Raw genomic sequence first — 288,358 nt, forward strand, 5'->3', positions numbered from 1 at the left:
CTGGCAGATTCAAACTGCTGACCTTTTGGTTCACAGCCGTAGCACTTAACCACTACACCACTAGGGTTTCCGGTGCAGGTCATACCCCAGGGAAACTCCCTTTACATTGGATTGGGGATGTGACCTGGGTAAGGGTGGTGTTACAATCCCACCCTAATCTTCTTTAACATAAAATTACAATCACAAAATAGAAGACAACCACACAATATGGGAACTCATGGGAATACTCACATTTTGGGGGACATAATTCAGTCCATGACACTTGGGAATAGGCATAAATATGGATCGATTCCAGTCGGTTGACCAGGTAGCTGTCTTCCAGATTTCTCGGCGTGGACAAGAACTTTGAAAACACTAGTCCTCAGAGTCTCCTGGCACCATCGTGAAGCCTTGTCAACTGCATTAGGCCAATCCCCAGACGTGTGGGGTTTTCATCTGAGCTCTGACCCTGAGTTGCTGTGTGACCTTGACAAGTTGTTTCACCTCTCTGAGCCTCAATTTCCTCCTCTATATTAAAAAGAAAAAAAAAATTTTTTTTTTTTTCCTCTATAAGGGACTACTAAATGCACCTGCCCTGCTGAACGCCCAGGGTTACTGTGAACATCAAATGAAACACTGCAAGCGAAAGTATTTTGTAAACTGTGAAGGCCAGGACACAAACAGGATTCCAATCCTGGCGGGCTCATTTACAAAGCCCCAATCTGTGCCAGGCATTTCCTATCCATTACACTCCCAACAGCCCTGTAAGACATCTATCATTACTAGTGAGGAAACAAACTCAACAAAATTAATTTTCTCCTTCAAGTCACTTGTTAGTAAGTGGGAAACAGATTTGAACCCAAATCTTCAGCCATCTGAGCTGTCTTTCCTTGCCCCTCTGGGAGGATTTGAACCACCAACTTTTTGGCTAGTAGTCCAATGCGTAACCAATTGTGCCACACTCTGCTCTAAGGTCGTGGGAATGGCTCCCGTTCCCAGAATATGCCCTGGTATTTGTTTGCATGTCGGTGACTCCTTGCCACCAGAAGGCACTCCTACTCCTCCCAAGCCCCAGGGACAGTGCCAGTAAGTGTTTATTAGATGAATAAACAAATGTACAGATGTTCCAAATGAATGATTTTGGAAAACACGCGGCGTTGTTCCAGTTCAGTGAGAAGCCAACATTCGGCCTCAGCCGGAGGTTCACTGCACCGTGGTTCCCGGGTCACTTCGGTCCAGGGCTCTGTTGAGGAACAGCGGCTGAGCGCGCCTGAGCTGCCCGGTGAGGTAGGAGAGCAGTGGCCCAGCGTGGATGCCTTCAGCAGGGACCGGGGGGCCCCGGGAAGGCTTTCTCTCTAAGTCCCCAGGGCCCTGGGGCTCTGAGGGGTCCATGGCGCGGCTGAGGCTGCGGCCCCCTAGGCATGACCTTGATCGTGCCCTGGCCTGCGCGGACCCTCTGACCAGCGCTGAGCTCTGGCCTCAGACAGCGAATGCACAATGCTCCCAGCTTCACGGCACCAACCCTCGGCTGAGCCAGGCGGCGGGCGCTGGAGGCGGGTCCAGCCGGGGAAGCACTATGGGGACGCTTTGTTCAGGGGCTCGCGTGGGGGCGGTTGCTTAGCCACCCACACAAATACCCAGCCTGCCGAACCCCGGCTGTGGAAAAAACCCGCCCAGCAGCCCGGAACCGGAACCAGATCCACCGTTGCAAAGACAAAGAGGGGCAGGGCGAGGGGACAGACCCGGCTAGTCCTCTGCTGGGGAGGAGGGACCACGCACAAGTGAGGGGGTCAGGCAGTGACCAAGGATCCCGTTCCATAGTCCCAGAGCCCCTGGTCTAGGCCTTGAAACCCATCACTCAACTGGGGAAATCGAGGCTCAGAGAGGCCAGAGATCTTGGCCAAAGCCACACGGCGGTGGTGATTCTGAGGACAAAAAGAACCCGCAGCTGTCCAGTCAATCCAACTCATGGCGCCCCCATATGGTACAGAGTGGAACTGCTCCATGGGCTTTTCTCGGCAGTGATCTTTATGAAAGCGGATCGCCAGGCCTTTTTTCCTTGGGGTTGCTGGCTGGGTTTGAACTGCCAACCTCTAGGTTAGTACAGCTGTTGCTGTGGCGGCCACTCTGACTCATTGAGACCCTCCCTATAGGACAGAGTAGAACTGCCCTATGAGGTGTCCCAGGCTGTAACCTTTACGGAAGCAGACTGCTACATCTTGCTCCCAAGCAATGGCTGGTGGGCTCAAACCGCTGACCTTTTGGGTAGCAGCCACTTAACCGCTGTGCCCCAGGGTTCCTTGATAGTTTAGTTAGCAGTAGAACACTCTTTAGAAGCGAGGATGGTGAGACTTCATCTCTCCTACTTTGGACATGCTATCAAGAGGGACAGTCCCTGGAGAAGGATGTCATATTGGGTAAAGTAGAGGATCAGTGAAAAAGAGGAAGACCCTCTATGACATGGATTGACACACTGGCAACAACAGTGGGCTCAAGCATAGCAATGATTGTGAGGATGGCAGTGTTTTGTTTTGTTGTGCACAGGGTCGCCATGAGTCAGAAATGACTTGAGGCACATAACAGCAACAATGGTTGAGCCCAAAATCAACAGGAGCACAAGGCCTATGACCTTGAGAGGTGGTGTTAGAGATCAGGAAGGATAATTCTGTTTGTTATGGGTGTTTTTGTTGGGAACTCTGTGGGGGGTGGGGCTGTGGAATGGAAAGAATGTGGGCTTTAGATTCCTTCTGATAGTCCCCAGCTCAAAGCCTGACCCTGTTGCCTAGAGCTGTGTGACCTTGGGCAGGCCAGCTGACCTCTCCGTGCTTCGGTTTATAACAGTACCGACCTCACAAGCTTGTTGCAAGGATTAAATGAGATGATACTCACTCAGCGGGGACACAGAGCTAGGCCCTCGGGCATGACTCAGCCAATAGTAGTTTGTGTTGTTGCCCAGGCCACCCAGGGTCCCATTCAGAGACTCTCAGGACCATGCCACCTTGGGCCTCAATGGCACCCCGGAGTCTCCGCCTCTGGGCTTTAGTTTCCCATCTGTAAAGTGGGAGGAGGCAGAGGGTTTAGACTAGAGCAGGGGTGGAATAATTCTGTGCTGGGGGATGGGGGAGGGGGTGTCCAGCACTGCAGGGTGTTAAATAGCACCCCTGTCCTCTCCACTAGATTCCGTAGCACCACCTCCCCCTCCAGTTGTGACAACTGAGTATGCCTGCTGACATTGCTAGGTGTCCCTGGAGGACTGAAAAATTCAAAAATACCAGTTGCCATCGAGTTGATTCTGACTCATGATGACCCCATGTGTGTCCGAAATGTGCTCCATCTTGTTTTCTTTTTTAAAATTTTTATTTTGCTTTAAGTGAAAGATTACAAATCAAGTCAGTCTCTCATACACAAATTTATATACACCATGCTGTATACTCCTAGTTGCTCTCCCCCTAATGAGACAGCACACTCCTTCTCTCCACTCTGTATTCCCGAGTCCATTCAGCCAGCTCCTGTCCCCTCTGCCTTCTCATCTCCCCTCCAGACAGGAGCTGCCCACACAGTCTCATGTGTCTACTTGAGCTAAGAAGCTCACTCCTCACTCGTATCATTTTCTATCTTATAAAAACCCATTGCTGTCAAGTCAATTCTGACTCATGGTAACCCTATAGGACAGAGTAGAACTGCCCCACAGAGTTTCCAAGGAGTGCCTGGTAGATTCGAACTGCTGACCTTTTGGTTAGCAGGCATAGCACTTAACCACTATGCCACCAGGGGCACTAGATGGTACTATATTCTTTGCCTGTCAGAGCAGGGAAGGATAAAGGAGCACCTACTGTGTGAAAGAATAAGGAAGACTGAAGAACTGATGCCTTTGCGTTATGGTGTTAGCCGAGGATATTGAACATACCATGGACTGCCAGAAGAACGAACAAACCCGTGTTGGAAGAAGTAGAGCCAAAACGTTCCTTAGAAGCAAGGATGGCAAGACTTCATCTAAGGTACTTGGACATGTTATCAGGAGGGACCAGTCAAGGACATCATGCTTGGTAAAGTAGAACCAAAAACCAAATCCGTTGCCGTCAAGTTGCTTCCGACTCATAGCGACCCTAAAGGACAGAGTAGAACTGCCCATAGAGTGTCCAAGGAGCGCCTGGTGGATTTGAACTGCCGACCTTTGGGTTAGCAGCTGTAGCACTTAACCGCTATTCCATTGTGTGTATGTACTGCATTGTGTTTGTCCATTCATCCGCTGAGGGACATTTTGGTTGTTCCCACAGTTTGGCTGTTGTGAAAAGTGCTGCAATAAACATTATGCTTCCCTCTTTTCTTGATGACAGGCCGGCTTCAGACACCAGGTGCTTACTGCCTTGAAGAAGTCAGGTCATCGCTGTGATCTTGGGGAGGCTGGACTAGATAAGCTCCGAAGCCCTCCAGGTCCCAGGCCCCAGACACTTTCCTCCTCCCTCCTCCCACAGAAAAGGGAGCGTGGGCTTCCCAGCAAGAGAGAGGACCCCAGCTCTGCCACTCACCTGCCCCACGACTTGCCTGGTCTTTCTTCCCCATCCACCCTATGTAATTCTCAGAGGAGTAAGTGAAACGATGATGTCGAGACCCCGGCTGTTCCTGCCCTCCTCCTTCCCTCCCCCTGCCCTCCTCCTTCCCTCCCCCTGCCTTCCTCCTTCCCTCCTCCTGCCCTCTCCCACCCTCCTGCTGCCTTCCTCCTCTGTCTTCCATTCCCTCATGTTTGCCTCCAGTGACATCGATAATAAATAACTTTTTTTTCAGTGCCGATGGGTCTTTAGGCAGATTATTTTCAGGAGATAAGAATGATAAATATCACTTGCGAATTTCTCATCCTTTCTCTAGAAAGACAAAAGAACAACCACAAAAAAAAGCAGCACTCGCTAATGTTAGCGTCTCCCCCAGGGACTGAGAGCCACATTAGCTCAATGGAAAGCATGGCTATGGAGGAGCTGGACCCAGGCCCCACAGGGTCTGACCCGGAGAAGGTGCCCCATGGGTGCTTGCAGAGCTTTAGCATTCCTCGTGTGAAAGCCCCCAATCCAAAGACAAGACCCATGTGAGCAGGGGCCCTGCCACCCCTAGTACATGGCAGGGTGCCGGGCACACAGTAGGTGCTGCTTTCTCCTCCCCTGCTCTCACAGGCAAATAATGTAGGACCATCTAGTCTTATATCTGATGGAGCCCTAGTGGTGCTGTGGTTAAAGCGCTTGGCTGCTAACCAAAAGTTTGGTGGTTGAACTCACCAGCTGCTCCGAGGGAGAAAGATGTGGCAGTCTGCTTTCATAAAGATCCCCGCCTTGGAAACCGTGTGGGGAAGTTCTACTCTGTCCTATAGGATCTTCTATCTGGCAATGTTGAGAGACATTTTTGGTGGTCACAACTGGGGGTACTACTGGGATCTGGTGGGTGGAGGCCAGGGATACTGCTCAACATCCCACAATGCACAGGACAGACCCTACAACAAAGAATTATTCTGCTCCAAATGTCACAGTGCCGAGGGTGAGAACCTGCTCTAAAACAATAGACCTGGGAGATGGAAGGCGGCCCCATTCTGGAACCTGAGTCACGCTAAATCTGGAGCACTCTAGACTGCCTCGCTGCAGGACAGTTTGTGGAGAGAAGTTTATGTCTGCTGAGCCCAGGAAACCAGTTCTGAACAAGTGCAGCCCTCATCCCCCATTTGCCTTTGTGGGCACTGTGCCAGCTGATAAGCCAAAGGTTGGAGGTTCCAGACCACCTCGAGGTACCCTGGAAGAAAAGCCTGGAGATCTACTTCTGGAAAAGTAGCCACTGAAAACCCTATGGAGCACAGTACTACGCTGGCACACACGGGGTCTCCAGGAGTTGGAATGGACCCCACGGCAACTGGCACCCACGGAGGCAGGCTGCCCTCGACCCTGACCACCTGCCAATAGGTTGGGCACCATGAGCAGTGGCTCAAGGCCAGGAGTCACCAGCCAGGGGCCACAGGTTGTGTGTACTCCTCAGAGCGCCACCAAGAGGTCACTCTGAACCTGTTCCCCCTACCCCACCCCCCCCCACGCCACACACACACACACACACACACACACACACACACACATATACACGCACCGGGTAGAGCAAACATATTGCAGGCCCTTTCCTACAAACCCTGTGATAGTTCCTGGTAAATTCAGCACACGTGTTGCTCCAGGCGCTCAGGTGTTGTGGAAGGAACAATGGCTTTGGAGCTCTGGGTTCAAATCCCAGCTCAGCCACTCACTGGCCGAAGGGCCTCTTTGAATCCTCATCTGTGAAATGCAGATCGTAAGTAACTACCTTGTAGGGTTATTATGGGATTTACAGAAGAGCATACAGAGAGAACCTGGCCCTCGATAAAAAACAAAAACTGGTGTCAAGTTAATTCCGACTCATGGTGACCCCACGTGTCACAGAGTAGAACTGCTCCATGGGGTTTTCCTGGGTGTAGTCTTTAGGGGAGCAGATCACCAGGCCTTTCTTTCCACAGCACTGACGAGTGAGTTCGCACTGCCAACCTACAGGTTGGTAGTTGAGCACAAACCTTTTGCACCACCCAGTGACCTCAAAAAATAATAAGATTTTATTATTAATAAAATACGGATGACCATATCGAACACAGTCGACACCAAAACCAGAGCCGAATCAGCTTATTTAATCCACAGTGTGGAGAGTTGCCAGCTGGAAGTTTTCTTCAGAGTAATTCAAAGCTGAAGTAAAAGATATGATATGAGTTAGTATCTGTTTTGATTGGGACTGTTGCCTAAGAAACTAAGTGTGTGTATGTGTCTTTGGTTTTTTACCCTATGAGTTTCTAGAATTCCATTACCGGTGATGCGTTCTGTTTTCCAGCAGCTACAGATCACCACTCAACTTAGCTTCCTGTTCCAGCTGGTGGGGAATATCTGCTGGTTTCTGCTGTGTAATAATGATCAACCAGTAAAAGCCAGGTGCCATAGAGCTGACCCCAACTCACGGCAACCCCGTGTGTGTCAGGGTAGAACTGTGCTCCATAGGCTTTTCAGTGGTTGGGGGGGGGGCAGGGAGTAGATGGCCAGGCCTTTCTTCCAAGGTGCCTGTGGGTGGACTAGAACTTCCAACCTTTCAGTTATCAGCTGACTACGTTAACCATTTGTGCCACACAGGGACCCCTGTGATAATCATAATGGCTATTTTTCCCTTCCTCTTCCTGTGAGAATTGCCAACGAATGAGGCTGCCTGTTCTTTTCCCTGAAGTCGCCAGTGAGACCTGGGGGATCTTCATCAGTGATGTGCTAGTAAATTTTAATGACCGGCTCTCCAGGGAAAAAAATGGATGCGTACCTCCAGGTACATACATTTATTATAAATGCTGCTGGCGTAAGAGATGTGCAGTACACAATTTACAAACAATAAAATATATACTACTCTTTATTATAAATTCTGTACAGCCATTTTTTTTTTATATAGCTAATTAGGAGCCCTGGTGGCACAGTGTTAACTCTTCGTTTACCTCTTGGCTACTAGCTGAAAGGTCAGAGGTTCGAACCCATCAGCCACTTCACAGGAGAAAGATGTGGCAGTCTGCTTCTGTAAAGAGTAACCAAAAAAAACCAAACCCAGTGTCGTTGAGTCGATTCCGACTCATAGTGACCCTATAAGACAGAGTAGAACTGCCCCACAGAGTTTCCAAGGAGCGCCTGGCGGATTCAAACTGCCGACCCTTTGGTTAGCAGCCATAGCACTTAACCACTGCACCACCAGGGTTTCCTCTGTAAAGAGTACAGCCTTGGAAGCTCTATGGGGCAGTTCTATTCTGTCCTACAGCGTCATTGGAATGGGCCCGATGGCTGTGGGTTTTGTTTGGTTTTATACAGCTAATTGATTCTCATAGAATGCTTTCATTGATTTTTTTGCTGAACTCTTGAGTGTATAACTAACCTATGGTTACCATTCGGCCATGATTTGACAGACTCGGACTACTAATAAATACTTGATTACTGTCCAATTCAGCAAAGAAGTTGCTCACATTAAACATTAGGGATGAACAAATATACTTCTGACATGGACGTTGGTTGGGATTTTCATTTACTTTAACAAGTAAGACAAAAATGAAACAACAAAGACGTGTTAGAACGTTACTCATGCATCACTGATGTGAGAAACTTCTTTGCTGATTAGATAATAGTTTTCAAATCCTGGAAAAATATTTTCTCAGTTTTGGTGTTATTCAAACTGTAATGGCTATGTATGCGAGACGATTTTAAATTTAATTTTGTTGAGAAAAGTTGTGGAAGATTTTGAAATGGGAAAAAGAGATGACTAGATATTCTTTTAATGGAATTCAAGCCATGGTGTTTTCAATCACCTCATATGTGTGTGAAAGCTGGACGATGAATAAGGAAGACTGAAGAAGAATTGATGCCTTTGAATTATGGTGTTGGCGAAGAATATTGAATATACTATGAACTGCCAGAAGAACTGAACACATCTGTCTTGGAAGAAGCACAGCCAGAATGCTCCTTAGAAGCGAGGATGGCAAAACTTCGTTTCACATACTTTGGACATTTATCAGGAGGGACCAGTCCCCGGAGAAGGACATCATGCGTGGTAGAGGGTCACTGAAAAAGAGGAAGACCCTCAACGAGATGGATTGACATAGTAGCTGCAACAATGGGCTTAGGGATAACAACTTTTATAAGGCTGGTAAAGACTGGGCAGTGTTTCTTTCTGTCGCACGTGGGGTCGCTATGAATTGGAACCAATCTGACGGCACCATGAGGGTATGTGCCTTCATTTGTCTTTGACTGGGCTATTTTAGAAGTCTGCAGAGATAGAAGTTAAACATGTAAAAAACGGCCAGCATGCAAATGTTTTATGTGCCTAACTATGCAAACAACTTTTGTTCAGGGCTTTGCAAATGAATTTTGGCAGGTAGGATATATAAATCTCTGTAAGGCAAATCCTCCTTTTGTTGCTGTGATGCCGGAAGCTATGCCACCGGTATTTCGAGTACCCATGGTGGACAGGTTTCAGCAGAACTTCCCAACTAAGACAGACTAGGAATAAAGGCCTGGCCTCTACTTGCAAAAATTAGCCAATGAACACCCTATGCACCACAACAGCATATTGTCCCATATAATTCTGGAAGGCACTCAAGATACACAGGGGCTGCAACAATGGACTGGTGCGTGCCAACGGTTGTGAAAATGGTGCCAAAACAGGCAATGCTTTCTTTTGTCATATGTGGGGTCACCATGAGTCAGAGCCACCTCCACCACAACTAATAAAAACGACAATATCTTCCTGGTCCCCATTCATTAATGAGTTAAATAAAGTCTTTGACTTACATTAATTTTATATTTGTATGAGAGTCATGATTTTATTTTTTAAAAATGACACTTAAACAATTTTCATTATTAACATTTTTTTCACCACTTCCCTAAACTTAAACAATCGACAAAACAATAAATCAAGCCCTCATTTGTAGCGCTTGCCAATTTCCATGGTGTAAATACTCCCACAATGAGCAATGTCAAGCTACTAACGTGAAGGACATGACTGAACATGGAGCTGGGAAGAGATGCTCAATAACACACGATTATATAATATTATCGCCACATGTACAATAAACATAAATAAATATCCTTAAGAGCATTGGTAATGATCAAACGCAGTGAAATAATTAGGAATCGATGACTTTTGAGTATTTATTACCTATGTTTTTGATATAATTTATTTAATTTAAGCTTATTTAGTTAAATTTTTTTGTGTTTAACAATCACGAGCTTCCTGAAAATTTAACAATAGGCTCTGACAAGATCCTTTCATACCAAAAAAAAATCCTCAGAGAAACAAAGGAGTTCTTGTTATTTTGCAGATGTCTGGCATTCCAAGTGGTGACTTTAACTAAAGGAAATTGGCTATTATTCTTATTGTGTGCCGTCAAGTTGATTCCCACTCATGGAGACCCTATAAGATGAAGTAGAACTGGCCCATGGGGTTTCTTAGGCTGAAATCTTTACAGGAGTAGGTCGTCAGGTCTTTTCTCTCACAGATCTGCTGGTGGGTTAAAACCATGGACCTTTGGTTAGCAACTGAGTGCTTTAACCACTGTGCAACCAGGATCAGTGTAACCCATTGGTTCCCACTTCATCAAATCCTAAGGTAGTGTCATCCCAGGTCTTCACCTGCTGGGAAGGTTTCCCAAGGTGATCTGGCTAGGTGGACCATGTCTCACCTCTGTACCCCTGAGCGGGTGGGATTTACTCCCCCATAGCCTGGGGGGCTGTGGAGTGGAAGTCCCCTCCCAACTTGCAAGTTGGAAGACCTGGGTTCCAGCCCCAACCTTGCAGTGGACCCTCTCCTCTCGGAGACTCAGTGCCCTCACTGAGGAGTCTGCCCTGAGCAGAAGCAAGCAGCTAGCATCCATACGTTAAACTGCCAATCCAAAGATCATAGTGGGTAGTGGTCACTGGACAAAACTGGAGGGTGCATGCCCTACTTACAAGCATTCAAATTCAAACATTTAAAAAAATACCATGTTACAAAAGAGAGACTGGAAGAAGGGAGCGGGCTGTCTCATTGGGGGAAGAGTAATTGGGAGTATGTGGTAAGGTGTATGTAAGTGTTTATGTGAGATGCTGACTTGATTTGTAAACTTTCACTTAAAGCACAATAAAAATTATTTAAAAAAAAAAAAATGCCATGAGCTACTGGCCAGCCAGACTCGTCCAGCAGCTGCCAGTCTGAGATCCTCAACTAGAACATTTCCAGGGGTCAGTCTGGTGGACTCGTCCACCACCAGCGACCTCCCTGTCCCTCATATCCATGCCCAGCAGCAGGCCAGGGAAGAGCTCCGGAAATGTTTGCCACATGGAGTGGGGATACAGAGATGCAACCGAACACATTATCCTTGGGCTACTCTTAGACTTTGGGAGTTTGGGAGCTCAGACCATTTCCAAAGGGACAAGGAGTCTTAGTGTTAGATGATCAGTTCCTCTGGAGTCCAGAAGAAGGTGAGTGGCAGCTCTTTCTATTCAATGCATTTGTGGTGAGCCACAAATAAAGAAGCTGGCCTATAATTCACGGTCATGGGGTAGAGAAAGCATATGTCTTTAAGCCCTAGAGGACCCTAGGGTGGCCAATGCTCCCCTGGGAGAGGTGTCTGAGGCTGAGGCGGTGGGAGCAGCTTCAAGTCTCCCAACCGAAACTCACTCAGGTGCCTCTGTTGATAGGCGTGAAAACAGGAAATAGCACCCTGCCACTTACAGTGGTTACTTCTCTGTCTGCAAGCCCTGTAGGTGAATTTGCAAGTTAAATGCATTTGGTCACAACTGCACTGTGCAAGGCAAACGACCTTCCTTTTACTAAGGCTGGCCAACCACCTGTTAGAACTTTTGAGAACTATCATACTAACATTTTATATATATATATATATATATATATACGGAAACTCTGGTGGTGTAGTGGTTAAGTTCTACGGCTGCCAACCAAAAGGTCGGTAGTTCAAATCCACCAGCTGCTCCTTGGAAACTCTGTGGGGCAGTTCTACTCTCCTATAGGGTCACTATGAGTCGGAATCGACTCGACGGCAACGGGTTTGGATGACATATATATATACACCGTCTAGTCGGTCTCCAAATCAGAGTGGCCTTGTGCACTACAGAACGAGACACCGCCCTGTCCTGAACCATCCCACAATCAGTTGGGAATCAGACCAGCTGATCATAGTTGTGATCCAGAGGGTTTTCACTGGCTGATTTTTGGAAGTAGATTGCCACCCCTTTTACATATATATATTCCCTGGGTGCTACAAATAGTTAATGTGTTCGGCTGTCCTATGGAGCACAGATATACCCTGATGCACACAGGGTCCCCATGAGTCGGAGTAGACTTGATGGCAAGTAGATGTCTTACCAAAGACCCTCTCCTGTGATCTCAAATGTCAGGTGCCATTCTGAATTTCAGCACTAATGCAGAACACCCAGTTACATTTGAATTTCAGACAAACAATGAATAATGTTTAGTATAAGTATGTCCCATGCAATATTTGGGACAAACTTACACTAAGAAATGATTCATTTTTGGTCTCAGATCCTGTATTGCCATTCGCTAAACCTGGCCACACCTGTGTGCCTATGTACGCCTCCAAGCACAAAAGGAGGCAGACACACGTATACAACCATGTCCATGTGTACACACGTGACGGGTATGGCCAGTGAACATGGGCCCAGTGCATGCATCCCCGTCCACACAGACGTTTCACCCTTTTCCGTTGCTGAGCACAGTTTGTCCCCAAGGTGCCCTTGGGATTGAGTTTACAACCACAGGGCCTGCGGTTCCTTCCTAGGCTGGCTCCTTCCTCTTGCTTAAGAACCTGCAGTTGCTGGGCGGTCTTTACTCCTTCCTGGAGTTCCCCTGGATTTTACAACTCTGGGCCTGGCTTTGGAGCAGAAGCCTAGCCGGGTACGCAGGCTTTTCTCCCCATCAGCCAGGCCCTGCCTCCCACCCTCCCTTTCCCTAACGGCGTCTCTTTTTCTTTCTAGCTGTGGGCTGGTGGCTGGTGGGCTTTCTCAAGAGCAGGCCTCTTCCCTCCGGCTGGCTCCCCGGCCACTCATATCCTGGTTTACAGCCCGGGGTAGTGCCTACGGGGCCTGCAGGCTGGATGTTCTGAGATTTTTATTGGCATCTCCATAAAGATGAGGGCCATGGGGGTCCTTGAGGCCTTCCGGAGGTGGTTTATTGGAGCCGGCCTTCCAGACGTGGCAGGGAGCAGCGCTTTCAGGCAATCTGGTTTCTCTGCTGGCTCGCACCCCGTTTCCTGCACGTTTGGCTTGGCAGCACCTCGTCCAGGCCTGTTTTGATCTTCACCTTGTGTTGGGGCTGTATTGGCCTGTTGGTGGATGAGGTGGCACGGGGTAGCCATTTCCTGCAGCCGCAGGGACACAAACAGAGCTTTGTGTCAGGCGGGCAGCAGGTGGAGTGGAAAGAGTTCAGGCCCTTCTGGTGCTCAGGGGAAACACTCTGGAGTTTGAAGACGTTAAAACACAAATAAAAACCGCTGCAAGTCGGCTACGCCTTGGGAACCCAGCCTTCCTCATGAGAAGATGGAATGGCTGGGTCTCAATTATGGCCATCCCCTCTGGGGTCCCAGGTAGGAAAGAGGCTGGCGGGATTAATATTCTGCAAAGGGGTTTAAATTTTAAAATCCCACTGGGGGCTAAATTCCCACTCTGCTTGGGGCAACAGATGCCAAGAGTGTCCTTGGCATCTGAGGCGGCAAAGATAGCTGCTTGGGGAGCCACTGCAAGGTCTGGAGGGTCCCCTCCTGTCCAGAGTGTGGTCCTTCCCCCAAACTAAGTAACTCATGGTGACCCCATGTGTGCCGAGAAGAACTGCTCCATAGCGTTTTCAGAGCTGAACTTTTGGAAGCAGATAACCAGGGCTTTCTTCCGAGGTCCCTCTCGGTGGACTTAAACCTCCAACCTTGCCAGTTAGTAGTCAAGTGCTTAACCCTTTGTGCCACCCAGGGACTCCAAACCAGCCCAGTTTCAGTAACAGATCCAAGAAGGAAGTTATGAGGGAAAACTTTACTTGTATTTTTGTACTCGACATATTTGGGGGGGTGGCCTGGGAACAGAGCATGACAGTGGGGCACTGGTCCATCTAGGGCTTGGGGTTGTTGATTTTACCTCCATAAACAGTCCAGAACAGTTTTGCAGTTCATCCTAGCTATCCTTTGCTTTTGTGCTCATTGTCTTGGTTTAGGTTTGCCTGAGAATCGAACCCCGAGACTTGGTGTAAGTAGCTTATTTGGGGATGGCTCCCGGAAGCACGCGAGGGCGTGCGATGTAAGACGAGAAGGGAGAAAAGCCAAAAAAGAGAGAGTGAATGAGCGGGTCATTGTGGAAAGCTGGGCTCAATCCCACTGCAGACTCTCTGAGAGAGGGTCGGGGCCCCTTCAGAAATGCCCCACCAAGGGATAGGAAGCTAAAGTGTTTTTCTTTGCCTATTTTCAATGTTTGTTACTTCCTTTCAAATCTTTTCTATTTCTTTATTTTTTGCGTTTAAAATCTACCTGCTTTTCATCTTCTATTTCTCTTAACCCTTTTATGGATGAATTATTATTATTTTTATCATTTTTGGTGATGTCATTTTTTTCACTAATGGAATGAATGCTACATCATTGTTTATTGGTAGTTGTTTATTATTTGAAAAAATGGGGTGCCAATTGCAAGCAGGACGTATCAGTCCCGTTTCATGAAACATATCACACACGTGGAACATATCAGTCTCGTGGTGCCTCACACTTACTGGTTATACTCAAGCCATCAAGTATCTTAGCTTTCCAAAAATACACACAAAATAACTAAATAAGCTTTGCATTCGCTGCACATGATTGTTACCAGTTTGATCTAGGGTGGGCTGTATGGGTACCACGTTCCAGGAAAGAAGCACGGGACATATCAGCCCCATGGCCCAGGAAGTGCATCCCAAATTGTTTTCACCCAAAAAATAACTCACTTACTTGAATATTTCCAAATGCCGACAGCCATACATTCTCAATGACCCAACGGAAATAGGAAACATACTTGCAAGCCTTATCTCGCTGTACAGAAGCCAAAAGACACAGAAGTTTCACACAATCATTCCTTCGGGAAGCATCCCTCATACACATGGCCCTCGACACTCAAATGGGGTGCAAACCAACCTCCTTGTCTTTTAGGCAGTTGTACCAGTACCCACCACGACACCAGAACATACTAAAATGGCTCAAATGCCTGCCAATAAACCTTCCAGGCGGACAAGGTAACACAGGCGTGGTCCGTGAAAAGCTAAAGGCACTTTATGTTGTGTTATTTGCTATTGTTTCTTCCCGTTGTTTTTTTTGTTTTTTTTTTTTTTTTTGGTCTTCATCTTTATTTATTTTTTTATTGTGCTTTAGGTGAAACTTTACAGAGCAAATTAGTTTTATGTTCAACACTTTAGACACAAATTGTTTCGTGACATAGGTTGCAGTTCCCTGGACGTGTCAACACTCTCCCCTCCCACACCCCAATTCCCGGTTTCCATTGTCCGTCATTCCTGTCCCTTTCTGCCTTCTCGTCATTGCTTTTGGGCAGGGGCTGCTCTTTTGGTCTAGTATACATGGCTGAATTAAGAAGCAGGCTCCTCACGTGGGTTATTGTTTCTTTTATAGAGCTGTCTAATCTTTGGCTGAAAGGTGCCCCTTGATAGTAGTTTCAGTTCTGAGTTAAAAGGGTGTCCAGGGGCCATAGTCGTGGGGGTTCTTCCAGTCTCTGTCTGACCAATAAGTCTGGTCTTTTTTGTGTGTGAGAATTTGAATTTTCTTTTACGTTTTTCTCGCGCTTTGTCTGGGACCCTCTACTGTGATCCCTGCCAGAGTGGTTTTTGATGGTAGCTGGGTACCATCTAGTTCTTCTAGGATCAGACCGGTGGAGGCTGCGGTACTTGTGGTCCATTTGTCCTTTGGACTAATATTTCCCTTGTGTCTTTGGTTTTCCTCATCCTCCTTTGCTCCGGAGGGGATGGAAGCAGTAGCTGTGTCTTAGATGGCTGCTTGCAAGCTTTCAAGACCCCACTTTGTTTTCATTTTTAAAATGAATTTTTTCCCTATTTCTAATTCTTGAGTTCTGTTACCTCATTTTTTCTTTTCATTTTCAAATTCTAATTTATGTTTTTTCTTTTGTGTCTTGTATTACTTTCCTAATGACTTTTGTTGTTGTTGTTAGGTGCCATCGAGTTGGCTCTAATTCACAGCAACCCTGTGTACAACAGAGCAAAACACTGCCCAGTCCTGTGTCATCCTCACAATTGTTATGTTTGAGCCCATTGTTGCAACCACCGTGTTGATCCATCTCGTTGAGGGTCTTCCTCTTTTTTGCTGACTCTCCACTTTACCAAGCATGACGTCCTTCTCCAGGGACTGATCCCTCCTGATTATTAAGGTCGACGCAGCTCTTCTCCCGTCGTCTTTTGAGTGCCTCCCAACCTGAGGGGCTCATTTTCTGGCATAGCTTCTGGCATCACAGCAACACGCAAGCCTCCATGGTACGGCAAACTGACAGATGTGTGGGGGAATGACTTTTAGCATGTTTTTTTCAACAGTAGTTTTTGGTTCTGGTCTATTTTGTGAGCATGTATTTCTGGTACGCTTTCATTGTCTATAGGAATATTATTATGCTCCTCATTCTCTTTTTTCTTACAATAATTTGGCATAGGATTTTTCCCTGATAATTTTCCATTGCTCATTTTTATATGAATTTAGTTTTCCTGAACTTATATAGGAAGGCTTGGTTCAGACAATTTATCTCACTTCACAGAGCAACTTCTTCTGCTCTTTCCAGGCAGTATTAAAAAATACAGTGCCTGTCTGAGCTTTCCGACTCTGTTCCCCCACTTTTTTCTGGCTTTTCTGTCTTTACCACCTCAATTATTCTAATATTCCACAGCTTTGATTCTGCTTCTAGTAGTTTCTTTCTAGTATACAACCCTGGACCACTGGAGATGTGTAGGCTGCTAAGTTTGAAATCTTTCTAGGGATTTTTTAGAGTCATTTCTGCAGGCAAGATGCCTCCACCTGACTGACAAAGAATAAAGGGTGACAATTGCTTCATTGTGTGTGTGTGACATTTCTCAAGTGAGAAATGAGGAGAAGACAGCTAACCCATAGCAGGGAGACAAGTTCAGCCAAGACATGAGGCTGGCTAATGTTTGACTTGACCCTTTACAGGAAATCAGGTGTCTCCAGGCTTTCTTTTGTGTGAATGCCTATTCTGAAGCCTGGACACACTGAACGTAAACTATTTAGGATTTTTCACTGGCATGGGGTGAAAGTGCGTTCTGACTGATAGTGGTGGTTATTAACTATGTTTGAGATCGTAGCTTAATTTGTTTATGAGGCAAATATTGGGTGAGTACCTGCTACGACCCAGGCCTTTTACAAAGGGCTGGGGCTATGCCAGTGAACAAGACAGATAGTGTCTGCTCAGGGAAATTCCAGTCCTCTTCTTCTGTCCCTAAAGTTGAAGCTTTATGCACCTCAATCCAATATTGCCAAGCTTTTTTTTTTTTTTTTGTAAAGTCACAATATTTGCTGTTGAGATCAATGACTTGTTGACAGTAGAATGTGTTCCTCACACATACAATAAAAACGAACAAAACAAAACATGGTACCTGTGTCTCCAGTTTCTGGGCTTATTTTTCTCCTTGGGGCCCAAACCAGATCTGGGTTTCTGAAGTTTATCAGTGAGTGGAGTCAGGATTTTATATTGCCGGGAACTCTCCCATTTGAAGCTCTTATCCTGAATTAGTATTATCTTCTGCTCTCAAGCAAATGTCTCTATGATCTCCAGTCCTGACTTTATCATGAAATGTGATAAGTGAGGCCAAAGGGTCACCTTTATTGTTCAAGAGAATTTTAAAACTTCACAGGAAAAACGTGTCATTATCTGATAACTCGTTGGGAGGAATTTACAGCTGCTGGGGAAGATCAGAGGGTCATCAAAGTTCAGCATCTTGGTTTCCCAACAATTAGGGAAGCAGAAGGCTCCAGAATCTGATTAGTTTATCAATTTGTGTTCTCTGGGTGGTTTGCATCCCCTGAGTCAATTTGATTCATCAAACATTTGTTCAGCTCCATCTCTGTGCCAGGCACCAAGCTGCATTCTACTCAGCCGAGGCCTGCCCAGGTTTTAAAAGCAGGGAGGAGAAAGAGGGGCTTTATTTATTGGTCACTGTCTTAGTCACTGGGTTTAATTTTCTTTCTTTTTTTGGTCTTAATTACCTAGGGCTGCCATAATAAATATACCACAAGTGGGTGGTTTTAAGAAACAGACATTTGTTTTCTCATAGTTCTGGAGGCTACAAATTGGAATCAAGGTCCCGGCCTTGTCAATTCCTTCTGTGGGTCTTGCTCCTGGTTTCTGGCAATCCTTGGTGTTTCTTTGCTTGTAGATGATCTGCACATGGCATCTGTCTTCTCCCAGCATGCATGTGTGTGTCTATTCTGCTCTTTTTGTAAGACATCTCTCAGAAGTGATTAGGTTTAGGACCTAATCTACTCTGGTATGACCTCATTAACATAACCCAAGAAAACCCTATTCCCAAACAAGGTCGTGTTTACAGGTGTAGTGGTCAGGACACATCCTCTTTGAGGGCACAATTCAGTCTATGGACCTGGAATAGGCTAGACCCTGTCACACACAGAGCTTCATTCAGCCCTCACAGCAACCCCAGGGAGGACCACAGATGAGGGAAGGAGGTTCAGGGGAGTTGTCCAAGGTCATCTGTGAAGACAGGACTCAGAACCAGGCGTGTCGGAGTCCACAGTCTCTACCTAGAAGAAACGTGGGCAGGGGGAGCAGAAGTCTCGTCAGAAATGAAAATCTCATAGCCGATAATCTGTCTCTGGCTTTGAGGCATCTGGGCAATATTTTTCAAATAATTTTTCTTTGTTGTGGTGAAAATATACACACCAAAACATTTGCCAATACAACAAAGCCCCCATTTACAATTCAGTGACATTATTACATTTTTATATTGTGCCGCTATTATCGCTACCCTTTTCAAAATATTCCACCACCATTGATATAAATTCAGTGTCATAGTTTTATATATATTTATGTATATATTTTTGATACTGGCACGTACCAGTACATATTGGTACATATATATACTGATGGAGACCCCGGTACATATATATACTGATGGAGACCCCGGGTGGTGCCAATGGTTAATATGCTTTGCTGCTAACTGAAAGACTGGAGGTTCGAGTCCCCTAGAAGCACCTTAAAAGAAAGGCCTAGTGAGCTACTTGTAAAAAGTCAGCCATTGAGAGCCCTATGGAGAAGAGTTTTACTCTAACACATACAGGGTTGCCATGAGTCAAGTCAACTTGACAGCAACTGTTAAAAATAATACAATCACGCATCACTTAACGTTCTGTGAAAAAGGATCTTATATGATTTGGACGTTGTGTGAACACCATCTTATATATTGTAGAAGGGATACTATAGTGTACCTGTGCTGATTAAATAGCAAGACACTGTACACATACCAAAAAACCAAAACCAAACCTGTTGCCATAAGGTTGACCTCTACTCATAGTAACCCTACAGGACACAGTAGAACTGTCCGTAGAGCTTCCAAGGAGCACCTGGTGGATTTGAACCCCTGAGCATTTGGTTAGCAGCCGTAGCTCTTAGCCACTATGCCACCAGTGTTTCCTGTACACGTACAGTACTGTATTTCACCTAATATATCTGGCAAGGTAATATAGGTAATATATATACTGTACCATTATACTCCTGGCAGCGCCAGACACCTCCTCCTGCTCGGATGCCTGAGTCCCTGCCCCAGATGCCTCCTGCTGGCCCAACCTCAGATGACCATCTGTCCTTCTCAGGCCTTCGGTCCCTGCAGGAGTTCTCACCTCGCACTGGGTTACCCAACTGACAGCTCTTAGCATCTGGGCATTTGGACCCACCTGCTCACCCAGAACCTGGGTTCCAGCTGTGACCTCTGACCCTGCCGTGGCACTGGGAGCTTCCTTCCACCCAGTATCCTGTGTGCCCTTGCAGAAGCCTGCTGCCCACGGCCGGGCCTGCTACTCACCACTAGGGACTGCTGAGATGCTCCACTTCGGTGCGGGTGTTGGGAGGTGTGCCGGACCCTGAGGAGCCCCTATGGCTACTCAAGAAGTGGTGTGAGTCACCCTTCCTGGCACCCCTGGCACAGGCTCAGCCAAGAGACAGGAGATACATGTGTTGCATGCAGGAAGCTGTCGCATTCGCTACTTCTGGTTACATTCACTTTGTCACTCAGTTCTATAGGTAGAAACTGTTGTATTGGTGTATGTTTTGCTGTGTCTATTCTCAACAGCAACAAAAATAAATAAATTATTTTAAAAGAAAAAAGAATGGCCACCCTGCAGCAGAAGCTTCTGAAAGGTCCTGGGTAGGTGCAGGTGGAGCTGGGTGGAGCCGGTGGAGGGACAAGTTCTTTTCTATCTTATTGTTTGGTGAATTTCTTGTACATTGTCTGCCTTCATGGGAGGTGCCAGAGTATAAATATTTACAGAAACATAAAATCAGACATCACCGACTGGATCATCTCTTGGGGCCCACGCTGCCTCCCTCTAGGCTGGGCCAGGAACATGTGTTTCTCTCCCTCATTTTTCCAGCCCCCATTTTCATTTTTCTGAAGGTGGCTGCATTTCAGATTCCACTAATATTACCTCAGCAGCCAGTAGGTGCCCAGAGTTTGCCTCTATTATCTCCCCAAATCCATACAGCAACCCTTCAGTGTTGTTGTTGTTAGGTGCCATTGAGTCGGTTCTGACTCCTAGCCACCCTATGAACAACAGAACGAAACACTGCCTGGTTCTGTGCCATCCTCACAATTATTGCTGTGCTCGAGCCCATTGTTGCAGCCACTGTGTCAATCCATCTCATGGAGGGTCTTCATCTTTTTCGCCGACCCTCTACTTTACCAAGCATGACGTCCTTCTCCAAGGACTGATCCCTTCTGATAACATGTCCAAAGTATGTGACATGTAGTCTTGCCATCCTTGCTTCTAAGGAGCATTCTGGCTGTACTTCTTCCAAGACAGATTTGTTCATTCTTTACCTTCAGTGTAGGTATTATCTATCCTGGATTACAGCTGAGGAACTGGAGATGGAGAGAGATGAATACCCATTGTATTCATTTCCTAAGGCTGCAAACAAAGGCCAGCAAACTAGGTGGCTTGAAACAGAAGTTCATTTGCTCATAGTTCTGGAGGCTACAAGCCCATAATTAAGGTGTGGGCAAGGCTGGCTCCTTCTGGATGCTCCAAGGGAGAATCTGTTCCTTGCCTCTCTTCCAGCTTCTGGTGGGTTCCCACAATCCTTGGCTTGTAGATGCATCATGCCAGTGTCTGCCTCCATCATTACATGGCTGTCTTCCCTCTGTGTCTGTCTGTGGCTCTGCTCCTATTTTATAAGGACATCAGTTATATTGGATTAGGCCCCACACTACTCAAGTACGACCTCATGTGAACTTAACTAAGTACCTCTGCAAAGATGCAATTTCCAAATAAAGTCACATTCACAGGTATTGGGAATAAGAACTTCAATCTATCTTTTTAGAAGACATGGTTCAATTCACAACACCTGTTAAGCAGGGAAGCCCAAATAGACAGGACCAGCCTAGAAGGCCCATGGCCTCTCCTCCCACATTGTTGTTAGGGGCTATCAAGTCCATTTCAACTTACAGTGAGTCCATGTGACAGAGTGGAACTGCCCTCTAGGGTTTTCTAGGCTATAATCTTTATGTGCAAAGATCGCCAGGTCTGGGTGGGTTTGAACCACCAAACTTTGGATTAACAGCTAAGAGCTTAAACTTTGTGCCACTGGGGATCTTTCCCCATATTCTCAGCCAAACCCCACCCAAGCCCATAAACCAGGGAGCTGAGCTTCTCAGGCCCAGGAGAAGCCTGTTCATTCTCAGTTTCCAGAAGGCTGAGTGAGATCCATTCTAATCCACCCAAGGGAAAGGTTTCCAATGTGTTTATCCAGTTGCCATGGGTCTGCTTCCTGCATCAGCAGCTCACTCTGTCAGACATGACAATTGAATAATATTCTTTATTTTTAGACCTGGGTCATGGAGTCTTTTCATTCTGCTGCCAGATTCACCCCCGCACTGGAACTCCAGGGAATTGGGCCTCCGAACTGCCTGGGAAATGAATGGCTTCAGCAGGAAGCAGGTTGGATGGTTTTCTGTCTGTGCTGAACACTGAGTTCTGCCGGGAGAAGACCCCTTCCCAGATGGGGGTTATATTTGCTTTGTGGCAGAACACAGGGACTGCACTGGTCTTGGCCAAGACCTGGGCACATTCGTGCCAGTGTGGCAAGGCTGGCACTGCGGGAGGGCAGGTGGGTGGGGTGGACTCACTATAGGTGGTGAGCAGGTGTCCAGATGGTCAGAGAGTACATGACAAAGATGACAGGGAGCAGGGTGCCATCCAAGCAGGGAGTGAGGATTTCAACAGAGAGTGATAGGGCCCCCCAAGATTGGGTTGCAGATAGTAAGTGGCAGGAGGAATGAATTCTCAGAGGTCTAGTGGAAGCAGGACTTAGAAGTGGAACCTTTGTGTTAGGAGACAGACACAAGTCGGCCAAGAACAAAGCCAGGCCCTAGGCTTACAGCAGCGTTTCTCAATCTCAACACCACTGACATTTACTGCTAGGTAGTTCTTTGCTGTGGGGGCTGTCCCATGCATTGTAGGATGGTTAGCAGCATCCCTGGCCTCCATCCACTAGATGCCAGTAGTGCTCCCTCCCCAAGTTGGAATGACATTTGTCCCGGGGTCTGGAGGAAGGTTGTCTCCCATTGAGAATAACTGGCTTTGAAGGGTCTGGAGACTGAGCACATTTTAGGCTTGGGAGGCAGACTCAGGTGCTGGAGAATAAAACAGGGATCTAATTATTGGAAAAAATGAAGACTCTTCGGCTTGCCCCATACTGGTTAGGGCCTTTGGTGGCAAGCAACAGAAGTCAATTCTGGCCAACATTACCAAAAGGAAATGTATTGGGAGCATATGGTAGAGAGAAGGAAAAGCACATAAAAAAAAATAAAAAAAATAAAAAAAACAGGAGGTTGAAGGATCTGGCTTAGAAATGGGCAGGAACCAAGGCAGCCTCAGTTTCCCCTTCTGTATAATGGGAACAATAGCAGTGCCTGCCTCACAAAGTTATTGTGAATATTGTTGTTAGGTGTCATCGAGTCAGTTCTGACTCATAATGACCTCACGCAAAACAGAACGATACGTTGCCCGGTCCTGCGCCATTTTCAGTCATTGCTATGTTTGAACCCATTGTTGCAGCCACTGTGTCACTCTATCTCACGTTGAGAGCCCTCTTCTTTTGTGCTGACCCTCTACTTTACCAAGCCTGATGCCCTTCTCCAGGAATCGGTCCCTTCTGATAACATGTCCAAAGCATGTGAGACAAAGTCTCACCATCCTCTCTTCTAAGGAGAACTGAGGCTGTACGCCTTCCAAGACAGATTTATTCCTTGTTCTTGCAGTCTGTGGTATATTCAATATTCTTTGCCAATACCACAATTCGAATGCAATTGTAAGTATTTAATGACTTAATATAGGTATTGGCATATGGTAAGTGGACTATAAAATCAGCCGTTATTACTATTGTTGTTGTTGTTTTATTTTTGTGACTTCCCTCTTCACATTCTGGCTGTTGCCTCTCTTTCTGCCTTCATGTCTTGTCTGCTCTCCCTACCCCATACTGCAGCCGTCTCAGGAGACCCAACTAAAGACAATCCCATGGAATTCGTTTCATGGTTCTGTTGGTATTGTCTTTGAAGTATTTCGATGGAGAATGGGCTTGGCACTTTGAAGGTCAAAACCCCAGCCAAACTCTTTGCCGTGGAGTCAATTCCGACATGTAGAGACCTTATAGGACAGGGTAGAACCACCCCCCGAGGGTTTCCGAGGAGAGGCTGGTGGATCCAGGCAAGCTCTTAACCACTGAGCCACCAGGGCTCCAGAAGAAGAAAAAAATCTAGGCAAAAGAATGCAGGTAATGGAGAGAACAGTTCGAAGTATTCCCTGCAAAACTGGCTGTTTGGGGAGCCACAAGGAGCAGTCAGCAGCATGGAGAAACCTTACATCCTCACCCCTCACCTCAGACAGTGGGGGCCCATGCACTCCAAGGTCTTTTGAAGGCAAAGAGGTGAGATTTTTAACGTCAAAGCCATCAGAAGTGGCAGAAGACTGTGGACGGGTCCCTGGCACTTTTCATCTCCTTGGAAGCTCTGTGAGTGAGGGCAAAATGAAAGGCTTCTCTTTAGGGCAGGAACGTGGGAAGCCAGGCTTGGAATGAGGGAGCAATCTCAGCCGGCTTTGCTCAGGAAAGTATGGGACTTATAGCCAGGTGTGGTGTTTGCTTTAAGCTAGCTTCATATTGAATCTGGACTTGAAATTGTTATGCAAAGAGCAGTCACTGTAGGTGATTAAATATTTATGCTCTTCTTTAACAACAATTTCCATTTTAGCAGACTTCGTCCATCCCCTGACACATCTCACCTCTGCCTGCAGCAGGACCAGCCTCAGGTAAGCCCAGAACAACTTATCACTGGTCACCAGGGGAAGCTTCTAGAATGTCAGGCCAAGGGCAGAGCTGTGTGCAGCCAAGCCTTCCCACGGTGGCAGCGTTGGTGACTGGTTGAGAGCTTGGTATTTGACTATATCACAACACTTGGGTTCAGGTTCTGGCTCCACCTCAAACCAACAAACTTAATTTCTCTGAGCCTCATTTCCTCATCTGTAAAGTGGGCATGAGACTCTCTACCCTGTGGGGTTGCTGTGAAGCGGAAATGAAATAATAATAGTTCATGGTTCCCAAATGTTATCATGAACAGGAATCAAGGGAGAGATGGTTAAAATGCAGGTTCCCAGACTCCTCTTCAGATTTTTTCTGATTATGCGAAGCTAAGTTGGGGCTCTGGGACATTCCTACAAGCTTCTCGGTGATTCTTGTCCAGGTGTGTCAGTAAGAAACACCGATGTCTGTAAAGCATTAGTTCTGATCCTGGCGCATAGTACGTCCCCAGGACATGTCAGTGGTAGTTGCTGTAGTTGTTATTTCTGTCTCAGTTGTCCGTTACAACAATGATGGTGTGTGGCCAACTATCCCAAAATCTAGTGCCTGAACAAGTCTCTTCACCTCTCAGAGCCCTGGGTTCCTTGCCATTAACAATAGTTACAATAACTCCCATCTCTCTAAGGCTGTTGTACCGGGCGAGAAGGAATCAAGAGAACCTCTGCACGGCTTGGCATGTACTAGGTGTTCAAAGGCATGTGTTTCTCTGCTTCTCGCTTCCCTTCCTAGAAAGTAGAGCTTATGTCTTTGTACCTCTTGAGCCTGGCACCCAGAAAAATGCTTTGCATGAAGGGAAACTCAATAAACTGTCACTGAATGATTGGGAGGGAGGAGGCTATTTTCTAAAACTGAACATAATTTTCAGAGCCTATGACACTCTCCTCTGGCGAACTGTGAGGAATTATGTCTCATACCTCCTTATATAGCCCTGGGCCTGTTGCAGGGACTGAGCCATGGAAATGCCTTACTAAATGTTAATTGGATAAATGGAAGGCTGAAGGGGTGGGTGGATGGATGGATGGATGGATGGGAGGGAGGGAGGGAGGGAGGGAGGGAGGGAGGGAGGGAGGGAGGGAGGGAGGGAGGGAGGGAGGGAGGGAGGGAGGGAGGGAGGGAGGAAGGGAGGAAGGGAGGAAGGAAGGAAGGAAGGAAGGAAGGAAGGAAGGAAGGAAGGAAGGAAGGAAGGAAGGAAGGAAGGAAGGAAGGAAGGATGCGTGGATGCGTGGATGCGTGGATGCGTGGATGCGTGGATGGGTGAATGGGTGAATGGATGGGTGGATGCACCCAGAAAATCTTCTGTCCCCTCTAGATTCTTGTCTTCATGGCCAAGACAATAAAAAAACTCTTTCCCAACCCCATCCATCCCTAGAGCTGCCATTTTTTCCCTCCTCAATCAGCATGATGATGCTTCCCACCCAGTTTGGTGGGTGAGAGCTTATTCTCTTTCTGACTCTCCCTTGGAACCAGTTATGAGGAAATAAGTATGCCACTTAATCCCCAGCGATGTCAATCAAGGAACATTAAACAAAGAGATTAGTGCTGCTTTTATTTGTTGGTACGTGGAAAGCATGAAATCTTTAACGCACGGTAATGCACAACAGATGGGAAAGATACTGCCTTTCAGAGCCTCTCCATGTCTCCCACCTTCCACTGACAGCCGAAACCAGGCAGCCCTTTAGGACAATTTATGGGTTGGATGGCCACTATGGGACTGCTGACACAGAGGCCACAGGTACCTGGCCCAGTCCTAATAACGCCTGCAGGATTATTCACTGAAGAGGATCATGTTTCAGTCCTTAGGAACTCTGGAAATGCCATAGTGGAGCTAAATGCAACTTTGGGATCAAGTCTTCCCTGGCTTTATGCGTTTGTCATTATTGCGCAGTTGTCGTTGAGTTGACCCTGACTCATGGCGATCACGTGTGTGTCAGAGTAGGACTGTGTTCCATAGGGTTTCCAGTGGCTGATTTGGGGGACATAGATTGCCAGGCCTTTCTTTTGAGGCACCCCTGAGTGGACTTGGACCTCCAGCCTTTCACTTAGCAGCCAGACACGTAAACTGCTTGCGTCACCCAGGGACTCCAGCAGCCAGCAATTGTTGGAGCTCCTGGGCTTGTATATTCATCTGGCTCAGGGGTTGTCCTCAGATGGTGTCTGTATTCCCCCTGGGTCTATGTATGAGTCTCAGTGTCTACACACTGCTCTTTATACAACACAGAAGTGATTAAGTTTAGGATCCATTCTAGCTGGTATGACCTCAACTGACTGATGAGTTACAGTGCATTAGATCGCCTTATGAAAGGTGATTACATTGCATTAGATTAGATTATGTCTACCGGTAGCTCTCAACCACTTCTCCACCAGGGCTCCCCGCAAAGAGTACAGCCTTGGAAACACACTGGGGCAGTTCTACTCTGTCTCGTAGGGTCACTATGAGTTGGAATCGACTCGATGGCAATGGGTTCGGTTTGTTGTTTGGTTTACTGGTATAGGGGTTAGGATCCAAACGCATATTTTGGGGGGGCACAATTTAATCCATAATACTGAGTAACCCAAAGTATACATCCCCAATGGCAACAATTGGATGGTGCCCTCAACTTTCCTTCACAATATTTTTGTACTTGGTTTGCTCTATTTGTATTTTTTGTCTGGGTTCTGTAGGCATGTGAGTTCAGGGGCCCAGATTGAGAGCGAGCTCCTCACTTTTATAGATAAAGAAACTGAAGCTAAAGGAAAGTTGGCAAATATGCCCCTCCCCACTGCCACCATGGTAGACATCACCAAGATGTTGTGGAGCTCTTTCCTTGATCACAACCTCAGAGTCCTTCTTAACACCATGCTCTCAGCAGCCATTCAGGTCACCTATTAGGTACTTCTGGGCTAAGCAATTTAAAATTGCCCATATCTTCTTGCCTAAAGTCAGGAAAGGCATACATCAGGGTTGTATCTTTTTATCACACCCATTCAATCTGTATGCGGAGCAAATAATCCCAGAAGCTGTACTGTATGAAGAATGGGGCATCAAGATTGAAGGAAGACCCATTAACAACCTGTGTTATACAGATGACACAACCTTGCTAACTGAAAGTGAAGAGAACGTGAAGCACTTACTGCTGAAGATCAAAGACCACAGCCTTCAGGGTGGATTATACCTCAACATAAAGAAAACAAAAATCCTCACAAGTGGACCAATAAGCAACATCTTGATAAATGGAGAAAAGATTAAAGTTGTCAAGGATTTCACTTTACTTGGATCCACAACAAACACCCGTGGAAGCAGCAGTCAAGAAATCAAAGACACATTGCATTGGGAAAATCTGCTGCAAAAGACCTCTTTAAAGCATTGAAAAGCAAAGCTGTCACCTTGAAGACTAAGGTGCACCTGACCCAAGCCACGGTGTTTTCAATTGCCTCATATGCAGGCGAAAGCTGGACAATGAATAAGGAAGATCGAAGAAGAATTGACGCCTTTGAATTGTGGTGTTGGCGGAGAAAATTGAATATACCACGGACTGCCAAAAGAACAAATAAATCGTCTTGAGAGAAGTACAGCCAGGATGCTCCTTAGAAGCAAGGATGGAGAGACTACATCTCATATGCTTTGGACATGCTCTCAGGAGGGACCAGTCCCTGGAAAAAGATATCATGCCTGGTAAAGTAGAGGGTCAGTGAAAAAGAGGAAGACCCTCAACAAGATGGACTGACACAGTGGCTGCAACAACGGGCTCAAGCATAACAATGATTGTGAGGAGGGGGCAGGACCGGGCAGTGTTCTGTTGTACATAGAGTCACTGTGAGTTGGAACAACTCGATGGCACCTAACAACAACAACAACCCTGCTCTGTTAATCTAAAGGCCTTGCTCTGTTAATCTAAAGGCCTTGCTCTGTTTTCTGTGTCGTAGTCTTCGGATTGCAGGTTAAGGAGATACCAACAGGCTACTTGCTATGTTGTGCTCTTGCACGTTCTTGATCTCGCAGGAGGCAGTGTGGCAAAGGGGTAAGGCTGGAGGACTACTGGGCTGGCTGTGGCCTTGAGGATGTCTTTCTGCTGCTCTCAGCCTTGTTTTCCTCTTCAGTAGAATACCCCGTTGCCATCTAGTCGGTTCTAACTTATAGCGACCTTGTAGGGCAGAGTAGAAGTGCCCTGTGGTGTTTCCAAGGAATGCCCAGTGGACCTGAACTGCTGACCTCTTGGTTAGTAGCTATAGCTCTTAACCACCTCACCACCAGGGTTTCCTTCAGTAGAATAGACACAATAATACCTTTAATGTCTATTATAAGAATCGAATGAAATAATGTGGGAGGAATTACCTAGCAAGCTGTGAGTGTTGTGTTGTCATTTTATTAAGCCTGGTGTGAACTACCCGTTAAGCAAAGGGCTCACTCTCTGACGTCCCCGACATAAATTAGGGTTTTGATACCCATTAACCCATAGTTTGTGGGAGGTGCCTCAGCACCACAGACTATACATTTTTGTTTGGCTTTCCAGGCCTTTGGTGGGGGTCGAACATGTCTTTCAGCAAAAGCATGACTGTAAGAAGAGATTTCTTCAATGAAGTGCAATCTCTCTCTTTTTAGCCCCTTCCCCGGCCCTAAAAGGCTTGCTTCACCTTGGTTGTCCTAGCCCCCACCTTCTCCTCACTGCCCACAAAAACACCCATTAGCCCACACAACAATGCTTTTCTCTCTAAGCTCAGTAACCAAAGGAAGCTGAAAATGATACCTCCCTGTCGCCCTTGCTGTCAGGCTCTAGACGTGACCCAGGTTTTGCCCACCCAGACTGTCCTGGATCCTCGGCATGGAGGCAAAGGACGTGAGGAGACAGCCTGACTGGGGCATCTGTTTTGTCGCTGTGGGTGGCAGTGGAAGTGGCGTTATTATTCAGGAAGAGTGAGAAACTTGCCCCAGGTCAAATGCCCTATAGATGGGGCTATTGTCGTGTGCTGTCCCGTTGATTCCAACTCATAGTGACCCTACACGACAGAGTAGACCTGCCCCATAGGACTCTCAAGTCAGCAGCCAAAAGTAGACTATGGTTTCATGGGGATGTTTCAAAGCAGATGTCACCTTGGTGTAACATTTGCAAAACGCAGGGTAATTAGTATCATTTTGCCTATAGGACCATTTTCCGCATTCTCTGCCCATACCTTCAAAAGTTCAGGGGGCCCAAACTTTTCCTGCCCTCTCGTGAGACATTGGCAGAGGCCACAGTGAAGACCAAGTTGGATCTGGGAGCCGGGACCAGGCTGCATGCCAGAATGCAATTGCAACGTCCCACCAGCAGGGGGTGCCTGGGTTGGCAGCTCCTCTGTGTGGCGGCAGCAGCTTCCTCCATCAAGGCTGGGAGCTGTCCATGGAGTCTCAGAGTAGAGTCTACTCCTTCCAGCTCTCCCAACTATTACGTCAGAATAAATCCCTCTCACCATAAAGCAGCTGGAGTCCATAATTGAGCCCTGACCAGTTCTGGAATCTGCCCTCAACAAGTATCTGCAGGACATTGCAAGCCGTAGGGGACACCCCAGATCCCTAACAGTAGTTACAGAGCAGGGAGCAGCCAGTACTTTGGGATCAAACTAAGCATCCTAGAGAACGCCAAGCTCTGATGGCTAAAGGGAGACGTTTCTTCAGAGTCTGATGTGTGCGAGGCAGCTGGGATGGGGACTGAATACCCGGTTCCCAGTCATTGAGTGTTTACTACATGCCAAGCACTGTGCAAGCCCTCTACATGTATTAACTCATCTGGTTTTCAAAACCATGGTCCTTTGCTAAAGGCGTTATTACTCAGGAAGAGTGAGGAACTTGCCCAAGGTCAAATGCCTTATAGACGGGGTGGTTGTCAAGTTAATTCAAACTTACAGTGTTTTTTATATGACAGAGCGGAATGCCCCATAGGGTTTCCTAGGCTGTAGTATTTGTGGGAGCAGATCGCCAGGATGAGTTTAAACCACCAACTTTCCGGTTGGCAGCCAAGGGCTTAGCCACTGTGCCACCAGGGCTCCTTATAGACGGGGTTGCTGGGAGCTAGATGCCAATCAGACTGACTCCGAGTCTGTCCGATTCATTCCCATTTTTAAGGAAGCAAGTCAAGGGCAAAAGACAACTCTTACGTTTTTCCAAGACCATAAAAAAAACAACATATTTTTTAAAAATAAAATTTTCATTAGAAATAATTTCAGAAAAGTTACAAAAATAGCACAGATTTTCCATATACCTTCACGCAGTCTCCTCAAATGCTAATGTCTTGCATAACCATGAGACATTCGTCAAAGCCAAGAACTGCACCCCGGGACAATAGCACTAACCCCGCTACAGACTTTTTTCACTGGGTTTTCCACCCCTGTCCTTTCACCATTTCAGGATGCAATCCAAGACACCATGTTACATTTAGTACATGTATACATACATAATTTTTTTTTGTATCTTACTTTCTCTTTTTGACATCCCATCACCTCATTCCAAAGCAAAAGGGCTTCAATTATTTGCACATGGCTCAAGGACGGGAAACACATTTGCGACACGAGACAGGCTGTGTCGTGGGACAATTTGGAACAATTTCCCTTGATGTCCATTGGTGGAGGAGTCTCCCATGATATGTTGGCAGAAGGCCACGGTGAAGACCAGGTTTCATCTGGGAGCAGGGACCAGGATGCATGCCAGAGCGCAATTGCAAGGTGGCACCCCAGCAATGGAAACCCCCCAGCCTGGCGGGGTCACTCCCCTTGAACATAATCAAGGGAAGCAGGGTGGAGAAAGGGCATGGCGGGAGCCAGGGAAGCCAGCACAGGCGAGGCGGTGTCAGAGAAGGCCGACAAGGCCACGCAGCTGAATAACAAGCTCGCCCAGGGGTTTTCAGAAGATGATGAATCTCTCCAATTAAAAGTGTCACTGTTGGGTTTGGAAGCCAAGGATGAAAACAGAGCTATGATAATTACTTCCATAGGATTCCTGCTTGTGAAAAACTACACGGTCATAAAAGGGGATTAATCGCCCAGCCAAGGAAGAAGAGCGAGAGGGAGCTACGTAAAGGCCTAGAAACCAGTGTCTGCTTAATTTCACTTTCACAGTAAGCTGGTTCCCCAAAAGGTGCTAAATTAAAATGAGGGCGGCTGAGTCTGACTTTCCCACAGAAACAGCGTCTTAACGCTGAGGTTCCTGACCCAGAGTTTGATGCCTCTTTTGTAGAAATAAACATGCACACCATGTTTAGTTAATATAAACGAGACATGACAGACCTTTACATTACAGGGATTAAGGCCTTTTAGAATTGGTTAAGCCGGGAAACACCATAACCAATTCTGTGCACGCCCAAATGGTAGAATATCCCAGCGGGCAAAGCTCTGTCTTCATTTACAGGATTTGCTCTATTTGAGGGGGGACAACTAATGCAAAGGCGAGGGGACCCCTTATCCAGGGCCCAGAATTTGCAAGGGTTTTTTTTTTTTTTTTTTTAGGACATTTAACACTACTCTAAGACTTCAACCAGAGTCCCTGGCTGGTGCAAACGGTTACTGCACTAGGCTGCTAACCGTAAGGTTGGAGGTTCGAGTCCACCCAGAGGTGCCTCAGAAGAAAGGGTTGGCGATCTACTTCTGAAAGCAGCCACTGAAAACCCTATGGAGCACGGTTCTCCTCGGACACACGCGGCGTCGCCACGAGTCAGAGTCAACTTGACACCAACTGCTCTTAACACTTTAACCAGTGGATCCTATTCGGGGGTGTTCGTATTGTCCTGAGCTCAGCTCCGTGTAAATGGGACACTAATTCTGCCTGGAAGCCATATTTTAAAACAAGGCAGCCTGACCACACGTCATCTTTCTTCTCGCACCTCTTCAGACAAGCCCTGGATTGTGAGGATGGTGCAGGACCAGGCAGTGTTTCCTTCTGTCGTACATAGGGTCGCTACGAGTCGGAACCGACTCAAGGGCACCTAACAACCTAACAACAACAACATCCAGAAATGCCTGGTGCACTCACTCTCTTCCTTTGTGAATTCCTTGTAGCCGATGTAGGACTTGCCGCAGGCTGACAGCGCAAAGTCACTCTGCCATCCGAGGCCGGCAGCTGTACAAGCTGGAGCGCCAGCGGCTCCACCTTTCCGCCTGCGGTTAAACATGGAGAGCACGGGCCACTCCTGTTAGAACAGGCTCCTCGTCCTTCGCTATTCCTCTGCAATGCTGCTGCACCAAATCGGAAACCTGGAGACCGATTTGAACCTTGTTCAACTCCAGGGCTTGCGCTGCTGAACTGGTTTCCAGAATCTAGAAGGTTCTAAGTCATTTCTTGTTATTCACAGTTCTGGACACCGCTCGGTTTGTTTAACACAGCAACTAAAGCTTTTTCTTTTCCTTAAACCCGCCACTGAGGAGCGAGGCCTGGTAACTGCATTGCTTCTCCCCCAAGGGGCCCTTCTCTCTCCTCCCAGAAGGTGAGAAAGGCTTCTTCAGAGAACAGATAATGCGGAAAAAGCCTTGGGAAAGCATCACAGGCCTGATTAAGATAACGGCAGATTTAAAACAACTCTCATTTGGGGGAATAAATTATGTAAGAGGCAAAGCCTTTGCGTTTTGAATCTTTGTAATGGAAGTGCTCTAAACTGAAGCCTGTGCCCCCTACTTTCTTAAGCAGAAGATCATGGATGTAAACTACTCTTTTCTTGGCAAGCCAGGGCCCTCGGGAGGAAAATTCCTACAAGTGTGCTGAGTCCTGGGTTCTCTTCGTGGTTTCCTGGACCTCCGCACACACAGGAAAATAATAGCTTCCACTTCTCCTGCATCTAAGAACGGCCTCCCCTGATCGTTTGCAGCTTCCAGTCCACTGTGGGCTGGAAAACCAGATCCCCAAACCTAAGAACTGTTTGTTAAACAAACTGTCACTGTAGGGCTTGGATGGAGGAGCTGAGAGTTAAGCGGTTGGAAAGGTCTAGTTTTACTTCCTTGGTGCCTCTGTCTATCTGAGGATCCCATCCCTGGGTGATACAAATGGTTCAGGAGCTTAGCTGCGGATGGAAAGGTTGGAGGTTCGAGTCTACCCACAGGTGCTTCAGAAGAATGGTCTGGAGATCCAGTTTGGAAAAAGCAGCCATTGAAAACCCTATGGAGCATGGTGCAATTCCGACACACATGGGGTTGTGTGAGTGGGAATGGACATCACGGCAGCTCATCGCTTAGAGTGTGTTTCCAAATCCACCCTGCCTGCCCCACCCCTGAGAGTGTGGCTGGTGAGGTCAGGGAGACGCTGGGGGTGGTGACGAAGATGCTTCCCAGGGGATGCTGAAGTTCACCATGGACTGAGAAACCCTACTCAAGGGGGTGACTCTCACCCTGAGTTCAGCTCTGCATAAATGGGGCACTAATTCTGCCTGGAAGTCATATTTTAAAACAAGACAGCCTGGCCACATGTCATCTTTCTCCTCTGACTTCTTCAGACAAGCCTTTTACTTCATAAGAAGAAATTTTCAAAACACACCATGCTTCATAGACTAAAACATACATATTTTATTTCCAAACATAAAGGAAATAAGTTAAAAAAAAAAAAAAAACGACAACAAAAACGTCACACACCATCGTTTAGAACACTGCTCCTTCTAACGTGGACAGCAGGAAGAAGACGAAAACATCTGCGTAACTTTAAAATACAGCACTGAGAGGAAAGCGGAGGCACCCTGGGTTCCCAGCGACAGAGCAAGGGGGCAGCCAAGTCCCCCAGCCGGCTTTGGACTTGATATGAACCGAGATAACACTCAGAGAGTTGTCTGGCTCCCATACTGCTTTGCCTTCCCAGAAAGCTTAATTTATTGCAAATGCATGTTTTACCATCACAAACAATGCGACCAGAGTGGATATGGTCCCCTGTGCACACTGTTTACATAATAGAAGGTTTTCAATGATGAAGCTGATTTGCTCTCGATGCAAAAAACCACTTAAGCAGCATCTACACATGCGTGCGCGTGCACGTGTGTGCGTGCGCGTGCACGTGTGTGCGTGCGCGTGCACGTGTGTGCGTGCACACACACGATACCACAACCTGGTCACAGTGGTGAACCAGACCACTCCACCCAGGTAAGCAGCTGGCAGTACAGGTTAGCAGTCTGCGGGTAACCAGGCAAGCTTGCTCAGGTGAGCCTGGCCGTAGGGTGGCGCGTGTGCAGGAATGCGGCTGAGCCTCCAGGTGGACTCTGAGGAGGCTGGTCCTACAGCTGAAGGGTGATGAGAGGGGAAGGGAATCAAGAGCCCCACTCTTGGGGAAACACCAACAGTTTTCAACAAGCCGAGCAGTGCCATTCAGAAGCCGCTGCATTCACGGGTAACAGTCCACTTCCACGCTCTTCCAAGTGAGCAGAACTAACAGAGCCATCAGGGTGGGTGCTTTGCAATGAGAAGGTTGGGCTTTGGGACTTGAAATTCGGGAAAAGTACTTACTCCTCCCAACTTGCCATTTTTCCCACTTCTAACACAGACACCCACACAGACACACCTACACACTACACACATACACATACCACACCACACAGACACCCACACAGATACATCCACACACCACAGCCACCCATACCATACGACACACCACACACCACACAGATACACCTACACACTACACATATACACATACCACACCACACAGACACCCACACAGACACACCCACACGCTACACACATACACATACCACACCACAGATACCCACACAGACACACAGACACACTACACATACACATGCCACACACCGCAGACACCCATACAGACACACCCACACACTACACACATACCACACCCACACACACCACAAACACCCACACACTACACACACACACACCCCCTCCCCCCACACACAGAGAAACACACAAAGGCACACACACAGATACACATACTGCACACTCAGAGAGACACACACCGGCAACCCCCCCCCCCCACACACACAGTGAGAGAGAAACGAGCAAACTTAGGATGCAAAGAACTAAGTCCTCCTTCACAAGCAGGAATTAGCTGCCTCTGCTTGCTACCCTGAGAAAAAGAGAGGCACCATTTCTATTCCAGTCACAGAAATTTCCAGAAACTGGAGTCTAAGGGTTCAGTTGGCGAAGCTTCCTTCCTGGGTGGAGAACAGCAGAGGGTTCCCATAAGAGGCTACCTGCTGGGCCTCAGGGAAACACTCCTGGCTCCAGTGTGGTCTTCCCCAGGTCCACAGAGCCGGGGCCCCGTGTTGCTCTGAAGCCCAGGCTGGACACGAGGTCACCCGGCTGTGCTTCAGGATGGAGATGTGGGTGTAGGACACACACACACACACACACACACACACAGCATTCGCACGCACATACAACCTCCACTGTCCGCTTCCTCCTCCTCAATAAAACTTCGAGAACAAGCACAGCCGGGGCCTCTACAGAGAAAACGCTTCTTTCTTCTTGAGTAGGAGAACTGGACCTGCTTTACAGGCAGCAACCTCACAAAGCCAGACTCTGTCGTCTGTTCTTCCGGGGGGAAGTGGACAGACGGCCAGCGACTGCCTGTACCCCTGACACTTCGTCTTTGCTCTTGCCAGCTCCTGATGGTGGTGGGAGTTGAAGAAGCCCCCAGCAGGAGTAGACATGGGAAGAAAACCCTGCTGTCCCTGCCCTGGAAGGCCAACCCCTCTAACTAGCTAACCAGCTGCAAAGTAGCAGCAGCCCGGCCCCCAAAGGACAGAAAAGCAACTGAGGCTGGAGGACAGCTCCACGGAGCAGCAGGGAGGACACGGGCTGGAGCCAATCATGCCTGGATTCAGGTCTGAAAGGACCGCTCTCCGCCTGCTGGTTGCCTTCAGTCAAACTGCTAAGCTTCTCTGTGTACCAGCTTCTGGTTCTATAGCCCAGGCTTTTGGAAGGAGCGAGGGCTGTATTGCAGACCCCCATTTCTCATCCCGCTTGAGGGCTGCAGGCCTGTGTCCCCTCACCCCGACAGAGCAGCCGGGAGCGGGCTGGCCTGGTGTCCCTGTGAGCTGAGCACAGAAGTCAGCACTCCAGAGCGGAAGCCCGGGATCCTTTAGGGAGCTGATTCCACCCGTCGTAAGTGCTGTCCCATCTGACATGGTGCTTGGGTACCAACCTGTGAGCAGCTATGATATTACCATGACAACCGAAAGGCAGGCACTGGGGACGCAGAATCTGCTGGCTGTTCCTCAAAGCGCCGGGTGCCCCGCTGTAAGCTTTCTTTCAGACCATGACTTTTTGGGGTTTTGTTTGTTTCTTTCTTTCTTTTTAAAAATGAATTTCCCCTTCTCCGTCCCTTGGCAGACAGGAGTTTCTCCTGTACGTTGAAACCGAAGGAGAAAGGAGGGCTGGTTTGCAGTCCTCTGATTGTGGCCCTGTGCTGAGGAGCCCGTTGGTGTCACAGCCCAAGCAGCTCCTTTTGGGGCAGAGGTGGAACAAGCCCCTCCCAGATGCTCCCCCCGAGCTGCCCGTGCTCACAGGGGTGAAGTGGGGCGCAAGGGGCCATGTCAGGGCAGCAGGACTGCATGTCTGAGGACCAAGGGACACAGACCCCAGGGCTAAGTGATGTGCCCTCAGGACCTAGGCCTTCAGGGTGAGGCTGTCACCTGGATGTGGGCAAAGGACAGGCAAGCACCTTCTTCCACTTGGAGCGAGGCCTCTGCAGGGCAGAGAAGTGCTGTTTGTCACATGCCCCTGAGGGCCAGGCCCTGCGCTGGGGAGAGCCGCCATTTTGTCCTATCATCAAGCCCAGGCAGCAGGTGGGAACGCTGTGCCCAGCGTGATAGGACCTGGACTCAAATCCAGTGGGCTGGACTGGGCAAAGCCTGGGCTACTTCAGAGACCTGTGAAAGGTCCATTTGCCTGACAACCAAGGTCCGAGTCGGAATGACCTTACATTATGCTGGCACATCAGCAAGATTCTAACCTGTGACCAGTCTCATCCCCCAGCTGACAGGTGGGCAGAATTACAGGCCTGCCATGTCCTTGTTCCCAGGCTGCAAGGTGTCCCCAGCCTCCTTCCCCAGAGCTGCCCAGGGGCAAGCACCCTCAGATACCCTGGTCCCTGCTAGGACCTCTGCCCACCGCTCAGAGAAAACACATTCTCCAGGACCCACTCCCTCTGCATCCAGGAGGGGTGGTGGGTGTCGGGAAACACTCCCCTCTGGTTTTTTAATGCAACTCAAGAAAGCACAGCTGAAGCCCCCACCTTGTGCTGGGTGCTGGGGACAGTGACAGCACTCAGGCCCCTCACAGTAGGGTGGAATGGAGTTCCCCTCCCAAGTGGCAGGAAGTCTCACTTCCCTGAGTGGTGTGAAAATGACCATAGACAACGCTTGTGACTAGGCTACTGGCGGTGGCTCCTCTCAGAGCAGAGGCCTAGCTCCGTAGGGGGACTGACAGGGATGGTGCAGGCTTGGGCCCCATCCCAGCCGAGCACTGGCAGAGAGCTTCTTGCTCGTGGAAGCCTGTCCCCAGAGGCGACAGGCACTCAATCCTAAACAAGGGCTTTACCCATTGCCGGCGAGTTGATTCCAACTCATAGTGACCCTACAGGAGAGAGTAAAACTGCCCCATAAGGTTTCCAAGAAGCAGCTGGTAGATTCGAACTGCCGACCTACGGTTAGCAGCCGAGCTCTTAACCACTGCATCACCAGGACTTTGGGGGTCAGACAAGCCTGATTCAAATCCCACTTCTGCCACAGGCCAGTTTCTTACGATCTTTAAGCCTCGGTTTTCTCATCTCAAAAATGGGGGTAAAGTAATATCAAACTCTGAGGGTTGTAAGAATTAAATGAAATATGGCTTGTAAAGTGCTTGCCAAGGGGCCTGGCACTTGCAAACACCAAGTGAAAGGTGTTCTTTGCTCCTGCTCCCATGGTTCCCTCCTCCCCTCCTACCGGACACCTCTGGGTGTCTCCTGGCCTCCACCTACCTGTCCGTGCCACAGCCACTTTTCTTCAGATAAAGGGGTGACCTGTGGGATTGCTGTGTCTTTGTCTCTCTCTCCCTCCTCACTGCCCTGTCTTCCCCTCTGTCTGTCTGTATCTTTCTCTCTGCCCATCTCTCTCACACTGGTGCGCACATATGCACACACGCACGCGCACACACACACGCATGCACATGGACAGCTGGGCAGTGATGGCCACATTTCCTACCTCCAGCTATAAGACCCCTGTCCCTCTGGGACAGAGGAAAAATACATCTACACAGATTCCCCTCAATGCCTTCTTCAAACAGCACTTTAAAGCTTTTCGTGGTGGTTGTTAAAGAGGCTAGAAAATAAAGTCTAAGAATAATAGCTGTCTGCACCCACTTTAAGCAAAAGAAAAGATTACGTTTGAAAAGCACCAGTGAACAGACTGTTCTATCATATCACAACTGTATTTATATAAAAGTAATGAAAATATCAATTCTCTTTTATAAAAAAAAAAAAACAGCTACACAAACAAGCAGAATTTAGGGCATTGTTATCAAAGTTTAAAAAAATAGAGACGCTCCCTCCCCACCCCACATAGCTCAGTCCCTCCTCCCCAACACGAAGCACAGACGACAGGGCAGTGATGCTGGGCTGCTTTCTCTTTTGAAGTTACTGTTATGGGGTGGGTGGTGCTACCAGAGGCAGGGCACCCACGAGGTCAGGTGATCCAATTTCAGCTCTGGCCTTGCCAGTTCTCACCACATGGCCGTGAGGAAGTTATGTCCCCACCCTGGGCCTTCTGGGCCTCAGCTCTCCCATCTGTGAAATGTGAGGGTGGGAACGGGAACGGCCAAAGGTCCCTTCCATAGCTCAGACCTTCGAGGGAGGGACAAATCAGCCCGGCACACACCTGGCTTGGTGGCCTGGGCCTGCAGGGTTGGCTCCCTCCGCCCCTGGTTTCCAGTAATGCCAGCAGAGGGGCCTGGTGGCTTGGTTTCCAAATAGCTGGAGACAAGTATGTTTTCTGAGTCAGTGCCAAGTGCTCCCCTGCCCAGGTGACACCCAGATTCTGGGGGACAAGGTGTGCGAGACAGCAGTGGGGAGAGCGCATGGCCCTGGGACTCTCTTGGGTCCTCAGTTTCCTCTCTCTTTAAAGGACCCTCTGGGTTTATAACACTTTATGATTTCAAAGTCCAGTATAGTATAAGGACTGAGGAATTCCTTCTTGGTCTCCTATTTGTAGCTTAACAGAGAAAACCCATTTGTAAAAAGAGGCATTAAGGATTTTTTAAAAAGGGAAAACTTAGTGTTGGTTTACAGAAAGTGTGATCCAGTTTTAAAGTTTTCTGGAACCATCCCGGAATTCCCTGGGAGAAGAAAGAGACCTGTTTCTGCCCTCAGGCCCAGAGGGTGTCAGCCTGGCCCTTTCCCAGGTGGTACGCCGAGGACAACTTATATGGGTGGCCAGATGGAAAACCTAGTTTGGGGGTATGTGGGGGGCATTCTTGGCCCAGCGGACCCACCTCTCTGCAAAGCCCCTTCTGGGAGGGGAAGGGAGAGCCAAGCTCAATCTGCCTTGGTCCCTCGGTCCCCAGCTCCTGTGTGGCAGGTGCTTCCTTCCCTCTGTCCTTCAGCTCGACCACTCAGCCCAAGAGGGACAGCAGAGACCGTCCCTCCCTGGCACTGGCACATGGTATGCTGCACCAATTTGTTTCTCCATTCTGCAAGGGCATCTCACAGTGAGGCCGCTCTCCTTCCCTTCTCCCTAACAGAGCACGTGAGCAGAGCTCAGCCTTTCCCGAAGCCTGGGAGCCTGACCAAGGGCATTCATCAGTGGTCTGTGCCCGCAGGCTGCCGGGCAGAGGGCTGGGGCTTGGGCACTCAAGCCTCAACTGTGCCTGGCAGTTCTTGGTCTGCTCTGTGCAGCTCCTCCTTTCCTCCCCTGATACCAACCATCCTCCTACTTGTCACCTGTCACTGCTGCCACCATGCCTGCTCTGATCACCCCCACATCTACTTTGTATCCACAGCCTCGAATCCACTGCTATCTTAAAACCTAGACAAGCGTGTTTGTTCTGATGGTGCCTGAACTATGAGTCGCTGGGCTCTGAGTGAGGGCCGGTGGCACAATTCTTTCTGTGCTGACGGCTCAGGGGCCTTGTCGCCAACACTTGGGTTTGGGGGTTGGGTTCCAGATAAGAGGTTGCCATATAAGTGTCATGTTATTTTCCCTGATTTCTGGGGTGGGCTGAAGACCAAGGCAAAAATGCTGCAAAATCCCATCGCAGGAGCAAACTGCTAGGAATTTTCCCGACTACAAATAGATGGATTATACACGAAATTATACAGACTGAGCGTTTACATATACAGCATATAAAAAGTCTATACATTAGTCCCTAGCCGCACATACATAGACATTTAGTATAAATAGACCAAGACAATACTGTATAAAAAGTGATTTTGTCCTCGGAGCAGGGACACAGTGCTCATAGGGATGCGTCTCTGTGCTCTCTGGTCTGCCCTGTTTCCAGTTTCCCGGGCATCCTCCGGAGGGGCCGTGGGGCTGACGGGAGGCTGGAGAAGAAAGTCACCCGTGTGGCCCAGGGGCTAGGTGGGCGGGGGGCCGTCGTAGCGGAGCATGAACTTGAAGGAGCGGGCGAAGTTGTTGGCCAGCGTGCAGCTGCGGCCCTGGTCCCCGACAGGAAGCAGGAACAGAAGGAGCAGGAAGAGCAGCAGCAACAGCTGCACCGGGAGCGCCATGCAGCACACCTTCCGGAAGAGGGAGCCGAGTCCTGGCCACTGCTGCGTCTGCAAACCAAACGGCTGTGTGAGTGGGCTCAGGGCCTCTGAGGGGGTGGGGAGGCCCAGGGGGGTGCCAGAAGCAGCAGGGGCTCTGGGCTGACTCTTCGACACCACCACCTCAGTGTTCTCATCTGTGAAATGGGGCTAATGTAAGTCTTGCCAGCCTCAAGGTTTCAAACCATCCAAGGAGTGAAAAGAAGAAAAAGTAAGTAAAGTGACAGGTTCTGCCAGTTCTTGTGTCAATCTCTGCCTGGTGTATAAGAGTGCTGGGGTGTGAATCTTGAGAAGGTCACTCAATGTCTCTAATCTTCAGTGTCCTTGTCTATAAATGAGGTAATCGTGATAGCTACCCATCTTAGTCATCTAGTGCTCCTATAACAGAAATACCACAAGTGGATGGCTCTAACAAAGAGAAATTTATTCTCTCACAGGTTAGGAGGCTAGAAGTCCAAAGTCAGGGTGCTAGCTCTAGGGCAAGGCTTCCTCTCTCTGTTGGTTCTGGGGAAAGGTCCTTGTCATCAATCTTCCCCTGATCGAAGACCTTTTCGGTGCAGGAATCCCGGGTCCAAGGATAAGCACACTCCTGGTTCTTTTTGCTTGGTGGTAATGAGGTCCCCCTGCCTCTCTGCTCACTTTTCTCTTTTATATCTCAAAAGAGATTGACTCAAGATACCTAATCTTGTAGATTGAGTCCTGCCTCATTAACATAACTGCCTCTAATCCTGCCTCATTAACATCATACCAAAAAAACCCCAAACCCACTGCCATTGAGTCGATTCTGACTTGTAGCGACCCTATAGGACAGAGTAGAACTGCCCCATAGAGTTTCCAAGGAGCGCCTGGTGGATTTGATCTGCCGACCTTTTGGTTAGCAGCCGTAGCACTTAACCACTACGCCACCAGGGTTTCCATCAGAGGTAAGATTTACAACACATAGGAAAATCACATCAGATGACAAAATGGTGGACAATCACACAGTACTGGGAATCACGGACCAGCCAAATTGACTCGCGTTTTTGGGGGATGCAATTCAATCCATAACCCTACCTCATTGGGTTGTTGTGAGGATTAAAGGACACAGAGCCTAGCACACAGTAGGTGCTCAGGAGCTGCTGCTACTATTATTGAACATCGTTAACACCACCACTCCATCATCGTCATCATCATCACTTTCTTCTCCTTCCTCTCCTCCTTTTTCTGCACCATCTTCATCATCATCACCAGCACCATATTCATCTTTAGCATTTTCATCATTATCAACATCAGTGTCCCCCGAAGATCAGTCTCACAAGCCCAAATGCCTGGTGGACATACCTGCTGCAATGTCCACGGAAATGGTCAAAGGACCGTTTCCTAAATTCAAGACAGACTGGCTGGATCGTGGCTGTATGGGATGTATGCGACTGCCAAGGAATGTGGGGTCAAGAGCTGGCCACTCACTCAAGAAAGCAGAGGCCCTCACAGCTAAGATGTAGCATGGTGAAGGGCAGGTGCCCAGCTTTAGAAACCTGACAGACTGTGTTCCGATCCAGCCTCTGTCACATAATATCTACATGACCCTGGGCAAGTCAAAAGTATCTTTGAGCCTCTTTTTCCTTCTCTGTCAAAAGGCATACTCCCATATGACAGATTGTGGCAAATACTCAAAGCAAAGTATGTTTATACCTCAATATAAAGTCTTTAAGCTCTTATTCCATTGCCATCAAGTCGATTCTGACTCATAGCAACCCTCTAGGACACAGCAGAACTACCCCAGAGGGTTTCCAAGGAGCAGCTGGTGGTTTCAAACTGCTGACCTTTTGGTTAGTTGTAGCATTTAACCACTGCACCACCAGGGCTCCAGCTCTTATTAGTGGTACTATTATTGTAGGACCCATCTATCTGTTGGCTTTTTGAAGAACCAAAGATTCACCCACCAGGGCACCAAAAGCCACAGTCCAGTGATGATGATGACAGTAATGATGATGGGGATGATAATGGTGATGATGGTGATGATGATGATGGTGATGATGGGTGATGATGGATGATGACAGGTGATGATGGTGATGATGGGTGATGATGATGGTGATGATGGGTGATGATGGAGACAATGGTAGAGATGATGGTGATGATGATGATGGTGATGAAGAAGCATTGCTAACTGCAAATGTTCCTGGGAGGTCCTGACCTAGCACTTCTCTCAACACCTTATGTCTGAGCCATCTCATCCACTCTCCTGCCTCAACTATCTCCTCCAGATCAACACTCTACACTGTGCCTCCAGCCTCAAACTTTCTCACTCACCAAAGTCTTAGACACTGATCGTGTAAAAGCAGGCTTCCTATAGCCCACACGATGGATAAGCACTGCTGGCTGCAGACGTCACCAGTGACTTCAGGAGGGTGATCATTGTTCTAGCAGCCAAGTGAGCCCGAGTTCCCTGGGGGTGGGCTGTCTCATCCGACCACTGCTTGGGCTCAGTCAGATCCAGCTGCTGTGAGCCTCCTGCCTGCCCACTCTGCTCAAGTCTGTGGGGCCTCTAACTTGACTCCTGACATTTATTGTTGACTTTGCTGATTCCAAATCTCTGACCCAACCTGGGAGAGACAGGGAGAGACAACATGCCTACCCCCAGCCTGGGGTTTATACCACAACTAAAAACCTGTTATTAATGGTCTCCCAAGTCAGAGGTTTGTTTACGAGTATCCTATTTCTGTTTGCTCCTCCATTCCCAAAGCCAACACTTTGCTTATTTAAGTGAGGGGTTATGCCTTGGCCATGATCCTTTGGGAAGAACATCTCTGAAGGTTCAAAATGTGTTTCCGCTTACAAATCTTGCAAGGGATGGTCTTCTTTAAAGGACTCCTGCTGCCTCTCTAGTGACTGTTCGGTCAGAGCTTACTTCTTCTCGTCACTCTGAGGGACCTGAATTCTAAAACACTCTTTAAAATAAGACACATTTTAATATGACTCTCAAGTGCTTAAAACACACACACACAGCTACACACAAGAAGAGGCATGAGCTACCTTCTAAGAACCCCACAAGGAAGTTGACAATCTCAGCTCTTCCCAGATCCAGGAGCCTCTCTGTGCCTCAGTTTCCCCACCAAGTTAGAATATCCAAAGAGGCTCCCTCAGGAGGTGAGAAGCTCCCCATCCTTTGGGGTACGGAAGCTGAGGGTCGATGAATATAGGAGACGGTGGGGAGGAAGCAGGAGACATTGAGTAGGGGAAGTAAATGCTTGATAGAGGCTTAGACCAAGAGTCCTTCTAAGTCAAGCATGAATCTGAGACTCCAGGCTTCTGTGGAGTTCAGATGAGATGAGTATATCAAGACAGTACATGCGACCTAATCTGCCATTGATGAAATGGGATGTGGTTTAAAAAAAAAAAAAAAAAAAGGTTTGGAGCCCTGGGTTCTAATCCTGGCTCAACCACTTCCTAGCTGTGTGACCTAAGACAAGAGTGACTTAGCCTCTGTAAGCCTCAGTTCCTTCACCTGTTGAAAAACGGAGGAAAATTACATCTGCCTACCAAGGTCATAAGGATAAGTGAGGTAGTACATGTTGTTTAACGTGCATAGTAGGTGCTCAATAAATGTCCATTTCCTTCCTCTTCTGCCTGATGGAAGCTGGGACACAGGCAGCTCCTACAAACCCCACAGAGCTCCTTCCCCCCAACACCCAGAGAAAGGACGTCAGAGATCAGGCACCATACACCTTGCAGCCCCATTGGAGAGGAAAGCATGCCCTCCTCAAATGCTATCTCTGAGCTCCTTGAGGGACCTCACTTCCTCCTACCACAGGGCCTTTGCACAGGCTGTCCCTCTGCCCAGAATACTCATTTTCTCCTTTCCCTAATCTACCTGGTTGGCTCTTCCTGATCCTTCTAATCTCAACTCATGAGTTGATTCCTCAGGGAGAGCTTCCTTGGGCTTGAGACCCAAAAAAGTCCCAATTACACATTCTCATAGCAACTGATATCTTTCCTTCGGATGATTGGTTAGGGTATGTGTTCCCCTTGACTCCTGCGGCAGGGAGCATGTTGGTTTTGTTCATAGCTGTGTCCCCAGCAGCATTCGATAACTATTTGGCAAGTGAATAAAATAATGAATAAAAGGGACCAGGGCTCCTTCCTTTCCTGTGCACTTGGCCATCTGCTCCTCCCTTGGTCCCTATGAGGTGACCATGGAGACACTTGCTGACTGATGTCTGTGAACTGTTCTCACGGGTCCTGATGGTTCACCCATGACATCTGAGCTGTACTCATCATGGACACACCACATATGGCCACCAAGGCCCCGAGCTTGGCTCTCCACTCATGGGCTTCTGGAACCCCTTCAAGAGCTCGGTGAGGTAGGGTTCCTTATGCCCATTTGTTGTTTTGTTGTTGTGTGCTGTCAGGTTGATTTAGACTCATAGCGACCCCGTAGGACAGAGTAGAACTGCCCCATAGGGTTTCCAGGGCATCTTTATGGAAGCAGACTGCCACATCTTTCTCCCACAGAGCTGCTGGTGGGTTTGAACCGCCAATCTTTCGGTTAGCAGCTGAGTGCTTAAACACTGTGCCACCAGGGCTCCTGTAAGTAGACAAGCAGGATTCAAACCCCCATCATCGCTCCAAAGCCCAGGCTCTTCCCCACACAGCATTTCTCACAGGAAACGGCAACCAGAACAGCCCCAGAGACACCCTGGGCTCTGTTGTATGCCTGGGTCTGCCGTGGCCGGTCCCACTGTGGAAAACAGACCCCATTACCACTCATGGGTCCCTCCCGGGAGCTGGCCAGCTTGGACCTCATTCTTCTACCACAAAGATGCGTTCGGCGGCACCCAGAGCTCACGGGGGCGCTGTACAGCCTGGCAGGATGGGGTTTTGCTGGCAGTAATGATGGGCGGTCCTAATGTGCCTCAGGAAACTCCAACTCAGCCATTTGTTTGGTCCTCTGGAGGCACTTTGATTACCTGCTAAGCCACATGCCAGCTGGCTTCCTCCAAGTTTCTTCGAGTCCCCAGAAGGGTGTGGATCTGGGGCCACCACATTTCTGAGACAGCTTCAACAAGTCCTCGGGGTGACTGCGGTCCCCAGGCTGGGTCCTGCCCACTAAGACCGGGCTTGCTTGTTCTCTGAGTTCTGGTGCCAGGAGCCCTGAGTTCCAGCCCAGGGCTCATCTCCCACGAGGGCTGAGAGGTTCTGCATGGTTCCCAACCAGGGACAGGATGGCTATGGCTGGGTGGGGCTGAGTCCATTTTGTCTCTTCCCTGGGACAGCTGTGCATGGGATGGTCCCAGTACAGAGCTGTATTTTTCCAGAAGCCTGGGTGGGTTTGGAAGAGGGAGGCGAGACCCTTGGAGCTGGCCTTTGGAAGTAGTTTAGGTAGCTGGTGGGCTGTTCCTCTGGATGTAATGCTCGGAGTGAGGGAGATTGTGTCATGACTCAAGAAAAGATGGAGGCTCCTTCAGGAGCAGACATGTAGGCATAAGGCTCCCCTCCTCCTTCCCCCTCCACTCCCCTCCACTCCTCTCCTCTCCCCTGCCCCTTGCCTTTCCCTGCCTTCCTCATTCTTCCTCATCTGAGATCTCACCACGGCCAGCCTCTGAGCCCAGGGCTGGGACCAAAGTCAGCGAGCGTCTAGGATGACCCAGAGGCATCCAGACTGGGAAACCTGGTAGTCAGTGACATCTTCTGAGATGGGGACCCGGATTCGATTGGGAGTGGGGGATATGATGAGGTCAGCGGGCCGTCTACATGTACACACTAACGTGGGCTGTGAAGGAAAACAAAACAGGAAACCCTCAAGCAGAGACTTGCCTTTAAAGAGGGGTCAGGTTGGTTGTGACCTGGCTGATGAAGAGAAGCCTCCCAAATCCTCTGAAATAACTAGGCTTAAGTGCTTGGCTGCTCACCAAAAGGTTAGAGGTTCAAGTCCACCCAGAGGCACCTTGGAAGAAAGCCCTGATAATCTGCTTCTGAAAGGTCAAAGGCATGAAAACCCTGTGGGGCCGTTCCCTTCTGACACGTGGGGGTCTCCGTGGGTCAGAGCTAACTCGACAACCACTGGTTTTAATAAGACGCCCCAATCCCACAGATGTGAAATTGTGAAAAAACAAGGGTCTTAAAGTCTATGAAATCTGGTCAATTAAATAAAATGCCACCCTTAGGTCACCCCACATCTGGATCTGCCCCCAACCACCCCGGCAGGGCACGAGAGGTGTGTGTTCTCTGCTCCTGCAAACCAGCAGCTGGCCCTGCCGCCAGTCACCTAGACAAACAGAAGGATTTGCAAACCTCTTCTGAAATTAAAAGTTTGTCTCGGAGAACCACACCACCTCGAGGGGCCAGTGCAGGAATCGGGTCTACTCCCGGCTCAACTGCAACATTTCCCGTGTCTGTGCCTCGGGAAATCACATGGAGTGTCACCAAGCTGGCAAGTGCGTAGGCAGCTGCAAGTTTAATAAATCTTAATTATTCTGTTTGTATAAACAAGCTGGCTGAAGCCGTTGACGTAGCTGGAGCTTTCAATGACTTGGTGCACAAAGAGAGAGGGAAAAACCTGGGTAGAACCCACTGCTCATAAATAATTAGCTCTGGGGCAGAATTTTTTCTTCCCTTTGGACTAAAAATAACATATGGGAGGGTTTGAAGTTGGCAGGGCTACAGCCTTTAAAGACAGCACCTATTTTCTACCTGTCAGTCCTGTGGGTGTGTGTATATACGTGTACATGTGCGCACACCCACACACGCGCATGTGCACACCCAACCAGCAGAAACAACAGGAGACTCAGACCAAGGGGAGGACTTCCTTTGCTCTCAGACAGTGGAGCTGGGATAGTGTCTGCAGAACTCTACTGGGTCCTCACTGACCTGGCAACTGAGCCCTACTGTGTGCCCATCAGTACGGCAGGAACTTTGCCTGCCACCAGCTGACCCCCATGTTATTCCTTGGGAAACTGAGGTTAAGTGACTTGCCAAAAGGCACGCACACTAGTGATAGAGGCTGAATTCGAACCGACAGGCTGAAGCAGCGATTCTCAAAGTGTGGTCCCCGGACCAGCGGCATCAGCAGCACCTGGGCACTTACCAGAACTGCAAACCCTTGAGCCCCACCGAGACCTACTGGACCAGAAGCTCTGCAGACAAGGACAATCAATCTGCTTTAACAAGCCTTCCAGGTGATTCTGAGGCACACCCAAGTTGGAGACGCTCTGGCTTACAGCACAGCCTCCCAATTAGTAGAGGTTAGGGGTGTGCCGCTGTTGGTGCCATCAGGCTGCAGGACAGCCACGGGGCTGAGACAGCCAGGACAGGGACCGTGAGCAGCTTAAACCTTCTCCCCCGGGGCACTTGTGGAATGATCGTTTTCTACATGCGCCATGACGTGAAAAGGATGGAAAGCACTAAGTCCAAACTTCATGGCTTGGGTCCTCTGGTAGCCACATCTCGCGCTGTGTCTCACCCACGCTGTAATCTTTCAATGTCTTCAGTGGACCCCATGATGTTGCCCTGCCATGCCTTTGCACAAGCTTGTCCTCCTGCTCGGGAGGGCCTCTCCTCACTCCCACCCCAACTATTTACACCTGAAGCTCAGGAATCTTCTGGGAAGTCTTCCCTCAGTGTCCATCAAGGTGAGCTGAGCGCCGCTCCCACTCCTGCTGAGTCCTGCCTCACTTACCAGCTGCCAGTGCACTGTCTTCTTTCTGTGCCCTGCTCCATCTGCCAGACTGTGAGGTCCCCAAGAGCCCAGCAGGTATATTGTTTACCTCTTCTATCTGCAACCCGTTATCAGAAGGGATCAGTCCCTGGAGAAGGACATCATGCCTCGTAAAGTAGAGAGGGTCAGTGAGAAAGAGGAAGACCCTCAATGAGATGGATTGACAGAGTGGGCGCAACAATGGGGTCAAGCATAAAAACGATACGAACATGGTGCAGGACCGGGCAGTGTTTTGTTCTGTAGTACACAGGGTCGCTATGAGTCGGAACTGACTCGACGGCACCTAACATCTATAACCCACCCCTTCAAGCCCCCAAAGCCATTCCAGACTCGGCAAGGACTCAGTCAATGTCAGTGGGGCAAGTGCCCAGCTCCGAGGGTGTGAGTGCTGCTTGAGGGCTCAGCAGCTCCAAGGGGTGTGTCTACCACAGGCCAGAATGCACACCCGAGCTGGGTGCCTTCATCGAGCAAGTCAGCTCGCACTTTCCTGTTCCTGGTGTTCTCACGGAGATAATAATGCCTTCAGTGTGTTCACGGGAGGGTTAAACAACCTGCAGTCACCCCAATTTAGCATAGTTGCTGGCACGCAGTGGACGGTCAATAAGCAGCATTCATCTACCCCTTCCTCTTTTGTCCCCTATGGAGCCCTGCATGTCCGTCTGTCACTAGGGTGGCCACACGGTCCAGTTCTCCTGGGACAAATCTGGTTTATACCTGTTGTCATGCTGTAATTATTAATAGATCCTCGTTCTGTCCCCAAAGTGTCCTGGTTTTGGGTGATAAATACCAGGTTTCCCCCTCTACCACCGAGCATCCATCCGTGAGTTTGTTGCACTGTGGTGGCTTGTATGTTGTCATGATGCTGGAAGCTCTGTTGATGGTATTTCAAATATCGGTAGGGTCACCTATGATGGACAAGTTTCAGTGGCACTTCCAGAAAAAGGAAGACTAGGAAGAAAGGCCTGGCAATCTACTTAGCCAATGAAAACCTTATGGCTCATAACAGAACACTGTTCTACTTGCTTGCTTTGGACACAACATCGGGAAAGATCAATTGCCTGAGGAGGACATCATGTTTGGTGAAGCAGAGGGTCAATAAGGGCAAGGGAGACCCCCAGAGAGATGGACTGGCACAATAGTGACAACAGTGGACTTGAGCATGCTGGTGATTGTGAGGATGACACTGGACCAGGCAACATTTTGTTCCGTTGTATATAAGGTTGCCATGATCCGGCGTTGACCATAAATACTCCTCAGACTTGATGGAACCTTCCAGAAAGCCCCCGAGGCCTGCAGCCTCACAGGCCCACCACCCCTCCAGGCACCCTGCCCTCTAGCTGTGTGGAGCAGATGGCAGACAGCGTACCTTTCGGAATCCAGTCAGCTCCCCAGGAGAACTCTGTGTCTGTTATTTTAGGGAAGGAGAGGAAAAGGAAAAAAAAAAAAAAAAAATTAAGTGAGTGAAACTTAAATCCCAACGGAGGCTGTAATGGAATATTCATTTTGTCAGGGGAGTGTTTCTCTAAAACTTCTGGTCATCTGGACAGACTGAGCCAGCAGGTGATTCGATTTAATGAGCTTTGTAACACACTTTGGGCCCAAGGGGGATTCTGTCTGGGAAGGCCTCAGCCCAGGCGGCTGGGGGCCCCGCGGGCCTGGCTGGGTCTGCGCTGACACCTAGTGGCCAGCTCAGCTGTTATGGGGCCAGGAGAGCCAGGGCACAGAAGCTGGGCATCTGGGGCCTGAGGAGCTGAGAGTGCCCTGGGAGGCCACCTCACTTACCCCTTCCTTGGACTTACAAAACATAGTCCCTGTGCCTCAATTTCCTCATCTGTTAACAGGGAACGATAGTAGTGTCTCCTTTAAAGAGGGCTTTTATGAAGACTTAGAGCCCTGGTGGCGCAGTGGTTAAGACCTTGGCTGCTAGCCAGAAGATCAGTGGTTCAAATCTACCAGCCGCTCCTTGGAAACCCTATGGGGCAGTTCTACTCTGTCCTATAGGGTCGCTATGAGTCAGAATCAGCTCGACGGCCCTGGGTTTGGTTTTTTTTTAATGAAGACTTGGTACCTAATAAAAGGTCAATAAAATTTGTCTATTATTATTATTTTAGCTATTTTTATTTAGTGTGAAGAGACACTGAGGCCCAGAAGGAGAAGGGCTTGCTCAAACTCACAAAGCAAATTCATGGCAGAGTGCAGCTAGCCCAGTTCTCCTGATCCCCAGGCCAGTACACTTCTCCATCGTGCCTAGGACACAAGGGAGGTGTTTTAACGCCAGCTCTGCCACATACTAACTGTGTGACCGGGGTGAGTTACTTAACAGCTGGAAGTCTCACTTCCCCCTCTGGGGACTGGAAATACCCTGGCAGAGGGTGCTGTAAGGACTGAGCTAGAATAATGCACACCAAGCTCTCAGCCTAGTAGGCACTAAGCCCCTGAAACCTCCGTTTTGATGATTATGGTGGTCATTACTGGGGTTCCAATCTCATGGGGTGTCTAAAAGCAAACCAAACCTGCTGCTGTCGAGTCAATTCTGACTCATGGGGACTCCACGTGTTACCGAGTAGAACTGCCCCATAGAGTTTTCCTGGCTGTAATCTTTATGGAAGCAGGTCGCCAAGCTTTTCTTTTGCAGTGCCACTGGGTGGGTTCGAACCGCCAGCGTTTAGGTTTCTGGTCGAATACAAACTGTTTGCATCACCTGGGGCCCTTAGGCTAAGATGGCTAAATGATATTGTACAAGCCAGGGGCCTCAGGCCATAAAGGGTCACCTCAGCAGGAATAGGGAGAGTGGAGTGTTGGCAAACCCTGTCTCCCCAGGTGAGCTTGGATCCAGACATGGTACCTTCCCCAGGGAGCTGGGCTGTGGCCATCATTAGCACCTACCAGCAGCTGGCCGGAGTCCTTGAGCTTGGACTTGTATAGCATCCACTGGTAGCGCAGGTCCTCCAGCTCATCTGAGGTCCCCCTTGCCGGCCCGAGATGAAGGAGGTTCTCAAAGAGATGCTGTCCTTCTGGTACCCGAGCCTCCAGCTCCTGGGGAAAAGGCAGCACCATGGTACGCCTTCCAAATGGCCCTGATGGTCCCTCCTGGCTGATAAGAAGCGACCAATCAAACTTCACCAGAGATAAAGGCACACTGGAAGGGACAGGCAGAGCCTCACAGTGACAATCCCATCCATGCCAATGCAAGCCAAGGCTGGGCACCTCCTCTCCAGAATGTTCCAGGATGGACTCCTGCAAGAAGGGGGCACCCGGACTGCTGACTTCCATGGTCACTTCCGACTCTGACTTCCTAGGACCAAGTGTTCCAGGAGCTAACACAGAAGTCCTTTGCTTTCTTAGACCCTGCCTGTGCTGAGAGAACAAGCCTGGCTGTCCTGCTGGAGGACAGATCCGTGGGGCCCAGTCATTCTCATCACCGACAGCCAGCCAATCCCCAGAAACAGAGCCACCAGCTGACTGACAACTGACAGCAGACATGCAAGGGAGCCAAGAAGTCCCGCCCGGCTGAGTTCAACCTAGATGGCCAGCCTTCAGAATCACAACTTCAGTTAACAGTTGTTTTAAGCCACAAAGTGTTGGGGTGGTTTGTTACCCAGCAACAGCTAACTGACACAGGAGCCAAGTGATTAGAGGTGATATTTTCCAACCTGGGGGATACAGAAGTGGGTTGAATGAATGAATGAGTGCCAGGAAAAGTTCTCTTAAAATATTTGAACCCCAAACGCTGAAAACCATTATTTACATACATGTGAGAATAGCTCACAAGCTATGAGTGCGGTCTTATTTTGAAGATGTCCCTGGTGGCAAACACATTTAGAGTGCAAAGCCCATGGCCAAGGGGCCCTTCTTTGGGAACACACCTGCAGCTTCATGGCCCTGGCCCTCACGTCCTTGGCTGTGGCAATTCTCATGGCGATGATTCTAACCAACTTGGAATTTTCCACCTGCAGCCACTGCTCAAAGTCCTTCAGGAGCTGAGAGAAATCTTTGTGGCCGTCTTCTTCCCGGAGCTGGTTTCCCTGCAGGAATGATGGAAGTCCTGATGGAAGCAGCCTACTGGCCACGTGTGCTGGGGGGTGCACTGAGGCCGAGGAGCCGGGATAAGGATAGGATGGCCAAAAGGTAGTGGGAGAGGCCTGGTAGGGTGGGGAACGCAGCTCTATAGCACAAGCCCACTCAGAGCCAGGGCGTTCCTGACCTCACCTCCCTGGTCCTCTGGGGGAATCCACCATCGTCCCTCACCAGGACGGCTATACCAGTGGCCACCCTTCTGCCACTCTTGTCCCCCTCCAGGCTTCTGTGGCCAGAATGAGCTGTCTAAAATGCAAGTCCATTCAGCTAAGCCCTCCCTTTGCACTTGGTGGCTTCTTACACCTCCCCAACGGGGCCCGAGAGCCTTAGGTGCCATTTCTGCCGGCCTTAGCAGCTGAGCTGGTGGCCCCATTCCCTAAGCTCCAGCCCGACAGATGCCTCTGGGCTCCTCGCACTGGCACCTTCTCTGCCCCAGGGCCTTTGCACGCACTGTCTCCTCTGTACAGAAAACTCCTCCCTCTGCTCCTTGGCTCACTCTTTTAGCCTGGAGATTTGGCTGAGTGTCCTTTCTCTTGGTAGGGTTTCTCTGCCCTGTAACTGGGTCCCAGCCACCCTGCCGCAGACTCCCACAGCATCGGGCCTTTCTGCCGACACTCACACATGTTTGCAAACCTCTGTTCAATTGCCCGTGCTTCCCACTTCCCAGCTCTTCAAAGTGATTTAAGGCCCAGCAACACGAGTATCACCTGGAGCTGGGCAGGAATGCAGATTCTCAGGCCCTGTCCAGAACCACTGAGTCAGAATCTGCATGTTAACAAGACCCTGGCGTACAATGAAGTCTGAAAAGCTCAGTGCTGGGTCCTAAGTGCTAGCAGGGTCAGAAGTGTCTCTGTCTTATTCACAGCTGTGCCATAGCTCCAAGCCCAGTCCTCAAAATACAGTCCCAAAGCCAGTTACCGAGTCAACTCTGACTCTTGTTGACCCCACGTGTGTCAGAATAGAGCTGTGCTCCATAGGGTTTTCAATGGCTGATTTTTTTGGAAGTAGATTGCCAGGCCTTTCTTCTAAGGCACCTCTGGGTGGACTCGAACCTCCAAGCATGCAGCTGAGTGTGTTAACCTTCTGTACCACCCAGGGACTCTGGAACATGATAACACTCAATGAAAGTTTTTGGATGTGTGAATGGAAGAACGAATGTGAGAGTTAAGTATTGTGTGATCTTTGGGGAACAAGGAATGATTTTATTTTCGACAGGGCTCGTGACTGTAAAGGCAGTCGGCGTGGGATGGTGACGGAGGATGCACTATATTCAGGTTATTTCTTTTTACAAAACACAACTTACGGTACACATACACACATGTGCACACAGACAGACAGACAGACACACACACCATCTTGTGTGGTTTTGGTTTCTAACTTGGTGCCAGAGGAAGCTTTCAACCCTGGCAGGGGCGTCTCCAGTGCTCACTAAAGGCTGCCCAGGACCCTCCCAGCTGGGCCGGCTCTGCAGCACCTGGGACCCTCTGTGAGTGCCCCTCGGCCACAGCAGGGGCAGGCTCACCCGACATGGGGCCTGGGCCACATCCTGCGAGCTAAGCACATGGCCCTGGGCAGGAAGGGGGCTTGGCTGGAGACTCTTGCGTCACTGGATGTAGCACTGTCCTCCCCCTGAAGCCCCACTGGGTGGACTCACCTGGAGCCGACGCCTAGGAATGGGGTGCAGAGGGTTGATGAGAAACCCTGACTTTGGGATGTTGTTGGTAAACACCACTTTCTTGCCTGAGTCCACTTCTGTCCTCTGCAGCTTCCAGTTTCTGATGAGGCTGAGGAGGCAAACTCAACCCAGTCAACATGGTGACACGCTGAGGTTCGCCAGTCCCAGAAGTACAGAACGGGTGAATCACGGGGTGTCTAGCCTTCGGGAATTTCAGACTTTGTTCCCAGGGCAGGTTCTTGTCCAATGTCTGACTTAGGACCCATGTTACCCTGCCATGAAGGTGCATGTATCCAGTGATGGAGGTGGGGAAACTGAGGCTCAAGCCAGAATGGGCGAGGGGTTAACCCTCGACCCACGGACGTATCCCAGCTCCTATTGTTCCTGCTAGGATGGCTGACCAGGAGAAGTTGCAGATGTCCAGGGGCCTGGCACTGTGCCTGGCCCTCAGCAAAACCCAGCCCTTTGCTCTCTGAACCCCGACTCAGCTCTCCCCCTTGGAAAGGGGCATTGTTCAGACAAGACCCGGGAGCACAAGGCTGCTCACCTCAGCAGACGTTCCTCCAGCAGCTTCAGGGCCCGCCACGACTCGGCCAGCTCCCCCAGCTGCTCCTGGACCACAGCAGCCCCCTCGGGAGAAGACTTCTCCATCACCAGGCAGCCGTGGGCTTCTACCAGGGGCAGCTGGACCTCCTTCTCAGGGAGTTCTGCCACCAACCTCTGAAGGAGACACATGTACACACACACGTGCACACACGCACACACACACACACACACACACACACACAGAGAGTGAGGCTCCCAAGAGCCAGGGTTTTGGCTTCTCAAGACTGCTTTTTGGGGTGTGGGAGACAGAATTGGCATCTCTGTGGTGAAAGCCAGCTTACCTCAACCTCTGCCTCTCGGGCCTCAGCCTCCCACGGGCCTGTGTCGCCCAGGTGGGCCTCCAGCTTCTGGGTGAGCACGGAGACCCACTGCCGCAGCTCCAGTAGCTCATGGCTGAAGGCACAGTGCTCTTGCACGTTCCGCCGGCTCTGCTCCACGAGGTCCTGAAGCACAGGGAGGGCGGAAGCTGGCTGAAGCAGACCTTGGACACCACCCCAGACCCACTGGGGCCCCAGGATGAGGCAGCCGCCAGGGCTCCCCGCCCGACGGGAACACAGGCTGGTTCTCCCTTCTGCACCCACATAAGGCATTCACCCTAGAAAGATCAACCACGGTTTCCAATGCCTCGAAACTTGTCCCTAAGGAGCCCTGGTGGCTCAATGGTTAAGTGCTTGGCTATTAACTGAAAAGTTGACAGTTCGAACCTACCAGTGGCTTTGGGGGAGAAAGACCTGGTGATCTGCTTTCTGAAACATTACAGCCTAGGAAACCCTAAGGAGTAAGTAGTCCAGCTCTGTCACCCGGTGTCGCTATGAGTTGGCACTGACTCACACAACAAAAAGAAACCTGTCCCTGGGTGCTGTAAATGGTCATTGCACCTGACTGCTAACCCAGAGGTCTGGTAAGGGTTAAATGCATGCAAAGTGCAGGGCACATAGTAGGTGCTGATCATTTGGATGAGGGCATTAAAGCTGACTTATGCTGCTTCTGTGGGCTTCTGTCAGCCCCGAAGGGCAGACGCCATGTTTCCAATTTCTCTACTCCCCAAGGCTCAACCTAGTCACTATCAGTGGCTACTTTATTAAAAGGAACTGTGTGAATTCACCCAGACCATACGCGTCACTTAGACCAATGGGCAGCTGCAGGTGGTGCCGCATTTTCTGGAAGCTCGCAGAGGTGTTTTTGGTTGTCCTGATAACGACAGGGTGGGGTGAGTCCAGCAGATACAGAGAGAGTGTACGGTGTTTCCATCTTGCTGAACAGGGCCGTCTCACAGTGCAGAGCTACCCCACGCTCCACGAGACTCTCCTGTCCTATTGAATATTCCACAAAGGCGAAAACCTGCCTGTCATGACCCGAGCCTAGAACCTCGCTCCAGTTATCATGCCCTCACTGAGGTTTAATAAACACGCTGCCTTCTCCAGGAACGCATCTACCGTGTAAACCAAAAGGAGACTGTTATGGTCCGATTGGAACTTCCCATGGGTTGTCCACATTTCGGAAAATTGCATCACTAGACACGATGCCAGCTGTGTCACTTGATTCGGCATTTATGGCTGTCACGTAAAGGGACGTTCCGACCGCCTCATTATGTTCCGTAGTGGGAGCACCCTCCAGCACTCACATATTGAAGGACATTGTCTTAGAAGACATTACTTTTTTTTTACTTCCCCTTTCTATTACAGAAAGGGCATTCTATTAATTTTTAAATCAATTGGGTGGGTAATATATTACCTATGAATTTCAGGATTGTAAGGGGGGCGTGTTAGAAATATCTGTTATTAAAATAGGGCCCTGCAGGTCTGCTCAGGTGGGATCACTGCCTTAGGCTAAGAGTTCTCTCTCGCAGCGCATTTGTCCGGGAACCGGCTCTGAACTCCTCTGCAGCTCTTGCTACAAATGCAGACCAAGAACTCCATCTGAGTTAGTGTCTGGGGTGGGGCTGGAGTCTGCATTTCAATGTGTCCTCGGGCCAGTTAGGAAGCTAACTCAAGAGCCAGTTCCCACCCTCAAAGGGACGTCTATCCTGTGTGGAAACGAGAAAGACGCAGGGTTGCCACTAGAGGGCGCTGCAGGAGAGGCTCTGTGACTGGGGGCGCCTCCAGGACACCAGGCTCACTCCCAGGAAGGACCTTCAAGCTGGCATTAATACTGCACACATGAACAGGGCCTATTGTGTGCTGGGTCATTGCTAGGACCAGCGCAACCTGTTCTTTTGCCTCCTGGTGCTTGTTAAAATATGGGATTGCATACTTATATATTTGTTTCATACTTCATTGTTTATTGCACTGACTAGAGCAGGGACCTTGGAGGTGCTGCCTCCATTCTAGACCTAGAACATTGCCTGGCATACAGGAGGTGCTCAATAACTGTATGATGAATGACTAAGGACGGGACAGAAGGAAGGCAGAAAGAACAAAGGAATGGAAAGAATGAAGGAATGGGGGGCAGACCCCAGGAGTGTGAGACCCAGGGGTCTGGTGCCCCGCAGCCAGTGCTGGCCCTTCAGTTGGGCAGCTTACCTCCAGGGACCTCTGCAGAGCCTGGAAGTCAGAGGAGAGCTGGTCCATTTTGTGCTGGTGGTTGGGGCTCCCCTGGGTGAGAGGCCTTGCTGCCTCCATCTGCACCCCCAGGTCCAGCACCTCTTCCTGCAGCCCCTGTAGGAGGAGAGGACTGAGTGGGGGTGTCCTTATGTCTCTCCATCATGGGGGATGGCCCGGCGGGGGCATGGAGAGGGGAGGTTAGGGGGCTCCAGGAAGGTGGGGCTCCCCCGTCCTGCTGATGCACCATTATGGGCGGTCTGAGGGTCTGCTCTCAGGGCAGGTGTAGATTTTAACACTCAAAAGAAAATATTCCGGGACCTCATGGAAATGGGCTCTACTAAGGGCCAGGTGGCAGCTCAGGGGACAGAGTCACATCTGGACCCTTGATGACCACTTCTTGTTCTCAAGAATCCCGCCCCAATTTTCATCTTAAAGCCAAAACTGCAGCGTTTTTAGTGTCTTCCAGGGACCATCATCTTAATTTCTCTATGAGCCGCGCTTGGTCTTAAAAACAGCTGCATCTTAAAGCCAGCACTCTTTATCTAGCAATTAAGCATCAACTATCAGTCAATTTATTGTCCGCCTGCGTTTTTAAACATTTATTCTTAATCCCCAAATTTGTTTATTTTAACTGAGAGCCTCTGGACTCATTAGAAACACTTAGCAAAAACCAAACCCAGTGCCGTCGACTCATAGCGACCCTAAAGGACAGAGTAGAACTGCCCCATAGAGTTTCCAAGGAGCGCCTGGTGGATTTGAACTGCCAACCCTTTGATTAGCAGCCGTAACACTTAACCACTACACCACCAGGGTTTCCTACTTAGCAAAGCAACTTTAAAAATAAGTACAAATGTTGGACTTTGGAACCAGGGTGTAAACAAAAGGGTAACTTACCATTTCATTAAGCTGAAGAGTCAGCAGTTTTATGCTTAGTGGGGGAGGCATTTTTACTCTGGAATGATGGAAATGCTCTGGGACTAGAGAGAGGCATTGGGCACCCACCACCGTGCATGCACTAAACACTGCCACTGAACTGCACGATTTGACACAATTAATTGTTATGTAAATTTTCTCTGATAAATAGAATCAGCAGTTTTAAGGTGCTAAAGCCCTTGCTGAGGCCAGGACTCATCAGGTAAATAAGAAGTCTGTCAGGGATAAAGCTCAGATCTCAAGTAAGGATCTGCACCTCGGCTTTGAGCCAGCTGCCGCTTTGCTGGTGACTGGTTACTAGAAACGGAGGCGCGCTGGTGGTGCAGTGATTAAGCGCTTGGATGCTGGTTGTTAACCAAAAGGTCCGAGGTTTGAACCCACCAGCCGCTCTGCACGAAAAGGATGTGGCAGTCTGCTTCCATGAAGATTTACAGCCTTGGAAACCCTATGGGGCAGTTCTACTCTGTCCTACTATGAGTTAAAATTGACTCGATGGCAATGGGTTTGGGTTTTTATTTATTTACTAGAAGAGGGGGACAGCTGGGCACCTGAGTAGGGGTGACCCGAACCCTGCAGACCCCTTACCTGCAACCTTGAGAGCTGGGCCTGTTTTCCGGGAAGATCCCGCTGAAGCCCACGCTCGGCTTGCACCCTGACTTGGAGGGCCAGGAGCTTCTTCTGCAGGGGCTCGAAAGCAGCCCCGAAGTCTTTGTGCTGAGACAGCAGGCTCTGCAGACACAGGACAGGCAGCACAGATATCGAGAGCGTTCCTCAAAGGCCCCCTATTGTAAGACCTCACACTCGCAACGGGTGTTCTTTCCCAGCCCCCTCCTGCCAGCTGCGACTCACCCTTCAAGGCTCCACTCCAGGGCCCCCACTCCAGGAAGCCATCACTGCTCCCTGATGGGGCTGGGTGCCCCTCCTTAGAGCCTCCATGGTGTTCTCAAATAACACTCTGGCCACACCCTTCTAGGACAGGGGCTGGCAAACTACGTCTGCCTACCCACTCACCAAATCTGGAGATGGAAGCGTTTCTGTCAATAAAGTTTTATTGGAACACAGCCACGCCCATTCATTTACAGCTGCTTTCACGCTACAATGGCAGAGTTGAGTGGTTGTAACAGAGACTCTCTGGCCCACAAACCGTAAAATATTTGCTATCTGCCCTTTCCAGAAAAAGTTTGTCAACCCTTGCTCTAGAATAACACTTTGGAGGTTGCCTGGTAATTGTTTATTCATCTCTACCACTGAACTACCAGTTCTCCGAGGGCAAAGACTTGGGCTTCCTGTCTTTGTCCCCCCAGCTCCTAGAACCATGCCTGGCACTGCTGTGGAGGGCCCTGGAGTCAGACAGCTGTGGGCTGAGTCCTGGCTCTCCTACCTCTTAGCTGGGTATTATAGGGTCGGTATGAGTTGGAATTGACTTGTCAGCAGTGGGTTTGGTTGATTAAAGATATGTTGAAGCCCCAACCCCTTGGACCTGTGAATGTGAGCTTATTTGGAAATAAGGTCTTTGAAGATATTATCAGTTAATATGAGGTCATAATCCTATATGACTGGTGTCCTATAAAAATAAGGAAGAGAGACACAGAGGGAAGACGGCCATGTGCCAATGGAGGCAGAGACTGGAGAAATTTCCATAAACCAAGGAACATCAAGGATCAGCAGCTGTCACCAGAAGCTAGGAGAATGGGACAGACAGGAATGGGACGGACAGACTCTCCCTCAGAACTCTCAGAAGGAACCAACATGGCCAACACCTTGATTTGGACTTGTAGGCTCCAGAACTGTGAGACAACACATTTCTGATGTTTTAAGTCAAGAAGCTAATATACTGTGTGACCTCAGGCCACTTACTTTGCAATTCCTGCCTCAGTTTCCTCATCTGTAAAATGGGGGAAATAATAGTACTCCCTCCCAGGGCTGTTACTCAGATCAGATGAGCTCATGGATGGGAAGCTTAGCCCATAGTCAGTGCTCCATACACTGTAGCTACCACCATCGTCATTAATAGGAAGAATTTATTACATTAAAGAATAAACTTCCCATGTTACCCTTCTGATACAGGGTAATCACCCAGAACTGTGTCACTAACGTGGTGACTTAAAACTTACAAAGTGTTTTCACCTGCATTTTTTATTAATCCTCACCCTGGCTCTATACAGACAGTAGGTCAGATTGACTGTAGTGTAGATAGGGGATTTGGGGCAGGTGGACAGAGGACCAGCTGGAGAAGGCTGGCAGAATGATCCTGCCGCACTGACAGATGAGGAGACCGAGGTTGTGGGGAACCACAGGGCCCAGGGCCACACAAGAGTGAGCAGAGGAGCTGAGATTTAAACACAAGGCCATCTGCCTGCCCGGGAGTGTGGCCTGGTCCTCTGGCTCAGTGCCAGGCAGACGGGAGGTGATGCTCACCTGAAGCTTACTTTTTCTCTGCAGCAGGCTGGTATGTAACAGGTCACGGTCCCTCATGGAGCTCGCCACCTGCTCCAGAAGGGCTGTGGCTCGCTCCTGGCCCAAGATGCTGCTCAGCAGGTCTGTTTTCAGTTGTAGCATCGTCAGCTGCTCCTTCAGGCGGGAGCTTTCTGCCAGGGCAGCCTGTGGGAGACACCACTTCCGTCAGCCCCGTGGCCGGCGGGGCAGGACAGCTCAGGGATGGGCCAGGAGCACACCTGTTTAGGCAGCAGCTGCTGAGAGGGCTGTACCCTTGAGCTGGTTTCTGAGGACATGGCAGACACACAGCCCTTCTGGTGTCTCCCAGTGAGGTCCCAGGATGCTGGAGGCCAGGGTCTTGTCTTCACTGGCCACAGTCCTTCCAGACCAAACCCCTGGCTGGCAGGGACGTTTTGGGGAGGGCTGAATTTCAGGGTTAACTTTGAGTTCTCTCACGCCCACAATCCACATCCCTCTTATTACCAAACCCTGAGATTCCTACCTCCTAAATGTCTCAGAAGGAGCCCTGGTGGCGCAGCGGTTAAGCGTTTGGCTGCTAACTAAAAGGTCAGTAGTTCGAACCCACCAGCCACTCAGTGGGAGAAAAGATGGTGCAGTCTGCTTCCGTAAAGATTTATAGCCTTGGAAACCTATGGAGCAGTTCTACTCTGTCCTATAGGGCCACTACAAGTCAGAATCAACTAGACAGCAGTGGGTTTGGGTTAAGGGCCTCAGAAGGAGCCCTGGTGCTACAAATGGTTAAGTGCCCAACTGCTAACTGGAAGGTCGGTGGTTCGAACCCACCCAGCAGCTCCACAAGAGAAAAGACCTGGCGATCTGCTCCCGAAAAAATCACAGCCTAGAAAGCCCTAGGGGGCAGTTCTACTCTGTCACGGGGCTGCTACGAGCCAGCATCAACTGGACAGCACACAACAATGACAAATGTCTCAAGAACTGTCTCCTTTCCACCCCACCGCCCCTGACTTCGGCACACACCCTGTCTTACTTACATGGACTCCGCAGCTCCTCATTGTCTGAGGGCACCCAGCTGCCCTCCCCAGAGCCACTCTCACCCTGAAGTCAGACCCAATCCTGACCATGATGATCCCCCATCACTAATGACCCCCCAGCACTGGAGCCACCCCCCAGGCAGTGTTTTTGGAATTTTGAGGAAAGCACAATCAGATGCACTGAGCCTTGTTCAGGGAGGGGTAATTCAGGAGGGATTCCCAGAGGAGGTAACACCTGAGTGAAGTTCGGATGTGCAGGAGGTCCTCAGATGAAAAGGAGGAGTAAAGGGGATTCAAAAGCCTCAGGCAATGGGCAGCTGGCTCCACCCACAGCCTGCACTCTGTACAGGCCTAGCACTCCTCCTCCAGGAAGCTTGCCCTGACCACATGCCCATCCTGTACTCAGCTCTTTCGGCCCCCAACTCCTGTGCCAAGCCTCAGTATCTGCCGACCCTCCAGCTGTCTGGTGTAGGCATCTCTTATCTAATTGAGGTCCAGGGTCCTAGAAGCCAGGGGTTTTGTCTTAACTGGCCACAGTGCTTCCTTTTTTTAACTGATAATGTCACTGAGAACTCACTTGCGGAGTTAAGATGCTGAGCTAGGCATGGGGCTGGCAGGGGAAGAACAAAGACCCCAACCCAGAGAGGTAACCGTGATCATTTTCCTAAGTGAAGTCTGAACTACATGCTGTGGGTTCCACGCAGGGTGGACACCCCTAGCTGGGTGAAATCAGAGAAGGCTCCTTGGAGGAGGCAGCATGGATGGCTGCTCTTGAAGGGTAGAGGGCGTTCCTGCGAGAAGGGCAGCATAAACTCAGGGGGACACAGCTGTACCAGCATCACCTGAGGATGAGGGCATTTGATTTTCAACCAGCCACACAGAAGTCAAGCCTCTCACCGGGGCAGGAGTGCAGGCGGGGGCCCCACCTTCACCCCCGTTTTACCAAACCCAGACACAGTACATTGGGGTGAAGGATTTAGGCTGGGGAGTTGCAGTCATGAATTTGGATTATGTACTAGCCGGGAGGCCTTGAAGGAGCCCTGGTGGTACAGTGGTTAAAGCGCTCCCCTGCCAACCGAAAGGTTGGCAATTTGAACCCACTAGCCGCTCCTCGGGGGAAAGACGTGGCTGTCTGCTTCGGTAAAGATTACGGCTTTAGAAACCCTACGGGGCAGTTCTACCCTGTCCTATGGGATTGCTACGAATCAGAATCAACTTGACAGCACACCATAACAGGAGACCTTGAGCAGTTCACTAGCCCTTCTGAGCCTCAGTTTCCTTACTTGTAAAATAGCGCTAGTCATAGCCCAGCTCATGAGGTTTCAGCAGGAGACTGCCTGGAAAGCATTGAGCACAGAGCATGGCCCACGGTAAAAGGCAGCTCTTCTCAGCTTTATTACTTAACCAGCCCACGCACAACTCTGGGGGCTCATCTAAGTCCTAGGGAAACCGGACAGACCCACCAGCCTCTCTGAGGCTAATGCAGGCGCTGTGTCAAGAAAAGCCCAGGTGTGCAGCTGACGCCCTGGTCCGTGGAATCCATCCCACCTGGGGCAGGCCAGTGACACTGATGCAAGACACACTCCCCACTAGCAAGCGGTGTTCATAGAAAGTCTAACCCATCACTCAGTGAAATTCCTGCTCTGAGGGTCCTGGATCACACTCCAGAAAGAGTATTGCTTCCTCCTGCCTTGCAGAGGTCCAGGTTTGCTTCCTAGCGCAGTGGGAGAGACAGGTGGAAACGGCCATCATGACACAGTGAGGAAGCCGTCATGGCGTCAGACAGGCTGTGGTGAAGGCCAGGCCCTGTCTCTGAATGCCTGTGTGACCTTGGGCAAGGGGTTCCTTTCTCTGGGGCTTGGTTTAAACAACAGCCAAGTGAGAACAGTGGAAATCACTTCTGCCTGTAACCTTGAACAAGCACCCTCACTATTCCCTGACTCTGACCCCTTGTCAGGTCTGTGGGTGGCACAATGGTTTACACTAAACTGCTAACCTGTAGGTTGGTGGTTTGAACCCACCCAGTGGCACCATGGAAAAAAGGCCTGGTGATTGGCTTCTGTAAAAATTATCCTATAGCCAAGAAAACTCTATGGAGCAGCTCTACTCTGCAACACATAGGGTCGCCATAAATTGGAATCAATTCCATAGCAACGGGTTTGGCTTTTTGTTTTGGGTCCCTCGCCTGCAAAATGGGGGGAGTGGAGGGGAGGTGAGGCTAAATGGTAGAAATGGAGAAAATAATTAACTTTTATTAATTAAGATAAAAAAATTGGAATCAACCTAAATGTCTAATAGTGGACACATTAAATAAATTATGGAATATCCAAAGAATTGAATATTATGCAGCCATTAAATAGGAGGACTGGTTTTGAACACTGTTAAATGATGCTGAGGAAAACTTCACGTGTGTAGAGTGAGGATATTAGAATATACAACTAAATAATGGGATCCCAAATATACAAAACCCGTGGTTAATTAATCTGTCGGTTACCCCATCTCACGAAAACAACTGGACGGATTTTCATTACACATGAAGGGTAGATTTGGGATTGTCTGACCTAAAATTAAGATTTGTAGAACACGTGAAATTCACTTTGGGGAGTTCAGGGGAGTACCCCCCAAAAAATGAACCACTAATCTTTCCGCTGAAGCTGAGCACCAGAGGCCCACGTGAAAAGGTTGCGCAGAGCAGATAAAGGCCCATGGAGGGAAACAAACTCCAGTTCCAGCGTGAGCCCAGCTGCAAATTCCCAAGGGTAGACACTGTGGAACGCAGGGACTGAGGAGGGTGATCCGGGTGAGCACGGCTGACCCTGGCTGATGATTCTCCCAGTAATACTGAGTGGGACAGAAAACTTGAGGGAGAACGTGAACAGAAACGTTAATAGTGGCCCTATGGGTTGTGGAATTGCGGGTAGTTTTTTATTTTCTCTTCACAAATATTTACATTCTCCAAATAGCTATGACTTTTAATCAGAATGAAAATTAATACATAAAATGAGGAAGGGAGGGGTGGATTAACCAGTAAGCAAGGTACACAGGGGTTTACTTGTGTTTACTTGCTAATCTGTATGGCACAATTCACGTTGATGTGGTGAAAAACCGGAAATTGTGCCCTACAGTAAGTAAACTGGTGTGTACCTTGCTTATTGGGTCATCCGTTCCTGGTTAGGGTTACACCTGATACGCTCTTTGTGTTTCTTCCAACTCTACGACAGGTCTCAGAACCTCACATGTGAAAGTACTTCATGACCTTTAGAGCTCAATGATGCCTTAAGACAATGTTTACAGACAAATCAGAGCAACTGTGTTGAGGGGCATTTGTGGTAGACACTTGGGTGTTTGCCCAACAACCATTTGTCTTTCTTCCTCACCAAAGAACCCAGATCTTGTTTTGGTGACAAAGTATCCAGCCCCAGATTTATGAATACAACAGAGACAAGCCAGTCATGGCAACCCATCATCCTCACCCGGTGACTGGTCCAGGGATGGTTACAGGACTTGGTCTGGCCAATGGAATATAAGAGGAAGTAGTCTGCTGGGGGCTTCTGGGAAGGATTTGTCTCCTGTTGAAAGGCAGGGGTGGTGCTGGAGAGAGCCCTCTTGGCCAGCACCCCCTCCCCCTCAACTTCCCTGCATAGTATGTTGTTCAGGCAAGGATGTAGGCTTGGAGGGGTGGCACCATCTTGGGCCTTGAAGGGAGACATGGTTTACACACCCAGGATGGTGTGTAAGAGCAAGGAGCCTGAACAGCCTGGGTCTTGGATGACACTGTTGAGCTGTCATACTGGCCCTGGACTGCCTGAGAGTCTGTGTTCAAGCCTCTATTGGTCAGGTTTTCTGTTACGTGCAGCCACCAAACCAAAACAACCAAATCACATTGATTCTGCCTCATGGTGACTCCACGTGTGTCGGAGTAGGACTGAGCCCCAGAGGGTCTTCAATGACTGATTTTTCAGAAGTAGATTGCCAGGCCTTTCTTCTGAGGTGCCTCTGGGTGGGTTCAAACCATCAACCTTTGGGTTAGTAGCCAAGCTCAATAACCATTTGCATCACCCAGGGAGTCCTAATAAAGTGTTAGGAACTGAGAAAATGCCATTATAAGACAATTGTGCAGCCACGGGCATCCTAATTGGTGCAGAACAAAGGTAATGGCCTGAGAGGCTGCTCTCTCACGGAAATATTAATGCTTCTAGCCAGAGGACTGCCTGATGCCTGAGGTGGGGCCCTGAAGGGAAGGGGAGATAGTTCAGGGTGGGTGAGGGGCAGTGCGGAGTGCTCGGCCCACTGCAGCTCATAGGCAATTCCTTCTACCCAAGAACTGAGTGGTCTTTGTTGCTGATAACTATAGGTGTTGACATTTACTGTGAGTTCAGGACTCACCAGGCTTGGTGCACCAAGCTTTACCAGACACCTGCAGGGCAGAGGACATGCTTTCCCTGTGAGAGTGGTGGAAACGCCCCAGCTGCCCTGGCCAGCCCTGCTGGCAGTTCGGTTACCTCGATCTGGGGCAGGAAGGTGTGGATGGAGGGCAGGTCCGGCAGGCTGGCAGTGACATCCAGCAGCCTCTGAGCCAGGGCCCTCCACAGTTGCAGGTCCTGCAGGGGCCGCTGGAAACGCTGCCACAGCTCCACGCCTGCAGCGTTGCGCAGCCTGGTGCTCTTTCCCTTCATGCTGCAGGGGAGGGTTGTGAGGGGCGAGGGGGTGAGAGAGTAGAGACAGCGGGGTCAGTCCAGGAGTGAGCTCTGTCCAGAATCCCAGGGAACCCAGCTTGTGCTGCTCCCAGGGGGAGCTCTTCCTACCTCACAGGCTGTGGGGACAGTCTACAGCAATCAACACAAGACGTACAGGGAAGGTGCTATGTATAGTTAATAGTAATTTGGAAACGCGTTGGCCACCAGCCTCAGGCCTTGCCAAGTACAAATACTGGGGCTCCCAAGGACTCATATATAAATTGGACATATGAGTGTCTTGGGATTCTGGAATAGCTGAAAAGAGCTGGGAATGTGAAGTCAGACAGACCAGCTGTGTGACCTTAAGCTTTAAGTGGCTTAACACCTTCGAGCCTCAGTTTCCTCACCAGTAACATAGGGAACACGATGCCCATTCCATAGGGCCACCATAAATATCACATGAGATAATACATGGAGTTGCCTTCTTCTGGTAATGGAAGACTAGTTAATCAGAGGGAAACTAAAAAAATAAAAAAAACCTTTTAATTAAAGAGATAAACTAAAAACCAGAAACATGAATGTAATGCCCAAAGCTACTTTTTCCTTGAGGACATTTGCCAACCTAGAAGAAACAGCTGCAAAATTGAGCTATGATTCTGACAGCCTGTCAGAGTAAGGGGGCAAAAGTCAAAGTCCAGGGTCCATCGGAGATTCTGACTCTGATAACCACACCTCACTTTAAGCTGGACTCTCAGAGGTCTATGCCCTCAAGTTGGAAGTAAGCCAATCTTAAGACAGGCTTACAGCCCAGCTTCATGACCAGGGAACCTCAAGCCTCGAAGATGGGTTAAGGTAGCCCTGAACTGGGACTGCCCCAAGGCACCTAGCAGAAGCAAATGAAATCTTTCCTTGAGTAAAATAACACAATCCTAAAAAACCAAACCCATTGCCATCGAGTCGATTCCGACTCATAGCAACCCTATACGACAGAGTAGAACTGCCCCATGGGGTTTCTGAGGAGTGCCTCGTGGATTCCAACTGCTGACCTTTTCGTTAGCAGCTGAATTCTTAACCACTACACCATCAGGGTTTCGGCAAATAGTCTTTCAAACACAATGTCCAGCACACAGTCATGGATAACCAGGCACACAGGCAAACCAGGACCAGAAACAAACAATAAAAACAGGCTCACAAAGACTTGAGATATTAGAATGATTAGAAGCAGACTAGAAATAGCTATGTTCAAAGACAAAATTCAGACTTGAAAATTTCTGCAGAAAGCTGGAAACCACAAAAGCCAGCAAAGTTTAGGTTTTTAAAAAATGACCACATAGAAAATTGGGAACTGACGGTACATGCAAAGTATTGAATGTTGGGAACCCTCCCATGCCTTTGCTGAGGGCTGCTGTTTGAACTTGTGAATCACATATCCCTGAATGCCTACAGGAAGCTCTGCAGGAAATCTGACTGAATCCAACATTTACCGGAAACTTCCACGGTGCCAGGCACTGAGAGTACAGAGATGAATAAGAAACAACACTTGTCCTCAGGACACTCTCAGGCCATTGAGGAAACTGAAGCCATAACCCACAATTACAATACAATTTGGTGTAAGTGTTCAAATGGGCACATAAAGGTATTACAGGTTGCTGAGAAGGCAGTGAGGGGCAGGTGCAGGGAAGGCTTCTAGTAAGAGGAGATCTCGGCCAAGAGTTAATAAGGAAAGAGGTTTTGAGGGCTGGGGACATGGCTTGATCCAAAACACAGGTGTATAAGCAAACGGACCACCATGTGTCTGATGACACAACCTTGCTTGCTGAAGGTGAAGAGGACTTGAAGCAATTACTGATAAAGATCGAAGACCACAGCCTTCAGTATGGATTACGTCTCAACATAAAGAAAACAAAAATCCTCACAACTGGACCCATAAACAACATCTTGATAAATGCAGAAAAGATAGAAGTTGTCAAAGATTTCATTTTATTTGGATCCACAATCAACAGACACGGAAGCAGAAGTCAAGAAATCAAAAAACGCATTGCATGGGGCAAAACTGCTGCAAAGGACCTCTTCAAAGTGTTAAAAAGCAAAGATGTCACTTTAAGGACTAAGGTGCACCTGACCCAACCCAGGGTGCTTTTAATCACCTTATATGCACATGAAAGCTGGACAATGCGTGAGGAAGACCAAAGAAGAACTGATGCCTTTGAATTGTGGTGTTGGTAAAGGATATTGAATATACCATGGACTGCCAGAAGAACGAACAAATCTGTCTTGGAAGAAGTACAACCAAAATGCTCCTTAGATGGGAGGATGGCAAGACTTCGTCTCACGTACTTTGGACGTGTAGTCAGGAAGGACTAGTTCCTGGAGAAGGACATCAGCCTTGGTAAAATAGAGGGTCAGTGAAAGAGAAGAAAACCCTTAAAGAGATGGATTGACACAGTGGCCGCAACAATGGGTTCAAGTATAACAATGATTGTGAGGATGACACAGGACTGGGCAGTGTTTTGTTCTGTTGTACATAGGGTCACTACGAGTGGAAAGTGACTCGAGGGCAACTAACAACAACTTAAAAACAACATAAGCAAATGGTGTGCCCCAGATCTTCCAGCAGTGTGGCTGGGCTTTGTGGAGAGGGGGACGGAAAGGGTAGTTCGGGGGCAGATGGCGAGTGCTGAGCTAAGCAGGTCAGACTTCATTCTATAAGAAGAGGTCCCTGAGGGTCTCTAGTCAGAGGGTGACATCATCAACTCTTGGGTCAGAGAGAAGGTTCTAGCAGCAGTGTGAGGGGTGACGAACAGCAGGCAGGCCAGTTAGGAGGGGACCTGAGGAGGACCCTACCTCTGAGTAAGGGTGGAGGAGAAGCCCAGTGGAAGTGACTGGCAGAAGGCCTGCTCAGAGCCCTCTGTGGGTGGACCCCAGCAGGCCAAGGGCATGGAACAAGCAGCAGCCTCCTGGGAGAATAGCGGGACAAGCCCAGACATGTAGGAATCCTGTTAACCAGCAGCCCGCTTGGCTACTACTAAACAACATCAGGGACCTGCACTTTGCTGACTCTGGACAAAAAGAGCAAAACTAAGAGCTCGCTGGCCTCAGCGGTCTTAGCAGCTCTGCCCCAGCCATGAAGGACTCCCCCCACCTCACACCCAAGGGGGCCAGCACCCGACACCACAGCACGAGAAGCCTATTTGTGCACAGAAAACTAACCCCCTACCCCGACCACGGAGATCCAGGCCACTGCATGATTTCACAGATGGGGGGCCTGAGCACACCTGGGATGAGAGCCACACAGGCGGGCAGGCACTCAGTCCCTGGGGTCGGATCCCCTGGGGCAGTGGAGGAGCAGGATGCATTCCGGCCACGGGGACAGTTGTGCTCTATCCAGGGCACCTCTGAGACTCAACACCTAAGGTCAGGGCAGATCCCAAATCTGCATTTCGCTCAGTTCACATGGCGGGGATCCGTGATCGGCTGGTGCTGACTGAGCTAGGAAAGCAGAGGTTTAGCTGGGCCCCTGCAGGTGGGCTGCAGAGGGAGGTGGGCTCTGATGCTTGAGCCTCAGTGCCTTCAGAAGGCAGAGAATGCTTCTGGCATGGCGACTGGCAAAACACCCTCCCTTTAGATGTTGCGTCCCTGGGTGGTGCAAACAGTTAACACGCTCAGCTACTAACCAAAAGGTTGGAGGTTTGAGTCTACCTAGAGGTGCCGCAGAAAAAAGGCCTGGTGATCTGAAAAATCAGCCATTGAAAACCCCAGGGAGCACAGTTCTACTCTGACACACATGGAGTCGCCATGAGTCAGAGTTGACTTGGGGGGCTGCTATGTGGGGAGCCCCCCACATGCTAAGCTGCAAAGGTGGCTTGATGGAAAACAGATGAAGGAGCCATTCGGCTGGGTACAAGCAAAGTTCAGGCTCTTCCTGGGAGCAAAACGCAAAACAATCAAAAGAGGTCCAAGAATGATTGACGGGTTACCGGGCTGGAGGAGGAAGCAAGGCCACAATAGATAGGGTGCAGCCGGAAGCCCCTCGGCCACGCCCGCCACCCCCCAGGTACCTCTGGTACTCCTGCAGGGCGGCGACCACACTGTCGGAGAGAGGCTGCGTGTCCTGGGAGAAGACCAGGAGCTCCTTCAGCTGGGCCTGCAGCCGGTGCACGCGGGGCTCCTCCGCAGCCAGCACCTCCCGCGCCGCCTGCGAGAACACGGTGCATCGGGGGTGAGGGCCCCCACTGGAGGGGGAGCACGGATGAGGGGCAGCGCAGCCTGGGAGAAAGCTGTGACCCCGAGGCCAGGAACTGGGAGCCCAGCCGAGGGCTCGGCCCCTGCTCCCCGTGCCTCATGCTAGGTGACCTGGAAAAGGTATCTACTCTGTCTTTTTTCTTTTTTCTAAAATTGTGGTAAGTACACATACATACATATATATATACTGAGATAAACATTTGACTAACTGACCTTAGATACAACCCATACCTGACTGTTACAGTTTATGTACAAATTTGACTTAAAGGCAGACTTAGGAAGGGAACTCACTTGTAATCTGGGGACCGCCTCTGTAACCCAATGGGATCACGGGCGTATGTTCGGCCAGACGTTGCCCGAATGGACATTATGTGGTGCGTGACTGTATACATATATATATAGGAGTCTCTGTGTGGTGCAGTTAACACACACAGCTGCTAACCAAAAAGTTGGAGGTTCGACTCCACCCAGAGATGCCTTGAAAGAAAAGACCTGGTGAACTACTTATGCAAAATCAGCCATTGAAAACCCAGTGGAACACAGTTCTGCTCTGACACACATGGGGTCGTCATGAGTTGGAATTGACTCCGTGGCAAGTGGTTTCTGAAAAACGTTCTACTCGGCAGCATTAATTACATTCGTCACGTTCTGCGACCGTCACCACCGTCCTTTTCCACATTTTTCCATCACCCGTTAACAGAGGCTCAATGCCCCCCAAGCAATGACGCCCCCTGGCCCCCTCCCCCTGCCCGTGGTAACCTCTAATCTACTTTGGTCTCTATGCATTAGCCTATTCTAGATATTTCATTTAAGTGGGATCACACAGCATTTGTCCTTTTGCGACTGACTTATTTCACTCGGCAGAATGTTTTCAAGGTTTATCCACGTCGTGGCCCGTGTCAGGACTTCAGTGGCATCTACTCTTGCCCAGCTACAGGTTTTCTCTTTACTCACAGCATTGTGGCAAATCACTAGCACAGAGGAATGAAAATAACTGGTATTTGGGGACATTGATGCCATACTGAGTCTTCCGGGCGGCCCATCTCATTTACACTTCACAAGGAGCCGGAAGGTAAGGATCCGCGTCCCCGTTTTATACATCAGCAAACTTGGGCCTAAGAGTTTTGCACACCAAAGGCTGCAGAGCTCTTAAACACAAACCTGACTTTGGAACCCAGGTGGTCTGACCCTAAACCTGTCTCTTAAGCAGCAAAGGAAATGATGCGCTGAGGGGGTGCTTTTTTGAAGTTATTATTGTCGGCAGACCTAGAATATATTTCCACTACAGTTGTCATCGGGTTGGTTCTGACCGTTGGGGACCCCATGTGCTCCACAGGGTTTTCAGAGGCTGATTTTTTGGAAGCAAATCACCAGGCCTTTCTTCCGGGGCACCTCTGGGTTGTACCATCAACTTTATGGCAGCAGCTGAGTGCACTAACCATTCGCACCACCCAGAGACCCCGTATTCTGGCTGATTACCCCCAGTTGCTCCTCTCCCCTTCCCAGCCCCCGGGGACTGTCCGAGGCGTGAACTTATATTCAGACATGGCCTTTCCCTGCTGTCCTGGAAGTGCAGAGTTTGACCTTGACCTGCAGGCCCCCAGCCCCTGACTCAGCTCACACCCAGGAGGAGGCAGGGTGGGGTAGTGGAAAGTGCTCAAGCTTTGGCATGAAACAGCCCTGGCTTGGAGACCCGCCTAGCTGTGCAAGCTTTAGCTGTTCCCTCATTGGTAAAATGGGCTATTTCTAGCGGCCTCATGGGGTGGGTGGTATGGGTGATGACATGTGTGGTATGACAAGGCACTTGGAACAGAGCAGAACCCAGCCGGTGTCTGTCCCCTGCCTGCACACTCAAGGGGTAGCCTGTGCTTTCACTCTCCTTGGCAATCCCACCCTTTGCTCAGAGCCTTCTTTCACCACAAGCCAGAGGCCAGGGCAGCTCAAGCAGGCTCGGTCTAGGTGGACCACGTGTGAAAAGAAATTGAAGATTTAAGCTCCAGGGAGAAAGTTTGAGTATTGGGATTTAGGCAGCAGCTTGGGGCAGTGAGGGCCACTGAGTGGTCAGGAGGCCAGGGAAGCTGCCCAGCCAGCCCTGTCCGTGCTCAAAGATGCTCCTGTCAGTCCTACTAAGTGCAATGCAATGATACTATAAACGTTTTCCTAGGAGACTCAGACAAAACCGGTCTGTGCGAACTGGCAACTTCCAATCCACATGTGGGAAGCCCGCATACTGGTGCCCAGGAAAGCCGGTCAGTCTGCAGGGCAAGCCGGGGACTCAGCCCAGGCTGAGGGGGAGCAGGGTCATGGACTGCCTCGGGAGGGAGGCCTGTCCAGACCCCAGCAAGGCCAAGAGTTAGCCCAAAAGCTGTGCCAAGGGCCTGAGGAGCAGCGGGTGGCCAGGAGCTACAGCGAGGACTCAGTCCCACAGCTGGGTGGCCTGGCTAAGCACTGCCCCTCTCTAGCCTCAGTTTCCCCACTTGTGCGGGCCCTTCCAGCTCTGACACACCAGATTTGTCCCAACCACTTCTTAGTTTGCCGATGGACTGGGATGCCCAGGCCCTGAGGGGTGGCTTTGTTTGTGGACCAACTCTGGTTTAGCCAGAAAAACCACTCTGATTTCAGCCTGAGGTGCTGGGAGCTCCTGAAGTGGGCGAATGGCCCAGGCTTGTCAGCAGGGTGTCGAAGATCATTCCCGGCCCCTGGGAGGGGGGGCCTCGGGACCACCGGGGGGGTGAGACCAGCCTGAGGTCACCGCCTGGGCGAGAGCCTGATGTCCCAGTTGCTATTCCTACCAAAACCGGGAGCCTGAGAGGGCACAGTGGTTGGAAGCGTGTAACCTTGGGTCAGACTGCCTGGGTTCAGGTTCACACCCTTGCCTCCACCCATGCTGTGTATAACCGCGGGAAGGTCATTTAACCTCAGAGCACCTCAGTTTCCTCATCCAAAAAATGGGGATGATGACAGTACCCAGCGCATAGAGTTGTACAGCACTCAGAGCAGCACGTGTGGGTGAGAACCCCCACCATGTGGATTTTGAAGCTGACCTTGTCCTGAAGCAGAGTCTCCCTTTTAGATCTTTTAACCGAGGCCCTGACACAATTGTGCCTCCCGGCAATTTGCCTGTTTCCCAAAAAGCAGAAAACAGTCCAGATTTCTTTGCCTCAGGGACCTTGGAAAAGATCACCCAAGACAAGGGAGGGAAACAACAGTGAGCGTGTGTGAGGCTTAGCATGTCCCCCATCACACAGAGGGGCGCCACCTGTAAGGCCCCAAGACACAGGCAGCACCTGGACTGCTGTGGCCATGGTTTGGCCAAAGGCAGCTTACCGAGTAGAGTCTCCAGCGGGCCACCAGCTCGTCCTCAGTCCCCGCCTTCACCTCAGGCTGAAAGCCCTCCTCGGCCAGCCTCTGGAGGCTCTTCTGGAACTCTCCGAGCTCTGCCTCCAGCTGCCTGATCTGCCGTTCGCAGGCGCCCTTGGACTTGAGCACATTCTGCAGTTTCTCCTCTTCCTCCTCACAGAGGACTTGCAGCTTCTCCAGAACTTTCCGCAGCTCCTCCAGCTCTTTGGTGATCTTCTCGGCACCCAAAGGAGAGGTGTTCTGGATGACGGCCACGGACTGCTCCTCCAGCCTCTTCAAGGACCCCTCGCCCCTGGGAAACTCTTTGGCGATGTCCTGAAGGAGGCGGAGGATCAGTCGGAGAAGACACGGGGGAAATATAAAACGTTTGCTCTATTTTCCAAAACCCCCCGGGAATGTCATGCTGAACACTAATTCCTAGATTCCTGGGTTACAGCATGGGGGACCTTTCTGAGGGGTGGACGTCTGTATTAAATAGCGCTGCCTCAGGACATGAGAACACCATTCCCTCCTTGAGTCTTTTCCAAGTCACTTGATTAAGGCAAGGAGAAAGTCTCTGCTGGGTGCTTGCCTGTCTTTAACACCTCTAGGACATGCATTCCTCTTTCTTTCTAACAAAGACAAAGGCACCCTCAGGCTCAGACCCTCAGCTGGCGACAGTATGGAGCTAAACAGAACCGAGTGTCCAGATTTGGTTTCATTGTATTGATTTGTATGGTTCTGGCACAGTGGTTAAGATCTCAGCTGCTAGCTGAAAGGTCGGCAGTTTGAATCCATCAGCCGCTCCTTGGAAACCCTGTGGGGCACTTTTATTCTGTCCTATAGGGTCGCTATGAGTCAGAATCGACTTGACGGGAATGGGCTTGGCGAGCTACTGACTATGACCATGGATACTCGTGTTTCATTTATGCCAGTGATGTAAATTTTCTTTCTAAATAAGTGTTCATCCATTTTTTAAAAAGTGAGTTAATTTAAACATAACTCTTGACTCAACAGTCCAGGTGCTCTGCACCTACGGCAAGCATTATAAAGTGGTTCTTGAGTTATTGGAGGTAATCCACCCGCTCACCTTACAGAGGGAGTCAGGCCACACAGCAAGTCAGAGGCTGGAGTGACTCCAGCTTCTCCCGACTGAGGACTGAAGCCCCTTTGTCTACAGCCGGGTTCCCCAGCTTTGGGGCTACTGACATTGGGGCTAGATCATTCTCCGCTGGGGGCGGACATCCTGGGCACTGTAGGATGTTGAGCACCATCCCTGGCCTCCACCCACCGGTTGCCAATTGCACTCCTACCCCAGTTGTAACTACCAAAAACACCTCCAGACATTGTCCCCTGGGGGCAAAATCGCCCGGTGTGAGACCCCCTGGTCTCGACAGTGGTGCTATGGCCTTGAGTTTCCAAATGCCTTGCTGGGGTAGAGATTTCCATAAAGCAGCTGTGGCCGGAAGGGTTTTCAGGAGATTCCATGCTTTTCCTGTGTTGAGGATGTTTGTGTCCCCCTGGCATCCAGCACTGTCCTATTAAACAGACTATAAAGTAGAACCTGCCACCCGTGATGCCCCCTGGAGCAGACCCTGGGACCCCGTGGTGGAGACCCAGCCTGGGGTTACCTGCAAGGTGGACAGACGGTGCTGGGTGGTCAGCTTGCAGGCCCGCCCCAAGCAGCTGTTCACCTTCTCTACCACTGCCTGCAGCCATAGCTGGAACTCGTCCATGTCCGCCTGGTACTGCGCGTGTTCCCGGGTCACCTCCTGCAGCAGGTCCACTCGGTCCTGTGCGAGGGGGAGAAGTCACCAGCCATGAGGGTCCCCAGCCAGGGCTGGTCCTGGCCTTCCAGGCTAGGAAATCTGCAGCCTGCCTGTGCGTGTGTGGGTGTATGTGAGTGTATCTGTGTGTGCATATATCTGTGTGTCTGCATGTGTATCTGTGTGTATCTATGTGTGTACGGGTGTATCTCTGTGTGTATCACTGGGTGTGTATGTATCTATGTGTGTGTGTCTGGGTGTGTAAGTACCTGTGTGTGTGTATCTGGGTGTATGTCTGTGTGTGTGTACCTATGTGTTTGAGTATATCTGTGTGTGACTGTGTACTTGTGTGTGTGTGTGTGTGTGTGTGTGTGTGTGTGTACACATGTGTAACCAACTCTCAGCCCTTTTTCTGGAGACAAAAAGACCCCAGATTCTGCTCCCCTTACTAGCAATAGGGAGAGAGGCTCTTGGGTTTGAAGCCCAAAGCACGCCAAGGCTGGGCCCTGGCCTCAGGCTTTCCCTTCGGCCATATCCAAGGCCAGGCGTATGAATGAGAAAGACATAACACAGTCATGTGGCACAGTCCCAGGGTGCCTGCCACCGTGCTACGAGCTCCGTACAGAGATTCTCACTGGACCCTCCTGACAGCCCAGGAGGTGGGTGCCACCGTTGTTCCAGTTGACAGATAAGGAAATCAAGACAGAGAAGTGAGGTTACTTGCCCACGGTCACCCAGCCACGGAAGGGCCAAGATTCAAGCCCAGGGAGCAAGCCAGGGCCAAGTGGACATCTCCTGCCCCATTACACGCCGTCTTCAGGGTGTGGAAATAAAAAACATCTCCCCCCTTCCTTATGAATGCAGGGGTGGAGTCATCTCTCCTTCCAGCCAATCCTACCTGGGTTCTAACCACACAAAGGACAAGGCTGTGTCCTGGGGTGGCTGACATTTGGGGAAATGACAGTATTCCTGCTGTCACCCACTGTGCACCTAGAGACTCCGGTTTTCAAAACACAGGCCGTCACAGTACCCCCTCCTCAAGCCCTCCATGGCTCCCTACTGCCCCCAGTTTGGGTCCAAGCCCCGTAGCCAGGCCCCTGCTGTGGCTTGTGGTGCAGTAGTCAAGATCCTGGGCCCAGATGCCCTGCTGCTTGTGGCTCATACTTAACCTCCTTGTGCCTCAGTTTCCTCACCAGCCACATTGGGGTGCAGAAATCTCGTTGCCATAGAGTTGATCCTGACTCATAGTGATCCCACAGGACAGAGCAGAACTGCTCCATAGGGTTTCCAAGGCTGTAATCAAAGGTCAGAGAAGCAGACTGCCACATCTTTCTCCTTCGGAGCAGCTGGAGGGTTTGAACCGCCGACCTTTTGGTTAGCAGCTGTACTGCCAGGACTTCTTGCATTGGGGTGCAGCGCGGATTAAATAAGTCAGTGCTCACAAACCCCTAGAACAGCACCTGGCAGAGAGTAAGAGCTTAATAGCTGTGTGACCAGTTACCAGTTGCTGTCAACCCCAGCTCACGGAGACCCCAAGTTTGTCAGAGTAGAACTGTGCCCCAAAGGGTTTTCAATGGCTCATTTTGCAGAAGCAGACCACCAGGCCTTTGCAAAGGTAGAGGTGCCTTTGGGCGGACTCAAACTTCCAACCTTTGGGCTAGCAGCTGAGCACATTAACGGTTTGCACCACCTGTGGACTCCGTCATAACTGTGAGTCACTATTTGTTGTCTCCCCCCCGCCCCACACCCCGTGTTCTTGTCACAGTCAGTGAGGCACGGCCCAGTCACGTCTCTCGCCTCTGCAGCTGCCAGTCACACGGATGGGATGTCTTGCTACCGCTCCTCAACCCTTTCTCCCATGTGCAGGTACCCCCCAGGGAATGTTAACCACCAGGCACCCCCTTCTCTGAAGCTCTGCCCTGAGTCCCGGGCTGAATTAACGGCCTTCCCTGTGTGTTCTCCAAACACCGGGACCAGCCCATCACAGCGCTTGTCCACTGCATCATGCCAAGTTCCTAATCAACCAGGAAGCAGGAGCTCCCTACAGACCAGGCTGCCCTTGATGATCGTGTCCCCTCCCACGTGCTCTCTGAACGCTCCCTGAATTGTAGGAAGACTAAGCACTGAGTGCCAGGCCCTGCCTGCATCTGGAGGGGCATTCTCAAGAAGTGAGTCAAGGACTCAAGAAGAGTCAAAAAACTTCCCTGACTATTTATTTTTTATATGCCTTTCCCTCCCTTTGAGAAGCTCCTCACCAAATCTAGAAATACTAAACTAATTCATTTCAGCCTTTGTAACCACCATCCCAAGTGGGAAAAAAACACTCCCATTTTATGGACGGGAAAACCAGGGCTCAGACCCAAGTCTCTCAGTGAAGAGATAAGAGGCTCTCTTTCCTCCACCCTCAGGGCAGTGAGGCTCGGCACGTCAACAGCTGGGAACGGCAGACGGAAAAACACCAGAGCTGCCAGGTGACACAGTGGCGAAGTGCTCGGCTGCTAACCGGGAGAAAGACATGGCAGTCTGTTTCCATGAAGATTGCAGCTTTGGAAACCCAAGGGGTAGTTCTGCTGTGTCCTATAGGGTTGCTATGAATTGGATTTGACTGGACGTCAATGAGGCCTTTATTCCAGACTGGACTCTGAGACAGTGACCGTCTTCTTTTTTGTCTCTGTCCAACTACTCTGAGGACGACGCTGGACTGACAGCAGGTTTCCCTGATGGCTCCCCGTTCCTGAGGGATTACTTGCATCCGTTAAAACCCTCCCAGGTTCATCACATGCCATTATGCACAGCATGTGTCGGGACTTAATTTCTCTTTCTGACTGAGAACATAAAAAAAAAAAAAAAATTCATAGCACACTTCATTTATCCACTCATCTCTCGATGGACATTTGGGCTGTTTGCACCTCTGGTATTGTGAATAGTACATGTGTTTGTGTCATTGCTTTCAAGTCTCGTGGGTATATCTCTAGGAGTGGAGTTGCTGGGTCATATGGTGGAAGTGTGGGCTGGCAGCTCCACGTGTAAACGATGAGGTGCTGGCACTGGGCAAGGCCAAGAGTAAATAAAAGTCTTGGTGACGGGGAGCAGGCGCGAGGACGAGAGCATGCCGGGCAGGCAGGGATCCAGAGGAGAGCCGGGCCAGGCATAACAACCACAGAGCCCAATCGGCCGGGCCAGCTAGCGGCATCAGAGGGTGACAGGGTGACAGATGGGAGGGGCTCAGCTCCTCGTTAGACCAAACAATGAAAGCACCTGAGGCCAGCGGAGCTCTCAAGGCTGCCAACACCTGGCCGATGAGCAGAGGCCGCAGGATTTATGTCTCTGCACAGGGCTGCACGGTGACGCCTCTGAATCAGAGCCAAGACCCAGACAAGAGAGCTCTCTGAAAGCTTCGTGCGAAGCAGGGCCGGAGGATGCTGAGATTCACCTTGCGCATCAAAAAACTGATTCAGTGGGTTCAAAACACACAAACACAACAAAACCCCCTAGCAAGTGGCCTGCTACATTCAGGAGTGTGTTGCTGATCTTGGTGGCTAGGGGCTTTAACGCCAGGCTGGGAGAGCAAGGGCTCTGGGCCCCACAGGGGATGGAGACCACGCAGACAGGAAGGACCCCCAAATGGCTGCCCCCTCAGTCCAAGGGTGAACTAGAAAAACAATCCGCCCACCAACACAATCCAAGAAGAAACCTTGTGTCTTTCAGCCTGGGCTCTGGGCAAAAAAAGAAAAACCAGAGTTTGGAACCAAAGTTCTGTTCTATAATTTTTGCTTCAGGTTCACATTTAGAACACCTGCTTGATTCAGGAACCCCCCAAGACAGTACACTGATGTGAAAATAGAAATCAGGAAGGTGAACTCCTGGGGATCCTGGCAGAAGCAAACACCAGACCAGCCCTTCTGAGGACACGCCCCAGCCCCCCCAGCCACACAGGGCTCTGCAGAAAAAGCCTGCTTAGGGTGAGTTCACAGCTCCAACTCACAAGGCCCCCAAGGGAACAACTCACCATGTCAGGAGACACAAACACAGCTACTTGAACAACCTGATGGAGATTGTGAGATAGCTATGCTTTGAATGATTACAGATATAATAGTACAGAAGGGATGCACAATTTAAGCAAAAAAAAAAAAAAATTTCATATATATGGAAGGAAGAAAGGGAGGGAGGGAGGGAAGGAGGGAGAGAGAGAAAGAAAGAGTGTGCTCCCCGTTACCTCCACCTGGTCCTGTGGGGGGTGGGGGGCGGAATTTATCAGACATGAGAGAGAGAGGAAAGGAGGAAGGAAGGGAGGGAGGGAGGGAGGAGGGAGGAGAGAAGAAAGGAATCAACATAATAAAGAATTAAATGGAATTTCTAAAAATAAAAAAATAATACTGGAATTTAATAACTAAACAGACCGGTTAAAAATCAAGGCAAGAATGAGGTGAGGGAATGGGGGCCCTGGGTGGGCAGAGGGATTGAGAGAAAGGGCAGGAGGGAGCGGAGGAGGAGAGGCTAGAAGACCAGAGGGTAGTAGGGCAGAGAGAGAGAGGGAGGGAGGGAGGGAGGAAGAGGGTCTGCCTGAGGTGAGGCAATGGCCTGCCTCTTCCTGAATGCACCTCCCCAGACAAGCCAACTCCAGCTCCACCTCTAATCCCCAAATCAAAAGGCACCAATGATGTGAGGTGGCCTTGACCAAGGGGAGATTTAGCCCCATCTCCCAAGGTGCCCCCCTTGTGTTTTCATACCTCTTCTGGCATCCATCCACCATTCCATCTCTGAGTCCCACCCTCGACTGACCAGGCTGAGGGAGGTGCCCACCCCTAAAGCAGGGCCACAGGGCAGCAGATGCAGGGTGTGTTAGCTGAGAGAATGGGGGGGTCTCTTGAGCAGTGCCTCAGACGGAACGGCGCCCACTGCCCCTCTGTGTGCCAGGCCCTCCTTCTCCCTGCCTTAGCCACTAACTCCAACCTCAGCTTCCAGCCTGACACCACCCGTCCAGGAAGCAGCTCCCCATGGGGGTGACTGGCACTGGGGCCAGGAGCCTGCTTGAAGCCAGGCAGGCCTGAGCTGAGTCCTGGCTGGTACTTGGACAAGTCACCCACCTCCTGGGCTGCTTCTTCCTCCTGTGTTAAATGAGCATAACAGTAGCACTCCTCTGAGGAGGCTGTGAGGGTAAAGGGAAGCATGGATGCAGAAGGCGCCACACAAAGCCTGCTATTCCTTTGTACTTGATAAACACTGGCTGCTGTTTCTGCCTCCACCCCCGCTGCAATGATCATTAAAAAAAATTAGCACCCAACAAATATAAAATATATATTATGTGCCTCTATGTGCCATACACTATGCTGGGAACTTAATGGTGTGCAAAACAGTCCCTGTGAAGCTTGCTGATTAATAGGGGAGAAAGATGATAAACAAGTAAAGGCAAAAATACACAATGTAATTACAATTTTTGGTAAGTGCTATTATGGAGGAAACCCTGGTGGCGTAGTGGTTAGCTATTATGGAAAGAACAGGCCTCTGTGGCAGAGAACAAACGGGGTTCTTCCCTTAGGCTGAGGGGGGTCAGCAAAGGTTTTTCCAAGGTGGTGACACTATTAATATTATTCTAAACATAACCATCATTTGGGAAGCGTTCCCTAACAGGGCAGAGAGTGAGTCTTATTAATTCCTGTATCCTCAGTACCTAGACAAGGACGGGGACCAGCGCCTGACCCAGAGATGGTCCCCGTGAATGTTTGTGAAGAGAACAAGCAGAGGGAGGGGTTGGGTGGTTAGGTGGATGCTGGGTGGTTTTATAGATGGATGGGCAGGAGGCTGAGGAAGGGATGGACTGATGGCTGAGTGGCTGAGTAAACGAGTAGTAGATGGATGAATGGGGAGAGATAGTAGGTGGGGAGAGGGCTGGTGGATGGGGAGATGGAAAATGGGTGGGTGGGTAGTTGGGTGGTAGGTGGGTAAAGAGTGGGAGGGCATATGCATGGTAGGTAATGGGTGGATGGGTGGGCAGATGGTGGAGGGGTGGGTAGATGGTGGAGGGTAGATGGAAAACTAGTACGTTGGTAGTTACATGGTGGGTGGGTGGCTGGGTAGATGGCTAACAGGTAGATACCAAGTGAGGTAGGTGGGTGGAGGAGCAGGTAGTGGGTGGGCAGTAAATAGGGAAGAGATGGACCAGTGAATGGGTGGGTGAAGAGGAGGATGGGTTGGTGGGCAGGTGAGTAAGTAGATACATGAACAGGTGGGTGTCTATTTGAATAAACAAATAGGGGACTGGTTAAGTGGGTATGGAGGTAGATGTGTGTGGGGGTAGACAGATGGACAGGAGGGTGGCTAGATGGATGGATGTTGAGTAGGTAAATGGATGAGTGGTGGTGGGCAGGTAGGTGAGTGGATTGTGGATTGGGGGGTTGGGTAGGTTAGTGGGGTGTGGAAATAGATGGGTGAGTGGGTAGATACATGGATAGGAGATGGGTAGATGGTTGGGTGGCGGATGAGCAGATAGATGAATGGTGGGTGAGTCGATGATGGCAAAGTTAGGTAGATGGAAGGGTGGTGGATGGGCAGATGGATGGATTACGAGTGAATTGGTGATGGGTAAGTTGGTGGATGGGTAGATGGATAGGTGGCCAGATAGATAGATGACCAGTAGGTATGTAGCGAGTGGTGGGTGAGTAGACAGCTGAATGGACAGTTAGTGAGTAAATGGGTGGCCGGATGGGTAGATAGTGGGTAGACAGATAGATAGGTGAGTGAAGATACAGCCAGCCAAGCCTCACCTGGGCTTTAACCTTCACGGCATCATACTCGGCCTTCATCCTCTTCTGGGCATCTTCGTCCACGCTGGGGTCCCCGATCCTGTTGAATAGGGCAGCTGCCTCCTCCAGCAGTCGGTCCAGGAGCACAGCCTGGTTGTCCACGTTGTGTAGCAGCACCTGGGCGTGGCTCAGCTGCCACTGCTTCTCCTTCAGGCCCAGCTGCAGCTCCACTTGGGGCTCCAGGGTCACCATCATCTTCTGGAACCAGCGGTAGAACTCATCTTGGGCCAACAGGTATTCGCTCCAGTGCAGCCACACCCACTCGATGCGGCTGTGAACACGGTGGGGGGGCGGGGGCTGTGAACCCAACTCACTTGGCTCCAGGTAGGGGACCAGGCCACTGCCTCCCTCCCAACACTAGAGGGTGGGTTGATGGGGCAGTGACACCCTCTCTGGGCCTCAGAGCCCCCGGGCAGCCTGTTAACACTCTAGACTGGGCCCTACCTCCGTCATACTGGATAAGACCCTACTGTCCTGTAAATGCAAACCCTGGTGGTGTAGTGGTTAAGAGCTATGGTTGCCAATCAAAAGGCTGGCAGTTAGAATCCACCAGATGCTCCTTGGAAACCATATAGGGGTAGTTCTACTCTGTCCTATAGGGTCACTATGAGTCAGGATCAACTCGATGGCAATGGGTTTGTTTTGTTTTGTTTTTTGTCCTGTAAATAAGTTCCATGGGTGGGGCAAGGAGCAGGCAAAAAAAAAAAAAAAACCAAACCAGTTGTTGTCCAGCTCATGGCAACCCCATGTTACGGAATAGAACTGCACTGCATAGGGTTTTCAAGGCTATGGCCTTTTGGAAGCAGATTGCCAGGTCTTTCTTCCAAGGCACCTCTGTCTGTATTCGGACCACCAACCTTCTGGTTAGTAGTCGAGCACTTAACTGTTTGTACCGCTGAGGGACTAAGAAGCAGGCAGGGGGCCCAGATTCCAGACCCATTCTGGGAAGCACCAGCCTTGGTGATGCAGCTTGGCGAGTCCTTAGCCACCTACACCCCAAATTCTAGCCCTGAACTCCCATTATCCATGCACAGTCACTCCTGGCCATTTCTCTCTGGCATTGGGACTCGGAGCTCAGTCACACCAGGCTCTTAACACACGTGTGTGCACTAACAGTCCCAGAAGACTGCACTGGGGAGTCGTCAGTTAATTCATGGAGGACAATTGGATCTGTGGGCTTCTTAGGGCTCGGGGGATGGGAGGGGGCTAGGTCTGCATGGGGGTCCCAACAATGCCATGAACTCACTGCATAACCCTGCCTCGTCATCGGCCTCAGTTTCCTCATCCGTAATAGGGAGATGGCCCTCTCTCTCTCCAGCCAGCATCACCCCACTTTGTTTGGAATTTCCAGAGAAAAGTTTTGGAAAGCAGAAAGCACTGTGCAGAGTACGCCTCAGGCGCCATTCACGTTCTCATTTTATAAAGACGGAGAGGATGCTGGCAGCAGCTCTTTCCTGAGGGCCTACTGTGTGCCAAACATGGGGGCTTGCTCTTGACACATTTGTTATCTCCTTCCAGCCTCCTAACGGCCATCGAGGGACACTTAATATCCTCCTTGCCCAGATGAGGAGACTGAGGGTCAGAGAGGCCTGAGTAACTTTCCCAAGGCCCTTCAGGAAATAACCAGCAGAATAGGGGTCAATCCCAGGTCGGCCTGACTCTTCCTTCCCTACTGAGCGCTGGCTCCTCCAATGACCTGGCTCCCAGATGCAGGCAGAGAATCGGGGCTAACGTGCTAGCAAAGCACCAAACATTCTTACTCCAGAGGCCTTGCTCCTCGGCTGGAAGGTGCACACATGGCAAGTCCACTAAGAATTGTTGGCAAACCATGCAGGTCCCCAGCGACCACTCTCACTATTAAGCTTGATTGTAATTAGAAGGAGGCAGGCAGGGCTGGCCCCAATCCCAGGAGAACATCCTGTACCCAGCCTTCCCAGGCCTGGAAAACGGCCCTTAGGTGGAGGCCTGGGGCCAGTGTGGTGGTAGGCAAGCAGGGTCAGTGTCCTACCTGTGACAGTGAGTCATGTAGGTAACCGTCTCCTCCCACTGGGCTTTGATGTTCTTCAGCCGGACCAGGATCTCGGGCTTCTGGTCCTCGAGGCAGCATGCCAGGAGGGCTTCGGCCGAGCATAGCACCAGCTCCACCTTCACGCGGCCTTCGGGCTCCAGTTGGCATATTTTCTGTGGGGACACAAAAGCCAGTTTCCTGGGTGTAGGCAAGGTGTAAACAGGCACAGGCATAGGAAGGCAATGCCATGGTGGAGAGCCAGGACTCTGAGGCCAGAGCAGCTGGGGTTCAAATCGTGGCCCCTGCACCCCTCTTCTGTGGTCTTGGCTGGCCTGCCTAGAGGTTCCAAGGTGGAAGGAAGGAGCAATGATGCAGAGGAGCACAGAAGCACCCCTGGGTGTCTGGGGAGTGTCAGCGCCCACCCTCCTTCCCTCCTTGGCCCATTTCTACTCCGTGAGCTAAGGTAAGCTTCATGGTCCTGTTTACTTATCCGCAATATGAAGGTATGAGTAGTATCCACCTTCCAGTTTGGAGGGCTTGTTTGGGGGTTAAATGGGAACATGCACGCAAAGTGCTTGTCACAGTGTGTGGCTGCCGCGAGAATCTGCCCCTCAGATCCACTGCAGGACGAGGGCCTGGGGCCTCACCTCTGTGTCTGCACTGAGCCCCCATCCCAGCAGCCCAAAGCTGCACCCAGCCAGTGCCCACGGTCGCAGGAACACAAAGGCAAGTCTGCTCCTGGGAGGCGTCAGGCTCCTCTGATGGGTGACTTTGGCTCAAGGGCTCCCCCACGGCCTTGCCAAGCTCTCCTTAGAACCACTGCCCTGCAGCCTGAGCCGCTCCCCCGCCCTCCTTCCCCTCCCCTCTGCTGGAATGGATCCAACAGGCCTGGGCCAGGTTTTCTCCCAGCCTTTCCAGGCCCCCCATGTTCCCTCTGCAGCTTTTCCCTCAACACGTCATGCGTTTAATTGCATCTAGGTGCCAACTTCTTGGAGGACCAAGACTAACACACACCGTCCACAAATTGTTGGTCTTCAATCAACACTAGCTAATGTCGTTATGGAGCCCTGGTTGCCCAGTGGTTAAGAGCTATGGCGAGCTATGGCAAGCTAGGGCCGCTGACCAAAAGTCCACAGTTCAAATTCACCAGCTGCTCCTTGGAAACGGACGGCGTTGCTATGAGTCTGAATTGACTCGATGACAATGAGTTTGGTTTCGGTTTTATTGTCATTATAGGCACAGGACCGGGGATCGTTTTGTTCTGTTATACATAAGGTCGCCGCGAGTCAGAGCTGACTGAGTGGCAACTAACAACAACACCATTGTTACTACTACCCTTCGTTTCATCAGTACAGGGCAGCTACAGCTTGGTCTCTGTAGTCACATATGACTGTATTCCAACTCCAGTTCCTCTCCCTACTCCATGTGACCTTCGTCAAGGTACTTAAATTCTCTAGGCCGATGGAATGGGGGACGATAATGGTTATACCACCCAAGTGTTAGCAAGCATTAGGTAATACTTCAGGAGCCCCAGTGGTCCAACGGTTAAGCACTCGGCTGCTAAGAGAAAGACTGGTAGTTCAAACACACCAGCAGCTCCACGGGGGAAAAGACCCGGCAATCTGCTCTCGTAAAATTACAGCCGAGAAAACCCTACGGGGCAGTTCTACTCTGTCACTTGGGGTTGCTATGAATCGGAATCGACTGGAAGGCTCCCAACAACAACAGCAGGTAACACTTAGGTAACAGGAGAGCCGTTAGCACAGTGCCCAGCACATCCTATGTTCTCAATCACTAACGCTCAGCACTGGTATTATCTTTTACCGACCCTTCTGGTCTGTATTTATTGACGGCACAATACGCTCTAAAGCCCAGTGCCTGCTCCGCAGCCTGTCTCCCGGGGGCCGGTCTCAGATGGATGCCTCAGTGGCCTGGCTGTCTCTGACTCTTCTCTGGGGGAGGGGCTCTTTCTTATTAAAGCCACGCCACTGACAGCTGGGACCTTGGGCAGGGTCCCAGACACTCTGGGCCTCCCCTTCCTGTCCAGAGACAGTGATAAAAATCCCTGCTTGTCTACCTCGCAGGGCTATTATGATAGTAATTTCTAAATCCTATTAATTAATACCTAGTTTTTTTAATATTAACTAAAAGGAGCCCTGGTGGCATAGTGAAGTGCTTGGCTGCTAACCAAAAGGTCACATTGGTTCAAACCCACCAGCTGCTCCACCGGAGAAAGACGTAGCAGTCTGCTCCTGTGACGATTACAGCCTTGGAAATCCTATCGGGCAGTTCTACTCTGTCACGTGGGCTCGCTAGGAATCAGAATCGACTCAACGGTAATGACTTAATATTATTTATTCCAAAATTTAATAGTATTTTAATGTTTGTTTAAATATTTTTCAATTAGCCTTAATAATAAACCCATGGCTGTTGAGTTGATTCCGACTTATTGCGACCCTAAAGGACAGAGTAGAACTGCCCCATAGGGTTTCCAAGGAGCGCCTGGTGGATTCAAACTGCTGACTTTTGGTTAGCAGCCATAACTGTTAACCACTATGCCACCAGGGTTTCCATCCTTAATAATACTTGTTGTTAATTAAAATAATATTAAGTAATTTTAAAATTAATATAAAGTGATATACTTTGTAGAGGGCAGCAGTGATGCAGTGGTAGAACCTTTGTCTTCCACACGGGAGACCCAGGTTTGATTCCTGGCCCATGTACCTCACGTGCGGCCACCCCCCATCTGTCAGTGGGGACTTGCATGTTGCTATCATGCTGAATGGATTTTAGAGAGGCCTGGTGATCTACTTCCAAAAATTCAGCCAAAGAGAACCCTATGTAACACAACGGTCCAATCCACAACCAGTCACGGGGGTGGCGCAGAACTGGGCAACGTTTCGTTCCACTGTGCATGGGGTCACCACGAGTCGAAGGCCAACTTGATCGCAGCCAACAACAAAATATATTTTGTAAACTGTAGAGCAATTACGTAGGCTCTCCTGATGGTGATGATAGGATAGAGGGACTTCTCATCCTATACTTGTTATCAAAAAATGAAATTAGACAGGTCCATTCCACACGTCTGAAAGGCAGATAAGTGGGGTACAGGAGCAGGTAGAATGAAGGGCACCGAGATACCCCAAGACAGAGAAGGATGTTGCTTGGTTTGGTTTGGTGGGGAGGGGGTGGTGAGTGGCAGATGCGGTGGGGCCTCAGAGGGTAATGACTACTGCAAGCACCCAGACAGGGACCCCCAGGTCCTGCTATGACCAAGCAGCAGTGTGGACAATGGAAGTATGCAGGGTGACTAGTGTGGACTGAAGATTTGGGAGCCAACCCTGAACGTTCTAGACTGAGTAAGGTTACCCATCTCCCACCGCCTGGCATATTTCATACCACTCAGGAGTGGGGGTCCCACGAGGGATGAGGATGAATATCTTGCCACTCGAAGAGAAATTTAATTTGATTAATAATAATAATAAACCAGTTGCCACCAATTGAGCCGACTCATAGCGACCTCACGTGTGTCAGAGTGGAACTGTGCTCCATAGGGTTTTCAATGGCTGTCTTTTCTGAAGTGGGTCATCAGGTCTTTCTTCTGAGGCACGTCTCAGTGGACATGAACCTCTAACCTTTCAGTTAGCAGCCAAGCGAGTTAACCATTTGCACCACCCAGGGGCTCCAAAAATAATAGTAAAAGACATGATGGTACAGACACCCAGAGTTGTAGAGGAGACCTCATACCCACACTCCAAGTTAACACGATGGTTCTTGTTAGTTGCCGTTGAGTTGATTCTGACTCATGGCGACCCCACGTGTGCAGAGCAGAACTGTGTTCCATAGGGTTTCCAGGGCTGTGACCTTTCGGAAGCAGATTGCCAGGCCTTACTTCCAAGGCACCTCTGGGTAGGTTTGAACAGCCAGCCTTTGGGTTAGTAGCCCAGTGTTTCTGTTTGCGCCACCCAGGGACTCTAACAAGATGGAGACCTTGGTAATTCCCATTTTACCGATGAGGGCGCTGGGAACGCACAGGAGCCTTGAGCTTTGCGGAAGGAGTTGTTACAGCAGCCAAAGAGCTACCCAATCTAAGCTTGGGCCAAATGTGGTGCTGGAAATCGAGGGAGCCAGCAGTTTTGGGGAAGAAGCAAAATTCAGTCTCACTTGGCCACACCCAGAGGGAGGCAGCCAGGCCAGGAAAGTCCCAGTGAGGACACCCTGCCCCTTCCCTGATCTCTCCGCACCGCTACATCTCTGCTCTCCCGGATCCCCGTGAGGAAGGCACAGGCTGGACTCCGTGGCACAGTGCTCTTTGCTGGGTAGCGAGTTTGACGCTTCCTTGCCAAAGGGAGAAGAACTGGCTGGCCAGTCCCAAAGGTGGGCAGAACACCAGCCCCGACCTGGTCTGAGGCAGAAATACTTGCCCCGAAATATCAACAGGTAGGAGGTTTACTGTGTGCCTGGGCCAGGGGAGGCCAGAGTCTGCAACTTAACTGCAAGCCAAATTTCAGAAGTAGATTCTATCCTCCTTCGCTCTTTAGCTGGTGCAAGGTTCATGTACAGCCATCACCAGCAAGGATGCGGGCCAGGAGCACTTGGCAAGCGACACTTGGCCAGCTGGGAAGGTGCTCTGGGAACCCCCTCATAAAGTTGTTCCGATTTGAAGCAGCCAACAAGGGCAATAGTCAGGTGGGGGTTGGGTGGAGGGAAGGTCTCAGGGGCTGGGGAGAACCAGGAGACCTGGAATGGGGTTAATGGGGGCTCTCCTTGAACCCAGCCAAGACCTGCTGAGCACCTATTGTGTACCAGCACCATGCTGGGCACTGAGGGCCAGAATGGAGACATGGCCCAGAGGTCACAGGCTGGGGGCCTGGGCTGCAGACAGAGCACAGATGACAATGAAAAGAGCTGTGAGAGACTGCAAAGCATTACGGTCACTCCAGGGAGGAGTCTGGGGAAATCCAAGAAGGCTTCATGGAGGAGGTGGTGTTGGCACCAAACTTCGAGAGATGGTGCAGGCATTTGGAGATGGGGAGTTGAGCAAAGGTAGAAAAACAAGAAGTATTTAGGGATGGATGCATTTGGCTTTTGGAAGTCAAGCTCCGGGAAATGCTAGGATGCTCCTGATGGTGAAGAGGGCCTAGAATCGGGTGAGGAAGTGGCCTGGTGGAGACAAGCTCCTAGGGAAGGAGGTGTCGGCAGGGACCGCTGGCATGGGACGTATCTCAGTACCTGAAACCAAAAGAAACAATCGCCTCCACTTGCCCAGCCGTGCCGGCATGCCCTGCGCTGTGCCAAGTACGCCGACAGTTACTTGGTTCATTTCCTGTGCACACCCAGGCCCGGGCAGAAGGGCATTACCTGCAGAGGCAGCAGCAGGGCAAAGGCTGGGTGGTAGGAAACCCAGGAGGTTTCTGCCCTGTCAGTCACTTTAGCTTCACAGGCACTGAGCGCCTGCCTGGAGCCAGGTCAGGGGTAAAGCCGGACCCCAGCCTGGGCGGGGGTGGGGGGACTCGCAGGGCCACTCCTCACTGCGCAGAGCCCCCTCCTACCCGCTGAAGACAGACCTGGCCCACCCTACTCCTGGCAGGGACCTCAGCCGCAGGAAGCAGGGAAGGGGATGGGAAGCCAGCTCTGGGAAGCCAAGACTGGGCCACTGGAGCTGGGGTCCCACCTGCCTGCACAATTGTCCCCTGCCCCGGATGGCGGCGCCAAAGGACAAGCTCCAGTCCTTTACTCTCAAAATGCGGTCCTGGGGCCAGGAGTTTGGCCGTCACCTGGGAGCTTGTGAGAAATGTAGGCTCCTCCCCAGACTAGTGGATCAGAATCTGCACTTCAACAAAAATCCCCGGGAGACGTGAATACACCTCTAAGCTTGAGGGGCACTGGGCTAGTCCGCCCTGCCATCTAACAGACAGGAAACAGAGGCCTGGGGGTGGGGGTAGGGGGCACAGAGCTGGGGTGCAAATCAGTCCCAGCATGGAGCTGGCCTCTATGTACCTCGGTCTCACGTAGCCTGGCCTCCAGGGCGGTGCGGGGCCCCTGCGTGTTGTCATTGATCTGCAGCCGCTCCTCCACGGCCTCCATCCATGCCCGCGCCTCCTCCACGCTCCTGTTGAAGTCCTCCTGGGGCTGCTGTGTCATGGCACCTGTTGGGGCTGAGGGAAGGCCACATGAGACCAGGTCGGCAAGAATGCTGGGGGCTCTGGAGACACCCCAAAGCTGGCTGATGGGCTGGGGGTGGAGGACATACACTGGGGGCAGGCCTACACCCACCACCAATATCCCTGGGGTTCTGAGGTTGGGCAATACAGCCAGGGTCAAGTTAACAAACAGCCAGAGGACTGGAAACACTGGGGAGGGAAGGAAAACAAAACAGGTCTGGCCTCTCACATCTGTGGAGCAGGAGAGCAGGCCGGCACTAACCTGGCCAAGGTCGCTTTGGCCTCTCAGCTTCCCGCTCCCCTCCACCCCCTAACTGGGACCCAGAGGCAATGTTCTTCAGGTTCAAGTCCCCCCCAAAATTTATCTTAAAACTTATACAGGCTGAGATGTCTGTGGCTCATAAAGAATTTTTATTGGCATGGATCAAAAAGACTTCAGAATGTAATTTGTGGCTTTGGTCAAGCTGACGCCAGCCCTCAAACTTCACCTGAGATTAACACCTCAGTCTGGGGATGGCCAAGTACCAACGCCAGGTGTCTTGTCGATACTTCACTTGCACAGGTCCAGGGCAGCATGTTTCCCACCAAACCACCCACCCCCCACCTCCATTCTGCACCCGGAGCACCCACGGCCGATCCACTAACGAACACTAGCAATGAAACCCATTCCCATCTTGCCTCAGGCGACACTGCCTGCTGGCCTCGGTCTCCACTCAACCAGCCGCCCTTTGCCTGACTGCGCACTCTTCCCTCTCCCTAAACTGCAGGCTGTGGGGGCAACATCTCAGATTTTCCCATGTCACGTCATTAAAATCCCATGAGGCCTCGGCAACACTCTTCACTGCCCCAGTTCTGGTTGCCTGCTTGCAGTGACTACAGCCTGCTTTGGATTTAAGTCATTAATATCTGCATCTTATAGGAAATACCGTGTCTGGCTTATCCTCCAGTTTCCCAGAGCGCCGTGCTCTGCAAGTGTTGATAAAATAGCCCAGAATTGGTAGAAACGTGAATACATCAAGAAGCCCACCAGAGAATTTTTAAAATGGTGGAACCAAACTAGAAACAACCTAAATGCCCAATAATAGGCGATTATCTAAGTAAATTGGAGCCCTAGTGGTGGAGTGGCTGAGAAGTCTGGCTGCTAACCAAAAGGTCGACAGTACGAATCCACCAACCGCTCCTTGGAAACCCTGTGGGGCAGTTCTACTCTGTCCTATGAGGTCACTCGCTGTGAGTCGGAATCAACTCGATGACGATGGGTTTTTATTTAAGTAAATTATTTTAAACATGCACTTTAGAATATTATGCAGCCAACAGAAAATCTGTTCAAAATGAGTGGAGAATGGCGAATGCTCAGGCTATAATGATGATACCAAAAAATGAGATAAAATTTTGTATTTAGTAGTCATAATGCTACAATTAATTTTTAAATACAAAACAAAAACCATGCTTGTAAAAAGCTGAGAGTGGGGGGTGCGTGGGCTGGGTGGGGACCCAGGGAGTAGAGGCAGAAGTGGCTTAAGCCATACCCAGGACTGGCCCCTTGCTTATCCCACGTGATTTTTCAGTCTTCTTTCCCTGAAACTGAACCTTGAAGGCCACTCAGTCCTCACTGGGTAGTCAAAAGGTGGAGGGTGGCCACACAGCCCGCATCAAACTCTTTTTAAGGGGGGAGAGAAATAACGCTTCATTGTATTAAAAAAAAAAAAAAAGGCAGAAAGAAAATCACAAAAATATTAATGGCTATGGTCTTTGGGGGAAACCCTGGTGGGATAGTGGTTAAGAGCTACAGCTACTAACCAAAAGGTTGGCAGTTCAAATCCACCAGGCACTCCTTGGAAACCCTATGGGATAGTTCTACTCTGTCCTATAGGGTCACTATGAGTCGGAATCGACTCGACAGCAATGGGTTTGGTTTGGTTTTTTTTTTATTGTCTTTGGGGAGCCCTGGTGGCACAATGGTTAAGAATTTGCCTGCTAACTAAAAGGTCGCCAGTTCGAATACACCAGCCGCTCATTGGAAACCCTCTGGGGCAGCTCTACTCTGACCTATAGGTTCGCTGTAGGTCAGAATAGACTCGACAGCAACGGGTTATTGTCTTTGGTTGACATCCCTAGGTGCTGCAAACAGTTAAGTCCTTGGCTGTTAACCAAAAGATTGGCAGTTTGAGCTCACCCAGAAGCACCTCAAAAAAAAGTCCGGCGGTCTACTTCCAAAAAATCAGCCACTGAAAATCCTGTGGAGCACGGTTCTACTCTGACACACATGGGGTCACCTTGACTCAGAATATACAACATGGCAACTGGTTTGTTTGTTTGTTTTAATTGTCTTTGGTTGGTGGGAGTATAGTTGGAATTTTTTCCCTTTTTTAATGTACTTTGTGAATTTTTCCATCAAGGGTAATCATGATTTTCCAAGGAAAACAATAAATAAAACCATTTAAAAAAAATTGCCTCAAATGTCGGCCCTTTCTTCTCAACCATCAGTGGGCTGGTCAACAGCACTGACTGCAACTCTGAGCCCCACCGAGCTGGGCACCCAGGCCCCGTGCTGGACTGGAGAAAACATCACACAAGAACCCTGAGCCACAAGGAGAGAGCAGGACAACACGCTGGGTGGAAAAATATAGTAGGTTAGGGAAGGAGTGGGCGACTCGGCGGGGGCGGGTGGGGGGCTTCTCTCTGGGAAATGGGCCCACTGTTCAGAGCTGTTTCCTGACGTGATATTTTGCTTTCAGAACTGCTTTGGGTTTTTTTCTGACAATTTAATCCGTTTCCTGCAGCCACTCTCTTTTTCGAATGCTTGTTTGAAAAGCACATTAGAATGTGCAGGCGTTGAAATTACTCCATTGTAGCTTTCCTCTCTTTTCTAGTGTGTGACTGACTTGACAGGCTTCCAAAGGCTGCAGCCTCTATTTTCATAAAACGAGGTGTGGGAGGAGCAGAAAGTGGTCCCCCGCATTTTCGAGGACGCAATGGGGAGAAGCCAAAGCAGCGAGGTTTGGACAGCCCCTCTGGTTGGGAATGCCTGGGGCCTGGGAGGGGGGGTCCATCAAATGAGCGCAAGGGGTCCTGGGGCAGGAGTGTGGCTGGGGTGAGCCTCCTACAGAGAGACCAACCCAGCAGAGTGATCTGACCTTGGACTTGGCCAAGTCACAGGCAGAGCTGGGCTCAAGTTCAGGAGAGTGGGCCTCCCAGCCCATTCTCCCAAACTATTTCATTTCTATTCCATGAAACAGAGAGAAATTAAGCACACGCTCCAGCCAGGCCGATGCTGCCATTGCAGCAAGAAATTAGCCAACACATCCTTGCACTCAAGATATTCAGAGGTGAATGGAGAAGGTGGACACCCGTAGGGGCAGCCACAGTGGGATGGGGGCGAGGAGCTCTTAACCTTTTCTGTGCCACAGACCACTCTGGCACAAAAAACAAAACTTGGATCCCTTCTCAGAATAACGGTTTTTAAATGCAGAAAATAAAATGAAAGAATTACAAAGGAAACTAATCATTAAAATACAGTTATCGAGGGTCCCGGAAGGAGCGAGAGAAAAGCGTAGAACAAAATTCAAATTCACACACAAAAAGACCAGACTTGCTGTTCTGACGGAGACTGGAGAAACCCCCAGAGCAGTGCCTCTGAACACCCTTTTAACACAGCACTGAAGTCACTCCTGAGGTTCACCCTTTAGCCATAGATTAGGTGGGTCTATAGGGCCAACAGTAACACACGTGAAGGGCGTGCTTCATAGTTCAATCACGTATATGACACTAATGGGCATACCAGCCCAAAAGCAAAGACGAGAAGGCAGAAACGGACAGGAAAACTGCACAAAATGGAAACGGGGAACCAACCTGGGGTGGGGAAGGGGAGAGTGTTGATACATCGAGGGGTTGGCAACCAGTGTCACGAAACAATTTCTGTATTAGCTGTTTAATAAGAAACTAATTTGCTCTGTAAACTTTCACCTAATCACAATACAAAAAAAAAAAAATACAGTTATGGTGCTTGGGGGAGGACTGTGCGTCTGTTAAGAGTGATGGAAAATTCTGGGAACAATGGTACTGGTTGCACAACATGATGAACGTAATTGATGCCACTGAATTGTACAGGTAAAAACTGTGGCTCACATCTACTAAGATGGCTATTACCAGAAAAACGAAAACTAACAAATATTGGGGAAGATGTGGAGACACTGGGACCCTCCTGCATTGCTGGCAGGGATGTAAAAGTGCAGCTGCTGTGGAAAAGAGTCTGGCGGCTCATCAAAAAGTTAAACAGAGAATTACCATATGACCTAGCAATTCTACTCCTAGGTATATACCCTAAAGAATTGAAAGCAGAGACTCAAACAGAGTTCGTTGTGGCACTATTTGCAATAGCCAAAAGGTGGAAACAACCCAAGTGTCCATCAACAGATGAATGGAGAAACACAATGTGGTATATCCACCATCCATAGAATGGAATATCATTTAGCAGTAAAGAGAAATGAAGTCCTGATACACGCCACGAGACATGCACGAACCTTGAAAACATTATGCCAAGTAAAAGAAGTCGGATGCTAAAGGACAAATATTGTATAATTCCACTCACATAAAATATCCACGATAGGCAAATGCAGTAGAAACTGAAGTTGATTAGTGGTTACCAAGGGCTGGGGGTGGGGAGGGAATGGGAGTGATTGCTGAGTGGGGGGTGAGTTTCTGTTCAGGAGGATAAAAATCTTTTGGAAATACAGAGTGGTGATGGCTATACAACATGGTGAACGTAATTAGTGTCATTGAATTGTACAAGTAAGAATGTTCACTTAAGATGGCAAACTTTTTGTTATGTATTTCACTACAATAAGATTTTAAAATAATTTTTAAAATGGAACTATGCATTTTCTAAACATTTCCAAACATTTTGGCAAAAAATGCACTCAAGAAAAAAAAAAAAAAAGGCTGCCCTCACTTCCAAACCCCTTCTCCTCATTTTTCCCATGTAAAAAATGGCAGCAGTCTGGGGCGTGCTGTGGGCGACATGAGAACGGGCTATGTATCTCTCAGTGAGAGGGCTGGCAGAGGACTTGAGCCCCATCTGGCTCAGGTTGGTGCTGCTCAGCTGAGGAGGCAGAAAGGAAATAGCATTGGGTCTCACCATCCCGTGTGGTTATCATCAACGGCAGCCAGAAGGGAAGTTATTTATTTATTTTTTTGAAGATAGACAACGAGTTGGGACTGACGATGGAGCTGACAGGAGATAGGATATAAGCTCGGAAGATGATATCTGGGTCAAAAGCCTCCACCTGTGAGATGGACAAGTCCACGCAAGGTGGGCAAGACCTGCAGACATGGCTGGGGGCAGAGTTTCCCCCAGAATGGACTGTGAAGCAGCACTTTGGGAGAGGCCGAGAAACTTCCAGAATTTGAGCTCCAGGTCTGGGGCATCTCCTTGAAAACGGAAACCTTAATTAGAGCCATAAAGAAAGCTCAGGGGAACTGAGGAAGCCAAAGTGTCATAAAGAAGAGTGTGATTGACAAGGATACAGAAAAATCTGTTGCAGGTTTTTTAAAAAAAAAGACCTGCCAGGAAGTAGAGGGCACTGTGTGAATCAGTCCAGAGGGATCAAATTCACCCACCTCTGATGCCAAATGTGTGGTGAATAACAAAATCTCACTCCACACACATACTGCATCCTGTGGAAATCTCAGCTTCCATTCCCTGTCCAGTTCAGACCCCAGGCACCAACTGGAGACTGGGGGGTGGGAGGCCAGGAGAAGCACAGTGTTTCCCTGCTGCCCCTCCGCCTTAGGTGGGGTCTCCTGCACCAACCCTGTCCCCCTGGGGGCTCCAGCTCCTGCTGCCCAGCCCCTCCCTGTCCCCCTGGGGGCTCTAACTCCTGCTGCCCAGCCCCTCCCAGCCTGGTTCTGGAAGCATTGCCTCCTCTCTAGCCCCTTCCACTCCCCAGTCTCCAGTTGGTGCCTCCTACAGGCTGGACCCAGCCAGAAGCCAGACACAGCCTGCGGTGGGGGGGGCCCTCCTGTGACCCAGGCCGGAGCAGGGGATGGCAAGGGATGAATGTGAAGGGCCTAGGCTAGGACTTCACAGGCAGTCCATCTGGAGACTGGAGGATGCCAGCTCCCTTTGCCCTGGTCCTGGGTCCCCAAGCAACTGGCAGAGCTGCACTGTGGTCTCCAGGGGCCAGCCTTGCAGAAGAAGGGCAGGGTACTGGCACCAACAGCCATGCCTGGCACTGACTGCCACCGGGTCTGCCAAGTGGAGCTCAGGCTTTGTCTCCTGGGGGTCACTTGGCTTTAGACCCCTCCTTCCTGCCCCCTGGGAAGCTGAGGCTGAGGAGTGGAGCTCCAGCATGGCTCTTTGGTGCCACCGGTGAGGGGCAGACACTCCATAGGACCAGGCTAGGACCAGACCCCTTCTCCAGCCCCTCCAATACCCTAACAGCAAGAAAAACAATTCTCCAGGAACGCGCAAGTACTGTTATACTGCCTACCATTTGGTGACAGAGATGTGCCAAGAACCCCGCTTAGTACCTAACCAAATCCCATCAGGGAACACCCCTAAAATGGGACACTAAACCCTCCCAAGCAAAGAGAGGGCAAAGTCGGGTCATAGAATGACTGTTACGTGGCTGACATCATAAGTTCTATTTTACAAGGATGGAAATTGAGACTCGGGAAATGAATAGCTTGTCAAGGAGCAGTTGGTCTAGATCAGTGATAAATAATATATAATAATCGAACATTTACCTGGCATTTTGCATATGCCTGACTTGATGCTAAAAGGTTTACAACTATTAACTCATTTCTCCTACAAAGACCTGGTGAGATGCTTATTATCTCTATTTTATAGCTAAGAAGGAGGCCCTGGGTGGTGCTAATGGTTAACATACTTGGCTGCTAACTGAAGGTTAAAGGATCGAGTCCACCCAGAGATGCCTATGAAGAAAGGCCTGGAGATCTACTTTTGAAAAATCAGTGATCGAAAACACTACGGAGCACAGTTCTACTCTGACACACTTGGAGTCGCCATGAGTCAGAACTAACTCAGCAGCAGCTGGCTATAGCTGTTAACAGAGGCTCAACGATATTAAGAATGTCGCCCAAAGGCAGAGGCAGGACTTGAACCCAGGACTGTCCAAGTCCAAAGCCTTTGCTCTTAAATCCCATGGGGCTACTCAGGAACCAAGCCCCTGCCTGTATCACCCCCAATCTCACCGAGAGCTGCTCACGCTGTTGGGGAGCCTGGGGGAGCCAGCCCTTTGTGCTTCATCTTGGATAAGCATCCAAGATGCAGGAAAGTGACACCAGGGTTTAAATTTGGGCTTCAGCTCAAGCATCCAGGGTCAGAACAACAATCTGAGGCCCCAGTCCCAGGCCGCCTTAGTCACAGTGCCCAGCCTCTCCGACTCTGCCAACCCCACTGCCCACTGGCATTTTGTTCTGGGACCCAGAAGCCTTCAGGGTTCGGACAGACTCCCCAGCTCCTGGGGCAGGCCCCATGGGCAGTTCCAGCCTGACCCCTGCTCTAGCGGCCTGGCCCTGGCTGCCCACCGCAAACGGAGCCCAGGGTCCTCTGGAGCGATGCGGCCAGTCCTGGCACAGGATGCGCTTGGCCTTCCTTCGCGTGACTCACTCCTGCCTGTCCCGAGCCATTTCCACCCTTGCTCTTTCCCACTGTTCTCATGTGCCCCAGATGGGATTTCAGGAACTGAGCTGACAGCTGGCTTTAATCCTGAGGGGTATTCCGAGTGGATTCTGGGGACTCTCCTTTGTGTTTACTTCTTGAAGACCACGTTGCAGAGAAGCCTTTGTCCAAAGCTCCAGGAGGATGGTCCCTGGCAATTCCCTCTCACCTGACATTAGGAAAAGGTGATTCTAGGAGCAAAGTGTGTGTTGGGGGGTGGGGGGGGTGGGGAGGGGCAGGAACCCTCATAAAAAAAAAAAGGAGCATCTGAATTGGTCATTGGACCAGGCACCCTCACATTCTTATTTAATCTGACAACAACCCTCCAAGGTGCCCAATCTAGAGTTAGGAACAATGGCTGAGTCAATCCCATTTTAGAGGTAAGCACACCAAGGCTTGGGGAGGTTAAGGGACTGCACACAAGCCACCCAGGCTGCAGGGCACCCTACCCACCCTCTGTCCACTGGCTCGTGATAGTTATAAAGGCAAAGGAGCCCCACTCTGCACTGAGGTTGTCGGGTCAACTTTACAATGACAGCCACAAAGGTGATGGGCCAGCGACTGCTGCGGAGGCACAGGCTCTGAACGCGATGTTAAATGAGCCCGTGATCACAGACAAATGGTAATTGGCTGTGGAAGTCACGGCTCCCTGGCCCGCCTCCTTCCTCAGGCACCTGTCCATAAAACGGCATTTCCAATTAGTCTTAAATTAGCTAAACCCGAGTCTTCCATCTAACTGCTCAGTCTGGAGAATGACCCGAACCGGCAAAGACCTAGCTCCACCCTCCCTCCAATGTAGATAATTATGCCAAATACACACACACACACACCACAGTTGGAATGATAAATTCTATCTAAAAGCAGCCGTAAACAAAACAAACCAAAAACCCAAACCAGTTGCCGTGGAGTTGGTTCCAACCCATGGCGACCCCATGTGCCTCAGAATAGGACTGTGCTCCATAGGGTTGTCAACGGCTGATTTTTCAGAATACCAGGCCTTTCTTCCAAGGCGCTTCTAGGTGGGATCGAGTTGCTAGCGTTTTGTTTAGCAGCCAAACTGACATCACCATCACTTCCAGCCACGACACACTGGCTTTGGCAACACAGGGCCACCTAGAGATGTGAGAGGGGGAGAGGGCAGGAGGGCAACTCCGAGAAACGGGGCTTGGGGGTGAAGTGGGGGCTGGGAATGTGAGTATAGAGTCCCCTGGGAAGAAGGCAAGCCTGTCTGCCAGGAGATGAACAACTTCCCCAGGGCAGGACAGGTGCTATCAGAGGAGGGGCCAGGTGTGATTGGCTCAGGCTGCCAGGAGGGCGGCCAATCAGAGGCTGCAAAGGGAAGGCTCCCTATGGGAGGGAGGTTCTGAGCAGCACAGAGCATGTGGGCGGAGCCTGAGATCGTGGGCGGAGCGTGCGGGCGGAGCCTGAGATCGTGGGCGGAGCGTGTGGGCGGAGCCTGGGAGCGTGGGCGGAGCCTGGCAGAGGGCAGGGAGGCAGGGGACCGGCTCTGTGCTGTGAGACAGGGAGTGCTGGGCAGGTGTCAGGGGAGCCAGCTCAGTCCTGGCCGGAACACCGAGTGCCACGGACCACACGGGTGATGTCGGGCAGGCCAATCCGGGGCCAGGCTTCTGATTTGGAAAAAGCGAGCTTCAGACCAGTGTTTTTCATACCATGAGTCGTACCCAACTAGTGGGTTGTGAATCAGTTTAGAGGTCTTGATCAAAATTTTTTTGTAAGAAAAAAAAAAAGGAATAGAATAGAAAATACCACAGTGCCTCTCCTGTACTAAGGCTAACTGTTATGTCGTAAGGCTTTTGTTTGTTTTCTAGATATGTTATATATGCATAGATGTACAACGTACTTCTCACTGTGGGTTGCGATTAAAAAAAAAAAAAAAACTTTGGGAACAACGAATTAGATAGTGGTTCTCAGTTGTAGCCTACCCCAGAATCACCTGGAGGGCTTGTTAACACACGGATTGCTGGATTCGATGATGTCAAAGGCTTCCCTGCTAACCAAAAGGTTAGCAACTCGACTCCACCCAGAAGAGCCTCGGAAGAAAGGCCTGGTATTCTGAAAAATCAGCCGCTGACAACTATATGGAGCATAGTTCTATTCTGAGACACATGGGGTCGCCATGAGTTGGAACCGACTCCGTGGCAACTGGTTTGGGGTTTTTGTTTGTTTTGTTTAAGGCTGCTTTTAGATAGAATTTATCATTCCAACTGTGGTGTGTGTATGTGTGTGTATTTGGCATAAATATCTACATTGGAGGGAGGGTGGAGCTAGGCGTTTCCAGGTTTGCGTCAATGTGGGCCAAGATTAGAAATCCACAATAAATAAAAATTCACCACAGCGTCCACAGAATCGCTGCCTTTCTTGCCTCCATTGCATCGGTCCCGTCTGTTAAAGCACAATAGAGCAGGCTCCTCCATCAGGAGAAGGACAGAGCGAGGCTCTGCCATGGGCTCCCTCTCCCCACCCTCCCATTACAAATTACACTCACACAGCTTCTGAGTGGCACTGAGCCGTTGTCTTTGTTTAACTAATAAGCCTTGAGGGCATTTTCTCGCACTGTTTACTCAATGGAATCTGAAGGTAACCTCAGGAGGAGGCTGCTCCCCCCAAAGGGTGCCCTAAGGCACCAGGTCTCCAGCCTCACCAACCACTGCCTCCCCCGCCCCACCCCATCCCACAGACCCCCGACCTTCCAGGAACACAGTCACTCAGGGTCTGTTCCCTTTGTGGGCACCAAGCTGTCTCCCCACCGCCTCCTCCCTTGCCTCCACCCAGGCCTCTCCCTGTTGGATGCCCAGCATCCTTGGAGGCTTAGCTCAGGGGCCCCTCTTCCAGGAAGCCTGCCCTGACTGACAGGCCCAGCCTGTCCCCACGGTGCTTCCCACGGCGCTCCTGTGCAGATATTCATCTCAGCTGGGGTCCCACTGGACAAAACTCTCTGTGCTGTCATCTTCCCTGCTCCCCACTCCCCCACCTCCTATCGAGCTTGGCACCTGATCTCAGTAATATGAATGAATGAAACCCCACCCACCCCACCCTACCAGGCCAGGGCTGGGGTGGGGTGAGGACAGAAGCCTGCCCTCAAGGTACACACTATCTACACGGCAACCACACCCTCCCTCGCCCACCCCCTGGAGTCTAGCTCCCTCTAACAATGCCATGAAGAAAGGAGGGGGCATCAAGCACCTTCTGGAGACCCAGGCCCGCCCTTCTCCAGCCCCATGCCTCAGGCAGCGAAACACCTCCCAAGTCCCAATTACCGTGTAGATGAAATCTCCAAGGTAGGGTCCTGGAGGAGTTCCCCATGTGGTCTACGGAGGGCCAGGGCCAACCCTGGGTCCTGCTCTAGTCCCTAGGACTTCTCGAGACTTCTTCCCTGAGAAGATCTAGCTAAATGAGGTGAAGCTAGCCAGGAAGTCGGCTCCTGTCTAGGCACCTGCCTCACCCTATCCAAAGGTCCACACCAGACTCAGTGAGAGTAAGGTGGGGGCAAGTGGCTCCCACCCTCCCCATCCAGCCCCCTCTCTCGAGGTCTTATTGGCTCTAGCTGACAGAAGCCCACACCACACAAAGTTCTGACCCCTCTCCCCCAGCACATCACACCTTCACCTCTTGGCTTCCCCCAGAGAGAGAAGGTTCCTACATCCAACATCATGGAACCCACCAGACCTGCCCGGCTGGCTGGTCCCAGCTTCCTCAGCATCTCCCACCATAATCAGCCGCCTCCTCTCTGGACTGTCTGCCCCACCGTGCATCACAGCCAAGGGAGCAGGTTCAACTCTGCGACCACCTAGGTACACCTGGCCACATCCTATGTTCTCAGACCCAAATAAAGTGCGCACAGACCAAGGCTTTGAACTGGTTGGCTCTCCACAGTCCTGCCAATAATCCAGTCTTCCGCACCGGGCTCCCGAAAGGACTCGCTACCTCTCTTTCGAGTCTCCCATTCCAGGGCTTCAACTCATAATTTTCCCCGTTGTGATTACCGTTCTGGATCACCCAAATTGTAACAATTCAGGTCTGTCCCAGTTTGGCTTCTCAGCTGAACCAGTTCAAACCAGTTTGAAGCCCTGGCACAGATCTTACCAAAAGAAAAGAAAATTATGACTGCACAAGAATATGTTCTCAGACCCCACTTTTATCAATATGAACTTTAGAAATAAATGAAAGTTTTCTGCTAGATGAAAATGTCTTTCAATTAAAAAGCATTTTTGGGGGCACCAAAATATAGGGTTTTAAACATTCTTTTGGTTGGTTTTTATTACACAAAAAATTTAAAATTTCTCACAGAAGCTGTAGTCTACAGAGGATGAAGTTACCACTTCGTGGGGACTGTGAAGGATGAAGGTCCAGCCGAGCCCTGACCAGTACCCATTTGCTGTTGAGTCAATTCCAATTCATGGTGACCCCGTGTGTCAGAGTAGAACTGCGCTGCATAGGGTTTTCAATGGCTGGTTTCCCAGAAGCAGGTTGCCAGGCCTTTTTTCCGAGGCACCTCTGAATGGACTGGAACCCCCAATCTTTCAGTTAGCAACTGAGTATGTTAACTGTTTGCGCCACCCTACCACTGCCTAGAACCACAGGGTTCTCGGGCCCTGCACTCCAGCCGCATCACACTGGCATAGTTTCTAGAAGCTTAGAGTCTGGGTCCTGCTTCCCCAGAAGCAAAGTCCTCCCTTCACCCCACCTCCTCCTGCTCGCCTTTAAAGGTTTAGATCAGAGACACCCAGTGGAGGAAACGCCTCCATCTTTCCCTCACTCAGGTAGAAATGACCTCTCCCTTTTTCTGTTCCCCAAGGAGCCCTCTGCCTGCTATCGCTTACTGCATGTTTACTAAGCACTTTATATGAATTTTCCCATGTTCTCCCCCTTCCCCACCAACCCTAGGAGGAAGGTACTACCACAGATCCCTAAACTGGGGCTAGAGGGGGCACAGCAAGTTAGCAAGGGATGGAGCCTGGACAGGAACCAGACATTTGCCTGCACTGTTCACAGTTGACGCTTTGTACTTGGTGGCACTTCTGTTTCCCCTTCTTGTCTCTGAGGAAGACCCCTGAAGGAGGGCAGGGCCAGTTGATCTTGTTGATCCATGGATTGATTGATTGATCGACTGGGGACAGAGCTGCCTTTACATATATGTATATATATACACATACATTTATATAGCTTTATAGAGGTATAATTGACATACAATAAACTGCACATATTTATTTAAACTATACTATGTGATAGCTTTTGACATAAATACCCATAAAACCATCACCACAACCAAGATACTGAATAGATCGGTCACCCTCAAAAAGTTTCCTGGTGTTCTTCCTGGCCAACCACTGATCTGCTTACAGTCACTAGGTTAGTTTATATTTTTTAGAGTTTTTTTTTTACATAAATAGGGTGGTACAGTACACTTTTTTGGGGGGGGCATCTGGATTCTTTCACTCAGCATAATTTTTCTGAGATTCATTCACGTTGTTGCCTGTATCAACCGTGCATCCATTTTAATGGCTGAGTGATATTCCATCGTCTGTATATACCACAGATTGTTCATTCATTCAGCCACTGATGGGCAGTTCTGGGCGACTACAGAGAAAACTGCAATGAACATTTTTGTGGACATGTGCTCTCATTTCTGTTGCATAAATACCTAGGAGTGGAACGAACGGCTGGGTCATCTGGCAGGTATACGGTTCAGTTTTTAAGAAACTGCCAAACTGTTTTCCAAAGCAGCCTCACGACCTTACATTCCTGTCAGCAGAGTATGGGTGTTCCAGCTCCTCCATGTTATGGATTGAATTGTGTCCCCCAAAAATATGTGCTGTAAATCCTAACCCCTAGACCTGCGGTTATAATCTCATTTGGGACTGGGTTTTCTTTGTTATGTTAATAAGCTGGTATTAGCGTAGGCTGTGTCTTGGGCCAATCTCTTTTGAGATATAAAAAGAGCAGATCAGGCTCAGAGAGGCAAGCAGAGATGGGGGAAGATAGATGCCACACCACATGGAGATCGCCAAGGAACAGAAGAGACAAGGACCTTCCTCTAGAGCTGATGGAGAGAGAAAAGCTTTCCCCTAGAGCCGACACTCTGAATTTGGACTTCTAGCCTCTTAACAATGAGAAAATAAAATTTTGTTTGTTAAAGCCACCCACTGTGTCATTTCTGTTATAGCAGCACTAGGTAACTAAGACACTCCATACCTTCACTAAGACTTGGTATGATCAGTCTTGTTCATTTTAGTCATTCTAATCACTGTGTAATGATATCTCATTGTTGTTTTAATTTTCAATCCCTAACTACTAACCTGGTGCCCTGGTGGCGTAGTGGTTAAGGGCTTGGCTGCGAACCCAAATGTCAGCAGTTTGAATCCACCAGCGGATCCTTGGAAACCCTATGGGGCAGTTCTACTCTGTCCTGTAGAGCCGCTATGAGTTGGAATCGACTCGATGGCAATGGGTTTGTTTTGTTTTGTTTTTAATGGCTAACCTCATGAGGAAAGACCAGTCACTAGGAAAGGGCATTATGGTTCCTGAAGTAGAAGGTCAGTGAAAACGAGGGAAACCCTCAATGATATGGATTGACACCACAGGCACAACTATGGACTCAAACGTATCAAAGGTCATGGAGATGCCACAGAACCAGATAACGTTTCATTTCGTCATACATAAGGTCACCACGAATCAGAGCCACCGGGATGGCAGCTAACAACAACAATGGTTAACCACCTGATTTACTTCTACATTTTAGTTTAAGGCAGCCCTCCTACACCCCCAGATTCTGGGCTAAAGCCTTGCCAGGCGCCACCCCTTTAAGCTCCTTCTTGTGCTCAGCACAGGATCTGTTGGCTAGAGGACAACGGGGTGGCTGGGAGACACAAGGCCAACAGAAGTCTGCTCCAATGCTAAGAGGGCTGCCAGCCAACTCCTTGAACAGGCAGCTCCGCGAGGACAAAACCGGGCACCTTGAACCAAAAGCACGTAAGGCAGATACATGAATGGAGGCATTCCTATGAGCTCTCCCACGTGGCCTCCATCCACCCTCCCACCGTCCCCTCTGCTCAGAGTGGGACCTGGACTCCTGGGCAACAAATTTGTGTGGCTGCCAGGGGTCTCCGAGCACCAGGGCTGAAAATCAACAACTTGGGCTTCCAAGTTAGGGGACCTGTGTTCTGGTCCAGCTCCTCTGAACTCTGAGCCTCCTTTTCTCATTTGAGTGTAAGCTGTACCCGGGCACAATTCCTGACTGTCTCGATCAAACTATGTGGGACAGACACTGACACACAGTTGTTGTTTGCAATTCTTGGTGATCCCTTGTGTGCTGAGTAGAACTCTTCCATAGGGTTTTCAAGGCTACGGCCTTTCAGAAGCAGATTCAGGGCTTTTTTCCAAGGTGCCGCTGGGTGGGTTGGAACCATCAACCTTTTGCCTAGTAGTCAAGTGCTTAACCATTTGCACCCCCCAGGGACTCCTTGACACATAGTAGATGCCCAAAATTTTTTGAATAAATAAGTAAATCTGGAAAATGTAAATAATAAAGCTTACACCCCCACTAAGGAGCCCTGGTAGTGCAATGTTTAAAGTGACTGACTGCTAACCAAAATATCAGAGGTTCAAAACCGCCAGCAGCTCTGTGAGAGAAACATGTGGTAGTCTGCTTCTGCAGAGATTTACAGCCTTGGAAATCCTATGGGGTTGCTATGAATTGGAATCGACTGGGTTTGGGCTACGCCCCCACTGGCAAACAGTAGGTACTCAGTAAGTTAGTTCAGCTCTTTTTTATTAAAAGGAAGACATATGGAAACCAGACCAAGTGTCTGTGGGCTCTTGTCAGCCCTTGGCACAGCCACAATGCTGGTTCAGGGAAACTGAGAAAGGCCAGGAGCCGGAAAGGGGTGGAGGGCAGCACAGATTCTGTAACCCCAAAATAAACTGCTGGGAAGAGGTGGAGCAGGCCCTGGACTGAGTTTCAGGGGACATAGGTCCAATCCAGGCTCTGTCACTAGCTCACTCCCAAACCTCAGTCTCCTCATTGATAAAAGAGGGGTGACAGTTCCCACCTGACTTCCATCCCCTGAGACAGGTGAGCTTCAAAATGGAAGGTTGTTGTGAAGGGAAGGGGCACTTCTGACTCACCCTAGGGCTTTTTCAACCAGAATCACTGTTAGTAAGAGAAAAAGATGCTGCGAGAAGCCCTGCCCTATCCAAGGGCTGTTATTATCATCTGTTCTGGGAACCTGAAGCTAATCACACCATGTTACCTCACGGAACAGCCAATAGCCAGTAGTCCGCAATAACCAATTGTCGATGTTTTACAGTGTGCTGGAGTAAATGCTACATCGTTCCAAGTTACAATTCCAACTTGTAACAGCTGGAGATGTTAGCAAGTGTTAGTTCTCGGTGCAGCCAATTTCCTAAAGCACCTTACAGTGTTTTAGAAACAAATATCCTGTGAGGTAAGTACATACATCAGCCTTATATTTTATTTTATATTATATTATATTGTTATGTTATGTTATATCCTATTATATCATCCTATCTTATATCATCTTATATTATCTTATCCTATGTTATGTTATGTTAGGTATGGTATGGTACGGTACGGTACGGTACGGTATGGTATGGTACATGTAAGGAGGCAAGGCACAGAGATGGTAAATAACTTTCCCAAAAGCACGTAGAACTTGGATTGAAACTTAGGCAGTCTGGATAGGAGGCCTCCCCGTAACCACAGCAACATACTTGTAGGCAAGTGTTCAGCACCCACCTGGCCAGTGTGCTGTAGCTGGTTGGACAGCCAAGATGTGAGTAAAAAAATAGCTGTTGCTGAATGGTGGAGGGAAGAGCTGTGAACAATTCCCCACTGTGGCGGAAACACACAGCTCAGCCTGATACTCTGCAGATATGGCCCAGAGCTGAAACTGCCATTCAGGCCATTCTGTGGCCTTGTGAGCAAAGCCGTCTCATGACATCTGCTCCTGACCTACAGCCCTTGGTAAACAGAGCCACCCAGCACGCCCCACTTGGCTCTGGGACTGTATGTTGATGTATCCGTCTCCCCATTAGGCTGTGACCCTTGAGGGCAGAAGCTGTGTCTCAACCACTCTGTATTCCTGGGACTGGAACACAGGTGGTATGAAGGAGGAGGGCAGTGCTACTTGCTGAAGCAATAAGCACAACGCTGACATTCTTGGAAAGGTAGGGCTGGCTCTCAGGGGTCAGGGCCAGGGTACAGAGGTACCAGAACTGACCTGAACCTGAGCCTGACTCCAGACCTCAGACTGCAGGACCAAGTCTCGTAACATGATGGAGCACCCCAAGGAGTTAAGAAAAAGGTCTTTGATCCTTTTGAGTTAATTTCTGTATATATTAAACAAACAAACAAAAAATTGCCTTCAAGTTGATTCTGACTCATAGTGACCCTACAGGACAGAGTAGTATGCCCTCATACAGTTTCCAAAGCTGTAATCTTTACAGAAGCAGACTGCCACATCATTCTCCCATAGAGCAGCTGGTGAGTTTGAACCACTGACCTTTCAGTTAGCAGCTGAGCACTTAACCACTGTGCCACCAATGCTCCTTATTTTTTGCATATTGTGATTGTAATTGATTTTTGATGAGAGAGCCAAGATGACTAAATGAGGAAAGAATAGTCTTTTGAAAAAATAATACTCTGAATAACAAATGGGACAGCTAGATAGTCACATGTAAAAGAATGAAGTTGGGCCTCCTACTTCACACCATATACAAACATTAGCTCAAAAGGATCAAAGACCTAAAGAGCAAAAACTATGAAACTCATAAAAAGAAAATGTAAAGCTTCATGACTTTGGATTGGGCAATGGTTTCTTAAATATGACACCAAAAACATAAGCAACAAAAGACAAAAGCGATAAGCATCAAAATTAAAAACTTTTGTGCTTCAAAGGACACCATCAAGAAAGTGAAAAGACAACCCACAGAACAGGAGAACATTTTTGCACATCACATATCTGATAAGGAACTTGTGTCTAGAATATATTAAAAAAAAAAAAACTCTTACAACTCAATAATAAAAAGACAAATAACCTAATCAAAAAATGGGCAAAGGATCTGAATAGGCATTTCTCCAAAGAAGATATACAAATGTCCAATAAGTACATGAAAAGATGTTTAACATCATCAGTTATCAGGGAAATGCAAAACCATCAAAACCACAATAAGATACCACTTTACACCCTCTAGGATGGGTAGAATCAAGAAGTTAGATAGAAGGCAGAGCCAACATGGCACTACAGACAGAAGCACCATGCAGTCCCTCCACAGCGAAGACCTGAAAAACTAAGTAAGAGAGACAAACATCAATCCTGGAACCCTAAGCGTCAAATAAAGAGATAAAGAACTCAACCAAGCATCAGAAAGAATAAAAAATTGACAGAAAACAGAGAGCGAGGAGAGATATGGAGTGGAGGTCCCCTATCAGCGAACACAACACGCACTCGCCATCTTGGACTCCTTTCAGAGATCGGTGGCCAGGGAGTACAGGAAAGCAGCTTCACGGAGCTCCCAGCAGGAGACAGAGCATCCGTTGAACCTGCCCTGCTGCACCATAGCTGAGCGACTGGCCTTGTCCATTGGACAAGATGGTGAGAAGTGTCGTGCCCACAGACGAGCAAACAACAAAGATGGCATGGTCCACCTGCTCAGACATAACCAAATAAAACAAAAAAGCAGGATGAATCAAACAAATCCACAAATAATAAATGACGAAAATAACTACTGAATGTCCCAAAGACAGTACAAAATATCAAAACATATTAAAAAAAGGAACAGGATGATTCCAGTAGGCATCCAAAATAAAACACCAGACAACTTTCCACTTGAAGACGCTGGAACCACCTGGTCAAACCCGCTGCTGTTGAGTCAATTCCAACTCATAGCAACCCTAAAGGACACAGTAGAACTGCCCCACAGAGTTTCCAAGGAGTGCCTGGTGGATTTGAACTGCCAACCTTTTGGTTAGCAGCCATACCACTTAACCACTACACCACCAGGGTTTCCATTAAACTACCTGAGAGGGAATTCAAATCTCTAATATTCAGAGCTATCCATGAGTTGAAGGAAAAAGCAGATAAAAATGAGGAAAAAATAGAGAAAATCAGGGAAAACGCAGATAAATTCATAGAAAAGACAAAACAAGGGAAGAACTTAGGAAAATGATACAGAAAAAAAAATGTTGAAATAAATTCACAACTAGAAATCATACAAAAACAGCAATTAGAAATCTAAAAGATAAACAATAAGACTTCAGAAATGGACAGTGTTATAGAAGGCCTGAAGAACAGGTTTGAAACAATGGAAGACAGGATCAGCAAAATTGAAGACAAATACTTGGATACCACTTTGTTTGAGGAAAAATCAGAAAAAAGAATGAGGAAAAATGAAGAGACTCTGAAAATGATTTGGGATACAATCAAAAGCAAAAATTTGTGAGTGACCGAAGTTCTAGAACAGGCAGAGAAAACAGAAAACATAGACAGGATCATTGAAGAACTGCTGACAGAAAACTTCCCTAATATCCTGAAAGATGAAATGCTTATCATCCAAGAAGCTCAACAAACCCCACATAGGATAGACCCCAAAAGAAAATCACCAGGGCATATCATAACCACACTTGCTAAAACCAAAGACAAAGAAAGAATCCTGAGAGCAGTTTGAGAAAAATGAAAAATCACATTCAGAAAAATGAAAAGTCAACCAATAGCTGCAAAGTACACAATAAGATTAAATTCTGATTACTCAGCAGAAACCATGCAGCAAAGAAGCCAAAGGGATGACATATATAAAACCCTGAAAGAAAAAATTGCCAACCAAGAATAACATATCCTGCAAAACTCTTGTTCAAATATGATGGTGAAATTAGGACATTTCCAGATAAGTAGAAATTAAGGGAATATGTAAAAATCAAACCAAACTTACAAGAATTACTAAAAGAAGTCCTTTGGTTTGAGAACAAACAACATCAGACAACAGCCTGAATCTAGGACACAAAACCACACCAGCCAGATATCAACCTAGGAAATGAACTCTCAAGGATTAATGAAAAGTAAAAGATTTACAACAGGGAACCAGAGAGGTTAATCTGTAAATGACAACAACGTCAGAACAATAAAAGAGGGAATAACTGTAGGTATAGAACTTTCTAATGGAGAGGAAGGCAAGGTAATACCAAATAATAAAAGACTGATATGGATAAATTCCAAGGTAACCACAAAGAAAGTTAACAACACTACTGATCAAAATAAAGAAGAAAAGCATGAAGTCACAGTAAACACAAAATCTACAAAAAAAAAAAAAAATCCACCAACAAAAGGAACTCAGCATATGAGAGTAAAAGAACAAAGAAAACGTAAGCACCAAAAAAAAAAAAAAAACTACAAAATGACAGCAATAAACTCACACTTGTCAATAATTACACTCAACTTAAATGGCCTAAATGCACTCATAAACAGATACAGAGTGACAGAATGGATTTAAAAAAAAAAAAAACAGGATCCATCAATATGCTGTCTACAAGAAACATACCTTAGAAACAAAGAAATAAATTCATTAAAAATCAAAGGATGGAGAAAAATATATCAAGCAAATGGCTACCAAAAAAGAGCAGGAGTGGCAAACTAATCTCAGACAAAATAGACTTTAAAACAAAATCCATCATAAAAGACAAAGAGGGGCATTATATAATGATTAAAATATTATGATCCATCGTAAAGACATAATCATAATAAAAATCTACGCACCCAATGACAGGGCTCCAAAGTACATAAAACAAACCCTAACAGCACTGAAAAGAGAGATCGACAGTTCCACAATAATAGTAGGTGACTTCATACTCCCCCCTCAGTAAAGGACAGAACATCTAGAAAGAATCTCAAGAGAAGATCTAAAGGACACAATCAGCCAACTTGAACTCATTAACATATATAGAACACTCCACCCAACAGCTGCAAAGTGCACATTCTTCTCCAATGCACACAGAACATTCTCCAGAATAGACCACATCTCAGGCCACAGAGCAACCCTCAACAAAATCCAAAACACTGAGATAATACAAAGTATCTTCTCTGATCACGACACCATTAAAGTAGAAATTAACGACAGGAAAAGCAAGGGAAAAAAAAATCAATGACATGGAAACTGAATAACACTCTTCTTAAAAACCACTGGTTACAGAAGAAATCAAAGATGGAATAAAAAAAAAACTCCTAGAATCAAATGAGAATGACAACACATCATACCAAAGCATTTGGGACACAGCATAGGCAGTGCTCAGAGGTCAATTAATAGCAATAGATGCACACATCAAAAAAGATGAAAGGGATAAAATCAAAACATTAGCTACACGACTCGAACCAATACAAAGAGAACAGCAAAAGAAGCCCACAGCCACCAGAAGAAAGGAAATAATAAAGATCAGAGCAGAAATAAATGAAATAGAGAAGAGAAAAACAATAGAATTAGCAAAACCAAAAGTTGGTTCTCTGAAAGGATCAACAAAAGCAACAAACCACTGGCCAAATAGAAGAAAAACAGGAGAGAACACAAATAACCCAAATGAGAAATGAAATGGGGGACATTACAACAGACCCAACGGAAATAAAAAGGATCATAACAAAGTACTACAAAAAACTACACTCTAACAAATTTGAAAACCTAGAGGAAATACACAAATTTCTAGAAACACTATCTACCCCAAATAACACAAAATGATGTTGAAAATCTGAACACATCCTTAAAAAGAGAAAAAGCCATTGAAAAAGTAAAAAAAAAAAAACAAAAAACTCCCAATCAAAAAAAAAGCCCTGGCCCAGATGGCTTCACTGGAGAATTCTACCAAACATTCAGAGAAGAGCTTGCGCCAGTACTACTCAAACTATTTCAGAACATAGAAGAGGAAGTGATACTTCCAAATTCATTCTATGAAGCCAGGAAAACCCTGATACCAAAACCAGGCAGATACCAAAAAAAAGAAAGAAAGAAAATTACAGACTGATATCTCTCATGAATATAGATGCAAAAATTCTCAACAAAATCTAGCCAATAGAATCCAGCATCATATCAAAAAAATAATACACTACAACCAAGTAGGATTCATACCAGGTATACAAGGATGGTTCAACATTAGAAAATCAATCAACGTAATCCACCACAGAAATAAAAGGAAAGAAAAGAATCACATGATCATCTCAGTTGACGCAGAAAAGGCATTTGACGAAGTCCAACACCCATTCGTGATAAAAACTGTCAATAAACTAGGTATAGAAAGGAAATTCCTCAACATAATAAAAGATATCCAAACAAAATCAACAGCCATCATCATTCTTAATGGAGAGAGGCTGAAAACATTTCCCCTGAGGACAGTAATAGGACAAGGATGCCCTTTATTACCAATCCCTATTTAACATTGTGCTGGAAGTCCTACCTAGAGCAATAAGTCAAGAAAAAGAAATAAAGGGCATCCAAATTGGTAAGGAAGAAGTAAAACTGTCCTTATTTGGGGATGATATGATACTATACTATACACAGAAAACCCCAAAAACCACGAGAAAACTACTGGAACTAATAGAAAGATTCAGCACAGTAGCAGGACACAAGGTAAATACACGAAAATCAGCTGGATTCCTACATACCAACAGAGAGAATGACAAAAAGGATATCGGGAAAACAATACCATTTCTAATAGCTCCTAAAAAAATAAAATATTTAGGAATAAATCTAACCAGGGATGTAAAATACCTATACAAAGAAAACTACAAAACATACTGCAAGAAACTAAAAGAGATCTACATAAACGGAAAAACATATCATGCTCGTGGACAGGTAGACTCAGTGCTGTGAAAATGACAATTCTACCGCAGCAATCTACAAATACAGTGCAATCCCAATCCAAATACCAACAACATTCTATAAAGAGATGGAAAATCTAATCATTAATTTTATATGGAAAGCCTAGAGGCCCTGGGTAAGTAGAGCACTGTTGAAGAAGAAGAATAAAGTAGGAGGACTCGCATTACCAGACCTCAGCTACGGTAATCAAAACAGCCTCGTACTGGTACAACGACGGCTACATTGACCAACGGAACAGAATGGAGAACCCAGATGTAAATCCATCCACCCATGGTCACCTGATCTTCGACAAGGACCCAAAATCCATCAAATGGGGAAAAGACAGCCATGTTGTTAACAAATGGTGCTGGCAAAATTGGATGTCCATCTGCAAAAAAATGATAAACAGGACCCATACCTCACACCATGCACAAAAACTAATCCAAAATGAATCAAAGACCTAAATATAAAGCCCAAAACTCTAAAGGTCATAGAAGGAAAAATAAGGTCATGCCAAAAGCCCTAATACATGGCACTAACAGGATACAAACCATAACTAACAACACACAAACTCCAAAGATAAGCTAGGTAACTGGGATCTTCTAAAAATTAAACATGCTTATCAAAAGGCTTCACCGAATAAGTAAAGAGAACCTACAGACTGGGAAAAAATTTGTGGCTATGACAAATCCAACAAAGGCCTAATTTCTAAAATCTACAGGAAAAGCCAACACCTCTACAACAAAAAAGACAAATAATCCAATTAAACAATGAGCAAAGGAAATGGACGCTTCACCAAAAAAGACATTCAGGTGGCTAACAGACACACGAGGAAATGCTCACTAGCCATTAGAGAAATGCAAACCAAAGCCACAGTGAGATACCATCTCACCGCAGCATGACTGGCAGAAATAAAAAAAAAAAACGAAAATAACAAACGTTGCAGAGGCTGTGGGAAGCTTGGAACTCTTACGCACTGCTGGTGGGAATGCAAAATGAGACAACCATTTTGGAAGATGATATGGCGCTTCCTTAGAAAGCTAGAAAGAGAAAACATAGAAACACCGTATGATCCAGCAATCCCACTCTAGGAACATAACCTAGAGACATAAATAGGCATATGCACGCCCATGTTCACTGCAGCACTGTTCACAATAGCAAAAAGATGGAAATGACCTAGACACCCATCAACAGGTGAATGGACAAACAAACTATGGCACACACACACAATGGGGTGCTACGCAACGCTAAAGAACAACAATGAATCTGTGAAGCATCTTATGACGTGGATACATCTGGAGGGCATCATGCTGAAATAAGGCAATCACAAAAGGACAAATATTTTATGAGACTGCTACCATGAAAACGCTTACATACAAAAAGAAATGACCTTTGATGGTTACAAGGGAGGGGAGGGATGGGGATGGGAAAACACTAACTAGACGATAGATAAGTGGTAACTTCAGTGAAGGGTAAATAAAGATATATATAAAAAAAGGGTAAATAAAGATATAAGGAGTAAAAAAAAGAAAAAAGTCAGACAAGTGTTGATAAGGATGTGGAGAAATGTCAAATGTCACGGCCACTTTGGAAAACCAGTCTGGCAGTTCCTCAAATGATTACCACAGGACCCAGCAATTCCATTCCCAGGTGTGTATGCAAGACAAATAAAAACATAGGCCCATTCGAAGACTTCTGCATGAATGTCCATAACAGTCAAAAAGGAGAAACAACCCAAATTTCTATCAAGAGATGAATGAACACGTAAAATGTGATATTTCTATGCAGTGGAATATTATTTGTCAAAAAAAGAAGTGAAGTATTGATACATGCCACAGCATGGATGAACCTTGAAAACATGCTGAGTGAAAGAAGCCAGTCACAAAGGACCCCATATTATATGATTCCATTTATATGAAATGTCCAGAACAGCAGATCTCTAAAAACAGAAAGTAGATTAGTAGTTGCCCAGGGTTGGATGACCAGGAGATGGGGGTGGGGGAGGACTGATCAGGGGAGCAGCGTTTCTTTAAATGATTAAAATGTTCTAAAGCTGATTGTGGTGATGTTTGCTGACCCTGAATATACTAAAAACCAATGAATTGTACACTTTAAATGGGTGATCTGTATGGTATGTGAATTATACCACAATAAAGCCGCTAAAAAAAAAAAATCAGAAACTCAAGACTAGGAGGGACATTCAAACTGATCAAATCCAACCACCCATCTATGCTTGAATTTCCTTAAAATCATACCCACCAAAAGTCTCCCGAGACTCTTGCACACCTCCAGTTACGGGTGGCTCACTACCTACTCCAGACAGCCTATTCTATGGTGCCATAGCTCAAGCAAGAAGAAAGTTCTTCCTTGGAGCCAAACCTATACCTTACCAATGGTGTGCTCTTGCAAAGGAGGCTGAGGGACTGCTTTAGACCTTGTTTTACTTTTTCAAAACGGAGAACATTATCTTCCACTGACTGAGCAGGTATTAGACACCAGTCAACATGCTCCATCTTTTCCTGGCACTCATTACCTTGCTTGATCCCTAAGGCAACCTTGTAAGGTGGATACAACCACGCCCATTTCAGAGATAAGGAAATCGAGGCTAAAAGAGGTGAAATAACTGCCTTTAAAATCTCAGAATTAGCCACTGTTATTGCCCAAGTGGCAGAGCTGGGATTGAACCAGGTCTATCAGGCCTCAGAGCTGCAGCTGACCCAGCCTCTTTAGTCAGGCTACGTGAGAGCCTAACACCATTTCTGCATCTAAACTGATCCCTGGGCACAATCCCAAGCATTATACAAGCAGCATGATTTTTTTTTTTTTTTCTCTCAAATTGGACAATGAAAGTGAACTCTGCCTCCCAAAAGAGACGCGGAGTGCAGCCCAACACGGTGGGTAAAGGGCTGGCCGGCAGGCAGGAGGTCTGGCCTCCAGTGCCAGCATCACCATGGAAGCCAGGTGTCCCCGGGCAGGTCTCAGGGGAGATTAAAGCTAAGTGACACCCTTGTAGGTATCTAAATCACCTTGGAGGCCAGGGTTCTCCACCCAGGGGCTCATCATTTGGTGTTTGGAATGACATCTTGTGAAGGACGAATGCTCCCCCTCTGAGAAGCTGCTCAACTCAGTGCAACAACACTTGCTGAGCTGATGATACCCTTTATATCTGAGAGGCAGGTGTAATATTCTCCTCCACGTTACAGGTGAGGACGCTGAAAAGTTCTGTACCTGCCCAAGGTATCAGAACTAACACATGGTGACAAGGGCTCAAATCTAAAACCATTTCCCTTCAACATCCAGATGTGCTCAGGGCTGTGCCAGCTCGGGATGGCAGGTTACAAAGTTCCTGGTCTCCAGGACAGACGAAGACTCTGGAACCCTGGGTGAGAACCCTACGGAAGCCAAAATTGGGAAAGGGTTGTACGGGTCATTCCAGAAGCTTCTGGAACCTGGATGTCTTAGTCTCCTAGTGCCGCGTAACAGAAATACCACAAGTGGGTGGCTTTAAAGAACAGAAATTGGTTTCCTTACAGTTCTGGAGGCTAGAAGTCCAGATTCAGGGCGTAGCTCTAGGGGGAGGTCTACTCTTTGTCTCTTTCAGCATCTAGTAGCTGCTGCAGTCCGTGAAGGTCCTGGGTTTGCAGATGCCACCGCCACGTATGTCTGCTCATATGCTGTCCTTCCCCTGTGTGTGCCTCGGGGTCCATTCTGCTCTTTTTCTAACACAGAAGTGATTAGGTTTAAGACCCACCCTACTCTGGTATGGCTTCATTAAGTTAACGAAAGAAAACCCTATTTCCAAACAGGGTCATATCTATAAATACTTGGGCTAGGATTTCAACACATACATTTTGGGGACACAATTCAACCTACAATGCTGGAGAATGGAACAATGATTCTGATTAAGGGATCCGTGGAGGGGCTCACGGAGCAGGGAAGGAATGCCTGACTGAGACGAGACGGATGAGCAGGGTCTGGATAAGGTGAGAAGCAGGGAAGGGTGTAACAAGCAGATACAGCAGCATGAGCAAAGGCTTGGAGGTGGGAAAGTATAAGGCCGAGTTCAGGCTGCAGAGTGGGCATGTGACGAGCTAACAAAGGGGGCCGGAAGGAACAGTGCCGGGGGGCAGGTCCGGTGACTTGGATAGCATGGGAATCAAAAAGGTGTGTGGATTTTAGTCTGTGGGCAATTGGGAGCCAGTGAGGGTCTGTGAGCAAGAGAGTGGCATGGCCCACTCAGTCAAAGGCCCCACAGGCAGCTGGGGCAGCATCTGACCAACTGCCTGGAAACAGCGTCAGACAGAACAGGCTCTTAACAATCCATCACAAGCTAGACCACACCCTAGGAAATGCCTCGTAAAATGCCTTTTAGCTCTAAGGCATCCTTTTTATTGTAAATCTGCTCTTCAAAACGGAGAACAAGTTCAAGTAGAAAGATCTTTTCTCAAGAACTGATTGAACTTACAAACATCTGCTGAGCTACGGTGAGCAGCCTCCATGCCTCCCAAATGGGGTTTCCGAAGCCTGTCCTCACAGGCCTTCCCCCAGCAACACACCCCAAGGAAGCACACCTTGGCACCAGCGCTGTTCAACAGGTGTTCAAATGTCCTGGGGCAGCTGGGCGGCTTAAAACAACAGAAGTGTATTCTCTCACAGTTCTGGAGGCCAGGAGTCCTACAGGCCATTGTCTTCATTTCTTAGTGCTGCTGTTAACAGAAATACCACACGGGGATAGTTTCAAAGAACAGAAATGTATTTTCTCACAGTTTAGGAGGACAGAAGTTTCAATTCAGGGCTCCAGCTCTAGCATAAGGCTTGCTGTCAGCTCTGGAGAAAATCCTTGTCTTATCTCCTCTGGCACTCTAGGTATTCCTTAGAGACCTGCATGCGGCATCAATCTTTCCCCGACTTGTGCTTGCTTCTCTGTGTCTGACCTGCCCTTTTCATATCTCAGAAGTCACTGGTTTAAAACACACCCTATGATGATCCTATGACCTCATTAATAGAACATAGAAAGCCCTATTCCCAAATGGGATTATACCCATAAGTATAGGGGTTAGGGTCCCACACATATTTGAGGGACACGATTCAGTCTGGAACAGCCGAGGTGATTGCTTCCGAGGGCTCCTAGGGAGAACTCTCCCATGTCTCTCCTGGCTTCTGGTGACCATCAGCGCTCCTTGGCTCGTTGCTGCATCACTCCCATCTCTGCCTCTGTCTTCACATGGCCATCTTCCCTTTGTGTCTGTCTGTCTCTCCTCTCGTCTTTTACATGGACCCACCCTAGTCTTCTATGACCTCATGTGAACTTAACTGATAACATTTGTAAAGACCCTATTTCCAAGCGAGGTGATGTTCACAGGTATTTGGGGGCGGGGGGCAAGGGGGTAGAAACTTTAACATGTCTTTTTCAGAAACACAATCCATAACAACAGGTAACATGTCTCCTGCCTGCCCCTACCCCATCCCCTACCCTGGGGGTCTCTCTGTGACTGTGTGATTGCCCCAATGGGCATGAAGGCCACTCATGGGCCTTGACCTTTGAATGCCAGAGGAGGCTCTGTGGGTTGGGTCAATGCCACCAACTTTCAATGACAAAGTCCCCATGTGTGAGGCCATGGACTGTGTGCGAGGCACTGGGCAGACACTGTGTATCCAATACTGCACTGAAGACCACCATCAACCACCAAGGCAGGTGTGGCGGCTCCCCTTCACAAATTAGGAAACTGAGGCTCGGAGAAGGCCAGTCTCCTGCCCACGTGGGCAGCTGCTAACTAAGGCACAGAGTTGGAAGCAGGCCCAGGCTGTGTGCTCCAGCGCCCGTGCCATGCTGCAAAACGGCCAGCGAAACGAGGAAGTGAGTCAGGAAGGCAGAAGGGGGCTCCTTTCTGAGTCAGAGCCACAGGATTTCCCATCATACACCTATCTGATGGCAGAGCAGGCAGGATGGGGGGTACCCCAGGGGCTCCAGCTGCTGGAGAGGCCCAGCCCAGGCCAGGGCCTCTGGCGAGCATGCCAGGGCAGGACAAGCTTGAGAGGAACACAAGGCTCCAGGTTATTGCTGGGGGGGCCTGAAGATGCCTCCTCAGTAGGTCTTGAAATCAATCAAACACAGCAGCCCACACAGGGGCTCTGGCCAAGCTGTGGGGCCTAGGCCCCAGTTCCAGGAACTGACGGGGCTGAGCAAACCCCCCACCCACCCCTTCGCTCTCACTCCGCCTCTTCACGCCTCCTCCCTGCACCCAGATAGGCTGTGAGGATGAAAGGCGTATCCTCAAGGGACCCAGAGAACAAGCGGGGTCAGGCTGGGCTCATCTCCCATTCACCTGAGGACCAAAGTATGGGGTCACAGAATTAACTCACTGAGGGACAAATTGTATTTCAACACTGACTCTGAACCATATGCGGTGGTTAGCCCTGAAGATCACAGACAGAGAGGAGCAGACGAGACCTGTCGCCCTGATAAAGCTCCAACTCACAGCTCAAAGTCCCCCCTTTCTCTGCTGGAAAATGGCTGTGGCATCCGGAGCACTCTCAACACCTTGGACTCCCACACAGCGCCCCCACCCCCTGCCATCTCTATATGGGCCTTGTTGACAGGAGGCCTTCTAGTACTCACCAACTCACAAACGTCCTGTGGGAAGCGTTCACTAAATTCGCTTTGCAAAATGTCTCTGGGGACCAGGGATTCTAACTACATCCTCAGAACACACACTGGGGCCTCAGGCTGGGCTGTGAGGGCCCCACGAGCCCCCTGAAATCTTACCCAGCATTTTGTGCAAATGCTGGGTCCCCTGGTGGGAAGGTCTTCTGTTCTCCTCAGCTTCCCAAGGCCCTCAATCCCAGGAAGGCTAAGAACCCTTCATACTGAGCACACCAAGGACCCCCGACTCAACCGCCGACTGTTGTCTGGCGTTCAAATAGTATTTTCCGGACCAAGAGCCATGAGTTTCTCAGTCCTCTGCACTTTCTCTTCATTTCCACTACCAGCATCAGCAGCTAATAACTGAAAGGCTGGCAGTTCAAGTCCGCTCAAAAGAGCCTCCGAAGAAAAGCCTGGTGATCTACTTCCAAAATATCAGCCATTGAAAACCCTCAGGAGCACAGTTCTACTCAGACACATATGAGGTTGCCATGAGTTGGTGTCAACTCCACAGCGACCTTTTTTTTTTTCTTTTTTCTTTCACAAAGAAACAAAGTTTGGGGTCACTTGAGCTGACTGGCTGTGTAACAAGGAGGGGCAGAGGAAAGCCACATCTGGGTGACATGGGACTACGGGCTGGACCAGGCAGGGCGGGACTCAGCCGAGGAGCCTCTGCTCCGGCCGCCACCCTGGCTCCCACCCTCACACAGAGTGACTCACAAGGCAGCATTTCCTGGGACACTCCTAGGGGCCCTTGAGAGCACAGACTCCCAGCCAGCCTGCCTCGACTCAAACCCCGCCTTTGCTGCTGGAAACCAAGTGAGTTATCGCCTCTGGGGCTTGGCTTTCTCAGCTGTAAAATGTGGAGAACTGAGTTGGTATTTGTAAAGCGCTGAGAACACTGGCACACAGTAGGTGCTACATAAGTATTGGTTAAACAAATGATTTTGTTGTCAGGTGCTATTCCAACTTACAGCGACTCCGTGTACAACAGAACCAAACACGGCCCGGTCCTGCGCCTCCTCACAATCATTGCTCTGTTTGAGCCCATTGTTGCAGCCACCGTGTCAATCCATCTCCTTGAGGGTCTTCCTCTTTTTTCCTGACCTCTACTTTACCAAGCATGATGTCCTTTTCCAGGGACTGGTCCGTCCTGACAGCACGTCCAAAGTATGTGATGAAGTCTCGCCATCCTCCCTTCTAAGGAGCACTCAGCCTATATTTCTTCCAGAGAGACTCTCTTTGTTCTTTTGGCAGCCCATGGTACGTTCAATATTTTTCACCAGCACCACAATTCAAATGCGTCAGTTCTTCTTTGGTCTTCCTTATTCATTGTCCAGCTTTCACGCGCATATGAGGTGACTGACAACACCATGGCTTGGGTCAGGCACACCTTAGTCCTCAAAGTGACAACTTTGCTTTTTAACACTTTAAAGAGATCTTTTGCAACAGATTTGCCCAATGGTTTCTTGACTGCTGCTTCCATGGGCATTGATTGTGGATCCAAGTAAAATGAAAATCCTTGACAACTTCAATGTTTTCTGTTTTTCATGATGCTGCTTACTAGTCCAGTTGTGAGGATTTTTGTTTTCTTTATGTTGAGGTGTAATCCACGCTGAAGGCTGTGGGCTTTGATCTTCATCAGTAAGTGCTTCAAGTCCTCTTCACTTTCAGCAAGCAAGGTTGTGTCATCTGCATGACGCAGGTTGTTAATGAGTCTTCCTCCAATCCTGATGCCGCATTCTTCTTCCCATAGTCCAGCTCCTGGATTATTTGCTCATCATGCAGATTGAATAGGTATGGTGAAAGGATACAACCCTGACACACACCTTTCCTGACTTTAAACTACACAGTACTCCCTTGTTCTATTCGAGTGGCTGCTTCTTGGTCTGGAATTCTCATTTTTTGCAATGTTATCCATAATTTGTTATGATCCACACAACCAAATGCCTTTGCATAGTCAATAAACACAGGTAAACATCTTTCTGGTATTCTCTGCTTTCAGCCAGGATCCATCTGACATCAGCAATGATATCCCTCTTCCAGGTCGTCTTCTGAATCCGGCTTGAATTTCTGGCAGTTCCCTGCTGACGTACTGCTACAACCAGTTTTGAATTATTTTGAGCATAATTTCACTTACGTTTAGTATTAATGATATTATTTGATAATTTCCACATTCTGTTGAACCACCTTTTTTCGGAATGGGCACAAATACAAATTTCTTTCAGTCAGTTGGCCAGGAAGCTGTCTTCCAAATTTCTTGGCATAGACGAGTGAGCACCTCCAGTGTTGCATCTGTTTGTTGAAACATCTCCATAGGTATTCTGTCAATCCCTGGAGACTGGATTTTCACCAGTGCCTCCACTGCAGTTCAGACTTCTTCCTTCAGCATCTTTTTTCAGTTCTTGGCCACATGCTACCTTCTGAAATGGTTGAACGTTGACTAGTTCTTTTCGGTACAGTGACTCAGTGTATTCCTTCTGTCTTCTTTTGATGCTTCCTGCATCAGTCAACATTTTCCCCACAGAATCCAACAGTATTTCAACTCAAGGCTTGAATTTTTTTCTTTATAAATTATAAGTTTGTAAATATAAGAGTGCTACTGAGGGGAAAAAAAAAACACAAACACAATATAACCATCCAACAAAAAGGAAACGGTTGAGGAAGGTTTGTGACATCCACTTCATGGAATTTTCTGGGCCATTTACAATGAGAAATGTGATGATGAACACCCTAACAATGCTGTGGCAGAAAAGAAAAACACTGTGCTGCAAAGCTCTACATGCTGTAGAGCAGGGGTCGGTAGACTTTCTCTGGAAAGCGCCAGATGGTAAACAGGTTAGGCTTTGCAGGCCAAACCGCACTATTGCAGCCACTCAACCCTACTGCTGTCATGGGAAAACAGCCGTGGATGATAGGTACACAAGTGGGTGTGGCTGTTTCCCAGTAAAACTTTATTTACAAAAACAGGTGGCATCTGGCCAGTAGACTGCAGTTCACCGACCCCCTGCTGTAGAAATTATGCAAAACCTCCATTAAAAAAGAAGAAGACAGAGACCGAAAGGGAACAGAAAAAAAAAGTAAAAAAACTGACAGAGTGCTGAAATCACCAGTATATTTTTAAAAGTTGAATTTCCTTAAGATGGCATTAACAGCTTTAAAAAAAGTCTTACCAAAAAAAAAAAAAAAAAGGACTTAAAAGTTACCTGAATCCTAGTAACAAATGAAAAGATTGCACAGCTACATCTGATTTTGGGAATAAGTTAAAAATGAGTATCAGCCCAGCATTCACACTATGGTATAAAGAAAAGTGTAGAAAGGACTGAAGTACGGACACTCTGGGACAGAACACCGGCTTCAACATCCACTAGCTGTGTGACCTCGGGCAAGTTTATTAGCCTATCTGTGCTTCAGCTTCCTTGCTTGTAAAATGGCACCTACAAGCACACAAAGAGCCTGGTACCGAGCCTGGGCCACAGTAGGCCCTCCGTACAAAGCTGCCATCTCTGGGTCCCACGCGGAGCCTGGCTCCTGCTGACGCTTCGTCTGGTCTGTGGCAGGGCTGGGAACTAAGCAGACTCCAAAGTCCTCCGGGCTTTACTTTCCAGCGAATAAAAATATCCTCCTGTGGCTTTCAGGTTTGGTTTATAAAATGACAAAGAACCACCTGAACCTCGTTTTTAATGCAATCAACAGCCCCCAGCTATGGGGAAACAGCCCGCGAAAAGGCAGGGTTTGGCCTAACCGGGAGTTCTCAGAAGGAGCCCCGGCGGTGCAGTGGTAAGCACTTGGCTGCTAACTGAAAGCTCTGTGTTTCGAATCCACCAGCTGCTCTGGGAGAGAAAGATGTGGAGGCCTGCTTCTGGAAGGATTACAGCCTTGGAAACCCTACGGGGAAGTTCTACTCTGTCCTACAGAATCACTATGAGTCAGAATCGACTTAACAGCAACGGGGTTACAGGAGTTCTCAGGGTAAGTTCTTGGGGTTGTACTCACCGACCCCCCAGCGAGGTCAGGGCCCTATGAGGCCTGGACCCTCAGCTGGCAGGCCAAATCCATGCCCAGCTCCGGAAGCTTGGTACGAGCGTGCCTGGATTTACTTCCCAGGAAATCTGCCAGACTTGCAGAAGCAGAGGGCCTGGGGTTCTATTTTCTTGGCCAAAGGGACATTTAAGGGCTTTAGGATCAAGGGCATTTCTGACTTAAACCCTCTGGTGTTCTACAGCCCCCAAGATGCTCAGCATGGCAGTGGAGGTCCTTCTCCATCCATCTCTGCAGCTTCACCTCCCACCTCTTCGCACCTCCTCCCCATGCAGCACGAGCTACCTACGGCTCCCTCTATATACCGTGTGGCTTTTCCCCCTGGTGCCTTTGCCCACTCTCTCTGCCCAGAGTGCCCTTTTCTGCCTGGCTACAATTCATCTATCAGCTCTGGCATCACCGCCCCTGGGAAGCCTTCCCTGATTTTTTCAGGGGTAGAGGGCTGAGCACTAACATTGCTAAGTCCCTACCAAGTGTCAGACCCTATGCTTGCACACATTGGTTCATTGAGTCCCCCCACCCACTGTTAAGGGAGAACAATTATCTTCTTTTTATAGTCAAAGAAATCAAGGTTCAGAGTGGTAAAGTAACCTGCCCAAGGTCACACAGCAGGTAATCCTGTTGCCTTTGTTCTACAGAAGTACGCAGAGCCCGAGAAGTTTAACATTCTCCCCAATCTGCTGCTGCTGCAAGGTCACGTCCACTGAATTAGCTAGAAGAGCCTTTCCTCTGTGTAGCTAACTCCTGTCTTCTATCTGCAAGTCTCAGAGCACCCGAGACTCCCCAGCCTTCACCTCCCTGGAGCCCAAGGTCAATCGTTAACAGGCTGTGAAGATTATGATTAGTGCATGCCTATGCCTGCCAGGGCTTCCAGATGCCAGCTTTACGGTTGGCGTGTGAAGCCAAGGGCACGGGCCTGGGACCGACTTTTGTTTCTCTGCTCTCTGCAGGTCGCATGTGAGGGTGTTACCAGCAGAAGCGAGCATGTCCCTAGTTAGACCCCCTGGGCCCCAGCACCAGTGGCCACCGTACCCAGGCAGCAGCGAGAAGCCACCCTCAGGAGTGCTGGTGGCAGCCTGCTCTGGCCCTGCCCCTCTCTGCGGGAGGGGGCTGCACCTCACCCTCTTGGAGGGGACTGTGTCTGGGACTGAGCTCCCCGTCAGATGCAAGGACAATAGTCCACTGTTGTGTCCAGCGCCTGGAAGCTGAGCAAGCACCTCTCACCCTCATTATCCCCCTCAGTCCTCTCTCCCTGACCACCCTCTGCGCTGGGGCCAGGGGGGAGTTTCCATCCCTCCCACACTGGGGGAGGTCTGATCCACAACCGATTGTGGGGATGGTGCAGGACTGGGCAGCGTTTCCTTCCATTGTGCATGGAGTCGCCAGGCATGGGGGGGCCGACTCGATGGCAGTGAACAATGACAACACCAGGGGACTCTGGGCTCCAGGTTCTCCCCAGCAGTCCCTCAGCAGGGCCCACGGTACCCCATGCCACCATGGCAAGGTCACCCACGGCTGTAGGAGGGATGGTCAGCACGTGAGCCCAGCTCTTTATCCTCTCAGGCAGGGGGCAGGGCCACATACACTTGGCTTCCCACACCAGGCACAGAACGCATCTGACTTTCTAATGGGTTTTCACCCTCCTCAGACAATGCCGGCTTTAATGGGTTTCCTTGAAGGGCCTGATGGGCCACATGGTTTGCACAAAAGGCAAATGTCACCGTCTCCAAGTTGACCACACAGACAGTAGGTCTGTCACCACCCAGGGGAAGATGCATTCTTTCTGCCTCCACCGGAAGGAGGCCATACATGCTGGGCTAAGCGATGTCCCCTCCTTAGAACGGGAGCCTCCACCCAGCCTGCTGGCAACTGGCAGGGACCCAAGTGGCATTCCTCCTTTATATTTTCTCCAGAGCACACAGGGCCTTTGATACGTTCTTGTTTACTCATTTGCTTGTTATTGAATCCAGATGATTCTAGATCCTTCTAGAATGTGTTAGTTCCATCAAAACAAACAAAACAACAAATGCCAGTCTCATCCACTGCTCCAGTTCTGTTGCCTATGGCAGTGCCTGGCACATAGTAGGCCCTCAGTGAAGAGCTGGTGAGTAAATAAACACATAAATCACTACTCTGTGTTCAGCTTCATTCATTTCTTCAAGAAAACTGTACAGGATTTTTTTTAGCTATGATAACAGCAGTAAGGTTATTTTAAATAAAATAGCTCTTCCGGTTTAGAGATACATACTGAAATTGTCACAGAGGAAACAATGTATCTGAGATTTGCTATGAAAAACTTAGCCAGGAGGATGTGGGTGATGGGATGGAGGGAACAAGACTGGCCACAAGTTTGTAATTATTGAAGCTGGGGGTCTGTGTATACTGATAATTCTTACTTGTTTATAGTTTGAAATTTTCCATAATAAAAAGGAAAAAAATTGCAGGCCTCCAGGTGCCAAGGACAGCAGAGAAAATACTAAGCCAGAGGCTTTCCTCTAAAGGGCTCTCAGGATATGAGGGGGAAAGACACAAAAACAAATAATCCCCCTCCCACTCCAAAAAAAAAAAATCCCAGTTAAGGAGTTGAGTGAGATTCAGATCAGAGGGGTTGGGGGAGGAGGAGAACTCTGCTCACAGGGAGGGAAAGTCAAGGAAGAAATCACAGAGCAGGTGATTCTAGAGCTGAGCCTTAAAGGACCAGAAGAGGAGGCCGGGAAGGGCATGCCAGGAGAAGGAACAGCATGTGCAAAGCAGTAAAGCAGGAGTTAGCATCTAAATAAAGTATTCCCAGCATGAAGGAGGGGAAGGTGGAGCGCCCACCCTTCCCACATCCCTTCATCAGCATTAACTAAATAAACACTCTGTGCTCCAGCCCTGGGGATAAGCTTGGTTTCTGCCTTCAGGGTGCTCACAGATTCTGGGGGATAGCAGGGCTGTGACTCTTCGTGCACAGGGGCCCTGGGAGCGCAGAAGAGGGGCAGTGGGGTTTCTGAGGAGGAACGGAGGCTCACGGGAGAGACGACCCCTTATGCCTCCCACCAGTGAGCCCACCGCCCACTCCATTACTGGGGTGGCATTACGAAGACTGACCTAGGGCAATCAACTTGTCCCAGTTTGCCTGGGACTTTCCTGGGTTTGCAGTCCCTGGGTGGTGCAAACAGTTAACACGCTCAGCTACTAACTCCAAGGTTGGAAGTTTGAGTCCACCCAGAGGTGCCTTGGAAGAAAGGCCTGGTAGTCTACTTCCAAAAAATCAGTCATTGAACACCCTATGGAGCACAGCCCTACTCTGACACACGTGGGGTTGCCAGGTATCGGAAAGGACTTGACGGCAACCAGTTGGTTCCTGACTTTTCCCACATCCCAGGAAAAGTCCTCAGTCTCAGGCAAACTGGGATGGTTTGTCTGCTCCCAAAATGTCTCCATTAAGAATGAAGAAAGCCAAAGACACAAGGGAAAGATTGGTCCAAAGGACTAATGGACCTCAAGTAGCACAGCCTCTACCAGGCTGAGTCCAGGACAACCAGATGGTGCCCGGCTACCACCACTGACTGCTCTGACGGGGATCACGGTAGAGGGTCCTGGACAGAGCTGGAGAAAAACGTAAAACAAAATTCTAACTCACACACACAAAAAGGCCAGACTTATTGGTCTGACAGAGACTGGAGAAACCCCAAGAGCATGGCCCCCAGACACCCTTATAGTTCCGTAATGAAGTCACTCCTGAGGTTCACCCTTCAGCCAAAGATTAGACAGGTCCATGGAACAAAATGAGGCTAAATGGGCACACCAGCCCAGGAGCAAGGACAAGAAGGCAGGAGGGAACAGGAAAGCTGGTAACCGGGAACCCAAGGTCGAGAAGGGAGAGTGTTAACATGTCACGGGGTTGGCCACCAATGTCACAAACAGTACATGTATTGTTTAGTGAGAAACTAGCTTGCTCTGTAAACCTTCATCTAAAGTACAATTAAAAAAAAAAATCCCCACTCCTGACACCTGCCCTCCTGCCTCCCGGCCTCTCAGCCACTCATGGTCAGGAGCTGGGTTTCTTGAAGCCTGGGTTTTCAGAACTAGCAAGGGCCTGAGCAGTTCCTTGACTAGCAAGGAGACTGCTCCTGGTACAGACAGGATGGCACATTGGACAGACTGCCACCTACGAGTCCCCCTTCTCTTATTAACAGTCTTCAGCGAGTGCCAGGGGTACAGAAACCCCGCCTGGGCGGCTGTCTCCCCGCTGTGACCGCAGCTGTCCACGCTCCCTGATCTGTTCACTGCTTCCCTGTCTTGGCTTTGTCTCCCAGGCCTCCCCACCCAAGGACGGGCTTCCTCCCAGCCTGCCTCTGCATGCTCAGCGAGGCCCATTGCAGTCGCTTGACAAACACGGGCTGAACTGAACGCACAAGTGACGAATGATGTCACTGCCAGCTCCCTTCTACAGAAGGGGAAACCAAGGCATAAAACTGGTCAGACACTCACCTCCAGCATTTGTTTTGCAAGAGTCTAGTGGTTCCATTGTTCAAAGGAGCCACCTCGAATCCTGTCTTCTAGAGCCTTCCCGTTAGCCCCACAGGGTCTCAGAAGTCCTCTCTCAAGGGGACCCAGAAAACTTTAAAGTTTCCCCCAGACATCTGTTCCTGGGTTCTGTTCTAAGCCACAGCTCTCTGCAGAGCAAAGGTTCCCCCTAAACCATTAATATAAAACCCTCAGTCCAGAGCACCCCTCCAAACTGCCGGAGGTTGGTGAGATCCCCAAATGATGCTGGTCTCCCCAAGAATTTGAGACGCAGCAAGGAGGAGTCATGGGAGCCCCAGTTCTAACCAGAAAGACTCCGGTGATTAAATTAATCCCATCAGTAAGCACCCAGATAAACTAGATTTAATCTCCCCTCTGGTCCCCTGCAAGGGCATCCTGTGGAAAGAGCTTGGTCTTTTGAGTTACACAATCTTCTAGCTCCATTTATTCTTAGCTTGTGGCCTTAGACAAGCTCATTAACTCCTCTGGGCCTCTGTCTCTGTGAAGTGACAAGTGGGACGTATTTAACAGGGCTGTTGGGTAAAGGGATACAGCATTCCCACCCATCCTTGTACACCCCTCTGGAATTCTTCATAGATGTGAGAGAATAAAAGCTAACGCTTGTTGAGATGGTACTATGTGCCAGGCACTGTGCCAAGAGTCTTATACGGATCATTTCATTTATGGGCTTGGTCCTACTATTATGCCTCTTCACAGATGAGAAGAACGGAGGCCCATGGTCCCACAGCCAGTATGTGACAAGTTTTCTCACTCCAGCTCCCTCCACTCCTAGCCATTAAAAAACTATTGATATTTGCCGAATGGATGAATTAACACCAGGCCCTATTTTAGCCAGTGGATATAAGATTAAAGACCTGTTTCAGAACTGTTCCAAAGTTTCATTGGAACACAGCCATGTCCATTCATTTATATGCTGCCTAGGGCTGATCTGAGGAGCCCTGGTGGTGCCGTGGTTAAGTGCGCACTCGGCTGCTAGCTGAAAGGTTGGTGGTTCCAACCTACCAGCTACTCCACAGGAGAAAGCTGCGGAAGTCTGCTTCCGTAACGACTGACAGCCTTGGAAACCCTATGGGGAAGTTCTCAGTCCTATAAGGTCACTATGAGTTGGAATCGACTCATCGGCAGTGGATTTAGTTTTTTTTTTGGTAGGGCTGCTTTCATAATACAACAGTAGAGCTGAGTGTTCACAACAGAAACCACGTGGGTGCAAAACCAAGAATATCTACTATCTGGCCCTTTAGAGAAAAAATTTGTCCACACCTGTTCTAGATGTCTTGGGGACAATGTTATTTATCAGCCCAAGGGAAATACCTCATCTCACTCCCTGTCTATCAGCACAGCGTTCCTCCAGGTCTGGGAACCTAGAAGATTCTATACCAATCTTTTCAGCAAACAGTGACACAATCCCCTGATACCCAGAAGGGCATCAGGCAAAGCTTTCCAAATGCTAAGAGCTGTGTCTTTGTCAAGGTTTTCCCTCTGGAATTTCCCTTGCTTAGAGACATTTAAGGGCGTTTGCCATTAAGCTGAGCTCTTCCCCAAACTATCAGGGATGTTCTGCTAGAGACCCCCTACCCACGCCCTACAAGACAGTGTCTGAGTCGTGGCTGGATCCTAAGGACTGGGCTCCACCCTGCCAGGACAGGACCCCAGGTCCAAGGTTTGACTCACTGCAGTTAAAAGACGACAGGAGTCTCGCACAGTTTCTCACAAGGGGGAGGCGCTCCCAGCCAGCCCTCCAGATAACAGGTAGGCGCCACCAGACACGAGCAGAAAAGGCTGGCTGCCATGTAGGGTCTGTTGGCCTGAAGCTCGGCTTCCGCTTCCCTCCTGGAGAATTTGGGCTGGGGGCAGTCGAGGCCCTGGGCAGGGCACAGTCCTGTGGTAAGCAGTACTCACCCTGCGCTGGGCTCATGGCTCCCCCTGCCCTCTGAGGCCCCTTTGCCACGTGCGGGGCGGGGGGGGTGCCAGCCCTGTGCATTCTGTGGCGTGTAATGCTTCACTCGTGACATTTTCACAGCAGAGGCTCGGCTCCAGCGGACAGTCAGGGAGTGTCTCAGGCCACCCTTGTGCCGATTTGGGGATGGCAGGGAGAGGGACAACACACCGTTACTGAGAGAATCCAGCTCGGCCACCGTGGGTGGGAGGCCCTTGCGTTAAGCACATGCCACCCTGACTCTGGTTCTTCCTGGTCCCGGAGCTGGCGGCTGGGGCACGGGGACATTTGGAGATCGTGTGAGGCACCCCACGGTGGGCTCCCTTCAGATCCTTCCGGGTGCTGGGCCTGCAGGGGCCCTCAGGGATCATCTATCTAGTTCCACGTTTCCACAAACTGTGGCTGTCTGTGCCTCACATTCGTGATTTTAGCCACATCTGCAGACATCTGCGCTGTTACTATTTTTTCAGTATTGTTCTTTAAATTTGACCTGTCTAAACTTAAATAGGCTGGCTACAAGTCAGAATCGAACCGACGGCAACGGGTTTTAAGGTTAAATTTGGAGCCCTCGTGGTGCAGTGGTTAAGAGCTACAGCTGCTAACCAAAGGTTGGCAGTTTGAATCCACCAGCTGCTTCTTGGAAACCCTATGGGGTAGTTCTACTCCATCTAAAGGGTCGCTATGAGTCAGAATCAAACGACAATGGATTTTAAGCTTAAATTGATTTTAAGCTTAAATTTATTTTAAGAGAAAACCTTTCCTCTTTACCTCAAATAGAAAACTAGGATCAGGGTTAATTGCCATAACTAGAATATCATAAGCAGTATAATGAATTAAAACAAAACATTGCTGTCGAGTCAATTCTGACTCATGGTAACCCCATGCGTTACAGAGTAGAACTGCTCCATAGAGTTTTCATGGCTGTTATCTTTACGGAAGCAAATCGCCAGGCCTTTCTTCCACAGAACTGAAACCTGTAACCAATTGCAAACCACTGCACCACCCAGGCTCCTTATAATGAATGTGGACAATGTTTACTTAACTCAGACACTGTTGCTACTTTGTTAGAGAGAGATGGGCACCCACTAAGAGAGCTGTTAAATGACATTAATGCCACACTGAGACTTTCTCCTTGACAAAATCCAGTGGTTCTCAACCGTCCTGTGCATCAAATCACCCAAGGGGATTTTAAAAAGCACAGATATAGGGATGTCACGTCCAGAGAGCTTAAGATCTGGGGAGGGAGGGGAGTGGGGGCTCAGTTGCCTAGGATGGAGCCCAGGTGGCTATGAGCACATTGCATAATCCAGGATTAAAAGAAAAGAATCGAGGCGGACAGGCACATGGGGAGGGGGCTGATGGGCACGCTGTCCTGAGCCTGTGTCTCCAAGTTCACCTTGTCAGTCACCCGCCGCTGCCGGCCAAGCACTGGGAGAGCAGGCTGAGTTCTAGCCTCTACACTGTACTACGGACCCAAGGCTCGGGGCTGGAAGAAGGCTACAGGGCCTGGTGTGGTGACATCGCCTTTTTTTTTTTTTTTCCATAGTTAATTCTATCAAAGGAAAGCACTGCTTTGCTGCTAGAGATGCTAGGAGCCTGGGGAGGAAATGACTGATTATAACATGTGGTTTGCACCCTGTATACACTGGGGGTCACCATGAGTCAGGGTCAACTTGACAGCAACCAGAATATACTGGCAAAGTGGGACACTGTCTTGCTACGGGGCCCAGGCATGGATGGGTTGACTCCAGCCATCAGCCTCCCTGGACTTGCCAGGGCTCAGGCCTCAGCCAAGAACACTGAGCCAAGGGCTGATTCACGAGCAGCTGTGCTGAGTTCAAGTCATGGGGGGCTGGAGGCAGAGGCAGGCGGAAGGCAGAACAATCTTTCAATTAACCCACATTGTCACTCACCTCCCCAGCTAGGGAACACCTGAGGGAAAGGAGAGCGCTTGGAGAGGCTAGAGAGGGAAGTGACAGGAGTTGCCGTTAAGGAGCACCACTGTGTGCCTGGAGCTCCACCTACATTGCTACCACATCTGACTTGAGGGTGTGACCAGCCAAGGTCCCTAGAGGTTATGTGACGTGGCCCAGGTCACACACAGGTGGCATCATCAGGGTCCCAGCACAGGTCTGTCTGATTCCACCATTCCAAGCTGCCAGTCACAGACTTCAGGCCCGGGAGCAGAGAGAAACTCAGCCCAAGTAGGAAATCTAATTGTCCCTTGCACAGGCAGACAGGTGGTGCTTCCCTCTCTCGGAGCCGCGGCCCCTGGAAAAGAAACCAAACCAAACGAAACCAACACCAAACCCGTTGCCATCCAGTCGATTCCTTCAACCCCATGTGTTACAGAGTGGAACTGCTCCCTAGGGTTTTCTTGGCTTTAATCTTTATGGCAGCAGATCACCAGGCCTTTCATCTGTGGCATCACTGGGTGGGTGGGTTTGAACTGCCAACCTTTACGTTAGTTGTTGTCATTGGTTGCCATGGAATTGATTCTGACTCACGGCAACCCCACATGTTACAGAATAGAACTGCTCCATAGGGTTATCTTGACTGTGATCTTTACAGAAGCAGACTGCCAGGCCTTTCTTCCATGGTGCCGCTGGGTGAGTTCAAGCTGCCAACCTTTTGGTTAGTAGTCAAGTGCAAACTGTGCCACCCAGTGACTTGCCCCAGGATGGGGCTGTCTGGAAACCCTGGTGGCGTAGTGGTTAAGTGCTACGGCTGCTAACCAAGAGGTCGGCAGGTCAAATCCACCAGGCGCTCCTTGGAAGCTCTATCGGGCAGTTCTACTCTGTCCTATAGGGTCGCTGTGGGTCAGAATCGACTCGACGGCAGTGAGTTTGGTTTTGGATTTTGGTTTAAACAATCACCTCACGCCCCAGACCACCTCCCAAGGGCAGGGCCGGGCCTCTGGCATCTTCCCACCCCAGTGTCCGTCTCAGTCAGCTCTGAAGAAGTGCTGTTGCCCAAGGCACGTGGTTATAGGCGGAAGGCCTGAGAGCCAGCCACAAACACGTGCCTCTGTGGCCCCCATGTCTAATCCCTGCTTCCTGTAGGGGACAAATATAGGAACTTAGGGGCCTCCCAGCACCACCCTGTGCCAAGGAGTGCCCTGGCCAGACCTGCCTTCTTATGTATTCGGCGGTTTTACCCAGAAGGAAGCAGGGGACAGAGCTGCCGCCAACAGGCTTTAGAATTCCATTTTCTACAAGTTGGATTTGAAACCAGCAAACATATAAACAGTCAAATTTCGCAATCCAGGCTCACTACTGCCCGGTCCTGGAAAAGTGACAGGGTTGAACCTGGCAACCCCAGAGGGCTCACGTCCAACCTACCACCACCAGCTTGTGGTCACTGAGTTCTGGACAGCTAGTGAGCAAGCTGCAGGGCGAGCTCCCTGGAACCCAGGGAGGAGGGTGTGGTTGGGGGAGAGGGTGGGGGCTCCCGGGCGGACCCTGGCTGTGGAAAACCTTAGCCATTCCAGGGCCCGTGTGGCATTGGCCACACAGTAAGGATTTCCTTTGAGGAATTGACTCCAGTGAGTCATGGGGGTTGCTAAGAAAGAACTAGAAGCCTGAGTTAGGATGCCTGAGTCCTAGGTCTGAGTCACCACTCCTACCCACTGCAGCATCAGATAACCTGGGTTCAATGCCCAACTCCACTGCTAATTAGCAGAGGACAGGTTACCTAACCTTTCTGTAACAAGGGAATATGATCGGAGCACACCTCAGCCGTTGTTGTGAGGATAAAGAAACGCGCAGAGAGCAGCTAGAACGATACCAGAATCCAGCGAGTGCTGAATACGGGCTATTGTGATGGGCCCTGCAAGGGGTCTTAGATGGCCTCCAGTTTGCCCTGTTAGTTCATACATTCATTCATTCATTCATGCCATCAATATTTAATTCAGCAGCTACTATGGCTACTGTTGGGGTTTGAACTGCATCCCCAAGAAGATACCTTGGAGTCCTAACCTGCCCAACACCTGTGAACGAGACCCTGTTTGAAAATAAGGGTTTTCTTTTGTTATGTTAATGGACCATACCAGAGTAGGGTGGGTCCTAAACCTCATCCCTTGAGTGGTGTCTTGTAAAGGGGGACAGCACACACAAGAACAAGTCACAGACAGAGAGAAGACACCATCTACAAGGATCCATGTACCAGCCAAGGAATGCCAAGAGACACCTGAAGCCACAGAAGCTGAATGAGACCAGGAAGGGCTCCCCCCTAGAGTCGAATAGAGAGCACAGTCGTGCCAACAACTGGGATTCAGACTTCTAGCCCCTAAAACTGCGAGACAATAAATTCTGTTCTTTGAAGTCGCCCACTTGTGGTGCTTTTGTTACAGCAGCGCTAGGAGACTAAGACAGCTAGGCCCTACGGACAGAAAGAAATCCCTGCCTCATGGAGTCTAGACCCTAGGAGAGGAGATGGGGGGACAGTGGGGGTTCAGCAGTAGAATCCTCTCCTTCTAGGAGGCAGGACCACGTTTGATTCCCGGCTACTGTGCCTCATGCATAGCCACCGCCCGTCTGTCAGGAGATGCTTGTGTGTTGCTGGATGCTGAACGGGTTTCAGCAGAGCTTCCAAACTAAAACAGACTAGGAAGAAAGGCCTGGCCATCTACTTCCAAAAATCAGCCAGTGAAAACCCTATGGATCACAACAGTCCAATCTACAACTGATCACTGGGATGGCGCAGGACCGGGCAGTGTTTGGTTCCATTGTGCATGGGGGCACCCTGACGGGGGACACTCGAGGGCAGCTAACAACAGCAGGGGAGATAGTGTATAATCTCAACCACAAACAAACAAGGAAAATAATTCAGAGAGTGATAAGTGCTACAAAGACAATGAGATAGGGTGACAGGACAGAGTCAGGGAGGGGGACGGGCTGAGGCAGCCACAGGCGGGTCTGGGAGAGGCACTTTTTAGGCAGAACGAAGTGCGAGAAGGAAGATGGAAACAGGAGAAGTGCAGGGTGTTCAGGAGAGAGGGCAAGCGTCAGACATGAGCTCCAGAGAGGCCAGGAGAGCAGCTTAGTTGCCAGGCAGGCCCTGGAGAGGCCAGGACAATGGAGCATGCTCCAAGAGGACAGCCCCCGAAGGGCCTGAAGGGAGATGACAAGCATCCCAGCCTCAGGTCATGATTCCAGAGCCCACCTTTCTCCTCCGTGTCCTGGAAATACTACGCTCAGCCCTGCCCAGTCCACGCAGGGTACTATGAGCACCAGGTCCCCTGAAGTTTCCAAAATCTTTGTTTAAAGTGTAAAGCCTTTTTTTTTTTTTAAACTGTACTTTAAGTGGAAGTTTACAAATCAAGTCAGTCTTCATACAAAAAGTTGTATACACCCTGCTATGTACTCCTAGCTGCTCTCCCCCTAATGAGGCAGCACACTCCTTCTCTGTATGCTGTGTTCCCCATATTACTTGGGTCCATTCAACCAGCTCCTGTCCCCCTCTGCCCTCTCATCTCACCTCCAGACGGGAGTTGCCCACATAGTCTCACGTGCCTACGTGAGCCAAGAAGCTCACTCCTCACCAGTATCATTTTCTGTCTTATAGTCCAGTCCAATCCCTGTCTGAGGAGCTGGCTTTGGGAACGGTGTGTAAAGCCTTTCAATTAAGTTAAATATGTATATGTTCTCCCCGAACACCCCATCAGTGCCAGGCTCTGAGCTGGGACCAGGTTATGGGCACGAAAACCCTGTATTCCTGCCCTCAAGGAGGTTGCAGTCCAGTGGGGGCTCAGGTACAAAAGCTGATCATTAAATATCTGGGCGAAGCACAATGGGAAGATGAAAAGAGAAATCTTCAGCCCTGTTGTTGGCTGAGGAAGGCTTCCAGGAGGAGTGGCATCTAGCGGGTGTTGGCAGGAGGAGCAGGAGAAGGGCCATCGGGCGGAGGTGACAACAGAAGTTCAGAGAGGGGTTGGGGACTCACGGGTGATCTTGAGAAAGTGGGGCTTTGGATGGATAGCAAGCAATGAGGCCGGAGGTAGCCCACACTGAAGAAAAGGTGGAATGTCAGTCTGGTAAACTGGGGATTTGGGACTTAATTCTCAGAGCAATGGGGAGCCATGGAAGGTTAAGCAGGGAGCCACCAGGTTAAGTGACTCAGCCCCTCCTGGGCTGGGTGGGGGGGCTCTTTGATGAGAGACCATCCAGCCTTCAGGGCAGCCAAGAGATAGCCTAATTTCAGCCTCCCATTCTAAAGGGCATGAAACCAAGCCTGGCTCATGGAAAGGCCAAGGGCTTCTATAGAACTGTGGGTTCCTCCCACCAACCTAGAAGGCAAAACTCTGAGAAAACAAGGAAGAGGCCACCCAGTGAGTCAGCCTGTTGCATTATTTCAACAAATGTCATTTGGGAGGCGCTCAGCCCTTCTCAGATGTCAAATAATATTCTCGGCTTAATTGGAGACAAACAGGGCACGAGGCCCCACCTTATTCCGTCCATGCCTGGCTGATGACTGGCTGGCCGAACCCTGAAGACAAGCCTTTCAAATTTAATCAAGCAGCTATCCCAAGTAGTGTTGCACTGTGAATGCCAATGAAGCAGACTTGTAAGGGAAGGTGGGTGTAGGGGAAAGAACATGGGTCAGGAGACACGGTTTCGGATCCCAGGTCAGCCCCGAGGCACCTGTGAGACTCGGACTAGTGATTTCTGCTTGCTAAGCCTCAGTTTCCCCATTTGTAAAGCCATAGGCTCAGATGAGATCATCTCTAAGAAGCAAGCTGGCTCGCGCATTCTCCTAGCCTTCACTGCAGCTGTCACTTCTGAACACTTCTGGAACACACATACACACACAAACACACACGCAACCTCGCCGGCCACAGACATTAAGGGTTTAGATTCCTAGTTTCTTAAAGCCACCTTACACGTGTCAAGTTCTCTCTCATTGCCAAAAACCAGAAAACCCAACCAGGTACCGTTGAGTCGGTTCCAACTCCTGGCGGCATCATGAGTGTCAGCGTAGAACTGTGCTCCCCAGAGTTTTCAATAGCTAATTTTTCAGAAATAGATGCCAAGCTTTTCTTCTGAGGCATTTCTGGGTGGACTTGAACCTCCAATCTTTCTGTTAGCAGCTGAGTGCTTAACTGTTTGCACCACCCAGGGACTCCACGCTTGATACACTCATCGGCAGAACCGCTCAGTGCCCCGGGTACAGTTATCCCAGTTTTTCAGTTTTCGAACTAGGCTGAGAGAGGTTAAATGCCCTGCCCCAAATCACACGGCAGATAAGTGATGGGGCAGGGGTTTCATCCAGAGGGAGAGCTGCAAAGACGAGAAGCTCTTTCTAAGCGTGTATTGAACACATTCTTCAGTCTTTAGAAGCTGAAACTCCAGGCGCCCCAGCCCCCCTGGGCGGGCCACAGGAAGTGATCCCGTCCTGGATAATCCGGCACTGTTCTCTCCCAGCTGTCAGTGCAGGGGGATCTGAACACTGGTGGTTCTAACTGCCATGCTTTTCTCCTCACTTACGCCTCAGCTTCCTCTGTCTGTGACACGGGCAGTGGTGCGCCCAGAGTCATGGGGACCCATCCATTCTCGGTCCTGATGCTCTCAGGACACTCGCTTCAATTCCTGGCCACCTCCTCTCTGCCCATTGAAGGTACTCTTCAGGTCTTCCCTTCACGGAGGTGCCTGTCATGCCCAACAGGGCTTGAAGGGACAGGTGTCCCAGGACTGATGCTGCGGGTGCTTGTTTTCCTGATGCCCAGTGGTGTGGTGGCAGCTGGTGTGTCCTGGCGTGATGCTCGCCTGGGCAGTGGAGACCTGGGCCCAGATCTCAGCCCTGCCTGTGTCCTGAGGCCAGTCTCAGGCCTGTGCACCTCTGTCTTTCATCTAATGCGGTGGTGATACCTCCCCATAGGCACGGGCTTAAATGGGTGGTGCAAATGGTTTGCGCTTGGCTAATAACCTAAAAGTTGATTTGAACCCACCCAGCAGCACTGCAGAATAAAGTCCTGCTGATCTGCCTCTATAAAGATTACAGGCACTGCAAATTGTGGCGCACAGCTCTACTCTGATGCACGTCAGATCACCACGAGTCTGAGCTGACCCATCGGCAAGCGGTTTTGGTTTTCACCCAGGCGTGTCCTGAAAGAGTGGCATGAAGGCAGCCCTCCTATAGGGTAGGTTTGCTTTCATCCTTCCTTTGACGACGTTTCCGTTCACACAGGGCTGGAAGTGTGTGGTCATCGAATGTCGTTGCTCTCTTCCGACTTTTTAAAAGCAGAATGATCAAATTAGCTTCATCTTGGAAACACCACCAGTCGAGTCTCACTGCCTGTCCTGAGGCGGAAGCCCGTGCCTGGCAGGAACCCTGGTGTGGCAGGCAGCGTACTCATCATGGGAGTCACACAGGTGTGGCAGCCAGGGCGAACTGTCTGCCCCGTGTAGGTGCCCAAAGTTGACCTTGATCAGCGTACTTCCCTAGGCTGTAAAGCTGGCAGATCGGTTCAGGTGACCTTCGGTTCCTCCCAGCTCAAACATTTCAGGGTTTTATGATTCAGAAGGATAAATCATTATTAGGGAGGGATCCTGAAGCTCTGCTTCTCATTGATCATATGAGATCATAGGGCATTAACAACCCCTTCTTGTTGTGTGATTTCCAAGTGGGAGATGACTTCTCCGGAATAAGGAGAAGTCGTGAGTCATACCATGGGATTTGGGTTTGTTTTATTTTTTTAAATCCAGCCAAATTAAATGTGAATCCAAGGGAAGCACCTGGTCTGATATTCTAAGGGAGTGTTCTGAAAATGGTCCATGTTGTTTTTAAATTTTTGTTTGTATTATTGTAAGACTTGATGTACACAATGGTGTGTATGGGGTGTGTGTGTGTGTGTATACACAGTCATGCATCCCTTAAAGTCCATGATACGTTCTATGAACTAGGATGCTATGTGATGTAGACATTGTGCGAACACCATATTATTTGCTGGGGCAAATAACCTGCCTCTATAGTTTACAGTACTATTATAGTTTACAGTACTATTACACACCTGGCAGCAAAATCGCTTCGCATACAAGAGACATGAGATACACGTGCTGCCCTTTGGGAAGCTGTTGCATTTGCTATGTTTGGTTATATCCACTATACCCTGTTCTCTGATTGGGATTTCTGAACTCTGTTATAACTTTATGGGATCACGGATGAAAATGTAGCTGGACGTTGCCTGAACCGACGTTATGTCTGTGTATATACGTATACATATAGTTGCTGCTGTTAGTTGTCGTCAAGTCTATTCTGACTCATGGTGACCCCATGCACGCAGAGTAGAACTGCTCCATAGGGTTTTCGAGGCCGTGACCTTTCAGAAGCAGATTGTCAGCCCTGTCTTCTGAGGTGTCTCTGGGTGGGTTTGAACTGCCAACTTTTCAGCTAGTAGTTCGTGCTTAACCGTTATATACATATATACATACATATACACACACACACGCATCATTTACAAATAGGATATATATATATGTAGAGAGAGAGGTAGAGCCCTGGTACCAAAGTGGTTGAGAGCTATGGCTGCTAACCAAAAAGTCAGCAGTTCGAATCCACCAGCCGCTCGTTGGAAGCCCTATGAGGCAGTTCTACTCTTCTTATAGAGTCACTATGAGTCGGAATCGACTTGACAGCAATTGGTTTTTATCTATCTATCTGTCTGTCTGTCTATCTATCTACCTACCTATCTATCATCTATATATTCTAATTTTTTTAATATTAAATAAATTTCTAATATATGTATAGTAAATGGAAATAAATTTCTCTATATATTGTATTTGCAAATGATGATGCATAAAAAAAAAAAAAACTTGAAAATAAAACCCACTAGCCTACCACTCAACTGAAAAAACAGAACATAACAGATCCCAGTGTCCTACCGAGAGCCCAGCAGGCCCCTCCTCCCCTAAAGATAATCACCCTGATTTTGCCTTATCATTCGCTTGCCTTTTGTCTTTTTTAAACCCGTTTAATTTTGTGAAACAGAACATATATGTACAGAAACATGCATAACACGGGCACCTCAGAAGCCCCCTGGGTGACTCTCCCGATTACAAGCCCATTCACCAACGCCCACCCAGAGGTGGTGAACTTGACTTTATGCTTGTTGCTGCCATTTACTTCTTATGTATGAATCTGTAAACAAGTCGTCGTTGGTGTGCTTGCCTTTTGAGCTTTGTCTTGTCTTTCAAAGCATTCTGGAGGTCTGGAAGTCACTACGCAGAATCCAGGCTGTAGCACGTTGATACACTTACTAGGCTGGTACAGGCAGTCCCCGGGTAACAAATGTCCAATTTACGTACAACCCGTAGTTACGAACCAGCCCCCGTGAAGCCTGTTACATGAAAACTCTGAAGTACTACATAGTTCATAACAACAAACGGAAGCTACTTTGTGACAAGCATCCAAACATTATTATTTCTGTATTACAATGTTAAAGATGTTTTAGCGTATCTGGAAGTGTTTGTTTAATGGTTTTTTACTCAAAGACAAGTAGACTGTATACTATATGCTAAGGCAAACACTTGACTAACTGATGTTAGATAAGAACCGTACCTAACTGTTCCGACTTAGGTACAAATTCGACTTAAAGACAGGCTTAGGAACGAACTTCTTCGTAATCTGGGGACTGCCCGTGAAAATAAAGATGAAGATAACTCCTATTCCTGGAGCGCCCACCCCCATGCTGCCATTCTGTTCAGGGTTGTCCCCAGTTCCCTCGTTCATCCTCACAGTCACCCACAAGGCAGATGCTATCATCTCTTAGAGAGATGACAAAATTGAGGCTGCAGCTTCCAGGACATGTCCCCCAGCACTTGCTCCCTGCTCACCCCCAGGACCGTAGTCCTCATGGGGCATCTTTACTGAGTCCTGGAGCAAAGATTCCCTGTGAGGGTGAGGAGGGCTGGGCATGGTGGGGCAGGGTCAGCAAATACTTCCCTATGCTCCTTTCAGGTTCCTCTCTTGATGGCCCAGTTGGGCTACTTTTATGGATTCCAAAAAAAAAAAACCCAAACCCGATGCCATCGAGTCGATTCCAACTCATAGAGACCCTATAGACAGAGTAGACCTGCCCCATAGAGTTTCCAAGAAGCGTCTGGTGGATTCAAACTGCCAACCCTTTGTTTAGCAGCTGTAGCACTTAACCACTACACCACCAGGGTTTCCCTTTTATGGATTACAGGGTGCGAAATGTTCAGACCAATTTTTTTTTTTTCCAGCAAGTGCTAACAACTTTTAATAAGGACCAGGACCCTGCAGTACTGGTTTCCCAATAACTAATGTATAACACACCGGTGCACTGGGTATAATGAAGAGCATCGAGTCAAAAGCCCTGAGATCAAAGCCTGACACCCCCACTTCTGGCCTCTAAATCTTGATTTCCTCGTCTGTAAATGGGGCTCATGAGGGCAGCATTGCCTACTGTCAGGTTCACAGGAGGTGAGAGACAGGAGATGCTTTGTAAGACCCCACAGACACATCGAGTCCCCCTCTCAAACGGCTCTCTCCCTGGGGTTGCGGACCAGCCTTCAGTGCTGGAAGGGCCCTGAGGGAGATGATCCAGGACCACCCAGCATTTGAGAGACATGGAGTAATCAAGGTAGAGACAGAAGGGGCAGAGCCAAGGGGGCACCCAGATGTCCAATCCAGACAGTTTCACCCCGAACAGTGACAGCAGCTGGCATGTGCTGTGTCTGGCGCCACGTGAGGCAGTTCATGTAGACCATCTCCTTTCATGTTCACAACACCCCACAATGTGGTACTGTTGCTATCCCCTGCACGGGGAAGGAAACTAAAGCTCTGGAAGGTGAAGTGACTTTCCCAAGGTCACACAGCTAGGAAAGGGCTATAGCAGGACTAGAACCCTGGAGTCTGCCTTGGTCACCCTTGTTCCTACGAGCTGGGCCACATGGAGGCCCTGCTGCCCTCCTGGGCTCCTGGAGACCCCAGGGAGCTTGGAGATTGTACTGGACCTGTCTACACGGGCGGTTGCCCCAGCAGCCAGCCCATGATCCCCAAGCAACCCCTGCCCCAGGCTCCGGGTCAGGAGGTCAGAGGCACCGCCCAGGCAAGGACAGCCCACGGTGGCCAGAGAACATGCAAAGTACCAGCTGGAGGCTGGTTTCCATGGAGGCGGAAGCAGCCCACACTCACCCTGAAGGGTGCCCACAGGGGCCAGGTGCCAGGCTGCACCAGGGCAGAGACCTCTGCCTGGATTCTTACCACTGCCCTCCGTACTACCAGCAAACCCCAGGCTTCTTTCTCCTCAGGACCCCCGGTAAGGTGTGAGTTCCAGAAACAAGACTTCCCACCCGCACACACCCCCAACTGTCCCCAAAGGGGCCTCTCTGCTGAAAACCGACGCTCCAGGCCAGCAGGCTTGGCACAGCTGCGGGGCGGCTGGCCCAGTGTTGTTCCGCCCTGAGGAATGTGCAGACCACACGTGTCAGGGAGCCCTTACAGGAAACAGCACAACAGCACGTGGGCTCCGCCGCCCCTCCCTGCCTCACCCCTGTGGGTGCTGGCTGCCCCAGCTGTGCAGGACACAGGCTGGGTCCTTCCAGAGACCCGGATCTGTTCTCGGCTGTGCAGCTCACTGTTTGCTGTCCAGCCCTGGGCAAACTACTCCCCTCTCTGGGCCTATTTCCTCTTCTTTTGGTGGTTGAAGGAAGCTGTCCCCCCCTCCCCAACTCAGAAGGGCAGTGATTTTGTGACATGCTTCCTTTTCTGGGAAAACAGTGACTTTTCCCCTCTGTCTCTTCCTGCCCTCACTCCCTGGGTGGGCCATGCCCCTCTTCTCCACACCAGGCCCCCCATGAGCAGCCCTTGGCTGTAGAAGGCCCCTGCTAATGCCACCAGGGGCTAACCTGTCAGGAATGAGAGAGGAGACCAGGAGCCAGGAGAGAGGTCCCAGGGCAGCCCTGGGCAAAGTTTCAGAGCAAGACGTTAATATTCATTATCATCCCATCTCATGCTGGACCCCTGGCTTAGAGTATTGACGCAGAGGACAGTTGGGGTGTGTGGGGCACTGCGTCTGGGTTGATGGCAGCACTTGTGGCATCTCCACTTGGTCTGCTGTTTGGGGTCAAGATCTGAATACTTCAAGGGGAGTCAGCCTCCGTCTGAGGCTCCCTTGGCCCTGCAGAGCCCTCTAGCTCACTACTCCCTCCTTTAGAGACCCGGGGCGGGCCCAGAGAAGTTGCGTGCCTTGCCCAAGGCTGCACAGACAGGAGGAGTGTAAACTTCACTGAACTGGCCGGTGGGACTTCCCCTCCCGACCGCCAGCTCTCAGCAATCAGACACCACGGACCTCGTGGTTGCCAGGAGGGGGTTCCGCCCCGTGTCCTGCTGAGGCCCGGGGCTACCGGTGCTCACCAGCCAGGGTGACAGGTTCCTCACCCCAAGGGGAGACAGAGCAAAGGCTGCTGGAGGCGCCAGGCAGCCTGGGACGCGCTTCCCCCAGCTCAAGGCTTTACGTGGGCTTTTCAGTGAGTGGAGAGGAAAGGCTTGCGGATTCTGCAGCCGGCGGGGAGCGAATGGATTTAAACTAAAAATACGCGCCTGCCCGAAGCTGTCACGCCGGGGCCCCCGCCCACGCTCCGGGCGCGTCTCCCGGATCCCCTAGCGCTCTTCGACCCCTTGGCGCTCTTCGACGCTGATCCTTGGGGACACGTTAGGCCTGGCAAGGGGCTGAAGTCGACCCTCTCTGCCCGGTCCAGCCCCCCGCCCCGCGCACTTACCCGGCTGCCGGGAGCGTGGAGAGCGGGCGCCGCGGGCAGCTTGGCCTAGCCTCCCTTGTCCCTCCCCTGCGTCCCGGGCGGCTCCGGGGCGGGGCCGGGGCGGGCCTGACACCGCGCCGCCCCACCCGCGGGCCACCACCCGGCCCTGGCGTGCGGCTCCGGGGCCCACCACGGCGGCCCGGCGGGAGAGGGGCGCGCCAGACCCGGCGTGCGCTCAGCGCGGGCCCCGATGCTGTCCCCAGCTCGGCTGGCGGCCAGGCGTGAGGGCCCAAGGACGCTCTTCCCCGCGCCCCGTCGCGACCCCGGGAGGCCCACCTCGAGCCCGCGCTGTTCCGTCTGGCCTGGGCAGCCGCCCGCCTTCGCCCCGACCTCATCCCGGGAGCTGGCGTGGGGCTGCCTCTCCCTGGGGAAGGGTGGACCTGAGGAGGGAGTCCCTCTGCGCGCCCAGACTTGGGGAGGGGGCTGGGAGCGGACACTTGTAGCCCTCACAGAGCAGAGATGGGGTAGAAACCCGGGCACCCTGCCCGGAGGCGCGAAATCCAAGAAGGAAGTGACACCCATTAGTCAGAGTGCCTGTGGTGGCGCCCTATCCGGACCCTCCCATGCCACAGTCTCCAGAGCCACCAAGCACGGGATCTCCTGGGCCCCAAGCCAGATGGGAGACCCCCAGGCTGCCAGGGAAGATGATGATATGTGAGGCAAAAAGAATGTGAATTCCACCCAAAATCTGAATTTCCCACAAACCCAAGGCCCAAGAATGTGTCCCCCTGGACCACAGAATCCTCCTACCCTTCTGCCAACCCCTGATACAGCAACGTCCCCAACTATTAGCCTCGCAGCACTTCTCAGTCTTCTCTGCCCCTGTGACTTTGCCCTTGTAGTTCCTTAGCCTGGGGTTTGCTCCTGCCAAACTTCTCCTACAGCTTGAAGTCTCCAAGCTTTTGGCCCCTGTCCCCTTCCCCTGCCCACTACCTGCCGGCACGGGCCTCCTGGCGTCTTCTGGATCCACCTGATGTCCGCACTTGGAACGCCCTTCACTCCAGCCCTTATCTTTTTCTGAAAGTCCTCCAGGCCAGCCCTTATCTTTTTCCCAGTAATTACACATTTACATGACTGGTACCGCCCCCTCTGTGTCCAAGGAGAGCCACTATCAAGGGAGAGAACTTGGAGCACTATGCGCCCTGAGAAGGGTACTTTACTTTCCAACTCCATCTCCCCACCTGGGTGTGGCCTGCCCCATTTTGCAGGTGAGGAAGAGGAGGCTCAGAGGAGTTAAGTAAGTGCCCCAAATGCTTCCTGCAGGGCCTTTTACTCTTTTCATTCTTAGTAGGGTTGGCAGACCCTCAATCAACATTTGTTGAGTCAATCGGTATTGTCCCAAAAGAAAGATTAAGTTGTATAATGGAACCAGTTAGTAATGGGGTAGGTACGTGTGTTGTGAATTGATGGAGAGGTAGAAGGCTTAGCCAGAGCATTGGGTTAACGGGGGGGGATAGATCTAGATCTAGCTTGGGAGCCCCGGGTGGCGAAAATGGTTAGGTGTTCAGCTAATAGCTGTAAGATTGGCGTTTGAAAGACAGGCCTGGCCATCCCCTTCTGAAAGGTCACAGCCCGGAAAGCCCCATGTGGTGGCCACGAACTGGAATCTACTCAGTGGTAACTAATAACAGATCTAGCTTGAATTAGAAGGCTAGAGTGTTAGCCACGCTAACATTTCTTCATGTGTAATTATTCACAGCGTCATAGGAGAGACACACAAAAAGCCTCTCCCATCCTTACCTTTGTTGGTTCCAGGTGTCCTATTATGTTTCTGTTATCATCCTGATGCCATCACAGGTACAGCCGCAGTCATGCCAGGGGCATGGACGGTGATTAGCAGTTATTATAATACTGGTATTCAGGTAATAGTGCCCTTTGCTCTTTAGAATGCTTTCGCCTGCATCTTCTCATTATCTCTGCAAAGATCGACCAGGTAGGTAGTTAGGAAATGTTTAATGCGTTCTGTCTGACGGAGGGGAAACCCAGGCACAAGCAGGTGATTTGCACAGAGATGGCCTCAGAAACTGCTCTAGGAACGTAAAGCAGCAGCTGCGGGTAGTCAGTTTCCTAGTGAGAGATGGTTTGGTGCCGCTGAGAGCTATGAGCTCAGGCTCTGGTGTCAGACTGCAGAAATGTGGAACTTGTGGCAAGTTACTCATCCTTGGTTTCCTCTTCTGTTAAATGGGCCAATAATAGGGACTTCTCTTGAATGGTTTTGTGCCTGACATTGTGAGCACCCAACCATGTTAGCTGTTACTCTGACAGTCTGGGTAGAGTACGATCACTAGTTTCTGGCAGAGAGCTATTCAGTCGTCCATCAACAATTTCCTGAGCACCTATTATGTGCTGTTTTCTGGGACTCTGGAGAAGGAGGTAGAGACAGCTTCCCCAAGGAGCTCACACTGGGAAAGAGAGAGGCAGCTGTAAATAAGTGCAATGATTCTGTCTCCAAGGGGACGTGGCCTGGGCATGAACTGTCCCTCCCACTGCTGATGCGCCCAAGGGCATCAGTTGTGGAGCTGAGAGAGAAACCCCCTGCTTATTTAGCTGAGTGAATCTTAGCAAGCCACGTAACCACCTGGAACCTTGGTTTTCTCCTCTGTTAAATGGGAGTAGCGCTAATATTTCATAGATGAGAACATGTGTGATTAAATATTTTATAAGTTACAAAATACTATGCAGATATTAAGTTAAGCATTTGGCTGCTAACCGAAGGTTGGCGGCTTGAACCCACCCAGCCACACCACAGGAGAAAGACCTGGCAATCTGCTTACATAGAGATTACATCCTAGAAATCCCTATGGGGACAGTTCTACTCTGTCACCTGGGGTTGTTACGAATCAGAATCAACTCCATGGCATCCAACAACAACATGTAGATGTTAATTTTATTATTATTACTCTTTAGCTTTAGCTTTACAGAACACTGTCCCGCTGCTTTTCTTAAGCCTGACATAAACGCTGCTTCATCAGAGACAGGACCTTGCTTCTTGTTAATTCAGTGGCAGTCTGCGTCACTCCAAAGTTGTCCATCTGAAAGGAAAAATAGCTGAGTAAGCACTACAGCCTTCAGGATGGATTACACCTCGACATAAAGAAAACGAAAACCCTCACAACTGGATCAATAAGCAACACCATGATAAATGGAGACAAAACTGAAGTTGTCCTGGATTTCATTTTACTTGGATCCACAATCAACACCCATGGAAGCATCAGTCAAAAAATCAAAAGATGCATTGCATTGGGCAAACCTGCTGCAAGAGATCTCTTTAAAGTGTTGAAAAGCAAAGATGTCACCTTGAGGACTAAGGTGTACCTAACCCAAGCCATGGTGTTTTCAATTACCTCACATGCATATGAAAGGAAGACCAAAGGAGAATTGATGCCTTTGAATTACTGTGTTGGTGAAGAATATTGAATATAGCATGGACTGCCAAAAGAACGAACAAATCTGTCTTGGAAGAAGTACAGCCAGGATGCTCCTTGGAAGCGAGGATGGCAAGACTTCGTCTCACATACTTTGGACATGTTGTGAGGAGGGATCGGTCCCTGGAGAAGAACATCATGCTTGGTAAAGTGGAGGGTCAGCAGAAAAGAGGAAGACCCTCAACGAGATGGATTGACACAGTGGCTGCAGCAATGGGCTCAAGTGTAACAATGATCATGAGGATGGCACAGGACTGGGCAGTGCTTGGTTCTGTTGTACATAATGTCGCTATGAGTAGGAACCGACTTGATGGCACCTAACAACAACAACTAGTACGCCCTGTGAGAGACAGGAGAGTTTACAAGTAGGGAGATTATAAAAGCCTCAACTCACCTTCAGCATGACCCTCTTCTAAGGAAAGGAGTGGAACTGAAAACCTATCTGGAAAGAAAGTTTTGGCAAAGGCTGGTGTAGAGGGGTGGAGAGGGAGAGCCCCCCTGTCTTCTCTGGATCTGGCACAGGAAACCCCGCCCCAGGCCTCCCTTTCAGAAGCAGCCCAGAGAGGGAACCACAAGAAGGCACCAAAATTGTGCTGTTCGGAAATTCTGACTCACTTGGCAGCGGGGGCTGTTTGTGCAGTGTACAGAGCATCTTCCAAATAGCCAAGTTCAGGGCTCTTTCCCCAGCCTCTTCCCTGCAGCCTGGAAGGGGAGCAGGAACCAGTTGAACAGGCCTGAGGAAATTATGTGGGTCTGTTTCATATTTGCAAAGGTTAACTAGCTCCAAGAGCAATCCCTGCAACTCTTATTTTGTGAGCATGATTTTTAGTTGTGTGTTCAGTCCCCACAGCCAGAGTAGAACAAAAGACTCAGAGCTGGAATGGCTCTTCTGGCTGATACAGCCCCTTGTATGGATGGGTAAACTGAGGTGAGAGGGCGGGATTAGTAACTGGTGTCCTGGAAATTTATTTTCCTGTCTTTTTTTTACAGGTTGGTTTCCCTCTTTGTGGTGAATTAGATAAGAGCAGGTGGCTAAATACAGACAAGATGATAACACTAGGGTGTCCCATCAGGGGAGTCCTGGGCAGAAAAAGCTGGTTCTCATCCCGATCTGCTCCCAGCGACTACCCCCCAACACCAGTTCCCCAAGTATTTGTCTGTCCTTCCACACGTGTACCCTACCATGTGCCTGTAGGGTGAGCTGGCCCCCCACCCTGGTTTGGGGACCTTCCTGGGTAGGTCTTTCCCCACCAGCTCTTGAGTGAGCAAGGGGAGTGTCAGCTGGGTGGCAAGTCAGTCCTTTCAAGCATGGGAGTAATTCAGCATGTTCCTCTAGATAGGCTTCCCTGCGCTGCTTTTAGAAAATAAAAATTAAAAAAACATAGGTATGTAGAAAGCACAGAACTGGATCCTCGGATGACTGGATTCCAGCCCTTGTTAATGCCACTAATTAGCTGGGTATCTGGGTCACTTCTGAGTCTGTAAAATGAGATAATTGGAAAAGATCATCTTTAAACTAAAGTTTTTAAAAAATTACATGAATCTTGATTGTAGCAGACAATGCTGGCATTTAGCATGACTAAATCCTATGGTTCTTATTATTATACTCCAAGGGGTAAGTGCTAACACAACCCAAAATGTTAAAAGTACAACTGATAAACCTAATTCCTAAAAAATAAAATCCCACTGTAAGAATGTTGCCATACGTTTGGGGTCTTAAACGCTAGCAAGCAGCCATCTAAGATGCATCAATTGGTCTCAACCCACCTGGACCAAAGGATAACGAAGAACACCAAGGACACAAGGTAATTATGAGGCCAAGAAACAGAAAGGGCCACATAAACCAGCGACTACATCATCCTGAGACCAGAAGAACTAGATGGTGCCCGGCTACAACCGATGACTGCCCTGACAGGGAGCACAACAGAGAACCCCTGAGGGAGCAGGAGAGCAGTGGGATGCAGACCCCAAATTCTCATAAAAAGACCAGACTTAATGGTTTGACTGAAACTAGAAGGACCCTGGTGGTCATGGCCCCCAGACCTTCTGTTGGCCCAGGACAGGAACCATTCCCGAAGCCAACTCTTCAGACAGGGATTGGACTGGACAATGGGATGCAGAGGGATGCTGGTGAGGAGTGAGCTTCTTGGATCAGGTGGACACTTGGAACTATGCTGGCGTCTCCTGTCTGGAGGTGAGGTGAGAGGGTAGAGGGGGTTAGAAGCTGGTGAAATGGACAGGAAAAGAAAGTGGAGGGAGGGAGCAGCCTGTCTCATTAGGGGGAGAGCAACCAGGAGTATGTAACAAGGTGTATATAAGTTTTTGTGTGAGAGACTGACTTGATTTGTAAACTTTCACTTAAAGCCCAACAAAAATTAAAAAAAAAAAAAAAAAGAATTTTGCCGTGTTTCTCTCATTTCTGGGCCACCCTTTCGACTCTTTCTGCTTCTGTTGGGACCACCTTAAGTTTTTTGTTTGTTCTTTTTTAAACTACACTTTTTATTTTGAGATCATTATAGATGCACGTGCTGTTGTAAGAATACAGTGAGATTCCCTGTACCTTTAACCAGTTTCAACGGCAACATCTTACAAAACTATAGTACAACAGCCAGGATCCTGACATCGATTCAGACAAGATACACAGGGTTTCCATCATGCGTTGCCTTTTCAGAGCCACACCCACTTCCATCCTGCTCCCACTACGGCCCCTATTGCCCAAGAGCGTGCTCTGACTCTTGGTGACCCCGTGTGTGTCAGAGTAGAACTCTGCTCCGTAGGGTTTTCCGTGGCTATGCTCTTTCAGAAGCAGATCGCCAGGGCTTTTTTCTGAGGTGCCTCTGGGTGGACTTGAACCTGCAACCTTTCAGTTAGTAGCTGAGCACTAACGGTCTGCACCACCCAGGGAGTCCCCTTCAGCCCTGAGAACCACTACTCTGTTCTCCCATTTCTATAATTTTGTTGTTTCAAGAATGCTATATGAGGAGGAGCCCTGATGGCACCGTGGTTAGGAGCTCAGCTGCTAACCAAAAGGTCAGTAGTTCAAACCCACCAGTCGGCCCACGGGAGAAAGATGTGGCAGTCTGCTTCCAAAAAGATGACAGCCTTGGAAACCCTATGGGGCAGTTGTACTCTGTCCTAGAGGGTCACTAGGAGTTGGAACTGACTCAACGGTGGTGGGTTTTGAGAACATTGTGTAAACAGAATCGTATGGTTTGTAGCTCTTTGGATCAGCTCTTTCTTTTTCACTCAAAGTGATTCTTTGTAGATTCAACCAGGTTAGTTCGTGTATTAACAGTTTGTTCCTCTTTATTGCTGAGTAGTATTCCATGGTTAAACATACGCTTTGTTTGACTATTCAGTAATTGAAGGAGATTCGAGTTTCCAGTATGGGGCTATTATGAAAAAAGCTGCTGTAAATATTTATGTACAGGTTTTTGTATCAACGTAAGTCTTCACACCTTAAGTTTTAACTGTTAGTTACAGCACTCATATACAATACTATACCAGCAGCTTTCCCCTACCCCTACTCATTCATAGCAAGGAGTATGCCCAAGGACGTTTGGATGCTTCCTGCATCATTCAATGTTTTGCCCATAGAATCCTTCAATATGAAAAGTAGAAGCCTGAATTTTTTTCTTCAGTGTTTTCAGCTTGAGAGCTGCAGAGCGTGTTCTTCCCTTTTGGCTTTCCATCTCCAGGTCTTTGCACGTTTCATCGTAATACTTTGTCTTCTCGAGCCACCCTTTTAAATCTTCTGTTCAGCTCTTTGACTTCATCATTTCTTCCTTTCGCTTTAGCTATTCTACATTGAAGAACAAGTTTCAGAGTCTCTTCTGACATCCATTTTGGTCTTTTCTTCCTCTCCTATCTTTTTAATGACCTCTTGCTTTCTTCATGTATGATGCCCTTGATTTCATCCCACACCTCTTCTGGTCTTCGGCCATTAGTGTTCAGTGCCTCAAATCTATTCTTGAGATGGTCTCTAAATTTGTGGGATGTACTCAAAGTTGTACTTTGGCTCTCGTGGACTTGTTTAAAATTTCTTCAGCCTCAACTTGGACTAAAATATGAGCACTTTATGGTCTGTTCCACAGTTGGCCCCTAGCCTTGTTCTGACTGATGATATTGAGCTTTTCCATCATGTCTTCCCACAGATGTAGTCAGTTTCATTCCTGTGTATTCCATCTGGCAAGGTCCACGTGCATAGCCACTATTTATGTTGTTGAAAAACTATATTTTCAATGAATAGTTTGTTGGTCTTACAAAATTTTATCATTTGATCTCCTGTGTCGTTTTTATCACCAAGGCCATATTTTCCAACTACTTATCCTTCTTTGTTTCCAACTTTCACATTCCAGTCACCACTAATTATTATTCTGATTGCATGTTTGATCAATATCAGACTGCAAAAGTTTGCAAAAATCTTTGATTTCTTCATCTTTGACATTAGTGGTTGATGCATAAATTTGAATAATAGTCTCTATTAGTTAATATTAATTCGTCTTTCTTGTAGCTGCATGGATATTAACCTATCACTGATAGCACTGTACTTCAGGATAGATCTTGAAATGTTCTCATTGATGATGAATGTGACACCATTCCTCTTCAATTTGTCATTCCCAGCATAGTAGACCATGTGATTGTCTGATTCAGAATGGCCCATACTGTTTCATTTCTGCTCACTAACGCCTAGGATATCAGTGTTTATGTATTCCATTTCATTTTTGATGACTTCCAATTTTCCTAGATTCGTACTTCGTACATTCCAAGCTCTGATTATTAACGGATGTTTGCAGCTGTTTCTTTTCATTTTGAGTCATGTCACATCAGCAAATGAAGGTCCCGAAAGCTTGACTCCATCCACGTCATTAAGGTCGACTCTACTTTGAGGAGGAAACCCTTCCCCAGTTGTCTTTTGAGCGCCTTCCAACCTGAGGGGCTCATCTTCTGGCACTATGTCAGACAATGTTCCGCTGCTATTTGTAAGGTTTCCGTTGGCAAATTTTTTTAGAAGTAGACTGCCAGGCCCTTCTTCCTAGTCTGTCTTATTTTGGAAACTGTGCTGGGGCCTGTCCACCATGGGTGATCCTGCTGGTATTTGAAATAATGGTGGCATAGCTTCTAGTATCATGGCAACATGCAAGCCACCATAGTATGACAAACTGACAGACAAGTGGTGAACTCAGTCCTATAGGGTTGCTATGGGTTGGAGTCAACTAGTCGGCCAAAGGCTTTAACTATGTGCCAAGCACTCTTCTAAGCCTTCACCTATATTGACTCACTTATTCTTTACCACCACCCTTCAGGGAAGGCACTTGTCCCATGTTGCAGAGGAGAGGACAGAGAGGGTGACACACTGCTCTTCATTACACACCTGTCAGGTAACCGATCTATGTTACAAACCTCTGCAGTCTGGCTCCGGCACCCACACTCTTAATCACTGTGCACCCTGTCCATCTGGTAGCAACAGTGGAAGGCCGGTTTCTGGTCATGATTAAATTCCAATCCGTTTCTGAGGTTATGTTTTCACACAGAGCTATGTTAAGTCCAGTGTGTTAAGCTCTGGCTTTATTAATGTGAAGAGTTCCTTATGGGTCCAGGTTACTGATGTCAAAATATATTGCAAAGAAAACAGCCCTGGTTTTAGCAATAAGCAAGAGGTCCGTGTGGGATTTCTTTGCTGCAGGAGGGAGGGCCCCAGCCTGGAAGGTCGAACTGTGAGTGTGTATGTAAGTGTGCGGGTGTGGGTGTAGGTGTGTGTGTGTGTGTGTTTGAGTATGTGTGAATGTGTGTGTGTGTGTATGTGTGTGAGTATGTATGTGCGTGGGGGTGGCAGCACGTGTAAACAGCAGGGCTGAACTCTCTCCAGTTATGCCAGCTATCTGTGGATGCAGCGAGAAAAATGTCAGTGTTACCAGCTTTGTACCCAAGAATACACAGGGCTGGCGGAGCCCGTACCAGACATTGCGTGTGTGTTGTATTCTCTGAATTGCTCCGGCATGGGGAAGTCTCATCCACACACAGTGATTTCCTTGGTTGCTCAGCGCACTAGGCGTGCTGAGGACTCCTCGGTCGCAGTGTTAACTGCTGCCGGCCTTTGAAGCTCATCACTTGGGTTTAAACCACAGCAAAATAACCTAGTATGTTTGTTTTTATTTTGAAATCTGAATGCAGCCTTGATTACATCATCCAACCTTTCATGAGTTGGCACAGTGACAAGCTCATGAAAAATTTTCTGACGTGGCATCTTCCCAGGCTCTCAACCCCCGTCTCACTTCCCTCAGTTTTCACATCTATAAAATGGGCCCAGTTCCTGCCCTTCTCCGGAAGAGTTGTCACGAGGTTTCCATAGAATACTGAAGAAGAAAAGGTGCTATCGACGTAAAGTTCTGCGCAAATGTGTTCTATCGTGGTGAATTAAGTCCCAAATGACTACGCTTTCAAACTAAACTTCAGGGCAGAAACCAACTCCCAGGAGGAGTTTATGAGTAAGAAAGACTTCTCGATGGAGGAGGAAGAGAAATCTATGTCTTTGGTCCTGGAGACATGTTTCTGAAGTTCGTGCAGCGTTCTCCCCCTGCGGTGGACAGGCCTGGCTGTTCCGAACACGTGATGATGGTAGGAGTGGTGTGACAGGCGCGGAGCCCAGGAAGCAGGAGGCATGGAGCCCGGCCCAGGCCAACATGCTGAGGTGCGGCCGTGGCACCCGAGTCAGGGCAGTGTAGCCCATGAAGGCATCTGTACTACCACCTCATTATCACTGCACAAGTGGGCGATGCTCTGATCTTTGGGGAGCCCACGTTTGGGGCACTGCTGACCCTTCACCCCAGTGGCCAGGGCCAGCAAATGTCAGCTAGGTCCGTGAGTCTGTATAAAAAGTGTTGCAGAGAAGACAGTGTCGCAGCGGCAGCCTAGCTCCACAAATCTGGAGCCTTCTCCAGACGACCTGGCCCCAAACACGCGGGAAGGAATACTTTCCAGACTGCTGGCTGCAGGGCCTTGCCACCTCAGTGGCTGCAGCACCTGGCCGATGAGCTCAAAGCTCTGCGATCCGAAATTTCAACTTTGATGTTGTGGAGTTGGTATGCCGAGAAAAATGACACTGAACGCACTTCCGTTGTTAATGAGGATGATCGGCGCCACCACCACACTGAGCAGACGGAAGCCACCCCACAAATAGCCAGGACTGGACGTGGCACTCCCATCCTGGTGTCCTGGTGTTAAAAGGTCTCAGCTGGTGGTGGGCCAGTGGGATTAGTTCACCTGCTTGGGCAGTCAAGGCCATCCGTTTCACCATCCAAGCTGAGAAGCTTATTTATCTGGGTCACTGGCGAATCTGGGCACAATGACGGGCCCTACCCGTTTGGTTTACGGATGACAGCGATGGCCTAAAACAAAGGTTCACAGAAAAAAAAATAGCAGCCAGAAGACACTTTGCAAACTCACTGGCCTAAGTCCGTGTTACAGAGAGCTGGAGAGGTTAAGTACACTGCCCAAGGCCACAAAACGCCGGACTGCGTCAGCCCACAACTGTGTTTACCTCTGTTTCCAAACCTGGGAGCCACTTGGGGACTTCCTTGGCCCCTCTCTGGGCTTCTGCTTCTGACGTTGCCAACCACTCCCTCTTGCCTGAAAACCCTCCCTCCTGTTCCCCCTCCTGCCGGGAGGGCTCCTTCCTGCCTTCTTCAGGGGCTTCCTTCCTTAAATGCCTGCCCATCTGAGGATTTCTTCCTCTGCCCTCTTCTTTCTCTCCCTCTCCCTGACCGAATCTTCCCTCACATCCCTGTACTTTTAGCATTAGGTCGAGACCAGTAGAAGCAATAATCTGAAAAGCAGTAATTAATAACCTGATGATAGTTGGCTCAAATGATTAAGCGCTTGGCTGCTAACTGGAAGGCTGGCAGTTTGAATCTACCCAGTGGTGCTGTGGAAGAAAGGCCTGGCAATCTACTTCCAAAAAAATCCGCCATCGGAAACCTTAGGGAGCACAGCTCTACTGTGATACACGGGGGGTCACCGAGAGTTGGGACGGACTCAACAGCAACCGGTTTGGTTTTGGTTTTGGTTTGGATACCTTGAGACTCAGAATGCCCAAAGGCCATTCATGACCTCACCCCTCTGATCTTCCCCCTCCTCCCCTACAGTCCCTACCTCAGCAAGTAGGAGCCACCAGTGGCTGAGACAGAAACCTAGGGATAATCCTGAACACACTCCTGCTTTCCCCAGCCCCCTCCCTACATGCAGCCAGTCAGTCTTGCCTTCAAAGTAGGAACCCAGCTGGCACCTGGCACCGGCACCCTGCGCTCCCACCATTACAGGGTCCTGGAGTGGGACAAACTTACAGCAGCTTCCCAGCTGGCTTCCCTGCTCGTGTCAGCCACTTCCTATCCATCGGTAACATTCCTACCAGGAGTCTCTCTCAGGAGCTCCACTGTTCACATTCCCATGGCCCTCTCTCATCCGTGGATGCGTCCGTCCTCTGGCTGCTCCCCTAGAGCGCCCTGGCCTCTGGGCCTCCCCTCCTCCCATGGTTTCCCCTTCCTGGAATGGCCTTCCCCCTTTTCCAGAGAAGCTCTTTACCCTTCTCAAGAGTTAATTCAAATGTACCCCCCACCCAGGCTCTCCCCTATCCCTGAGGTGCTGCCTCTGCAGAGCCCAGAGCCCCCTGCACAGGCTCCTGCAGGACTTAGTGACAGCCTTGCATCTGCTTACTCATCTGTCCCCATCGTGAGACCTTGAGGTCCTTGAGAGGCAGGAGTGTCTCAGCCCAGTCTGTATCCTACTTACCACTGAGCCTGGGGCATTCCGTGGTTCTTCACCTCCTGTGGTACCTGGAGTCAGCATTACAGGTTCACGCACTTTGGGATATGCTGGGATACTGTGCTGTACTGTCCACTGTACTGTGTATTTCTTTATTCAGAGATTACATCCAGAGCATATATGGAGTGCCATGTGCGGTGCTAAGGACTGGCAGTGTTTCTGACTGTTATACATAAGGTCCATAAGTTCGGAGCCAACTGGACGGCAAATAACATGGTGCCAAGGTCCTGGATTACAAAAATGAATCCTGCCTGACTGGAAGCTGATGGTCTAGTGGGGCAGGATGCTGAAAGATAAGGAAATGAAACTACCATATATACACTCCATGAAGAGTTCTGGTCCCCACAGCAGTGCAATAGGGCCGGGCAGGACAGTGACGTGACTGTATTCTCTGAGGCCTCTAATCTAGCACCCCACTTTTGTAGAACCGCATCCTGAGTGGTGTCTCCGGTTCTACTGTTATCTGGGCTTCCTCATCGACTCCAACATTCAGTTCGCACAGTTGAGAACAATTTTTTTGCCAATATTATTCAATCTTGCACTACCTAATTAAATTTAAAAAGTATTTCTAAAGTGCTTAGAAAAAAAAAAATTATCATTATTTTTTTTTTTTAAGTGCTTACCGTGGACCAATATGAGGCACGTAAGAGAATTAGACTAAAACTCTGCTCATCTGGCAAAATGGGGGAAGAAAGTAGTCCTCTGAAGTTTATCTTCTAAAATAGTAGAAATTTAACCCTTTGAGTCGTATATAAAATCTTTACTGGCAATCTAAAGTATCCTGCGTGTCTCCTGGCTTCTTATCCAGGGCTCATAGGGTATCATTTCTTTCTCTTGCTGACTTGGAAGGCTTAGACAAGGTTCCAGTGCTCAAGGAAGCCAGAAGTGTGAGGGTTCTCTGTCCCCCGTTTCCATCAAATGTCCCCAGAATGCCGCTTTTTGTTTTTGAAATCCCAGAATGTCTGCCGCTTATTTTTTTCATCTCCTGCTCAGCTATCAGTTACCGCTTCTTCCTACTTTGAGTGTCAGCCTTATAAATGTACCGCTTCCCCTGTTTGTTTTTGAGTTAACCTGCTGGGGCTGGAATATCAGAAAACCAACCAAGTTCATCATTCCCTAAAATACGAATAGGCTTTGGATAAGGCTCTTACTAAAAAAAAACTGGCAAATTGATGAATTCACAGACAGGGACAGCAGTTAATGGCTCTTGGCCACCCCAGCTTCCCAAGGAAAATGGACTGGTGCCCCCTACAGGCCTTGCAGGGTATGGCAGAGACTTATCATGAAGGGGATGGAGTACTCCAAGTTTCTCAAAACACGGAAGGATTTGAAGGCTCACAGACGTGATTTTTGAACACAAGCACATATTCCTTCAGGTGAGAGGGGATTGCTTGCCCTGCCCCAGACAGCCAACAGTGCGTGTGGGCTATCACGGGGCCGCAGCCACACGGTGTGAAGAAAGATGAATCAGATGGGGATATCAGGGCAGCTGGATTGACTTACACTTAAAAGCCACACCCATTACCATCAAGCCCAACTCATGGCGACCCCGCCTGTTAGAGTACAACTGTGCCATAGTGTTTTCTTGGCTGTCACCTTTAAGGAAGCAGACCACTGGGCTTTTCTTACAATGGCACTGGGTGGCAGCCAACCTTTAGGACCTTTAGCAGTTGAGTGCAAAGTGTCTGCATCACCTAGCGACTTTACGTACAATTTGAACTGCATTAATATAATGAAATGAAAATGGCAGAGGGAAGAAGCCGTGCCCATACGGCACCTTCTCTTCAAGGCTTTTATACAAAATTCTCTTCATCATCCAATTTTGTACAAATAGTGAGGGCTATGTCAAGCTCCCTACCCCCATTCTCTTTCTTTCCTTTAAAAAAACTTAAAAAAAAATTTTTTTTTAACACAGTACAATTGGTTTACAAGATAACATAGGCCTTTTATTAAAAATCTTTGAAACTCTGGCTTGCTGAAATTTGCTCTCAATTAGCTAAATGTCACTAAACTACACTTTCAAAAAGGATAAAGCTTAGCATTAACACGAGAGTCTTCTAGCCAGAGAAACAGAAAACAAACAAACAATTTTAAACCTTCCAATTTTGTCTATTTTTCTCCTGCAAAGGCAAATGAGCAGTTAATGCCTGATCCAGTTCCCAACCCGATCTGCTCCTCCCCTCCGGAGCTGGGACGAAGCTGTCTGCCTTCGCCAGGGGAACTGTTGCAGAAAGGTGGAGCGGTGGGTTCCCACATAGCAAGACTTCATTTTGAGGGCATGGAATTATTAAGGCTCAAAGGTTGAGGTACGAAATGAAAGTCTGACTCGCCATAAAGAGTATTTATGGCCTGGGCAACCCATCTTAACAGTCATTCAAAAGAAAACAATAAAACGTTCTAAATGTTCTTCTGGCTGCCAACTCGGTGATTATCAGAGACATAAACTTCCGCTGCGAGATAAATCTTCCTAACTGGCTGGACACAAACCAGCACTGGCCTCTGGCTTTTTCCATTTTGTGGTCTAGGCATTCGGAAGCCTTTGGAATGTAGTAACATTTTGTGTTGTAGAAACTCTCCGCTGGTGAAAAAAGAAACTCATGATAGAAAACACTGAGATCGTCCATTAAACAGGCCGTTGAGAAATCAGCAGTTCTTTCATCGCCTTTAATCAAAAGCCTTAACACACTTTATAATTCCCACTTAATTCTCAATACCATCTTACAGGAGGTATGATTTGGCCTGGTTCCCTTGGGATAATACAAGTTTCTCCACAGAACAAAGTCCTGCAGATACCCAAGTTTTGAAGACTTAGAATCAGGGAGTTTGATCCCCAATGTGAAAAAGAAACATGGGGACAAAAGACAACACAAGTTGGGGAAGTGAAAAGCGATGGCTCTGATTTTTGTCGTTGGATTTTCGGATTGCCACGTTATTGTCATCTGAATTTTACAAAGCGTAATATTCACGTCTGTTTCCAACATACCACATGCAGAGCCAGAGAAGATAAGTCAGGAATATTGCATTTTCTGTTGGACCTGCTGGAGATGCACCAAGATAGGAACCGCATGTGAAAGGCAACAAAACTGATAAGAAATGCCGAGTGCTAACGTCTACCCAGAAGGTATTATAGATAAATATGAGGAAGGGATTATAATCTCGAGAACAAAATGTCTGAGAATTGTATCCTAGAGTTAGTATAAGGTTCAAATGAATTCAGGTACTCAAACTGGTTAGAAGAACAGAAAAGTAGAATATACATGCAAGATGATATAATTTGGTGGCAAATATTTAGGAGCAGAAAAGTAGAGTACAAACAAGAAAACAAACCCGTGGCCGTGGAGTACATTTCAACTCATGGCGACCCCATGTGTCACAGAGTAGAACTGCTCCACAGGGTTCTCTTGGCTGTATTCTTTACGGAAGCAGATTGCCAGGCCTTTCTTCCCAGGCACCGCCGGGTGGGTTTGAGCGGCCAACCTTTCAGTTGTCAGTCGAGCGTGAGTCATTTAGGCCACCCAGGGACCAAAAGAGTGCAAATCAGTTCCTTCAATCTCTGTAGCCCCGTATATAAAGAAATCTCCTTGAAAAACGTAACCTTTGGCAAACATCAGGAACACTTTAAAAAACTAACCAGTATTTAGTATTTAGTTACCCTGAGGACTGGGAGCCCGGCCTCACATCCCTATACTCCAAATCCCAGGGCAGAATCAGGTTCTACTATGGCATTCAGGCTTTTCACAAAGGCTTCTTCTGAGAATCTGTTTCTTCTAGGTCTCCTGCCTCCTGCGATGTTGTCAGCTGTTGTCTACAGCTCACCATTTCTCATTTCAGCCAGTCGCTTCTGAGGGTGGGGACGGGGAGGGCGGGACCTACATGATACACTGGGAGCTGGCCATAAGGAGGCCTTCCTTCCTGTCTCTAGGGTGAGTTTGTATGATGTGGGGAACAGCGATTAGGAAGGCTGGGGCTACTCCCATCGCTGGAAAAGTATTTATAAAACCAGCTGTCTTGTCAGATAGTGGTAGTGGGAATCCGAAAGGCAGTTCTATCTTTGTATTATTTGTATTAGGGATTAGCAAAATTCTTTCCCAGGGCTGGGCATGACCTTGGTTTCTCATGTACTATTTTTACAGCAGTTCGGGGTCACGTTGACCCTAGGGCTGCAGTGGTACACTAGTCCACTGCACCATGGACTCCAGCTCAGGTCTACGAGACTCTGGGTCCCCGATGCTATTTTCTCTCAGGAAAGTTTGGTGGTCCAACCCCTGCAACCAGAGTGACCACTTTTCTCCTAAAAGGACGGTTAGAGAATGCTCTGGCCAGTTCAGCCCGAGACACTCCTGCATCGCGTGTTGTCACACAGAAACACAGCCTGTGTCCCACGAAGAGTGCAGCACTGACTTAGGTAGGCTCTGACATCAGGGCACGGGAACACGGACGGTCGGTCGGTAATTCCGACTCCATGTCTTCGTTTAGGGCTGATGTATAGGAAGCGGCGAATCTCCAATTAGCAAAGTTTTCACCCTGGATCCAGGGGTGAATTTGCTTTTGGAGAAGTGGGTAGCAAGGAGGATTTTACCAAATGTAGTAAAGCCTTTTTTATAAGTAAACACAGTGGGGAAAGAAACCCACAAAAACCAAACTCATTGCCACCAAGTTGATTCCGACTCAAAGCAACCCTATAGGACGGGCTGAAGAAAAACACTTTTAGGATGTCGGAGTCAGCATGTTGACATGGCATGATAGTTTAGTTTGGGTTAGATTTTGTGACCAAAATCCCAGGGTTCTCAAAAGTTTCTGTGTCCTTCTCATCCCGCCTCCCCATTGATGTCTGTGAGACATCACAAATGGATACAGGATACACTCGCGTGTTCAAAACACATAACTTGGAGCCGAAGTGCCAATTTCTGAGAACTGTAGCACTGTTTCAGAAGTATATTTTATTATGTTTCCATTACAGGGTATCTGAAGAGAAACCAAAATGCCAAATCACATATAAAAATTTTGATGCTTTGGAAGAAATCATTTTGAGTGTTGTTGGTTTTTTCCCTTCTTTATGTCATTGCTATCTGGTGCCAAAACTCCAAGAATGGTTTTAAATCCAAGACAGAAAGGCACATGCTCACTACACACATTTCACTGCATTTTTGGCTGCCTTTTTTTTTTTTTTTCTTGAGGTAGATGATTCGTTTCCTGCCTTCCTTTAAGCTATCAAGCCACCCAGGAGCTCCCTGAAAGAGCTCCGGCAGCTTTCCCATGTCCTCACGCCACCCGTGTCCTCCTCATGTGCTACTATAGCCAGCAACTCTGTAATTTTGGGTTTTGGACTCTTCCTGCTCAAGGATTACTCTTAATCTTTAAAGACAGCTGTACTCTCGACAAAACATCTGACAACTACAAAAGACAACTTTACTTCCAAAGCCAGTATTATGCCCTCAAAAAAATGAACCAGGTGCCCTCCAGTCAACTCTGGCTCATTACAAACCGATGTGTGTTAGAGCAGGACTGTGCTCCACGGGGTTTTCAATAGGTGATTTTTTGGAAGTAGGTTGCCAGGCCTTTCTTCCAATCCATCTCTGGGTGGAACTGAACTTCCAAATGTTCAATTAGCAGCCAAGTGTGTTAACCACTGCACCACCAGGAACTCCATACTATGCATCAGCAAAGGATGAGACACTCCCCATTACTGTTACGTGTTTCCGGACACTCAGAAGGTACATTTCCAAATTCCTCCCCCTCTCCCAGTCAACACAAAAGCAGAATGAGACAGGTTACAGTAGGCAATAAATAATTTAGGCCTTCAGGAACAAATTGCCTACATTTATTAAAAAGCAAGCAAACAAAAACTTACTACAATATAAGCATGAATAAAAGCTGATTTGGGGAACCATTTAACATATTCTCTATTGTTAAGTGCACCAAATGCTGGACTTTTGAAATAACCCTTATGCTTCGGCATGACAGCCTTTTCTATATATTTCTGTTCATGATGCTTGCTCCTCTGATTGACTGGGAACCAATGAATCTGAAAAACAAAAAGATTCTTTAAGAACCTGACCAATGTTGGGCCCCACTTAGAAAACTAGCAAACATCAATCACATTGATGAAGGTGAAAATGCATCACTGAGAGGACTTCCGAGTAACCTCCTAAGTTTATTTTCATCGGCTCAATTTTCATGCTGAATAACCTTGGAAGATCCACTTGCTGACTGTACAAGTACTAACTTTCTGTTTTTAAGTGTGAGCCCTCACAAAGCATGAACAGGTCACCGCCAGCAACATTAGAAAAAAACGCTTAAGATTAAAAAAAAAAAAAAAAGTAACTTGCGAATTTGTAGCAGTACTTAGTGTCCAACAGAAAGCACTCCATCTGCTAAACAATATCTCGACCGCAAAGCTTCTCTTACTGTTGGTTGATAGATAATGACACGGCACAGCCATTATCACCGTGGCAACAGTACCCAGGCGTTATCAGAGGAAAATTGCACATGGAACTGCTGGCCCTAGAGCAGTCATGCCTCAGCTTCCTCTGGAGTATGCTTTTTCTGCAAGTCTGGTGTGCTGAGGGTACCGCCAACCCAGTGCGCCTCCAAGACTACAGATCACAACGACTTCACGGAGTCCTGCTCCTCCCGATTCACCGTTGCTTCCTGCAAAGGGCACCAACCCCGTTCCAAGCATTGCTCCAGGCACTGAGTGAATGAAACAAGTGGCCTGGGAGGAAGTCAATCAACAAGCTGATAAGTCTATTATTAAGTGGTGCTAAGGGCAACGGGGAAAACCAGGGCCAGCGACGGGTCTGGAAGGCTCTGTCTCTCCTCGGCACCCCCACACTGCTCTGTCAGCTGCTCATTTCTCACGCTGACAACGAGCTTTTGGCACCAGGGCTCCCTGTGACTCTGCGCCAGCGCCGTGCCCAGCACACAGGAAACGTCTGTCGAACGAGCCGACTCGCTTCCTAGCTCCCCATTCCCCAAGCCCTCCCTGAGCCTCGATCTCGGGCTCAGGTGGGCTGGAAGGCCAGCCAGGCCCGAAACCCAGAGACGAACCCAGAGATGAAGGCGCTGTACCAACTTTAAAGGGAAAGTTGTCTTAAAGCAACAGCCGCGCGCCAGAGGCCGCACCACGAGGTCAGGGCCCCGGCGCGGGAGCCCCGGGCACGCCTGGCGCCCAGTGCCCCGCCCGGGCCCCGCTGCCCGCTACGCTCGGCCGCATTCAGCCGCGGGCCTCCGCAGCACCCGGAGCCACGCACCTCAGCTGGGAGAGGCCGACCCGGGCCGGGCTCAGCCGCGCCACCAGCCCAACTGCAGACACCAAGCCCGGCCCGCCAGTCGCATCGCCATAGCAACTAAACTACCGCCTACACCGGAACCGGAACTTTCCTGTGGGAAGTGGCCCCTTCCCGGCGTCCCGCGGAGCAGACGAAACCCCGCCCAGCACCGTGCCCAGTCATCCTAGAGTATCCCAGCAGGCCTCGATTGCTCTTGGAAGGAAATCGTCTTGCCTCTCGTTTCGCCTCTCCTTGCCTCGGAGCGTGACTTTGATGGGCATCCACAATTGCCAATCAACGACAAAGGAGACGCCAACGGCCAATAGGAAGACTGTAGGGTGCAGCTCAGCCGTAAGGACCGCCTCCAAGTTGCCGGGGCAAACGGTGACGTGATTGGTAGAATCGAGTAATTGCGGGCTAGCGTTCTCCAATCGTGAAGAGCAGTTTCGGGCCGGCCCAATGAGGGCCTCCGGGAGGCGGACCTGGCAGCCGCGGGCCGAAGCAAGCCCCCAAGTGGTGAACCGAGGTTCCGGCGTCGAGGGCTCCGGCGAGCAAGCGGGTATGAGCGGTTCCCTGGGCCGAGCGGCGGCGGCTCTGCTCCGCTGGGGGCGCGGTGCAGGCGGCGGCGGCCTGCGGGGCCCGGGCGTGTGGGCGGCGCGCTCGAGCTCCGGCGGCTGCTCGGCGGAGCAGCTGGACGCGCTGGTGAAGAAGGACAAGGTGGTGGTCTTCCTCAAGGGGACGCCGGAGCAGCCCCAGTGCGGCTTCAGCAACGCCGTGGTGCAGATCCTGCGGCTGCACGGCGTCCGCGACTACGCGGCCTACAACGTGCTGGACGACCCCGAGCTGCGGCAAGGTCAGGGCTGGCCGGGCGAGGGAGTGGGGTGGCGGGCGGAGGCCGCTATGCGGGTCGAGGGGTCGCTGCGCGGGGCCGGGCTTGGGAGGTTCCCAGCGCGATGCAGGTAATCAGGGGTCCGGCCACGCCGGGCAGGGGAGCCTATCTGGGGGTTCACACTGGTTAGGACATGGAGTACTGCTGTGCATTAGAGGACCTGGGGGTGGGCGTTTGGACTGGAACTGGGCTGGTGGTCAGGGGCTCTGGCACAGTTGCCAGCTTGAGCGGGGGGTTAGTCCTAGGGGTTCGCCAGTCCTCACCCTGAGCTGAAGTCGGTTTGGGGGGCAAGTTCTTTCTGACTGCTTCAGAGGAGGGCAAAGAGAGGAAATCATATTTATTAAGTACCACTTTAGAGAACACGTTGAGGGGTTGGAGCCAGGCCTGTCTCCTGGATCAGGGGCTGGTTCTGTAGGTGGTGCTGGGAGGGCAAAGGTTGCCCATATCCAAGGCTAGTGAGGTCAGAGATAGGTCTGTCATAGGTCAAGTCTCAGGGCGTCAGGGTCCATCCGGTTGCAGCTAGGAAAGGTGAGATGGTACAGCAGTCAGGTTGGTCTTGGTTGGGATCTGATTTTAGATATTAAGGATGGGGGATATGGGGAGTGTGGACTGGAGAAGTTTCTGGGAGGTGCAGACAGTTTGTGCTTGTGGTGCCATTGATATCTCTCATATGGCCTTCCTAGCCATGGTCTGGTGTCTCCCACCAAATGATTGGGTGGGGCTATGCAAATAAGTGATTGTGGCCCACCAAGGGGATTGGACAGCTTGCTAATAATACAAATAAGGTGCATGGTACTTTTGTGGCGGAAAGGGTGGGATCATGCAAATAAGGTGTATGGAACCCTAATGAGGGAATTGGTTAGTTTTACCATCCTGCTAGGCTAAGAATGAGCCATCCCAGAGGTGTAAAGTGGGGACTTCACTACCATCAAGAGGAAGACCCAGGAGTGGCACGTGTCCTTTGGATCCAGAGCCCCTGCATTAAGAACCTCATAGGCCCAGAAGACAGACAGAGAGCTGAAACACTGGAGACAATGAGGAGCAGTACACTGGAGATGAACAAGAAGTAGTGGCAGAGAAATGGCAGCAGCAGAACTGGGAGACCAGCACAAGATGGAGCTGTGGGCTTCCTGGCCCATGCAGCAAGGCGGTTACAGTAGGCTTGCCAACCCAAAGAGCGAGAGAGCTGAATGTCTCTGGACAGGAGGCTTTCTGGTGGAGTGGGGTGCCTTTGGGCACTTACCAGCAGAGCAAGAGAGCTTTGTAACGCTTGCCAGGGCAGGGCAGAGTCCAGCCCAAGGGACCAAGGGCCAGAGAGAGGCCTGCCTATGGGCATAGCTGAGGAGAAGCTGTCCTGACCAAAGAGCTGTATCCTGAGTCCTTCCTGATCCTGAATGGTAACCTTTTACTTCCCTAATAAACTCCATAATCTGTGAGTTCTGTGTGGCCGTTGCAGCGAATTATCACACTGAGCAGAGAAGTAGAGAGTGCCATGGGAGGGGCCACTGCTGTCAGAATTGGTGAAAGATTGGAGGGTGGAGTTATGTTTGACCACCTCATAGGGATCAGCCTTGGGTTGATTTTGACCTTGATTCTCCTCCTCATGAAGTTAAAAAAGGTCAGATATTTGCACTGCCATTTTCCCAGTGCTTCACTACTAATCTAAAGGTTGGCAGTTTGAACCTACCCAGCAATGCTGTGGAAGAGAGGCCTGGCAGTCTCCTTCCATAAAGATAACATTATGGAGGAAACCTTATGGAGCAGTTCTACTCTGTCACATATAGGTCACTATGAGCCAGAATCAATTCAGCGGCCCCTAACAAGACAACAGCATGTATGATGCCACCATCATTAAGCTCATGACCCTTTTGCCTTCCCGATAAGCTGGACTGTGACCCAAGCTCTGGGTTTTATCATTGGCAGGAGGATCTGCCATCTTCATCCAGAGCCGGCTTCTTTCCTTAGAAGATAAGCTGGGAGAAACTACTCTGCAATCTTTCAACTGGGCCCTTGTATCAGGTCCCCTGCAAATAGCCAATGTGGCCATCAGTAAAATGCCTCGTTGTTGATATCTTGCTTAGTGTAACGTTCTGAGGGTCTTTGGTTTGTGAATTTGCTCTCCATGGTTTAATGTAACTGGAGATGGGGTACACAGAAATATGGCTGATAAATAGGGAAGTAAAAGCAGGAACAAGAATGTATACTGATAACATTTGTTTGTGTTTTCATTGAGTATGCTTGGCTTTTGGTCTTAAGTTCCTAAGTGTTCCACAACAGCAACAGGGATTTAACCCTTAAATTTCCTGACCATTGAGTTTCATCAGATTGTTATTTGGGTTAATAAGCGTACTGCATCTGTATTGGACATTACCTACACCACTGTCGTTGCTTAGAAAGCTAAAGACTAGTATAAATGTTCACATTCGGACCGGGGCAGGGTGGTGTAAGCAAGTGCCCACAGCGGGAATTGGTGTAGCCAGGGTCAGACTTTAAAAACATGGAGACTTCATCTCTTTGCTCTCTAGGCTCAGCGTTTACCTGGAGAGACTGACAGGCTGAGGCTCATGCATTCTTTTATCAGCCAAGTACCCTTTCCAGCCCCAAGGTTACTGCAAGTAACACAGGAGAGGGCCTTCTGGGAAACTGGCTGCTCTTTTCTCTTGTGCCAGGCAGGCTGCTTCCCAGAGGCCCGAGCCCCAGGAAGACCCTCAGATGTGGCTCCCGTCCCAGGCACTGGGGTCCAGGGAGTGTGATGCAGAGGGGTCTCATCCTGAGGCCGTGTGACCTAGGGAGCAAAGGAGACCGAGGCAGTATTGCCTGGCCTTCCTCAAGGTCTTCTTTCCTTCTCCCTTTTATCTGGAGTCCACGAACAGACAGAGCCCAAAGGGATTGGTCCCAGTATCTGATGTCACCGTATCCTAATCCTGGTTCTAACAAAGAATATACTTTCTTTTCAGTTATGAAAGTCACATGTGCTCATTGAAGAAACTCGGAGAATGCTGAAAAGTATAAAAGTAGAAAGAAAATGAAAATCACCTGTAATTCTCCATAAACCATTATTAACGTTTGCATCTATTCCTAGCCGTTTTTTTAGCTTGTCCCTACACCTCTACCCTGAGAGCAGGGACCACGTCCCACGTGACTTCCTGGGGTACGGTGCAGATTACCTGTGCAAAGCAAGCTTTCAGTGAGTGTTTCACAAATGACTAAATGCTTCTTTTGTTTGTCATTATATCATAGATTCTCTCCCATGCTCTTAAAAACATTACGAACACTCTCTTACCCTTCTGCCTACCTGGAGCACCATTAAGGAGCCCTGGTGATTCAGTGGTTAAGCACTTGGCTGCCGACTAAAAGGTCAGTGGTTTGAACACACCAGCAGCTCCACAGGAGAAGACCTGGCGATCTGCCCCCATAGAGCTTAAAAAGGAAACCCTATGGCGGTTGCTCTGAGTCGAAGCTATTCCACAGCACACAACAACAGAGCACCATTGCATTCGGAGTAACATCTCACAGTAGGGACTCACATGCTTGCTGAATGATTAGCTTTATTCAAACGAGAATTTGAAAATATGCTCAACCTCTCCAATACCAGAGAATTGAAAACTTTGGAAGAGTAGTTGCCAGGACCGAGTCAAGTTGAAGTGAATGTAGTCTGAGAGCCAGCTGCTTCACTCCTAAGTATATAATCTAGAGCAGGGGTTGGCAAATTTTCCATATAAAGGGCCCCAGAGTAAGTACTTTAGACTTTGTGGGCCATATGGTTTCTGTTGAAACTACTCACCTGTGCTGTTGTAGTGTGGAAGCAGTTGTGGGTAATATGTAAACACGTGAGTGTGGCCGAGTTCCAATAAAATTTTATTTACAAAAACAGGAAGTGGAACAGATTTGGCCCACAGGCCGTAGAGTGCCACCCCTGGTCTAGAGTGGTCTCTGCTCATGTGTGTTAGGAGACATGTAAGGATGTTCATTGCAGCATTACTTTTAATAACAAAAAATTGAAAGAAGGGGGTCTTTGTCTATTAGTAGCGGACTGGGTCAACAAACCGTCATTTAGTCATATAATGGAGAAGTAACTTGCAGTTAAAATGGACTAGACTTGGATGTACTGACATAGCTAAATCTCAAAAATACAATTTTTCATGGAAGCAAGTTGCTAAAAGGTAATCATATCAATGTTATTGTGCATATCAACATTAAAGACGTGAAACAGTACCGTGTTTCACAGGTACATGTAGTGCAAGGGTACGTAGCCCATGGGTGCAAGTGACAGATGTCAGCCACAGGCTGGAAGTCACCTCTGGAGGGGGCAAGGGTGACATGTGGTGAAGAGCCTGGGCTCTGGACTTAGAAACTCCTAGACGTCCCGGCTCATCCATCTGCTAACACTGTGACTTTGGGTAAGTTATTTAACCTGTCTGAGCCTTAGTGCCTTCATCTATAACATAGGGATAATTCTACCCATCTTGTAGGATTTTTGCAAAGATAAAACGAGATTATTTATGTAAAACGCAGAGTTGGGAACTCAGTAGGGTGGATAATAATTAGCATAAATCAAATCCTTACTTCCCTGATCAAGTCAAGGTTCTGACACCAGCCAGCCATTCAGCACTCTCTCTCTGACCCCAGCTACCGAGAGCTACATCAGATGTTCCAAGTTAAAAGGACACTGACCTTCAGACTGCCAAATAGTCAGAGGCAAGCTCGGGAGTGCCCATGGCTCCCTAACTTCTGACCTCCTTTGGGTTTGATAATTCCCCAGAAGGGCTCACCGAACTCACGGAAACGTTGTACTTACGATTACAGTGTTACTGTGAAGGATATGGAGCAGGATCAGCAAAGGGAAGAGACGCATGGGGCAAGGCCGGAGAGGGTTCCCAACCTGACGCTTCCATGTCCCAGAAAGGGGTGTGCTACCAGGAATGTCTTTCACCAACCAGGAAGCCCGTGGAGCGTCCGCACTCAGAGTTTTTATTGAGGGGGTCTCATTATGTAATCAAACTCCAGCCCCACCTGAGGTCGGCTGATGTCATGGGGTGGTCTTTCTGGCCTGGCCAGCCCCCACCCCAGAGTCATCTCATCACCTCACCTAAGGTGTTTGCTAGGCGTGGTCTAGAGTCCTTACGGAAAACGCTTAAATTCCAAGGTGTGTTTAAGAGATTGTCTCAGGAACCAAGGGCAAAGACCAAATCTTGAGGTAAAGTTAATGTAAACCACACATTCAGGAATCCTTAGCTCCTCAGTAGTTGACGTTTTTAGTACTGCAAGACATACGTAGTTGGTAGTTTTCCTGCATTCTTTCCCTACTCCTTCTCTCTTGCATGTATTTCTCAGAAAAGCATTAATGTAGAGAGCGAGAAGTGGGCATTGGCACGGAGAGAACATCCACACTGCACCTGCACTATGCCACAGCTCTGCCCCTTTCCCCAGTCATATCTCGGTTAATCTTCATGATCGATCTGTGAGGAGTAGAGTCATACTCCCATTTCAGCTGAGAAACCGAGGCTAAGATTGAGAAATTTATCTGAGGCTACAAATACTAGCTAGCGAGCCATGATCTGCTGACTCAAGCTGGTGCCTTGTCCACTCTGCCATGGTGCTCTGCTTTTCCTCTGTTGAGGGGTGTTATGGATCGAATTGTGTCCCAGAAAGGGGTGTACTACCATAAATGTCTTTCACCAACCAGGACCCCAAAATAGGTGTAAATCCTAACCTCTGTGTCCCAGGATATAATCTCATTTGGAAACAGGGTTTTCTTCGTTATGTTGATGAGGCCATATCAGTGTAGGGTGAGACTTAAGCCAGTCACCTTTGAGGTATAAAAGAACAGATTAGACCCAGAAGCAAGGAAGCACAGGTGGGGATGAATAGAAACCATGCCAAGTGAAGATCTCCAAAGAACCCAGGAACAGAAGCTGAAGAGACAAGGACCATTGCCCGGAGCCCACAGAGAGAAGGCCTTCCTCTAGAGCCGGCACCCTGAACTTGGACTTCTAGCCTCCTGAACTGTGAGAAGACATTTCTGCGTGTTAAAGCCACCTACTTGTGGTATTTCTGTTACAGCAGCAGTAGGAAGCTGAGACAGGAGGTCTCTGGTTTTCCATGCTTCCAGCTACACTTACCTCCTGTAGTCCTAACATCATTGTGTAACTGAGGGAAGATGAAGGAAATGGCACTCCAGGCATGATGTGACTTGCCGAAAGCCACAGAGCCTAGTAAGTGGCAGAGTTGGGGTTAACCCACCTGAGACTCTGAAGTTCCTGTAGTGAAACTCTGCCAGGAAGACAGAAAACTGTAATTACAGCTCTTTCATATTTATCGTCTGAACTAGGAGATAAGACCGGTGTTCTGAAGTAGAATGGATTTGGAAAAGCTAGCAGTTCTTTTTGAAAGTTCTGGAGTTTTCTGGTACATTTCCTCCACTCATCTTTCTGGCTTGATATTTTGGGATATTAACTTTTTAGAGGGTGCAGTAGACGTGTGTAAAACTGATCATGTAAGACAGTCTCCTAACGCCCAGCTCCTCGTGTTACCCTGTTAGGTAACTTTGCAGCCACCGTTTTCTTCCCCAATTTGAATTGCTGTCTACCATGCAAAGTATGTTGATCATGAAAATCCATTCTGGGTTATGATTTTCAGTTTTCAAGAGTTGTTGTCGCCTGCTTCTGAGTTACTCCCAGTGATATTTGTAAGAACTCCCGCTGTGTGTCACAGTTTTTGAAAAATAAAGTGTGGAGAAACTAGCCATGTTTAACCAATGAATTGTGGATTGATTGGATATGTTTTAATTTTCAGCTTATGTACACTGATCTTTTAATATTGGGAGTTTTTCACTTTACTCCACAGGCAGCAGTTGGATATTAAAAAATATATATATATATAAACTCACATTCAGATTTATTCTTAATGGGGAAATGGTATATACTTTTAAGGACTGTGAAGTCCGTGCCTTGTATCAGCTGCCTGCAGCACCTGTTAATCTAAAAATCAAAGAAGCAGGTGAGTTTAATTTTGATAAGGGATCAGCCGGTAGGCACCTTGAATACTGCCAAGAAAATGCCATCATGACCTCTAAGATGGGGTCCTTCTGTGTTCCTGAAACATCTATTATTAGAGCAGACACGGCCGAGTGGTTGGGACAGAGTTATTCTAACACGTGACTGCTTGCTGGGTGTTCAGGAACCTCACGTGGTCGGAAGTCCACTTGTTTAGGTGGTAACTTCGTTCCTAGGAAGTACAGTCAGGGATACTAGAAATGTCTAATGAATGGGAGACAAGCCTCATGTTCTGATTGAGAGAGGTACTGCAGAGATGACTGATGGAAACTGGTCATTCTTTTACTCATCCAGGGTTTTACTTTAAAGACAGTTGTACTTTTTAGGATACATTAGATGTGTGGTTTTGACTGTCCTTCAGGTGGCAAGTTTATTTGCATTTTTGGTGTGTTTCAAAAATTATAGGTACTCATGAGAAGAAATTGGTAGATATTTATTGTCCTGTCCATTGCCCTGGAGTCGATTTCAACTCATAGTGACCCTATAGGACAGGGTAGAACTGCGCCATAGGGTTTCCAAGGCTGTTAATCTTCACAGAAGCAGGCTACCACTCTTTCTCCCACAGAGCAGAGCCAGGGCTGGCCAGTTCGAACTGCCAACCTTTCGATTAGGAGGTGAATGCTAACCACTGTGACACCAGGGCTCCTTATTTATTGTCATAGCAAGCTTAAATGATATATTGTTATTAGGTCTTGTCAAGTCAGTTCGGGCTCATGGCGACCCTGTGTACAACAGAACAAAACACTGCCCGGTCCTGGGCCTTCCTCACAATTGTTATGCTTGAGCCCATTGTTACAACCACTGTGTCAGTCCATCTTATTGAGGGTCTTCCCCTTTTCGCTGACCCAAAATTTGTCAAGCATGATGCCCTTCTCCAGGGACTGGTTCCTCCTGATAACATGTCCAAAGTATGTGAGAAGTAGTCTTGTCATCCTTGCTTCCAAGGAGCATTCTGGTTGTACTTCTAAGAGGTTTGTTCATTCTTCGGCAGTCCGTGGTATATTCAATATTCTTCACCAACACCATAATTCAAAGGCATTAATCCTTCTTAGGTCTTCTTTATTCACTGTCTGGCTTTCATATGCATATGAGACGATCGAAAACACCATGGCTTGGGTATTACTAATTGAGAAAAAGAATATAATACCATGCATACAAATGGTTCACGCACGTAAAGCAGAATTAAAAGGAGCTCAAGTTTACTTTAAACATTCTTAGTGTCCACAGCCCAACCCAGTCATCAAAAAGGTAAAAGCTTTATAATTGGCACCATTGTAAAGTAAGTTCTGATAGACCGTGTTTGGGGATTGAGTTAAAAAAAAAACAAAACAAAAACTTGCCTGCTAAATCATTGTTTACATAGCACAACATCAAAGTGATGAAAGGTGTGAATCCACCGGGGATTTTAGTATCTCAGCTGTTCTGTATTAGAAAGACGTTCTGCTGATGGATGGAATTTCCCTCTCTGGGCAGCAGCCGCACCTCTAGCTGACGGCTTTTTCTACAGCCAGAGTGGCTTAGAAGTATGCTCTTGGGGGCCTTTAACATTTTCTCTGCTTCTTGGTATGTGAAGTCTGGAGAAGAAAGATAAAGTGCTCCAGGTCTTCTCTAGTGCTGCCACTTAGAGCAAAGTCACTATTTGGTGGAAGGCAATAACTTGTAGAAAAGAAAAATATTCTGTATCTTGGGACCGTTATTCTTAATATAACTTAAATTGGTAATTATTATTTTTTTTTTGGAAAATAAATGGTAGTAAATGATAGGGTGTCAAGAACAATTTTTGGATTTTTTAGTTGATTTGCAGAAAATCACCACTTGACTGATTTTAAAGCTTGCATATTGTATTTTGCTTGAAGAGCCCCTTAGCATTTCTGTTTCATTTATGTATATGTTCATTTTGGCCATTAAAAAAAGGTATAATGATTAATTATTGTCATAATCGTAATGGCCTTTGGTCAGCCTCTTTTCACATACACAGCACAGATTCTTTTTATTGGCTGGTGTTCTAAGGTAAACACATCAGAAAGTTTAGTAAAGCAGAAAGCAAGGTTTTTATTCAGCATACATTCAAAGAGGCAAAAGTAGGAAATGGACAAGCATGCTGCCAGAGCCATGTCAGTCCGAGGCCGAGGGAATATTACAGAACAGACAAAAGTGGGAAAACGGACAAGCATGCTGCCAGAGCCATGTCAGTCCGAGTCCGAGGGAATATTACAGAACAGACAAAAGTGGGAAAACGGACAAGCATGCTGCCAGAGCCATGTCAGTCCGAGTCCGAGGGAATATTACAGAACAGACAAAAGTGGGAAAACGGACAAGCATGCTGCCAGAGCCATGTCAGTCCGAGGCCGAGGGAATATTACAGAACAGACAAAAGTGGGAAAACGGACAAGCATGCTGCTAGAGCCATGTCTTTCGGAGTCCAAGGAAAGTTACAGGAATGATCATCAGTATATGTAAACATTACAAATAGGCAAAACCATTGAAAGTTTCGCCTTTTCTCAGATCGGCTAGAAACTGCTAAATTACTGTGATTCTACATTTTGTATTGTCTTTGTAATCATTGGTGCAGGTTTCAGTAACAGGAGTGTCTTCATCCGTCCAGCAAATCTAACTATTCATTAAATGTTAATAGAAAAAGACAAGAATGAAAAGTCTTTTGTGCTCTGTTTATGATTTGTTTATGTGGAAGTGTCCCTAAAAGATGTCTTCCAAGATCATCCTAGCTGTTGTCTTTCTACCTCAGGGCCCAGGTAGATATGTCCTTGTGAGTCCAGCTCCAGCGGGTCACGTTCTCCATGCTCAAAGAGAGGGAGTAATGGTTCTAATATTATCTCCAAAATCACTGGACAGGCTTTAAAAAGTACAGTTTACCTTGTCAGACAAGTAGAAAAGGAAGTAGAATGGTGAGGAGGATTTTTGGAAAGGGTTATCCTCTATGTCTTGCTTTGTGATAACCATGATCCCTGTGACCCAGAAGAACTGAGTGGATTAACCGGCCGTCTGCCCATCACAGAATGGGTCTTCCCTCTTCTGGGCCCTCAAAACCACGTGCACCTGGGACCAATCCTACATGTGCTGGTTCGATTCTTGTCTGCTGTGAGCTCTTGAGAGCTGGAGTGTCTTACCTGCCCCATGGCCACAGGCCTTGATGAGCTTTGGGCGCCCTGTCATTCTCTCATTCACAGCCGTGGGTTCTGCTGGCCACCTCTCCTGCCCCGTGGAGAGCTCAGCGCAGCAGCTGACTAGGAAGGCCCTCAAAGGACAGATTTTTCTCTGGGTAAAAGTGATCATCTTGAGGGACAGTAGCTGGTGGCACTCGTTGACCCCAACGGGAATGCAGAGTGTGGCAGGGAGTGCAGAGTGGCAGCACGTGACACAGAGACCCATGGTAACCCGTTCGGAAATGAAGGTGCAGGTATCCTTACGTTTTGTTTCACCGAAGTCACAGACTGGCAGGTATGAGGAAAATATGGCTTTAGTGTCTTTTTTTTCCTGTCAGGCTGTCATTGTTCCCAGCTGCTTAGGTGGCAGGCAGCCTGGCCTGTGAGTATACCCCTACCTGCACACATTACCGCGCCCCCACGGCTGGAGCTGGCTGGAAACCTGATTCCTCTGATGTAAAGCTTGTGCTTTTTGCACCAAACACGCTTTTCCCCAAGAGTAAGGCAGCGAGGGAGGGACACTGGGTTTTCTGCTGGCAGAGGATAAAGAACATTTCACTCTGGAGGGCTCGGCTTTGACTGTTGAAATGACATTTGCAATGCTCTTTCTTTCCCCGTAGGCATTAAAGATTATTCCAACTGGCCCACCATCCCGCAGGTGTTCCTCAACGGGGAGTTTGTGGGCGGCTGCGACATTCTTCTGCAGATGCACCAGAACGGGGACCTGGTAGAAGAGCTGAAAAAGCTGGGGATCCGCTCCGTCCTCCTGGATGAAAAGAAAGACCAAGACTCAAAGTGAGGGCGGTGCAGGTCCTCACTGGCACGATGCCCCGCGCTCCGGAGGGGAAGCTGTGGGTGTCGAAAACGCACCGCCAGCCAAGCCTTACCAATCCTCGTTCTTGTTACGGAGACACAGCGGCTTGCGCTAGTCTCCAGGCGTGCAGCAGTCAGTCATTTCAGTGTGTCTGGTGTTTGGGACTTGATTATAACCACTGCACTGTAATGACTCAGTGTTGTGGTCTGATATTGTACACAAAACCTGTTCTTAGATTGCCGTTTTCTCTCTGCCCGGTGCCAGAGTAGAACGTGGGGCTTTTGAATCATCACGATTATTCATGACTCCTCAGCCTGTGTGTCAGTCCGCAAAGTCATGTACCCCTCTCCCCTGCCCCCCCCCAAAATTTTGTAACTTGTCTGGCACAAACTGGACAAGGAAGAAGATGTGGTAACTGGGGTGTTGTTTTTTTAAATAAACTCAGCACAGGGATACGTGGGTGAGTTGTTAATTCTGAATAGCAATAAAGTGTGAGGGGTTTAGTGCCTGCAGCCTTCTGTTTTTCTGAATGAAGAATGACTCAGACCCTATTACATTTGCTATGCAAATTGCTGTCAGGCTGTGCTCAGCTTTCTCCAGGGAAGGCAGCGTTGTGTAGGCGGTGACAGTCTTGGTGGAGGCTTGGGGGTGGAGGGGCTTGGCCGGCACTGCAGGAATGGGGGAGGCCTGGATGAGGGGTCCCCAGCACCCTGTCGGAGTCGTTCGTGTGGTACCAATGGTTAATGTGTTCGGGTACTAACCAAAAGGTTGGGGGTTCGATTCTACCCAGGGGCACCTTGGAAGAAAGGCCTGGCAACCTACTGAAAAATCCACCACTGGGAGCCTTCAGAGCACAGTTCTTCTCCAACACACTCGGTGTCACCATGAGTGGAAGCTGGTTCGACGGCAGTGGTTTCATGCCGCCAGTCTCTGTAGGCCTGTGCTCAGCCAGGAGTACTGCAGTTACCTAGGGAGAAGTCATTAGCCGTCTGTCAAAGTATGGGATTTAATGAGTATTTCATTCCTAAAACAGGTCTTTATAAAAGAAAGGACTGAGGTCACGCAGAGCTTCTTCCAGCACGTGGTACCTGTATAAGATCTCCCATGGCATTTCTCCATCGCGAGGCTGCAGTGTAATGGAGTTGGAAGAGAGCTTTCTGGGGCTTCCAAGGGAAGAGAGTCCATCACATCAGAGTTGTGTCTTTGGGTCCCCAGGAGCCTTCCCTGATCTCCAGGGGCTTCAACAGACATCCCTTTAGAATTATATCTTCATGGTGGCAGAGATGGAGCCCTGGTGGCACAGCGGTTAAGAGCTTGGCTGCTAACCAAAAGGCTGGCAGTTCAAATCCACCAGTCACTCCTTGGAAACCACTCTGTCCAATAGAGTCACTGTAGGTCAGAGTCACCTCAACGGTGACGGGTTTGGTTTTGGGTTTAGTGGCAGAGATAGTAAGAAGGGTGCATTTTTAATGAAAAGGGCAAGAACGCAAAGATGAGAGAAGGACGGCTCGTTTCTCCAGAACCTTTCTAAAGGTGTCTTCCATGTCAGTTACTCCACTGGAGTTCCTCTTGTGAAAATAATACAGATCACTTCGTGAGGTGAGGACTGAACACGGACGGGACCCTCGGCTCTGTGTGCGGGAACTGCTGGGTCAACCGTAGTTCCCTGTTCCTGCTGTTCCCCCTCCCCACCCCAGTATTAAGAGACTGCCCCTTGCCAGTCACCAACCTCAAAGCTTCAGGGAAGAGAAAAGTAGATTATCCTCACAAAGAGGTTTTTTATTACATTAATTGTGTCCTGCATCCCACGGGTCTGTGTTAAGCTCACGGCTTACGTGGAATCTGAGATGAGGTTAGAACTCCTGCATTTGAACCATCTTGTTTACAAACGAGGAAAGAGGGCACTAGAGAAAGGCAGATTGCTCAAGATCCCCTCACAGCTCACGGTGGCTGTCGTGGTGGCAGAGCCAAGGTTGTGACCTTGCCCTTTGGAAAGAATACCATTAACGAGTCACACTGCAGAGCCCTTGGGTGGACACCAGGCCATGGTCCTACAGAATTGCCCCCCACCTTCACACCTGGTGTGTAACAGGGTACTTTTCCATAAGTTTGCTTCTTTTGGCTTTTCCTTTGATCTTTTCTCTGTGCCCTTAGGGTTCATCTGAAGAATGAAATGATGAGAAACTTATTAGCAGGGTGACATCAATGCAAGTAAGAACCCTCCCCAGGATAGTACTAGAACTAGGGGAAGCCTGCCAAGTGAACAATTTGGCTTCTGTGCTTATGAGTCACAGAGTGTGTCAAAGTCACCAGAGAACGTAGAAGTTTCAGGAATTACTGAGCTCTGCAAGAAATGCAGGTACCCTTTCCAAAAGCTAATTAATCATTTTTTCTTATATGCTTAACAAGTCTTTACAAGGGGATGTTGAAGACGCTGTCTAATGTAAGCCTGGGCGATTTTGACCATCTGCATAATTCAATGTGGTAATTAGAACAGGGACACCCAAGTTCCTGGTACAAACAGTAATATCACACATCTTAAATGAAGTCATTAACACTGCAGAGTCCGCCTCACAGTGTCCAGGATCATACCTGCGGCTTCTGTTGTGACAGTATTGGATTTTTTGTCACAGCTTTCAAATACTGGATTATTAGGCTCTTTAGAAACAGATGAAGTTATTTTAGAAGATTAAAAAGCTGTAAAGTCTGGTTTATTTTTATTGGTCCTATTGAATTCGCTTGTAGAATTTGGGAATTCAGGCTTTCCTATAGTTACTAAAAAGCCACAGTAGTCAACTTGAAAATTCTTGTTAAATTCATCAGAGAGCTTGCTTAGATATCTAGAGATAAACTGTAACTTAAAAAGTCGGGTTCCTTGTCATTTGTGTCCAGAGAAATTCTGGTAAGGTACAGAGGGACAACTTCTGTATTGACAAGGTTTTGTTAAAGTAAATTTAAATTGGGGGAGAAAGCGTTTACATTCATGTTCCTGAGAGTCAGTGATACAGGAAGAAATATATATTGGTGGATAAAACAAAATGAAAAACCAAACACATTGCCGTTGAGTCGATTCCGACTCGTAATGACCCTATAGGACAGAATAGAACTGCCCCATAGGATTTCCGAGGAGTGACAGGTGAATTTGAACTGCTGACCTTTTGGTTAGCAGCTGTAGCTCTTAAGCACTGCGCCACCAGGACTCTATATTTTAGGCTTTTTAAAAAGTAGATTTAATATTCCATGAAGGAATTGTTTAGTAAATCTAAAAAACAGCTTTATAAGTTATACCTCAGAACCATATAGCAGCTAATTTGAGGGAGAGCGGAGAGATGGTGAAGGTGGGAAAGCTGGCTTAAGGAGCAGGTGTATAGAGACACACAGAGTGACCAAGGTGGACTTAACCAGGTAGTGCTACGTCACATTTCCTGAGAGGAGTCTCACTTCAGGTCTTAAAGCTGAGTGAGATTTTTACAATTATGAATATAGGAGGAGACCCTTTATTCTCTGCTATTGCTGTGTGGGCCAAGTGGAGTTGAACTGAGAGCAGATCAAGCCAGTAGATATCACAGGATGTGTACCCAGCTTCAAACCTTTCCCCAGCTTCAGTCAGAATGATCTTCCACAAACATCTCTCCGGCATTTCCTGGGCATTTCCTGCTCCTGCTTCACATCTGCCATTGACATCACAGTGAACTCTGGCCCTAACCCCAGAAGGCCTCCTCTGACCTCCTGAGACAGCTTTCACAGGGATCCATTTTGCCACATAAAGGAGGTAGAAATGTCCCCCTGGTCCACAGGAAGGTGGCAATCAAACTTAGAAGTGTTTCTGGATTACCGAGGTGTTTGTTGTCCTGAGCAAGCGATCGGCTTTGATAATCCGGAGGTCCCATGGATGAGCTAGCCATCCTGGGGAGTCCATGTTGAGCCCCAGACTGGGCCAGAATTGCCATCCCTCTCTGAACCCAGGCTAGGCACATCTCGCACCTCGCACCCTGAGGCAGAGAAGGGCAGCGTCTGACACAGATGTCAAACCTGAAGGATGGCAGCATTTCTTCTGTATCTTTACAAGTAAATTGTAGTCCTGGGAACACATCCTTCTGGTTTTTGTTTGTTTGACTGATTCTGTTCAGGATTCCTTGGTAGAAAGTGTCCTTGGAATGATTCCTGGGAGGACAAAGCACTCTTCCACAGGTGAGGGCAAGGAGTGGTGTCTATTCCACCTGACCAAGTTACTGCGTGTTGGTGCACTTTCAAAAGATTGGGTGTGGCAGCCTAAGAGTGTGCCCCCAAAGATGTCCACATCCTAATCCCCAGAATGTATGAGTATGGCACGTTACATGTGAAAAGGGATTTTGTAGATGAGATTAAATTAGGGACTTGGAGATGGGGAGGCTAGCTTGGATTATCCAGGTGGGTCCGGTATAATTACCAGGGTCCTTAAAAGAAGGAGGCAGGAGATCAGTCAGAGAGAGAGATGTGATGACAGAATTAAGAGATTGGAGTGATAGGCTTTGAAGATGGAGGAAGGGGCCACTTGCAGAGAAATGCAGGTGACCTCTAGAAGCTGAAAAAGGCAAGGGGGCAGATTCTGTCCTGGAGCTTCCAGGAAGAATGCAGGCCTTGATTTTACCCCAGTGAAACTTTTTTCAAACTTCTGGCCTCCCGAAATGTAAGAAAGTACATTTGTGTTGCTTCAAGTCAAGCTACTGAGTTTGTAGTGCTTTGTTATAGCACCCAGAGGACACTAATCACCTGGTTACCTGGACATTTGTGGTAGGTACCACTTAATGCCAGTTGACGGGCAAGGAGACAAAAATTGAGCACCTACCATGGCATTCAGATCCCTAATTTACTTGTCACAAAAGGTCGGCAAATATGGAATATTGTTTTTTTCAGATGATGAAAGAGAAACCTCAGATGAGTCACTTGTCCAGGGCCTCCCTGGTGGGTGGCAGGGCTGGACTGTGAGCCCCTGTTGGACTGAAAACAGGGCCCATGGTCTCCTCATGGATCCCACTTCAGAAGCCCAGCCAAGGAAGCACCTCCTCAGCCAGCACCTCAGAGCCCATGGTTTCCTCGTGGATCCCACTTCAGAGGCCTGGCCAAGGAAGCACCTCCTCAGCCAGCACCTCAGAGCCCATGGTCTCCTCATGGATCCCACTTTAGAGGCCCAGCCAAGGAAGCACCTCCTCAGCCAGCACCTCAGAGCCCACAGTCTCCTCATGGATCCCACTTCAGAGATCCGGCCAAGGAAGCACCTCCTCAGCCAGCACCTCAGAGCCCATGGTCTCCTCATGAATCTCACTCCAGAGATCCAGCCGAGGAAGCACCTCCTCAGCCAGCACGTCAGAGTCCGTGGTCTCCTTGTGGATCTCACTTCAGAGGTCTGGCCAAGGAAGCACCTCCTCAGCTAGCCCCTCAGTTCAGCCCATATCTGCGAATGTCCTCTCTGCAGCCCTGACAGGAAGAACTGCTCTGGCCACTGATTTGGTCTTTAGGCCGCTGTGGAAACCCACAGCCACAGAGCCAGGGGCTTTTGGAAGCACCCCTGGCCATCCAAGGAGGTGGAGCGTCCTGCTCCTGAGGTCGGTGACCAAGCAGGCCTAATTGGGCAGCCACACAGGGACAGTCAGCACAACCATGCCCAGGGAAAGCGCTCCCAGTCTCTGGGTGCAGACACGCGTGACCAGGCGGAGGTCTCACTGGGCTTAACTTGAGGAAATTCTGAACAGCAGGAAGTGGGTATTTTTGCCAGTGAGCAAAGTGCTTTACTTGATGAAAGAGCTTCTATAATCTGTTGGGCTCTGTTGCACTTCCTCTGATCTCAGTCACAGCCATGACCTATCTATTTCTAATGCTCCCAGAGCCACCTGTTCCCCTACTCCCTCTGTCCATCCCACTGCCCCTCCCTTTGGCACAGTTTGCCCTTCTATCCTCCTTTGGTTGGTATATTTTTTTAGAATCTTAGTCATTTGAATTTTTAAATAGTTAATTTTTACTTTATTAAAACAATGCATGCATAGAGCTAAAGTCGAATGGTACTAAAATCTATTGATGAAAATCACCCATCCCCTGCCTTTCACCTTTCCACCCACCGTTCTACTCCCTGGGGGCAACCAATCTCCATTTCCTAAGCTGTTTCTTCTGGTATTTGTCTCCATATTTTGTAATGTGCTCATATTGATATTTCTTTGTTAATCTATTTCAGACATTATCTAATCTCTTTACCATTTTGGTAGATAAGGATTCGGTGCTCAGATCATCACCAACATCCCCCACCTCGCTTCTTCCTTATTCCCCATGCCGTGGGAGCAACGTTTGGTTAAATCAATAGCTTTATGTTATTATTATGACTATATATTTTTCCAGCCAGACCGCTACTTAGAATCAAGGATGGCAAGACCTCATCTCACATACTTTGGACATTTTACCAGGAGGGATCAGTCTCTGGAGGGCGCCATGCTTGGTAAAGTAGAGGGTCAACGAAAAAGAGGAAGACCCTCAAGAAGATGGATTGACACAGTGGCTACAACAATGGGCTCAAGCATAGCAACGTTCATGAGGATGGCCCAGGACTGGGCAGTCTTTCATTCTGTTGTATGTAGGGTCGCTATGAGTTGGCACCTAACAACAAGCCAAGTACTGTATTCTTCTCTTGTACAGCTTTTTCCTCCATTAATGGTTTTTGTTTTCAACTGATTATTTTCTGTTTGATTATTTTCACTTAATTTTGACACACTGCTCTGACATCTGCTAAATACCCATCAATACAGTTTTTAAACAGAAGCATCAGGTAACTAAGAGTCTCCACTCTCCTTATACACCCACCTCCCGTTCTGCCACCTAAGCTCTGTCCTGGAGCCTTCCACCTTCCAGCTCTGTTCAAGCCTGCCCTCTGGTTGCCTTGCCATCATTCTTGAACTGCCCTCACACCTTCCCAGTGTTGGACTCTCTCTTTCCTAGGCCCGGTGTCTGTTTTTTAGTTTATTCCTTTGTTGTGCAGGAGCACACCCTGCAAAAGCTTCCTAAGGAAGGTCCATGGGAGATCCACCTTTTGAGACCATGTCTGCAAAGGTTTTATTATACCTGTACATTAGATTTGTTAGCTTGACTGGTCTGGGAAACATTTTCCCTCCAAATTTTGATGGCGTTGGTTCCAGTGCTGCTATTGGAAGTCCAATGCCATTGCAATTTCTGATCTACTATGATTTTTAACTAATTGAAAGAGTGCCCTGAGCACGAGGACTGTGCAAGATTCACCTCTAAGGGGCACCTACTTTTTCAGGAGTTAATCCTGGGAAAGGTGTAATCTCACGGAGCCAGGTCTTTCCTTTACTGAACTCAGCTGAGCCAAGTGCTCATTCCACCCAGGCCCAGCATCTTTCTGTCCCTCACCCTTGTCCAGCTTGCTCTTAGCATCTGCCCTTCCTGTTCCTCCTGCTTGGAAAGTCCTTCCTTCCTCCATGGCTGCCTCCTCCTCGTGACTCAAATCTGCATATAAAGAGGCCATTGCTACTGCCCTGGCTGGAGGGTAACCCCTGACCGCCCCCACCAGAACCCCAGTCGCTGTCATATTTTACTGTTTGCCTCATGACATTGATCAATACCTGAGAGAAGCCTGCATGAGCATGCATGTAAATGTGTATATGCACACGTGTGTGCATGTGTATATGCATGCAGGTGTGTCTATTCACATATGTGCATATGTGTGTGTGCACATATGTGTGCACGTGTGTGCATGCCCATATGCGTGCACGTGTGTGCATGTGTGTGTATATGCATGCATTTTATGTGTGTATGTATACATGTGTGTATATGCGTACATCTGTGTGTGTGCATGCATATATGTCTATGTGTGCGCATGTATGTGTGTACATTGTGATGGTACAACCATCCCCGCTAGAATGCATCTTCCGAAAGGCCAGAGATGGAGTCTATCTTATTTTGTTACATGCTCAGTGACTATATACTGAATAATTAACAGGCGCTCCTTTTTTGTTTTAAATGCTAAGTGGGTAAAACCCTTGCATAGCCTCAATTTTGATTCCGAACAGTAAAACATAATATGAAGCGAACCTGAATCAAGCTAGAATTTTATGTGTTTTTGAAATGTTGTTTTCCGAATGTTTTTTTTCTGTTCTGCCACAGAGAGAGGAGCCCTAGTGATGCAGTGGTTAAGTGCTCAGCTGTTAACCGAAAGATTGGCGATTCAAACCCACCAGCTGCTCTGTGGAAGAAAGATACAGAGTCTGCATCTGTAAAGGCTCACAGCCTTGAAACCCTATGGGGCAGTTCTGCTGTGTCCTAAACCAGAGGGTCACTATGAATCGGAACGGGCCGTGCCGTTGTTGCTAGCGGCTGTCGAGTCGATTCCGACTCAGAGCCACCCTGTGCATGACAGAACGAAACACTGCCCAGTCCTGTGCCATCCTCACAGTCGTTGTTATGCTTGAGCCCATTGTTGCAGCCACTGTGTCAGTCCATCTTGTTGAGGGTCTTTCTCTTTTCGCTGACCCTCTACATTACCAGGATGATGTCCTTCTCCAGGGACTGATCCCTCCTGATAACAGGTCCCAAGTACGTAAGATGCAGTCTCACCATCCCTGCTTCTAAGAGCATTCTGACTGTACTTCTTCCAAGACAGATTTGTTCGTTCTTTTCTCAGTCCGTGGTATATTCGATATTCTTCGCCAACACCACAATTCAAAGGCATCAATTCTGTCTTCCTGATTCATCATCCCGCTTTCACATGCATATGATGTGACTGAAAATACCGTGGCTTGGGCCAGGCACACCTTAGTCCTCAAGGTGACATCTTGCTTTTCAACACTTTAAAGAGGTCTCTTGCCGCAGATTTGCCCAATGCAATGTGTCCTTTGATTTCTGGACTGCTGCTTCCATGGCTGTTGATAGTGGATCCAAGTAAAATGAAATCCTTGACAACTTCAATCTTTTCTCTGTTTATCATGATGTTGCTTGTTGGTCCAGTTGTGAAGATTTGTGTTTTCTTTATGTTGAGGAGCAATCCGTACTGAAGGCTGTAGTCTTTGATTTTCATCAACAAGTGCTTCAAGTCTTCACTTTCAACAAGCAAGTTTTTTTTTTTTTGTCACAGAGAGTGTCACACCATGGAGCATCCAGCAGATGGCGATGTTTCCCTGGGGATGTGCTCCTCCACTTTAGAACGGACTCTGCCTGGCTCCCAGTCAGCAGTCATACTGAGACCCACTCTGACCCGTCCATGAAGAATCCTCTCAGTGAAAAAGCAACTTAGGCAGATTTATACATGTCCCCATAGTCCACACTTCCTCCCACTGAAGTGGACCTGGAGTCCCTCCCAGCACCTCTGAGGTGTGAGGGAGTGTGGTTTGACACAACCACTTCAGAAACACTTAGGCTCTTTCAAACCTCCTTCTTCCCCCTGGAAAGCCAGAATCTGGTGGTTCGGTCTTCTCAGGCTGTAAGAAGAGGGAATTTGGAGACAGGAGACCAGGATTAGGACCCCGGCTCCTGCACTTAACTTGGACAAGCCGCTCGAGCTCTCTGAGGCACAGTTTCCTCATCTGTAAAACAGAGATAATGACAGTACCTCTTATCGAAAAATAAATCAGGACAGATAATAAGCGGCATGTTAATTAGTTTTACACAAGGGAAACCAACAATAGATAGATTTCTGTGTAGCCTGCCTTCATTTCTTCACTCAGTAAACACTTATTGAGCACTTGCCATGTGCCAGACATGTCACAGGTGTTGGGGACACAGCAGTGAAGACCTTGCTTCAGTGGGGGCGAGAGAGCAAGAAAACGTGTGTAATGTGCTGCCAAGCAGTGACAGTTCTATGCAGAGCACTGTAGCAGGGCATGGGGGAGCGAAATGGCAATGGGGGCACCTCTGTGTTTGAGGGGCCTGTGATGCCTCCCAGGACTGACCTAGGCTGACTGCCCCTGAGACCAGCAATACTCTATGTATTTAAATTTCAACTGGGGGCTGCCTGAAGGACATACCTGGGCAACTCATCCCCATGTGGGATCAATGAGGGGCCCTGGTGACAAGGGATGTTTATGTGAATGTCCATTGTTTATATGAACTGCCTGGGTATATATGTACTGTATGTTCAAGGAAGGGACAGACCATGGACTGATTGGTTTAACATCCCAGAATTACTACTGCATTTTTCCATGAACAGTCTGCTTCAATCAGTGGCTCCCCTTCACCCACAGGGCAAAGTCCAAGTTCCTTAATTTGGCATTCAAGGCATATATGACCTGGCCCCTTCCAACCTTCATGCTCTCAGTTCACGTAGTGCCCACTTCTGAACCATCGGCTCCAGACATGCTGAATGGCCCGTATATCCTCAAAATACCCACCTGCACCTTTTCATTTGCTATTTCCTTCACTTGGAGTGTCTTTCCTTGCCTTCTTCTCCTGGTAAACCCATTGTTGTTAAGTGCTCTGGAGTTGGTACTGACTCACAGCAACTCTTCTCTAAGGACTGGTCCCTCCTGATAACAAGTCGAAAGTATGCAAGATGAAATTTCACTTAGATAAAATCCTCACTTCTAAGGAGCGTTCTGGCTGTACTTCAATATTGCAACTCGAGGCTTGAATTTTTTTCTTCAGTTCTTCCAGCTTGAGAAATGCCAAGCATGTTCTTCCTTTCTGGTTTTCTAACTAGGTCTTTGCACATTTCATTATAACACTTTAGTGTTCTTGAGCCACCCTTTGAAATTTTCTGTTCAGCTCTTCACTTCATCATTTCTTCCTTTTGCTTTAGCTACTCTATTTTCAAGATCAAGAGGCAGTCGTTCAAATAGAACAAGGGGATACTGAATGGTTTAAAGACAGGAAAGGTGTGTGTCGGGGCTGTATCCTTTCACCATACTTATTCAATCTGTATACTGAGCAGATAATCCCAGAAGCTGGACTATATGAAGAAGAACGGGGTATCAGGATTGGAGAAAGACTCATTAACAACTTGCGTTATGCAGATGACACAACCTTGCTTGCTGAAAGTGAAGAGGACTTGAAGCACTTACTAATGAAGATCAAAGACCACAGAGAAAACAAAAATTCGCACAACTGGACCAATAAGCAACATCATAATAAACGGAGAAAAGATTGAGGTTGTCAAGGATTTCATTTTACTTCAATCCACTATCAATACCTATGGAAGCAGCAGTCAAGAAATCAAATGACACCTTGCATTGGGCAAATCTGCTACAAAACACCTCTTTAAAGTGTGGAAAAGCAAAGATGATGTCACGTTGAAGACTAAGGTGCGCTTGACACAAGCCATGGTGTTTTCAATAGCCTCATATGCGTGTGAAAGCTGGACGATGAATCAGGAAGACGGAAGGAGAATTGATGCTTTCGAATTGTTGTTTAGAGAAGAATTTTGAATATACCATGGACTGCCAGAAGAACAAACAAATCTGTCTTGGAAGAAGTACGACCAGAATGCTCCTTAGAAGTGAGGATGGCAAGACTACGTCTCACATATTTTGGACATGTTATCGGGGGGATCAGTCCCTGGAGAAGGATGTCATGCTTGGTAATATAAAGGGTCAGCAAAAAAGAGGAAGACCCTCAATGAGATGGATTGACACAGTGGCTGCAACAATGTGAGGATGGCGCAAGACTGGGCAGTGTTTCGTTCTGTTGTACATAGGGTCAATATGAGTCAGAACTAATTCTACAGCACCTAACAACAACAACAGGCATTAGTGAGCTGAAATAGATTGGTATTGGCCATTTTGAATTGGACAGTCATATGGTCTACTATGTCAGGAATGACACATTGAACAGGAATGGCGTCACACTAGTAAGCTCCTACTTATCCTTTAAGGTCCAAGTTAGGATATCCTCTCTGAAGATACCTCCGGCATATTCTCACGTGCTGTCACTGTATCCAGTTGCATGCTGCTGTTTCCCTCCATCATTTGGTGTTTCTGTAATCATTTGTTGACCAGTTTGAAAGGTGTTCATTTTGTCTACAATATTAAAAAAAAATTAGGGTGTAAAAAATGGCACTGCCATTTGATGCTCCTTATCAACTCCCTGGAGCAAGGAAACAGAGGTTTCGTTGCCTTCCTTGGATTGGGGAGGAAGGTTACCTCTTATTGCTTTTACTTCTACAGCTCTCACAATAAATCAGACATTAATATTTCAATCTATGTGACTTCTATCTATGAGAGAATAACTGGTACTAGAAATAACTTTCCCATCATAACCAACAAAAATACTGGACAAAAATGATGAAGAGATTTTTTTAGATTTTGGACAATCAGTACCACAGGACTGTGATAGCTGAGAAAGGAAAATGAATTAGCCCGATTTCTGCCTCAAAGCATTTACTAGACCTTGGCACAGGGAGCAAAATCCAAGCAAACCACAGCAATCTGATTGATTAGAGGTGGCTGGAATTTGTGGGGCAGAATACTGAATAGGAAAATCTATTTAGAGGAAGAACTTCAGAAATGCCCCTGAGTCTTCAACTTAATTCTAAGCTGTGCATATAGAGGTTGAAATGAGGCTGACCCCAGCTACCAGAGAACCAGAAGATGGATAATTCCCAGAGCTCACCCAGGGCTGGGAGACATCCGAGGCTTGACCAATCATGATGGAGAGATCTCATCAAATATCCAGGGCCTGTATTATAGATATCTGTAAGGCTGCACTTTTAAGATTGGATTAAACTATTCCCGGATTAAAGGCTACTTTAGATCTGCCCTAACAATGCTTATAAGAAATCTCAAAAGGATAAAACTGATCCAAAAGTAACTTAACTGCTTCCCCCAAACAAAATCCAGCAATTTTAAAGGAAGTCAACAAAATCCAGGTATCAACTATTTCATATCACAATGTCCAATGCCCAATAAAAAACTACTAAAGCATGCAAAGAAGGATAAAAATATTACCCACAACTAGGAAGAAAATCAGTCAATAGAAACAGACGCAGAAAAGACAGAGATGATGGAATTAGCAGAAAAGGACTTTGTTGTTGTTAGGTGCTGCTGAGTCAGTTCTGACTCATATCGACCCTACGTACAATAGAATGAAACACTGCCCAGTCCTGCACCATCCTCACAATTGTTGCTCTGCTTAAATCCATTATTGTAGCCATTATGTCAATCCATCTCATTGAGGGTCTTCCTCTTTTTTGCTGACCCTCTATATTACCAAGCATGATGTCCTTCTCCAGAGACTGATCCCTCCTGATAACATGTCCAAAGTATGTGAGAGGTAGTCTTGCCATCCTTGCTTTTAATGAGCATTCTGGTCGTACTTCTTCCAAGACAAATTTATTTGTTCTTTTGGCAGTCCGTGGTATATTCAATATTCTTTGCCAACACCACAATTCAAAGGCATCAATTTTTCTTCTGTCTTCCTTATTCATCGTCCAGGTTTCACATGCGTGTAAGGTGATTGAAAAAACCATGGCTTGGGTCAGACGCACCGTAAGTCTTCAAGGTGACATCTTTGCTTTTCAACACCTTAAAGAGGTCTTTTGCATCAGATTTGCCCAATGCAATGCGTAGTTTGATTTCTTGACTGCTGCTTCCAAGGATGTTGATTGTGGATCCAAGTAAAATGAAATTCTTGACAACTTCAATCTTTTCTCATTTATCATGATGTTGCTTATTGGTCCAGTTGTGAGGATTTTTATTTTCTCTGTGGTCTTTGATCTTCATTAGTAAGTGCTTCAAGTCCTCCTCACTTTTAGCAAGCAAGGTTATGTCACCTGCATAATGCAAGTTGTTAATAAGCCTTTTTCCAATACTGATACCCCATTCTTCTTCATATACTTCAGCTTCTGGGATTATTTGTTCAGCATATAGATTCAATAGGTATGGTGAAAGGATACAACCTCAACACACACCTTTCCTGTCTTTAAACCATTCAGTATCCCCTTGTTCTATTCAAACGAATGCCTCTTGATCTATGTACAGATTCCTCACGAGCACAATTAAGTGTTCTGGAATTCCCATTCTTCGCAATGTTATCCATAATTTTTTATGATCCACACAGTCTAATGCCTTTGCATATTCAATAAAAGACACATAAACATCTTTCTGGTATTCTGTTTTCAGCCAAGATCCATTTGACATCAGAAATGATATCCCTGGTTACACACCCTCCTCTGAACTAGGCTTGAATTTCTGGCAGTTCCCTGTCGGCATACTGCTGCAGTCATTTTTGAATGATCTTCAGCAAAATTTTACTTATGTGTGATATTAATGATGGTGTTCAATAATTTCTGCATTCAGTTAGATCACCTTTCTTGGGAATATATATGGATCTCTTCCAGTCGGTTGGCCGGGTAGCTGTCTTCCAAATTTCTTGGCATAGACGAAAAGGACTTTAGATGCTATTATAAATACGTTTAATGATTTCAAGGAAAAAATGAACATAATTAATAGAGAAATGGAAGGTATAAATAAGAATCAAATGGCATTTCCTTAAATAAAAAATATAGTATCTGTGAAATGAAAAATTCACAGGATGGATTTAATAGCAGATTAAAACAAAAAACCAAACCCATTGCCATTGAGTCAAATTCTGACTCATAGCGACCATATAGGACAGAGTAAAACTGTGCCATAGAGTTTCCAAGGAGCGCCTGGCAGATTTGAACTGCCGACCCTTTAGTTACCAGCTGTAGCACTTAACCGCTATGCCACCAGGGTTTCCAATAGTAGATTAGGGACTACATAATAAAAGATAAGTGAAATCAAAGACAGGGAAATAGGAAATATCGAAACTGAGGCACACAGAAAAAAATGCTGAAAAATAAATAAATCTTCGTGATCTGTAAGACAATATCAAGCAGTCTACATATGTATATACATTTTCAGTCCCTCAGGAGAGGGTAGCATGGCCAAAAACTTTTCACATTTGATGAGTAAATCCACCGGTGCAAGAAGGTTAACAGGCTCAAAGCAGGATAATCAAAGAAAGCCACTGCAAGGCAAATCACAATCAAAGTGCTGAAAATCAATGTTAAAGAGAATATCCTAAAACAGTCAGAGAAAAAACAAATTAGCACAGAGGTACAAAGATAAGAATTTCCCAAAAAAACTTCTTACAATAAGCCATAGAAACACTGGAGACTAAAAAAGAATGTAATAATATCTCTAAATTGCTGGAAGAAATAAAAACTGTGAACTTAAAATTCTATACCCAGCAAAAATATCCTTCAAAAATGAAGGTTGAAAGACGTCTTAACACATGCAAAAGCTGAGAGAACTGCCAAGAGACTTGAATCACAAGAAATATTCAAGGGTTGTTCTTCAGGAAAAATGATACCAGATAGAGATTCAGAATGAAGAGCACCAAAAATAGTCAAAGGGTGAGTAAATATAAAACACTCTTTCTCATTAAATTTTTTTTTAATGATATTTATTTAAAGCAAAAATAATAACAATGTACCATGGGTTTATAATGTGTAAAAGTAAAGTTGGTGACCATAATAGCATGAAGAATGGGCGGGCGAAATGAGGTATACTGTTGTAAGATACGTTATCCATCAGGTGATGGTATGATATTATTTGAAGGTTGATTGTGACAAGTTAAAGATGTGTAGTGTAAACCCTAGGGCAACTACTAAAAAAACAAAGGTATAGCTTTAAAAGATTTCAATAAAAGTATGTGGCACACAGCTGTCACACACTACCCTGTAACCTCATGGAGGACAGGGGCAAGTTTTATCTTTGTGTCCCCGTGCTCAGCTCAGGGCTTGGTACTTAATAAGTGCACAAAACACATGCGTTGAATGAATGAATGAATAGCAGTCTGAAGGCCAATGAGTTCACATCCGGAGGTACCTGCCTTCTCTGGGGACTCAGCCAGGCCCAGGTTCCTCTGAAACAGGGGACATCAAGGGTCTTTCCAGTCAATGTCATATGGAAGTAGGAGGAGGCCAAGAAAGGAGTTAACTTACTCCAGCATCTTTCATGGTGGACTAACCATGTGAATTAGAACCCATAACCCATTGCCATTGAGTCAATTCCAACTCATAGTGATCCTATAGGACAGAGTAGAACCGTCCCATAGGGTTCCCAAGGAGCAGCTAGTGGGTTCGTACTGCCGTTCTTTTGGTTAGCAGCCGGATGCTTAACCACTGCGTCCCAGGGCTCCAGGTGAGCTAGAAAGAAGGGGTTAAACTTACATGCCAGGACTGAGAGAATGCAAGGAAGTGGACGGCTCACCTCTCCTAGAACATATTTCATGTCTTCCAGCCTCCGTGTCCTTCTCCATGGTTGCCTTTCATTTATTCATCAAATACTTATTGAGCACCTACTATGTGCCAGGCACTATTATAAGCACTTGGGCTACATCAATGAAAAACCCAGAGTCAAAAAAAAACTCTGCCCCCTTGGAGCTTATATTCTAGCAGGGGAAGACAAACAAAAACAACAAAATAAACAATACAGAAGTGAATCACATAGCGTGTTAAGAGCTAAGCAGTAAAAAGAACAGGAAGAGGCATCAGAAGTCCTTAATGTGTTGGCATTTCAGGTTGCGTGGTCAGGGAAGGCTTTACTGAGACGGAGACATTTGAGCAAAGACTTGAAGGAGACAAGGGAGCGAGGCCTGAGTCCATCTGAGGGAGAGTGCTCCAGGCAGAGGGGACGGCCAATGCAAAGGACCTGTGAGCTGCATTCCTGGTGTGTGTGAAGAACAGCAAGGGCTGGCTGGAGTGAATTGGGAGGTGGGGGCAGTTAGCAGGTGATGAGATCAGAGGTAACAGGGAAGATTTGTAATGGGGGGAAGATCACGTAGGGCTTTGTAAGGACCCTATATGTTCACTATGAATCAGAATGAACTTGACAGCAACAGGTTACAGGTAAGGAGCCTGGCTCTTATTCTAAGGACAGCAGGGAGCCATTGAAGGGTTTGGGGCTGAGAAATGACACACACTCTTTCAAGGAACCACTCTGACAGCTATGTTAAGAACAGACAGTGGGGGAAGGGCAGAAGTAGGGACACCATCAGGAGATTCTAGCAACCATTCACACATGGGAGGTAGCAGTGCAGGCAGTTTGTGGTGTGGATATGGGGTCGGGCTGGTGCAATCATCAGCCTCAGAAAGGCCGGTTGAGGCAGGTGTATTCCAAGCCCCAAGGTACCCACTCCCTGCCACACTGCAGTAGGGTGGGGAGGCAAGTGTTCCTCTCCCTGCAGAGAGTGGTCGGGCAGTACCGGGTTTGGATCTTGCCTCTTCCTCTTATTTACTGTGAGACTGTGGGCAAAACTACCTGGTCTCAGGTTTTTTCATCTGTACAAGGGATAAGAATAATAAGGGAGTACTGGTGGGTTTTAAATGAAATAATGTGTGTAACGTGCCTAGGATAGAACCTGAGACTTTCACAGGGCTCCATAAATATTATCTATTACATTATAGTTATTGTTATTGAACGGGAGCAGCTATCTAGGGGTTGGCATCACTTGTTTATCATTTGGTTTTAGAAAACATGTTTCCTCCCACCCTATGCCCAAGCTCTTCTCACATCATAGCTCCCAAAAACAGAACTGGAGTATTTGTTTGATGGCAGAGGAATTGCTCTTGTGTAACCTGGGGACTTTAATCAGTGTTCCATATAAGGTCGCTGTGAGTCAGAAGGAGCCCTGGTGGCACAGTGGTTAAGATCTTGGCTGCTAACTGGAAGGCTGGCAGTTCAAATCCACCAGCTGCTACTTGGAAACCCTATGGGGTAGTTTTGCTCTATCTTATAGATTCGCTGTAAGTCCGAATCCACTCGATGTCAACAGGAAATGAATTGGAATTGACTTGACAGCAATTTTTTTTTTTTTTGGTATATCAAGAATAGTGGGGAAGAATTTCTTGACAGTGATGCTCAATTCCCCCACCTGTGTGATATGAGTCTGGGTGTCCTCATTTTTTCATCTGTGAAAACACTGTGCCAGGTACTGTGCCAGGTGCCAAGGATACAGCAGAGAGCTTAATCGGATCATCCCATTAATGATCAAGGGCTCTGAAGGACAGGGAGGCTGTCTGATGAGAGGAGCTGGTCATGGACCTGGGTGTGGAGTGGTCAGGCATGGCTTCCTGGAGGAAATAATGCTTCCACTGAGATCTGAAGGCCATGTGGGGTGAGTGAAAGAGACATTAGAACAAGAAAGGTGAGGGAGGCTGGGTCCTGCAACACTGGATGAAAGAACTGGAATGACCTGGGCAGATGCGCAAGGGGCATTCCGCTTTGGCTCTGGACACGTTGTGAGTGGGACTCATTCCACACCAGCCGCACTGACAACATCCACAATCTGCCTTGTTCACAAGAGCTGCATATGAGACATCATCCCTGGTAGAGGGGGAAAGGGTACAGGATCCCAGCAACAAAACTGGAGGGGACTTCCAGACCACAGAGAACCCTGTCCATGCTTGTCTCAAGGCTGTGGAAGTCCAAGAAATAAGGATCATGTAAAAGAAGACCTTGTTTTTCTCAGTTCTGACTTGGTTCCTTGGTGAGATTGCCCCAGTGTATCTTAAAATATATTTGTGGTCCCAGGAAGGGCACTGGATTAAAGATCAAGAAGCTGAGAGTCTACTCCTTGCTCTCTACTGCCTACTGCCATCTTCCAGGGGCTGGTCGTCATTCAAGGACAGGGGCCAGTCTGAATTTCTGTGTCCCCCATACCCAGCACAGTGCCAGGTATATAGAGGACTAAATGATGTTTGTTGAATGATTGAAAGTTTAAAGACAAAGCTGGCAGGAGACAACTAGAAGACAAGTCACCTGAGAAATGGTAGGTACATGACCAGCTGTTCACTGAGAGCCCAAGGGCACCTGTCTCAATATGTACTCAGCATCCTCAGAGAGGCTCTGACCAAACACACCATCTAGAAGAGCCTCCCGCCATTAATCTCTATCCCCTTACCCTAATTTATTTTTCCTCAAGGCACACATTATCATTTGAAAAGTGTATGTATGTTTTCATTTAGTTATTATTTTTATCTCTCTCACTAGACTGTAATCTTCATGAGGAGAGAACTTTTTAGAAGCATTTTAAAGATGTCATTTTATTGTCTTTTGGCTTCCATAGTTTTTCTTGGAAAGTCAGTCATAAATCTCAGAGTTGTTCCTTTGAAGGTAGTGTTCTCCTGTGGCTACTTTTAATATTTTCTCTTTGTCTTGAGTTTTTAGTGGTTAGGCTATAATGTGTCTATGTGGATTTTCTTTGTATTTATCTTGTTTGGAGTTCATAGAGCTTCCTACGCCTGTAGGTTTATATCTTTCATCACTTCTGGAAAATTCTTAGCCATTATCATTTTAATTATTGCCTCTTCTCCAGTCACTTTTCTCTCTTATTGTTGTTAGGTGCTGTTGGGTCAGTTCCAACTTATAGTGACCCCATGTACAACAGAATAAAAGATTGCCCAGTCCTGCCCCATCCTCCCAATCATTCCTATGTTTGAGCCCATTGTTGTAGCCACTGTGTGAATCCATCTTGTCAAGGGTCTTCCCCTTTTTTGCTGACCTTCTACTTTACCCAGTATGATGTTCTTCTCCAGGTATTGGTCCCTCCTGATGGAATTCCAATTATTTATTTTTATGCAAATAATGGGCACTATGTTTGTTTGCCAACTGCTCCCTCCGCCTCCAAGGTATTTTCGTTAAGTGCTGCTATGCCAATTTTTTTTTCATGTTGCTGTAAAAAGAATTAGCATAGTGTGTTTATGAAAACGCCTTGTTGGGGAGGGAGCGGTTGGCAAACAAATGTAGAAGGAGCATGTTTATTGCGTAAACATATAGTACACACATGTTGGCCATTTGATCATGCCCCACACATTTCTTTTGCTCTGCTCTGTCCTCTCTATTCTTTCTTCTTCGTGTGCTTCAGTTTGGACTGACCTGTCTTCCAATTCACTAGTCCTGTGTTCTGCAGTGTCCAGTCTGCTGTGAAATCCCGCCAAAGAGTTTTCAATTTAGTTTTTTAGTTGTATAGTGTCCATTTAATTTTTTCATAGTTTCCTTCTCATAATTCCAGGTTAAAATTCTCCATTTTTATCTTTTGTGCATAATTTCCTTTATTTTTAATACATATTAATCATAGTCTGTCTTGGAAGAAGTACAGCCAGAATATTCCTTAGAAGCAAAGATGGCGAGACTTCATCTCACATACTTTGGACATGTTATCAGGAGGGATCAGTCCCTGGAGAAGGACATCATGCTTGGTAAAGCAGAGTGTCAGTGGTAAAGAGGAAGACCCTCGACAAGAAGGATTGACACAGTGACAGCAACAATGGGCTCAAAGATGAAAACGGTTGTGAAGATGGTACAGCACCAGGCAGTGTTTCATTCTGTTGTATAGGGTTGCTATGAGTTAGAATCAACTCGACAGCACCTAACAACAACAATCATAATTATTTTTAAATTCCTGTTGGCTAACTTCAAAATTTATATCATCTGTCGATGTTCTTCTATTTTCTGCTTTTTTCTTATGGTTAAAGGATCATGTTTTCCTCTTCTTTGAATGTCTCATGATTTTTTTAATTGTGTGCTTGGTATTGTGCATAAATGACCCATAGGGGTTATTTATGATGTTATTTTCCACCAGGGAACATTCCTCTTTCGTCAGGATTGAGCTGGACTGGGACTGGGATAGAGGTGAGTGAGTCAGTCCCCCTTTGGTTTATACGTGGTTTTCGAGGATGGCCTTTCTAAACTTTTGGTTGAGAACCTGGAGTTTCTCTAATTCCTCAATTCAAGGAAATGCTCCTTCCTGGGACTTCAGCTTATTCTGTTGCTTGTTGATGCCACAGCTTCCCAATGCCCTTAAAATATAATTTTCATAATCTCCCTATTTTTTTCTAGTTGTTGAAGCAGAAGCCCAGGCTGCTATGACCTCCTACATCCTACACGGAAGCAGAGGTGGGAAGAATAATTTTTTTGTTGTTGTTATTTACTGCCGATTCCAGGAACTTAGGACAATATTTGGCACATAGTAGGTGCTCAAAAAATACTTTTTGGATTGAATTGAATCCAATACATCTGGGCTTTGAGCGGAAAACTCAGGCTTTAGTTCTAATCCTAGCTCTGGGGACCATGGAGTTGCTATTTAACATCTCTAAAGCTCAGTTTCCTCGTCTGTATTATGGGGGTAATAATACCTGCCTAAAGGGTTGTAGCAAGAGTTTAAAGAGACCCTGTATGTGAAGTGCTTATCAGTGCTTTACACACAGGTGTTATAGAGTAAATTAAATGCCTTGAGTGTCTTTTGTCCCCACTCTGCTATGTGTTCAAGTTATTTGAGTGGCTTCCATTGCTTTAGCGGTGGTAATGATGATGGAAAGAAATGAAAGACTTGAGAGCTACTTAGAAGGTAGGCTTGGCAGCTTGGAGAAGCCTGTTTCTACACTGTGGCCTGGGCTGGCATTCTCTGAAGCACTCATGAGTGGGTTCCAAGCTTTTCTGTTATCTCGGGCTTCCTTCATGTAACAACAGAGATCACAATAGTATAAAAATGTGCAAGCAACGGGATGCTGTCCCCATTGTATGGGGATGGTGGGGAGCTGGGGAAGAGGACGTGAGAAGGATAAACCTTGACATCTTTTTAACTTGACGTGAATCCCATTGAGAGTGTGGACTGTCAGAGCCAAGGTCTGGGGCCATCAGGAATTATCCATCAACTCTAGTCAGGTGACAGGGGCTTGGGAGCCCCCACAACCTGACTCCAAGCTTTCTAATTGCCCCTGAAATAGATTTTAATTAACATGGAAGCTGTTGAGATCGTCAATCAATTCTGCTATTTGAATCAAATAATTGACCAAACATTTTGAGATTCTCCAAACCCCTGTAATAAACAGCAAGGAGAAGAAGAGGCTTAGAATTTACTATCCATGGCTCAGTCTCAGGTTTGGCATCATAAAGCTTCCTGTGGGCCTTCTTAGCCCTGGGCATTAAACAGCCTGTGTGTGTGTATATGTGTGAGAGAGAGAAAGAGAGAGACATAATCTTTAATTAAGAGTTTGCTTATTAAACAGCAGCATTTCCAAATGATATAGATGTCTTCTCATTGACTATTTTTGATGGAGAGATCACAGGCAGACCATCTCTCTCTGCCAGCAGTAAGATGAATCGATCACAGGGCTTTTCCCAGGCATCTGGGCTTTCTACCACAGATTTGGAGACTGCCCGGGAAATGCAGAGAGCCTAGGATCTGGTCAAACAAACTGCATTTAAATTCTTTCTCAATCCCTTTAATAGGTTTAGGTTCAGATAGTCCCTGGGTCGTGCAAACTCTTAAAAGCTTAACTGCTAACTGAGAGGTCAGTATAGTAAAATATAGCACCCATCTGAATTTCATTACTCAGAGATACGTCAAAGAAAGGCCTGGCTATCTGCTTCTGGAAAAATCAGCCTTTGAAAACACTATGGAGCACAGTTCTACTCTGACACACATGGGGTCACCATGAGTGGGCATCGGCTTGATGGTCACTGGTCTGGTTTATTTTCGTATAGGTATAGGTGCAAGGGAATCCCTGGGTAGGGCAAGTGGTTAACATGCTCCGCTGCTAACCAAGAGGTTAGGGGTTTAAGTCCATCCAGAGGTGCCTTGGTGATTTACTTCCAGAAAATCAGCCCTCGACACACATGAGGTTGCCACGGTTAGAACTGACCTGATGGCAGCTGGAAAGTAGACAAAGGTACAGAGACAGATATATACATGTATATAAAATCCTTGGAAGTCCTTTGTTGTCTCTGAACCTCAGCTTTTCATCTTTAAAATGGGGTTAATGATAGTCTCTACCTTATGGAGTTACAGTGAGGATTAAATGAGACGATCTAAAATCCCTGGCAAAGTATCTCTCCATTTCTTTCTTTTCTTTTTCAAACTTTTCTTGGTTATTCTTTTCAATTTCCTCCTCCTGATGAACTTTAGAATCATTTTGTCAACAAATTCTCTTTTTAACTTTTGCTTACCTACACAGATTGGAGGCATTGAAAAATAGCTGCAATTTCAGCCTGTCCCCAGTCCTGCAAAACACAGGCTCCGTTTGGCAGGAGACGTTTCCTCTTCCACCTTCTGAGAGCCAGTGGTCACTGACCTCACCTCTCTGCCACCACCTGGCAGAGGTGGGAGAACTTCCTGGAGAGTCTGAGAGGATTTTCTAGTCTTTCCACCAGCCTCACCTAGGTACTGGATTTGCTGTGTCTCCTTCGGAAGGCGGTCTAGTGAAATATTGATACTTATGCTAATCTTGACACTGGTGCTGAGGCTTATATGGATGGTGGTGCTGAACTGGTGCTAATACTGGTCCTGATATTATCAGTTATAACAGCAACATGCTTACTGTTTTTTGAGTGTTTATTTTCTGTCAGGAACTGCACCAATCATTTCACGTTTTATTTCGTTTATACTAAACAGTATGGACAGTTTTCCACTGCTATTCATAAGGTTTTCACTGGCCAGTTTTTTTAGAAGTAGATCACTAGGTCCTTCTTCCCAGTCTGCCTTAGCCTGGAAGCTCTGCTGAAACCTGTCCACCATGAGTGATCCTGCTCGTATCTGAGATACCGGTGGCATAGCTTTCAGCACCACGGCCACACGCAAGCCACCACAGTACAACAGAGTGACAAGGAGTGAGGAAGGTCGAAGAAGAATTGATGCCTTTGAATTATGGTGTGGGTGAAGAATATTGAATATACCACAGACTGCCAGAGAATGAACCATTTTGTCTTGGAAGGAGTACAGCTAGAATGCTCCTTAGAAAAGAGGATGACGAGACTTCATCTCACATACCTTGGACATGTTATCAGAAGGGACAAGTCCCTGGAGAAGGACATCATGCTTGGTAAAGTAGAGGGTCAGCGAAAAAGAGAAAGACCCCCAACGAGATGGATTGACACAGTGGCTGCAACGATGGGCTCAAACATAACAATGATTGTGAGGATGGCACAGGACTGGGCAGTGTTTCTTTCTGTTGGTCACTATGAGTTGGAACTGACTCGATGGTACCTAACAACACTAAACACAGACAGTATAGTGCAGGGGTCAGAAATTTTTTCTGTAGAAGAATGTTTATTGCTTAGGGCCAAGAAGACCTGCATAAATTCAGCACAGAGCTTTATTACCCAAACCTGAGCTGAGCCATAAATAAAAAATAAACAATTCTAAGCCTCTTCTTTTTCCTGATGTTATTACTCCATGACAACTACTCAGCTCTGCCATTATAATGTGAAACCAGCCATAGACAATATGCAACAAATGGACAGAGCTGTGTTCAAATAAACGTTTATTCACAGAAGCAGGAGGTGGGCTAGATTTGGCCCACAGGCCATGGCTGACCAACCCATTGAATGACAGGTCAGATTGCCTGGATTTGAATTCAAGTTCTACCAATTATTATCTTAGTGGTAAATGATTTAACCACTTTGTGGTTGTTATGGATTGAATTATTTTCAAAAAGATATGTTGAAATCCTAGTCTCTGTACCTGTGAATGCGAGCTTGTTTGGAAATAGGGGTTTTTCTTTTGTTATCAGTTAAGTTAATGAGGTCTTACTGGAGTAGGGTGTGTCCTAATCCTAATCCCTCCTGAGTGGTGTTTTATAAAAGGGAGGATATGAATGGAAACAGGGTCGCACAGGGGGAACACTCCATGTGAAGGTCTGTCTGTAAGCCAAGAAATCCATGAAACTCTTGGGGCTACAAGAGCTGAAAGAGACAAGGAAGGATCTTCCCCTAGAGCTGACACACACGCACACACAGAGAGAGAGAGGATAGCCTTGCTGATACCCTGAATTCAGACTTCTGGCCTCTAGAGCCATGAGACAATAAATTCCTGTTTTTTAATGCCACCCACTCTGTGGTATTTTATTATGGCAGCTCTTGGAAGATAGGACAGTGGTTAAGTCCCCCAGTATCCATTCTCCCCCTTTTCAAGGCAATAGAGCTTTTAGGTGGGCACATGGCCATACAGAATAAAGACTACATTTCCCAGCCTCCCTTGCAGCTATGTGTGGCCATGTGACTAAGTTCTGGCCAATGGGATCTAAGCCAAAATGCCATGTTGGTTTCTAAGAAGTCTCCTCAGAGATAGCCTTTCAAACTCTCTGTTTCTCTTAGTTCCTCCTCCTATCATTCTGCTTGCGTTGTGGTGCTGCCAGTTTGGATGAGGAGGGCTATGCCCCAGAGATGACTGAAGTCCACTCCAGGAAGGACTTCATGGAGCAGAGCCTCCGTCTATGTCCTGGTCAGCAGACTTCCTGACTGTTACATGAGAGAAGCATAATTGCCATTGTTAATTTGGGATTTGTGTCACTCACAGCTGAACCTAAATTAACTAATGCACTCTTTGTGCCTCAGTTTACTGTTTGTAAATGGGAATAACAATAGTACCTCCCTCAGGGGACTGTCGTGAGGATTAGCTGTATCAGAACACCTACAATGCCTAAAATGGTGCCTGGTAAGTGGTAGGTGCTCAGTAAGTGTTAGCTGTTATTTAACTCACTTGACAACTTTGTGATGTAGCTCTTACTGTCCAACACTCAGGCTGGGGTTCAGAGAGAATAAGCATGTCAGAATTACTCTTCGCTGCTTTTTAAGAGAAACACACACAATTATAGTGGCTTAAACAATGTAGAAGTTTATTTTTCTCTTGTGTATAAAAGTTCAGGATTTGATTGGCACCTTCCCAGAGTGCTACTTGCTCTCTGACACTGCTGCTCATGGCCCAAAATGGCTGTGAAAGCTCCCATCATCACATCCACTTTCCAACAGGAGGGTGCAGGAAGACACACAGGAGGGTGTACCTGCTCCTTTTATGAAGACTTGATGGGTTCACACACGACACTGCCTGACTTTCGTTAGACACTGTGTAGGTACACAGGCACACCTGGAGGCAAGAGAGGCTGGGAGTTGTCTTTCAGGCAAGTAGCAGCCTATGCTGCAGTGAACTGCATAACCAGGATTTGATCTTGAGCCTACTGATTCCAAAGTCCAAGCTTCAGCCCGTGGCCTCCCGTGACTTCTCACCTTTACTTGTCCTATAAGTTTATTGTGGAAAGAGCACAGGCTGAGTCAACTCTGTTTTGCACTTGCTGGCTGCATAATCACGGTCAAGTCACTTGACTTCTTTGCACCTCATCAAAAGGCAGGGATAATACCTACTTCCTTCTGGGCTATTGTAAGGATGCATGAGGTGGTAATGCCAGGAGCCTAGAGCTAGGGACCACCCTTTTTGCCTCTTCTGGGTAACCACTCTGTGCCTGGTAGCCACTGGGCCCCCAGAGGATTAAAAACAAACAAACCAAACCTGTTGCCATCAAGTTGATTCTGACTCATAGTGCCCATATAGGACAGAGTAGAACTGCCCCCTAGGGTTTCCAAGGAGCAGTTGGTGGATCCTTGGAAACCCGAGGGGGCTGACCTTTTGGTTAGCACGCTGAGCCTTAACCACTGTGCCACCAGGGCTCCCCCCAGGGGATACAGGGACAAATAATGGGTAATAAATGTGATGAGATAAGGGACAAGCTAACCAGTCACAGAGCCTGGTTGGGGTGAACACGCGGGGGCAGGGGTGAAGCTGAGTGGGGCGTCAGCCCAGGTGACTTCCAGGAGCACTCACTGGGATAAGGTGGAGGCAGGGTGGGCTGAGCCTTACCCTGGCAGTGGGGTGGGTTGGCGGGCAGCCTAGCCCTCTCCCATCCCAGTGGCTCCTGGAAGTGTCCTTAATTAGATGGCCTGGAGAACTACTGGCACCTGGTGAAATTCCTCCAGGCAGGTGCAAAGGCAGGGAGGGCTTTCCTCTTTGCTTGGGGTTGAATTTCTGTCTACTGAGCGTAGGATCCAAACAGTGCAGACAGAGAAGTGGGTGTCTCAGGTCCCCTGACACTCAGACCCTGATTCAGGTTTCAAGGCGTCTGTCTTCCATCTGCCTTTATTATCATTCCATAGTAAGGAAATACATGGTTTGTTCTACGAGAAGACACTGCCATTGAACAGTTTAGAGTGGGGGACAGCAAGCTTTTGCTATAGAAGACCAGAGACTAATTATTTTAGAGTTTGACAGTCTCCGTTGCAGCTGCTCAGCCCTGCTGGTGGAGCGTGAAAGCAGCCACAGGTGACGTGTAAACAGAGGGCAGCGCTGTGTTCCCCCAAATCTCTATTCCTGGACACTTTTTCATTTTCATGTTACAAAATGTTATTCCTAAAAAACTTTTTTTCCCTAACTATTTAAAAACATAAAAAACCAATCCTAGCTTGTGGCTTGTACAAAAACAGGCAGTGGGCTGGGTTGGGTCCGTGGGCCTTGGTTGACCTCGTTTAGACCTGTAAGAAAGACGACTTATATTTTGCCTGCGACCCCTGTGTGAAAAGATAAAAAATTCCACTTCTTACAGTAAACCGTAAGGATCAACCGTATCAATTCAATTCTGTTCCCCTCTGTTCAGACAGCAGCTGCCCCTGCAGCACATATTCTGACCCTGACCACCCAGCAGAGCCAGGTCAGAGGTCACAAGTAAAGGACACTGTCCTCCAGACTGCAAACTCTGCCCAAGACCTCAGGCGCCAGCTGCAAGCTTGGAGTGCCCATGACACCCTCACTTCTGACCTGCTGGCTATAAATCTGGGGGTTGCGCTGACCCCCACAAGATGCCAGACCTAGAGTCTGGCCAGTTCACAGCAACACCCCTCCTTTGGGTAAGGATGAGAGAAGCTGTGAGCAGCCCTGGGCCAACCACACGCTCTGCAAAACAACATCGACCTGGCTGTTTGATTTCATTCCTTTAGCTGGTTATATTGGCTTCCCAAGCAAGGACCCAGGAGCCAGTCTTGACCTTGGTTTTGCACATACCCAGTCTCTGACAGAGACTGCAGGAGAGACCAGTCCCTGGAGAAGGACATTAAGTTTGGTAAGGCAGAGAGTCAGTGAAAAAGAGGAAGACCCTGAACAAGATGGATTGACACAGTGGCTGCAATGGTGGGCTCAAGCATAACAACGATTGTGAGGATGGCACAGGACCGGGCAGTGTTTCGCTCTGTTGTATGTGGGGTCACTGTGAGTCAGAAACAACTCGATGGCACCTGACAACAACAACAACAGCCTCTGACAAAGACTTCATTGTTGACTGTGTGGTTTCCAGCCCCAGGTGGTCCAGGATTGTTGTGGAATCTGATTCCTGAAGATGACCCACCGCACTGCTGGATGGGTGTGACTTGTAGCCTGCATGCATGTTCCTTTGGCCTGTGAGGGGTAGAGACCCTTACAAGAAGGAAGCTGCAGCTTCTGCAGAGGTCATCATGGTCACGCAGGACTGGCTGGTGCTGGGTTGCTGTTGGCTGGTTGACAGTCTGCCACTCAGAAGCTGACATTACCAGCGGCCATCTGTGCTCCTTCTCAACTGCAGTGATGAGCAGGCCTCTATCTGCAGAGGCCAGTGAGAGACAGTCCTCGCTCCAACATCACCAGGGAGGGGACTCCTCATCCAAGAACAGAGACCTGTGTCTTCAATGGAAATACAGGCCCTCAGTTCCCCTAAAGACTCCCATCAAGTGGCTTGGCAGCTATATGCCCTGTTCATTTATTATTAAATAAATGCTGTACATATTAAGGAAAGCCTGGTGGCATCGTGGTTAAGTGCTATGGCTGCTAACCAAAAGGTCGACAGTTCGAATCCACCAGGCAATCCTTGGAAACCCTATCGGGCAGTTCTACTCTGACCTATTGCTATGAGTCAGAATCGAGTTGATGGCAATGGGTTTGGGTTTTATTTATTTATTTTTTTGTACATATTAAGGGACCCTGGTAGTGCAGCGGTTAAGAGCTCAGGCTGCTAACCAAAAGGTCCATACTTCCAATCTACCAGGGGCACCTTGGAAACACTATGGGGTATGAGTCGGAATCTATTCAAAGGCAGCTGGTATACTGGTATATATTAAACACTAATAAGGACTAAATTGTGCATCAGGGTTGTATCCTTTCACCATACTGATTCAATCTGCACACTGAGCAAATAATCTGAGAAGCTGGACTATATGAAAAAGAATGTGGCATCAGGACTGGAGAAAGGCTCATTAACAACCTGCGATATGCAGATAACACAACCATGCTTGCTGAAAGAGAAGAGGACTTGAGGCACTTATTGATGAAGGTCAAGGACTACAACCTTTTGTATGGATTATGCCTGAACACGAAGAAAACGAAAATCCTCACAACTGGGCCCAGAAACAACATCACAATAATAGATGGTGGAGAAGCTGAAGTTGTCAAGGATTTCTTTCTGTTTGGATCAACAATCAACGTCCATGGAAGCAGCTATCAAGAAATCAAACAACGTATTGCACTGGGCAAATCTGTTGCAAAAGACCTCTTTGAAGGGTTAAAAAGCAAAGATGTCACTTGGAGGACCAAGGTGCACCTGACCCAGGCCATGGCATTTTCAGTTAGAACCTTTGGCAAGAGAACTTGAGAGTCTGGAGCCTTGAATATGGCCTTTTCCAAACTCAACTTCATAATCAGACGAGATGCGTGGACTCCTGAGTTCAGAATTAGGACCCAGATTCTTTCCCTCGCCTCCTGTTGCTCTGGTGATTTAAGACCACAAATTTGCAAACACTCCACCTGAAGTACATCTTCAAGCTCTGAAGATTTCACCCTCAACTCCCATGGCTGTAATTATCATAATAATGTCTCAAGGTAATCTTTTTATAAATTTAAACCAATACATCTTTATTTTGCTCTTTAAATCCCATTTCCTTGTAGCCTTTCCCACCATGGGAGCCAGAAGGCTTCTTGCCCAAGGCAGGAGAGGCTGTGCAAGACCTGGTTTCCGAAACCAGGCTTTGAAGGGAGAGAGGAGTTGCTGGGGTCCCTTCATGTCGCTCTTTAGCATATCAAGGGCAGAGCCCGGGGCTGTTAGAGGTAGGTCCCCAGTGGTCTGCATAGGAGGGCAGGCTGCTGCTGAGAATGGAGTCAGGAGGTCAGAAGATCTGGGGAAGTGAAGAGAGAGAAAACACCTGGCCGTTGGGAGCGTAGTGAATTGCAGGCGAGAGAAAGAAGTGCCATGAAGGGTGGAGAGGCCAAGGAGTTAGAGCCCGTTTCCTGATTTTTCTTCCTGGGTCTGAGGCTAAAAGACAGGGGAGGGTGTGAGATAAGGGGGTGTATCAAGGGCAAAGAGGGGGCTGCTGACTGTTTCCCTGACTGTTTCACCTTCAGCAAGGTGCTCAGGAAGGAAGGTCAGTCCTAGGGGAAGCCTCCGTCTCAGCTTTCTCAGACACCCTCAGCTCCCAAGTGGTGCAGAGGCCAAATGGACGGAGCTGAGGACCTACCATGGGTGAGGCTAGTGCCCCTGGGCAGAGGCTGGGTGGGCAGACAGACCAGTCGGCTGGATGGAGGATGGCAGCCAGGGGCAGTCCAGGACCCTGAACAAGCCCCTAAAGGCCAGAGCGCGAGCTTTGCCACCACCAGAGTCTTCAGGTCAGAGGTGACCTTGGAGACCAAGGAACGCCAGGCATGTCTGTGGGCTGAGGACAGGTCAGGGGCTCTACCTCCTAACAGCTTGGGGTGGGTAATCTCCCCTACTCACCAGGCATCACCTGAGGCAGAACGCAGGGGCAGGAAGAGACCAGCTAAGAGAACAGGCTTCTATGAAGAAGGGAGATACTGCCTGAAGCCTCAGATCTGAGAAGACTCTATAAAAAGGATCTGGATAGTATCTTTGTCTGCTCACCAGACTGTGAGGTGGTGTGGTGGGCCATGAGGTGGTGTGTGGTCCACAAGGTGGCATGGTGGGCTGAGACGTGGCATGGTGGGCCGTGAGGTGGCATGGTGGGCCATGAGGTGGTGTGGTGGTCCACAAGGTGGCATGTGGGCCATGACGTAGTGTGGTGGGCTGTAAGGTGGCATGGTGGGCCGTGAGGTGGCATGGTGGGCCGAGAGGTGGCATGGTGGGCCGAGAGGTGCCATGGTGGGCCGTGAGGTGGCATGGTGGGCTGTGAGGTGGTGTGGTGGGCTGTGAGGTGGTGTGGTGGGCTGCCAAGGTGGTGTGATTACCACAAGGAATTAGTCTAAATGAAGACACAGAAGCCAAGTGTGTAGCAGAGGTAAAAACCAAGTGTCAGGGAGCCCTCCTGGTGGAGGGGACCAGGACCTTCATCTTTACCATGTCAGACTTGAAGTTCACCAGCTGAGATCCCCATGGAGAACCTGCTTTTCTGAGTGACACCGCAGACTGGAACCATGAGATGATGGTGGTGTGCATCCCATGCCTGCAGAGGGCAAGACCACTCACCCAGATGATGGTTTTCAAAGTCAAGTGAACCAACTCTGGAATGAAAGTGACCAAAATCACACCCCCAAGTCTTCAGCAGGTACCTTGCGCTCCCTGGGAGGGCCCAGGTGTACGTGTTCTCCGCCACCTGTAGTTATGTGATTGGGATTGGAGGCCAGCTCCCTTAGCATTCTGCCTGAAGCCCATTGCAGGGACTCTGGCCACAGGCATTTAAAGTCTGTGAGTGCAGGAAGAGCTGGCCAGTCTCCCAAGACAATCCAAATGTCGGTAGATTGAAATCCTCCTTCTCTCTGGTCTGCTAACAGGGGGAGTAAATCACCTCTGAGAAACCCATTATAGTTCTGTAACAGTGTCCTCAGGACTGAACCCCAAGCCAAATAAACCCACTGCAGCCTAACAGAGTCTGACACTTGGTCCATTCGTCCAAGTAACTCAACAAACACTGATGGAGCCCCTCCCATAGGCTGAGCAGAGGCTGAATGGGACTAGACAGCTGGTTTGTGAGCCCTCTGAACTCAGGTGGTACTAACCTGGAATGGCTTCTCTTTTCTTCAAACACTCCCCTCAACCATGCTCCCTCGGATCTCTTTACCTCTTTCCCCATGACTTATCCAGTAAATTCTGTGGCTTTCCAGTCACTTTATGCTGTTATAAAATCCAGTCCAGCCCAATTTACAATTTTACTCTCATATCCAGCTTACTGCTCCCTTTTGGCTAGGTGTGGCCTGCTCTGTAAATAGAGAGGAAATCTGGGGGTACCCTGGCACTCCAGAACGAGAACTAGTCTTGGAATTTGAAGCTTAACCCCAGTACTTACTGGCTGTGTTATATTGTGAAAGTAATTCAGCCTCTCTGAGTCTCAACTCTCTCAGCTGTTAGCTGCTATCAAGTCAACCCTCAGCTCATGGTGACACCATGCACACACAAAGGAACAAACACTGCCCGGTCCTTTGTCACCCTCATGTTCAGTTGCAGATCAGATGGTTGTGATCCATAGGGTTTTTGGGGATTGGGGGTGAAGAGGGTGGGACAAGGATGGGTGAGGGAAAGTGAGGATGGATGGGGGAGGTGAGGATGAGGGCAGGGTTTCTGGCTCCGCAACACAGCAGACGGTGTCTGTCATTCACTGAGGTTGGGAGCTCCATGGGTTGAGCAGACCGGGGCTGGGAAGTGGACATGGAGAACAGAGGACGACAGCGTTGGTTCGGGACATGCTTGAGGGATCTGTGGGGCATACAAGGAGAGCTGTCTGGCAGGCAGCTGGGCCCCACAGAGCCCAGGAGATACAGATTTGGTGACGATAGCACCTGGAGGGTAGCTGAGGTCATTGGGTGAGGTCCCATTAAGGAGAGTGTGCAGTGGGAAAAGCATCCCTAGAGAGAGTAGAGGACCATGGACATTATACAATTTGAATTTTAACAGAGAGCAAAGCTTTCAGGAAAAGGAGTAATCCCTAACAGGGGACTGTCCTAGTTTCCTCAGGCTGCCATAATAAAATACCATGTGACAGATGGCTTTAAAGAGCGGAAATTGATTTGTCTCACAGTTCAGGAGGCTAGAAGTCCAAATCAGGGCATCAGCCGTGTTGATTCCTTCCGAGGGCTCTGAGAGGGGAGCGGTCCCATGCCTCCTCTTAGCATCTAGTGGCTGCCAGCAATCTTTGGCGTTCTTTTGCTCTTATAGATGCGTCTGTCTCCATCGTCACATGGTATCTGCCTTCTCCCTGAGTATGACTCTTATAAAACACCACTCAAAAGCAGTTAGGATTGGTGTTATTGATTGAATTGTATTCCCCCCCAAAAATCTGTGTCAACTTGGCTAGTCCATGATTCCCAGTTTGTGTGATTGTCCACCTGATGTGGTTTTCCTATATGTTGTAAATCCTACCTCTATGATGTTAATGAGGTGGGATAGGTGGCAGTTATGTTAATGAGGCAGGGCTCAGTCTACAAGATTAGGTTATGTCTTAAGTCAATCTCTTTTGAGATATAAAATAGAGAAGTGAGCAGAGAGACAAGGGGACCTCATACCACCAAGAAAACAGCGCTGGGAGTAGAGCGCATCCTTTGGAGCTGGGGTCCCTGTGCTCAGAAACTCCTAGAGCAAGGGTAGGTTGATGACAAGGACCTTCCCCCATCCGGAACCGATAGAGAGAAAGCCTTCCTCTAGAGCTGCCACCCCGAGTTTGGACTTCCAGCCTCCTAAACTGTGAGAGAATGAATTTCTGTTTGTTAAAGCCACCCACTTGCGGTATTTCTGTTACAGCAGCACTAGGTGACTGAGAGAATTAGGAACCCCCTGCTCTGATACAGGGTCACTAGGAGTCAGAACGGACTCCACAGCAGTGGGTTTTACTCTGGTATGTCCTCATTCAGCTTCACTGATACCAAAAGACAAACCCCATTTCCGAACAAAGTCACATTCACAGGGACAGGGGTAGGACTAGGACTTTTGGGGGGCACACCCCAATCCATAGCAGGGACCATGATCAAGTAAACAGGAGAGGAATGAACTTTGGTGGGGAGGGGAAGGAGGGAAAGCGGAATTTCGAGGTATCTTAACGTTCCACCAAGGTGTCTGTCTGTCCTGAAGACCTGTCTCCAGGGCAACAGATGCCAATGGGAATTTAGTCTTGGCAGGTTCAGGCCCCTCAGCGAATTTTGGAAGGACTCGAGCGACAGAAATGGCAGAGAGCTGCTCAGGCATGCTGCTACCTAGGCCCACTTGCCCTCTGCTCTCCCTCCATCAGTGGCTCCCCAGAAGACCTGTCTCATGACTGCACCACCTTCTGGAACTTTCCCAGGCTTTGCTATGGTCATTGCTCCAGAAACGATTGATAAGCAGCAATGTGCGGGAGTTGGCCAAAGGAGCTTGCCACAGCCTCTTGTTAAACTTTCAGAAATCCTGAGAGCTGGTTGTTGAAACAGCCATTATTAAAAATTAAATTACATAAATTTACAAATAAATGAATGATTTAAAGAACAAAGTACTATATACTCTAAACTCATGGCTCCCTAATTATTTGTTTATATTTTACTACTACCTGTCCTCTTGGGGTGATTAAGGTCTGTCTTAGTTTCCTGGGGCTGTCATAACAAAACGCTACTAAGTGGGGGGCTTTCAAGAACAGACGTTTATTTTCTCACAGTCCTGGAGGCCAGAAGGCCAATTTCAAGGCGTCAGCAGGGCTATGCTTTCCTTCGGTCCGCTCTAGGGGAAGTTCCTCCTTGTCTCTTTCAGCTTCTGTAGCCCCAGGTGTTTCTCAGCCTTCCTTGGTTTGTAGACAAATCCTCCCAAGCTGTCTTCACCCTGGGCGTGACTCCTTCAAAACACCACTCAGAAGGATTAGGATGACTCCGATAGGACCTCGTTGCTTAATTGATCACGAAAGAAAAACCCCATTTCCAAACAAGGTCACACACACAGGTATAGGGGTTAGAACTTCAACACATCTTTTGAGGGGATGCAATTCAGTCCATAACAACGTCTGTGGTACCTGTGTGGTGGAAATACTCTTATGTGCTAGGTAGTGTGGGCTATTGTGTATCTCTTCCCAGCTCCACGTTCAGTAACGCCTCATTGGAAGCTTGAAATCAGCTGCGCTAGGAATATTTACACCACAAAAATTGGTAAACACTACAATCAGGCCCTTCCCTCTTCTGCACTCCAGCATTTGATGGTTCAGCCTTTACCAACACACCACTGTTCAGGGATCTGTTGGGAGGAGGAAATGTAACATATTTTCCCGGGCATTAATGGGCTGTCTATAAACATGTTAACAATGAAACGTTTAGTCAAGGTAATCACTACTTACTAATAAAACAATAAACTGTTTAAAGAGATATTAGCACCTAGAGCCTTTTCCGACTTTGAGTATTATCTGTCTTTTCAAACTCCTGGGTCTCTTTCTGAGGCTAAGTATATTAACCTAATCTGAACTGGGGTTCTTAACATTTTTTGTGCTGTGGGACCTATGGCTTCTTTCCAGAATCAAGGTTTTACATGCATAATCTAAAATTCATTGAATTTGCAAAGAAACCAATTATACTGAAATATAGTTATCAAAATACAAAAATATACGACATAGTTGCTAATATATGGAGCCCTGGTAGCAAAGTGCTTGAGAGCTATGGAGGGCTACAGGTGCTAACCAAAAGGTCGGCAGTTCGAATCCACAAGGCGCTCCTTGGAAACCCTATGGGGCAGTTCTACTTTGTCCTATAGGGTCGCTCTGAGTTGGAATTGATTCAACGGCAATGGGTTTGGATTTTTTTGTTTGTTTGTTTTATCAGAATATTAAATAACCAGATCTGGCAGTGGGATCTAATAACAGCATAATTTCTAACTGGTGACCAAAGTATATGATATTTTGAGAAAATAAACACTTCTCATCCAAGTCCACAGACTACCCTGAATTCTGTCCATGGACCTCTGAGGGTTCAAGGACCCCAGGTTAACACCTCTGCATCTGAACCTCGGTGGAGTCTCAGAAGTTTCCGGGGCGCGTACAAGGCTCTGAGCAGTTTGGCATCAAATGCCCTTACGATGCCCCCTCTGGTAAGTGGAAGCTGGGAAGGTTAGTTTTGGGAAGGCTTGCTTCCAGTTGATTGCGCTCGTGATTGCTGGATAACTCCCGGATGGCCTGAATATTCCTGGGTAAGGCGACAGTAGCGATCTCTGGCACCGTCTGTGGCTGGTGCTCACCCACGTTCCCCATCCGCTCACCATCAGGCGGCCATGGGGCTAGTTCTGTCTGCTGGGCTGTGAGCGGAGATGATGGCGCTACTTCCAGGATGACGCTGAGACGCCCCTTCAGACCTACCTGCTTTCACTTCCCCAGCTGTGGTAACCCTGAAATGACACACTAAAGAAGGTGGAGCCACTGTAGGCCTGGGTCCCGCAGTCACTAGCAGAACAGAGCCCCCACTGGATGTGGAGTGCAAGTGAGAAAGTAACCTTTGCCGTCATCCATCTGTCAGTTTGTTGTACTTCTGTGGTGGCTTGTGTGTTGCTATGACGCTGGAAGTTATGCTACTGGTATTTCAAAGACCAGCAGGATCACCCATAGGGGACAGGTTTCAGCAGAGCTTTCAAGACTAGGAAGAAAGGCCTGGCAATCTACATCTGAAAATCACCAGTGAAACCCTATGGATCATGATATAACCTTTTTCTGATATAGTGTGGGAAGATGAACTTCCTAGGCTGGAAGGCACTCGAAGTACACAAACAATGGCATCAACAACAGGCTCGAGCACACCAATGATCATGAATATGGTACAGGACCAGACAATGTTTCATTCTGTTATACACGGGGTAGCCATGAGTTGGAACCAACTTGACAGCAACTGACAGCATAGTAGAATGGCTTGGCATTAGTATATATCTGTGGTTCTCAACTGGGGCAATCGTGCCCAGGGGAATTGGGCATGTTTGGAGACATTTTCGGTCATCGCAACTAGGGGGAGTTGCTCCTGGCATCTAGTGGGCAGAGGCCAGGGGTGCTGCTAGACAGCCTACAGTACACAGGACAGCCACCCACAACAAAGAATTATCTGGCCCAGAATGTCAGTATTTCCCAGGTTGAGAAACCCTGGTATATCAACTTGGAAAATTCGAATACCTGAGGTTTCGAGTTACATGGTTTCCCATTTCATGGGCTCAGCAATTCCAAAACTCTCTCCATGCTCCCTGAGAGCATAAGAGCGCTGACAAGGCTATGCAGAGGGCTGAAGGAGGCCCCAGGTCCCCTCTAGCACAGGACCGTGGGTACCATGTGTGCTTGCTGACATTGGTAGGTGTCAACCTTTCTCTTCAAAGCCAGAAGGACACACAGTCACTCTTTGTCAGCTCTGCTGGAGGGCCAGAGAACACGGCCTGCTCTGTCTTGAAAAGCTCTGATTGCTGAGAGTTCATCTGGGGTCTGAGTCCTGACTCCGCCTCCTGGAGCCACGAAGAATCAATCTCATCTGTGTCCACAGGAGGCTCCCCTGAATCCATCAAGTCAGCTTCTGCTTCCTGTCTCCCTCTGCTGTAAAGGGCTGAGCTCACATCAGACAAGAATATTGCCTCTTTCTAGAATGATATCTTTCAGCAAATATTTATCAGTTGCTTGAAGTCCAAGGAATATAGTGGTAGAAAGGTCACAAGGAGCCTTTCGGGCCCTGGAGTTTAATAGTTCAGCCAATACTCAGAGGACCTGCCTAGGGCCAGGCTCTGTGCCAGATGCGGGAGATTGAAGAAGGAACATCAGGCTTTGGGGCTGACCATGTCTCGAAGCACCTTGAGGCTTGACGAGAGAGAAACGCCTGCCTTTGTTGGCCGGGTTTATAGCGTCGCATTTTAACTTAACTTCCCCATTAGACACGTACTGAAAACCCATCACCTTGTTGTTTGTGTGTAGCTAGTCATTAAGGCACCTTCCCTATTTGCAGAGCAAGTCTGTAATTTCAGGATCTGTGGAAGAAGGAAGTTAGGCTAAGTCTAAGATAGCCAAATCAATTCAGTAAACATGTGTTCAGGGCTACTAAGCTCCAGGACACAACTCCATGTCTAGGGACCCGTACCGTTCACTCGTTTACAGACGTTAGGTTTGGAGGCAGTCAAGACAAAAGCACTCACTGTAATGCCAGGCCAAACGGGCAACTGCCACAGGGTTGAGAAAGGGCGCTGACCCCTGAAGCTGCAAAAGTCCAGGAAAGCCTCCTGGAGGAGGTGGCAACGGCTATGGGCCTGGAAGGGCTTTAACAGGGAGAGATGAAGGGTGAAGAAGATACTGCAGGAAATGGAATCACCTATGTATCCACCAAGGAGCCCTGGTGGCACAATGGTTAAGCACTCAACTGCTAACCAGAAGGTCGGCAGTTCAAACTCACCAGCCTCTGCTCAAAAGAGAAGACCTGGTGATCTACTCCTGTAAAGCTTACAGCCTAGGAAGCCCTGTGGGCAGTTCTACTCCATCATATAGAGTAGACATAAGTCGAAATTGGCTCAAGGGCACACAACAGTAACAACCACGTGTATCCACTACCAATCTTTGTTGTACTGTGGTGACTTGCATGTTGCTGTGATGTTGGAAGATACACCAGCAGTATTTCAAATACCAGCAAGGTCACCTGTGGTGGACAGGTTTCAGTGGAGTTTCTGGCTAAGACAGAGCAGGAAGAAAGGCCTGGTGATCTATCTCTGAAAATTAGCCAGTGAAAACCCTATGGATCACAACAGACTATTGTCTGATATAATGTTGTTGTTAGGTGCTGTCAAGTTGATTCTGACTCAGAACAACCCTATGAACAACAGAACAAACACTGCCCTGCCCTGTGCCATGCTCATAATCATTGCTGTTTGAGCCCATTTTTACTACCACTGTGTCAGTCCATCTGGCTGAGGATCTTCCTGTCTTTCACTGACCCTGTATGTTACCAAGCATGGTGTCCTTCTCCAGGGACTGATTCCTCCTGATAACATGTCCAAAGTACGTGAGACAAAGTCTCGCCATCCTTGCTTCTAAAGAGCATTCTGGTCCTACTTCTTCCAAGACAGATTTGTTCTTTCTTCTGGCAGTCCATGGTGTATTCAACACTCTTTGCCAACACCACAATTCAAAGGCTTCAATTCTTCTTCCGTCTTCCTCATTCATTGCCCAGCTTTCCATGCATATGAGGAGATTGAAAACACCATGGCACACAGTCCTCGAAGTGACATCTTTGCTTTTTAACACTTTAAAGAGGTCTTTTTTTTTTTTTTGCAGCAGATTTTCCTAATGCAATACATTGTTTGATTTCCTGACTGCTGCTTCCAGGGGTATTGATTGTGGATCCAAGTAAAATGAAATCCTTGACAAATTCAATCTTTTCTCCGTTTGTCATGATGTTGCTTGTTGGTCCAGTTGTGAGAATTTTTGTTTTCTTTATGTTGAGGTGTAATTTATACTGAAGGCTGTAGTCTTTAATCTTTATCAGCAAGTGCTTCAAGTCTTTACCTGCAGCAAGCAAGGTTGTGTCATCTGCAAATCTCAGCTTAATGAGTCTTCCTTCAATCCTGATGCCGTGTTCTTTTTCATATAGTCCAGCTTCTCGGAATATTTGCTCAGCATACAGATTGAATAAGTATGCTGAAAGAGTACAACCCTGATGCACACATTTTCTGATTTTAAACCACCGAGTATCTCCTCGTTCTGTCCGAACAACTGCTTCTTGATCTATGTATAGGTTCCTCATGAGCACAATTAAGTGTTCTGGAATTCCCATTTTTCATAATATTGTCTATAATTTGTTATGATCCACATAGTCGAATGCCTTTGGGTAGTCAGTAAAACACAGGTAAACATCTTTCTGGTATTCTCTGCTTTCAGCCAGGACCCATCTGACCTCAGCAATGACATCCCTGGTTCCACGTCCTCTTCTGAATTCGGCTTGAATTTCTGGCAGTTCCTTGTGGATATACTGCTGCAGCCACTTTCAAATGATCTTCAGCAAAATTTTACTTTTCTGTGATGTTACAGATATTATCTGATAATTTCCACATTCTGTTAGATCACCATTCTTTGAAATGGGCACAAATATAGATCTCTTCCAATCATTTGGCCAGGTAACTATCTTCCACATTTCTTGGCACAGACAAGTGAGCGCTTCCAGTGCTACATCCGTTTGTTGAAACATCTCAATTGTTATTCCGTCAATTCCTGGAGCCTTGTTTTTCCCCAATGCCTTCAGAGCAGCTTGGACTTCTTCCTTCAGTACCATTGGTTCCTGATCATGTGCTACCTCCTGAAATGGTTGACCGTTGACCAATTCTTTTTAATACAGTGACTCTGTGTCTTCCTTTCATCTTCTTTTGATGCTTCCTGCATCACTCAATATTTACCCTGTAGGATCCTTCAATACTGCGACTCGAAGCTTGAACTTTCTCTTCAGTTTTTTTGGCTTGAGAAATGCTGAGCGTGTTCTTCCCTTTTGGTTTTCTAACACTAGGTCTTTGCACATTTCATTACAATACTTCGTCTTCTCTAGCCGCCCTTTGAAATCTTCTGTTCAGCTCCTTTACTTCCTTTCTCTTTAGCTACTCTAAGTTCAAAAGCAAGTTTCAGAGATAACAGCCAAGAAAAGAAAACCCTACGGGGCGCTTATACTCTGTCACATGGGGTCACTATGAGTCAGAATTGACTTGATGGCACCCAGTAAGAATAAACCATTACATTTTGGGATGGTATGTTTCACAGCACAAGCTAATTGATACAGCCTCTTGGATCACCTCCTTAGTATAGATTCCTAGAGAAGAGGTAACTGCGTATTCGAAAGTACTTAATTGTCGCTCTTGTTCCTTGCTGTTGAGTTGGCTGTAATTCATGGTAACCTTAGGTTTAACATAACAACATTTTGCCAGGTCTTGTGCCATCTTCATGATTGTTGGTATGTTTGAGTCTGTTGTTGTGTTTATTGAATCAATTTATCTTATTGAGGTTTTCCCCCGTTTTTGGTGGCCCTCTACTTTACCAAACATGATGTCCTTTTCAAGTGATTAGTCTTTCTTGATGACTTGTCCAAAGTAAGCTAGTCTCACCATCCTCACTTCTAAGGAGCATTCCAGTTATATTTCTTCTAAGACAGATTTGTTCGTTTTCTGGCAGTCCACAACAGTGTATTCAATATTCTTCACCAAGTCCAGAATCCAAATGCATCAATTCTTCTGTTTTCCTTTGGATACATACTGCCAAGTTGCTTTTCAGAAAAATTGCATCCATTTATGTCCCCACTGGCAGTATAGGAGAGTGCTCACTTCACTACATCTTCAAGCAGCACTGAGTATTCTTTCTCATTCTAGAAGATTTTGGGAAGATATTGGCATATCCATGTGGCTTAATTTGCGTTTGTTTGATTATTCCAGAGACTGGTCCTTTTTGTTTGTTTTTGGTTCATGTTTATTGGTTATTGGTGAGATGTCCCGTCTTATCCTTTTTCTAGATAACTTTTTAAGCCAAAGTTGTAGGAATAATTGCCGCCTTACGTGGCCCTCTTTTGAGGGATGGCAGCCCAGAACGAGGGCTCCTGGGTTTTGTCAGCTTTCAAGGCAGCCCCTTTATTTCGGCAGCAATTATCAGCTGATTACCTCCCTAATGTGCTTTTTCAATACTTCCCTGGTTAACCCCATGGCTGGAGGGCTGCCTAATGACATTTTTATAGCCCGGTGCTGCTCTGCTTCATTAAGTCCCAGCAAGGGCCACATTGTTCTATCTGCTGACAGTGGGGACTCCCACTAATCAATCAGAAACCGGCAATGTGGTGGGTGGGGTGGCTGCAGCCCGGAGGGTCCTGCTGTTTGGGTCAGATGGAGACGATGTGGTTCCGCCCCATCACTGCAGTGAGAGAGTTGGACCTCAGAGAAGGAAGGAGCTGGCCCGAAGGCTGAGCTGCCACTACTGATGTGGCCAGCCTAACTGGGGGTGCTGTGAGTGAAAATATACACGGATTCAAAGAGCTTAGTGCAAAATATGGATTACCTGTTGAAATGATACTATTTTGGGTATACTCGTCTTTCTACAGCAGAGCCAGGCCAGGCATTGGGAACCTTTTTGGTCACCTTATCAGGCCAGCCCTTGGTCAGAGGCCCAGAAAGAAGGGTAGGGGGAGGGCTAGAAGGGTGATTTCAAACTGAATCCACACGTTGCCCTGACCTCCGTACAGCGCCAAAGCATAATTACCCACCTTTCCGGCACATTCTCTCCCAGGCACACGGCTTCTGTGCCAGAATGCTCATTTGGCCTCCAATTCTTAAAGGTAAAGGAAACTGCCAAGTTATTCTTGCCTGTTCTTTGAGCGTAGGCAGAAACGAACACTTGCGTGTCACAGAAGGAACTCTTTAAAGAGGCAGACCTGAGACTGAATGCTGGTTCAGCCTCTTGACGGCTCTGTGGCCGTGTCTCAGTCTTCTTGCTTGTACCATGGGGCCATACTCCTGGTGGGGTTAGGAGGAGGGGGTGACATGAGGCACGTCCAGTGCAGTGCTCAGAGCTGATATTCAACATACGCCACTTCCTGTTGCCTTCCTTCCTAGTCTATCTTTGTCTGAGCTTTTCTAATCACTCAGACTTAAAAAATTCTCTTAGATGATTTCCTAGATAAGTCTAGATATGTGACAAGCAAGAAAACACAGTTTCTTCTCATAATAATTTATTTTAACACCTACCTTTTACCAGCCTTGTGTGCGGATCTTTACTTACGTTATCTCGTTTGGTCTTCACAATAATCCTGTGTGTGCACGCGTGCATGTGTGTGCATGTGCATGTGTGTACGTGTGTGTGTGTAAGTGTGCAGGGTGGGGGGCAGGATAGGCAGGCAGTCAGGAGAATGACTTGCTCAGGGTCCCAGTCCATGACCTCATCAAAGCCCAGCATGTTCTAATTTCTTCACCTTGCCCGCTGAGCTCCTTAAACCGAGACCAGTAGGATTTTAGAAACAGCTGCCAAAGCATCTTGGAGATCATCTAGAAATAAGCTGAAGATGGAGACTATAAAAGAGCATGTGGCGATTTTTAAAGAATTTGAGTCTTGTCCTATGCGTAGTGGTTAAGTGCTACGGCTGTTAACTAAAAGGTCAGCAGTTCCAATCCACCAGACGTTCCTTGGAAACTCTTTGGGGCATTCTACTCTGTCCCATAGGGTCACTATGAGTCAGAATCGACTCAATGGCAATGGGTTTGGTTTTTCTTTGTCATAACGGGTATTATCCTGGGGCCTGAAGGAACCTGCAAATGAAGCAACTACTCCTGAAACATGCTTGAGAAAAGATGGGGAACAAGAGGCTTCCCTGAAGCCTGGGATGGGTGCACCAGTTTTCAAAAGAAGGGAAACAAAAAAAAATGTAGATTTTTCCCAATAATAATAGACAGCTTGATTGTGATCCCAAGACAGTTCTAGAATATAGCACAGGACACTTTAAAGAGGGTGGTAGGCTATGAGTTTAAAGCAAAGCCAGCTCTTCTCCAGCCATGTTCTGCTGCTCAGGTGCAAGTGAGGAATAGGTGGGTGGGTGGAGGTAGCCAGTGTTGGGGTTTTACCAGGTGTCCCTGGGTGGCACAGTTAAGCACTCAGCTACTAATCGAAAAGGTGGCAGTTCAAATCCAGCCAGCGGTGCCTCAGAAGAAAGGCCTGGTGATCTACATCTGAAAGATCCCAGCCATCGAGAACCCTAACGAGCACAGTTCTACTCTGACACACGCGGGGTCACCATGAGTCGGGTCAATTCGATGGTGACTGGTTTGGTTTGGTTTTGGGGGCGGTTTTACCAGAGGCGATGAGAAAAAACACAAACGGATGAGAAGGTTCAGACTCTTGGTTGTTGTTGGGCGCCATTGGGTTGACTCTGACTCATAGTGACCCCACGTAACAGACTAGAGCTGCCCCACAGGGTTTTCTAGGCTGTAATCTTTATAGGAGCAGGTGGCCCGGTTGCTCCCCAGGAGAAAGACGTGGCCATCTTCTCAGGCTGCTGGTAAAGGAGTGGATATAATGGTGGATCACAGGATCTAAGTAAGGTAAGCAGGGAAGTCGAGGTGCTTTAAAAAAAAATGTGCACACATCCTTTGATACTCCTCCCTTCAAGAGGCAAAGTCTAATTCCCCTCTCCTTGAGTGGCGGCTGGACATGGTGACTCACTTCTAATAAATAGTAAAATACACAAACATGCAAGTGACTGTGTGCAACTTCAGACACAAGGCTGAGGAAGGTACTGCAGCTTCCTTTTTGCTCTCTCTCTCGGATCACTCACTCAGCCAGCTGCCCTCTTATGAGGACACTCAGGCAGCCTTGTGGAGAACCATGCTGCAAGGAACTGAGGCCTCCAGCCAACAACCGTGTGAGGGAGCCATCTTAGACATGATCCTCCAGCCCCAGAAGCCTCAGCCAACAGCTTGACTCAACTTCGTGAGAGACACTGAGCCAAAAATACCCAGCTAAGTTGACCCCAGACACCCAACTCTCAGGAAATATGGGATAATAAATATTTGCTGTTTTAAGCTGCTACATTTAGGATAATTTGTAATTACTTATATATATATATAAAATACACATACATATTATATATATATATAATTTGTAATTACTTTATAATGAATAACTAATACAGTGGTTAGCTAGCTTTCCACTACCATGTAATGAAAAAATGGCCGTAAAAAAGTGGAAGGGCTAATGGGCAGAGCCTCGGTGAGGTTGGGGTACTCCAGAAAGTATCAGAGTGAGATGTTTGCAATGGAGATTTCAGGAATGTGACAGTGACTGGTGAAGACAACGGGCGGAGTGGCTGAGGAAGGCTGGACAGACAGATGGTTAGATCTGAAGACATCAAGGAGCTGAGGGCCCAAGGGTTGGATGGATCTCCCATGCAGTGCTGAAGTGAGAGGTGTGGGAGCAGAGAGGGAGGCACTAGCTCGCCCATTCTACCATCACCCATGGGTGGGAAGAAGCCAGGAGATCTGGAGAGAACAAAGATAAGGAGGGGGTGGGCGGTGGAGTCTGACAACCTGAGTTCTGAAGGAAGAGGGTGGAGAGGTGGCTTGGAAACACTCAGGAGAGCAAGGAGTAAGCCTCCCCAATGCCGCCTTAAAGACTGTGCGTGGACTTCAGGATCAAGCAAATCTCTAGGGGAATTCCAGCCCTGCCTGGTCCTTGCTCAAGTCACTTTCCTTTCTGGGGTCTCAGGCTCCTCATTTGTAAAATGGGGACGGTGGTATCTGTAGGTGGCATCCCCAGCCTGTGGGGGGAACCAAGGTTCTCTCCTCATCTCACCACAAGAGGGAGGAATTTCCATGTAGGTCCAGGAGGACACACAGGAGGGCCAGCCTGCCAGGGGATGGAGGTGAGGCCGGTGTGACTGCTTCCTGGCCTGCTCTGTTGGTGGACTTGCTCATGTATGGTTATCTTTTGGGCCCCGCCTTGGCCTTTCTCCTCTCTCTTCACCCAGTAGATGGTTGGTAAAGGGTCCTGGACTGCCTCCTGTTTGGGGTAATTTCCCTTCCCAACACACACACACACACACACACACGGAGCAGGAATCTTCCCGACTCTCACACTTGGTCTATTCCAGCCCTCAGGCCAGGGTGCCAGGGGCCTTGGCCAGAGCAGACAGCAATTAAGAGTAACCCAGCCTGGTCTTGTCCTTCCCACCTATGCCCCTCAGCATCTGGGCTCGTGAGTATATGTGGAGGGGGACAGGCCAAGGATCTAGGGGGTCAGAATCCAGGCCCGATAGCTTCCGCTCCACCACAGCTAATAGGACTCGGCTCAGCGTGTAGAGACTACTGAATGAGATCACACGCTTAAGCACCTAGTCTGATGTCTGACACCTTCTCTGTCCTTCCTCCCAGGATAACCCTGGGGCAGGGAGACCTCCCTCTCCACCATTTCTCTCTTAGTGTATGAACTTGACAATACACTTCGTGATCACACAGAGCGCTGGACATTTTTGCGGCTGCCTCTCTGGGCGATGGGCCATGGTCATCGTTCATATAGGGGTGTGAAGGTAGAAACAGATCTGAGGCCAATCACCATCGCTGGGAGGGATCAGACTTTGTTGCTTTCACTCACTGGATCCTGATTTGGAGTTCTCAAGCTGAATCTGATTCAGAACCAGTCAGAGTTCTTCTCTTAAGCCCTGCGAGGAAACTGCAAAGTGCTGTTGACCCTGAAAACTTCAGAGGGAGTAGTGCTCAGTCTTAAGAAAGGGTTCTAGAACTTGATGGACTCCATTCTGCTGGAACAGAGGTCAGCAAACTACGGCCAAAGACCAAATCCAGCCTGCTGCCTGTTTTTGTGCAACCCTCCAACTAAAAAGGGTTTTTACATTTTTTAATGGTTAAAAAAAATGAAAAGAAGAAGAATATTTCATGACTTGTGAAAATTACATGAAATTCAAATTTTAATATCCATTATAAAGCCTTATTGGAACACAGCCACACTCAGGGGTTTACATATTGTCTGTGGCTGACTTCACGCTACAACAGCAGAGATGAGTAGTTGCAACAAAGCCCTTATGTTCTTCAAAGCCTAAATATTTTACTATCTGATCCTTTACAAAAAAAGAAATCGATGCTACAGCAAAGAGTTTGTTTCGGTGTAGGATTTAAGGGGTTAAGACAAAACCATAAGGCCCAAAGAGAGCATGCAGTTGCCTCCAGGAGACAGTGGGGGGCAGCAGAGAGCAGATCTGATGGCGTTTCCATACTGGTCCTGCTGCCCGGAATTCCAGAACCTCTGGGCCCCAGACGCTGTCCAGGCCACCGGAGCTCATTGACTTGGAAGAGTTGGTAGAAACCAGGAGAATGTGCGTGAGACTGACCTGGGAGAAGAAGTAGAATTCTCACACTCTCTCCTCCATGTGGATGGTAGCCTGTTCTTAACATGCAAATCTGGCCCCCTCACTTCTCTGCTTAAACCCTTCACGGACTCCCTCTGCTTTCCTTCAATATCAAGCTCCCTCTCTTTGAGACAGAATCCCCACAGCGCTGTACTCTACCTGGCTTCCACCTCTACAGTGTGGTATTGCAAAATCTTTCCCTTTCCTGGGCTACCCTACCTCAGCTTTGCATTTGAATCCTGCTTTTACCTGGAGGTTATATGTAAACCTCATTGCACCTGCGTGGTATGATTAAGAATGTTGTATGAACTCTCTATTTGTAAACCCCTTTAAAAGTAACCTGCCTACCCGCCCTTAGCGAGCAGTCTTGGCAGCAGGAACACGGACTGACTCCGTTTCCTCGTGCAATGAAATAAAGGTACCTTTCTTGCTCTCCCACCTCTTGTTTATTGGCCAACATGAGTCATGCCGAGTAAGAACCTAAGGTTTCCACCCAGTAACACCTTGGTTCCCAAGACCCTACCTCCCTCTCCACCTTTATATCTTGGTCTCTCATTGCTTGGACCTTGTGCTTCAACAGAGCAGGCACCTGGCTCTCTGTCTCTTCCTGGCATTTTCTCATTTCCAGGCCTTTGTTCATGCCCTCTGATGGCATGCCATCACTCTCACCCCCCTCCCCTCCATCTCTTTCATGCAGATAACTGCCCCATCTTTGAAGTCTCAGCTCAGGCCGCACCGCCCCCCCCACCAGGAAGCCTTCCTTGACTTCCTATTTCCACCCCAGACGGAACTAGGTGCCCCCCTCTGGCTCCTTGAATTCTCAGTGTTACCTCCTAGCACCTCAGAAGTCCCTGTTGTTGTTAGGTGCCCTCAAGTTGGTTGTTTTGTTTGTTCTTTTGGCAGTCCATAGCATATTCAATATTTTTTGCCAAGACCACAATTCAAAGGTGTCAGTTCTTCTTTGGTCTTCCTTATTCATTGTTCGGCTTTCACATGCATATGAGGTGATTGAAAGCACCATGGCTTGGGTCAGGGGCACCCTAGTCTTCAAGGTGACATTCAAAGAGCCCTTGGGTAGTGCAAATAGCTAACACACTTGGCTGCTAACTGAAAAGTTGGAGGTTTGAGTCCACCCTGAGGTGCTTATGAAGAAAGACCTGGCCATCTATTTCCAAAAAACCAGCCTTTGAAAAATATATGGGCACGGTTCTACTGTGACACACACGGAGTCACCATGAGCTGGAATAGACTCTATGGCAACTGGGTTTATTGATTCCAGTACCTCAAACATTGTCTTATCTCCCTGTCTCTCCCTATAGCAAGGGCAGGACCAGGATCTGTTATCTTTGTGTCTCCAACCCAGGTAGACACTCAGCAAATATTTGGTATATGTGAATGAATGGATGAATGAATATAAATTCCATTAAGAAGGGAGTGAGATCCCCTCGAGTTCAAACACTGCTTGAATGATGTCCTTCGCTCTCCAGATGGGACTGGACCTGGGAAATGAGAATGATGGACAGTCTTGAACCTGCACCAAAGTCTGCAGGTTTGTAGAAGTGACCTGCCTAAGAAGTGGTCCTTCCGCTGCTGAGGGACGTCGCCCACGGAGCTTGACAGCTCCAGGCCCTCCCCGCTCTTTTGCCTTCACAGTCTCACGTATGGGGTATCTGGTGCCTGAGGCAGAGCTCGTTCCTGAGGACCCGGATGTATACACTTCACATAGCTGTCCAGAGCGGAACGAGGGGGTAATGGTCTGTGATGGTTTTTGCAACTCTACTCCCTGCTCAGGAGGAAGCAGAGAATTAGCTGGAAGAATTACTCACTATACAAACACACTTTCCTTGTCAGATGCAATTTGTAAATATCCTTTACAGCAGGAAGTCAATTAAAACTTTCCCTGCTGACTCAGGCCTTTGCCCTCTCCTCCCCCTGCAGCCAGGCTGACTGTCATTCTTTACAAGACGCGTGTGACTTTTAGAACCAAGACTCTGAGGATTCCTTTAAAAAAGTCTGTATTAATTAGGTACAATCTGGTTTGGTAGAGATCTTTTAATGTTTCAACTTCTTCCCATTGAGCCATTTTCCCTTAGAAATAAATGAAATGAGCTTTCTATTGCTTCATTCATTCAACAAATGAATGCAATCTACTCATGTCTTTCAAGTTTGTGCTTAAATCACACCTTCTCCATGAGGTTTCCCTGCCCATCTGTTTCACACTACAACCTGGCCTCTTCCCAGCCCTTCTTTTTTTTTTTTTTTTGCTTCCTGTCATTCCACAGATTGAAGACCAGCAACTATTTTTTTTCTACTTGAAATCTTTGATTCTTGCTGGGGAGATTCAGAAGGAACACATGTGTGTGTGTTGGGGTGTGTGTTGGTTGTGTGTGTGTGCACGTGTGCAGAACTTTGAACAAATCCCCCAGCCTATGGCTCATGGGGAGGCCCCATGAAGAGTCTGTGTGGAGATGGGATAGACACAGGAACCTCAATTCAGGACCCTCCTGTGTCAGTCTGCAGCAGTGGAGTCTCGAAGCCCCCCCTCCCACCGTGAGCTCAAGGCTCCCAGGAAATGCATCATGATGACAGGTGGGCAGATGGAGAGCAGGCGCCCCGTTTGTGAGCTCTGGGGGCACGCAGCCTGCTTTACCTGCATCTGCTCTCATTATAACCAGCCCAGGAAAAGCTCCAGCCAGGTGGAGGCTGAACAGAGTGTTACTGGAGAGTGAACCTCGGATTTGCCTATTTCAGTGCAGTTGAGAACTAGGTGCAGCCTCGCATTCTGGAAGTGCAGCTCCCAGAAGCCCCTCCTCCAGGTCTTTCCTTAAATGACTGGCTATTTTTAGGGCTTCTCCAGGCTGGAACAGTAAGGTCAGGAAGAGAATAGACCTGGAGCCTGGAGGCGTCAAACTTCTACCCACCCTGTCACTCACTGAGCATGTGGCCTGAGGTCAATCTCCTGTCTGCTCTGAACCTCAGTTTCCCCACCTGTATAATAAATATCTCCGAGGGTCCCTCTCAGCTCTGATGACTGAAGGTTCTGCAAATTCTAGCAATCAAAAGTATTCTACAGCCTTTCTGCCTCCCCAGCCCTTCTGATCTCATTTTTATGCTCTCCTTTTCCTTCTTCTCTCATAGCGTGGACCAACTTCTAACATACAAAGTGGTGCACTTATGTATTATGCATATTGTTTACTCCACAGCCAGAAGTTAAGCCCTGTGTGGTGAGGAGTCTTTTTGACTGCTTTATTCCCTCGTGGATTCCAAATGCCTGGAACCAGCTAAATCAGTTGGTGTCGAGTTGATTCTGACTCATGGCGACCTCATGTGTGTTAGAGTAGAACTGTGCTCCATGAGGTTTTCTTTTTTATTTTGGTGAAAATATACACAGAAAAGCATACACCCATTCATCAATTTCTACATGTATAATTCAATAACATTGGTGACATTCTTCACATTGTATCACCATTCTCGATATCTCTACCCATATCGTTTCACCGTCATTGGCTGTCTTAGTCATCTAGTGCTGCTATAATGGAAACACCACAAGTGGGTGGCTTTAACAAAGAGAAATTCATTTTCTCACAGTCTAGTTGGCTGGAAGTCCAAATTCAGGGCATCGCCCCCAGGGAAAGGCTTTCTCTGTCCCCTCTGGAGGAAGGTCCTTGTCATCAATCTTCCCCTTGACTAGGAGCTTCTCCATGCAGGAACTGCAGGTCCAAAGGATGGGATTTGCTCCTGGCACTGCTTTCTTGGTGGCATGAGGTCCCCCATTCTCTGCTTGCTTTCCTTTCCTTTTATCTCTTGTAAGATAAAAGGTGATGCAGCCACACCCCAGGGAAACTCCATTTATATAGGATCAGGGATGTGACCTGAGCAAGGGTGTTATGTCTTACCTTAATCCTCTTTGACCACAGGCAGAGATTATGATTTATAACACACAGAAAATCACAAAATGAAGGACAACCACAATGCTGGGGATCATCGCCCAACCAAGTTGACACATATTTTCGGGGGACACAATTCAACCCATGACATTGGCTTAGGCTTTCTACCCCCTAAACTTCTCATCTCTGCTTTAGAGTTACTGTTGACAATTTGATCTCATATAGACGATTCTTTAAAAGAGCACAATGGACAGGTTGAACATTCTTTACTAGTTCAGCTAAGCAGTTGTTTAAAGATGACTTCAGGGAAAAATTTCAGTTCATGGTTTTGACGATTTTCTCAGAGCAGTAGATTCAAGGTCCATAGGGTTTTCACTGGCTGATTTTTCAGAAGTATATCATCAGGCTTTCCTTCTGAGGCACCTCTGGGTAGACTTGAACCTCCAACCTCTCAGTTAGCAGCCTAACACGTTAGTCATTTGCACCACCCAGGGACCCTATGCCAAGAACAGTGCCTGGCAAATAGCAGGTGACCAATTAATTTTTTTTTTTTTTTAATGAATGACAAGATGCATACTTGGAGGAGAGACCCAGGCATTTAGTCTAAGACAGAAAAGACAGTGATAAAGGCCAGTGGAAGGAAGAAGAAAAGAAGGTCATGGTTACTGAGGCTCCCTATGTACTGAGCCCTTCTTACAAGGGATCTATGAGATTTAATCTTCACAGTGACCCTACAAATTAAGCAAGTGTCCCACTTCCCCACAAGGAAATGGTTAGCTAGGGAGGTTACGCCATTTGCTCAAGGTCCCACAGCTGGCAAAATGTGGATCCAGGTTGCAAATCCCAGGCTACTTAACTCCAAAGACCTGTTTTGTGTATTGAAACATGCACAGGAGGCACAGGAAATGCACTGGGCTCCAGGGGAGACTTCCTGGACTCGCAGGGGTGGGGTGCAGCAACTGTTACCTGTGGTCAGAGTGCAGGACTGCCTGGGAGGGACAGTTGCAGTCAAGAATGGTGGGAGGGCAGAGTGGGGTCAAGCACAAGCCAAGACTCAGGCTCAAAGCTATGACTTTAATTTCCACTTTGCAAAGCTTTCATTACTGTCTTTGAAAGATGTCTCATGCTCTTGAAAGTCCTTAAAATAGCTAGCTATCTGCATTTCCCTGCTTCGTGTCCCCTCAAATGAGGCAAATCCAAGATGTATGGAAACAAAATAGAATTACCTTTGGAATCTTATCACCCAAAGAGGTTTTTAAAAGCCCACTCAACTGAAAGTCCCCCTGTTGCCAAAGCATTAAAAGAAAAAAACAACCTTCAATTTTAATGAATGTCTCTTGTGGACTTGACATTTTGTATCTATTATCTGTGTTCAAGGGGGCATGGTGGTTCAGTGGTAGAATTCTCACCTTCCACGTGGGAGACCCAGGTTTGATTTCCAGCCATTGCACCTCATGCACGGCCACCACTCGTCTGCCATTGGAGGCTTGCGTGTTGCTATGATGCTGAACTGGTTTCAGCTGAGCTTCCAAACTAGGAAGAAAACAAAAAGCCTGGCAATATACTCCCAAAAATCAGCTACTGAAAATCCTGTGGGTCATAATAGCTGGATCTGTAGCTGATCACGGGGATGGGGCAGGACTCGGCAGCATTTTGTTCCATCGTGTGTGGAGTTGCCATGGATCGGGGCTGACTTGATGTCAACTAACAACAACCAGAAAGTCCATGTATTTAAGGCAGGCACTTGACAATCATTTTAGAGATGAGAAAACTGAGGCTAATAGAGATTAAGTAACTTTTCCAAAGTCACAGGGCTAATGGGGGCAGAGGTAAAATTCCCAAGTAGGTGCTCACGTTCTTCGGTGCTTCATCTGCCCCTGAAAAAGGACATGCCTGATCCTTGAAAGAAAAGCCTGCTCGGTGGTTGCCAACAGAGTGTTTACTGTGAAGAATTCCTTTTAGATTGCTGTGCCTTGTCCCTTTAGGGAAGTGTGGAGCTGGTCCCCAGGAGATCCACTGGATCCATTCACTGGAACACCCCTGTGGAGCTGAGCTGATGCAAGAAGCTGGGATTCTGTGCTTCGTCAGCCTTCTCATTTAACGATGACAGTGAGGGAAAGTGAATGCCGTGGAAGCATTATGTTTCCCCAGAAATGTGCACCCACCTTACCCTGCCAAAGCCAGAGCCTTCCATTCACACATTATCCAATTCAGAGTGAGCACCAGGCTAGGTTCTATGAATACAAGGTACATAGGACTCGCAGGATTCCCAGTGTAGAAGGGAAAACAGCAAGTGAAAAGGTAATTGCCACACAGCATGCTTGTTCACTGATGGGTTTGAGCTTGACCACTAACCTAAATATTGGCTGTTCAAACTCACCTAGTGGAACCATGTAAGAAAGGCCTGGTGATCTGCTTCTATTAAGGTTACAGCCAAGAAAACCCTATGGAACAGTTCTACTCTGTAACATACGGGGTTGCCATGAGCCAGAATAGACTAATGGCACCTAACAACAATAACAAAGATTAGGTTGCAGGATGTATTACTTAGTTTTATGGCTACATTACAAATGAGCCCCCAATCTCAGTGCCTTACAACAGTAAACATTTACTTTTCTGACTCAGGGGTCTGTGTCCAATGGGGCAGCTCTGCTTCGGGCTGTGGGTGGAGTTCAATTCTGCTGTGTGTGTCTCTAATCCTGGGACCACTGGGCACTGGGGCAGCTCTTTCTGTGGCAGGTGGCAGAAGTGCATGATGGGAAGCAGCAACACGTGATGCCTCTTAAAGCTTCTGCTTGGAACCAGAACAACCACCCACATCCAATTGGTCAAAGTAAGTCACGTGATCAAGCCTCCTCAACAAAGCATGCTGGGGGCAGGGACAGAAGGAAAAGCAGTATGGATATCATACGCTCTTATTGCGTGGACATGGAATAGAACTTTTCAAGATCTATTCTGAAGTACAACAGTGTCAGTGATAGGATAACATCCATACGCCTACAAGGGAGACTAGTTAATACGATTATTATTCAAATTTACGTGCCAACCATTAAGGCCAAAGATGAAGAAAATGAAGTATTTTTTTTAACAACTTCTACAATCTAAAATTGCATAAACATGCAATCAAAGTGCACTGATAATTACTAGTGGTTGGAATGTGAAAGCTGGAAACAAAAAGGATCGGCAGTTGGAAAATATGGCCTCAGTGACAGAAACGATGCTGGAGATCCAATGGTAGAATTTTTCAAGACAAACAATTTCTCCACTGCAAATACCTTTTTTCAACAACATAAATGGCGTCTATATACATGGACCTCGCCGGATGGAATACACAGGCATCAAATCGACTATATCTATGGAAAGAGATGATAGAGAAGCTCAATATCATCAGTTGGAACAAGGCCAGAGGCCGGCTGCAGAACAAACCATCAATGGCTCATATGCAAGTTCAAGTTGAAGTGGAAGAAAATTAAAACAAGTTCACAAGAAAAAGGACAACCTTAAGCATATCCCACCTGAATTTAGAGACCTTCTCAAGAATAGATTTCGCACATTGAACGCTAATGACCGAAGACCAGATGAGTTGTCGGATGCCATCAGAACATCATACATGAAGAAAGCAAGAGGTCATTAAAAAGACAAGAAAGAAAGAGAAGACCAAAATGGATGTCAGAAGGAACTCTGAAACTTGCTCTTGAACGAAGAGTAGCTAAAGTGAAAGGAAGAAATGACGAAGTAAAAGAGCTGAACAGATTTCAAAGCGTAGCTTGAGAAGACAAAATAAAGTATTATAATGAAATGTGTAAAGACCTAAAGTTAGAAAACCAAAAGGGAAGAACACACCAGCATTTCTCAAGTTGAAAGAACAGAAGAGAAAAATCAAGCTTTGAGTTGCAATATTGAAGGATTCTATGGGCAAATATTGAATGACACAGGAAGCATCAAAAAAGATGGAAGGAATACACAGAGTCACTGTACCAAAAAGAATTGGTCAACGTTCAACTATTTCAGGAGGCAGCATAGGATCAAGAATTGATGGTACTGATGGAAGAAGTCCAAGCTGCACTGAAAGCATTGGTGACAAACAAGGCTACAGAAATTCATAGAATACCAATTGTAATGTTTCAACAAATGGATGCATTGTTGGAAGAGCTCACTTGTTTATGCCTAGAAATTTGTAACACAGCTACCTGGACAACTGACTGGAAGAGATCCATATCTGTGCCCATTGTGAAGAAAGGTGATCCAATGGAGTATGGAAATTATCAAACAATATCATTACTATCACATGCAAGTAAAATTTTGCTAAAGATAATTAAAAAATGTTTACAGCAGTATATCAGCAGGGAACTGCCAGAAACTCAAGCCAGACTCAGAAGGGGCCATGGAACACGGGATATCACTGCTGTTGTCAAATGAATCTTGGCTGAAAGCAGAGAATACCAGGAAAATGTTTACCTGTGTTTTATTGACTATGCAAAGGTATTCGACTGTGTGGATCGTAACAAATTATGAATAACGTTACAAAGAATGGGAATTCCAGAGCACTTAATTGTACTCATGAGGAATCTGTACATAGGCCAAGAGGCAGTCATTTGAACAGGACAAGGGGATACTGCCTGGTTTAAAGTCAAGAAAGGTGTACGTCAGGGTTGTAGCCTTTCACCATACCTAGTCAATTTGCATGCTGAGCAAATAATTCGAGAAGCTGGACTATATGAATAAGAAGGAGGCATCAGGATTGGAGGAAGACTCATTAACAGCTGATATGCAGATGACACAACCTTGCTTGCTAAAAATGAAGAGGACTTGAAGCACTTACTAATGAAGATCAAAGACCACAGCCTTCAGTATGGATTATACCTCAACATAAAGAAAACAAAAATCCTCACTACTGGGCCAATGGGCAATGTCATGATAAATGAAGAAAAGATGGGAATTGTCAGGGATTTCATTTAATTTGGATCCACAATCAATCCCCATGGAAGCTGCAGTCAAGAAACCAAACGACATATTGCATTGGGCAAATCTACTACAAAAGACCTCTTTAAAGTGTTGAAAAGCAAAGATGTCACCTTGAGGACTAAGGTGCACCTGACCCACGCCATGGTATTTTCAATTGCCTCATATGCATGTGAAAACTGGATAATGAATAAGGAAGACCGAAGAAGAATTGATGGTTTTGAATTACGGTGTTGGTGAAGAATGTTGAATATGCTATGGACTGCCAAAGTGAATAAATCTGTCTTAGAAGAAGTACAGCCAGAATACTCCTTAGAAGTGAGGGTGGCAAGACTTTGTCTCATATACTTTGGACGTGTAATCCAGAGGGACCAGTCCCTGGAGAAGGACATCGTGCTTGGTAAAGTAGAGGGTCAGTGAAAAAGAGGAAGGCCCTCAAGGAGATGGACTGACACAGTGGCTGCAACAATGGGCTCGAGCATAACAGTTGTGAGGATGGGCAGGCAGTGTTTCGTCCTGCTGTACATGGGGTCGCTATGAGTCAGAACCGACTTGACAGCACCTAATAACAACAACAAAGGGCAAGTACTCATTGTCTGTAAGTTGAGCATTTGTAACCCGGAAACTGCCTGTATTTATTTAGAAAGCCCATTCATAAGACGCAAAGGGCAGATGTGGGGCTTGTTGTTAACTTTCTCCCTCATCTAGGTAAGCCCACTGGGGCTTGAATGCTTGCCCAAACAACCCAATCATTTAGATTTTTCTTCTCTGTCCTCTGTAGCTATTGATTTCTTCTTCTTCTTCTTCTTTTTTTTTTTTTTTTTGCAGAGCTGGATGTGATCTTCTGTCCCTCAGGCCTACGGGAGGAGCACTGGTGTTTCAGCATAGGGCTCCCTTTAGACCGGCTTAATCAAAATGACCTGGGGGAGCTCTTCACACATGCAGACACCTGGGCCACATCCCTAAAAAGTCTGATCTAGACAGTCTGGGGAGTGCCTAGTAATCTGTGTTGGGAATAATTTCAAACCGTATTACACAGCCAGGTTAGGTAACCACTGTACCTTAATGAAAGGAGCCCTGGTGGCATAACGGTTAAACTCTATCTGTACCGCTAACCGAAATGTTGGCCTTTCTAACCCACCCACTGGCTCTGCGGGAGAAAGACCTGGCAACCTGCTTGCATAAAGATTGTTATGGTTGTTAGGTGCCATTGAGTTGGTTCCAACTCAGAGCGACCCTATGTAAGACAGAACGAAACACTGTCTGGTCCTGTGCCGTTTTCGTGATGGTAGTTATGCTTGAGCCCATAAGGATTTCCGCCTAAAAAACCCTATGGGGGAGCTCTACTGTGTGCCATGGGTCATTATGAGTCAGAATCAACTCGACAGCACAAAACGACAACAATAATAATGTACCCTAATAATGTGTTTCACGTTTTTTTTTCTCAGAGGGCTGTGAGCTCCATGGTAATGAGAGCAATCTTACAGGGACCTTTCCTCTGTGTCAGGCACTGTCTAAGCACTTCTCATGTATTTACTCCTCATACCAACCCCATGAGGAAGATTCTAAAATCATCCCCATTTTACAGATGGGGAAATTGAGGCACAGAGCGACCACTTAGCTAATAAATAGAAGAGCTGGGATGGGAACCTAGGCAATCTGGCTCTAGAGTCTAGTCTTAAATATGGTGCTACATGGCCTCTTTTTCCACGACAGCGTGAATATGTCTGACTTGTTCGTCTTTGAAGTTCAGTCCCTTTGTGGGGCACAGCGGGCACCCTGTAAATGGTTGTTACATAAATGATGCCTCTTCCCCAGAAGAGGCCTGGTTTAAGCCTGGTAGGTCTTGTGGGAATGGGGCTGGTGGTCGGACTCTTCCCCCTCAAATGCTGATGCCTTGAGCCAAGGGTGGGGGAACCCAAAGTGAAGGCTTGCTAGGGGCAGTGGAGGATGAGCAATGGGCATAGTCCAGGATTTACTGAGAGCCACCCACATGCAGAGCCAGGGAGACAGGAACACTGGACAGCAGGTTGGCAGAGATGGTGTAGGAGCTAGTAGGACAAAGACTGTAGATCAGGGCCCCCAGGGTTTGCTCCATGAGCTTCCTGGGTAGGGTATGGCTAGCTGCTTGGCCTCGATGGCTAGGGCTGACCAGAAGCAGCTATGTGACTTTGGGCAAGTGACTTACACTTTCTAAGTTGCGTCTTCATCACCTGAAAAATGAGGCTAACGGTGTCTGTTGGTTCCTCTCTTATCCTGCTGTCAAGTATTTTGAATGCTTTTTCACGAACCATGTTGAGAAATTCTTATTTTCACAGCTGTCAGCGGGAGCATTCCTCATAGGTGAGACCTGCCTTGGAGCAGAGGTGCCTCCAAGTGAACCTTGGGGTGGAGGGACGCCAGGCCTCCGGAGCTGCCTGTGGGAGGAGAGGAAGACTTGAAGCCTTTCTCTCTGCTCGGAAAGTGAGAGGGAGGAAGAGGAGAGAGGAAGGGGCAGAGCCAGAGAGGAGATAGACCGCCAATGCTGCCTCACATCATATCTCCCAGCACCCACTCTCTAAGCCCCCCAACATCAACGGCAACAGCACACTGCAGTAACTTCTGGAAATGGTTGAGAAAGCGTACATTTTTTGGAAATCGGAATGGAGGCCTGGCTACAGAGGAGGAAGCAGAGAAGGTGTGAAGAGGACAGTCCTCGAGTCCTCCAAGTGTGAGAAATGGTGGACCTTCAAAGCAACGTGGGCCAGGGCTTTGAGCTAGATTTAGTAGGATTTTGAGGGCAGAAGGACCTTACACACCGGCATCAGGGTTACACTTAGGTGCTCTGTAAAACCAACTAACCAACCAGTTGCCTTCAAGTCAATTCCAAATCATGGCAGTTCAAAGTAGAAGTGTGCTCCGTAGGGTTTTCAACGGCTGATTTTTGGAAGTAGGCTGTCAGGCCTTTCTTCTGAGGCACCTCTGAGTGGACTCGAACCTCCCACCTTTTGGTTAGTAGCCAAGTGCATTAACTATTTGCACTACCCGGAGACTCCAGGTGCTATATGAAGTGTTCCTTATACGCAACCTGAGCTTCCGTAATTACTCCCAAACCCAAGGAGAGTGTAATTCTCTTACAGTCTAAACAGTGGATCTTAAACTTGGCTGCTGTTAGAATCACCAGGGCCCTGGGGAGCTTGTAAGAACCCTTATGCCCAGGCTGCACCCTATACCGGTGAAATCAGGATCTCTTAGAGTGGGGCCAGGTAGTTTTCTAAACTCCCCAGGTGGTGCAGTTAAGCTTCACACCAGTGACCTAAGGCAAGGGTTGGCAAACTTTTTCTGTGAAGGGTTAAAAAAAATAAGAGTGTAAATATTTTAGGGTTTTGCAGGCCAGACAGTCTCTGTTACAACCACTTAACTCTGCTGTGGTAGCATGAAAATAGCCGTAGACAATACATAAACAAATGGGGGTGGCTGTGTTACAATAAAACTTTATTCATAAAAACAGACAGAGGGCCAGAGTCAGCCCACCACTGTCCTTTGTTGATCTCTGGTCTAAGGCCTGGTACAAAATAAGACATTTAAGAATAAAGGGGACTAGAGACCTTCTGAAGAGGCAAACAGCCTGATGGTTAAGGAATATGTCTTGAGGGCAGAAAGACCTGCCCGGAGTCCAGCTCAGCCACAAATAGCCTGTGTGACTTGAACCAGTATCTTCCCTTCTCTGTGCCTCCATTTCCTTTTTGGTACAATGGGGGTAGCAAGAGTACCTGTTTTGTGGCGTTGTCCGAGGATCAAATAAGAGGTAATGAATGTAAGAGCTAGGCTGGGTACATAGTAAAATTCCTAACAGTATTATTATTATTATTGTTGTGATTATTGTTATCTTTCCAAAGGAAGAGGGCCGGGTAGCTGTTACTGGGCCCCTCAGATACCTGCTCTTCGATAGACGCTGATTTGGTTTTAAATGTTAGTGGCTAATGGCCACAGGGCAACGTGTTGTGGGAAGATAGCTTCTGTTTTCTGACAAGCAAAAGCCTATGGAGTCAATTAAAGTTAATTTCATTACCAAAGAGTAACTAGCATGTTAATCTAGGGCCCACTCTCTCCTTCCTCTTATTTTGAAAATCCCCACAGAGCGTGAACTTTGGTAAGAAAAACTCAGAAACCAAACAAGACCTCCATCAAATCCTAGAACCCAGAGAATCTGAGGTGGCCCAATATCCCCAGACCCCTCCAGGGAAAATGGGACCTCGGGCTGGGCAGGTGGGGTCCTGGGCCTTCTACTGCGTGCATTTCATCATCTGTTAAAGAGGACGGTGCACAGAGAATGGTCTCTGGGGTTCCCCTGCTTGGTTTCTATTATTTTGCCCCATAGTAATGGGCAACACTCTGTGTCCTTAAAGGACCCTCTGCAGACCATGAGCCCTGGCTGAAAGTGCTCAGGTTCATAAAGATGGGGCTTGGCCATTACTGGTCTCTGAAAAAAAAATTTTTTTTTCTGAAGCTGGGGAAAATATTGTGGAACCAAAGGTGACCATTTTTTCTGTGCCTTTTCTTTTTCTTCTACCTGAAATGATGGGTTCGCTTGCCCTGCCACCCCCCAGAGTGTAGACCAACCTGAATAATTTCACCAGAGGAATATCAGCAATATCTCACTTTCCAGGTGGTTCCAAAAGCGTCAATGCCACTGCTGGTGCTATTTTTATTGATGCCCAGTATTTCTGTGTCCTCCGTGGTCTGCAGGAATGGTATCACGCGCGGGTCCCACAGAGCTTGGGGGTAATGTTTGTATAGCTCACTCCGTTCTTCCCACCTCTCCTATCCTTGAATTTCTCCTCTGCAGCCCGAGGCCCATCTGCTCTGTAGACTGAATTCAACCCCCCACTCTGAGAAGCTTCTGGTCCAGCGGGAAATGAATGCCCTTCTCTCCTGGGCTTCCCCCACGTTTTGTCTGAATTTCCCTGACAACAGGGAATGCTCTTCTGTGGTGTGCTCTGTGGGAGAAAGACCTGGCAGTTTGTTGTGGTAAAGATCAGCCTAGAAAACCCTATGGGGCAGTTCTACTTTGTCACTTGGGGTCACTCTGAGTCAAAATTGACTCAATGGCACCGAACAACAACAAGGTAGTCCCAGGTGTTCCTTCGTTCCCTGATTTGTAGGCTATCCTCACATGGCTTCCATCCTCCCCCAAGTGTGTGTGTGTGTGGGTGGGTGGGTGGGTGGGTGGTGCGGGGCTTTGAACCAGTTCATTCCTGGTTTGAACCCCTGCTGAGAATTTGCCTTTCCACCCCAGATATACTGAACCAGAACCTACATTTTAGCAAGATCCCCAGGTGATTCTTATGTATAATAAATTTTGAGAATCACTGCACTACTAATGGCTCTCAGAACTGGTCCCTAACCAGCAGCGTTAGCATCACCTGGAAACTTGTTAGAAACACAACTTCTCAAGAGGGGTTCAAACTAAACAAATTGGTTCAAAGCCCTGGTGTGGTGTCTTTGAATATATGCTGCTCTTTGTATAACTCAGAACTGATTAGGTTTAGGACCCACCCTACACTGGTATGACCTCAATGGATTGATGATTGTATTACATTAGAGTACAGAATGGAAGGTGATTGTAGCTGTTGTTGTCAGGTGCTGTCGAGTTGGTTCTGACTTATAGCGTACCACAGAACGAAACACTGACCAGTCCTGGGCCATCCTTACAATCACTATGCTTGAGCCCATTGTTACAGCCACTGTGTCAATCCATCTCGTTAAGGGTCTTCCTCTTTTCCTCTAAACCTGTCCTTTACCAAGCATGATGCCTTCTCCAGGGCCTGATCCCTCCTGACAACATGTCCAAAGTATGTAAGACGCAGTCTCGCCATTCTTGCTTCTAAAGGGCATTCTGGTTGTATTTCTTCCAAGACAGATTTGTTTGTTCTTTTGGCAGTCCATGGTATATTCAATATTCTTTGCCAACACCAAAATTCAAAGATGTCAACTCTTCTTTGGTCCAGCTTTCACATGCATATGATGTGATTGAAAATACCGTGGCTTGGGTCAGGTCCACCTCAGTCTTCAAGGTGACATCTTTGTTTTTCAACACTTTAAAGAGGTCCTTTGCAGATTTGCCCAATGCAATGCCTGTTTTGATTTCTTGACTGCTGCTTCCGAAGGTGTTGATTGTGGATCCAAGTAAAATGAAATCCTTGACAACATCCAACTTTTCTCCGTTTATCATGATGTGGCTTATTGGTCTGGTTGTGAAGATTTTTGTTTTCTGTATGTTGAGGTGTAATCCATACTGAAGGCTGTGGTCTTTGATCTTCATTAGTAAGAGCTTCAGGTCTTCTCACTTTCAGCAAGCATAACGCAGGTTGTTAATGAGTCTTCCTCCAATCCTGATGCCCTGTTCTTCTTCACGTAGTCTGGCTTCCCGGATTATTTGCTCAGCATACAAAGGTGAGTACCTTACATTGTATCCTCAGGTATAAGGTTTTAGGATCCCAACACATATTTTGGGAGACACAATTCAATCCGTAACACTGAGTATCATATCCCTACCTCAGAGGCTGTGGGCAGGAGGCAACGAGAAGCCACACGCACAGTGGCAGGACGAGTGAACACACCAAGATTCGTGGATTCCTCTATTTTCCTGCTGCTTGACAGGCTGAAGGCTCTCATAGGAATGCTAGGGGATGAAGGGAGGAAGGAAGGGAGAGAAGGGAGGCAGGGAGGGGGGAAGAGAAGAGAGGGTTGAAGTGATGAGGAAGAAAGGGAAGGTGGGGAGGGATGGAAGCAGAAAGGGTAGATGATGAAAAGCAGGACCATTGGACATCCAGGCAGTTTTTAGGTTGGACCATGGAGACCTGGGCCACCACTAGGCTGAAAAATAGGCAAGGCCTGGCCTGCAGGGCTCAGCCTGGCCCAGCCTGGCCCAGCCTGGCTCTGTGGGGCCACAACTCAGCAGAGGCTGCAGGTGTTGGGAGACATGACTGGTACAGTGGCACAGAGCAGGGTGATGGCTTGGAGGTAGGAGGCTGGGCTCTGAGCTGTCCCAGGCTGAGCTCAGCCAGACAGAAAGTTCTGGAGAGAGGCCAGAGGTTGGTCTTCTCCTGGTGGCTTTGGGGGAAGAGCCCTTGTGTTCAGGAGGCCACAGGAGAGCCAGCATCACCCCAGAGCAAAGCTGGCTCAGTCTTAAAGGGCTAGGTCTGTTACATGGGAACTAGTTCCCCAGAAAGGAGCTGCGTTCTTTAGGGTCCAAGAGTCCATTGGCCTTATTCGTTCATTGAGCATTTATTGAGGGCCTACTGTTTGCTGTGCTAGGTGCTGAGGATGAAATGGTGGATAAGACATTGTCCCAGGCTGAAGGAGCTCCCAGGCTAGCGACATGTGAACAAACAGCCTGTTCCAGTTTAGAGTAATGGGGCTGTGCTGGAGCTAAGTAAGGGCATGGATGGGCAGTGTGTGTTTGTGTGTGTGTGTGTGCGTGTGTGTGCGTGCGTGCGGGGAGGGGGGACGGGTGAGTACAGAGAAGGCCCTAACCTAGCCTTGGAGGTCAAGGAAGGCTCCAAGGAAGAGGTTATATCTTGGTAGAAAAGGGTGGAGAGGTATTCCATTTGGAAGAAGCAGAAGCAGCATTGTGCATTTGGAAACACAGGGGAGGGTGTGGTGGCTACAGCAGGGGGTGTTCTGGTTACGACACCAGGGAAGGCTGAGAGTGAAGGAAACATGGACACCAGGCTAGAACTTGGCATTGTGGAGTCAGAAAGGGGCCAGTGACAGGTGAGTTTGGAGCAGGGAAGCTCCTTGGTCTGGTTTCCATTCTGGAGGCATCATGGTGAGGAGTTGAGACTGGTGAGGAGCACTTCTTGGCTAGGGGCCAGAGAGGAGGTGTTGTGAGCCTGAGCCAAGGTTCTAAGTTGTTTGGGTGCCGTCGAATTGATTTTTACTCATAGTGACCCATGTGACAGAGAACTGCCCCATGGGGTTTTCTCGATTGTAAACTTTATGGGAGCAGATGACCAGGTCTTTCTCCCACGGAGCCTCTGGGTGGGTTCAAACTAGCAACCTTTCAGTTAGCAGCCAAGTACTTAACTGTTGCACCGCCAGGGCTTGTTGAGATTGTACGAGTAGGAGTGGGAAGGAGGGAGAGGGGATAAAATATTAGGGAGGCTTGATGGGCTGGCCTTGGCCACACAGCAGATGTGGGTGTGAGAAGGAGAGGAGGTGGCATCACCAGGGGGTATGGGGGGTGCAGATACACCATGTGACACTGTTAGAGGGGTGACTCCAAAATGGCTGTCTATAAAATTTTTGTGCAGTGTTTCAGCAGAAATTTATTATTTTATGTAAAAATATCTCTGTAGTTAGTTATAACAGCAAAAACATTTTTCATAAGCCCAGCTTACATGTATTAGCATACCTACAAGGCTAAAACTGTGTGAATTTACTTTTTGCACCTTCTAATGAGCTCCGGTCAGAGCTGTCATCGTTAGCTAATTACGATGATGCTTCACGTCACGTGGTTTCGTCTGCACGTGCCACAAGCATGTGCTGTTGTTTTCTTTGCTGCCAGTATTTGTTTAGTTGCTGATTTTGTCCAAATTTCTGGTGTCTTAGCTACAATATTGTAGTAATTAGTATTTGTGAACCTGTATCGATGACTTTTTTGAGAAAGAAGTAGTAATTAAAGAAAAAGAAGGAGTGATATGCGGGAATTACAATTTATGAGTAATTTTAGTGCAAAAAGCATTACTAAGGATTCTGTATGGTCTGGTATGGAGGAGGTCCATGGTGGGGTGACATCATGAGTTATCACATTGGGTGACACCAACCCTAGTGATGCCACAGAGGAAAGAGACAAACAGGGGGTACAAAGAGGCTATAGGAGGTCGCTGGGCCCTAGCAGAGAGCACAGGGGAAACAGGCAGCTCTGGAGACAGACACTGGCCTGGAGGCCCCTAGTATTATTGGGCCAACATACGCTGCTGGCCTGAACTAGAAGAGCTGTGGTGCAGCTGGAGAGAAGGGACCATGTCTCCAAGATATTTGAGAGGAATCTCCTGCCTTATGAGCTAGGACCCACCTCCCATGATAGGAGTTGATCCAAATGACACACACTTGATTTCCCAGGATCCTTTGCACTCAGGCTGGGGGCACATGGACCAAGCTTCTGCCTTTTGAGTCAGATGTGTGTGAAGAAGTAGGGACAATGCAAACTCCACCTTGGTGAGGGAGGTGGCAGCAATGACAGCTCTGTTGGGTTCCCAGGTCAGTGGGACAGTGTCCAGCATTGGGGGGGTATCCCAGCCCAGCAGTGTTGGCAGTCGTGTCTCCGCCCTACCAGGTCTACAGGGAGGTTTGGGGTGTTAGTCCTGGTCAAGTAGCCTCCAATCCCAGTCCTCTTTCCCTCCCTGAGTGATCTCCCCAATGTCTTTCCTTAGCTTTTTAAATAGACTTTATTTTGGAATAATTTTAGATTCTCAGAAAAGTTGCAAAGGTAGTAAAGAGAGTTCCCAGATACCCCTCACTCAGTTTTCCCTACTGTTAACATCTTACGTTACTGTGGTACATTTGTCAAAACTGAGAAACCAACATTAATACAGCGCTATTAACTAAACTTAGGTCCCTGGGCGGTACAAATGGTTTGCACTTGACTACTAATTGGAAGAGTGGAGTTTCGAATCGACCCAGGGGAACCTTGGAAGAAGGGCCTGGTGATCTGCTTGCCAAAGGCCACAGCCTTGAGAGTCCTAAGGAATGCAGTTCTACTCCACACACACAGGATCATCAGGAGTTGGAATTGACTTGATGGCAATGGGTTTATTTTTTGCTTTATTAGCTTCCACCAGTTTATACACTTCTGTTCCTTTTCCATTCTCTAGGATCCAATCCAAGATAGCACCTTACATTTAGCTCCACGTCCTTTCAGTTCAACAGCTCAGGCCTCTGTTTTTGCAACCAAGAATCTTGCTGGATAGGGATTTGGTTGGCTGTGTGGGAAGAGAGAAAGGGAGGAGTCAGGATGACTCCCAGGCTTTGGGTCTGGGTAGCTGAGTGGATGGTGGGCCTTGTGCTGAGATGAGAAGGACAGGAAGAGGAGGTGTAGAAGTGGGAGAAGGGAGAAAAGTCAAGAGTTTCTTTGCAGAGATGTAATTCCTCCCAGGTTTCTAAGTAGGTCTGTACCTGGCTGGGGGCGGGTGCAGGGCAGGTCCAGGGAATTATTCTAGGAACTCAAATCATCCTTTCATTTGGGTCCTTCTTCTTCAGGGATTGACACCAAAGTTTGAGAGAGGATCGGTGGGCTGCACCATGACTGTCAAGGGGAAAGAAGAAACTCACAGCCCAGAGCCTTGTCTTGCCCATAGGACTGTTCTTCTGGGATTGGTACAGTCATCTGGACAGGAGACCCTGCCTTCTTCCACCTACACCCTCCCTCCTGTCTAGGATTAAGCATCATCTCCCTCCCACTAGTCACCATGGAAACACATTGATGGGGTCTCCTGGTGGCTCAGTGGTTAAGTGCTATGGCTGCTAACCAAAAGGTCAGTAGTTCAAATCCACCAGCTGCTTCTTGGAAACCCTATGGGGCAATTCTACTCGTCATATGGGGTTGCTATGGGTCAGAATCGACTCCTTGGCAACTAGCTTGGCTTGGCCTCATCAGCACTGCCCCTTAAAAAACAGCCAAAGCCTGCCCGAAGGAGCAGTTAGAACATTCTCCTGTTACTTCCTTGCTTGTTCTCCTCTCATTAAGGAACACCTTCTCTTCAGGGGCTGTAAGCACTGTCTCAGGAATGAGGACTTTCTGTTCCAATTCTGGCTTTGTTGAACTCTCAGGATGACCTGGGTGAGGCCCTTCGCCTCTCTGAGCCTCAGTTTCCTCATGAGTGCTGTTGTAGAACAGTGGCTCCCAACCTCTTTCCACCAAGATGCTCTTTGTTTTCTGCCATTAGAGATGACATTTTTTTTTGAAAGATGATATCTGTCAGACAGAGTTTATTTAGTAATGCAGTATTAGGTTTTCTGCGTTTTGTTAAAGACATCCGTAACTTCCAACCAGAGCTTCCCATCACAGCATACCCAAATTGAGTTGATGTGATTTCATGCAAGAGCTGGTACTGCCTCATCTTGGCTAGAGTGCCATTTGTTCCGTTTGGAATTTGAAAATACTGAAAATCACCCTCAGCTCCCCATTACCACTCTAAGGGAACCCAAGTTCAGTACCACTGCTAGTATGGCAAGACTAGGATACCTGGTTGCCTCTTTGACCCAGTTCTGTAATTTTGTGAAGTAGAAAGGCTGTAGACTTTGGCGCCAGAGAGACCTGAGTTTTTAATTTCAAGTCTACTTTTTAATTTGGTGTGACCTGAGGCAGTGCGAACAAGTCCATAAATTCTCTGATAGTCCTCCTTCCAAAGGTGAAGCTCAATTCCTTTCCCCTTAAGCATGGGCTGGACTTGGTGACTATGAATAGAATACAGTGGAAATGGTGCTGTTAGATTTCTGAGACTAGCTCTTAAAAGAAATTGTGGCTTCTCCTTTGCTCTCTTTTAGATCACTGGCCCTGGAGGAACACACGTGCCATGTCATAAGGACACTCAAGCTGCCTGTGGAGGAAGTTCTCACGACAAGGAACTGAGGCCTCCTGTCAACAACCATGGGTAAGCCATCTTGGAAGCTGTATTAGTTTCCTACTGCTGCTATAACAAATTATCACAAACTTGTTGTTTTTGTTGTTGGGTGCCATTGAGTTGGATCAGATTCATAGTGACCCTGTGTACAACAGAATGAAACACTGCCCGATCCTGTGCTGTCCTGACAATCATTGCTTGCTTGAGCTCATTGTTGCAGCCACTGTAAGAATCCATCTCACTGAAGGTCTTCCTCTTTTTCGCTGACCCTCTACCAAGCATGATGTCCTCCTCCAGGGACTGGTCTTTCCTGATAACATGTCCAAAGTGTGTGAGACAAAGTCTGGCTATCCTTGCTTCTAACAAGCATTCTGGCTGTACCGCTTCCAAGACAGATGTACTCATTCTTCTGGCAGCCCATGGTATATTCAATATTCTTCGCCAACATCATAATTCAGAGGCATCAATTCTTCTTCAGTCTTCCTTAGCCATTGTCCAGCTTTCCCATGCATATGAAAAAAAAAAATGCATATGAGGCCACTGAAAATACCATGGCTTGGTTCAGGCATACCTTAATTTTCAAGGTGACGTCTTTGCTTTTTAACCCTTTCAAGATGTCCTTTGCAGCAGACTTGCCCAATGCAATACATCATTAGATTAGTCAGCTGCTGCTTCCATAGGTGTTGATTGTGGATCCAAGTAAAATGAAATGAAAACCACGTACTTAGAGGCTTAAAACCACACATTTATTATCTTAGAGTTATGTATGTTAAACTCAACATGGGTCTCACTGAGCTAAAATCAAGGTTCCAGCAGGGCTGTAGAGGAGAATCTATGTCCCTAACTTTTCCAATTTCTAGAGGCTGCCTTCATTCCTTGGCTGATGGCCACCTTCCTCCACCTTCAAAGCCAGGAATATTGCATCTCATAATACGACTTTCCCTGACGTCCTCTTCTGCCTCCCTCTTCTACTTTGAAGGGCTTTTGTGATTACACTGGGCGCATCCAGATAGTCCAGAATAATCTCTCCATCTGCCGGTTAAAAACCCAACCCAGTGCCATCGAGTGGATCCCTTAATTCCATCTACAAACTTAACTCGCCTTTTGTCATGTATTATAACATAGGGCATATTCTGGGGATAAGTACATAGACATCTTTGGGGGCCTCTATTCTTCCCACCACGGAAATGGATCCTCCAGTCAAGTCTTCAGATGACTCAGGCCCTGTCGACATCCTGTCTGCAAACCTCACGAGAGACTCTGAGCCAGAATCACCAAGCTAGGCTGCTCCCTAGTTCCTGAACCAAAGAAACTGTGAGATGCTAAGTATTTGGCATTTTAAACCACTAATTTTGGGGGTAATTTGTCAATGCGGCAATAAATAATCAGTACAGCCAAGTGACTTAACCTTTTTCAGCCTCTCACTAATAAAATGGGGTTAGTCCTTAGCTTGCAGAGCTCTTGTAAGGATTGAGTAAGTAAGCATTTGGAAAATATGTGGCATATGGTAGATGCTTGATAAATGCTAGCAATTCTTTTTTTTTTTTTTTTAAGTCTCTCTCTTCCTTTCCCCTAGGCCTGACCCCATCACACATCAGTCCCCAGCAGTGGCAGAAATAAGGGGTAGAGTTAACACCCACAATCTCTAACAGTGTATTTGGCAGGCAAATTCAGTGTTAAGGCAAGTGCCCATGCCTAGCTTCCAACCAGATTACCTCCCCCACTAAACCCCTTTTACACAGGAATTCTGGTCAGCAATGCCCTTGAGGGGTGACCTGGACTGTGGGGTACACAGTTTGAAAGCCACAGGTCTATTTGATTTGGACTGTTTGCCTTCCAAACAATGAGACAAGTCATGCTACACACACAACTCCCAAATGTGTGGATGGGGATGGGGTATGTTTGAACATGTGCAGGAGGCCTGCAGAAGAAGCATCTGCCTTGAAACTTTGTTATGTAGGACTTCTCATCAATAAGTCATCAGGCGCAGCCTCTCAAGGGGATTAAAATGATGTTTTGGTTTCCTTTGAGGCTGGACAATGTGAGGTATTAATACATTACCAGGAGTGGAAATGTTTAGAGTAGTGAATGTCATTATGAAAAAATGGTCCCTTCTTACCCAAAAGGTGATCATAAATCCAGGCGAGACCTGTCAGAAGGGGAACAGGGGCGTGGGTGTAGATTTGTATGCATGAAAAAATGAATGTTCCATCTTCAGTACTTTTAGAAAATGTAGTGTTGTTCAGGGGATGTGATCTGCCTGCTGAAAATGCACACTCTGCAGCCAAGTCCTGGGGACATGCAGGACCCCAGAGGAGGGACCAGGACAGAGGACAGAGACACAGCCCAGGAAATGCAGCTGGGACTGAAAGGGCCTCTGAGGATGCGGGCGGGGCAAGACGCCAGAGTGATCCAAGATGGCGGACTCCACGTGCGGGGAGGTCTCTGAGATTCAGCCAGTGACGGAAAAGGACAGAAGACAAGGCAGCCATCTAGAGTTCATGCCTCAAATAATTCTTGACCAAAAGTCCTTAGTCATATAATTCTGATTATAATGCCCCTATGAATGACCATAAAAGAGCCCTGCTTGTGCAAATGGTTAAGTGCTTGGCTGCTAACCAAAAGGTTGGTGGTTTGAACCCACTCAGAGATTCTGCGGAAGAAAGACCTGGCAATTTGCTTCTGTAACGATCACGGCCTAGGACACTTTCTGGGGCAGTTTTGTTGTGTCACTTGGGGCCACTAGGAGTCAAAACTGACTCGGCAGCACCTAACAACAACAACGTGAATGTGCATGAGATCAGCCATGTGTGTTAGCTTTCTGGTGCTGCCATAACAAAAATACCACAAATGGGTGGTTTTAAAGAACAGAATTTATTTTCTCACAGTTCAGGAGGCTAGAAGTCTGAATTCTAGGGAAAGGTCTTTTGTTTCTTTCAGCAACTTCTAGTACAGGTAGTCCCAGACTTACTACGTAATCGAGTTATGAGTGTCCTTTTTTCTTTTTGTACATCTTATTGTTAGTAATATGTACTACGTACAATGTTGCAGTGGGTAATTTGCCGAAGTTTTTTCTAAACTAAATCAAGAGCTTCAGTTGCTTGAAAACATGGACCCAAATGGTGCTTGCTTTGCTAAAGTCAACAGGTAGATTCAGGAAGCAGTGAGGTGTTACTGCAAAATATACGAAGAATAGAAGAAAAGGACCATACAGATAACTCTCACTAATTTCGTGACTAGAAGCGCCGTCCCTATTCCCAGGGATAATGCAGATGACCCAGAACCTTCCACAGGTGGACTTATTACTGCACCTGACAAAATGCCAAGGTCCTCCAACTCTTCTTCATCATAGGAGTAAATTTTTACGATTTTGTGTATGTATTATATTAAAATATATCTGTAAGTGTATATGTAATGTTTCCAATACCCAAAGACAAATAAAGATCAGAGTTATAAAGATACCAATAAGAAAAGGCAACAGTAATGAAAACTAAGAAAAATAAAAGGTATTCGACTTACGTCAGAACCGACTTATGACAGAGTCACGGGAAGGGAATCCCGTGATAAGTTGGGGATGACCCGTAGCTGCCGACAGTCCTTGGTGTTCCTGAGGTTGTATGCGTTGTCTCCATCTTCATATGGTGTATTTACCCTGTGTGTGTCTCTCTGTGTCTATTTTCCCTTCTTATAAGACACCACTTAGGAGAGATTAGGCTTACAACCCATCCTGCTCTGTATGACCTCATTAACATAGTAAAGAAAACCCTCCTTCCAAACAGGGTTACATTCACAGGTATAGGCAGTGCCCCGGTTACAAACGTCTGACTTACCTACAAGCCGTAGTTATAAACCAGCCCTTCTAAAGCCTGTTGTGTTAAAAATGTGATGTATATACAATAGTTTGTAATAACAAATGGATGCTGCTTTGTGACATGGATCCAAACATTATTACTATTTCTGTATTATAATGTTAAAGATGTTTTAGGGTATCTGGAAGTGTTCCTTTAATGTTTTTTATTCATAGAAAGGTACGCTATATACTATATGCTAAGACAAACATTTGAATAACTGATGTTAGATAGGAACCGTACCTAACTGTTCCAGCTTACGTACAAATTCAATTTAAAGACAGATTTAGGAGCAGAACTCATTCATAATCCAGAGACTGCCCATATATGGGTTAGGCCTTTAACATATATACTGAGTTAAATATGTTTTTTTTTTTAATGTGGTAAATATATGTGTAACAAATTGTTTGCCTTTTCAACATTCTTCACATGCATATTTTTGGGGGACTGTAAAAATGCCGTTGGGGAGGCATCTGACCTCCTCTAACCTCACAAAGAGGGAGGAGAACCAAGATCAATGGCGCGAGGCTGATTCCCGCGCTGTGGCGGTCAGACATACCCTCTCTCCACCATCTTTACCAATTCTGACACCAACCGTCCCTCCCACAGCACTCTCTGCTTCTCTGGGTTCGATAATTCATTGCAATGGCCACACAGAGCTCGCAGACAATACTCATGATGATGGGGTTTATTAGGGAAGTAACAGGTCATAATTCAGGTTCAGGAACACTCAGGATACAGTCTTCCATCAGGATAGCCTCTTCCCAGCCATGCTGGCAGGCACGCCTTTCTCTGGCCCTGGGCCTCTCCCCAAACGCACTTGGCTTTCTCTCTCCGGGAGCTGGGAAGCCCACTGTGCCAAGTCTCTACTGCCACTTCTTGCCGTCTTCAAGGTTACAGCTCACTGTCTCCCGGGTGCAGGAGCTTCTCAGAGCAGGGATCCTGGGTCCAAAGGACATGCTGGCTCCTGGCTGCTCTTCCTTGGTGGTGGTGGGGTCCTCTGTTTTCTGCCTCTGGGGTGGCTCACCTCAAGCCCAGCAGGATGGCAAAACTGACCAGTCCCTTGGTGGGCCACAATTACCCTATTACACAGTCCTGCCCGATCACCTGGGTGGGAGTTACAAGACCATGGCGAGAGGGGCCACACAAAGCAATCCATTACACCACAGGGACACAATTCAAACACCACGCAGAGGCCAAAATGACGACTGAGTCCAAGTAGCGGGGTCAAAATGACCTGAGTTCCAGAACAGAATCTGGGGCTTCACTGGGAGCAGACAACGAGCTAGGAGAGGGGGCATTTGGGGTCCAGTAGAGGAAAAGGATGTTGTGGCTTCCGTCCCCACAGAGGCTCTCTGCACAATAATGCAAACGAAGAGCAGTTGCAGCATCTTGTTGTTCCTGAGCACTTACTATGTGTCAGAGCCTGTGGGGGGGTTAACAGGCATTGCTGCATGTAAGGCTCCCAGGACCCCAATGGGGGCACAGATAGTGTTACCTTGTCTCTCCAGTGAGGAAACAATGGAGCTCTAGAAAGATCAAGTCAAATCCCCAAAAAGAACCAGCTTGAAAGGAGGATCAGGATTCAAACCCAGGCCTGCTGGATGCCAGAGCTTCCACTCTTAACCTCCCACTGGGCTGCCCATGGGAGAAGACCCATATGCATGAAAGTTGCACCAGCGATGAGCCTGACCCCTTCTCACCCCTCCCTGTCTCCCACCTTGGGCCAAACTGCCGTTGTCTTAGGTGGATTATGGCAAGAGCCCCTGGAGAATTCTTTGTTCCACCCTTGCCTCCTTCCATCTATTCTTCACGAAGTAGCCAGTGGCTTTTAAAATTCAAGTCAGGTCACATCCCAGTTCTGCTCAAAAACTCCCAGTGGCATCCTCCCACACTCAGAGAAAAAGCCAAAGGGCCTGCGGTGACCTACAAGGCCTTAAACGCCCCTTCTCCTCTCCTACCGCCTTCTTCTTGCTGGGCCTTGGACAAGCCAAATAGCTCCTGCCTCAGGGCCTTCGCACATGCGGTTCCCTCTGCCTGGAATGTTTTCCTCTCAGGTATCTGCCTGGCTAACACCTTCTCTTCCTGTAGGTTTTTGCTTAGATGAAACCTTCTTAATGAGGACTTCCCTGACCACTGGTCTCAAATTGCAGCCACTCCGATCCTTTGCTTGTCTCCCCAGCAGTGGTCACCATCTGACACTACACATTTTACCAGTGTACGCAGAGATCGTCCACCTACCCTAACCACAGTGTCAGCTTCATGAAGGGCTTATTGTCTGTTTTGTTCACTGCAGTAACTCCAACACCCAGAACAGGGTTTAATCCATAGTAGGTACTCCATGAAAATGTGTTGAATGAATGAATGCAGATAGAGAAAAATGTAGAAAGCTTTTTTCCTCTCATTGCAACGGTAGACACAAAGCTGTACTGAAATAGACCAAGTCTACAGACCCCTCAGCTGTGACAAAGAGGTTGAGTCCACGCACAGGGACACCTCCTCTCACCCTTCTCACCTCTTCCAGGATTAGCCAGTCCCCTCTCTGTCTGAGGCTGAGGTTTCTCCCCAAGTCCCTGGGCTGTAGCTTTCATCTCCTCCTCATCCAGGGCTGGGGTATTCTCAGACTTCTACCTGCTGTGACTGTAGCCAAGGCTTACCCTGTAGCTGATGGTGTTCAGGGCGCAGATGCTGGGGAGATCCTGGAGACCCCTTCAGCACTGGGAGGCCCAGGGCTGGGAGTGAGTTGGGAATGGAGACATGGGAACAGAGGCGGGGCATACAGCAGGAAGCTTGGGGGAAATGGCATGGGACTGCAGGGTGTGGTCCCCAACTTCTTCACTTATCACCTAACTTGTTTCTTGTGGGTGGGGGTGTTATCCCTTCCCTCAATTTTTGGCCCTCTTCTCAGAAACCTGTGAACTTGTCAGTTTGGGTAGCTGGGGAAAGAGCTTTGGAGTTGTTCAAATCCTGACTCCATGGGACTCTAGGAGATGGTCCACTCCACTCTGATCCTCAGTTTCCTCATCTACCAAATGGAGACAATATTCTTATCTTATGATAGTAGCATGAAGTTCAAATAAAATAACCAGGAAAAACATTGGGTATTGAAAGCGTTATATTCTTAGTGGGCAGTTAATTTTAATGTCGGTGGTCACCTTCACAGTTCACTTTACCATTGGTGATCACCCTCACAGTCCATTGTAACATCTGTGGTCACCCTCACAGTCCACTGTAGCATCAGTGGTCACCCTCACAGTTCATTGTAGCATCAGTGGTCACCCTCACAGTTTTACCAGTGGGTCTTCCTCAGTGGACTTATCATCCCCCTCATGTTACTGGTGGGCTGGATTCCTTGGGTGCTGTCTTTGATAATTCTGATCTCCTGGCAAGCAAGGCTAGGTCTTTCCCTCCCATGGTCAGCCTCAGCTGGGTTTTTCCAGAGCTGTCAGGGAAGCAGCTCTCCCAGCTCAGCTCCCTGGGCAAGCAGCCCTAGGGAGAGATGTCATTATCATATAAATGAGAGAAGTGCCCTGGTAATTGCCAGATGAAAGCAGAGGGGAGAAGAGCAGAGGATAGTCACATCTCTGCTCCCAGGCCCCATCCCTGCAGGATTCCCAGCACCCCACCCCCACGGTTAGGACACGCTCTGGGTGGTGCTGGATCTAACACCTACATGCATGTAATGTCCACATGCATGTAACACCCACATGCATGGAATGTCCACATGCTCATGCATTCATTTGTTTCCAGTTCAGAGATGTTCTCTGAGCACCTACTGTGTGTCAGTTCACCTCAGATCTAAGCATCTCTCTTCCTCGTGATCACCGATAGCCGTAACTGAGAGCTCCTATGTCCTTGCGGTCTGAGATAAGCCTCATTCCACCACTTACTGTGTTTTAAAGTCACAACAACCTACAGAAGCAGCCATTTCCACTTTGTACAATCCAAAAAACCAAACCCGCTGCCATCGAGTCGATTCCGACTCATAGCGGCCCTATAGGGCAGAGTCGAACTGTCCTATAGGGTTTCCAAGGAGTGGCTGGTGGATTTGAACTGCTGACTTTTGGTTAGCAGCCTAAGCTCTTAACTACTGAGCTACCAGGACTCCTCCTACTTTATAGATCATGTCTAAGAAAATTAACACCAATTCCATAATATCACCTAATATCCAGTTCGTATTCAAATGTTCTCAAATGAGGGACCAAGAATGTTCAACTCAAAGTAACATATTATTTCCATCATTGTTCTTGGATGTTGCCATTTATGAAATTGACATGCTACATCTTTTTTCATTTGGTGTCCTCCATAATAATGAGGGAGACAGAAACAGGTAACTAAGAGGCCAGGTGGTGGCTACAGTGATGGAGGTCAATCTGGAATGCTTGCTTTAGGATTGTGGGGAAGAGGAACTCGGTTCAGCCTGGGAGTGGGGAGGGATGGGGCAGGTGAGGAAGGTTCCTGGAGCGAGGGTAGCTGCCTTGGAACTGCCCCATATGGTTTCCAAGAAGCAGCTGGTGGATTTGAACTACCAACCTTTTGGTTAGCAGCCTGAGCTCTTAACCACTGCACCACCAGGGCTCCAATCATGTCTATATATAGATATATATACGTGTTGTTACTGGGTGCTGACAAGTTGATTTTGACTCATAGTGACTCCATATGACAGTGTAGAACTGCCCCCTAGGGTTTCCTAGGCTGTAATCTTTACAGGAGCAGACGGCCAGGTCTTTCTCCTGTGGAACCACTGGTAGGTTTGATCTGCCAACTTTTCAGTTAACATTTGAACGCTTAACCATTGCTACACCAGGATATTCACTTGCTCTCTCTCTATCTCAAAGGAGTCCCTGAGTTAGGACAAACAGTTAAGTGTTCAACTGCTAGCCAGAAGGTTGGTAGTTCCAACCTACCCATAGGCCCCTTGGAAGAAAGGCCTGGAAATCTGCTTCTGGAAGGTCACAGTCTTGAAAATCCTATGAAGCACAGTTCTACTCGGCACACATTGGGTTGCTACGAGCTGAATTAACTCAACAGCAACCACCGCCAACAACAATATCTGAAAGAGTGTAGGGAGGGCATTCCAGACAGGGGGACAGTGAGCGTGAAGGCAAGGAGACATCGTAGTGACATGCAGCAAACCTCAAGCAGTTTGTTGTTGCTGGAGAGTGAAGTGCAAAGCAGGGAGCAGTGAGAAGTGGGCTGCAGAAGTAGGCAGGGATCTGATTATAAAGAGTCTTAAATATGAGGCGAAAGAGGTTGTTGCCTTTATCCTCAAGATAATGGGGAGCTAGCAGAGGGTTTTAGATAGCCAAGGATGATGACTGGTACTTGGCAGACCATTCTGATGGCTGCAACTTGCAGGCATACTCATAAGCTTCATTCATTCATATATTTACTGAGTGCCTTCCCTGTGCCAGATTTTCTTGGCTGGAATCTTTACAGAAGCAGATCTCCAGGCCTTCCTTCCACAACACCACTGGGTGGATTAGAACCACCAACCTTTAGGTTAGTAGTTGAGTGCAAGCCATATGTGTTGCCTAGGAGCCTATGGAGCAGTTCTACCCTGTAACATCTGGGGTCACCATGATTCAGAATTGACTTAATGGCAACAGGTTTGGTTTTTTGGTTTTTCCACATGCCAGATGCTATTCTAGATGCTGGAAAAACAGCAGTGATCTAAATAAGCTAAAGTTCCTGTCTTCATGGAACTTAAAACTGAATGAAGCAAGCAATAAGCCAATAAGTAAATGTACAGTATGTCAGAGGATGATACATGTTACAGAGAAAAATAGACAGGAGTGAGAGATAGAGAGTCCAGTGGTGTCGTGTGTATTGGGATGAAGTGTCTATTCTAAATAAGGGTAGTCAGGGGAAGCCTTATGGAGGAGGCGACACTTGAGCAAGGAGGTGTGGGCAGGAGCCACGCAATTATCTATGGGAAGAGGGTTTCAGGCCAAGACAGCAGCAAGTGCAAAGGCTGAGGTGGGAACAGGCTGGATGTGTTTGAGGATTCTTCCAGAGGCCATAGTGGATGGAGCAGAGGAAGATATAGTAAGAACTGGGGTGAGACCACAAGAGGAGGGGGCGGATCACGCAAGGCCCTGTAGGCCATTGTAATGATTTTGGCTTTTATTCTGAATGAGATGGGATGTCACTGGGGAGTTTTGAGCTGAGAAATGATGAGACAGGCTATGACTTTCGTTTTAAAAGGACCATTCTGGCATCTGTGCAGAGATTAAATGGAAGGAGGCAAGGTCAGGTGCTGGGAAACCAGTTAGGATATTGGAACACATCCAGATGGCAGAGGATGATGGCTTAGACCTAGGTTGGTGGTGAGGGAAATATGGAGAAGCCGTCGGATTCTCGATCTATTTTGAAAGTAGAGCCCATGAGATTTGCTAACGGATTGGAACTGGGTGTAAAGGAAAGAGAGGAGTCAAGGTGGACCCCAGTCTTTTTACCTTGAGTAACAGAGATGTGGAAAATGTCAGGCGGGTGAGTTTACTGGAGTGAAGGCCAGAGGCTCAGTTTTGAACGTGTTAACTTTGAGGTGTCCGATAGACATCTGATGGAGGGATGGAGTAGGCAGCTGGATTGAGAGTCCAGAGTTAAGAGGAGGATTCAAGCTGGTGTCATTGGCACACTGAGGATATTTAACACCTTGGGTCTGGATGAGATTACCAAAGGAGTGAATACAGGGAGAGAAGAGAAGAGGTGGCTACAGAGGTGGGGGTCAACTTAGGGTGCTGTAGGAGCATGGGGAAGAGGAGCCCAATTCAGCCTAGGGATGGGGAGCAGGCAAGAAAGGATCCTGGGAGAAGGAGTACCTGGCCCAAGCCCTGGGGCGCTCTGACACATAGAGGTCAGAGTTGCCATCGAGTCAATTCTGACTCGTGGTGACCCCATGGGTGTCAGAGTAGAACTGTCTTCCAAAGGATTTTCAATGACTGATTTTTTTGGAAGTAGATTGCCAGGCTTTTCTTCCGAGGCATCTCTGGGTGGACTCGAACCACCAACCTTTCAGTTAGTAACTGAGCATATTAACCATTTGCACCACCTAGGGACTCCAAAAACCAGTTACCATCAAGTCAGTTCCAACTCATGGTGAGCTCATGTGTGTCAGAATAGACCGTGCTTCACAGGGTTTTCAGTGGCTGATTTTTCAGAAGTAGATCACCAGACCTTTCTTCCAAGGCACATTTGGATGAACTCAAACCTCCAGCCTTCTGGTTAGCAGTCAAGTACGTTAACCATTTGCAGAAGTCAGGGAGATGAGGAAGGAACTAGCAAAGGAGACTGAGAAGGAGCAGCTGGTGAGATAAAAGGAGAATCAGGAGAGTATGGTGTCCTGGTGCTGAATGTGTCCCCGGGACGGGCTGATCACCTGGGTAAATACTGCTGACAGGCTAGGGAGGATGGAGATGAAAACTGACTGTTGGATTTAGCACCATGGAAGTCACTGGCAACACTGATGAGAGCAGATTGGGAAGAGGGGTGGGGATGAAAGCCTGGTTGGGTGGGCTCAGGAGACAAGGCAGGAGGGGAATGGGAACAGGAAGAAGAGACGGCTGTTTCAGTATTGACCTTTGCCTAACAAGTCATCCAAACCTTGGTGCCACAAAACCAGGACAACCATTTTATTGTCTTTCATGGGATTTTGTGGGTCAAGGGCTCAGGTGGGCAATTCTGGCTTGGGGCCTGTCAGGCAATTACAGGATCCGTAGTGGGGACTGGAGTTGGAGCAGCTGGGGGCTGCCCAGGCATTTCTCTCTTGTTATGAAGTTATGAAGTTTTAGGGCTTTTCCATGTGCTTGCTCTACACAGGTTAATTTGGGCTTCCTCACAACATGGTGGGCTCTGGGCAGTTGCACTACTTACATGGCAGTCAAAGATTTTAAGAGAGAGTATTCCAGTGAGCAAGGCAGCTTCTGCCTTTTACCACTCAGCCTTTCTTTTGCCCACCTCTACAAAAGCCCACCCAGTTTCAAGGGAGGGACACAGGCCCACCTCTCTATGGAGAAGTGGCAAAGAATTTAGAGACACATTTGAAAACCACCACCACAGCTCTATCAAGGAGTTTTACAATAAAGGGGAAAAAGAAACAGGGCCACAGCTGGACCGAAGTGTGAGGTTGAAAGAGTTTGTTCTGTTTGCAAAAACCAAAAAACCAAAACCCATTGCTTTTGAGTCAATTCTAATTCATAGCGATACTATAGGACAGAGTAAAACTGTCCCAAAGGGTTCCCAAGGCTATAATCTTTACGGAAGCAGACTGCTGGATCTTTCTCCCTCAGTGTGGCTGGTGGGTTCGAACTGCTGATTTTTCAGGTAGCAGCTGACTGCTTAACCACTGCACCACCATGGCGCCTTTCTTTTTTTTAAGGTGGGAGGAAATCACCCCATGTTCGTTGTCTTTCACGGATGGAAAGACCCTGGACCAGAAGTCAGGAACTCTGAGTTTCCTCAGCTATAAAATGGAGACCTTGAGAGGCTGTTGGGCTGGAAAGGTTTCTAGAGAACATTTAGTTCCACGTCCTTTCTCTAGAGATGGGGAAACTGAGACCCAAGCGGGTCCTGACTCGCCCAGGATCACAGAAGGAGTGAAAGGCAAAGCCAGGACTGGTTCCTGGCCCGAAATTCCTGGGCCAGTGCTCTTTTCACAATTCTCCCCACTCACCTGACCTCACTGGGGCTCTGAGAGGCCCAACTGCAGGGCCTGGGAAGTGGCCCAGGCACGAGGAGGCAAACACAGGCCTTATTATTAAAAAGCTCATCCCGGTGGGGCACCCCTCACTCCCTGGGAAGGAGGATGTGGCCAATTTGTGGCAGGTGATGTGGTCCTGCGCTTCCCTTGATATGAAGATGAGGACCTGGGGGGCAGAGAGGATGCAGGTGCTGCAAAATCCTAATCTCCTAAATGGCCCTGGGATGGTAGGAGCCCCGGGCCAACAGTGTGGGTTTTGAATTTAAATAGAAAAGAGAGAGGAGCCAAAAGAAGAATTCTAGGGCATTTGAAAGGCGAGCCCAGTGCCAAGCAAGCTCACAAGGTACACCAATTATGAAAACAGGGAAGAGGGAGAGGTGGAAATGAGGGAGCCAGGCTGAGCCTAGAATAGACACATATCATCCTAGGACGAGGGGGATGGCAGGAGATGGGGCTGGGTTCCAGGAGGGATTCTGCGCCAGCTATGCCACCGGGTAACCGAGTCTCGTTTCCACCTTGTGAAGCATGTTGAATTAGGTTTTACTGATGCCATCTTACAGATGAGGAAACTGAGGCCCTGGGATATTAATGTGACTCAGTAGGAGAATTCTCATCTTCAGCGCGGGAGGCGTGAGTTTGAGTTCTGACCGATGCGCCTCATGTGCAGCCACCACCCCTCTGTCAGTGGAGTGCATGTTGTTACGATGCTGAGCAGGTTTCAGCAGAGCTTCCCGTATAAGACAGACTAGGAGGAAAGGCCTGGCGATCTACTTACAAATATTAGCCAATGAAAACCCTATGGATCATAATGGTCTGATCTGCAGCCAATCATGGAGATGGCACAGGACCAGGCAGCGTTTCGTTGCATTATGCATGGGGTCGCCATGAGTTGGGGGTTGACTTGATGGCAACTAACAACGACAACAGTAACTCAAAGTGTGGTCTGTGGACCAGCAGCAGAGGCATTGCCTGGGAGCTTGTGAGAAATGCAGAATCTCAGGCCCCACCTGACCCCCTGAATCAGGATCTGCATTTGGACTAGGTCCCCCAGGTGATTCCTGTGCACGTGGACACTGAGAAGTACCGCACTGAAGGACCTTCCCAAGGCCACCCGTGGGGAGGGGCACACCACGATGGGGACCCAAGTCTGTCTGACTCCGAAGCCAGAAACTACGTATTTTTGTCCCTCCAACAGCCACGAGAGGGAACATTCACAAATGCAAATCTGATCGTCACCTCTCTGCCCAAAATCTGTTGGTGGCTCCCCATTGCCTTCAGACCAAGTCCAAGCACCCCACATGGCAATCAAGGTCACAGGGAGGGTGGTGACTCATCTGAGACCACACTACTGGACTCTCCCCGCAGGGGCAGGAGGCCCATCAGGAAGGGATCTGTCAGACCTGCTGGACTGAAATCAGAGGGGCGAGCTGGGGGCAGGTGGAGTGTGGGTCATAGAAACAGCTCTTGCTCCCAAGTGCGGTAGTCTAGGAGCCAGTGAAGAGCTGGGCTGAGGGTCAAAGGGAGTGGAGAAGGCAGCTGTGGGCCGTGGCTGTGGGAAGCCATGGTAGGGGGGCAGTAAAGAAGAAGATGTTTCAGGCCTTCAAGCTGTTACCTGGGCTAAAAAAAAGAAAAAAGATTTTTTTTTTTTTTTTTTTTAGTTACCTGGGCTGCACGGGGGTTATTCTCCTGGGAGCATCTCAGAAGCCTTTCTGTCTTAGCTACCTAGTGCTGCTGTAACAAAAAATACCACAAATGGGTTCAAGAGGCTGGAAGTCTGAATTCAGGGAGTGGCTCTAGGGGATGGTCCTTCTTTGTCCATTTCAGCTTTCAGTTGTTAGGTGCCATCAAGTTGATTTTGACTTATGGCAACACCGCTGTGTGGGTTTGAACCACCAACCTTTGGGTTAGCAGCCAAGCACTTAACTGTTGAACCTCCAGGGCTCCTTCTCGTAGCTGCTGGCAATCCTTGGCATTCCTGGGCTTGAAGATCCTGGCCTTGAAGATCCATCTGCAGCATGTGTCTCTCTTCCCATGGTGTCTTCCCCCCATGTGTGTCTCTGCCTACTGTGCTCTTTTTTATAATACAGAAGTGATTAGGTTTATAATTGTATGTACTTAATTACATAATTAGTGATAGGCCCCACCCTGCTCTGATATAAATGGCAGTTCGGTGGTAGATTCTCATCTTCCGTGGGGGAAACCCAGCTTCAATTCCTGGCCAAATCACCTCACATGCAGCCACCACCTGTCTGTCAGTGGAGGATCAGGTGATGGTGAACAGGTTTCAGGGAAACTTCCAGACTAAGACAGACTAGGAAGAAAGGCCTAGAGACGTACTTCCGAAAATCAGCCAGTGAGAACCCTGTGGAGCACAACAGTCCAATCGGCAACCGACCCTGGGGATGGCGCAGGACGGGGCAGTGCTTTGTTCCGTTGTACACGGGGTTGCCATGATTCGGGGCCAACTGGAGTACAGCCAAGAACACCACCACCACTCTGGTATGACTCCTACCGTAACAAATGAAAACCCCTATTTCCAAACAGGACCACACCCACTGGTACCGGGGCATACATATTCAACACACATACTTAAGCAGTCACAATTCAACCAATAACAGTTTCCAAACCCCAATATTCAGGCCACCGTAGGCTGCGGTACTGTCAGCCAGCTGACGGGGAAAGGAGGGACGTGGAGAGGAGTGGAGAAAGGTGGTGGGATGTGTGGACTACCTGCTGTTGATGACTGTGCACAGGTTATAACAACAACCCTGTAAGGTGGGACTCAGTGTTCCCATTTACAGACAAGGCACGGACACCACCAGCCATGACGCACCTGGTTAGCAAGTGGTGGCGGCCGTTTTTGAAACCTGGTTCCATAGCTTTATTCACTTCTTGGTATTTTGGAGTGTTTTTATAAACCAAATTCATACGAAAATCTTTAATTTTTCTGTGCTGTTCGGAAGCTTCATAGAGAAGAAAAATGTTGATTTAAGAGAGATAAATATTTGTGAAAACAAAATGCATGTTGTGGGTGTAAGAGATGTCTTGTGGGCAAATGGAATTCACTGGTGCTAATAAGCAGGCAGATTGACCCACAGCTCAAAAGGACAATGTGCAAAGCCCTCCCACCAGGTATGGCTCACCGAGCTCAGGCCTCTGCCCATCCACAGGCTCGCTCTTTCCGTGATTCGTTCTGCTTTGTTTCAAAGATGAGAGTGTGATGAGGCTGCCACTGAAGCGTGATGAGGCTGCCATCTTGAATTCTTGGTGGAAGCCCACTCAACGAAGGCTGAGACGATACACCCTGTTTCAAAAGAATATGACAAAGACTTCCTGATTGTCATAGAAATCCATTTTAGAGGCTTGGTCCCCTAAGGATCTTCCACTCTTCAGTGAGACTTCTTCCCTTTGGTCAGACTTTCTTCAGAATTGGTGGAGGCCAGTTGGAGTACAGCATAAAAACAATTGGCTGATGCAACTTTATTATAAGGCAGCAACCTGGATTCAGACTTTCTTCAGAATTGGTGGAGGCCAGTTGGTGTACAGCATAAAAACAATTGGCTGATGCAACTTTATTATAAGGCAGCAACCTGGATTTAGGCACAATGTGATGTCTGAATGTAAGAGCGTGGCTGGCGTTAGCCAGCACCAGGTGCCGTTGAGTCAGCTCTGATTCACCGTGGTCCCACACGTGTCAGAGTAGAACTGTGCTCCATGAGGTTCTCAGTGGCTGATATTTTGGAAGTAGATCACCAGACCTTTCTTCTAAGATGTCTCTGGGTAGACTTGAACCTCCAACCTTTAGGTTAGCAGTCGAGCACATTAATCTTTTGCGCCTTTGTGTGGGGAAAGTAATTGGGAGGGATTGGTGGGTTACTGTAAAGCCTCACTTGAGAAGAGCTGGCCCTGCAGAAGCAAAGGCCCACCGCTGGCGTTCTGGGGCAGTGAGACGCTCCAGAACATGTCCCCATCTGATGTTGAACTTGTTTCCTCTCCTCTCCAGGGTCTTACCAGCATGCAGAATAGTGCCTCATGTATGATACATGCTATTCTGAATAGAATTGTAACCCTCTAAAAGTATGTGTTCAATTCCTGGCCCTTGTACCTGTGGATGTGATCCTGTTTGAAAATAGTATGAGGCCATACCAGAGTCGGGTGGATCCTACAGCTAATCACTTCTGAGTTATAAAAAGAGCAGAATAGACACACACACACACAGTGGGAAGACTGATGCCATGCGAGGATCCTCTACAAGCCAAGGAACACTCACACTTCATGATTCAAATATTCAAGGAACTAAGGAATGCCCAGGGCTACTGCCAAGGAAGGAATCCACATGGCCAAGACCCTGGTTTAGACTTTTAGCCTCCAGAACTGTGAAAAAATAAAGTTCTTCTCTTTAAAGTCATCCATTCATAGTATTCATGTTATAGCAGCACTAGGAAACAAAGACAGCCACCCAGTGCTGAGAATGCCAGCTATAAGAGAGGCTCTTTTTGGTGACTTCTCCCATAGAGCTGCCCATAGGAGGCTGAGAATTATCTCCTAAACCTAGCACAGCCACATTTTGTATTGTTACTCAGAGGACCAAATTCTAAAAAAGACTGAAATAGATCTATAAGACATCTACGGCAAGCACGAAGTCAGAAACCCACAAGACAACAGAAGGAGACAGAGAGAATTGAGAGTCCTAAGGAGGGTGTTGTGGATTGATTTAAGTCCCCCAAAAAGATGTGTTCAAGTCCTAACCCCTGGTACCTGTGAATGTAAATTCATTTGAACATAGCATCTTTGCAGATGTAATAGTTCATATGAGGTCATACTGGAGTAGGGTGGGTCCTAAACCAATCTGAATGATGTCTTTATAAAAAGAGAAGACACAGGGAGACACACCCAGGAAAGACAGTCATGTGAAGACAGAGGCAGAGATCGGAGTGATGCTGCCACAAGCCAAGAACACCTGGGGCCCCCAGGAACTAGAAGAGGCAAGGAAGGATTCCTCCCCTGGAGCCTTCTGAGAGAACACGGCCTTGCCCAGACCTTGATTTCAAACTTCTGGTCTCCACAACTGTGAGCAAACACATTTTGTGGTGCTTTGTTACGGCCACTCCAGAACACTTAAGACAGAAGGTGAAGAAGATGGCTGGTCTATGACTGAAAAAGCAAAGAGTTTAGGGTCAGCAGACCAGGTATGGGTCTCAGCTTCACATCCTTCAAGTTGGGAGGCTTTTCTGCTAACTCAATCTGTCTGAGCCTCAGTTTCCTTTCTGTACAATAATGATTCTAAGGACATTATATGCATTATTACTCAGAAGAGTTGCTTACGACACATGGTTCCTTCCCTCTTTCGTTTAGGTGGGTGGTTAAAGATGAAGGCATCTCCCTGCAGTGTGAGCTTGATCACATCCCTTTCCTAGTTACAACTCTTCAATGTTCCCCATTGTTGTTTGGAAACATTGCAAATTCCTTAGCGTGACATAAAGCACCCTCCTTAATCTGCATCCTGCCCTTCACTTGACCTTGTCTCTTGTCAATCCCAGCCTCAGAATTTGTGGTCCAGGTACACTTACCTGGGATCTCCCCCTTATGTCACATGGTGCTACTCCAATCTATTTCCTCTTCCTGGAAAACACTTACTCCCCTCCCTTGCCAGGCTGAGTCTTGCTCACACTTCTTGACTTTACTTAGATATTCTGTCTTCTGAGTACCTTCCATGATCCCCACCACATCCAGCTTAGTGCCCCTCCTTTGTTCTTCAGGGTCCCCGTTTACCTGCCTCTCCTACATCGTGGATCTTGTCACCCTGCTCTGTGAAGGGTGTTCGTGTTTTTCTGTCCCCAACTCGGTCATGAGCTCCTTGGCGGTAGAGGAGAGTTTCTACCTTTGTGTTTCCAGCAGCTAGTCCAGCACAGAGGAACACTCAGCAAATGTTTCCTGGATGAATGAATGAAAAACATAAATAAATGACATGTTATTAGAGAACTTAATTTTACTTCTAAACTTCATAATCCAGCACATAATCTAATTGGACTCCACAACTGGGGGGTCCATGCTCAGAAGGAAAAACACATATATCTTTTTACACTATGACTTCCCCTTTCTTAAGTTCTCAGTTTTGATTCCTCTCTTGGTCAGCTGGAGAAATTGTTCAAGTAATTTCTCATAAGAAGGTAACATAGGTGGTGTAGCTTTTGAGCTCCTATGTATCTGAAAATAATAAAAACTTAAACCTACAAATTTTAGCTTGCCCAGGTGTGAAATTCACCTTCAGTGTACCAATTCTGATCTTATTCCTTCTGTTTCGCAGCTTTCGTTTCTTGTCAGACCTTTCTTTAGTTGCCATTTTTCTGTTTATCTCAACCTGTTCTCATTTCAGCCCATTTTCGCCCTATGTTTCCATGCCAAAAAAACCAAACCAAACCCACTGCGGTAGAGTCAATTCCGACTCATAGCGACCCTATAGGACAGAGTAGAACTGCCCCATAGAGTTTCCAAGAAGTGCCTGGCGGATTTGAACTGCCGACCTCTTGGCTAGCAGCTGTAGCACTTAGCCACTACAGAGAATGTCAGTTTCCTGAAATTTTCTTCTGGCTCCTTCAGTGGATTATTATCAGTGGTACCTTCTTCCTCTGAGTCTTCAGAATAATGTTCCCTTTCTGCCTTTTCCCCAGCACTTTTTATTAATCTAACTTAACCCATTACAGTCAAGTTGGTTCTGACTCATAGCCACCCCACAGGACAGAGTAGAACTGCCCCATAGGGTTTCCAAGGAATGACTGGTGAATTCGAACTGCTGACATTTTGGTTAGTAGCCAAGCAAGCTCTTAGCCACTGCACCACCAGGGCTCCCACTATAAAAAAAAAAAAAACAACAAACAACTTTTTATTAGGACATTGAAAAAACAATCTGTTTTTATTCATTCTTAGATGAGGCAAGATCTGTCCAGAGCATTCATGGATTGTCCCTGGATGATCCATACGGGTGAGAGCTGAATTACTTGGGCTCCTTTCCCATTTTTAGAAGCCATCCCTGTGAGCGCTCCTGGTCTACCAAGGGGATATCTTCCCCTTCCTCTGTCACCTGCTCCTCTGATGCTCTGTGCTGAGGGAGTACTTGAACAATGGCAGTGCCCATCAAGATTCTTTGTGCTTCTGCCACCACTTCTAAGACTTCGCTTCGGGACTACCCACCCAGGATGCAGAGGTCTGTGCCTGCAGCACCCCACTGCTTCCTTGCAATTGTTTTCTGGAGTTCCTGAGTCTGCAAGGTTGAAGAAACATGTGGGGGAGGGGAGGAGAGGGGTCAGAGAACATTCCTAATCTCATAAGGTAGTCTCCTGCAGGAGAGAGATGGAGGTCTACTCTTCTGGTTGGGGTAGACCCGAGATTCTGAATCAGGAGGACGTAGTTGGCCTGTAAACTATTTCCTTTTGGGGGGGGGGGCGGATTTCTGTTTCAGGAAGCAAAGCCTAAGCAGATCATTCCTAATTCAGCAGTTTTTGTCTTAAAATTAGTGGTGCTACCCAGCTTCTGGCACTAGATCGTCTGTCAGCTTTAGCTGGGATGGTAATTTAAGATTTCAACGTCTGCCGTGCCTCCAGAGGTATTTTAGGAGAAAGGTGGGAGACCATTCATTGCAGCTGTCAGCCAGCTGCCACTTTAAATCAGGACATTCTGGCTCTTTAAAAATAATTATAAACATTAAAACATTAAGTGTCATTATGTAAAAATGGAAAAACATTAAAACATAAAAGGAAGAGAAAAATCATATTTCTACTACCCAAAGACAATTGCTGCTGCTATTTTCTTTATAGTTTTTTTTTTCCTATTCACTTTTACACAGTTTTAATTATGGATGGGCAAATCTGCTGCAAAAGACCTCTTTAAAGTGTTGAAAAGCAAAGATGTCACTTTGAGGACTAAGGTGTGCCTGACCCAAGCCATGATATTTTCAGTCTTCTAATACGCATGGGAAAGCTGGACAATGAACAAGGAAGACGGAAGGAGAAATTGATGCCTATAAATTATGGTGCTGATGAAGAATATTGAACATACCGGGGACTGCCAGAAGAATGACAAATCTGTCTTGGAAAAAATAAACCCAGAATGCTCCTTAGAAGCGAGGATGGTGAGGCTTCATCCCATGTACTTCGGACATAGCATCAGGAGGGACCAGTCCCTGGAGAAGGACATCATGCTTGGTAAAACAGAGCCAGGGAAAAAGATGAAGACTCTCAATGAGATCGATTGATGCAGAGGCTGCAACAATAGGCTCAAACACAGCACTGACGGTGAGGATGGAGCAGGACCGGGCAGTGCTTCGGTCTGTTGTACGTAGGTCACTACGAGTTGGAACCAACAACGACGTGATTATGAGGCTTCAAGTCCTGCTTTTTTAAGTCTAATATATCACATGCTTTTGCAACTTACTAAAATATTTTGTAAGGGGTACATAGTATTTCATCAAGTGGCTTTACCACAATTTTCTTAAACATTCCATGACTTCTGTTCATTTAGGCTTTTTATAATTTTTTTGCTTTTATAAATAACACTGATGTAGGATCTTTATCTATAAATCTTTTCACATAGGTCATTTCTTTAGGATGGATTCCTGGAAGTACAATTACAGAATCAAAAAATATGAACATTTTAGAGGCGGGGCCAAGATGGCGGACTAGGTGGACGCTACCGCGGATCCCTCTAGCAACAAAGACTCGGAAAAACAAGAGAATCGATCACATACATAACAATCTACGAACTCTGAACAACAAACACAGACTTAGAGACGGAGAATGAACAAATATGGGCAGACAGCGATCATTTTCAGAACTAAGAGCCAGCGTACCAGGCAGGTGACCTTCGGAGCCCGGGCTGGGGCAGAGCCCAGGGGGGCAGACGGCACAGACAAGGGGCCCAGCCCTACCCCCCCAACCCATCCCAGGAGGGAGTCCAGCTGGTTGGCGCGGGCGGCGTAGCGGCGCAGCCAGTGGGAGAAACACCCGGGAGGCAGTGACTGATCTTGTAGCGGGGAGAGCAGCGTCCCAGCCGGGGAGCCGTCCCCCTGGGATCTTGGCGAGAGTGGGCGGGGTGTGAGCGCATTCCCCCGAATAGACCCCGGGGGCGAGCCCAGCTGTTCGTGAGGGCCACGCCCACCCAGTTCACGCGAGCGGTGCGGCGCACCCGAGGGAGAAATCCCCGGGAGGAAGTGAGTGATCTTGGAGCGAGGAGAGTAGCGTCCCAGCCGGGGAGCCGTCCTGCTGGGATTCTGGCGGACGGGGGCGGAGAGTGAACGCGGAGATCAGCTCTACATTCTCTGGTGCTACACGCCTAGCTCTCTGATCCCTCCCCCACCCTCCCCAGGCGGCTCCATTAACATCCGAATACCCTGAGCCAGAAGGAGAATTCAGATAGGGATCTGACTACATTTTTTTTTAGCTGATTACCTGGAAAATCTAGTTTCCCAGTGATGGCTCGGAGACAGCAGTCCATATCAAACCACATAAAGAAACAGACCATGACAGCTTCTCCAACCCCCCAAACAAAAGAATCAAAATCTTTCCCAAATGAAGATACAATCCTGGAATTATCAGATACAGAATATAAAAAACTAATTTACAGAATGCTTAAAGATATCACAAATGAAATTAGGATAACTGCAGAAAAAGCCAAGGAACACACTGATAAAACTGTTGAAAAACTCAAAAAGATTATTCAAGAACATAGTGGAAAAATTAATAAGTTGCAAGAATCCATAGAGAGACAGCATGTAGAAATCCAAAAGATTAACAATAAAATTACAGAATTAGACAACGCAATAGAAAGTCAGAGGAGCAGACTCGAGCAATTAGAATGTAGACTGGGACTTCTGGAGGACCAGGGAATCAACTCCAACATAGCTGGAAAAAATCAGATAAAAGAATTAAAAAAAATGAAGAAACCCTAAGAATCATGTGGGACTCTATCAAGAAGGATAACTTGCGAGTGATTAGAGTCCCAGAACAGGGAGGGGGGACAGAAAACACAGAGGAAATAGTTGAAGAACTCCTGACACAAAACTTCCCTGACATCATGAAAGACGAAAGGATATCTATCCAAGATGCTCATTGAGCCCCATTTAAGATTGATCCAAAAAGAAAAACACCAAGACATATTATCATCAAACTTGCCAAAACCAAAGACAAACAGAAAATTTTAAAAGCAGCCAGGGAGAAAAGAAAGTTTTCCTTCAAGGGAGAACCAATAAGAATAAGTTCAGACTACTCAGCAGAAACCATGCAGGCAAGAAGGGAATGGGACGACGTATACAGAGCACTAAACGAGAAAAACTGCCAGCCAAGGATCATATATCCAGCAAAACTCTCTCTGAAATATGAAGGCGAAATTAAGATATTTACAGATAAACACAAGTTTAGAGAATTTGCAAAAACTAAACCAAGACTGCAAGAAATGCTTAAGGAGATTGTTTGGCCTGATGACCAATAATATCAGGTACCAGCACAACACAAGGTCACAAAACAGAACGTCCTGATATCAACGCAACTCAAATAGGGAAAGCACAAAAACAAAGTAAGATTAATTCTAAAAAATAAATAAATAAACAAAATAATACACATAACAGGAAATCATGGAAATTAATAGATAAACGATCACAATAATCAAAAAGAGGGACTAAATATAGGAGGCATTGAACTGCCAGATGGAGAGTGATACAAGGCGATATAGAAGGATACAAGTTAGGTTTCTACTTAGAAAAATAGGGGTAAATAATAAGGTAACCACAAAAAGGAATATCAATTCCATAACTCAAGAAAAACGCAACGACTCAACAAACATAAAGTTAAACATTATGAAAATGAGGATCTCACAATCTACTAAGAAAAACGTCTCAGCACAAAAAAGTATGGGGAAAAATGAAAAGGCCAACAACACACATGAAAAGGCATCAAAATGACAGCACTAAAAACTTATTTCTCTATAATTACGCTGAATGTAAATGGACTAAATGCACCAATAAAGAGACAGAGAGTCACGGACTGGATAAAAAAACAAGATCCATCTATATGCTGCCTACAAGAGACACACCTTAGACTTAGAGACACAAACTAACTAAAACTCAAAGGATGGAAAAAAATATATCAAGCAAATAATAAGCAAAAAAGAAGAGGAGTAGCAATATTAATTTCTGACAAAATAGACTTTAGACTTAAATCCGCCACAAAGGATAAAGAAGGACACTATATAATGATAAAAGGGACAATTGATCAGGAAGACATAACCATATTAAATATTTACGCACCCAATGACAGGGCTGCAAGATACATAAATCAAATTTTAACAGAATTGAAAAGCGAGATAGACACCTCCACATTTATAGTAGGGGACTTCAACATACCACTTTCGGAGAAGGACAGGACATCCAGTAAGAAGCTCAATAGAGACACGGAAGACCTACTTACAACAATCAACCAACTTGACCTTATTGACTTATACAGAACTCTCCACCCAACTGCTGCAAAATATACTTTTTTTTCTACTGCACATGGAACATTCTCTAGAATAGACCACATATTAGGTCACAAAACAAATCTTGGTAGAATCCAAAACATCGAAATATTACAAAGCTTCTTCTCAGACCACAAGGCAATGAAGCTAGAAATCAATAACAGAAAAACTAGGGAAAAGAAATCAAATACTTGGAAAATGAACAATACCCTCCTGAAAAAAGACTGGGTTATAGAAGACATCAAGGAGGGAATAAGGAAATTCTTAGAAAGCAACGAGAATGAAAATACTTCCTATCAAAACCTCTGGGACACAGCAAAAGCAGTGCTCAGAGGCCAATTTATATCGATAAATGCACACATACAAAAAGAAGAAAGAGACAAAATCAGAGAACTGTCCCGACAACTTGAACAAATAGAAAGTGAGCAACAAAAGAACCCATCAGGCACCAGAAGAAAACAAATAATAAAAATTAGAGCTGAACTAAATGAATTAGAGAACAGAAAAACAATTGAAAAAATTAACAAAGCCAAAAGCTGGTTTTTTGAAAAAATTAACAAAATTGATAAACCATTGGCCAGACTGACTAAAGAAAAACAGGAAAGGAAACAAATAACCCAAATAAGAAACGAGAAGGATCACATCACAACAGAGCCAAATGAAATTAAAAGAATCATTTCAGATTACTACGTAAAATTGTACTCTAACAAATTTGAAAACCTAGAAGAAATGGATAAATTCTTGGAACAATACTACCTACCTAAACTAACACATTCAGAAGTAGAACAACTAAATAGACCCATAACAAAAAAAGAGATTGAAACGGTAATCAAAAAACTTCCAACAAAAAAAAGTCCTGGCCCAGACGGCTTCACTGCAGAGTTCTACCAAACCTTCAGAGAAGACTTAACACCACTACTAATGAAGGTATTTCAAAGCACAGAAGAAGACGGAATACTACCCAACTCATTCTATGAAGCTACCATCTCCCTGATACCAAAACCAGGTAAAGACATTACAAAAAAAGAAAATTATAGACCTATATCCCTCATGAACATAGATGCAAAAATCCTCAACAAAATTCTAGCCAATAGAATCCAACAACACATCAAAAAAATAATTCACCCTGACCAAGTGGGATTTATACCAGGTATGCAAGGCTGGTTTAATATCAGAAAAACCATTAATGTAATCCATCACATAAATAAAACAAAAGATAAAAACCACATGATTTTATCAATTGATGCAGAAAAGGCATTTGACAAAGTTCAACACCCATTTATGATAAAAACTCTTACCAAAATAGGAATTGAAGGAAAATTCCTCAACATAATAAAGGGCATCTATGCAAAGCCAACAGCCAATATCACTCTAAATGGAGAGAACCTGAAAGCATTTCCCCTGAGAACGGGAACCAGACAAGGATGCCCTTTATCACCGCTCTTATTCAACATCGTACTTGAAGTCCTAGCCAGGGCAATTAGGCTGGACAAAGAAATAAAGGGTATCCAGATTGGCAAGGAGGAAATAAAGCTATCACTATTTGCAGATGACATGATCGTATACACAGAAAACCCTAAGGAATCCTCCAGAAAACTACTGAAACTAACAGAAGAGTTTGGAAGAGTCTCAGGTTATAAAATAAACATACAAAAATCACTTGGATTCCTCTACATCGACAAAAAGAACACCGAAGAAGAAATAACCAAATCAATATCATTCACAGTAGCCCCCAAGAAGATAAAATACTTAGGAATAAATCTTACCAAGGATGTAAAAGACCTATACAAAGAAAACTATAAAACTCTGCTACAAGAAATTCAAAAGGACATACTTAAGTGGAAGAACATACCCTGCTCATGGATAGGAAGACTTAACATAGTAAAAATGTCTATTCTACCAAAAGCCATCTATACATATAATGCACTTCCAATCCAAATACCAATGTCATACTTGAAGGGGACAGAGAAACAAATCACTAATTTCATATGGAAGGGAAAGAGCCCCCGGATAAGCAAAGCATTACTGAAAAAGAAGAAGAAAGTGGAAGGCCTCACTCTACCTGATTTCAGAACCTATTATACAGCTACAGTAGTCAAAACAGCCTGGTACTGGTACAACAACAGACACATAGACCAATGGAACAGAATTGAGAACCCAGATATAAATCCATCCATGTATGAGCAGCTGATATTTGACAAAGGACCAGTGTCAGTAAATTGGGGAAAAGATAGTCTTTTTAACAAATGGTGCTGGCATAACTGGATATTCATTTGCAAAAGAATGAAACAGGACCCATACCTCACACCATGCACAAAAACTAACTCCAAGTGGATCAAAGACCTAAACATAAAGACTAAAATGATAAAGATCATGGAAGAAAAAATAGGGACAACCCTAGGAGCCCTAATACAGGGCATAAACAGAATACAAAACATTACCAAAAATGATGAAGAGAAACCCGATAACTGGGAGCTCCTAAAAATCAAACACCTATGCTCATCTAAAGACTTCACCAAAAGAGTAAAAAGACCACCTACAGACTGGGAAAGAATATTCAGCTATGACATCTCCGACCAGCGCCTGATCTCTAAAATCTACATGATTCTGTCAAAACTCAACCACAAAAAGACAAACAACCCAATCAAGAAGTGGGCAAAGGATATGAACACACATTTCACTAAGGAAGATATTCAGGCAGCTAACAGATACATGAGAAAATGCTCCCGATCATTAGCCATTAGAGAAATGCAAATTAAAACTACGACGAGATTCCATCTCACACCAACTAGACTGGCATTAATCCAAAAAACACAAAATAATAAATGTTGGAGAGGCTGCGGAGAGATTGGAACTCTCATACACTGCTGGTGGGATTGTAAAATGGTACAACCACTTTGGAAATCCATCTGGCATTATCTTAAACAGTTAGAAATAGAACTACCATACAACCCAGAAATCCCACTCCTCGGAATATACCCTAGAGATACAAGAGCCTTCACACAAACAGACATATGCACACCCATGTTTATTGCAGCTCTGTTTACAATAGCAAAAAGCTGGAAGCAACCAAGATGTCCGTCAACGGATGAATGGGTAAATAAATTGTGGTATATTCACACAATAGAATACTACGCATCGATAAAGAACAGTGACGAATCTCTGAAACATTTCATAACATGGAGGAATCTGGAAGACATTATGCTGAGCGAAATGAGTCAGAGGCAAAAGGACAAATATTGTATAAGACCACTATTATAAGATCTTGAGAAATAGAAAAAACAGAGAAGAACACATACTTTTGTGGTTACAAAGGGGGGAGGGAAGGAGGGAGGGAGAGGTTTTTTTACTGATCAATCAGTAGATAAGAACTGCTTTGGGTGAAGGGAAAGACAACACACAATACAAGGAAGGTCAGCCTAATTGGACTGGACTAAAAGCAAAGAGGTTTCTGGGATAAAATGAAAGTTTCAAAGGTCAGCGGAGCAGGGGCTGGGGTCTGGGGAACATGGTTTGAGGAGACTTCTAAGTCAACGGGCAAAATAATTCTATTATGAAAACATTCTGCATCCCACTTTGAATTGTGGCGCCTGGGGTCCTAAATGCCAACAAGCGGCCATGTAAGATACATCAGTTGGTCTCAACCCACCTGGAGCAAAGGGAAAGGAAGAACACAAAGGCCACACGACAACTAAGAACCCAAGAGACAGAAAGGGCCACATGAACCAGAGACCTACATTATCCTGAGACCAGAAGAACTAGTTGGTGCCCGGCCACAATCGATGTCTGTCCTGTCAGGGAGCACAACAGACAACTCCTGAGGGAGCAGGAGGCCAATGGGATACAGACCCCAAATTCTCATTAAAAGACCATACCTAATGATATGAATGCGACTAGAGGAATCCCAGAGACAATGCTCCCCAGAACTTCTGATGGCACAGGACAGGAACCATCCCCGAAGACAACTCATCAGGCATGAAAAGGACTGGTCAGCGGCGGGGAGAGAGATGTTGATGAAGAGTGAGCTAATTAAATCAGGTGGACACTGGAGAGTGTGTTGGCAACTCTTGACTGGAGGGGGGATGGGAAGATAGAGAGAGAGGGAAGATGGCAAAATTGGCACGAAACGAGAGACTGAAAGGGCTGACTCAATAGGGGGAGAGCAAGTGGGAGAAGGGAGTAAGATGTATGTAAACCTACATGTGACAGACTGATTGGAATGGTAAATGTTCACTTGAAGCTCAATAAAAATTAATTAAAAAAAATATGAACATTTTAAGGCTCATAATGTATAGCTCCAAGTTGCCTTCTGAAGGACATGTCGCAGTGTTCACCTCAGCAGAAGATGTGAGTGTCTCCTAGTTGTTTTTAGACATGTGCTGGTGCGAGGCTGCTCTAAAAGTGGTGGCTTCGCAACAGACCAGAAACCCTGGTGGCACAGTGGTTAAGTGCTACAGCTGCCAGTCAAAGGCTCGGCAGTTCAAAGCCACCAGGAGCTCCTTGGAAACTCTGTGGGGCAGCTCTACCCTGTCCTATGGGGTCACTATGAGATGGAATCGACTCGACAGCAGTGGGTTCACAACAGACCAGTCTAATGAGATCCAGAAGATTCCTATTTTCTGCCAATGTCTAGAAACAATCCAGATAAAGACAAGGGTTGTGAGACTGAGCTTTTCGTAAAACAGATAAATGGTCTCTTTGGCACAGGTTATCACCCCCAAAGGAAGCCTCCAACGTGTAACATGTCCATTGCTGTTAAGGCTGCTGGAAGCATCATAGCTGACCTTTCTGGAGAAGCCATAGGGAAATTTTGATGGCAGGAAGGGGGAACATCAATTTCATTTGAGACCGCCCAATTCACTAACCATCCAGGGTGGAATCTTGCTTTCACACCAATCTATAGAACACTTGATTCTACAATGGTCTTTATAAATACCTAGTATCAACCTGTGGTGTCAGTGCGGTGCTGACCTGGCTCTGGGCAGTTCTCCTGAACAACAGGTGCAGGGTCCTAGGTAGTCATGAGGAACTCCAGGGCTAGGAGCCCAGACAGTCTTGGGAGGAGGCATCGGAAAAGAAGGGGAAGGCTGGCTAGTGAAAAAGGAAGACTGGAGAAGAATCGATGCATTCAAATTGAGTCCCACCCTGAAATGTAGTTTCCTGAAATGTATTCTCCTTTGTCTAGATTGCATTTGTCAACAAAAATTCGTGCTTTGGTGGAAAGCAATGCATTGTCTATAGGATATTCTTCCAGGTTATCTGGTCCTGATCCTGTGGGAGCTATTTTACAATTCCTTAATTATAGATACAAAAACAAACAAACGTTGCCACCCAGCAAATTTAGATTCATAGCGATGCTATAGGACGGAGTAGAACTGCCTCAAAGGGTTTCCAAGGCTGTAGTCTTCACGGAAGCAGACTGCCATATCTCGTGCCTTTCTCCCTCAGAGCGGCTGGTGGGTTTGAAGCACTGACCTTTCAGTTACCAGCAGAGCACTTTAAGCACTGCGCCACCAGGACTCCTTTAACTGTAGATAACTGGTTGTGATGCCAGATAATTCTCGACTACACGCATGAAAACGTGAAGGAACAACTCTCCCTTCCTGCAGAAATCCCAGTTTACCTTCATTTGTGAATCTGTTTCAAAACTCCTGGTCTATAAATGTGTCTGTCCTTCCGATTCTCCTTTGAGCTGGCTGTAACACCTCCCCAGTTTCCTTGTTTAATGAGTTAAATAAAATCTTTGCTGTTGTTAGGTTGTCGTTTCAACTCATAAGGGCCTTACGTACAACAAAACAAATCACTGCCCGGTCTTTTGCCATCCTTACAATCGTCACTATGCTTGAGCCCAGTGTTGCAGTCACTGTGTCAATCCGTCTCAAGGGTCTTCCTCTTTCTCACTGACCCTCTACCTTACCAAGCATGATGTCCTTCTCCAGAGACTAGTCCCTCATGATAATTCGTCCGATGTGTGTGAGACAAAGTCTGGCCATCCTTGCTTTCAAGGAGCACTCTGGCTGCACTTCTTCGAAGACAAACTTGTTCATTCTTCCGGCAGTCCGTCGTATATTCAGCATTCTTCGTCAACATGATAACTCACAGACATTAATTCTTCTTCTGGCTTCCTTATTCATTATCCAGCTTTCACATGCATATGACTCAATTGAAGACATCGTGACTTGGGTCAGGTGCCCCTTATTCCTCCAAGTGACATCTTTGTTTTTCAGTACTTGAAAGAGGTCATTTGCAGCAGATTTGCCCAATTCAATATGCTGTTTGATTTCTCCACGGCTGCCTCCATGGATGTTGGTTGCAGATCCAAGTAAAATGGAATTCTTGATGTTAAATGGATTGAATTGTGTCCCCCCAAAAAGTGCGTCAACTTGGCTAGTCCGTGATTCCCAGTATTGTGTGACTGATTGTCCACCATTTCGTCATCTGATGTGATTTTCCTTTATGTTGTAAATCCTACCTCTATGTTAATGAGGGGAAGCCCTGGTGGCGGTGGCATAGTGGTTAAGTGCTACGGCTGCTAACGAAGAGGTCGGCAGTTCGAATCTGCCCGGAGCTTTTTGGAAACTCTATCAGGCAGTTCTATTCTGTCCTATAGGGTCCCTATGAGTCGGAATCGACTCCACGGCAGTGGGTTTGGTTTTTATGTTAATGAGGTGGAATTAGTGGTAGTTATATTAACGAGGCAGGACTCAATCTATAAGATTAGGCTGTGTCTTAAATCAGTCTCTTTTGAGATATAAAAGAGAGAAGCAAGCAGAGAGACAAGGGGACCTCGTACCACCAAGAAAACAGTGCTGGGAGCAGAGCGCGTCCTTTGGACCTGGGGTTCCTGCGATGAGAAGCTCCTAGTTCAGTGGAAGATTGATGACAAGGACCGTCCTCCAGAGCCAACAGAGAAAGAAAGCCTTCCCCTGGAGCTGGCACCCTGAAGTTGGACTTCTAGCCTCCTAAACTGCAAAAGAATATATTTTTCTTTGTTAAAACCATCCACTTGTGGTATTTCTATTACAGCAGCACTAGATGACTGAGACACCTGAGAACTTCAACCTTTTCTTTGTTTATCACGATGTTGCTTATTGGTCCAGTGCTGAGGATTTTTGTTTTCTTTCTTTGTTTTTAAAATCTTTGACATGTGTTTATTTTTATATCGTTATGCTTTTGTTGTTAGCTGCCCTCAAGTTGGCCCCCAACGCACGGCGACCTCATGTACAACGGAATTGAACAGTTGTGCTCCGCTGGGTTTTCACTGGCTGATTTTTGGAAGTAGATCACCAGGCCTTCCTTAGTAGTCTGTTTTAGCCTAGAAGCTTTGCTGAAACCTGCTCAGCATCATAGCAACACGTAAGCCGGCACCGACAGACAGATGGTGGCTGTGCTTGAAGTACATTGGCCAGGAATTGAACCCAGGTCTCCCAAACGCAAGGCTGGAATTCTACCACCAAACCACCACTGGCCCCTTTGTATCTGTACAGAGTCATGATTTTAACTTTTTTTGAAAATTATATTTTAGCACATGTTTTTCCCTTACTTTTCTGAAGCATGTCTTCTAGTAGCTTCCAAGAAAGGGTGCACAGAAGGAACTTTTTTTTTTTTTTTAATCCTTGCTTACTTGAAAATGTCTTTATTTTACCCACATCTTTGATCACTAGCTTAACTGGACATTGACTTCTAGGATGGAAAATATTTTCCCTCAGGATTTTGAGGGCGTTGCTGCCTTGTCTTCTAGCACCCAGCGTTGCTGTTGACAATTCTGATGGCACTGTATCTCCAATATATATATATATATATATATATATTTTATTAGAAATTACAAATTTATTTAGCAAGATTGCTGAGGTCAATTTTAAAGATTGCATTTTTTTTTTTTTTTTAATTTTTATTAAGCTTCAAGTGAACATTTACCATTCCAATCAGTCTGTCACATGTAGGTTTACATACATCTTACTCCCTTCTCCCACTTGCCCTCCCCCTATTGAGTCAGCCCTTTCAGTCTCTGGTTTCGTGCCAATTTTGCCATCTTCCCTCTCTCTCTATCTTCCCATCCCCCCTCCAGTCAAGAGTTGCCAACACACTCTCCAGTGTCCACCTGATTTAATTAGTTCACTCTTCATCAGCATCTCTCTCCCCGCTACTGACCAGTCCTTTTCATGCCTGATGATTTGTCTCGGGGATGGTTCCTGTCCTGTGCCATCAGAAGTTCTGGGGAGCATTCTCTCTGGGATTCCTCTAGTCGCAATCATACCATTAGGTATGGTCTTTTAGTGAGAATTTGGGGTCTGTATCCCATTGGTCTCCTGCTCCCTCAGGAGTTGTCTGTTGTGCTCCCTGACAGGACAGACATCGATTGTGGCCGGGCACCAACTAGTTCTTCTGGTCTCAGGATAATGTAGGTCTCTGGTTCATGTGGCCCTTTCTGTCTCTTGGGTTCTTAGTTGTCGTGTGACCTTGGTGTTCTTCCTTTGCCTTTGCTCCAGGTGGGTTGAGACCAATTAATGTATTTTAGATGGCCGCTTGTTGGCATTTAGGACCCCAAGCACCACAATTCAAAGTGGGATGCAGAGTGTTTTCATAATAGAATTGTTTTGCCCATTGACTTAGAAGTCCCCTCAAACCAAGTTCCCCAGACCCCAGCCCCTGCTTCGCTGACCTTTGAAGCTTTCATTTTATCCCGGAAACCTCTTTACTTTTAATCCAGTCCAATTAGGCTGACCTTCCTTGTTTTGAGTGTTGTCTTTCCCTTCACCCAAAGCAGTTCTTATCTACTGATTGATCAATAAAAAGCCCTCTCCCTCCCTCCCCCCTTTGTAACCACATAAGTATGTGTTCTTCTCCGATTTTTCTATTTCTCAAGATCTTATAATAGTGGTCTTATACAATATTTGTCCTTTTGCAACTGACTCATTTCGCTCAGCATAATGCCTTCCAGATTCCTCCATGTTATGAAATGTTTCAGAGATTCGTTACTGTTCTTTATCGATGCGTAGTATTCCATCGTGTGAATATACCACAATTTATTTACCCATTCGTCCGTTGATGGACATCTTGGTTGCTTCCAGCTTTTTGCTATTGTAAACAGAGCTGCAATAAACATGGGTGTGCATATGTCTGTTTGTGTGAAGGCTCTTGTATCTTTAGGGTATATTCCGAGGAGTGGGATTTCTGGGTTGTATGGTAGTTCTATTTCTAACTGTTTAAGATAATGCCAGATGGATTTCCAAAGTGGTTGTACCATTTTACAATCCCACCAGCAGTGTATGAGAGTTCCAATCTCTCCGCAGCCTCTCCAACATTTATTATTTTGTGTTTTTTGGATTAATGCCAGTCTAGTTGGTGTGAGATGGAATCTCGTCATAGTTTTAATTTGCATTTCTCTAATGGCTAATGATCGGGAGTATTTTCTCATGTATCTGTTAGCTGCCTGAATATCTTCCTTAGAGAAATGTGTGTTCATATCCTTTGCCCACTTCTTGATTGGGTTGTTTGTCTTTTTGTGATTGAGTTTTGACAGAATCATGTAGATTTTAGAGATCAGGCGCTGGTCTGAGATGTCATAGCTGAATATTCTTTCCCAGTCTGTAGGTGGTCTTTTTACTCTTTTGGTGAAGTCTTTAGATGAGCATAGGTGTTTGATTTTTAGGAGCTCCCAGTTATCGGGTTTCTCTTCATCATTTTTGGTAATGTTTTGTATTCTGTTTATGCCCTGTGTTAGGGCTCCTAGGGTTGTCCCTATTTTTTCTTCCATGATCTTTATCGTTTTAGTCTTTATGTTTAGGTCTTTGATCCACTTGGAGTTAGTTTTTGTGCATGGTGTGAGGTATGGGTCCTGTTTCATTCTTTTGCAAATGAATATCCAGTTATGCCAGCACCATTTGTTAAAAAGACTATCTTTTCCCCAATTTACTGACACTGGTCCTTTGTCAAATATCAGCTGCTCATACATGGATGGATTTATATCTGGGTTCTCAATTCTGTTCCATTGGTCTATGTGTCTGTTGTTGTACCAGTACCAGGCTGTTTTGACTACTGTAGCTGTATAATAGGTTCTGAAATCAGGTAGAGTGAGGCCTTCCACTTTCTTCTTCTTTTTCAGTAATGCTTTGCTTATCCGGGGGCTCTTTCCCTTCCATATGAAATTAGTGATTTGTTTCTCTGTCCCCTTCAAGTATGACATTGGTATTTGGATTGGAAGTGCATTATATGTATAGATGGCTTTTGGTAGAATAGACATTTTTACTATGTTAAGTCTTCCTATCCATGAGCAGGGTATGTTCTTCCACTTAAGTATGTCCTTTTGAATTTCTTGTAGCAGAGTTTTATAGTTTTCTTTGTATAGGTCTTTTACATCCTTGGTAAGATTTATTCCTAAGTATTTTATCTTCTTGGGGGCTACTGTGAATGATATTGATTTGGTTATTTCTTCTTCGGTGTTCTTTTTGTCGATGTAGAGGAATCCAAGTGATTTTTGTATGTTTATTTTATAACCTGAGACTCTTCCAAACTCTTCTGTTAGTTTCAGTAGTTTTCTGGAGGATTCCTTAGGGTTTTCTGTGTATACGATCATGTCATCTGCAAATAGTGATAGCTTTATTTCCTCCTTGCCAATCTGGATACCCTTTATTTCTTTGTCCAGCCTAATTGCCCTGGCTAGGACTTCAAGTACGATGTTGAATAAGAGCGGTGATAAAGGGCATCCTTGTCTGGTTCCCGTTCTCAGGGGAAATGCTTTCAGGTTCTCTCCATTTAGAGTGATATTGGCTGTTGGCTTTGCATAGATGCCCTTTATTATGTTGAGGAATTTTCCTTCAATTCCTATTTTGGTAAGAGTTTTTATCATAAATGGGTGTTGAACTTTGTCAAATGCCTTTTCTGCACCTATTGATAAGATCATGTGGTTTTTATCTTTTGTTTTATTTATGTGATGGATTACATTAATGGTTTTTCTGATATTAAACCAGCCTTGCATACCTGGTATAAATCCCACTTGGTCAGGGTGAATTATATTTTTGATGTGTTGTTGGATTCTATTGGCTAGAATTTTGTTGAGGATTTTTGCATCTATGTTCATGAGGGATATAGGTCTAAAATTTTCTTTTTTTGTAATGTCTTTACCTGGTTTTGGTATCAGGGAGATGGTAGCTTCATAGAATGAGTTGGGTAGTATTCCGTCTTCTTCTGTGCTTTGAAATACCTTCATTAGTAGTGGTGTTAAGTCTTCTCTGAAGGTTTGGTAGAACTCTGCAGTGAAGCCATCTGGGCCAGGACTTTTTTTTGTTGGAAGTTTTTTGATTACCGTTTCAATCTCTTTTTTTGTTATGGGTCTATTTAGTTGTTCTACTTCTGAATGTGTTAGTTTAGGTAGGTAGTATTGTTCCAAGAATTTATCCATTTCTTCTAGGTTTTCAAATTTGTTAGAGTACAATTTTACGTAGTAATCTGAAATGTTTCTTTTAATTTCATTTGGCTCTGTTGTGATGTGATCCTTCTCGTTTCTTATCCGGGTTATTTGTTTCCTTTCCTGTTTTTCTTTAGTCAGTCTGGCCAATGGTTTATCAATTTTGTTAATTTTTTCAAAAAACCAGCTTTTGGCTTTGTTAATTTTTTCAATTGTTTTTCTGTTCTCTAATTCATTTAGTTCAGCTCTAATTTTTATTATTTGTTTTCTTCTGGTGCCTGATGGGTTCTTTTGTTGCTCACTTTCTATTTGTTCAAGTTGTCGGGACAGTTCTCTGATTTTGTCTCTTTCTTCTTTTTGTATGTGTGCATTTATCGATATAAATTGGCCTCTGAGCACTGCTTTTGCTGTGTCCCAGAGGTTTTGATAGGAAGTATTTTCATTCTCGTTGCTTTCTAAGAATTTCCTTATTCCCTCCTTGATGTCTTCTATAACCCAGTCTTTTTTCAGGAGGGTATTGTTCATTTTCCAAGTATTTGATTTCTTTTCCCTAGTTTTTCTGTTATTGATTTCTAGCTTCATTGCCTTGTGGTCTGAGAAGATGCTTTGTAATATTTCGATGTTTTGGATTCTGGTAAGATTTGTTTTATGACCTAATATGTGGTCTATTCTAGAGAATGGTCCATGTGCACTAGAAAAAAAAGTATACTTTGCAGCAGTTGGGTGGAGAGTTCTGTATAAGTCAATGAGGTCAGGTTGGTTGATTGTTGTAAGTAGGTCTTCCGTGTCTCTATTGAGCTTCTTACTGGATGTCCTGTCCTTCTCCGAAAGTGGTATGTTGAAGTCCCCTACTATAAATGTGGAGGTGTCTATCTCGCTTTTCAATTCTGTTAAAATTTGATTTATGTATCTTGCAGCCCTGTCATTAGGTGCGTAAATATTTAATATGGTTATGTCTTCCTGATCAATTGTCCCTTTTGTCATTATATAGTGTCCTTCTTTATCCTTTGTGGCGGATTTAAGTCTAAAGTCTATTTTGTCAGAAATTAATATTGCTACTCCCCTTCTTTTTTGCTTATTGTTTGCTTGATATATTTTTTTCCATTCTTTGAGTTTTAGTTAGTTTGTGTCTCTAAGTCTAAGGTGTGTCTCTTGTGGGCAGCATATAGATGGATCGTGTTTTTTTATCCAGTCCGTGACTCTCTGTCTCTTTATTGGTGCATTTAGTCCATTTACATTCAGCGTAATTATAGATAAGTAAGTTTTTAGTGCTGTCATTTTGATGCCTTTTCATGTGTGTTGTTGGCAATTTTTCCACATGCTTTTTTGTGCTGAGACGTTTTTCTTAGTAGCTTGTGAGATCCTCATTTTCATAATGTTTAACTTTGTGTTTATTGAGTCGTTACGTTTTTCTTGGCTTTTTTCTTGAGTTATGGAATTGATATTCCTTTTTGTGGTTACCTTTTTATTTACCCCTATTTTTCTAAGTAAAAACCTAACTTGTATCCTTCTATATCGCCTTGTATCACTCTCCATCTGGCAGTTCAATGCCGCCTATATTTAGTCCCTCTTTTTGATTATTGTGATCGTTTATCTATTGATTTCCATGATTTCCTGTTGTGTGTATTATTTTGTTTATTTATTTATTTTTTAGAATTAGTCTTAATTTGTTTGTTTTTGTGCTTTCCCTATTTGAGTTGCGTTGATATCAGGACGTTCTGTTTTGTGACCTCGTATTTTGCTGGTACCTGATATTATTGGTCATCCGGCCAAACAATCTCCTTAAGCATTTCTTGCAGTCTTGGTTTAGTTTTTGCAAATTCTCTAAACTTGTGTTTATCTGTAAATATCTTAATTTCGCCTTCATATTTCAGAGAGAGTTTTGCTGGATATATGATCCTTGGCTGGCAGTTTTTCTCCTTCAGTGCTCTGTATACGTCGTCCCATTCCCTTCTTGCCTGCATGGTTTCTGCTGAGTAGTCTGAACTTATTCTTATTGATTCTCCCTTGAAGGAAACCTTTCTTTTCTCCCTGGCTGCTTTTAAAATTTTCTGTTTGTCTTTGGTTTTGGCAAGTTTGATGATAATATGTCTTGGTGTTTTTCTTTTTGGATCAATCTTAAATGGGGTTCGATGAGCATCTTGGATAGATATCCTTTCGTCTTTCATGATGTCAGGGAAGTTTTGTGTCAGGAGTTCTTCAACTATTTCCTCTGTGTTTTCTGTCCCCCCTCCCTGTTCTGGGACTCCAATCACTCGCAAGTTATCCTTCTTGATAGAGTCCCACATGATTCTTAGGGTTTCTTCATTTTTTTTAATTCTTTTATCTGATTTTTTTTCATTCTTTTATCTGATTTTTTTTCAGCTATGTTGGTGTTGTTTCCCTGGTCCTCCAGAAGTCCCAGTCTACATTCTAATTGCTTGAGTCTGCTCCTCTGACTTTCTATTGCGTTGTCTAATTCTGTAATTTTATTGTTAATCTTTTGGATTTCTACATGCTGTCTCTCTATGGATTCTTGCAACTTGTTAATTTTTCCACTATGTTCTTGAATAATCTTTTTGAGTTCTTCAACAGTTTTATCAGTGTGTTCCTTGGCTTTTTCTGCAGTTATCCTAATTTCATTTGTGATATCTTTAAGCATTCTGTAAATTAGTTTTTTATATTCTGTATCTGATAATTCCAGGATTGTATCTTCATTTGGGAAAGATTTTGATTCTTTTGTTTGGGGGGTTGGAGAAGCTGTCATGGTCTGTTTCTTTATGTGGTTTGATATGGACTGCTGTCTCCGAGCCATCACTGGGAAACTAGATTTTCCAAGTAGTCGGCTGGTATGCTGGCTCCTGGTTCTGAAAACGGTCGCTGTCTGCCAGTATTTGTTCGTTTTCCGTCTCTAAGTCTGTGCTTGTTGTTCAGAGTTCGTAGATTGTTAGGTATGTGATCGATTCCCTTGTTTTTCCGAGTCTTTGTTGCAAGAGGGATCCGCGGTAGTGTCCACCTAGTCCGCCATCTTGGCCCCACTCTCCAATATATTTTTTAATGCGACCAGTTTTTTCTCACCGGAAGTTACAAGTGAAGTGCTTAGAACAGTGTCTGGAATTTGATAAATGGCGAATAGGTCTTAGCTATTATTAATATTTAATTCTCTATCTCTGACGCTTTTTAATATTGCACTGATGTGCCCCAGTGTGGGTCTCTTTTTATTCACTCTCTTGGGAATTCTTTGGCTCTGGGGAAATTCCTTCATTATTAATTTGATAATTTCCTTCCCTCTGTTCAGGTCCTCTGTGGTGTACAGCTCCAGGGCAAGTGGTCATACTGTTGCCTCTGTGAGTGGCGCCCCCTGAAGTTGTGCCATGTATTAGCTGAGCCTCTGTTTTCTCTGTTCTCCGTTTCTGGAACACATTCTAGTTAGATGTTGGAGCTACTGGCTCAGTCTTCTAATTTTTTAATCTCTTTTCTCTTATTTTCCATTCTTTTACCTTTTCATCCTACTTCCCTCAACTCTTGGTTAAGGAATTTTTTATTCTGGTTATCCCTTATAAAGGATTCAGTGGTATAATTCCTTCTTGTCACATGGGAGACCTGGGTTCGATTCCTGGCTAAGGCACCTCATGCATAGCAACTGTCACTGGAGGCTTGTGTGTTGTTTTGATGCCAAAAAGGTTTCAGCGGAGCTTCCAGACTAAGACAGACTAGGAAGAAAGGCCTGGCAATCTGGCTCTGAAAATCAGCCAAGGAAAGCTCTATGGATCACACTGGTTTGATCAGCAACCATTCATGGGGCAGTGTTTCATTCCATTGCGTGTGGGGTTGCTGTGAGTCAGGGGCTGACTTGACAGCAGCTAATAACAACAACACGCTGTTTTATGAGTGAGCCTGAGCGCTCCTGTTTTCTAGTCTTTCTGACGATATTGATTTGAATTTTTGATATATTTTTTCTCTTTGATTTTATTTTTACCATGCTCTTGTTCTTTCTCCTAGTTAATTTTGCTTCTCTCTTTCCTGTAGGAGATTTTCTTCAGCCTCCCCTGGCCCAGTGTTTCTTTTTAAGAGCTTACACTGTGTGTATGGGTGGGATTGTCACTTGGTGAGCTTCACTGGAGGGTAATTGGATGGGGAGTGAAGTTCTCAGTGGGGGATCCCCAAATGCCAGTGGGCAGTGGTCTCCTCTCTGGAACATTCCATTTTTCTGGAGGTGAATTTTCCCATCTTCTGTCCTGTAGGTGGGGAGGGGGCTCGTGGACCTGCCTACTGCACAGGGAGCCAAGGTCCCCACCTTTCAGGCTGTAAAGTGTCATGTAACATCCCTGCCTTTTCAGCTGGGAGTGCACACCTTCCTCCCATACACCTAGGTCCTAAGACTGCACAGGCGTGATTTCTCCACAGGATCACGTGGGAGCCTCTAGAGACAGGGCGGGAAGAGAGGTGTGCTCTAGGTGAGCAGGTAGGGAAGGTGTCTGGAGGTTCCAAAGGTAACTTTATACCGACGTGCAACTAATACCCATGCTTTCAATACCCAGAACCTCTGAGGGAACCTGTGGGGGGATAAACTCTGTTCTTGGTGAGCCCCCCACCCCTTATCACACAAGTTCCTCACTCTTCTACATCCTCTCCCCAAAGCGCGGATCTTCTGTCCGACATTACCTGCGCTCCCGTTCTCTTGATCTCTATCGGTTACCTTGTAGAGTAGAACTGTGCTCCATGGGGTTTTCAATGGCAGATTTTTTGGAAGTAGATAACCAGGTCTTTCTTCCGAGGCACCTCTGGGTGGACTCAAACCTCCAACTTTCCAGTTAGCAGCTGAGCGTGACAACTGTTTGCACTACCAGGGACTCTTATTTTTCCCCCTGTCATCTCAGTGACGTTGAGGGGGCAGAAAACCCAAACCCACTGCCACTGAGCTGATTCCAACTCACAGCCACCCTATAGGACAGAGTAGGGCTGCCCCCATAGGGTTTCCAAGGCTGTAATCTTTCCGGAAGCAGATCACCACTTCTTTCTCCCAAGGAGCGGCTGGTGAGTGTGAACCGTCGACCTTTTGGTTAGCAGGCGAAATCTTTAATTAAACACTGCGCCACAAATGTGGGTAGTTATTACACCACGTTTGGCCAGAAGTCAGCCCCATTTGTGGGACACTAGGGGGCAGAGCTGAAAAGCTGAGGCAACTGTTTAGACGTGGGCATGCGGGACAAGGAGGAGGGACGGTGGATGCTAGGCTCCAGGTTGTATGGCGTGAGGCTCTAGAGGCCCGTGAATGGTGATGGAACTGGGGAGAGGGGGTAATGAGGGGTGAGCAGTGGACGGTAGTAGACTGCATGTATTTTAATGGTGGGTGAAAAAAAGGGAGATGGGGGAAGGAGGAAGTTGGGAGGGCGTGGCCCCTGTTTTAATGCAGAGCAAGAGGAAGCCAATGTCTCTGATGTCTCAGGCTGTGAGGGACAAGTGGGCACAGAACACAAGGAGGCTGGCTAGGAGAAGGGGTGCTGAGGTGGGGTCGTCCAGAGTTGGCAAGTAGTGAGTGCATGGTGGGGGGCTGGAAAGCACTGTCAGTCAGCGAATGCCTCAATCCAGCCGGGCCACAGGTGTGAGAAATCGCTGCAGTAGCATTTTTTTGCTTCTCTGAATGGCCGTCATGGGTGCCTGTGTGCACGAGTGCACACACACACACATGCAAACGTGCACACACTGTGATGTGCACCTTTCCTTCAGAGCCAGCTCTGAGCAAGTCCTTCATCATGTGTCATTGATTGAATTATATCCCCCCAAAAATGTGTGTATCAACTTGGTTAGGCCATGATTCCCAGTATTCTGTGGTTGTCCCCCATTTTGTGACAGAAATTTTATGTTAAAAAGGATTAGGGTTGGATTGTAATACCCTTACCAGGTCATATCCCTGATCCCATGTAAAGGCGGTTTCCCTGGGGTATGCTTTGCACCACCTTTAATCTCTCAATAGATAAAAGGAAAGGGAAGGAAGCAGAGAGTTAGGAACCTCATACCACCAAGAAAGCAGCGCCGGGAGCAGAACGCGTCCTTTGGACCTGAGATTCCTGCACTGAGATGGTCCCAGACCAAGGGAAGACTGACGACAAGGACCTTCCTCCAGAGCCAGCAGAGAAAGAAAGCCTTCCCCTGGAGCCAGTGGCCTGAATTTGGACTTCTAGCCTCCTGGACTGTGAGAGAATAAACTTCTCTGTGTTAAAGCCATCCACTTGTGGTATTTCTGTTATAGCAGCACTAGGTGACTAAGACTCATGTGAGAAGAAGCGTCTCCTTTGGAGTGGTGTAATGGAACTTGGCACTTTTTGATAAAAATAGAAAGCATTGAAGTCTGCCCAGGCTGTCTAGTGGGCAAGCTCGCAGCCTCTCCTTCCCTCAGCTTTCCATGTTGCTAACTTTTAGTGCCAAAGACAGCTACGCCGCTCCAGGCCTCAATTCTACTACATAGGCATTTCTTGGCCCAACTCCCACCATCACAGGTGGGAGAAGGCCATTTCTCCCAGCCCCTTGGCCTGTCCTCTCTCCCATCATGCAGCCTCTGGCCAGCAGATGTGCTCCTGGTCTAGAAGGATCCATCGTGGCCCTGATCTTGGCTGGCCAGCCTGGGTCCCTTGTGGGCACTGGGTGGATATAGCAGTACCTAGTGGACCACCGACACCGCCCCCTCTTCCTCCTGGTCCTGGACTTCATTGCTTCTCAACTACACAGAGAACAAGGAATAGCTCTCTCTGGAGGTGGGAGTCACCTTCCAGCCTGGGTGGGCCCTGCTTGAAGAGTTTTAGACAAGTTAGGGAGGTGGGAGGAGGTAGACTGTGCCTCCTAGGGCCTAAACCCTACCCAGCCAAACAGGTGTTATGCAGTGCATGACTGTATTGACTTTGAGGTTACAAATAAATTTTAGCAAGTAGGCAAATTTGCAGATACAAAATCCATGAATAATGAGGATCAGTTGCCTAAAGAAAGCAGCAATCACCCAGAGTTCCAACACCCAAAGAAAACCTTCACTTATGTTTTGCACTATTTTTTTTTTTTTGTTTCTTTTCAGCCCCGAATCTCCTCCTCTTTTTAAACACAGTTGAGCTCATCTACGTATCTTTCTAAAATCCTTGTTCTATTTATAGTGTATTATATCCAAAGCTTTTCTCTGTGGCATGAAAGCGCTTTGTGACATCATTTTTCATGCAGACACAATATTCTCTCATATGGATGTATTATAAATTGCTTAACGATCCCACATCTAATGCCTTCCATTTTGCCCAACTCTTTCCTGGAATTTCCTGAAGGCAAATGTGGAAAACAAAAGCAATACCTTGGTTTAGCCTGGCCTCTAACCCAGAAAGACCCCTGAACCCTAACCAGCTGTGCAGTTCAATAAATTACTTAATATGGCCCTTCTATAGCCATAGTCTTTTTTAGCCATAGTCTTTGTAACTCCCACCAAAAGACTGGGTGGGACTATGCAAATGTGGTGCTTGTGGCCCACCAAGGGGATTGGATAGCTTGCTAATAATGTAAATAAAATGCATGGCACCCTTGTGGAGGTGGGACCATGCAAATAATGTGTATGGAAACTTAACGAGGGAATTGGTCAGTTTTGTTATCCCATTAGGCTTAAAAGACAGCCGATCCTAGAGCACAGGGAAACCTGATTACCGCCAAGAACAACAGACAGGAGTGGAGAGAGTTCTTTGGTCCCAGGATCCCTGTGCTGAGACCCTCCTAGACCCAAGAGACATGGAGAGAGAGAGAGCTGTAACATCAGAGATGGCAAAGAAACAGTGGCAGCAGATGCAGCAGAACCAGGAGACAGTGTGGTGGGCTTCCCTGCCCATGGAGTGAGAGAGCTGAGTGCCTTAGCAGGCTTCCTGGCGGGGTCGCATGCCTCCAGGCATTTATTGATGGAGCTACAGAGCTTTGTAACACTTGCCAGAGCTGGTCAGAGTCGGGCCAAAGGGCCCAGGGCCAGAGTGAGGACTGCCTGCCAGCATGGCTGAGAAGAGGCTGTCCTGATGGAAGAACCGTATCCTGAGTAGTTCCTGATCCTGAACTGTAACCTGTTAGTTACCTAACAAACCACGTAACTGTCAGTATGGTCTGTGAGTGCTGTGTGGCCACTGCAACAAATTATTGAACTCAGCAGAGAAGAGAGAGTGCTGAGGGAGGGACAGATGGTGTCAGAACTGGTAAAAAGGTTGGAGAGTGGAGGCACGTCTGACCTCAGCTTCATATCAACAAGCCTTGGCCTGGCGATGCTGATAACGACCCTTCCCCTTGTGAAGTTAGAGGAGGTCAAATGCCCCTGCCACGTCATTTTTACAAGCTGTATTAGTTTCTGGTGGCTGCTGTAACAAATTATCATGAAAAGGTGCCTTAAAGTGACACACATTTATTATCTTAGCATTGTGGAGGGCAGAAGTACATAATGGGCTTCGCGGGTTGAAGCCAAGGTGTTGGTAGGTCTGAGCTCCCTCTGGAGACTCAGGGGAGAATCTGCTTCCTTGCCTTTTCCAGGTCCTAGAGCTGCATCTCTTACGTTCCTTGGCTCATGGCCCCTTTCTCTGTCTTCAAGGCCAGCAGTGTAGTGTTTTCAAATCTCTGCTGGCTCCATCTTCATATTGCCTTCTCTTCTTCTGCCATTACTTCTCCCTCTTAAAAGGAAGTTTGTGGTTGTATTCAGGGCCTCTGAGCCTTAGTTTTCCATCCGCAAAATGGGCTTGATGGGATAGATGTGTCTATACTTCTTCCATCATGGATGAGCTGGAAGTTCACTCAATTCGATTTCTTTCCTTGGGTGTGTTTTGAGCAACCTCCTTATTCTAGAAACTGCCCTCAACCAGAGTTAGGTAAGAGAATTCCTTGCTAATCCAAGTGTGATCCCCCAAGTTGTTAGCATTTGCCACACCTGGGAGCATGTTAGAAACTCAGGGTGTCAGGCTCCACCCCAGACCTAATGTGTCAGAATCTGCATTTTTGGGGTTATTTCCGTGTACATTACAGTGTGGGAAACACTTCTGTGATGTCGTTGTTAGGGACCATTGAGTCGGTTCCAACTCATAGTGACTCTGTGTACAACAGAACGAAACACTGCCAGGTCCTACACCATCCTCACAATCCTTTATGCTTGAGCCCATTGTTGCAGCCACTGTGTCAGTCTATCTCCTTGAGCGTCTTTCTCTTTTTTGCTGACCCTCCACTTTACCAAGCATGATGTTGTTCTCCAGGGACTGATCTCTCCTGATAACATGTCCAAAGTATGTGAGATGTAATCTCACCCTCCTTGCTTCCTGGAGCCTTGTTTTTCGCCAATGTCTTCAGTACAGTTTGGACTTCTTCCTTCAGTACCATCGATTCTTGATCATATGTTACTTCCTGAAATGGTTGAATGTTGACCAATTCCTTTTTGTAGAGTGACTCTATGTATTCCTTCCATCATCTTTTGATGCTTCCCGTGTCATTTAGTATTTTCTCTGTAGAATTCTACAATATTGCAACTAGAGGCTTGAATTTTTTCTTCAGTTCTTTCAGCTTGAGAAATGCTGAGTGTGTTCTTCCCTTTTGGTTTTCTAACTCCAGGTCTTTGCACACGTTGTTATAACACTTCTCCAGAAGATCACAAATATTCAAGACTCCAAAGAATGAAGTTATAATAGAGAGATAATACATGGGGGAGGAATATTTTTAGGAAAGAGCCACTTCCCTGGAGACTTCTCAGATCACACCGTTATGGTGATTAGAGACTCAGCAAACATAAGCTAGCTTTGCTTATGTGAAATAAATTGCTAGACATTGATTAATGATGCATCCACTGTTGTTTGGTAGGGGAAGATGTGAATCCATTATCTGCACTCTTTACTATTTTTATTTTAGACCTAAAAAATCCTGAAGTAGAGAGGAAAGCAGGCATTTTTTGGCATCAAATTTTGTGGTTTTTCATCCCTGTTTCAAGCAAGGCTGTTACCAGCCAGATCCAGAGATTTGCCCTCCGGGAAAGAAACGAGGTTAGCTCAGGTGAGCTAATGTGATGCTTCGCTCTAGGGAACTCCTGCTGGTTCCTGGGGGTCACTGCTTTCCTTCTGAAGTGGGTGTGAAGTATTCCT

General features: G+C 47.5%; 2 protein-coding genes, 1 long non-coding RNA gene and 1 other non-coding gene across 9 annotated transcripts; 2 read left to right on the plus strand and 2 right to left on the minus strand.

Annotated features, from left to right (window-relative positions):
• The first annotated feature begins 1,164 nt into the window (after window positions 1-1,164).
• On the plus strand, window positions 1,165-33,632 carry LOC126084173 (uncharacterized). The gene is made up of 4 exons (XR_007518968.1): window positions 1,165-1,266; window positions 21,640-21,751; window positions 24,064-24,118; window positions 31,620-33,632. It is a non-coding gene; the product is annotated as an uncharacterized LOC126084173 (long non-coding RNA).
• Window positions 33,633-38,515: 4,883 nt separating this feature from the next.
• Window positions 38,516-146,111, minus strand: SYNE3 (spectrin repeat containing nuclear envelope family member 3). Of its 6 annotated transcripts, none has more exons than XM_049898456.1 (18): window positions 146,046-146,111; window positions 90,653-90,810; window positions 84,653-84,825; window positions 82,606-82,915; window positions 75,707-75,868; window positions 74,064-74,411; window positions 70,553-70,689; window positions 66,321-66,495; window positions 60,791-60,973; window positions 58,958-59,101; window positions 57,419-57,553; window positions 55,178-55,339; window positions 54,838-55,010; window positions 54,270-54,399; window positions 52,405-52,563; window positions 51,425-51,574; window positions 49,905-49,943; window positions 38,516-40,857 (listed from the first exon to the last, which is right to left on the minus strand). In XM_049898456.1, exons 2-18 carry the CDS (start codon window positions 90,794-90,796, stop codon window positions 40,657-40,659), a joined length of 2,925 nt encoding a protein of 974 aa, XP_049754413.1. In that variant the 5' UTR covers window positions 90,797-90,810; window positions 146,046-146,111; the 3' UTR covers window positions 38,516-40,656. The 6 variants fall into 6 exon arrangements, with proteins under 6 accessions (XP_049754413.1, XP_049754414.1, XP_049754411.1 ...); XM_049898457.1 differs by lacking the exon at window positions 146,046-146,111 and adding an exon at window positions 145,239-145,296; XM_049898454.1 differs by lacking the exon at window positions 146,046-146,111 and adding an exon at window positions 144,582-144,822.
• Window positions 146,112-162,881: 16,770 nt separating this feature from the next.
• Window positions 162,882-163,155, minus strand: LOC126084857 (small Cajal body-specific RNA 13). Its single transcript, XR_007519092.1, has one exon. It is a non-coding gene; the product is annotated as a small Cajal body-specific RNA 13 (non-coding RNA).
• A 1,148-nt stretch (window positions 163,156-164,303) lies between these two features.
• Window positions 164,304-176,246, plus strand: GLRX5 (glutaredoxin 5). Its single transcript, XM_049898468.1, has 2 exons — window positions 164,304-164,674; window positions 175,550-176,246. Exons 1-2 carry the CDS (start codon window positions 164,383-164,385, stop codon window positions 175,726-175,728), a joined length of 471 nt encoding a protein of 156 aa, XP_049754425.1. The 5' UTR covers window positions 164,304-164,382; the 3' UTR covers window positions 175,729-176,246.
• Window positions 176,247-288,358: the final 112,112 nt, after the last annotated feature.

The sequence above is a fragment of the Elephas maximus genome, chromosome 10 (assembly GCF_024166365.1).
Source record: "Elephas maximus indicus isolate mEleMax1 chromosome 10, mEleMax1 primary haplotype, whole genome shotgun sequence".
In the NCBI taxonomy this organism is placed as follows: Eukaryota; Metazoa; Chordata; class Mammalia; order Proboscidea; family Elephantidae; genus Elephas; species Elephas maximus.

Bases quoted from the DNA above. Each gene is read 5' to 3' on its own strand.
- GLRX5 (XM_049898468.1), top strand. From the start codon at position 164,383: ATGAGCGGTTCCCTGGGCCGAGCGGCGGCGGCTCTGCTCCGCTGGGGG. The intron at 164,675-175,549 runs GTCAGGGCTGGC...CTTTCCCCGTAG, and splicing joins CGACCCCGAGCTGCGGCAAG to GCATTAAAGATTATTCCAAC.
- SYNE3 (XM_049898456.1), bottom strand. From the start codon at position 90,796: ATGACACAGCAGCCCCAGGAGGACTTCAACAGGAGCGTGGAGGAGGCG. The intron at 75,869-82,605 runs GTGAGGCTTGGC...CCCCTCGCACAG, and splicing joins CCGTGAAGGTTAAAGCCCAG to GACCGAGTGGACCTGCTGCA. The intron at 55,340-57,418 runs GTAAGCTGCCCA...CCTGTGCTTCAG, and splicing joins CTCTGCAGAGGTCCCTGGAG to GACCTCGTGGAGCAGAGCCG.